The sequence below is a fragment of the Felis catus genome, chromosome D1, assembly GCF_018350175.1.
Source record: "Felis catus isolate Fca126 chromosome D1, F.catus_Fca126_mat1.0, whole genome shotgun sequence".
Classification (NCBI taxonomy): Eukaryota; Metazoa; Chordata; class Mammalia; order Carnivora; family Felidae; genus Felis; species Felis catus.
Window position 1 is genome coordinate 102157009 of NC_058377.1, and position 264655 is coordinate 102421663.

General features: G+C 52.9%; 8 protein-coding genes and 3 long non-coding RNA genes across 29 annotated transcripts; 2 read left to right on the forward strand and 9 right to left on the reverse strand.

The window, feature by feature from the left end:
- Positions 1–4280: 4280 nt before the first annotated feature.
- On the reverse strand, positions 4281–6486 carry LOC123380294. Its single transcript, XR_006585815.1, has 3 exons — positions 6351–6486; positions 5729–5837; positions 4281–4981 (listed from the first exon to the last, which is right to left on the reverse strand). It is a non-coding gene; the product is annotated as an uncharacterized LOC123380294 (long non-coding RNA).
- Positions 6487–22024: 15538 nt separating this feature from the next.
- APLNR (apelin receptor) lies at positions 22025–25604 on the reverse strand. Its single transcript, XM_006937323.4, has one exon. It carries the CDS (start codon positions 25309–25311, stop codon positions 24169–24171), a length of 1143 nt encoding a protein of 380 aa, XP_006937385.1. The 5' UTR covers positions 25312–25604; the 3' UTR covers positions 22025–24168.
- Positions 25605–26297: 693 nt separating this feature from the next.
- LOC123380612 lies at positions 26298–29486 on the reverse strand. The gene is made up of 2 exons (XR_006586627.1): positions 28696–29486; positions 26298–26432 (listed from the first exon to the last, which is right to left on the reverse strand). It is a non-coding gene; the product is annotated as an uncharacterized LOC123380612 (long non-coding RNA).
- Positions 29487–56670: 27184 nt separating this feature from the next.
- Positions 56671–64339, reverse strand: LOC123380613. The gene is made up of 3 exons (XR_006586628.1): positions 62288–64339; positions 60179–62159; positions 56671–57879 (listed from the first exon to the last, which is right to left on the reverse strand). It is a non-coding gene; the product is annotated as an uncharacterized LOC123380613 (long non-coding RNA).
- A 5584-nt stretch (positions 64340–69923) lies between these two features.
- Positions 69924–94551, reverse strand: TNKS1BP1 (tankyrase 1 binding protein 1). 3 transcript variants are annotated; one of them, XM_006937325.4, is made up of 12 exons: positions 94271–94551; positions 91176–91284; positions 89490–90123; positions 88020–88089; positions 82711–84114; positions 78660–80743; positions 72749–73115; positions 72340–72490; positions 72092–72228; positions 71186–71343; positions 70869–70941; positions 69924–70375 (listed from the first exon to the last, which is right to left on the reverse strand). In XM_006937325.4, the coding sequence occupies exons 2-11, from the start codon at positions 91267–91269 to the stop codon at positions 70881–70883; spliced, it is 5160 nt and encodes a 1719-aa protein (XP_006937387.2). In that variant the 5' UTR covers positions 91270–91284; positions 94271–94551; the 3' UTR covers positions 69924–70375; positions 70869–70880. The 3 variants fall into 3 exon arrangements, with proteins under 3 accessions (XP_006937387.2, XP_011285206.2, XP_011285205.2); XM_011286904.2 differs by lacking the exon at positions 94271–94551 and adding an exon at positions 94159–94229; XM_011286903.3 differs by lacking the exon at positions 94271–94551 and adding an exon at positions 91610–91769.
- Positions 94552–95445: 894 nt separating this feature from the next.
- On the reverse strand, positions 95446–105280 carry SSRP1 (structure specific recognition protein 1). 4 transcript variants are annotated; one of them, XM_006937326.3, is made up of 18 exons: positions 105148–105280; positions 104522–104657; positions 103413–103598; positions 102775–102880; positions 102055–102245; positions 101720–101950; positions 101489–101592; positions 101258–101386; positions 100793–101014; positions 100021–100093; positions 99906–99914; positions 99474–99612; positions 99299–99344; positions 97742–97871; positions 97145–97315; positions 96898–96986; positions 96180–96366; positions 95446–95948 (listed from the first exon to the last, which is right to left on the reverse strand). In XM_006937326.3, the coding sequence occupies exons 2-18, from the start codon at positions 104573–104575 to the stop codon at positions 95877–95879; spliced, it is 2139 nt and encodes a 712-aa protein (XP_006937388.1). In that variant the 5' UTR covers positions 104576–104657; positions 105148–105280; the 3' UTR covers positions 95446–95876. The 4 variants fall into 4 exon arrangements, with proteins under 4 accessions (XP_006937388.1, XP_006937389.1, XP_003993410.1 ...); XM_006937327.5 differs by lacking the exon at positions 105148–105280 and adding an exon at positions 104783–104995; XM_003993361.4 differs by lacking the exon at positions 99906–99914.
- Positions 105281–105368: 88 nt separating this feature from the next.
- P2RX3 (purinergic receptor P2X 3) lies at positions 105369–133637 on the forward strand. 2 transcript variants are annotated; one of them, XM_003993362.4, is made up of 12 exons: positions 105369–107301; positions 114328–114463; positions 114901–114972; positions 115209–115272; positions 115961–116054; positions 116359–116436; positions 117173–117314; positions 117781–117917; positions 131357–131450; positions 131764–131829; positions 132439–132516; positions 132950–133637. In XM_003993362.4, exons 1-12 carry the CDS (start codon positions 107183–107185, stop codon positions 133061–133063), a joined length of 1194 nt encoding a protein of 397 aa, XP_003993411.1. In that variant the 5' UTR covers positions 105369–107182; the 3' UTR covers positions 133064–133637. The 2 variants fall into 2 exon arrangements, with proteins under 2 accessions (XP_003993411.1, XP_019667983.1); XM_019812424.2 differs by lacking the exons at positions 131357–131450; positions 131764–131829; positions 132439–132516; positions 132950–133637 and adding an exon at positions 118269–119221.
- Positions 133638–138247: 4610 nt separating this feature from the next.
- On the reverse strand, positions 138248–142277 carry PRG3 (proteoglycan 3, pro eosinophil major basic protein 2). The gene is made up of 6 exons (XM_006937398.3): positions 142200–142277; positions 141734–141874; positions 140961–141274; positions 140147–140278; positions 139223–139334; positions 138248–138425 (listed from the first exon to the last, which is right to left on the reverse strand). The coding sequence occupies exons 2-6, from the start codon at positions 141792–141794 to the stop codon at positions 138367–138369; spliced, it is 678 nt and encodes a 225-aa protein (XP_006937460.1). The 5' UTR covers positions 141795–141874; positions 142200–142277; the 3' UTR covers positions 138248–138366.
- Positions 142278–162405: 20128 nt separating this feature from the next.
- Positions 162406–184590, reverse strand: SLC43A3 (solute carrier family 43 member 3). 2 transcript variants are annotated; one of them, XM_045039311.1, is made up of 13 exons: positions 184500–184590; positions 183464–183831; positions 183093–183222; positions 176499–176545; positions 175087–175163; positions 174773–174865; positions 172246–172385; positions 170860–170957; positions 169369–169560; positions 168999–169118; positions 165062–165248; positions 164315–164438; positions 162406–163042 (listed from the first exon to the last, which is right to left on the reverse strand). In XM_045039311.1, the coding sequence occupies exons 2-13, from the start codon at positions 183645–183647 to the stop codon at positions 162941–162943; spliced, it is 1494 nt and encodes a 497-aa protein (XP_044895246.1). In that variant the 5' UTR covers positions 183648–183831; positions 184500–184590; the 3' UTR covers positions 162406–162940. The 2 variants fall into 2 exon arrangements, with proteins under 2 accessions (XP_044895246.1, XP_044895245.1); XM_045039310.1 differs by lacking the exon at positions 184500–184590 and having other exon boundaries at positions 169369–169542.
- Positions 184591–208107: 23517 nt separating this feature from the next.
- RTN4RL2 (reticulon 4 receptor like 2) lies at positions 208108–222055 on the forward strand. The gene is made up of 3 exons (XM_023239850.2): positions 208108–208497; positions 214086–214567; positions 221256–222055. The coding sequence occupies exons 1-3, from the start codon at positions 208467–208469 to the stop codon at positions 222003–222005; spliced, it is 1263 nt and encodes a 420-aa protein (XP_023095618.1). The 5' UTR covers positions 208108–208466; the 3' UTR covers positions 222006–222055.
- Positions 222056–230702: 8647 nt separating this feature from the next.
- On the reverse strand, positions 230703–263572 carry SLC43A1 (solute carrier family 43 member 1). 12 transcript variants are annotated; one of them, XM_006937329.4, is made up of 16 exons: positions 261718–261855; positions 259414–259606; positions 254036–254372; positions 245168–245345; positions 245013–245068; positions 244801–244877; positions 242421–242513; positions 240653–240786; positions 238906–239084; positions 237658–237804; positions 237527–237562; positions 237151–237289; positions 235090–235231; positions 234751–234824; positions 232272–232395; positions 230703–231196 (listed from the first exon to the last, which is right to left on the reverse strand). In XM_006937329.4, exons 4-16 carry the CDS (start codon positions 245275–245277, stop codon positions 231050–231052), a joined length of 1458 nt encoding a protein of 485 aa, XP_006937391.1. In that variant the 5' UTR covers positions 245278–245345; positions 254036–254372; positions 259414–259606; positions 261718–261855; the 3' UTR covers positions 230703–231049. The 12 variants fall into 12 exon arrangements, with proteins under 12 accessions (XP_006937391.1, XP_006937392.1, XP_006937394.1 ...); XM_006937330.4 differs by having other exon boundaries at positions 259414–259611; positions 261718–261854; XM_006937332.4 differs by having other exon boundaries at positions 259414–259533; positions 261718–261843.
- Positions 263573–264655: the final 1083 nt, after the last annotated feature.

Sequence of the window (264655 nt, forward strand, 5' to 3'; positions counted from 1 at the left end):
TTTTTTAAAAAGAATCCAATGATTCCATGTGCATGAAAGTGCCTTGTACAGTGAAACACAAAACTCTGTTTCGATTATGTTTTCTTTCTTTTTTCTGTTTGGGTGACAACTTAGAGTAGCAGCTTTGGGGCTGAACCTCGGTTCAAATCTCAGTTCTGCTAGTTGCTACGTAGGTGACCACAGATGAGTGGTTTAGAGACTCTGTACCTCTGTTTCTTGGTGTGAAGAAAGAGAGCGACAATACCTGCCTCACAGGTTTGCAGAAAAGATGAAACACATTGACATATAAAGCACACATATAAAGCCCAGTACCTGGAGTTCAAGCTCTCAATAATGGCAATGCTACTTGATTACAAATCATTGTTATTATTTCTATCACTGTTTTGATTATTCTGCGGTAGTTGTATTTGCAGTCCTGCAGCACAGAGGAGCAGACATGGGGCGAGAAGGCAGCCCGGGCCCAGCTGCTCAACAGCCAAGAGCCCTCTTGACTCCCAACACCCAGCAGCTAGAGCCACGCAGTGTGAGGAACAGAACTAGCACCTGCCTTCCATGGAATAACAACAGAGACAGACAGAGACAGACAAGGAGAGACAAGGAGATCATGAGAGAAGCACAAAAGATGCTCTTGGAATAAAGACGTCGTGAAAAGAACAGCCCTGCCTGGAATGGCATTCCCTTTCACCACTAGAGAGAAGTCTCTCAGACACTAATCAGATGCCTAGGGTACCATACAAGGTCCTTTACCTGCATTATCTCATTTAACCACATCCCTAGGAGGTACACGCTGTTATGATTTCCAGCTTACAAAGAAGGAAATCAACTTTCAGAGGTTTAGTGACTTGGCCAAGGTTGGACATTTAGTGGCACCTAAACCCCAAAATGACTCCACAGCCAGCTTTTTTTTAACACTCAGACCACATCTAAAGGCCAGTGCCATCACTTACTGGCTAGTGACTTTGGGAAAGGACTTCACTTTTCCTGAATTTTCAGTTTTTTACCTGTGACATGAGTACAGATAAAGCCTACCTTGCTGGACTGTGTGGCCTATGGCCCAAACTAACAGGTGCCTGGTGAGTGACATTCTTCCTGTCACATCCATTTTTTTGCAAACCCACTTGACCATAAGAATTACTTGACATGCTTAATAAAAACACAGATTCCTGAGACCTGCTCCCGACCTGCTGAATCAGAATCCTTAGGGAAGTTTCCTAGGAATCTGTATTAAAAAAAATAAAAAATAAAAATAAATAAATAAATAAATAAATAAATAAATAAATAAATAAAAAGCTCTGCATGATCCTTGTAACGAATTAGGTCTAGTCCTCAGTGGGCCAGTGCTGACCACACATTAGAATCACTCAAGGCACATTTGAAAAATCCCAGTGCCACATCCCATCCCAGACCTATTCACTTGCAGTCTTAGATTGTGCCCCAACCAGGCATTAGGACTTCTTAGAAGCTCCCAGGGGACTCCAGTAGGCTCCCAGGGGACTCCAGTAGGCACCCAGCCCTCGGCCAGTGCCGTCAACAAGAATATTCTGCAATCATGGAAACGTCCTGTATCTGCCCTGTCCAATCTGATAGATACTAGTGACATGTCGCTGTGAAGAACTCAAAACATGGCTAGTGCAGCTAAAGAACTGAAATATTAGTTTTACTTAATTTCAAATAATATCAATTTAAATTCGAATAGCCACAGGTGGCTACCGGCTACCTTACTGCAGCATGTCGTTCTAGCCCTGCGAGGGCACATCATTCCCTCTGGGCAACAGGCAGGGGCTGGGGAATGAAAACAAGAAGGGTCCTCCCCACTTTGTAAAAGGGATTGGGGGGGGGGCTCTCTGAGACATTTCCTTGGAAATCAAAATGTTTTCACGGGATCCAAGATAATAATTGGTCCCAGTGGTCTGCTCCATTTGGTAAATCTCCCACCTGGCCCCTTTCTTGGCTTGACTGCAGAAGGAAAACAGCCACCTCCAGGCTTCCAAAGAGAGCCTTGAAGTTGCAGGAAAAGCCAGGGGGTGGGATGAGGAGGCTAGCTTCTATTTTAAAGATGTTTTCCTTTTTGGAATAAGCTCCATCCTCCAATGGTGCCGACAGGGCAAAGGTTGTGACTGACATTGTGTTGTTGGACATTAAACAGCCTCTGAGGTCAGCCGGCAGCTGGTGGGCATGTCCTGACAAACGGTTCTTAATCAGACTCACCCCTGCCCCTGGGAAGCTTGAGGCCCCCGGGGGGGCAGGGGGGCAGGGAGGCCAGATGGGGGTGATCACCACCGTTGACTTCCCCATCCCCCTTCAGACTCCCTGCCCTTCCATGTCACCTCGCCCCCTGCCCTGCCGTGATGGATGTTTGTGAGTTGAGTGGATATACAGGCAGGGGATGCAGGCACCAGACCACCCGGGCAACAACGCAGGAAGTTCTATTTCGTTTCTTCTCCCTGGTGTGAGCTCACTCCTGAATGACAAGCTGTGACTTCCAACCAAATGTTTTCGGACAGTCACCACACCTATTGGTTTTCTCTCCCCCGAGAATATTCAGCGGGTCTTTCAAGAGAGTCATCTTACTCCAGCTCCATCAGGGCCATGGGACCTCAAGACCTGAGTCTAGGGTCAGGGAGTTAATATAGACCTTTCCTGGAGGAAGTGTTGGGTCTGGCCATGTCTCTTCATCCTTAAAATGGGAACAATAACATCCACTTCACAAGGTGGTTGGGAAAACAAAGCCAAATGATGATTTGTAAATGAAAGTGACAGCAGGTACCCAAGTGTTTTTAAAATGTGAGCTCTGGGGCGCCTGGGTGACTCAGTCGGTTGAGCGTCCAACTTCGGCTCAGGTCATGATCTCCCGGTCCGTGAGTTCGAGCCCCGCGTCAGGCTCTGTGCTGACAGCTCAGAGCCTGTAGCCTGTTTCAGATTCTATGCCTCCCTCTTCCTCTGACCCTCCCCTGTTCATGCTCTCTCTCTCTGTCTCAAAAATAAATAAATGTTAAAAAAATTTTTTTAATTATAATAAATAAATAAATAAATAAATAAAAATAAAATGTGAGCTTTCCTGACCCCCGTTCCTTAGGATTTCTTAATCTTCACCTTACCCTTACCCTAAATTTCCTCTTAATAATTGCAGTCTCCTGGGCTATGAATTTTGACCACTGTAGGTTTGGTACCCTAAGAAAATGCCCCCGCCAAAACCCTAACAATCCCCAAACCCCAGTGGGCCACACTATGGGATTCCCCACCTGGACTCAGTCAACCTTCCCAGGGCTATTATCTCAGCAAGCTTTTTTTTTTTTCCTTAATGTTTATTTATTTATTTTGAGAAAGAGAGAGAGCACAAGCAGGGAAGGGGCAGAGAGACTGGGAAAGAGAGAGAATCCCAAGCAGGCTCCACACTGTCAGCACAGAGCCTGATGCGGGGCCTGAACTCACGAACCCATGAGATCATGACCTAAGCTGAAAGCAAGACTCAGAGGCGGACCCCACTGAGCCGCCCAGGTGCCGCCTCTGCAAATCTTTAGTTCAACTCAACAAATATTTGCCATGTGTTTCCCGGGGATGAACACCTGGACGTGGAGTGGGACAAGGCTTCAGCATAAAATCAGCAAGACACCCTCCCTGCATTCAGAACCCCAAACAGCGTTAACACACAATACCAGGGCATCTGACAGCTTTCAAAGCACCGTCCTAACTTATAACTCTCAGGAGCCTCAAAATAACCCTCTGAAGAGAACATGGAAATTGTTATTTGTAATTCCTATACTCCAGGGGCATCTGGGTGACTCAGCTGGTTAAGGGTCAGACTCTCGATTTCGGCTCAGGTCACAATCTCACGTGAGATCCAGCCCCGAATCAGGCTCTGTGCCGACAACACAGATCCTGCTTGGGATTCTCTCTCCCTCCCTCTCTCTCTGCCTCTCACCCACTCACTTTCTCTCTCAAAACAAATAAATAGACTTTAAAATTCCAGTATTTCAGATGAGGAAACTGAGGAAACTGCTCATGTTCACAAATAGTAGACAAAGAGCCAAGACTCGCACTCAGATTGTTTTTACTTCAAATGATACTGTGCATGCAAGGGTGCCTGGGTGGCTCAGTCGGTTAAGCGCCAGACTTGGGCTCAGGTCATGATCTCACAGTTCGTGGGTTTGAGCCCCGTGTCGTGCTCTGTGCTGACAGGTCAGAGCCCGGAGCCTGCTTCAGATTCTTTGTCTCCCTCTCTCTCTCTGCCCCTTCTCAGCTCACGCTCTCTCTCTCCCTCTCAAAAATAAATACACGTTAAAAAAAATTTTTTTTAATGATACCATGCATGCAAATCACTCAAGATAGGAACTGAATGATAGATTAGTATTATCGTCCTCCAGATTCCATGCCCTTTCCCACAGGAGGAAAACAACTTGAATTTTAAAAACAGAACAGGCTGGAATTAAGCACGGACGCGGGTGTTCAGAGAAACCAGATACGCATATTGCCTCCGTGTATGTTTTAAAGACCTTGGTTGTGAATGGGGGTGGGAACTTCGTGGAGAGGGCAGGCTTGCGCTGGGCACAAAGGAAGGGCTAGACCTTGCCTGGGAGGGGGAAGAATGAGGGTTTTCCAGGCAGGGAGCTCCGTCAGATAAAAGGTTCCCGGTTCTGGAGTAAGCATCCACCTTTTATCAGTGCATACAGCTCAGCCACAGAGCCAAGCACTGGAGATGCACCAATAAATAAGACAAGGTCACTGCCCCGGCAGTATGGACAGTAGCAAGGCCAACACTTGTTCTGAGAGACTGTCAGGGAGGAAATCAAGGAAAGTGGACAGCTCTGGTGGAGTTAGATACTGAAAGCCTTGAATGTCCATCCAGGGAATTCAGGGTTTATCTGGAAGGCAGTGGGGTGGGGAGAGGGCTCTTCTTCCAGTCCCTTTGTCCCACTCTTGGCTCCTTGCTCAGGCTCCTGGACACAGCTCACAGTCCCGTTCATCTTTCTCTTCCATTATCCTGTGAGCAATTTGGAAAGCCGTAAGATAAGGACAATAAATCGTCCTTAGCGACACCCCTGCTCCCCCTCCCCCAGCCTTTGTCCCTCCCCTTTGTCCGGAGAGGGAGCCTCCCACCCTGCTTAGCCCCTCCTCCCTCCAACAGCCTTCAAGTGGGCTGTATGGTTTCCATGGAAACCAGAGAGACCTAGCAGCCAGGGGTCCCTCACAAAAATACTGTTGGTGCCACCATTTGGGACATAGGAGATGGTGTGAAAGTGACAAAATAGGCTATAAATGCCTTCCCCACCATGCAGCCACACAAGCTCTGGTCTGGGAGGAAGGAGGGACTAAGCTTGCTCTCTGCTTTCCACTTCAAAGGGGCTTTGCTGGGTTAAGTCCAAACCCAGGCTAGCATTGCTAAAGGAACACACAGTCACACACTCACACTACACACTCATACACATACACACGTACATAATACCTATGCTCAGACACACACAAACACAACCACACACATACATAATACAGTCACACAAACACACACATATACAGACTCTCAAATACACACACAAACCTGCTCACCAGCCCCACCCTCACCAGTACAGCTGGGCTCAGTCCACTAAGAAAACACACACCCTCCATAAGTGAATGACACTGTTCATTCCTAGCCTGTTAACAAAACCCTTCTGGGGACTTCCTGGAGTTGCTGCCACACTGTCAGGATCCCCCAGCACCCCACCAAGACCCCCAAGCCTCCTGGCCTTACGGCTCACAGACTGGAAACTTGCTTCTTGGTGTTTTAAAGGCCTGTGACGTCAGACACTGCAGATCCACAGGCTTTCCGGTGCCACCCCAGCAAAAGCCATCAATCCTGCCTACAAGGACAAAAAACAGTGGGGAAGTGATAAATGAGCACAGAAGAGAAACACTTCATTTCCCATTTTGAGGCGTCCCAGCTTGGAGATCCAGATCCTAGGGAGTGAACTCACTTTGGGGAAGGGTCCCCAAGTGTTAGCAACATTCAAATAGGTAACAAGAGAAATAGGTAACAAGAGCCCAGATTGTTCTCATCAGCCTCTACAAGGCAGTCCAGAAGTCTGGTGGACACTTTGGTTGTTTCGGCTTAATTTTTTGGTAAATGAGGTAACCTAGGAATTAGTTCTCATTCAGCACAGTCTGCTTGGGAATCCAAATATTTCTGAGCACACGGGAGTGGTTAGTGTTCATACCCATTGGCCCATTGGCCCAAGATCCTTGATTCATGCCATTTGTTGGGCCCATCCAAAGTCACTGCTGAGTTCATTGCCCACCTCTAGCTTGGATTAACTCCCCAGTCTTCAGAGGAAAAAATAAATGGCCCCCCTCCCCTTCCTCTGCCCAGGTCTCACCTGAGCAGGCAGAATGGAATGCCAGCCTGGTCCTCCTTCCATTTAAATGATTTTCCCAACACCTGGAGGGTTGCTTGGCATAGTGGACTTAGGGTTCTGACTCTTCTAGGTCCTTCACCTTACTCTTGAATTGTCAGTGTTGCCCTAGGAAAGTTAGTGTAACTCTAAATTTCATCTGTAAATAACAATAGAGCACCCTCCCCCAAGACTGTCCCAACGATGTTGACATAACACATTCTAAAGCGCTCAGCACAGTGTGTTCAATTCATGTTACTTCTCTTCACTGTGCCGGATAAATGTGAAATAACATTAACTAAGCACTCTCTTGCCATATTTTTTATCTCAAGGAGACAACAGATCTCATATGTGCCCATTAATGCCTTGTCTCTGTAAAGCAGTCCCTTCTTACTCATGAAAATTAATTTTGAGCTAATCAATCTTGAGTACCTAATGTGTAGTCTCTGCACCAAGACCCAGCAGAAATGTAAAATGAGGAAAAAATGTCATCATCACTTACATAGAAACAATTTACTGAGTAATCTGACCTCTACATACCAAGCCTTGCAAAAGACAAGGGGGTGAGTAAAAGACAGTGGATGCCAACCAGCAGCAGCACACTGTGGTGGAGAAAATCTCAGCCCTGGATCCCATCCACCCGGACTTAAATCCCACCTACCCCTTGCCAGCTATCACTTCACTTTTGGCAGGCTATTCCAATCTTCTGAAACTCAGTTTCCTTATCTGGCAAATGGAACCGGTCACAAGAACACCCTCACCTCCCAGGATTAAATGAGCTAAATCCCATCAAATACTCTTCCAGCTCAGGCAATGTCTACCTCAAAAGTGTTCAATGAACTTCAGCTGCTGCTATTGTTAATATCAACCCACCCAATTCTAGAATAATTAGATCACAAAATAGCACAGTAGAGCAGGGAAAGGGTGGTGCAGAGTCCAGCTGGCTCTGGGAACTCACTTCCCCTTTCTGGACCTTTATTACCTAAAGCAAAATGGAGAGATGAGCCCAGTGATCCTTTATCACTCAGTGACTCCAAGATGTGCTCAAGAACGAAGGGTCACAAGCAAACAAGGAAAACACGTAACAGCAACCAAAAGCACCAAGGATTCCCTTAAGGCTAACAATCAGTTGGGGTCATCTCACTCACCTTGTTCCCTAACAGCCAGTTGTTTTCTGGAAATCTCCTTTTTTCCAAATGGTCCTCCCTGTGCCTTCCCCTCCTCCCTGCCACCTCCCTCCTCCTGGGGAAGCAGAAGTTCCTGAGGACCAGGGGGAAGGCCAGAGGTCTCCACCGGCCTGGCCAGGAGCCACCAAGGCTGCTTCCTGCCAGGAGTCTTCTGTGCTGCCCACCCCAGGGAAACCCAAATAAAATCACCTCCCCACTTAAGAGCATTTTTCCCTTTAAGGAAAGGTTGTGTTTGGAGCCCAAAACGTATTTATGGCTTGATGAAGATTTCATCCAACCTTTTACGGACACAGTCTGCATCAAAGGGGCTCCCCCAGGCCCAGCTGCTACTGCCTTTGCCTTCTCTGGCAGATCTGGCTTGGATCCTGAATAAATTATAAAGGTACCGAACTCTGCTTATGCCCTTTCTTTGTTCTTTCGTCCCTTCTTCTACCTTTTCCCTGCCAATGCCAACCAGCCTTACAATCTAATTCCATTCTGTCTTTTCAAAGATGAGACTGGGGATAATTATTCAAAATGACCATCAAATGTGACTGAATACACTTCCACCTCAGGCCAGAAAAATTTAAAGAAGACACCAGATAAGCATTTGTGTGCCCAGAATTTTACAGGAATCTTGTTTTATCCTTACAGCAGCCTGTAAGAGGTACACTAACCATTCCCCAAAGCTGACACCTAGACACATGAGGCTCAGGGCATTCATAACTTGCCCAAGGACCTCAGTAGCTAGTGAAGACAGAGCTGATATTTGGACTCAGGTCTCTGTGAGGCATATCCATTTCACCACACCACAAACGACTTGAATAAAAGGTTTTCCAGCATTGCCAAGAGATTGGCAGGATCTGCAGGGAGAGACCAAAGTCTAGGGAATCTACCACACCGTGTAAGTTGCTCCCCACTTTCTTCTTGTGGAACCAGTTCTGGGTCTGCCCATGGCTGAGGTGGCGGGCAGGACACCCTCACTCTAGGACATCTTTGATGGCAAAAGTTGACCACATTTCAGTTTCCCCATCCAGAAAAGGGAGTGTACCTGAATTCCCCGAGATTTGGGGAAGAGAAGGAAAGAGAAATTGAACTGGTAAATTCCTGCCATTTTGTTAGATAGATAGGTAGAGAGAGAAATGAGAAATAGATATGAGTATGGATACAAGTAGAGAGGTAAAGACATGCAGACGTATACAGACACGGAGTTTTCATGTCACGAGTTTTCATGCCAATTAGAAATAACCTAGCGGCACCCAGGAGCATAGTGTGGTGAAACCACCTCAGATTTTACAGCTGGACAAACACAGCTCTGAACCCTAGCAGGGCTATATATTGGCGACGTGACGTTAAGCAAATTGCCTAACATTTCTAGCTTCGGTTTCCCCTTCTGCAAAACAGAAATGACAGTATCTGCCTTTACAAAGTTAAAGGATGTGGGGTTAGTGCTGCAAAATACTTAACATTGCATTGGGAGTGTAGATGTTCACCAAATAGCAGTATTATGGTTCTCATTTGAAAGAGTCATGGTGTTAAGACACTCTCCAAGTCATCCAACCACACGCATCCCCAGGCTGAATGGGGGCCAAGAAACAGTCCACTTCCTCCAACCTCATCTCAAAGCAGAGATGTGGAGAACTCCCAACGTCCAGAGCAAGGGTAAATAAAAGAGAGAGATTTTCGCCAGCCAAAGAGCAGCTGCTCTGGCCTTCTGGGAATGGTCTTTTGCCTTAAAGTCCTTCACTGACCACCCAGGCTTACAGGAGAACATCCAGACCCCCGCGTAACTCACAGAGCCCCTAACCTCCCTCCAGTCAGTCTGCCCTCCCACTCACACCTCCAGCCAGATGTTCAGTCCACCATTCCCCAAACACAGCGTTCCATGGCTTTGATCATGCCGCATCCAGGGCCCAAAGCATCTTCCTCACCCATGCCTAAAGAACCTTGTCATCGTTAGGAGCCCAGCCCAAATCCATCAAGAATTACCCCCACCTTCTCTATGACCCCATCACACTTCCTACTGAAAGGAGGGAAAGAGGGGTCTGGAGGCATTGGGAAAACCATACTTTCTGAGTGCCTACTATGTGCTAAGCGCTGGCTACTCCACACACTTTATACTGTTGACTCCTTCAAGCAACCACATGAGCTGAGTCATTATCTCCACTTTGCAGATGGGAAAACAAGTTTACAAGTCCCAAGACATAGCCTCAAGATTCAAAGACCCCAAGGCCCCATTCTCCACTCCCTGTACCCCACTGACACACAGTTAAGCCTAAGCCTGTCTGTCTCCAACACTAGACTGTGTTTCCCAGAAACAGAGTCTATATCTTACTCATCTCTGAATAAGTCCTAGCCTCCTCGGCCCAGGCTCAAGCCCACTACCTGGTAAGCACTCCATAGAGGCCTGTCAGATGTATCTTTCACAGCATGGAAAAGACAGGGGAAAACAGGGAGCTGCTGGGTCGTCCTTCTGTTTATTCTAGAGACTTAGAGAGAAGGAATTCTGGATCACTGAGGAATAGCATTTCCAGGTGGACTGTCTCAGCTCTCTCCATGAACACAGGTTTGCTGGCAGGAGGATTTGACCTTGACAACCACCCATTTGCAGGGCTTGGAGAAACAACTTTCGGTTTCTAACTACTAAAGGAAACTCTGAATTTTTAGCACACGGAGTCTAGTTATACTGGCATCTCTGAGCTGGTGATCACTCTCTGTGGAGTTGGGCCAAATTCTAAGCATCATAGCCCAAGGAAGGCCTAGTAGGCAACCTTTGTCACATCTGCAACACTCACTGTTCTTTTGCACAAACTCCCTATGTCTAAGGGTCTTCCCATAATCTGAGCACCGCCTCCCAAATTGGAGGCTGATTCCACTTTCTCCATACCCCCCTCCTTTGCAGCTTCTGTCAGCAGGAGGCCTGGGCTCCACCAACCCTGCACATGCAAGAAAGAATTTGTTTTGGAGAACAACCTAGGGACCCAGGAGTTGCATGGAACATCTCTTCTGGCTGACGTGGGGGGGAACAGCAGGAAAGCAGAGAGGTCGGGGAGTCAGCAGTGGTGGAATTGTTGTGCTGGTCCCACACAGAACTTCATGGTGCACGCAGTGTGCACTCCCCCTTAGAACCAAATAATTCAAGGAAGGCTCCTTCCTGAAGCCTAATTCCCCAGAGATTCTGCAAACCACCTAACACATCTCCTCTATTAAATTCATTTTCTGCATAAATAGCTGGAGGAGGTTCTGTTGTTTGCATTGAAGATGCCAGAAGGATGTAAACCCCATGCATACCAGCCTTGCAAAACAAAACCTGTTTGGACTGAACATACCTCACAGCAATATCTGACACCCCTCCCCAACACACACGCTGTCTTAGATAGGGATCTCACAGGCCTGGAACATACTGAGTGCACAAAAAGTATATATTGAAATAAAGTGAAGAGAGGCCATATTTCCAGGCTGCGTCTTGGGGTCTCAGACCCAGCACCAGCAAAAGACAAGGTCCATGCCTTGTATTAAAGAAGGCTCTACAGTACAGTGGGCTGTCGTTGTGACTCAGAAGCTGGCTCTGAAGATCATTTTTCTGACGGAGTTTCCAGAAATGGTTGGAACAATGGCAGCATCACTAGAAAGAAGTCTGCCACCTCCCACAGAAGCAACTTTGAGGGACAACATGTTTTTGAATTTGCAATTTGGAGTGTTTGCTAAAACATCACTCCCATGGTAGGGTGGTGCTGAGAGTCAGGAAAACAGAGTTTTGCTCCAATTCTGCCACCAACCTCCTGTGTGTTTGAGTTCTTTCCCTTCTCTGGCCCTCAGTGTCTCTGTCTGCAAAATGAGAGGTTGACCTTTGCTCCCCATTGCCTCTGTCAGGACATCTCTCCTGCAGGAAGCTGATTCCTTTCATGCCTAGGCTATTCAACCAGGGCGGCAGGGCATGGCTGTACAGATAGGACAAGTGAGGTATGTCCTGGCCAAGGATGTCCACCTGAGGAGTAAGTAAAACACAATCTACCCTCCCAAAGTGGTGAGTCCCGGGGCGGGGCTCCTTCCCTGGAGGTGGAACTTTGTTTTCCTAATGTGCACAAAAGTATCAGAGAGGCTACCTATGGCTCTCCTTCCATTGCGCCCTCCTCCTCGTTGAGGTCATGCTACGCTCCTTGGTCATCACCCTTCCTTCATCACGGACTTGAGCTGTGTGATTTTCCCTGGCAGCCCTGAGAACGAAGAGCTTGCTCTCACAAATTGTGAGATCATGACCTGAGCCAAAATCCAGAGGTGGACACTTAACCGACTGAGCCACCCCAGTGCCCCCCAACTTTTCTTGCCTCAGTATCCTGACCACCAACCCACTGATCTCACGGTCCACCAGCTGGCAACTGCCTCCCCTCTTTGCCTCCTTTCTTACATAAATTAAATGCCATTGTCCCTCTTGATAACCACTTCCTTGCAAAAAACCCAGACACCCTTGCACCTCTTTCCTCTGGCACAGTCACCTTGCAAAACTCCAATGCCTGCTTGAGTACGTCCTCTTTGCCTAAAACCACAGCAGCGAAGTATTGTCAGGGAAAATCACACAGCCTGGCTAAGGGATTTTGCTTTAAACTCATGGACCCAAATCTCAAAGGGGAGAATCAGAGATGTACAGGGAATTTAGATTTTTGTATTGCCCAAGATAATACTTTATGCCCCCAAAACTTTATTTTGTTATTTTTAGTGTTTATTTATTTCTATGAGGGAGAGAGGGGGAGAGAGAGAGAGAGAGACAGAGAGAGAGAGAGAGAGAGAGCACAAGTAAGGGAGCAGCAGAGAGATAAGGGGACAGAGGAACAGAATCAGGCTCCACACCAACAGCAATGAGCCCGGTATGGGCTCAAACTCGTGAACTGAGAGACCATGACCTGAGCCAAAGTTGGATACTCAATCAGCTGAGCCACCCAGGCATCCCTATGCCCTCAAAACTTTATATACCCTTCCCTACCTCATGAGGCACAGCTGATGGCCTCAACTTACAATTCACTGAAAAATGAAGTCACAAACCACGATTCCCTCACCTTCCTGCCACCAAAACCCCGCAACTTACTGGTTCCTTGCCTCCTTCCTAATGTGCCGAAGGAATGTTCTTTCTTCTTATCGGACTGGTCCTTTCCCACGTATTCAAGCTCACACCCTCTCTGATCTTCTTGAAAGCTTTTCTCCTCTGATCATCCCCTCTCTGTGGAAGAACCATCCTCTTTATGTCTTACTCTTGCTCTCATTCACAGTTGTGGTTTCTCTCAGATCTTTGTCAGCACACAAACATGGCCCCGCAGCCCCGATTGTTTAGAGGTCTTCTCTTCATCCCGCCTCCTCTTCTAGCTACTGTCCATTTCTCTGATCCCCTTCCCAACAAAGTTTTTGAAAAGTGTGGTTTCTGTAAGCATTCTCCAATGCCCCACCTCCATCCTCTCTTTATACCAACACAACCCACCGTGACCGGTCCCTGTCTCCATTGGCCTCCATGTCACCAAGTCCAGAAGACAATGGTCTGGTCTCCTCCTATCTGACCTCTCAGCAGCTTTCTTCATTGTTCCATTGCTACCATGCTCAGATCTTATCACCAGCCTGACGTCTCCTCAGAGCTCCAGATTTGCATGTCACACTGCCTTCTTGACATCTTCACTTGGATATCTTATGAACATCTCAGATATGACATGGCGAAAGCAGAAATCTTGACTCTCTCTCTCACACACACACACACACGCACACACACACACACTAAACTATTCTTTCTCCTACCTTCTCTATCTCAGTAACTGGCTCCACCCTCTTCCAAGTTACTCAAGTCAGAAACTTATGATAACACTCTCTCTCTCTCTCTCTCTCTCTCTGTCTCTCAAGCTCTCTCCCTCCCTTCCTCTCTCTCTCCCCCTCCCTCCCTCCCTCCCTCTCTCCCTCTCTCTCTTCCTTTCCCTCTCCCTCTCTGCCTCTTTCTCTCTCTATCTCCCCTCTCCCCATCCACTCACCCACATCCAGGCCATCAGAAGTCCTATTCATCCTGCATCCAAAATATGGTTCAAATGTGTCTCCCTTCTCAGTCTCATTGGACCCCACCCTCATGCAACCCACCATCATCTCTCATCTTGGCCTCTGAAGTGGTTTCTTAACTAATCTCTCTGTTTCCCTCTTGATCCCCTTTAATTCATTCTCTATGCAGCCGCCTGAAAGGTAATTTTATCCAAACTGGATGTCATATTTCTGATGGTTTCTCATTGCACTTAGAATAAAGTCATACTCTTCACCATGGCCTTCAAAGCCCTGCATGAGCTGGCCCCTGCCTGTCTAACACTGTCTCATGCCACCCTCTCCCTGGCCCCCTGCTCACTAGTCTTCCAAAGGCCCTGACAGTGGTTCCGAGAACCTACTGAGATCTTTCCTGCTTCAGAGTGTCTGCACCTGCTGCTCTCCACATCCAGAACTCTCTCAGCCAGCCCTTGGCATGGTGGGCTCACTCTCATCTGTCAGGTGTCAACTGAAAAGGTCACTCTCCAAGAAGGCCTTCCTTCCTGAGCACCTGTCTGAAATTATCCTCAACATCATTTTCTATTTGAAATGTTATTTCCTTCACAGCATTTTTTTTTGTAATCCACCATTTAATATATTTGCTTATGCACCTGTTTATTGTCTATCTTCCCCCCAAAAAATGATAACTTGCCAAGAGGAAAGACCATGCCTATCTCATCCTCCATTGTAATCACAGTGCTTAGCAGTGACTGGCATACAGTAAGTGTTCAGTAAATACTTGTTGAATGAATAACTCTCACACTCCCTTCTATGTATGCCCTACACACAAGCTGGCTAGACCTGTTCCTCAAATGTCTCATGCCTTCTTCCCTGCACTCTTGCCTCTGCTCACACTGTCCTGTAAGTCTGGATAGCTTCCTACCAATCCCATTCCCCATTCAAGTTGCCAAAATCCTAGTCATCCTTCAAGGCCCATCTTCAATTCTAATGTCTGAGATCTCGCCATTAGCAATTCTTAAATCCTTGAATGTCAGTTCTTAAAGGTGATAATCCAAAACCACATTTGCTGCTTCAAATGTCCAGAGTGCTGGCTAGACCCATAATCAAGCAAGAAAGACCATCCACTACAATGGGAAGGGGACATCTGCCTTGATCTCATTCAGTCTCCTCAAGTTACAGGTGGGGAAGTTGATGTTCAGGCCTGGGGGACAGGGGATGGCTTTCCAGGACAGCACTGAGAACACAACTGTGTCCCTGGACCACTGGTGTGGCATTATATAAGGCCCTTTTTACATTCCCATACAGAGAAGCTGGGGCTCACACTGACTTAAAAGACTATCGAGATTGTGAATTTTGAATGCAAAAATATATGTGCAGTATATTATTTTTAATCTTTCTTTTCCAACAAACTTCTGACCAGATTAATTTTATATGCAAACTTCTGTCAAAAGTCTGTAGTTTTATTTTGTTGTTACCACCAAGATAAAAATATTTTAAATACAAGAAGAATTACTGATAACCACAGTCTTGGAGTTGAACACCCCCTTCTTCCTTAGGCTCTTTTACAGTGCAAAGATCCTCCAAGCCTTCTGTAGTGGAAAGGTCATCAAGTGGCTTGTTTTTTGTAATAGGAAAGGTGAAAAGGGAAAATGGAAGAAAATTAAAACCTATTTGCCACAAACTGAATGTTTCCCCCCAAAATTCACGTGTTGAAATCTAACCCCCAATGTGATGGTGTTTGGAGGTGAGGCCTTTGGGAAATGATTAATCATGAGGGTGGAACCTTAATAAATGAGATTAGTGCCCTTATAAAGAGACCCCAGAGAGCTCCCTTGCCACCATGTAAGGACACAGTGAGAAAATGGCTGTCAACGAGGAAGTAGGTTCTCACCAGACATCAGATCTGCCAGGGTCATGATATGGGATTTTCCAGCCTTCAGAAATAAATGTTCATTGCTTATAGGCCACCAAGTTTATGATATTTTTGGTATAGCAGCCTGAATGGGTTAAATTCATATTGATCACCTCTTATGTGCCAGAGACCATGCAAGACCCTTGTAGACAGTACCCCATGGAACCATCAAAATAGTCCTATGGGATAACTACCTTTATTATCCCATTTTACAGATAAGAAAACGATCCATTGATGAGTACCCTTTTTAAACAAATATATTCTTATTTCCATATACCAGGCACATGCTAGATGATAAAGATAGTGCAAAAAATAACGTACAAGGGATTCCTGCTCTGTTGGAGTTCAACAGTGAATAATAAATAGCATCATTGCAGGGGACACAGAGGATGCTGTGGAGACACACATCCATCTTCTGGTGTTCACCGGAGTGATCACAGGCAGGGCTGATGCACTGGCCTAAGTCGCAGGTCCATCATTGTCTCCCACCTGCAAAGCCACCCTAGGACTCATTTTCTTGCCTGAATAACTAGAAATCTGGTGCCATGAGACAATATTTGTGTTCAATGGACATGTTGCCCATGTTGTTTCACACTTTATTATTTAGCCATGTGGCACATCTCTTTCTACACAAGGCTGCCTCCTGTGTGGACAGGATAATCAGAAATGGATTTCCCAGACCTGCTTGAACTACCTTACTTGGCCAGCACACTATTTCTCCTCCACTTCGTGTCCCCCCCAGCACTGGGATTTGGTCCCACTATAATAGCTCTGTGTACTGGTCTGCCTCCTCTGTTGTATGGGCAGCTGCTCTAAGGAAGGGTCTATGTTTACACATCTTTGTATGCCCAGTGCCTGGAATGTGGCAGGCGCTTAAAGGGTATTTGTTTAAGTGATCGAATAAGTGGATAAAGAACGGGCAGGAGGAAAGGTGAGAAAAACTGATTTTTGCTTAATAAGGTGATTGCTTTTAAAAGTGCCCAGAAAGATGAAGTAAAGGCTGGTGCCTGAAGAGATGAACTGGGATTGATGACCGCTAAGATTCTTAACCACTGACTCAAGTAAACCAAATAGCATGGTCCTCTTAGAACTGTTGCTTGGGACCCACAGAGCCAAAATCCAGGACTAGTTGGACCATGTTCCAGGGGCACTTCTAATAGTTTTGTAAGTAGGACCCTTCAAGTTACAGCACTGAAACACCTTGTTCAGTGTTTGTGATGGAAACTGTGTCTTCAAGTTTCTTTGGCTGGATGATGTTGTGCAAGGCTGGTTGGCTTCCTGGGGAAGTTATCAGTGAGCCAAGTGGAGCCGACACTGAGTCAAACAGTTTCTGGGAATCTATGCCTGGACATCCCTGTTCATGGAGGAAGGACTCATAATGGTGGGGATGTACCAGTTGAATGAACAATCACCTCTTGGACTTCCCCCCCTCTATAAAAATACTCAGGCCAAACGTCTCTTCCGGTCCCTGAGAAAATCTGGGCCAGACTTAAGAGCATCAGAGAAGATTTGGCAGATTTTCTTCTGGGTCTGGAATATATCCATAAGTTCGAGAAGTTTTCCTGTATGATGGGGATGAAGTGGCCTCTGGTGACAAGAGTGACCCCAGGCTTCACTCTAAGTGGGCTGGGTCTGGCATCTTTGGCAAAGAAAGGACTTTAATAGCAGGGACAACAGTGACCCAGAGTTTGGGAACTGTCATTCCAAGGTTCCAGGGTTGAAGAGCATGGATATAACCCTTGCCTTAGGAAAAAGGATGCACCAACATGGTAGTTAATTGGTTTCCGGGATGAGACCTGGAAGCCCTTGAGTATCCTTGGGATCCAGCTGGTTGCAAGCTCTGTATTGGGGGTGCTGTTAGGCTGTCAGGCCCCTGGAAGGTGGTGGTTATTTGATGTACTACTAATAAGCTATTTTTATGTTTGGCAAAAGCAACACAGCAATTACCAAAGGAGTGACTAAAGATAGACGCTTTAGGCTAGAGAAGGAAATGGTTTCCACTCTGATTGTGTCAGGAGACCAGTCAGCCCAGACTGCTGGCATGGAAGTCACAGCATAATTGAGCTGGAAAAGAGTGTTCTTACCTTCACTAGTGAAGGAAGTGAGGCCTTCCTAATGTCATTGCTAAGTGGTGGCTGACTTGGTTGGTTTACTTCTCTTGATTCTCAGACCTGCTTGCTTTTCATGTCACCAAGTTGTCTCCTTTCTATATTGTGATTGCTGTGGAAGGGATACTTATCAGAGTAGACAAGCAATCGAATGCAGCACTGACATGTCCACCTTATGTTAGTGATGACTTAACTTGTTTTCTTCAAAACCATGATTGTGTCTCTGCTATCCATTCTGTTAAGAGCACAGTTAGACAAGTAAAGTTTGAATCCCAATTCTTCTCTTGTTTATGTTATCAAGACCAGTGCTTCTTAAACTTCAGTGTGCAGAAGAATCACTGGGGGATGTTGTTAAAATACAGATTCTGGGGGTGCCTGAGTGGCTCAATTGGTTAAGCCTCTAACTCTTGATTTCAGCTCAGGTCATGATCTCATGGTTTGTGGGATTGAGCCCCAATTTGGGCTCTGTGCTGGTGGGGTGGAGCCTGCTTGGGATGCTCTCTCTCCCTCTCTCTCTCTGCCCCTTGTCTGCTCTCTCTCTTTCTCTCTCAAAGTAAGTTAAAAAAACAAAACAAATAAACAAAACAGATTCTGATTCAGTAGTTTAGGGTGTGTCCCAAGAAACTTGTTTCTGAAAGACCTCTGACAGTGGTGGATGCTATTGGTCCAAGGAACAAACTCAGAGAACAAAGATCTGGGGCACAGTACTCATGGAGTACATGGAGCAAACTACCAGACCAGTATTCCTCAAAAGTACCAGGGTGATCAAAAACAAAGTCTGAGAAACTGTCACAGCCAAGAGGAGCTTCAGGAGACATGCTAGTTAAACGCAATGAGGTATCCTGGATGGGATCCTGGGACAGAAAAAGGACACTAGGTAAAAAGTGAAGAAGTCTGAATACAATATAGACTTAGTTAATAGTCATATATCAATACTGGGTCATTAATGGAGACAAATGGGTCATGCTAATGTAAGATGTTAATAATAAAGGACACTCAATGTGGAATAGATGGGAACTCTCTGTATTAAATCAGCAATTTTTTCTGTAAGTCTAAAGCAAAAGATGTAGTGACAGAACTATGGATAATCATCTTCAAGCAACTTTGTGCCCACCCCCTGCCCAGCTGGCAGTCCATCATTGCTCTGACCCTCTTCACTCACTCTTCATATTCTCCAAAAACGACTTTCTCTCTTTTCTAAACCTGGAGCCAAAAACTGGATGTCTCCCCCGAAAATTCATGTGGCAGCTCTTGCTTCACAGCAGGAAGTGCCTGTTCTAGTCCCACCTCTGCCGTATTCCCACTGTCTGTGTATAAATCTCCCTCCCTCCCAAGACCTTAGTTTCCCATCTATTCAATGGGAAGTTGAAGCTCTCCATGTAGCTCCATGAAGTCAGGGATGGTGTCAGGTTCTTAGCATCCCCACCTTCTGAGACAGCAGGAACATAGTAGGCATTGAACAAAAGCTTGTTGAATGAATGAATCAATGAACATTGCTTGAAACTCTCACAGTCTAACTATAAGTAATCAGCCCAAGGTCTCTGAATCTCCTTGACTGTCAACCTGATTGTAAGCCCCCTTTGTAATCTTCTCCAACATTGCTCACAGGGACTGTGTAAGCATTTGGGTAATAATTCACAAGGGCTGCACCTGCTGCTTCAGGCCCTGCAAGCTTCCAACTCCCCAGAGTTCAGACAGAGTGGAACCAGCTGAGAAAGGCAGATGTCACATCCAGCTCCGGTCATGCTGTGTCATCCTGGCTTCCAGGTGTGGTCTTCCCAAGGGATCCATCAGCCCCTTTTAGCATCTTTCTCTCCAACAAGCATGGTATGAGAGGACCAAAGCTCCCAGCCTCTGTCTAAGCTAAGACCCTGGCAGATATCTTCAAGAGAAAACAGTTCATGCCCAGGCAGGGGGAAACAGGAAGTCACCCCCTAAAAAATCCCTGGCCCCCAGGTTGTCTAGAGACCTGCACCGTGGTCCCCGGCCCCAGGCTGCTGTCATCCACGCTCTGAGACCTGGGCAGGCTTTCCTCTGGGCCTCTGCCTGGCTTCCCTCCCAGAGCTGGTATAGGGCAGAAAGCACTGGTGAGTAGATGAGCTGCTTTGCAGTTCTTGGAGGGGCTGTTCTCTGTCTCCTCTCTGGTAATTCCACTACATGGAGAATTTCCCCACCAACCGCTCACCCTCCTCCCTTCCAGAGCAGCCCTCGCAAGGAAGGCACTGTCTCTAAAGTCTGCCCTGACACCCTGCCTAGACTCCTTCCACCGTCTCCATTAAGCACTTGGAACACCTTGTACACTCCCTCCTTAGAGCTTGCTGATTATCATCACCCCTCTCGCTGCTGCCTCCATCTGCCTGAGTCCTGTTCACCATTTATCCTGTGCCCACCGTGCTGCTTGGCACCAAAATGGTAAATAAGGACTGGATGAATAACCAGATGAGTGAGTGAGTCAGTGAAGAAAGGAAGAAATGTGTGGATGAACGAATTATTAACTGTTCTACAATCGTACAATTTTTGGATAACTTACCTTAAATTTCCCTGGAGGGCTGGTGAGGTGGTTGTGTTGTTTTGTTTTTTGGGTTGTTTTTTTTTTTTTCCAGCATCTGTAAAAAAAAAAAAAAAAAAAAAAAAAAGCCTGAATAGCTCGTAGCAGTTGTAAATTCTTGCAGCTTTTCCCTGGTGTGCTTCCAAAGGCTGAAAACAAGCGACACCCAGTCCTCCAGCTCCCTCCTCCTTCTCACCGCAACCCTCAACCCTCTCCCTCCTCACCCACTGTTTTCGTTTTCTAAACATTTTTTTAAAGTTTTTTTTTTTTAATTTTTTTTTTCAACGTTTATTTATTTTTGGGACAGAGAGAGACAGAGCATGAACGGGGGAGGGGCAGAGAGAGAGGGAGACACAGAATGGGAAACAGGCTCCAGGCTCTGAGCCATCAGCCCAGAGCCTGACGCGGGGCTCGAACTCACGGACCGCGAGATCATGACCTGGCTGAAGTCGGACGCTTAACCGACTGCGCCACCCAGGCGCCCCTAAAGTTTATTTTTTTTTAAGAGAAAGAGAGACAGAGAAAGTGAGGGGGGAGGGGCTGAGAGTGGGAGACACAGAATCCTAAGCCAGCTCTGTGCTGTCAGCCCAGAGCCTGATGAGGGGCTTGAACTCCCAAACCGGGAGACCATGACCTAAACCAAAGGTCGAGGCTCAACCGACTGAGCCACCCAGGCGCCCCCCTCCTCACCCTCTTTCTTTCTCTCTCCACAGCTCTGTCTCTGTCTCTCCCTTCACTCTCTCTCTGCCTCTGTCTCTCGGTCTCTCTGTCTCTCTCTCTCTCTCCCTCTCTCACATCCCCCACCCTTCCTCTCACCTCCCCATCCGGACCAGTCCTTATGCGGTGAGCACTCCCCACATGTGCCAGCGCCTTACAGCTGAGGCCCTCACTTTCCTTCCAGCCCACCTGGCCCTGCCTCACTTGTACTTCGTGCTTGAGAGCGTGGGCTTTGGAAATGGTCAGGTTCAGCTCTCCCCGGTCTCATTCTTCCATGTACTGGTTGTGCAACCTTGGTCGAGGCACCTGACTAATCTCTCCGAGTCTTGGCTTCCTTACCAGCAAAATGAGGTAAAGATGCCCGGCTCTTAAATAAGATTAAATGAGATAATATTTGGAAGAGCTTCGCACACACAGTGGTAAATCACAGTAGACACGGGCTCTCTCGTCACCATCCATCCTGCTGCAGTGACCACCTTTGCATCATCTGCAGACGCTGTTAGTGCCCGAAATCTTCAGGGAAGATGAGGAACACCTCTGGACTGAGTAGTCCCCCTCCCCAAGGATTGCATTTCAGACTCTTCCTCCCCCAAATCAGTGACCATCCATCTCTGACTCTCTGCTCTTTTGTGCCCACCTTAATTTGCCCAGAGAATCTGTGTGGATGCGGACATCCCCAAACCTGGCCTCCTCCAGAAATCATGTGAGTTTTTAGCAGTCGTGAGCCTCTGGAGGGGTAGTCCAGGAAATCCTGATTCCGTAGGTCAGGGGTGCTGCTCAGGAGTGGGTACCTGAAAACATCCTGAGTGACTGTTTGGAGACCAGGCACCCGAAATTCTGATCTAAATTGAATGCATGCTCACAGAACAATGAATGAGTGAATGAGTGAATGAATGAATGGGTGCACTCCAAAATATGGGCCCATTGGCTCCACAGCTTTTCAGAGCCAAAAACTGAGCTGCTTTATTTCCTGTGCTCTCCCCTGCTCTCACTCCCAACCCTTGCCCTGCCCTGGCGTGTATCTCTCCGTGCTCTTCCCACCTCCCCCCTCCCTTTCTAGTTTCCCACCTGACTCCCGTTAGCCCCTACTTTCCTCCTGTGCCCCCTCAGCCATGCCCACGCCACCTCCCACTGCACCATTTGCAAACTGGGGGCCTTTCCCCATCCCAAGACACTTGTGTGAGAAGAAGCTCTGGACACAAGAGTTACACAAAACAGATTTATTTAATGAACCTCAGTGACTAACAAAGTCAGAAAGTAGCAGAGACGTTATGAAGAGGAAGGGGCTGGAAGGGGATGGGGTAGCCTCCACCCTCTGTCCGGGGCCACCGATGAGTTCCAGGAAAGAGGTCTCTGGGGTCACCGAGGAGAGTCTCGGAAGCTTCCCTTCTAGAAGCTTTCTCCAGCCTTGACAGCATGCTTTGAGGACAGTGCTGGGCTGAGAAGGGAAGATTCTATCCTGTGAGGGGGAGACTGAGCTGAGAGGAGTCTCTTCCTTTCTCCTCCTTCCTCTGCTCCCGGGGCTGGCGCCATCCCAGGGATGGTCAAGCTCTCCATTGACACCAAGCTGGGCTCTTCCTGCCTCCGTGGTGCAAATCTCGTCCTTCACATCCCATCCGGAGTCCTCTGAGAACAAAACCTGGAATATACACACCCCTGCCCCTAGCTCACAAAGGCCCCACCATCAATTTTGTCCTTGAGGCCTCTCTGGTGCCATGAAGTCATGCCCTCAGCCCTGCCGAGGGGCTCCTGTCCAGATGGTGAGATGAGAAAAAAACCCACCCAGTTCTTTTCACCCCAGGCAAGAAAGCAGCCTCCTTAGAGAGAGGGCCACAGACCTGGGAAAAGGCTAAACTCGAAGCAGGGTGGGGAGGTGTGGAAAGGGGGCCATGGGAAGCTCTTTACCACCTCCTGCTTCCCTCATGGAACTAGGAAGAATGGGACCCACCACATCGGGTTTCCCTAGGTCTTGGGCGCCACTGTCCTGGGGACAGATCTCCCCAGAGGGGCCCCAGCAGTAACATAGACTTCTCTCTTAAAGCACGGACCAGCCGTCAGAGCCCCCAAATCCAGTGGGGGGTGGACTCATTTTTACTCTATATTGCTTCAATATGTCCCTCTTCCCCCAAGGATATTGTGTGAAGAGTGGAGGTGTGGTAGAGAGTAGGGGGTAGTTCACCCAAGTGACAAATGACTTCATCTATGTACACACACACACACACACACACACACACACACACAACTCTTGTCACCAAGAAGCACCAGTGCTCAAGAAAAAAGCCTCCTGTCTGGGGATGACAGGGTGTAGGGGGGAGACGGAGATAAGACCTGCAGCTCACAGCTCTGGAGGAGGCTGGAAGGATGAGGAATCAGAGAGGGAAGCCAAGCAGCATATAGACTAAATACAGACTCCCTTCTTCCTCCATGTTCCCCTCCCAAGCCCTCCCCCACTCATATAATGAAACAAGGAGCCGTCCCTTCACCAAATATGGTAGCCTTCTGATTGCCATGAAGAGACTGAGCGAGAGGGTCTGAGGAAATCTATAAAAAGCATATCTTGTTGGCATTGGGGAGGGGGACGCAGGAAGGGAGGCACCCGTCTGGGATAACCTAGTGCCCGAAAACACAGTGAACTGATCCAGTTTGGGGGAAAGTTCTGGAGCTCCCAGCTGCAGAGCCTGGAGTTAACTCTTGGCTGGCCCCAGCCCTCCAGTCCCGGTCCCTGCTGCTCTCTCCCCCGCCTGCACTCTCAGGGAACCAGACAGAGCTGCAGCAGGGGCCCTGTGTGCAAGCTTCAGGATTCTTAACCCTTAGGAGCCCTGCAGACCCGGGAGGTAAAAAGGGGAAGAAGGAGGGATTGAGGGAGGGGGTGTGCTGTGAGAGAGGTGGCTGGGCTGGAGAGGATTCAGAACGGAAAGTGCAGAGGGAGGGGAAGCAGGGACAGGGACATGGGGAGAGAAAATTAGGGGAAAAGGAGGGAGAAGAAAAAGATGGAGAGCCATGAAAAGGGGTGGGGCAACCCACGTCAGCTGAGCCAGCGTGACTTCCCCCATTTTATACAAATGGGGAAACCGAGGCTCAGAGAGGTCAAGAGACTGGTGCAAGGTCCATCTCACCGACACCGAGCGGCTGAGCAGGGGTCTGCAGGGCTCAGTCTCCTTCCACTAAACTACACACATCTGAACAAGACTGGAGGAGGAAGGACCACAGGAGCGGGCAAGGAGGCGGGCGGCAGGGAAGAGGGCCAAGTGCAAGGGAGAAGGTGCTATCATGCTACCTGACTTTCAGAGAGCGGGGGGGCAGAGGCCGGGGCAGGCGGAGGGCACCGGGCTCCCCTCCGACCCCAGCCCTAGTCCACCACCAGGGTCTCTTGGCTGTAGGGGATGGACTTCTCGAGCATCTGCTCTCCGCCCTTCCCCGAGTTGGGGCCGGGCCCCTGGCTGTGCCCGGAGGAGTAGCTGGCGGACTTCTCCCCGCTGCCGCTGTGGGCCGCGGCCCCGCACCGGCCCTGGCCCCGGCAGAGCACCGAGGCGCAGGCCTGGCGGAAGCGGGGGTCGAAGAAGGCGTAGAGAAAGGGGTTGAGGCAGCTGTTGACGTAGCTGACGCAGGTGCAGTAGGGGAAGACGTTCATGAGGAAGAGGTCGAAGTCGCAGGGCCAGCGCAGCAGGCCGCCCAGCGTGTAGAGCGTCTTCACCAGGTGGTAGGGCACCCAGCAGAGGGCGAAGGTCACCACCAGCACCACGATGATGCCGAGCAGCCGGCGCCGCTTCCGCAGGCCCTCGACGCGCTCCTTGCGGAAGTGGCCGGCGATGGTCTGGGCGATGAAGAAGTAGCAGGTCAGCATGACGGTGAAGGGCACCACGAAGCCCACGGCGGTGGACGAGACCCCCAGGCCCACCTCCCAGGCCCACTCGGAGCCGGAGGCGGCCACCACGGAGTAGTCCATGTAGCACTGCACCCTGGTGGTGTTCTCCAGGTCCCCGGTGGCGCGGAACACCATGACCGGCGCGGCCAGGAGGGCGGCCAGCACCCACAGGACGGCCGTGGCCGCGGCGCCGCTGACCCGCAGCCTCAGCCGAGCGTTGGCCACCGGCCTCACGATGGCCAGGTAGCGGTCGAAGCTGAGCCCGGTGAGGCAGAAGACGCTGGCGTACATGTTGACGAAGACGAGATAGCTGCTGAGCTTGCAAGCAAAGGTGCCGAAGGGCCAGTCGTAGTCCCGGTACGTGTAGGTGGCCCACAGCGGCAGGGTCACCACGAAAGTCAGGTCGGCCACTGCCAGGCTGGCGATGAAGACGTCGGCCGAACGCCTCTTCTCGCGGCTGCTGCGGAACACGGTCCAGAGCACCAGGCCGTTGCCCGTGGTGCCCAGGAGGAAGACCAGCATGTAGATGGCGGGGATGAGGGCCCCCGAGGACTTCCAGTCCGTGTACTCGCACTCAGACTGGTTGTCTGCCCCGTAGTAGGTGTCAAAGTCGCCGGCCTCCTCCATGCTGGGCGGCGGAGAGAAGACGGGGCAGGGGCTCCCGCGGGTACCAGCTCCGTGGCTGCGGCCCCGACCCCGGCGGCCGCCCTGGGCTTCTGGCCCGAGCCTCAGGGGGCAGGCGAGAAGGGGCTGAGGGTGTCCAGAGCCCTTCCCGGCAAGCAGAAGCTGCCTCCGGATTCTGGAGGGTGCCTGCCCCTGCAGACGTCCCTCCGCCCTCTCCTCGCCTTGCCCCAGCCTCAGCTAAGAGGCTTCCTTGCGCCCTCCTGAGTCTCTGTCTCCTCCTTGTCTGGTCACTCCCTCCTCCCACCCACCTCCAGACCCACCCCTCACTTGGGAGTCTTAAGATCTTTAAGTTACAGCCCACTTTTTTTTTTTGTTTTGTTTTTTTCCTCTTGTCCCCGGGCAAGTGGACCAAATTGAGCCCTGCCGAGCAGAGCTGGGCAGAATGTTATCTGAGGTTTGCAGCCTGCTCTCCTCCCAGCCCCGCCTCCACCCTCTGGCTACCACCCACCTTCTCCCCAGCCTCTAGTCCCTGGTTTCCTCTGGCCTTTGGAGCACCCCCTCCCCAACCCTCCCCACCTTCCTACTCTCACCCCCTCCCCTCCCCTCTAAATGGGACAAATTATGCAGATTGAAATCCAGCTGGAGCTGGAGCCAGGAAGGGGGGGGGCGGCGGGGGGGCGGGCAAGGAGGGTGTGAGATTTCGCAGGATGCTCTGAGCATCTGGCAAGCCCTCCTGGCAGGCAGGTCTGGCCCCCACCCTCCCCTCCTGCCCTCCCAGCCCCCACCCAGACCAGACTTCACTCCACGGTCATCCTCCTTCACACCTCCACTTTGACCCTCCCTCTGGGAACTTTTGTTGTTTTACAGACACGGTTAAGGGGATTTCTCTAGAATTCATAATCTGTTAGCAGACTGCCGTTTGCAGATGGCATTGGAAGTTTTAGAGGGTGGAGGACAAAGTCCCGGAAGGAAGAAACCTCAGACAAAAGTCATGAAATCAAGTTGTTAAATCTGTGGGAAAACTGAGGCTTAACAAGGTAAATGTCTTACTCAAAGTCACAAGACGAATTTTGTTACAGTTCCAATGTTCGCTTTTCTTCTTCGTCTCCAAGCACCCGCAGCTCCTGCCATGTAGTAAGTGATCATTAAATGATTGCTGAGAGAAGCAATGGACAATGGACGAACTCGTGGGCGAGGGAAAAGAAGAACCCAGGTACATTTCAGTGTTCAGGTTCTTCCTGCCCTTTGGGGACCAGGTCTCTATTAGACCATGCAGCCAGAGAGGGAGGCAGAGAAAGGGGCGGTCACTGAGGGGATGCTGTGGGCACAGTCCCATGCAAATGCACTTTGCCCTGTCTGCTTGCCCTTCCAGGACCTTTTGGCAGGAAAGAGAGAAGGAGAGAAGGATGCACAAGATACGATTTAAAACTGTGCCCCCCAAGACTGGAGGAGTCCATCTCAGGTTGGGCAGGGATAAAACAAGACAAAATCAGGAGATAAGTCTTGGCCTCATCCAAAACAAAGGGCTTACCAAACAAGAATCTCTTGTCTCAAGGGAGGGTTGGTCAGAAAACCTTGCCGGGGCCTTAAAGTAGGGGCCCCCAACTCAAATACCCACAAGGACCCGGTGAAGAGTGTACATGGGCAAAAAAGCTATTGTGGGACAATAGGGAGTGGTAGTCTGTGGCAAACCAGAGCAAGCACACCCCATCAAGAGGAGCCCTCCTAAGCTTCAGTCCCTGGTTGTCATGCAGAAACACGGGACCCAACATTGCCAAGCACTCTGATTTTCTACATAATTTTGAAATTCTGGATTTTATGAGAAATGTCCAGATTTGCAAATCTGGGAAATTCATCCCGTTAAAAAAAACAACAACAACAACAACAACAAAAACACAACAAAAACAAAGGGTGGGGCACCTGGGTGGCTCAGTCGGTTAAGTGACTGACTCTTGATTTCAGCTCAGGTCATGATTTCGCGGTTTGTGGGTTCGAGCCCCACGTAGGGCTCTGCCTGTCAGCACGGAGTCCGCTTGGGATTCTCTTTCTCCCTCTCTCTGCTGCTCTCCCATGTGCACGTGCTCTTTCTCTCTTTCTCTCTCTCAAAAGTAAGTAAACACTTAAAAATAAAAAAGCGAAGGTCGCAACAAGTAAAGCTTGTCCTCTGCCACTCCCACTCTGTGCTCTTTGAACAGGAGCTTGCCAAAAATGTAAGGCAGAGGGTAACAGGGAGGATGGGCCAGGAACAAGAAACATCAAATGTAAAGACAGAGAAATGACAGCAAACACGGCCAAAGTCTCAGGGTGCAATGGGGAGACCCAGGGGAGATGGCGAGAGAGCAGGACAAGACAGACCCCGAGTCTTGGATGGAGAACTGGGTGTGTTTCTCCATATTCAGCACCTCCTCCCTGCCAGGAACTCTTTTAAACATGCTATGTGTTTTATGTGTTTTTATTATCTCTTTCAATCAACACAATGGTGTTAGGAAGTAGGCACTGTCATTAATCTCAACTTACAGACCGGGAAACTGAGGCACAGGGAAGTGAGGTAACTTGGCCAAGGTCACTCAGCTAGGAATTGTCAGAGCCGGGATTTGAACCAAGGCTTGAGCACATGAACTAAAACCTCTTAGTTCTCCCCCCCCAAAAGAAAGAAAGAAGAGAAAAAGAAAACCCCAACCCTTTTCGAATTAGGGGTTTGTCATCTGCTGAGCATTATAGAAATGTGGAATAATGCCAGGATACCTGTCATTTACTTTAAAATAAGCTCTCAGTGGGGCACCTGGGTGGCTCCGTCCATTAAGCATCCAACTCTTTTTTTTTTAATTTTTAAAAAAAAATTTTTTTTAACATTTATTTATTTTGAGACAGAGAGAGACAGAGCATGAACGGGGGAGGGGCAGAGAGAGAGGGAGACACAGAATCAGAAGCAGGCTCCAGGCTCTGAGCCATCAGCCCAGAGCCCGACGCGGGGCTCGAACTCACAGACCGCGAGATCGTGACCCCAGCTGAAGTCGGACGTTTAACCGACTGAGCCACCCAGGCGCCCCAAGCATCCAACTCTTGATCTTGGTTCAGGTCATAATCTCAATGTTCATGAGATCAAGTCCTGAGTTGGGCTCTGTGCTGACAGTATGGAGCCTGTTTGGAATTCTCTCTCTCTCTCTCTCTCTCTCTCTCCTCTCTCTCTTTACCTCCCCCCCCCACACGTGCACTCTCTCTCTCTCTCTCAAAATAAATAAACTTAAAAATATAAAAATAAAAGAAGCTCTCTGAGCAAAATTTTTAAAAGATGGACTAAAATATTTTAGAGATACTCTCCACTCCCCCACTCCCATGGTTGAACAGGTTACAAGAACCCTGGCCAGACAATAGTCTGTACTGTACCTTAGGGATGGAACCATAGCTTGATCCAGAAACTGCTCTGTGGCCGGTCACTCCCAATAAAGATTCCTGGTCGCCTGAGGCCAGCAGGAAAGCTAACAGGACCCAGCATCTGGAATCTTGGCAGTCTGCAAAATGGCGGTCAGGACACCCAATACAACCCAGAGCGGGAGTTAGGTTGACCTCAGAGTACACAGGAGTTGCAACTGCTTAGGGTCTGCTTGCCCTGGCATGTTTGTCTAATAGAAGTCTGTGCAGGTGGACAAATGGCTTTCATTCATCCGACAGTAAGCTTGGGTGAAAACATGTCAGATTACCCCAACCTTGACCTATCAAAAGGGACCTGAGTTGCACAGGAACCAGTTTGGCTCAGGTCAGGTCACGACTGACAGCACCTGTTATGAATACAAACAGCTGCTCAGAACACGCCAAGATAAAGGCCCAGTTCAAGACCCCCAGGTAATCCAAATCTTCTCTGGTTCTCCCAGAAAGACATAGGCACCTGGGCCCTTTGCAGCTAAGAACCTAGAAGAAGGAGAGCCAGCGAGCTCAGAGTGTCCCCAAAATCATGTTTCTCCCCATAGCTATTCCCATTTGGATCGTGAGCCAGACAGAGACCCCGTGGGAGGGGACGTGGGTTCATCTCTTTAGGGCTCTGGTCTCCAGGCCCTGTACCTCTGAGGGGGTAAGAAGCGGTTAATGTCACCTGAGGAACCAGGCTAGTCAAAACGGGAGAGAATTGGGAGGCAAGACTAGGAGGGGGCCACTGATAGGGGGGCCAGAGTGGGTGAAGCGCAGAAAAGATCTGACCTCCAGCCAAAAGCTGGAGCTCCAGCTGGAACCAGGGGGTCTGAGTGCCCACAGCAATGACAGCCCTTTTGAAAGGAGGAGAATCAAGCTAGCGTCACACTCCTCACCCAGCCTGACACCTAAGGTCCCTGTCCATGCAACATCGAGATGAAAGTTTAGTAAACAGAACCAGTAGCTGAAGCCTGACCTTCTGTGTCCCCAGGGCTCAGAAGCAATTCCTCACCAGACAGAGAGCACCTGGCCAGACCCCTGTTTTCATTTTGGTACCCACCCCCCTGCCCCCACTCCCCACCTCAAGTGGGTGCCTGGTAAATGCCTGCTGAATTAAAGCTCTGGGAATGTATGCAGGAAAAGGATGGGAAAGACTGGGTCTTCTTCATTCCAGGGGCTGTTCTACTGCATTAACAAGGACATCTTTTTGCTAAGTTGCTCCAGAATAATCTGCCTTGAGTCATCTGGCAAACCAGCAGCGAGGGCAGGGCCGTTGGCCAGTGTCCCCAGGGGCTGGCCTGCCCTGGAGAGGCCGACTGGTTTCCTGGGGGACTCGGCTCTCTCCTGGGTGATTTCTTCAGGGTATTGTGAGGGACTTGGCATGAAGGGCTCCAGGCAGAACAGCCCCCCAGGCCAGCTGCAGATCCCTTTGAGGAGAGCCCAGACTGCTGGGGGCCCTCTGGAGTCAGGGATTCAAAGCCCCGAGTTTGTTCCTGGCCTAGAAAGCAAGAGAGACTGGCTTGGCCCCAAGCCCGTGACTGTGTGTGGCTGTGTGCACAAACGGGAAGGGTTTGTGTGTGCCGTGGGGCCTCTGGTGAGCATACGGGACTTGCGTGCTCTTGGAGCACGAGTGTATATTGGGTGCGTGCATGCGTTCATGCGCCAGTGTGTACCTGGGTCAGGGGCTGGGTAAGCCTCCCCCTTGTGGGACAGGAAAAGGTGGTTAATTGGATCGCTCTAAGGGCTTGCAGTGGGTGGGTGAGGGAGAAAACCCAAATTCCCCGGTCTGCAGGGACCTGCCCAGACCTTGCCCCAGGCTCTGGGTGGAGGACATCAAAGTGGAAGCTGGTCTTTTTCTGCCCCTTGCTGACTTCTCACCTCCTCCCCCAGCCCTGCTCCAGCCTCCTCACTTCACAGGTCTGCTTTGAACTTACCCAGGGCGACCAGGCCCTTCTCTCCCCTTCCCAAGAGAAAGCACAGCTGTGTCCTGAACAGCTGGTGGTGTTATCTGAGGGGAAGGGGGGGAGGACAGGGGAAGAGGATGAAACTGGGCTGTCCGGCCCACTCTGGGATTCCTCTCCCATTTCTTCTGTCACACAACACCCCCTTCCCCATCCCAGCCCTGCACACACACACACACACACACACACACACAGCCCTGCCTTAGCAGCTTATCTGACCAGAACCAAATGGCCAGCTGCTCCTGACAATGAAAGCAGACCCCCCCCACCCCCGCCCCTCGGCAGCCCCTCTTCTCCCCCTGGCCATTTGGTGCCACTTCAAACTCCCAGGCGTACTTCAAACACCTAGGAGACCCTGGGCTCTGGGGACAGCGAAGGCAGGAAAATCAACGGGCCCCGAGAGCCAGGAAATATAAGCTCCAGTCCCATCTTGGCTATTACTTCATTCCCTCAGCAAAGGTTTATTGAGCACCTACTATCAGCCAGACTCTACTCCAGGCACTGGGCTCACACTGAATTGTGTGAACAGTTCAAAGCGTGTCCCTGGCCTCCTGCACATGCATCCTCCAGGTGGAGGAGAGACAAAACAGCTGAATCGTAAATAGATCAATGAACTCAGATAGTGATAAGAGCAGCAGAGAAAGCTCCGCCAGGTAATGACACAGGATAAATAGGAAGGGGGCAGTTTTAGAGGGTGGACCACCGGAAGAGGGCCTTCTTGGAGTGGCTGCCATTCTAGCTAAAATCTGAATGTCTAGGTTCCTGTGGGAGCCTGGACGAGGCTCTTCCCTCTCTGAGCCTCAGTTTCCCCATCTGTACGTGAGGACGGTGAAGCAGCTGGTGATTCTGGAACAGTGGCAGTGGCTCACAGAGGAGGCTGGAAAAGTGGATATCTTGCTAAAGAAGTCAAAAGAGGGAGGCAACCTGACTCCGTGTAGCAGATCGACGATGGACAAAATCAGACCAGAATCCGTTCTCCTGGCCACGGGCCCCACCTCATGGGGTGTTTGTTAGGCTGCCGGTAACCAGGCTCTGAAAGCCTTTCCTGATTTCCTCACCCACCCCCTCACCCCTCCCCTGACACCACCCACCCCCATTATTTAGCACACTTCCCTAAACAAAGTGGGTCTCTAGTAAGTGTGTGGGGACCGTTTCTCTGCAGCCACGAGGACTAGAATTTCTACAACCTTGGGAGCAGTTAGGGCTTTCTTTAGGACCTCCTAGACGGGGAGCTAGATGGTTTCCACGACTTGACATAGGAAAGACTCCTAAAATTCACCCAGGCCATTGACTGCCCCCCACCCAAGCTAGGAGACAGTAAGAGGGTGGGCGGCAAGGAGGGTCCACAGAGGCAGCATCAGCATTTCATGAAACCTTTTGGAAATGGCGCACACACACACACACACACACACCCTTAATAAGACAACCCTCTCTAAAGGTCAAGTCGCCGCCCCTCAGGCTTAGATTTGCACAGCTCGATATGGTGGCTCTGGTTACTCCCTGGTGCTCCAGATGGCTTTGATGAATAAGAACTGAGAATATGAATTAATTATTATTTAACAAACAGAGTGGGTTAGGTAAACAGAATCCTTCCAAAACGACAACGCACTGGTAGGGGAGAATGGAGAGCAAGCCAAGTCGCCTGTGCTGGTGAAAAGTCTGCAGCCAGTAATCCATTCCACACGCTTGACTCCACTGATCAGGAAAGGGAGGCCCAAGGGGAGAAAGGGAATTCATCCAGGTGTCCCCACCAGGTCAGGCCCACTGTCCCCTGTGCCACTCCGCCTACCCCTCCCATCCCTAAAGATCAAGTCTGGAGGAAGCCTTTCTCCTTGGAGCTCACTCGCCTTTGTCAGCCTAACAGGAGGCTGGGGCAGGAGGCAGCTAGGACAGGAAACAGAGCAGAGGCCGGAAGGAGGTCAGGAAGAGGTGGACAGGACCCTGACCCTGCTCACGCCCAGCCCTACCAGTCTTCAGGAGAGCAACAGGGTGTTTCCAAAAATATTTACAGTGAGTCTAAATTAATGAGGTACTGTATCAGCTCTAACAATAGGAGGATGTGGGGCCGGGCCCTCCAGGGGAGAAGACCAACGCCAGCAGCAGCCCATAGGCCAGACGAGGGCCCAGGAGGTTGGGGAAGGCCCGCTGTGCACACCGCCAAAGGAGGAAATTAAGCCCTCCACCCCCGGGGGCCAGAGCAGGCACTGCAGACAACGGCCCCCCCATCCCGGCTGCCCCGGGAACAGGAAGATTTCCTAGACCCTCACAACTGCCAAGAGCATCATCAACCCGCCTCCCTGCTCCAATCCAGCATGGACATCTCCTGTAGTGCCCCCGAGGCTCAGGGCCATCCGGGGGGCCTCTTGAATGCTTCTGCTGACCAGATGCTCACTCCTGCCTCTAGAAGCCCATTTCGGCCCCAACAGTGGGCAGAGCTGCTCATCCGACAGGGTTATCTTCAGGAGAGCACAGGGTGCTGCTCACAAGTCACGTTGCCGTAGGCGAAGGAGCCATCATTTCAAGCCTCGGTTTGCCCCTCTGTAAAATGGGAGCCATTATAGCATCTGCCTTATGGGGGCTGGTGTGAGGAATTCCACAAGCAGGAAGGTACCCAACATGGGGCCGGGGGGGGGGGGGAAGCCATGGAGGCAGAAAGATGTGGCAAAGGTGCAGAGATGCAAAATGAAGAGCTTAAGATGTCTTGGGGCTAAAGTTACATATGGCTGGAGAAAGCCAACCACCATTTTGTGGCCATTAAGGTGACCCAGAAAAGCTAGACTCGCGCTGCCCGGTACGTCACCTGCTCAGCACAAGTGGCTATCGGGCACTTGAAACGCGGTGAGAGAGAGCGGAGAAGAGCCACAGGCACGCAGTGCGCGCCGGGTTGCAAAGACAAGATGTAAGGCATCTCATTAGTAATTTTTTATATTGATTACACGTCCAAATGATATTATTTTGAATATATTGGGGTAAATAAAATATATTATTACAATGAATTTTACCTGTTTTTTTTTTTTATGTTACTAATGCGGCTATTGGAAAAAACTTAATTGCCTATGCAGTTCCCATCATATTCCTATTGGACCACACTGAGCTAAAGGATCACCTGGAAGCTGTACGATGTTCACTCTGGGGGTGCCTGGGTGGCTCTGTCCGTGGAGCATCCGACTTCGACTCAGGTCATGATCTCGCGGATCATGAGTTCGGGCCTCGCGTCCAGTTCTGTGCTTATAGCTCAGAGCCTGAAGCCTGCTTTGGATTCTGCGTCTCCCTCTCTCTCTGCCCTCCCTCCCCCGCTCATACTCTGTGTGTCTGTCTGTCTCTCTCTCTCTCTCAAAAATAAGTAAACATTTAAAAAAAATTAAGATGTTCACTCTGGAGGGGCGCCTGGGTGGCTCAGTCAGTTAAGCATCCGACTTCAGATCAGGTCATGATTTCACGGTTCATGTGTTCAAGCTCCATAACAGGCTCTGTGCTGACAGCACAGAGCCCACTTCAGATCCTCTGTCTCCCTCTCTCTCTACCCCTCCCCGGCGCACACATGCACGCTCTCTCTCTCTCCCAAAAATAAATAAAAACATTTAAAAAATTAGATGTTCACTCTGGAGGCACCTCTGAGGGTAGATTAGGAAGGGGAAGCTCATCAGGAAATGGAGGCAAATTGTCCAGACCAAAGTTCCGTTTTAGGGGAAGGACTCAGATTTTTTCTTTTCTTTTCTTTTCTTTTTTTTTTTTTTTTTTTTTTGTCCCAAGGCACAATCCAATAGGGATGCGATTTCTCTTCTTCCTAAACTAGGGTTCCAGATAAACCTACCATCCTGATAGGTAAAAGTTGTCAGGCACTTCATAAGCACCTTTAAATGCCTCCCCCAGTGCAGTTTTCATCAAAGTTTTTTTTACATTCATTAAAAGGTCATAAGATAATTTTTGTTATCATTCCCATTTTACAGATTGGTAAACCAAGGTTTGGAAAGTTACATCACTGGCTCGGGAGCACTTGGCTTACAAGTGACAGAGGGGCGATTTGAACCCTTGACTTTGACTCGAGAAGGCTGCCATCTCTTCGGCCCAGATATACTCTCCCAATGCGGGGCCCTGCTTCTGCACCCAAGCAGAACCTGCTGGTGCTTCACCGACAGGGACCTCGGAGGCTCTCCTGCACGGCGCTGCAGCCCTAGCCTGGTTGTAAACAGTCTGCACCATGAGGGTAAGTGAAGAAAAAGTCCCCTCCGGCCGCCATCGAGGGCCCGCAGGAATTCACAGGGCCATGCCAGCAGAAGAATAGTTTGCAAGACAAACATGCTTTGCCATGGTTACGAGAGTAAACTCTGAGGCCAAAACGCCTGGTGCCCAATCCTAGCTCTGCTACTCTATCCCTCCAAGCCTTGGTTTCATTAACTGTTAAATGGGGGGAATAACGTATCGCAGTCGTCAGAATTATGAGATACTAGACCAAAAGACTAAGTCTGTGCCTGGCCAACTGGCCAAGAACAATTGCCTAGCAAACATTGCTTATTACAGTTTCCTTACTTAATCCACATAATTACCCTATGGGACCCAGAGAGCCAGTTAAGACAAATAGGAAGAATGATATTCCCAGTTTACAAATGCAGAAATTGAGGCACAAAGACATTAATTTGTCTAAGTCCCTCGATTTCTAAGTATTGGAAGGAGGAATCAGACCTAGGATGGCTGGTTCCCAGGTCTGTAGTCTTAACACCATGGCATCTAGCTCATGATTTTGGACAATCTGTGAAGTTGTCTTTTTTTTTTTTTCTTGTTCTTTTTTAAATGACACTATCTCAGCTTCTTGAGGTATGAAAGGGACCTGCTCTACCTGCCCAGTGCTTTGACAGCAGCCAGTGGGACAGTCAACAGCTCGGTGCGAGTGCAGAGAGGCAGCTGCCTCTGGACGCCACAGAGCTCGACTGATGGGTTAGCCATCAGCCCTAGGGCTCCACAGGTGCCACAGGTATCCAGTGACAATGTGCCTTTGCCAAGAAGCCATAACACAGGTCCTGCGGCATCTCTCGCCCTTGTGACTGCTCAGGGACGAGGGGTGTCTGGGGAGATGGAACTAGGCACTGGATACTGATGTCACTACCAGACCCAGAGCACAGAGCTGCCTCCCAAGGTACATCTTGGCCAGGCTGGGATCTACTGTTCTTCTGACCTGGGAGATGCTGACATCTGCTGGGGATGAGCTGGTACTCAGCCTTGACCTCCCCTGAGCCTGATTCCCAGCACTGGCTTCTGGGCCCTGCCTTGGGGGCAGAGATCCTGAAGGGTGAGTCCCCAAGGGGTTCAGGTAAGCCAGACCTCTCCTTCCTCTGGGCTCCCGTGGCATCTGGAATTGCCAACCCCAGAATCTTCCAGCTCTGGGGCTATGCTAAGAATCCTTAGAACAGGGGACTTACCTACAGTCCAATCAGCTGATGATTCCGAGGCTGAACAGATCTGAGAACCCAGCCTGGGTACCCAGTCTCCTGAAAAATCAAGCACTAGGTCCCTACACCCTGCTCAGTGTTTTGAGCTACATGTTATCTCCTGAAATGTGGTTACATTGCGCTGATATTATCCAATATCACATTATGACACTCACGTAGGAAAAGAAATGTTCTTGTCATTTTCACTTAGGGTGAAAACCAGAGACATTGAATCATCCTCAATGTTATTCATCACACTTCCTCAAGCATGTCACTCTGTAAAGACATATAAAGGGGGAAAATGTAACTCCTTTATTAAAGAAAATTATGGACTAGAAAAAGACTAAGGAAACTTTGTAAAATAAACTGACAACCGATTTAAAAAGAAAAAAAAGTTGGTCGTCGCGTCCCTGGAGGCAAGAATCTTATTTCTGAGCACCTAGCGCCACCTTGTGGTCCCACGCATAACAACGATCGCAGCCTCCCCCACGGTCACTGCCTATGTGGATCCTGAGAAACTTAACAGAAGGACATGGGGGAAGGGAAGGGGGAAAAATAGTTACAAACAGGGAGGGAGGGAGGCAAACCACAAGAGACTGTTAAATGCAGAGAACAAACGGACGGTGGATGGGGGCGGAGAGGGGAAAATGGGTGATGAGCACAGAGGAGGGCGCTTGTTGAGATGAGCGCTGGGTGTTGTATGTAAACAAATTTGACACGAAGTCATATTCATAAAAAATTTAAAAAGTAAGTGAATAAACTGTGATACATGCAAGGAAAAAAAAAGACTGAGAGTTTCTTATCTGAACCTTTTATCTCAATGAAATTTGTACTGAAATCTCTCCCGCTACACCCACAAAGTTTAGCATGGAAAACAGGTGGACCCACAGTTGAGTGGGCCCTAACAAGAAGTGTGAATACACAAACAGTCTTCATTGGTAACCCCTCCAAGCTATTGCAGTCTTAGCCCTGGGGCCCTACAGGCTACATAGAAATTTAACTCTTCTTGTTTGTTTGTTTGTTTTTTTCCTAATGTGTGTGTGCTTTTTCTCTTTTCCTCTTTCTCTTCCTGGAAATATTTTCCTGTGTTTCCGGCAGCAAATGCTCTGATAAGACGGGTGAACTTGGGCGCAGAGAGGAGGGGGAAAGAGTCAATCAGTGGCCGCTCCGGGCTCCTGTGACTCCCCCATGTAACGAATGAGTGTTTCGTTTCTCCTCTGTGGGGCACCTATGCTAGGCTCGATGGTGAGCCCAAATACTACCTAGGCCTCTACCCTCAAAAAACAGAGACTAGCAGGGAAGCCCAACATCTGCTAACTAATGACAAAGAAAAAAATAAAAAATAAAAAGTTAAGCTCCAGCAGTGGAAAGCAAGGAATGCAAGTTACATCTACAGCCAGAGTTTTAGAGTCTGACTCTTAGAGGTTCCCCACAATCAATTCAAAATTTAAAGAAACAAACAATCAAAAAGGCAAGTGTAATGAAATCCCCAAAAAGTCTTGTCTTTCCCACAATGATTTCTTTGATACTATTTTTTTGAAAAATCAAACAGCACGCCAAAAACATTAGAAATGACTCAGTTTCACTAAAACCTGAAATGCAAAATACATACTTAGTCTGCCTATTGAAGAATCCATAACTGAATACATATGTAACAGGGGTTTGACCGAGTCAGGAAAAACAAGAAATATTCTCCTGAGAAAATGATCACGGTGCTGACAGCTTCAAGATGAGAAGGCAGGTAGAAGAAAAGGATGACAAACCATTACAGCAAACATGGGGCAGCGCATATGCAAAGGTCCTGAGGCAGCCTAGAGCTTGGGAGGCCGAAAGTAAGTAGGTGCAGACACTGGAGACTGAGTCCCAAGGGGAGGCTAAGGGCCGGGCCACATGGGGCTTTGTAGACCACCTTGAGGAGTTTGCCCTTATCCGCCCAGCAATGGAGAACTGTACAAAGGTTTTAATTAGCAGGGCATAGTGACAAGATCCAACTGGCATTACAGACTATGACTGTGTGTAGAGACTATGTGTGGAGAAGGAAGAAGGACAAGAGTTCATTCAGGAGACATTTGTTCTCACAAGAGACGATAGAAGCTTTGATTAAGAGTGTGGTGGTCAAAATGGAGAGAAGTGAAGAGATTTCAGAGATATTTTCGATTGGATATAGGGATAAGGAAAAGGGAGACATCAGGGTGTCTCTTATGCGTCTCACTTGCTGGAGCTAAATGAATGGGGTGTCATTCATGGAAACAGGGTGTGGCAGAAAGTGGTAAGTGAACCCCAGGATCTACTTTCTCCTTCTCTGTTGAGGGATTATACTGGAGTCCTCTCACAGGCCACTTCAGATCTTCTCAGGCTCCCCTGCCCTTGTCCCAGCTCTGCAAGGACTTCTCTTATTTCATAAAATAAGAGCACACAAGCCTCCTGCTTCAGATTCTGTCCCGGAGGGAACCCAGTCTAGACAATAAAATAACCCCCCTCCCATGTATTAACTGGGGTCACGGCTATGTGACTAGAGACTGGCATGTTCAGCCTCCCTCACAACACCTTACTCTCTAACTGTCCACAGGGCATGGATAGAAGTGATAGGTACTTTACCTGGGTCACATCCTTCAAAAAGGACATTGCTTCCCCTTCACTTCCTGGAACAGGGGCATGGGGCTAGTGAGTCAACGGTGACCATGTAGATGAAGACAACAGGTGGAGGAATGATAGAACAGCTGGACACCTCGTGGAGGAGAGCTGAGCCACACCTCTGCCTGTGGCTCACAGCATCGCTGTACCATAACCAACTCGTAGGAAATCATGGGGAAAGGCCAGGTTTGGGGAAAACCCACGAGTCCAATTCTGAACGCTTTGTATTTGAGCAGCCTTTGAGACATCCAAGAGAAATGGTGATTGAGATGTGAGCCTAGAAGTCAGAGAGGAGCCTTGGTCTGAAAACATAAGTTTATGAATCGCCTTCCTCTTCTGCGTGGCTGGTAATTAATGTCTAAAAGTGTCTGAGGGGGTCTAGGGAGAAGGTAGAGTGTGAGAAGAGAAGGGAGCCTGTGGGAGGGAACATCTAAGATGGCCCCAGTCATCCCCACCTTCTGTATTTATGCCCTTGTGCAACCCCTTGGAATGTGGGCTGGACCTAATCACTCACTTCTAAAAAGTAGAATTTGGTCAAAGTGATGGCATGTCACTTCCAAATTAAGTCACAAAAAGTCTGGCTTCCATCTTGGATGCCCTCTCTCTCAATTACTTGCTCTGAGGGAAGTCGACCACCATAAGCTTCCCTATGGATAGATCCACATGACAAGGACCTGAAGGAGGCCTCTGGCCAACAGCCAGTGAGGGACTGAGGCCCTTAATCCAACATCCTGTGACAAAGTGAATCCTGCCAATAGCCATATGAGGGAGACTGAAAGCAGATTCTACAGTCCTGGTCGAGCTTTCAGATAACTAATCAGCCCTGGCCAACACCTGAACTGCAGCTTTGGGAGATTTTACTCCAGAGACACCTGGCTAAGCCACAGACAGATTCCTGACCCAGAGAAACCATGGGATAATAAATGTTTGTTATTTAAGCTGTGAGATTTGGGGGTAATCGCTTCTGAGAAATTGGTAACTAAGACAGAACTCGTGCCAGAGCCTTAAGGATCTCTATTCCTTTAACAGCTGGCAACAGAGACCAAGCCTATAAAGGAGGCCAAGAGCAAGCAGTCATGGACATAGGAGGCAATCCAGGTGGGTGCCAAGTCACAGAACCTAGGGGAAGGTAAGGAGGGAATAGTCAGCAGTGTTGGGATGCTGCTGATAGATCAAATAAGATGAGAGACAAGTACTTGATGGACGTCAAGATGTGGAGGCACCATTGACCTTGGGCTATAAGCAGCTCTCTCAGGACCCATGGGCCTGGAAAGTCTGTTTGGAATGATTGAGGAGAAGGCTGGAAAGGAGGAAATATAGAACTTTTACTAGAACTTTGACAGTGAAACCAAAAAGAAATAGAGCAGGACAAAAAGAAGTTAGAGCAGGACAGAACTTTTTTAATGGCAAAGATTTGAGCTTCTGCAGAAGCCAATGGAGGCCTCTGGGATGGCAGGGTGAGGAGTGCCACAGACCCACTCCCCAGGAAAGAACCATCACTGGTGACAATGATTACACTCAACCACTGAAAGTCTCTAGAAATTGTCGTAAGGGAGTATAGCACACGAATAAAGATTTATTTCAGAACTAAATCTCAGTAGGTACAGTGAGAGTTTGTGAAACTTGGGTCTCCTTCACCCACTCTTCATCTCAACAAGACAATGGAAGCTCCAATTTGGGCAGGTTGTCTGAATAAAATGGGCCTCCTTCTCCCCTAAGTTCCCAGTCAAGGGATAGAGTATTTCATGGGTAAAGGCAGACCACTAGCATTTCTCATTTCCTCAAACTCTAAGGTGCAGAGGCTAACCTCCTGGCAAAGGTGGTCAAACTATCAGGGGCTCACTCCCTCCACTTAGTCCTCACTCATAGATCAGGGGCTTAACCTCAGGCATAGCAGACTGAGAATATGGAGCCTCTGATTGCCCTTACCCCAGTTTAGTCGTAGGGTGGAGGTTCCTTCCATACAAGGAGAAGCAAGCCAAGAAAGCTACAGGCTACCATCATCATTCAGTGCTCTGCTTGTTGTCGCTCCCAAAGGAACACTGTCCCAGCCCTCATCTCTGAAGAAATGGTTCAAAGATTTTTGTCCAGGAGGGGAAGCAGTTAATACAAATGGAAACCTCCAAAGTTCTTCCCCAGAGAGACTGAATATATTTGAAATGGAATGTGGGGAATTTCAAACCTAAGAGCGTTCACAAAAACAATGAGGATTTTGGTGGTAAGTAATTAAGAAGCTAGTAGATCCGTTAAAGCAACAAGCTAAACCATAGGCCAACTAGCTTACCAGAAAGAATCAGGGTAAGAGACAGCCAAGAAGGGCTCTCCTGGGTCAGAACAAACCTCAAAGACTTGCCTTTAAATCTACCTCTGCAAAGATGCCCAAACCTAATTGGATCAGACTGGAGAGCAATGTATGCCCCAAGGCATTGTCAGCAACAATAGAGCCATCAGAAGAAAATGAGTGGAGGCTAAGAGTGGGATGTGATAATAACAGAGGCAAGCAGCTTAATAGAGACACCAGAGAAAGAGACCAGAGAAGAGAATCCTGCTAAAACTAGTCATCCTAGGGCAACTATGTGCACGCCCAAAGCTATACTCTGTGAAGAGCAACATAAGAAGCTTCATGTTAAGGGTGAAATATAATTTGCTAAAATAGTTCAACCATGTCACCAAACACATGAACAACAACAGAAATAAACCAGGGAGGGAGAGGGTATCAGTCTCCAGAGTTTCTACAATATATTACCTAAAATGTCCAGATTTCAAGAAAAAATTACAAGACATGCAAAGTAACTAAAAAGTGTAGTCCATGCAATGGGAGAAGGGAAAGAAGCAGCAACAGAAACCATCTGTGAGACAGCCCAGATGTCAGATGTAACAGACTCCAAAGCAGCCATTATAAATATGTTCAAGGAAGTAAAAAGAATCGTGCTTAAAGAAGGAATAGAGATATGAGGGCAATGTTCCATCAAAAAGAGACTATCAAGGGGCACCTGGGTGGCTCAGTCGGTTAAGTGTCCAACTTCAGCTCAGGTCATGATCTCACAGTCCGTGAGTTTGAGCCCTGTGTCGGGCCTTGTTCTGACAGCTCAGAGCCTGGAGCCTGCTTCGGATTCTGTGTCTCCCTCTCTCTTGGCCTCTCCTGAACTCGCACTCTGTCCCTCTCTTTCTCAAAAATAAATAAACATTTTTAAAAATTTTAATATTGCATAATGGAATTACTAGAAGAGGATATAAAGAAGAAAAAAATGCAAAGACATAATGCCTGAAAACTTCCCAAATTTAATGAAAACCCTCCAGGAATCTCAACAAACTCCAAGTAAGGTAAATGCAAGGAGTTCTACACCCAGACACATCATAATAAAAATGTTGAAAGCCAGAGGTAAAGAGAAAAAATGAAAAGCAGCAAAAGAAAAACAAATAATACTAATTCTCCATAGAAATTTCAAAAAGAAAGAAAGAAAGAAAGAAAGAAAGAGACAAAGAAAGAAAGAAAGAAAGAAAGAAAAGAAGAAAAAAGACAGTCCCAACTCTATGAGGTCATTATTACTCTGATACCAAAACCAAACAAAAACATTACAAGAAAAGAAAACTACAAGCCAGTATCTCTTACAAATACAGACAACAAAACCCTCGCAAAAAAAACAGCAAACAAAATACAACAACATACAAACATTAGCCAAAACTGGGATTTATCCCAGGAACGCAAGGTCAGTTTAACTTCAATTAATGTAATGCACGATTTCAATAGAGTGAAGAAACAATACTACACAATCATTCCAATATATGCAGAGAGACCATCAGACAAAATTCAACACCTCAGCATGATCAAAACATTTCAAAAACTAGTAATAGAAGGGAACTTCCTTAACCTGAACAAGCATCTACAAAATAAAATCCACAGTTAACATCATATTTAATGGTAAGACTGAATGTTTTTCCCCTAAGATCAGGAACAAGACAAAGACGTCCAGTTTTGCTATTTCTACTCCAAATTACACTATAGACTCTATACAGAGCAATTAGTCAAGAAAATGAAATTTTAAAAGAAAGAAAACGAAATAAAAAGCACCTATATTGTAAAGGTAGAATATAACTATCCTTTTTTGCAGGTGGCATGATCTTTTATTTAGAAAATCCAGTGGCTCAATCGGTTAAGCCTCTGACTTCAGCTCAGGTCATGATCTCACTGGGTTTGTGAGTTCAAGCCCCGCGTCGGGCCCTGTGCTAACAGCTCGAGCCTGGAACCTCCTTCAGATTCTGTGTCTCCTCCTCTCTCTGCCCCTTCCACGCTCATGCTCTGTCTCTCTCTGTCTCTCAATAATAAATGAACATTAAAAAAATAAATTAATTAAATAAATAAAAAATCCTAAGGAATCCATTTTAAAACTATTAGTCCTAACAAAAGACTTTAGCAAAGTTGTGGGATACAAGATCAATATACAAAAATCAATTATATGTTCCAAATGCTAACAATTAACAATCTGAAAGTAAAATTAAGAAAACCATTTACAATAGCATCAAAAGGAATAAACATGCAAAGCAAAATCACAGTGAGATACCATTTCACACCCACAAGGAGGCCTGTAATAAAAAAGCCGATAACAAGTGTTGGTGAGGATGTGGAGAAATCAGAAAACTCACACACTGCTGGTGGGATGTAAAATGGTGCGGCCACCTTGGAAAACAGTCTGGCAATTCCTCAAAAGATTAAACATAGAATTACCATATAACCAGGCAATTCCACTGCTAGGTATATACCCAACAGAAATGGAGATGTGTCCATACAAAACACTTGCACACGAATGTTCATATAAACATTATTCCTAATAGCCAAAAAGTGGAAACAACCCAAAGTCTATCAAGTAAAATGACATGTCGCCAGAATATTATTTGGCAATACAAAAAAGAATGAAGTGCTGATGTATGCTACAATCCGGATGATTCTTGAAAACACGATGCTAAATGAAAACAGTAACAAAGAATCACACATTGTATGATTCCACTTAGTTTAAACATGTAGAAAAGGAAAAACTATAGAGATAGAAAGTGTATTAGGGCTGGGAGGGGAGGTGGGAAGGGGTACAATTATTGAGCAGGGGGAGTTGGTCAGAGAGTTTTAACTATGTTCTAAAATTGGGAGCACCTGGGCAGCTCAGTCCGTCGAGCGTCTGACTCTTGATTTCAGCTCAGTTCATGATCTCACAGTTCATGGGATCAAGCCCCAAGTCAGGCTCTGTGCTGACAGCATGGAGCCTGCTTGGGATTCTTTCTCTCTCCTCACTCTCTGCCCCTCCCCCTGCTCATGTGCACATGCTCTCTAGCTCCCTCTCAAAATAAATAAACATTTAAAGACTCTGAAAATAAGCATTTAAAAGACACAAATATATATTATGTTTTAAAACTGATTGTAGTGATGACTGCATAACTCTGGATACATTCAGAACCATTAAATTGCACACTTACGTAGGTAGGTGAATTGTATGTGTGGGATGGGATGTACATCTCAATAGAGCTGTTATTCAAAAAATAGAAGCCAACATGGGGCGCCTGGGTGGCGCAGTCGGTTAAGCGTCCGACTTCAGCCAGGTCACAATCTCGCGGTGTGTGAGTTCGAGCCCCGCATCGGGCTCTGGGCTGATGGCTCAGAGCCTGGAGCCTGTTTCCGATTCTGTGTCTCCCTCTCTCTCTGCCCCTCCCCCGTTCATGCTCTGTCTCTCTCTGTCCCAAAAATAAATAAATGTTGAAAAAAAATTTAAAAAAAAAAATAGAAGGCAACAGAAAGGATCCTGTTGAAAGAAGGAGTGAAACAGATGAAGGCAGAAAGGGATAAATGACAATGTAGGGCAAGGGAGGGATCCTAAGCAGAGGTGGGAGGACTCACTTTCTGCAGCAGGACAGCAGCCCTGTCTCCCTGGGGGGTTTGGGGTCAGTACCGGTGTTGGAAGATCTGAAGACCTGGGTTTGGGAAGATGTATCTTCTCATCTGATGGACAAACAGGAAGACAGAGGGGAGCAGGTCGGGGGTTTGAAGGGAATGGAGAAGGTACGAAGCAGTTGCGGTGGAAAGCGAGGGTGAAGGCCGTTGGAAATGCCATAGCCCTGATGTCGCCTCACAGTCTTGCCCCTAGCTCCCCTGTTTCCTGCTTCTCCCTTTGGTCCTGCACCCAATTCATGGAGGACTTCTCAAGCATAAGCATTTATGGGGGATGGGAGGGAAATGGTCGTCAAGCCAAAGAGAGATGGACGGCCTTGCCCAGCAGAGAAGAGAAAGGCTGAGTGAAAGGCAGAAGAGAGGGAAGCTCAAGCCAGCCGGGACCTGATGGAACCAGAGGTCACCTATATGCAGGGCCAGCTTCACGAGTGTGCAACTGGTACAGTGGCCCAGTGCCTACACTTAAAAATTCTCCACGCGTGGTTTTCTGCTTTGCTGTCACTGTCTTGAAATTCTTAATCATTTCCAAACAAGGGGCCCCACATTTTCATTTGGCACCGGGTCCCACAAATGAGGTAACCTGTCCCACCCTACAAAGAACTATCCAGAACATGGCTACGAATGGCTACACAAGCAAAAAGTGGTTTCTGTACTGCTGGGGTTGGGGGCAGGATTGCAAAGCTCAGACTTAGATTAACCCAAGAATGTCTCCCCAGACCATCTCTCTCCCTACTGTCTATCTCCCCGGTCTGCTTCGTCTTACTTTACACAGAATTTCAGTAAGACACTGTAGTAGTTCTACCGTTCGAATAAATTTACTGGGAAGGGGGAATTATGCTGCCCCACCCCACTGACATCTGGCTTGGCCGTGTGATTTGCTTTAGCCAGGAAATGTGTCACTTCTAAGCAGAAGCTGTGAGTCCCAGCATGTACTTTACCAGGGTTTTGTTTTTTTTTTTTTCCCCCCTCTGTTCCAAAAGCAGTCATGCCCCAGATATAGGCTGCTCTATCAGCCAGATCCTGGGGCGAAGATACCACGGGGTCATGCTACAGCCGAGCTGGGGTGGGACTGCAGTGTGAGCCACAGACAGATCTCCATGGCTTTAAGCCCCTGGAATCCGGGGCTGTTTGTGACTGCAACGTAATCTAACCTATGCCGACTAATCAGAGTGGCCTCTGCTTTCCACGACCACGACAACTTAAAATCAGCAACTTAGGAGATCTCCCAGGGCTTTTCTCTCACCCCTAGAACTCACTTGACACATGATATGTATTTGTCGAATTCATAGTTGGGAACCCCTGTGTCCTATGAGTGATATCCAAACTCCTCTGTGTTCAGAACTCCCCACAACCAAACTTTACTGCTTCATCTCCCACTGACCACCCCCCCCCCGATAACATCTGTTTGCTCATCTTCACACACGTTTCATCTACTCATTCATTCGTTCCGTTATCGCATATATACTGGTACCCACTCTGTGTTAGGTGCAGAAGTGTTTATTTACCAGACCCGGTCTCCCTGCCCCAGTGAGTCCCCAGGCCTTGGTCATGCTGTTTCTCTCTGCCAGGAGCCTCAGTCTGACCCCTCTCTACCTACTGAAGCTGCTAACCATCCTTCCAGAGACAACTGAAACCCCACCTCCTTCTGCTCCACCTGCCCGTCACCCCATTCACTGGGGAAGAGCCTCTCCCTCTTCTCAAATCCTGCACTAATCGTTTTCTGATAAATAACTTGGCAATCAGTTATATCCTGCCTGACGGCCTCTCTCCTGTTGTGCTTTGAAGGGCTATTTAAATCTCATTAGTAAAACATTTATACCTTCCCCCCCCCCCACCAGGTCCTTAAATAGGCGCATAGAAACAGCACATTGCTTAACGCAGACTTAATTAACTGAAGTCGAGGGAAATGGCCTTATTTATTTCGCGAGTCTTGCTTACATTCGGCCAACTTGCGACCTAGAAAAATGGCCATTTCCTCTTGTCCAAGCTGATAGTTCCAGGGAAAGTAACCTGTTATCTTTGGAGGACTTTCCTTCGCTTGGGTTTCAGGGAAGAACACGCATGGCGGGTCCTCGAAAGAGGCTTCCTCGCTGCCTCTTCGGCTCTCCTAAACCTCAAAGGCCCCAGCACCCCTGAACTCTACACCACTCAGAAGAGTCCTGGTAGGTATTAGGGGAGAGCTGTTTCGGGAACATCAGCTCTTTCCAACCTCCCAACCAAGTCCTTCCCTCTCCTCCCAAACTAGGAATGTCTCCAAAGATCCAGCAGAAAGATGAGAGAAAACCAAAAACAGGAAAGTGCTATTTGCTCAGTGCCTGCTGTGCACCGGGCACTTGGACGAAGCACTGTTGCACAGTGCTCATTCCGTCCTCCCGGACGACCTTCAGAGGTGGGTGGTCTCCACCTTCCAGAGAAGGAAACCGGCTTACGGACATGAAGTGCCATGCCCCAGGTCACTCAGCAGCAGGTGCCAGTGTCCCCATCATCCACGCAGCCTGTCTGCTCTAGTTCCTTGGGAGTATTTTCCGGTTTGCAAAGCCTCTTGTTGAGTCCTCGCAACCGTCTTGCTCAGTGAGTATGGTCTCCATCCCACAGATGCGGAACCAGGCCCCCCAAAGACCTTGAACCTCATCTCTCCCATCACGCAGAGGCAGAGAGCGCCTCAACGGGGCACACTGGAGTCATCCTGCTCAGCCTGGCCAACTTGTCACAGCCGAGCTGGCAACAAGATGCTCATGCCGGGCCGCTGAATGATCAGAAGCAGCGCGGCCTGGGCTCTCCCGCTATCGTTTTAAAGATTATTATTCAGTTATTTCAGCTAATTAAGCCTTGAGTGCCAGCCAGCTGGGCTTCCAGCTCAGAGAGGAAATGCAGGAGCTTGGGCTCCGCTTCCGCCTCCAGCTTCCCCCCCCCTCCCCGCCCCCTCTCTTTCTCTCTCTCTCTCTCTCTCTCTCTCTCTCTCTCTCTCTCTCGCCGGGGCAGCTCAGGGCCTGGAAAGGTGCGAGGTAAGGAGATCCAGGAAGGGTGTTCAGCCTCCCCTGCCACCACCCACCAGGGACATGGGAGGTCTGGTCTCTGTTGCAGAAAAATCCTCTGACCCTTTCTCAGGGAGGGGCAGTCTGTTCTCTACAGGACCAGCAGGGAAGAGCCAGGACTGGCTTGAAGCCTGGGTTCAAGGCCAGGAGCAGTGCATTGCAACATGGCTCAGTAGCTGTGGGGTCTGGAGAATCCCCTGTTTACTCACTTGCATGCCACCTGAAATGTAGCGTTAGCACCTCATTCAGGAAGCAGTATAGCCTAGTGTCCATCTAATACGAGAGCTGGGAACCACGTGTAGCTATCGAAATTCTCGTTTTAATTAGTTGAAAGTTCATTAGATTACAAATTCAGTTCCTCTGTCACACTAGCCACATGTAAGGGTTCTAGGGCTCTAGGTATCGGATAGGCAGCTATGGAACATCTCCGTCACCGCAGAAGGTTCTACTGGACAGCACTGCCCTGTGGTTAAGGGGTGTGAGCACCCACGTTCGACGCACGGAGGCAAATCCCAGTTTACGTGTAGTCTTAAGCAAATTACTGAATGTCCTTCTCCTCGGTTCTCCCATCTATAAAACGGGGAATTATAGGGCCAAGTTCACAGACTTCTTCAAAGACTAAATGAGAAATATACACCAGACACGCAGAAGAATGCCAGATAATGGTAGAGCCCCAAACACTGGCTCTTATCATGTTGGCATGAGGCTTCAGTCTTACCAAGCGATTTCACACCTGCTACTTTATTTGCATTTCACCATGAGTATGAGACAGGCGGGGACATGAGTCAGCTGAGCCATTTTATAGAGAGGCAAATTGAGACCCAGACAGGACGTGACTTCTCCCAGGGGTAACAGAGCCAGGACTCGAGCTGAGTGACTAATTCAACAACTAACGCTTGTGGATTCTCTCATGTCCAACATCTTGAAACATCTCGGGACGTCCTATTTCAGCCTTAGCCTAATCTCAAGAGGCCAGGAATGTTCATCTCATCTTAAGAGTGAGGTTCTAAGAAGGGAGTAATCCCAGTGCTCTCTAGCCCTTAGTCTGTGCCCAGCATTGCGCTAAATATTCATTTAATCTTAACAACAACCCAGTGGGGTAGATATGCTTATTATTCCCATTTCAGTGATGAGAAAGATGAGGCACAGAGAGGGTCAGCAGCTTTCCCAAAGTCACACAGCCAGGAAGTAGTGGAGTCAGGACACGAGAACCCAGGACGTCTGACTCCAGCCCACTTCGAGAGATGCCCCACTTTACTGATGCTTGCCCCAGCACAGGTGAACGAAGCAGGAGCAGGACAAAGCCCCTTTGTTCCCGAGGCCTCTGTCTCTCTCTCTCTCTCCTGCTCTATCACTGTGTCCCAGGGGAGGAGCGTGCCTGCTCCTCTCCCAGCCTCAGGTGGAAGGTGGGAGGTGAAGCATTTAGGAGGTGGCCGCTAGGTGCGCGGCCGTGACCCGTGGGCCCAGCTGCCTTTCTGTGCCTCTCCCTCCGCCTCCGTCTCAGTCTGCTCAGGCGGCCGTGACAAACGGCTCAAACAACAGACGTTTCTTTTCTCAGCCTTGAAGGCTAGGAGTCAGTGAAAATCAAGGCATCAGTTGGCTCGGCTCTTTCTGGGGCCTTTGTCCTTGGCTTGTACGCACCTGTACGTATCTGTGTCCCAATCCCTTCTGCTCATGAGGACAGACATCCTGGGTTAGAGCCCACCCTAGTGACCTCATTTCAAGTTAATTACCTCTTGCAGGCCCCTGTCTCCTCACATGCAGAGGTCCGGGGCAATATGGATTTGGAAGTGAGGAGACACAGTGCAGCCTGTAACACACCCTGCCTGACCCATTTCTTGGTCCCCAAAGGGCCGCTGGGCTCAAGGGCCCCTGGGGGCAGAGCTGCAGGGAGCTGGTGAATGGGGAGAAGGGCCCCCAGAAGGAAAGTAAAAACTCTGGGAACCCAAAGACCGCCTAAACCAACCTCCACCACGGTGATCTGGTCGGGCCTGAGCGGGAGGAGGACACTGGTGATCGTCCCTGTTTGGTGACTGCCTTCCCTCTGCCGGGCCCTTTGAACACTTCTCCTCAGTGAGCCCCCACAACAAGCCTGAAAAGCAGGTGTTGTTATCCCGTGTCACAGATGAGAAAAGTGGTACTCGGCTTGATTTAAAAACCACCTGGCATGAAGGGACGCCTGGGTGGTTCAGTCGGTTAAGCGTCCGACTTCGGCCCAGGTCATGATCTCATGGTTGGCGAGTTCAAGCCCCGCATCCGGCTCTTTGCTGACAGCTTGGAGCCTGCTTCAGATTGTGTGTGTCTCTGTCTCTGCCCCTCCCCCACTTGTTCTCTCTCTCTCCCCCCCAGAAAAACAAATATTAAATACATTTTTAAATAAATTAAAAAAATAATAAAAAATAAAAAAACTACCTGGCATGAGAAAGCCATTGGAGTTAAGAACCATGGGTCTTAACTTCCCAGTTACACAGCCCAACAATCTGTCGTGTTTGGTTGGTGGCCTCGCCCCTTTCCCACCACAGACCTTTGCATATGTTCTTCCCTTCTGCCAAGGATGCCTCCCCCGCCCCACTTGTCCCCCTTAATTCCTGCTCCTCCTTCCTCTTCGGAGAAGCCTCCCCTATACCCCAAAGTCAAGTCTAGTTTCTTGGTTATTTGTTCTAACAGCTCCACGATCCTGCCCGGTACGCGCAGATTATTCTGAGAAGTCAGGTGCCCCCGCTGTCACCAGACTGTCGGCTCTTTGAGGTCAGGCGCCGTGTCCTTACATCCCCAGTGCCTGGCAGAGTATATGGCACACAGCAGATAGCCTATAAATGCCTGTTGAACAGAATGAATATTACCTCCTCTCAACAGCCTTACTTAACACGCCTCTCCCGCCAGGAGTCAGGTTTCCTTCCTCCTCTTAGTTCCCCTGACAGCACATCTTGCACTGAACCATTCTAGCTACATTTGTCACCCTCTCCCGACTATGACTCTCTGGAGATGAGGCCCAAGTCCTATTCATGTGTCAATCCCAAGAGCCCAGCTCACAAGCAGGTGCAGAGTAAGCAGTCCACTGTGAACTGAGAGCGAGAGTGGAGAGCGGAAATGCACCCTGGTGGTGAGACCCCCCCCCCCACATCTGACAGTGTTCAGACAGCCAGAGATGCTTTTTGGAGAACCAGTGTAACAATCACAACTCTCAAATAACTGAAAAGTTCCATCAGCCTTCAGGCATGACCGGATCCGGGGGCTCACACACAGTGGCATCAGGGTACAGCACTTTGCTTTGCTATATTAGCCTTAGGCAGATTTTCTCCCTGGCCTGAGTAGCTTCCAAAAGGTCCAGGCCCATATCCTTCCCTACTGTGAGTCCAGTGAAAAGAGACAGTCTAGTCCTCAAGAGTTCAAAAGAAAGTTCACAAATGGAATCCCACTGGACAAGTTTGGTCACATGCCCACCCCTGAACCAATCACAGCAGCCTGGAAGAATTAATATGGAGTGGGTGGTCAGGCCTAGACCGCTTGCCCTGCCCTGGAGCTGGACAGGGAGGCGGCCCCGCTGAACCCAGGGATTTAGAGCTGGCTCCGTATCCAGGAGACAGGAAAATGGATGCTGAGCAGACAAGACCCACCATGTCCGCTGTGACCAGCCTTTCCAATACAACTCAGTTCACCCGTGCTCCTACGAGGCTGCCAGAAATATGGTTGCAGACTCACGGTACTTATCCCCACCCCCTGTGGCTCTGAGATTGAACTTCAGTAAAGCACCGCCTGGTTTCCCACCACCCTGCTCTCCTGCTCACCCAGGCCTGTGGACTGCAAGCCGAGAGCCCTGGACCAGAATTCCCCAGGGACAGAGATTCCACCACCCTCCCCACCAAGCTCCTCACACAGCAGGGAGCCGGCCCCAAGGACAGGCACTTCGCCTTGATGTCGTTTCCTGTTGCTGCCCTTCCTACCAAGATGTCACTGGCCTTGCCTCCCTTCCTGACTTTGCTATTTTTTTCAACAAAAAAAGGAGGCAGCGGGACTAGAAAAGGGTTTCCCCAATAACCCCAGCATTTCAGAATCTATTGTGCTGTTGGTTAGAGACTCCTTGACAGATTCAGAGAATGATGTATTTTTTTTTTTAATTTTTTAGTTTGTTGGAGGGACGGAACGCAGGGTGATGAATCACTTCTAGGTGCCCGCAGGACTCCCTATGTCCTTGTCTCCTACTTTTCACCATCTTAGGCTCCAGATTACTGTAAGAACAGAAAAAACACTTGTCTTTGCCCTGCAATCAGCTTCCCAGTGGTTCCTTGGCATAACAGTGACTGAGATTTACCATAGCTAATTTTTATCAGGCACTTACCCTAATTCAGGCACTGAGCTAAGCACTCACTCAATCTTCACAGCAGCCCCACGGCTGGGTGCTGCTATTGTCTGCAATTTATAGTTAAGAAACCAAGCCTCAGTAGTAATTTGCCCAAAGCACACAGCCAGTCAATGGCAGAGCCAGAACTCAAAGGGTGTGACCCTAACCGCTATGTTAGGAACCTCAACTCCATCCACACCAAAGTTCTCCTTCTCCCATACACGGTATATCTTTACTCATGCTGCTCTCCCAGAATAGGGTCCTTCCTCCTCCTCTCTGTGTAGACCCATAGCAGGAAATATATTGGTGGGGGCACTGCTAGGCTACAATTAACCCCCAAATCTCAGTGGCTTTATTACAACAAGGATTCATTTCTTGTTCATGTCATGTGGGTCAAGTGGCCTTCCTCTGCCTTATAGATGGCCTCCAACAGGGGACAGGAGACACAAAAGGGGAACACTGGCTCTTAACCATCTCTGCCTAGGGGAAAACACATGCACACACACACACACACACACACACACACACGTCATTTCTGCCTACATTTCACTACCCCAACCAAGAGTATGTGGACATTTGGTGAACATATCCTGTCTCTGCCACAAATTGACCACACAGCTCCTGCCAAGGGACAAGCAAAAGGTAAAGAGAGCCAGCCAATACAGATGGGAGTGGGGGTGAGGGCAAAAGGGCCAAGATCCAGGCTGGGGCTTGGGAAGTGGGGACGGGTGGGTAGGATTTGGGGACTGACCAAGTACCACCAACTCCAGACTCCAGCTCGGGGCGGGCAGTGCCATATTTCTATCATCTTGAGGATTGCCCAGAAGAATTCAGCCACCACTGAACTTGGCTAAGACACGGAACTCTCCTTATCTAGGTCTGAGGCTGCTAATTACAGGATTTGACCTGAATCAAGGGAACAATGAAATAAGAATAACAATCCCTGACTTTCTAAGCCTTAGAGTTTACAAATCATACTCACAGCCAAAATCTCATTTGACCTTCACAATAACCCTGTGACGTGGGTATTTCATCTCCATTGTCTGGTAAGGAAACACAGAGAAAAGATGATGTAATGAACCTAAGTCACACAAAGCCTGTGCGTGCTAGAGTACTTCTCACTGCCAGCCTTCTGAGCCCACGCTCAGGGCTCTTTCTTCTGCAGCTCAGCTGCCTCCCATGCAAATTTCCAAGGGAACTGACCACATGGAAGTGAACATTAACAGAATTTGGACTCAAGAGCTCAGGTGCTCCAGGCGTAGAGAAATACAGGTGCTGGAGGCAGACAGCCTGGGTGTGAATCCCAGCTCTGTCACCTGCTAGCGCTGGGCTCACTGTCCTCGCCTGGAAAATGAGGATGAACGGTACCTAACCCATAAGGTTGTGGTGGAGATTTAATGAAATCAGGAATATCAAATGCTCAGCACAATGCCTCACTCAACATTAGAGCTTAATAAACATTGAATGATGCCGTCGTCCTTCTTAGAGACGAAAGGATGCCAGTATCCTTTCCTTCCTCCCTGGGGCATGATCGTGTGTCACTACATTACACTCTTGGCTTCAGCCAGAGAACAATCTGACCCCCTAACCCAGCTTCACATGTAGCTTCCTACAAAAAGAGAATATTCCTTTTAAAACAAAAAACAAAACAACCAAACTCTTTATTTAGGTATGATTGGCATACAAAATGCTGTACATATTCAAGGTATACAATGTGATGAGTGTGGGGATAAGTATATACCCATGAGACCATCACTCCAACCTGTGTAAGCCATAAACACATCCATCACATCCAAAAGCTTTCTCCTGCCCTCGTTTTGTGTGTGTGTCCCCGTGTAATGAGGACACTTAACACAAGATCTACCCTCTTAGCAAGTTTTAAGGATACAATAGTGTTACTAACTAGAGGCACTCTGACATACAATAGATCTCTAGTACCTACTAATCTCATATCATCTTAACTCTGTACCCCTTAATTAACACTTCCCCATTTTCCCTTCTCTCCAGCCCCTTACACACAACATTCCACTCTCCACCTCCATGTGTCTGACTACTTCGGATTCCTCTTATAAGGGATATCATGTAGCATTGCCCTTCTGTGTCTAACTTGACTCACTTAGCATAATGTCTTCCAGGTTCATCCCTGTTGTTGCAAATGGCAGGATCTCCTTCTTTTGTAAGGCTGAATATTCCATTTTACATATATACCATATTTTCTTTATCCATTCATCTATGAGTGGACATTTAAGTTGATTGCATGTCTTGGCTATGATGACTAAGGCTGCAGTGAACATAGGAGTTCTGATATCTTTTTGAGATCCTGATGTCCAGCCCTTTGGTTGCAAGCCCAGATGTGGGATTGCTGAATCAAGAAAAAGTTCTCTTTTTAACTTTTTGAGGAACCTCCATGCTGTTTTCTTTGTCTGGGGACCAGCACTGGCCATCGCCACCAACCCCCTGGGTCTTCATCTCAGTTTTGCTGCCACCCAGGGGCCATTTCACGCCATGCCAGGGCTACCGTCCAAGCGTCCCTTTTAGGACAGTGGTTCTTGAAAAGGAAGTGGGGGTGGAGGAAAGAGGAAAGCACATCTGACTCTCAGGGAGCCAGGAGACTGTAAGGGTTGCAAAAGTCCCGCAGGTGATTCTGACATTTCCCTCCATGCTGTGCCGTTAGAGACCCATGGACCGAGGCAAAGCTCCAGAAACAAGAAATGAGGGGAAAAGAGAATCGGGATGATCCCGTTTTCACCAACACCAGGAATGCATGTAAGCTGTTGCTTCCAAGGCTTTTCTGCTCTGCCTTGTGGGTGAGCTAATATTTCGCTTCTGGAGCAATTCTGTAGCCAGTAAACAGGGAAGCTAAGAAATGACCTTTCCTAAAGATTCTTAAAAGTAAACCATGATAAGGGAATTGAATCAATTGAATCAAGAATATATAAAGAACTCTGACAACTCAAAATAAAAGACAAACCCGAAAAGGGTCTAAGGAGACATTCCTCCAAAGGGGATATTCAGGAGACCAATGTGCAAATAAAAAGATGTTCGGGGCACCTGGGTGACTCAGTTAAGCGTCCGACTTCGGCTCAGGTCATGGTCTCACAGTTCGTGAGTTCGAGCCCCGCGTCGGGCTCTGGGCTGACAGCTCAGAGCCTGGAGCCTGCTTCGGATTCTGTGTCTCCCTCTTTCTCTGCCCCTCCTCCTCTCTCTTTCTCTCTCTCTCTCTCTCTCTCTCAAAAATAAATAAACACTAAAAAAAAAAAAAAGGTGTTCAACGTGGGGTGCCTGGGTGGCTCGGTCGGTTAACGCATTGACTCTTGATCTTGGCTCAGGTCCTGAACCATGAGATCAAGCCCTGCATTGGGCTTGGAGCTGACAGTGTGGAGCCTGCTTGGGATTCTCTCTCTGCCTCTCTCTCTGCCTCTCTCTCTCTCAAAATAAATACACTTAAAAAAAAAAAAAAAAAAAGATGTTCAACATCATTAGCCATCAGGGAAATGCCAAGGAAAACCGCAAAGATATATACCATTGCAAACCTACTAGGATGGCTAGAATCAAGAAAACAGGTGTTGGTGAGGATGCAAAGAAATCAAAACCCTCACGACACCACTGGAAAAGGGTGCGACTGCCCAGAAAACAATCTGGAAGTTTCCCAAAAGATTAAACATCGAGTCAACCTATGACCCAACAATTCCACTCTTTTACATAAACACAGCAGAAATGAAACCTATGTCTACACAAAAACATACACACGTGTTCATATAAGCATTATGGGTAACAACCAAAAAGTGAAGGCAGTCCACGTGTCTATCGAATAAAATGTAGTAAAGCCACACAAAGAGTATTATTTGACAATAAAAAGGAATGGAGTGCTGGCATATGCTATAACGTGGATGAATCTTGGAAAGATTATGCTGAGCAAAAGAAGTCAATTCCTTGGTTTGTCTTTCTCTCTTTTTTTTTCCTTTGCTCATTTGTTTTGATTCTTAAACTCCACATATGAGTGAAATCACGTGGTATTTGTCTTTCTCTGACTGACTTATTTCACTTAGCATGATACTCTCTAGCTCCATCCATGTCATCGCAAATGGCAAGATTTCATTCTTTTTTATGGCTGGGGAATATTCCATTTCCACATAGACATATACATCTTCATTCGTTCATCTGTTAGTGAGCACTTGGGCTGCCTCCATGATTTGACTATTGTAAATAATACTGTTATACACAGAGGAGTGCATGTATCCCCTTGACTTAGTATTTTTGTATTCTTTGGGCAAATACTCAGTGGTGCAATTGTTGGATCATAGGGTAGTTCTAACTTTTTGCGAAACCCCCATACTGTTTTCCACCGTGGCTGCAGCAGTTTGCATTCCCACCAACTATGCCCGAGGGTTCCTTTGTCTCCACATCCTCGGCAACATTTATTGTTTCTTGTGTTTTTTATTTTAGCCATTCTGACGGGCGTGAGGTGGTGTATCATTGTCGTGATTTGCATTTCCCTGATGACAAATGATACTGAGCATCTTTTCATGTGTCTGTTCACCATCGGGATGTCTTCTGTGGAGAAATGTCTGTTCGTGTCTCCTGCCTATTGTTTAATTGGATTATTTGTTTATGGGGTGTTGAGTTGTATCAGTTCTTTATGTATTTTGGATACTAACCTTTGATCAGATCTGTCATTTGCAAATACCTTCTCCCATGGTATAGGTTGCCTTGTAGTTTTTTGATTGTTTCCTTCACTGCGCAGAAACCCTTTATTTTGATGTCTTAATACTTTCTTTTTGCTTTTGTTTCCCTTGCCTCAGCAGACATATCTAGAAAAATGTTGCTATGGCTTATGTCAAAGAAATTCCTGCCTGTGCTCTCTTCTAGGATTTTTATGGTTTCAGGTCTCACCTTTAGGTCTTTCATCATTTTTGTGGATGGTGTAAGAAAGTGGTCCAATTTCATTCTTTTGCATGTGACTGTCCAGTTTCCCCAACACCATTGGTTGCAGAGACTGAGTGACAGCATTTTGTTACAAACATCTCTTGAGTGTGCTGGGGGCCGGGCTATACATTTTTCTTGCACATACGAGACTGTACTTGAAGATAGTCCATGTGCTTCCCTCTTCAGGAGGCTCTGATAGGGAGGCAAAGATGTGTGGGAGGAATCACACCCTTACAGGAGATGCCTTTTGTTTTGGAGGTGATGCAGAAGCAGAGAATTAATTAGTTGACAACTGGCCTAAAACAGATCAGAGCAGGTCTGAAGAAAGGAGCAAGGATGAGGTGACGGCAGGGCCGGGGAGCAGCAGTGGGCTCAGGAAAGGAGATTCTCTTGCCATTTCCCAACTAGTGAGAAGGCTTAACTCTGCCTTCCCAGGTCCAGGCACTTCTCACTAGTTATTATCAGGGTAACAAACGATCCCCAAACTTAGCACCTTGCAACAGTCATTTTATTATGCACCTGTACTCCATGGGTCAGGGATTTGGACAGGGCGCAGAGTGCACAGGTGACCCGAGGGATGACTTGTCTCTGTCCCATGATGTCGGGGCTTCAACTGGGTAGATCTGGAGGTGAGGCGTGATTGGACAGCTGGAGGCTGGAATCTTCTAGGAACCATTCCCTTGCACGTCAGGTGCCCTGCCTGGGTAGGCTCAGGATGGACTAACAACAGAGTGCCTACGTGTAGTCTCCCCACACGGCTTGGCTTCCTCAGAACATGGCAGCCTCAGGGTAGGAAGCAGTCTTCTGAAGTGGTCCAATGCCCCAAGCCCCAGTGCTCCAGCACAGGAAGTAGAAGCAACACCACCATTTGTGTCTCAGCCTAGGAAGTCCCAAGGGCACAGATGTCCTGATGGGAGGAATATCAAGGAATTTGGGCATCACGTTTTAGGGAAAAGGCAAGTTCAGGGGCATATGTGGAACAGACTCTCTGAGGAGGATCTTCCCTGTTTCCTGAAGGATCTTCTCACCCCATGAGGTCCTCTCCTCTCCTCCCGTGGGAGAACCTCTCAGGTGTTGTTAACAGTGAGCAAAAGAAGCAAGACACGAAAGAGTGCATACTGGGACCTGAATGGACATTTCTCCAAAGAAGATATCCAGATGGCCAACAGACACATGAAAAGATGCTCAACATCACTCATCATCAGGGAAATGCAAATCAAAACCACAATGAGATATCACCTCACACCTGTCAGAAGGGCTAAAATTAACAACTCAGGCAACAACAGATGTTGGCAAGGATGCAGAGAAAGTGGAACCCTTTTGCACTGTTGGTGGGAATGCAAACTGGTGCAGCCACTCTGGAAAACAGCATGGAGATTCCTCAAAAAATAAAATTAAAAATAGAATTACCATATGATCAGTAATTCCACTTCTGGGGATTTACCTGAAGAAAACGAGAATACTAATTTGAAAAGATAACGTACCCCCTATATTTATAGCGGCATTATTTATAATAGCCAAGATATGAAGCAACCCAAGCGCCCATTCCTAGATGAATGGAGAAAAAGGATTTGGCGTAAGGATACCTGGCTGGCTCAGTCAGTAGAGCATGTGACTCTTGAGCTCAGGGTTGTGAGTTCAAGCCCCATGTTGGGCGTGAAACTTCCTTTTAAAAAAAGATGTGGTGTATATGTGCAAAATGGAATACTACCCACACAAAAAAAGAATGAAACCTTGCCGTTCACAACATGGATGGATCTACAGGGTATTATACTAAGTGAAATAAATCCAACAGAGAAAGACAAATACCATATGATTTCACCTATAGGTGGAATCTGAAAAAACAAATGAACAAAACAACAACCAAATAGAAACAGACTCATAAATATTGAGAACAAACAGGTGGTTACCAGAGGGGAGGGAGGGTGGGTGGAATAGGTGAAGGGGGGAGGGTCAAGAGGTACAGACTTCCAGTTACGAAATAAATAAGTCACAGGGTGGAGCGCCTGGGTGGCGCAGTCGGTTAAACGTCCGACTTCAGCCAGGTCACGATCTCGCGGTCCGGGAGTTCGAGCCCCGCGTCAGGCTCTGGGCTGATGGCTCAGAGCCTGGAGCCTGTTTCTGATTCTGTGTCTCCCTCTCTCTCTGCCCCTCCCCCGTTCATGCTCTGTCTCTCTCTGTCCCAAAAAAATAAATAAATAAACGTTGAAAAAAAAATTAAAAAAAAAATAATAATAAGTCACAGGGATGAAAAACATAGCACAAGAAATATAGTTAACAATATTGTAATACCTTTGCATGGTGACAGGTGGTTAAGTACAGTTCTTATGGGGAGCATTTCATAATGTGTATAATTGTTGAATCACTATGTTGTACCCCCGAAACTAATATAATAGGTCATACTTCAATTTAGCATTTTTTTAATAAGCGCACACGGTGATTCTATGTACGTGACAGTCAAGGACAAATCTAATTGAGGGTCAGAATAGCGGTTGCCTGGAATTGGGGTGCGAAGGGATACAGGAAGGGAGCCTTCTGAGCTCTGGTAGGTTCTATATCTTGATGTGACGGGTGGTTTCACAAATGTATTCCTACCTAAAACACCATCAAGCTACACACTTCGAATTCATGCCCCAGACACACGAGGTCCATAAAGGATTTTAAAAAGAATTATCCAGCAGGAGCACCCGCGCTCCATCGTGCCCCAGCCAGCTTTACACGCCCTAGAAAAGTAGATTCCCAGGCCTCCCCATCCAGGCTGGTGGGTGGAGCGAGGAGGCTCTCCCCAGGGGCCAGTCTGTTCCACCCCAGGCCCCAGACCTTCTGCCCCCTCTTCCTTCTCAGTTTCAGGATCCCCAAGTCAGTGCTGGAAGGGCCAGACCCTTAGGGAGTTTATTCCCCGGTATTTTATGGAGGAGGAAAGCAGGAAGCAGAAGGGTGGTGGGGCTTGCATGTGCACCCGGAGAGGCATCTAGGCCACAGACCTCTTGGACTCCAGCCGAGGGCGGCCACCGGGAAAGGCCAGATAGCAGAACTCTGCTTCCTTCCCTCCCAGTGAGGAGGGTGGGGGACGGGGGGGGAGGGGTGGGGGGAGGGGTATGGTGCTGAGCTCTCCGTGGCCCATCAGACTCGGATTAGTGGGGTCTTTGTACAACCACGCCCACCCACATGGGAGTTTCTGGAAAGCAGGAAGGTTTACTACTTACTAGATATGATGCTGGAACCCACCCGGCTGGGCAGGGCTCCTACGGGGCGGGGCAGAGAGCCCCTCCTGGCCCCTCCTTGGGGCGTGGCCCCAGTGACCAGCCCTGAGGGAAGTGGGCCTGTGCAATCTCACCAATCCCAGCATTTCCTTAGGGGACAGGAAGAGGAGATGCTTTCTCTTTGCAGCTGGCCTCCGAGGCCAGAGCAGGTGCGGGCATCTTCAAGTTCTGACCTGTGAAGCCCAACCCTGAAGGTCGAGGCCTTTCCTGATCTGACTCCGCCCACCCCCACCTCCCCTGCCACCCAGGCCCATTTCTCCGCGTTCCACCGCCAACTCCTGTTACCGGCTGAATTGCGTTCCGCTCCAAAATTCATTTGTCCAAGTCCTAACCTCAATACCTCAAATTCAACTACCCGTGTTTGGAGACAGGGTCTCTAAAGAGGTGATTCAGATAAAATGAGGCCATATGGTGGGCCCTCACCCAGTAAGACTGCTGTCTTCATAAAGAAGAGTCAAGGACACACAGACTCTCACAGAGAGATCACGCGAAGACACCAGGAGATGGCGGCCATGTGCAAGCCAAGGCGAAAGGCCTCAGCGGAAACCAACCAGCCAGCGCCTTGATCTCAGACCTCTAGCCTCCAGAACGGTGAGAAGTTGTTTAAGCCACCAGCGTGTTGTAATGGCAGCCTGAGCAGACGAAGACAGTGCCCATCAGCAAGACTGTCACATAATCACACCTGGCCTTTCACCCACGCTGGCCCCCGACCCTGCCCGGGGTGCCGTTCCTTCCCTCTTCCTCCCACGCTCGGACGGACTCCACCTTCCAGACCTCCGTAGACGGTCAGTGCATTTCATTTCCCTTCCAGAGCCCACATGTCAGCAAACTGCTCTGCGCAGCCTAGCTCTGTGCATATGTCATCATCATAATCTCTCTGACACCATATTTTGGGTTCTCCTCTGTAGTCATTGCCTTTGCCAGACTTTTACCCCGAGACAGGGGCTGTACCTGACTCATCTCCACCTGCCCAGTGTGAGTAACAGATGGCTCCGTAAAATGCCTGTTGGATTGAACTGAATCAGAGAGTTTGCTGAATGTCTTAGCACAGCTCTGGCAGGGTCTCCGGCAGTCAGACCCTGTGGCCTCCCCTTCAGGGCCTATGCCCTGCTCCCTGCACAAACTCTAAGAAAGGCTTTAAGGCCAGAAGAATTAACACTTCCTTAGATATCAGAAGACAAAAACCCGGGCGGGGGCGGGGGCGGGGGGGGGGGGGGGCGGGGCAATGCTTAACCCCCAGATATGGGTTGTTAGTGATGACAATACAGACTGCCAGAGGCTGAAAATTGGAGACTTTCAGGAAGGGAAGTCCTTTGCCACCTTCCCAGCACCCCAAAACTTGAGTCTATGGCTCCTTCTCATGCTGGGTGAGACCAGCCCTAACCTGTATGTGAATCTGAAGGAGCGTGTGTGTGTGTGTGTGTGTGTGTGTGTGTGTGTGTGTGTGTTTGTGTGTGTGAGAGAGAGAGAAGAGATGGGGAACGGGGATGGTTATGTATGGATCTTGGGGTGGAAAAGTCCCCAAACCCACCTGTGCCGTGAAGCAGGGATACAGGCTTCTGGTCCTCTGAAGAGAACACAGCATTTGAAGTCCAGACAAGCCCGAGGCTTGAAGTCTAGCTCCTTTGCTGCCGGCTGATGCGGTGAGCCAAACCTTGAGATGAGAGGACCCAGCATAGCCGCTGGCTTTTGGTGGGTGCCCTTCATCCACGGGGTGCCACCCTCCTCCTGACATCCGCCTGGACCTAGTGCCGAGCCCGGAGCACATCCTGCGTGGGGCCAGACTAGCAGGGGTTAACAAGAGAAAGGCGGGTTGCTTCTTGAACACAAAGGGCTGGGTCAATAGATCTGCAGCAGCAGCCGCTGAGCTGATCGATGAGGGCAAAGGCTCCGTGGGTTCTGCCAGCCAGAGTCTCTGAAACATCTAAAACAGAGCAATGCAGGAAAGCCAGGCTGAGGCTGGAAAGGCCCTGCGACATGTCTGTCCTGGGGCCAACAGCCTCAGAGCCCAGCCCTCTCCCCACCCACCGGACCCCCGGGGATCACACTCACACTTGTGAGAGCTGGAAGGAACCCCAGGCATCCTCCAACTCCGTTCTTAATCTGGGGTCCGTGTTAACAATTCAGCCATCTGCGAACTTGGACTGAAGGAAAAAATGTTCACACATCTATAACTGAAATTTAGCGTTTTTTTTCCCTATCTTGAACGCAGGCATCAAACCACAGTAGAATGCGGAGTATCTAAGGTTTTGTCACTAAAACTGACAGGTTTTCTCATCGCTCATTAGTCATCGCAGCACTAATCTAGTGTGTGATGTGTGTGTGTGTGTGTGTGTGTGTGTGTGTGTGCGAACACTAGCACATCAAAATTGTAGATCTTGTTTTATGTGTTACTAAATAAACACATATACCACAAATTTGCTTTAATATTTTGATAGCTTTATTTCAGTATAGTTTCCTTTGTGATCCTATGTTTTGTCTTGTTTTACCAGTTTGCCAGAAGGGTCCATAGTGGTTCAACACCCACTATAGATGGGAAACTGGGGCCCAGAGCAGGCAGGGTTTTTCCAGGATGGATGGATGGATGGATGGATGGGTGGGCAAATGAAAAAAATACCACAGTAATAGCAATAATAATAGCCCTCACTGACTGCCTACCCTGGGCCAAGCTTTTTTTTTTTTTTTTTTTTTTAAGTAATCTAAGCCTCACAACAGTCCCGTCTGGAAGATGTTGTTGTCCCCACTGAACAGATAAGAAAACTGAGGCACGAAGAGACTTACCCAAGGCCACACAGCTAGTAAATGGAAAGCTATGATTGAAACTCCTGAGCCTGCACCCGGAACCCCCCTTCTCTGTGACTGCCCGTAACCAGATGTGCATGGTTTAGTGCTGAGTCCTGAGGTCACAGACCAAGGTCTGAATTCCAGCTCTGCCATTTGCAAGCCGTGTGACCCCGGGCAGCTTGCTTCACTTCCGCACGTCAGAGTTTTCTCATCCATAACATGAAGACAGTAACATCATCCCTGTCACAGGGTCATCTGCGGATTAATAAGGCATGGAATGCGTTTAGCACCGGGACTGGCACATAGGAAGTACTCAACAGCTTGGTTTTCATTGATGAAACTAAGGCACAGACACGTGCAAAATGGTCATACGTGCCTACGTCTGAGATTTCCAGAAATGACGAAAATAAAAGTGTCAAGGCTAGAACCCAGATTCCAGCTTCTGACAAGACCCATAGGGGTCAGGAATTCACAAGTGCCCGTTGGGATTTTGCTTTCATGTCGTGGGAGAGGGGAAAGGTTGAGACTGGAAGGCCATCTGTGAAAATGCCAGAGCTAGGGTCTTCCTTCCAAATACAGTATGGAAAGGGGATTGAGTAACTTTACAGCAGAGACTAACACTGCCTCGGCCAACGGACAAGGATAAAATGAACAAACACTAGGTCATGATGAGAGCGTGTATCTTCAAAAGGATGAGAATGATACTTTACCTCAACGTCCCCAAAACCTTAATCCCTGTCGAATCACAGGAAAAACATCAGACCCTCTCAAAACGAAGGACACGCTACAAAATACCAGACCAGGACTCCTTGACACCATCAAGGTCACAAAAACAAGGAAAGTCTGAGAAACTGACAGTCTAGAGGAGTCTAAGGAGACATGACAACTAAATGTAAGGTGGTGTCCTAGATGGGATCCCGGAACAGAAAGGGGGACATTAGGCAAAAACAAAGGAATGTGAATAAAGTGTGGCTTTTCATAAACAATAATGTATACTATTGCTTTCATTGTTTGTAACAAATGGACCCTACAAATGTAAACTATTAAAATTAGGATAAACTGGATGTGGATTTAGAGGAACTCTCTGTACCATTTTTGCAACTTGCCTGTAAATACAAATCTAAAATAAAAAGTATTCTTTTTAAAAAATGTCAGCAGTATATCTGGGTGGTGACATTCTAGGAAAATTTCTGAATTTTACATCTCTGTGTTTTCTAGGTGATCTACCATGAATGTTTTGCTTTTTTCCCTCAGAAGAAGATTCAATAAACTTTGTTTAAAAAAAAAAAATGAATGGGGGCCACTTGGGTGGTTCAGTCAGTTGAGTGTCCGACTTCAGCTCAGGTCACGATCTCACAGTTCATGAGTTCGAGCCCCATGTAGGGCTCTGTGCTGACAGCAGAGAGCCTGCTTCAGATCCTCTGTCTCCTCTCTCTCTGCTTCTCCCCAGCTTGCACACACTCTCTCTCAAAAATAAATAAACATTAAAAATAAATAAATAAATAAATAAATAAATGAATGGGGAGCCCTCTTGCACTACTGGTGGGAATGCAAACTGGTGTAGCCACTCTGGAAAACGGTATGAAGCCTCCTCAAAAAGCTAAAAATAGAACTACCCTATGATCCAATTGTACTACTAGGTATTTACCCGAAGGATACAAAAATACAGATTCGTGCCCTGATAGCACAATCAAAGATAGCCAAACTATGGAAAGAAACCAAATGTCCATCAACTGATGAAGGGATAAAGATGTAGTGTGTATACACACACTGGAATATTACTTAGCCATCAGAAAGAATGAAATCCTGCCATTTGCAATGACATGGATGGAGCTAGAGTGTATTACGCTAAGCAAGTCAGTCAGAGAAAGACAAATATCATATGATTTCACTCATATGTGGAATTTAAGAAATAAAACAGATGAACATATGGGAGGGTGAGATAAGGGGGGGGCGGGGAACAAACCATAAGAGACTCTTAACGATAGAGAACTGAGTGTTGATGGAGGGAGGTGGGCAGGGAATGGGTTAGATGGGTGATGGGTACTTGTTATGATGAGCACCTGGTGTTTTAAGTGATGAATCACTGAATTCTACTCCTGAAACCAATATTGCACTGTATGTTAACCGACTAGAATTTAAATAAAAATTTGAAAAGAAAAAAAAATGCACTACCCTAGGGTCGAGAAGTAACAACACCCCAGTGACCAGCACAGCTAGCACCCAGACCTTGGTTTCTAATACCCTTCACCAATACAAAGAACCAAGACTACTTAGAAAATGGTTGACTCTTTAACTGGAGCTGGAAATACACAGGAGGAGCCTGGAGCATTTTACAGTGCCAACAAGTAAGGAAGTACTCAAAAAAAAAACCATGATGATGAGAGCACATCAAAGAAACGCAGGGGCCAGGGCGCCCGGGTCGTTCAGTCAGCTAAGCATCCAGCTCTTGACTTCAGCTCAGGTCATGTTCTCACAGTTCTCATGTGATGGAGCCCCACATCCGACTCTGTGCAGATAGCACAGAGCCTGCCGGGGATTCTCTCTCTCTCTTCCTTTCCTTCTGCCCTTCCCCTGCTCACACTCTTTCTCCTTCTCTCTCTCTCGAAATAAATAAACATTTAAAAAAAAAAATTTAAAGGGCCGACTAAAACATCTCCCAATGGCCAAAGCTAGGATATTTGCACAATAAAATAAATACGTTGAATTATAATCCAAAGTATAAAATAAATATCCATGAAGAGGTGGAAAATAACTCCCTACCACTAAAGTGTGGGCTGCTCATAGGGAAAAAGAGTAACTTTACATGGGAGAAACCCAACAAACACTACCAGGTGATCAAGACTAACTTCAACAGGAATGTCAGGCTGATGATATGCACATATTCTTGGCATGATGAGAATGGCACTTCGCCTCTGTAGCCTTCTCAAAAAACCATAACCTCAATCTAATCATGAGAAACACATCACACACATCCTGACTGACATCCCACAGGACAGCTAACCAATATTCTTCAAAATGCCCAAGTCCTCAAAAAGAAGGAAAGTCTGAGAAACTGTTACTGCTGAAGGAGCATAGGAGAGCTAACAACTCATTGCAGTGTGGCATCTTGATGGAGTCCTGGAACAGAAAGAAAGAGTATTGGGCAGGGGCGCCTGAGTGGCTCAGTCGGTTAAGTGTCTAACTCTTGATTTGGGCTCAGGTCATGATCTCAGTTTGTAGGTTCATGGTCGCATCGGGCTCTGCACTGGTAGTTCAGAGCCTGCTTGGGATTCTCTCTCACTCTCTCTCTGCCCCTCCTCTGTTCTCACTCTCTCTCACAACAACAACAACAACAAAAACCTTAAAGAAAAAAATAGAGGACTCTCATTTTAAGAAAAGAAAGAAAAAGGGGCACCTGGGTGGCTGTCGGTTAAGGATCTGACTTTGACTTGGGTCATGATCTCAGTTTGTGAGTTCGAGCCCCGCATTGGGCTCTGTGTTGACAGCTCAGAGCCGGGAGCCTGCTTCGGATTCTGTGGCTCCCTCTCTCTCTCTGCCCCTCCCCCGCTCATACTCTGTCTCTCTCTCTCTCAAAAATAAACACTACATGGGGCGCCTGGGTGGCGCAGTCGGTTAAGCGTCCAACTTCAGCCAGGTCACGATCTCGCAGTCCGTGAGTTCGAGCCCCGCATCAGGCTCTGGGCTGATGGCTCAGAGCCTGGAGCCTGTTTCCGATTCTGTGTCTCCCTCTCTCACTGCCCCTCGCCCGTTCATGCTCTGTCTCTGTCCCAAAAATAAATAAACGTTGAAAAAAAAAATTTTTTTAATAAAAAAAAATAAAAATAAACACTACAAATAATAAAAGAAAAAAAGGAAGAATATTAGACAAAAACTAAGAAAATATGAATAAAGTATGGAGTCAGTCCAGAGTGTCTAATGTCTAAATAAGAGTATTCCATAAAGAGAAAGCGGGAAAATAAAAGGGAAGATATTATCAATAATTCAACAAAATTTCCCAGAAATGAAGGGCATGAATTCCCAAAACGAAAGTGGTCTCCAAAGTCCTGGCACAGTGAATGAAAATAGACTCGTACTTTAATTAAGAATAATAATGTATCAATATTGATTCAGTCTTTGTGATGAATGCACCATATACTGTAAGATCTTACTATTAGAAGAAGCTGGGTGTGGGGGTATACATGGGAACTCCCCGTACTATCTTGACAACTTTTCTGTAAGCCTAAAACTACTCTAAAATAAAAAGTTCACTGCAAAGTTCTTAAAAACTAAAATAAAACAAAGTTTTAAAATAAATAAATAAAAAGGAATGAATGGGTGTTTGGCCCTTTGGAGGCAGAGTGCGATATAAATAAAAGTATAATTAGAGCCGTTTCTTGGGCAGCGATTAAGACCCACTTTATCACTCTGCGCCCAGGAGGCTCTAGCCGCAAGGGCCTGGCGCTCTCCCCAGGGCAGGGTGTTGTGCCTCTGAAACCTGCCAGCACTTTTCCTGTCTGTGATCAATCAGCACTTTCTGGCAGAGGAAGGGAGGGAGCCAGAGCAGCTGCTGCAGAGGCCAAAGGGCTTGTCCCAGGTGAACCGATGCTTCTGGGCAAATCAGCCCCCAGGAAGTCCTGTCCACCAGCTTCAGCCTTCTCTGAGCCATCGGCGAGGGAGTTACTGCTCCATCAGAACTGGCCTGTCTCCAACCCTCTCAGGACAGGCAGTGACCTCGGCAGAGGGCTGGACCACATTTGGAAGGAGGAAGAGCTAAGTGGGCAGCAAAACCCTTCAGAAGACCACCTCCCAATACCCACCGCTATCACCCAGATCCCAAGGGCACTATGGGCAAAGGCCAGCTTGTTCTCAGGCTCAGTCCCATCCCAAACGCCAATTCCAGCTTCTGGATCATAGGAAAATGTGGGACACCTCCCTGGGCTCGGCTCCTGTTCAGTTTCCAAAGGCTTCCCCCCATCATCTGGTATCCAATTCCATCCATCCATCTGGATGGGCTCTTGGTGAGGGTCCCGGAACCAAGGAAGAGGGGAGAGACGGTATTGAGACATTTCTACCTGTAATGGGATTGAGACAAGGTTCTCTGAGAAGAGACACCTCAGCTTTCTATTATGTAGGAATAGGGTTGAAAAAGGTTTGAGTCCTTGGTAAACACATTGAGCTGTTGCCTTCAGCCTGAAAGGCTGTACACAGATTCTAGTAACTCTTGCAGAGCTTATTCAACCCTTCAGAAAATGCCTTCAGAGCCACCTTTGATCAAAATTGATCAGCTCTCTTGATTGCCCAAAGTATTCCCCAATCCAAGCCTCCAAGTGACTTTCAGCTGTTTCCAAAAGCCAAACCCAGGTTCAAAGACCTGTCCCCCTGAGGCCACTCCCAAAGAACCCCAGGCACAGTCTGGAAACTGGCAGCATCTCAAGAATGTTACTGCCCCTGTTGTGGTGTTTACCAGACACCTGCCTTTATGGTCAAAGCTTGCGTGGGCTTCCCTCTCTCCTGGCCTCCCAACAAAGGCCCTGAACTGTCCCCCGGACAGAGAGAGAGCGTGGGACACCCGCACCCACACACCAGATCTGGCTTGGCTTCCCTGGGAGCGGGCCCATCTCTTCTCCCGCCCAGCAGAGCCCGGGCACTGGGACAGCCCAGGCTCCATTTGTCCCACTAATGAGTCTTAAGTGTTTGGCTTGGGCTCCTGCCAGTCCTACTCCTACAGGGAAAAGAGAATGGGAGAGAACAGGGCAAAGCTCATGCCAGCTCGGCTCTGCTGGGCCCTGGGAGGGCTGGCACAGGGGTTGTCCAGCATAGACTCACCCAGGGGTGCAGCTGGGCACCAAAGTGAGGCCCCCTGCCTTTCTTTTCTTGTCTACTTCAGGGGGTTCTCGAAATGCAGATTCCTGGGCACAACCACTGGATTGGCAGCCTGGAGGTGGGCCCAGGATGTGCATTTTAATAAGCACCCCAAGGAGATTGCGATGCGTGGTCAAGGTTAAGAACCACTGCTCTGGGAGGTCTACGATGGGAATTTAGGGCTGGTGTGTGAAACTGTGTACCCATGCATTTATCTAGACAGTCCACAGCTTTGGTCAAATTCTCAAATTGGGTCAACAGCCCCAGACACCTTAAAATAAAATAAAATAAAAAACTAAGGCGGTGAGTGGGATGATTTCTAAATTCAGGTGTAGCTCTGACCTCAGTGACTCAGTCCAGGCCCCATCAAGGCAAGCCTCTCCTCTCACCAAGCCACAGAGAAAGAGGCTGGCAAGTCTGGGGAACCCAGGATGACAGAGAACTAGGCCGAGGGACAGTAGGATGCCGGTGGCCAGGGCCCAGTGGACATTCCAGAATGCATGGCCTGAAAGGGCCCTTAGGGATCACAGAAGTCAAAGCCCTGGCAAGAAGGCCGAATCTTCACCAACGTCCAGTCCTCTCTGGCCACACAGCTGAACTACACTTCCCAGTATCCCGTGCAGTTAGCGGAGGCCGTGAGCTGAATTCTGGCCATTGGTCCTGTGGTCCTGTGGGAAGGGTCTCCCACAAGACCCTCCCCGCTCCACTGTGTGCCTCAGGGAACGCCGAGCCCCTATAGATAGCTGAGCCACAACAGCGAAGAAGCCTGGGCTCTAAATGACTATGGTGGCCCCCCGACCACCAGCGCACCCCAGATTGTGCCATGAATGGAAAAGAACCCTTTGAGGGTTGAGTTACGGAGATTTGGGGGTTGTCTGAATCAGCAGTCAGCCTACTTGAAAGCAACCCGCCCTCCTCAGGGACACTGAGCCTACGAGCCAAGGGAAGCAAGCACCAGTATCATGGTGAGCTCCCGGTACAGGCCCGGGACCAGAACTTCCCAACTATGGCCTTGGATGGGGGACAGGGCACCATAACCACACACCACAACCTGGGCAGCACCAATTCCCAAAAAACTTTATTGTTTCAAGTGGCAAAATGTTATTGGTCTCTGTGGGGCACCTGGCAGGACGGAGGGAGACCTGGGGTGGGGCTGGGGCAGGGCTCCGCCCATTACAAAAATCAAAGGCTTTTATAAAAAATGCTATAAATTGGTATCAAAAGAAAACCCAAGGGAGGCTGGAGGAGGAAGCAGAGAGGGAGGTGTGAAGAGAGCAAGGCGGGAAGGGGGGACCAAAACCTTCAACCACTAATGCCTGAATCTGGTCAGTTGGGGAGGGGGGGGCGGTGTCAGGAAGGGGATACAAAGTGCATAAATGTGCCTCCCCAGACGCTCCTCAGAGGTGGAGGGGGACAGAGGCTGCAGCCTGGGGCATGGTGGGGCTCCAGTCATCTCCTCGCCGGGGACCCCACAGGAATGGGCACTGCCTGAGACTGCCAGATGGGAAGGACCTGCAAAGGGGGAGGGGGGAGAGATCAGAGCGGGAGGGACGCAAGTGGCGGGCAGAGGGGCCTCTTCAGCCTTGGCTTCCTCTCCCCGCATCCATCCTGGCTCTCCCAGCCAATAGGCCCAGTTGTGAGGAGGGTCCCAGCTGGGGGCTTTGAGCCTGGTGAGTGCCCCCAGGAGTCCCAGACCAGAAGGGCTGGCTGACCCCACTCGGGCCAGCCGCTGGGAGGAGGAAAGACTGTCCTTGGACCCAGGGAGGAAGGCAGGATGGGCGCCCTCCTCCCAGTCCCTCCCAGGCCAGATAACACCCTGCTCTGTGGGCAAGATCTAGGGGAAGCCAAGAGGCCCACCAGGTCCTGGAGCTTGGCTCCAGCTGCCTGCTGCCAGCCTCACAGAGAAAGCCCTAGAACAAGGTACAGGGCCTCCTGAGCCATCCAGGGCAAGCCCTATGCACCCCCAGGTCCCAGACAGGCCCCAAGCCTAGGAACGCGCCCTCACCTCGAGGACTTCTCAGACCTTCTTCTTCTTCAGCTTCAGGGCTTGTAACCAGTTGGGCGATGATCCTTCGGACCTAGACGGTACAGGGCAAAGGTCACAGGCAAACCTCAGGAAAGGTGAGCAGAGGGAGGAGTGGTAGGGAGAGCAAGCCTCCGGAAGAGGTGGGCTGAGGCCTCACCGAGGAACCGGAACTCTCGTGCCAACTTAACAGAGAATTTAGGGCTTATCGACCCCTTCTAGAGCCTCAGCTTTCCTCTTCCATAAAGCGGGGTTTCCCTTTTCAAGCCAACCCAGTGAGGCCAGTCGAGGTCACCTACCCTGAGGATTTCTCTGGCTTGGGAGGTAACGCAAGGGGCTTCCCCAGCCCTGGGACCTTGCAGGACTTGGATCGCTGCACTGCGGACTCTTTCTGGCTCGGCTTGCTCTCCGCAGGCTCCCCCTCTTCAGCTGAGCGGTTCCGGGGGCGCAGCTTGGCCTATGAGATGAGCCCGAAGGCAGAGACATCAGAGGAGCAAGCAGGGGGATTCACGGAGGACAAGGCCTGCTCCCAAGCGGACGCAGTCCCCAGAAACGGGCACGGACCCCTCTGCAGTGCTTTCACCCAGATCGACGGGAAATCGTTTAAAGACAAGTTTCCAAGAAGGGAGCCGTGCCTTGCGCCGAGTAGGTCCTCGAGAAGATACTGCTACACTCGATTCAGACTCACCAGGCTGGACAAAGCCAGTGGTGACTTCTCACCCCTGTGCCTTTGCTCATTCTGTTCCCTCTGCCTAGAACACCTCCCCATCACCCCACCCTCCACAACCAGCTCCTATACATGCCTCAAAGCTCAAATACTTATGTGAGGCCTCCCCCAACATACCCTCTCATCCCACACGGTGTGGCCGCATGAAGTAACTCCTCTGTCTCTGAACAGGCCCAGCCCCTTATCTGTGCCTCCCCAGTCACACGTCTCCCTCTCCCTCTCCCTTCACCAGAGCTAATCAGGGCCAAGGCTTGTGTCTCCCACACCCCGGGAAGTTCTGGAACACGAATGCCCTGTGCTTCCTTCCACCACACTCAGCCCGCAGCACAGGGGCCAGCAGGGAGAGCAGGATGGCAGGAGGAACGGGAAGAAGGGGCCAGGGGAGGGATGGACGGACGGATGAACGGACAGACAGAAGACAGGCTGGACGCAAGCTGGCTAGCTGGCTGGACGTGCCGGCTGAATGATCAGATGGTACCTTCAGGGCTGACGGACTCAGGCCAGGAAAGAGGTTGACTTTCAGCCCCTTGGTGCCCAAGGACATCCGTGTCCGGCGGTTCTGTGGCTCCTCTGCCACCTCCTCGTCTGAAGACGGCACCCGAGAAGCTCGTGGCTCTGCGAGGGCCCAGAGGGGGGACTCAGCACAGACATTAAGCCCACAACACCCCTCCCTCGCACGGCTCCCGGACGGCGACACGGGCATCAGGAAACAAGACAGGGACCTACCCGTGGAGTCCTGGAACAGGCGTGCCTCCGAGTCTGCCGCCTCTGACAAGCCCAGGGTGCCCCCAGGCCGGATGGCCGGGGCCCGGTGCCCACGCTTGCGCCCCAGGTTGGCACGGCTCCGGTACATGGCGCTGTCCAGGACCTCGGTGTCCTGCTCGGGACAAGGGCAACACCACTGGCACCGCTGTCCCGTCCCCAAGACACCTCAGCAACAGCTGCCTATGAGCTGCTCCCCCCCAGTGGCCTAGAGCCCCTGTTCACTTGATTCACCTGCTGCCCCCTTCCTGCCTCCCAGGCTGACAGCGCTCAGGGCTCTGCACAGCTCAGGCTCCAGGGACGAGGCTCCGGCTGCATCACCCACCTGCCCCCCAACAGCCCAACCACTGCCCTGGGCTCAGCCTACACTGACCTCAATGAAGGAGAAGTCCTGACTGGGAGAACGGGGAGGAGGGCCTGGGGGGGGCCGCCGAGGGGGCCGCGTCGGGCCCTGCTCGCCCTGCCCGACCCCTGAAGGGCTCCAGGTGCCGTCCACCTCTTCTGTCTGGCTGGCTTCACCGTCAGGCTGCGGCCTCCAGGAGGGCAGAGGGTCCCCACCAGGCTCCAGGGGCTCCGCTTGGTCAGCACCTGCTGTGGCTCCTTCCTCCTCCAACGGGCCCCTGGGGCCCGAGGCTGCCGACTCCCTACAGGCTGCCGCCCTGGAGCTGCTGGCAGTCAGCATCCCCTCCAGCAGGCCCTGGGAGCCAGAGGGTGGGGAGCGGGCCAGGCACCTGCCAGGACTGCAAAGGAGACAGACCAGAGGACAAGGTCACCCATGAGGTCACAACTCTCTCCCCCAAAGCTCACTTCACAGTATCTGTGCCCCCTACCCGCACCTCTCTTTCTCCCTCCTTTCCACACTTTCCCAGCCTCCTCCCAGAAGGACACGGTCAGAGCCTTGTACAGCACAGCACAGAGGGGACAAGCTGGGCAGCCTGGCAGGTTCAAATCCCGGGTCTGCCACTTACTAAGGCTTTCTTTCTTTCTTTTCACCATTTTATTTTTTGAGAGTCGGAAAGAATCAGAGCACGTGCAGGGGAGGGGCAGAGAGAGAGGGAGACACAGGATCCGAAGCAGGCTCCAGGCTCTGAGCCGTCAGCACAGAGCCCGACGCGGGGCCCGAACCCAGGAACACAAGCCGAAGTTCACGAGACAAAGCCCGAATGAGCCACCAAGGTGCCCCACTGAGGCTTCAGATGAGTCCCTCCGCCTACAAAAGTCTCGGGGTCCTCTACCTCTGTAGTCGCTGGGGCGTGAAATGGGAACCACAGCACAAAGTGCAGCACCTGGCACCCAGCGTGCACCCATCAAAGCCAGCCGTCGTTACTGCTGCCGCAGCTACTGTTCATGCTGTCAACGTGCCCCTCCTGGGGGCGCCTGCCTGGACAGCCAACTCTCCCTGGGATGAGCCAGGCACTGGCTGGTCTGGCTGTGCAACATCTTCAGCCCTCAGCCCCCACTTCCTCCCTTCCTGTGCCCCAGTCTCAAGGAACAGCCAGGGACTCCCAGAACACGCCGGGCCTTCCTGGACCGCTGTGTGTGTGCGTGGACAAGCCGTTCCTCTGCCCGGAGAGCTCCCCCACTGCCTCTCCACTTGGTCTCCCTGCAGTTCCTCTTCTGAAGCTGGCTCGCTCCCCTCCCCTGCGCCTCTACCTTTCCTCAGCCCTGTGAGCCCCCCAAGCTCCCACCAGGTCTGTGACCAACTAGAGGACAAGAAGGGCCCCTCGTGGGCCCGGGCCTGGCCAGGAGGAGCAGGACAAGGCAGATGTTTGCCCAGTGATGAAGAGGCTGGGCCACCTTGCCTCTCAACTCGGCCTGTGCATCTTCCGCCTGCCGCTCCTTCAAAACACAGCAGCACCAACACACGGGCACATCACACACGCTCACCGACTCGAGGAGCTGGTGTGTGGGCCAGCCGCCACCCCCTAAAATATGGATACACCCCACGCACACAACGCCCCTCCCTCAAGGTACATCTAGGGCCCAGCCCCCATAAGCACAGCCAAGCCACACCCCAACACACACACACACACACACACACACACACACACACACACACACTGACACCACACACACACGGGGGGGGGGGGGGGGGGCGGGCGTGGGAAAGGCTGGCAGGGGCAGTGCCTGGAAGCCAGGCCTCAGAGAGTTCCCCAAGGGGAGGGGAGTGGGGCAGGTGAGTCAGAAGCGAGCCGGAAGAGGGGAGGGCAGGAGAGAGAACGTGTGTCAGTCTGTCTTTCCACAAGCTGCTGACAGATGGAAATTAAAGCGGTCTGGGCAGGAGGGAGGAGGCGGGGGTGGTGGCAGAACGGAGCAGCCCTGGACGGGGGCCAAAGCCAGCTCACCCTGCAGCTCCGAATCAGGGAGGCTGGAAGGGAGGGGGCAGCGGCGGCACCCCACCCAGCCTGAGGAGGCCCGGCCCAGAGCCTCTCCCTGGGGTGAGGCCGAGACAAGGCTGAGGGCAGGCCCTGAGTGAAGGGGATGTGAAAGAGCGGATGGGTGGATGGAAAGATCCACATCCAGAGCAAGATCTGGCGCTAAGTCCCGTGGGCAGAGGGCAGGGGATGAGCTCAGTGGGTTCTGGGGGTGGCCACGAGGAGGGGAGGGTGGGAAGAGCACTGGGGAATGTGGTATGCCTCATCCCTGTGTAAACCCCCATCTCAGGAGAAGCTTTCCTGCCTCTGAGCACCCGGAACACCTACAACCTCAGCTCCTCCCTGGCAGGGAATCAGGAGAGAACGGTCAGGAGCCTGTGCTGAGCGCTTACACTGGCACAGATCCCGGGCTCATCCCCCACTACGCCCGCGGTTACCTGTCCACTCTGAGCCTCGGCGTCTTCATCTGCAAAATGGGGAGATTAAAAGTAGCTACACAGGGACACCTGGGGGGGGGGGGGCTCAGTCCATTAAGCATCCAACTCTCGATCCTGGCTCAAGTCGTGATCTCTCGGTTCGCGAATTCGAGCCCTGAGTAGGGCTCTGCCCTGATAGCACAGAGCCTGCTTGGGATTCTCTCTCTCCCTCTCCCTCTGCCCCTCCCCTGCTCCTACTCTCTTTCCACCCCACCCCTACCCCCCACCTCTCAAAATAAATAAACTTAAAAAAAAAACGTAGCTATACTTCACTGGGTCTGCAGGCAGTATGTTGGAAATGTGTGCTCAATTTTGACGAATTTTTACAATAATCATCCTTCTCAACACAGGCTCCTGGCCTGAGGACTTATCTCATTTTGCACCATCTATAACCCTCACCCCATCTGGACTTAGGGTCTCCTGACTGCTGCTCCAGGTGCAAACCCAGGGGATGGCATGTGGTAGATGTGCACAAAATCAGCTTCCCAGGGAGCGCGTGGGGAGCGAGGTCAGTTAAGTCTCTGACTTCGGCTCAGGTCATGATCTCTTGGTTCACGGGTTCCAGCCCCACATCAGGCTCTGTGCTGACAGCTCAGAGCCTAGAGCCCATTTTGGATTCTGTGTCTCCCTCTCTCTCTCTCTGTCCCTCCCCCTCTTGCTCTGTCTCTCTCTCAAAAATAAATAAAACATTAGGAAATTTATTTAAAAAATAATAAAAATAAATAAAAATTAAAAAAAAAATCAGCTTCCCAGTATTCAAGGCTCTAAGATCCAAAATAAGGGAGGCTTAAGCCTGGAGCTAGAATGATGTGTCTAAATGGGCGGCAGCTGGCTTGGACCCGCGAGAGACAGGAAAAGTGCCCAGAGAGGACGACAAGGCTGGGGCCCGAGGGAATACAAGGGGGCCATAATCACCAGCTGTGAACCTTGTACGTGTCATGCTGCCTCCCTGGGCCTCAGTTTCCCCACCCATGAAATGAGGGGGCTGGCCTCAATGATCTCTCAGGATCATCTCAGATTCTATGAAGACCCCAAAATGACAAAGAGGTCTCTGTACCACTTGGGGCCCCAGGGAGGGAGAGCAGATGACCAGGAGGCCACAGAGAAGAGAGGACAGTGCATGAGCTCTTGGGGGACCTAAGAGAGCCATTTCCACCAGGAAACGGTGGCCCTACACACAGAGGAGAGGCCTGGGAGCTCCCCATGACCTCTCACCCCCATGCTGGTCTTGTCACAGCTGTGCTGGACAGGACCACCTGCCATCAGGGGTACCTTTTCCCCGCACAGAGACGATGACAAAAATGTCCCCAAGGGCCTCACTTTACGGACAGCCCAAATTTACGATCCAAATTTGCACATCAGATACAATTACAAGCAGCAAGCATTTTTTTTTTCAGTGTTCACCCACATGTCAGGCAGGTTTCTATCACTTTACATGTGTCTTCAACTCTTAACGCTGAGAGTCTGCAGAGAAAAGTACTCCCAACGTACAGACAAGAAATGGGAGGCCCTGAGGAAGAGAAGGAACGCGTCCAAGGTCACAGAGGCGGTGGCAGAATCAGTACCCAAGCCTGGCACATGGTGCCAAACCCAGACTACTCGGAACTGTCCTCAAGGACTTCCCAGGGGAACCTCCAAAATTGCCTTCCAAGAGCAATTTTCCAGGGTGGAGAATTTCCCTAAGTCAGATGCCCGGAACACAAGTTCTTTGGATATTAGTCAAATAAGCTTGGGAAACCTTGCACTAGAGAAAGGCGAACAGGTTTCCTTGTGGCTGTGTTTTCATGTGCTACCACGTGCCCATACACAAACACTCGAGGTCGCCGACATGGCCACAGAGTGCACAGCATTCCCCAAACGTGCAACACAGACAGAAAACCAGAGCGTCTTAAGGGTGTGATAGAGGCTAGGCTACCTGAGTGTTAAGGACTCCCTTCCTCCTCGGCTCCTACCTTCCTCTTCCCCAACCCAGATATTCCCGCTTTCCCCTTCTCAACAGCCACCCAACCGGAGGGGAAAGGTGGAGGGCTGTGGGTCCTGCTCCTTGGTAATCTGAGAGTCTTGAACATAACCACACCTGACAGCATTTACAATGTGCAAATCAGAAGGAAGCCCTGCTGTGCGGCCATAAGCAGGTCACACCCAGTTGGAGATGATAAAAATCCCTTTCCCCGTCTTAGGGCAGCTGTGAAGGTCAACGAGGTAAGATGTGCAGTTGACATTAAGCCCTGTAGAGTGGAGTCTCGGGAAGAGAAACCAGGAACAACCACAGGGCGTAGGAATGGTAAGGTTTCCCGAAGCTAACCTTCGAAAGCCAGGCTCAGAGACGTCCAGGAACTCATCCTGGATCCCAGTGGCCTCCACACTCCCCACCCTGTGCACCTACCCCTTCCTGCAGCCTTCATCACCAACCCATGCTCTGCCCACCTTTCTCTCTCTCTCTCCTTAGCCACAATGCCTCTCTAAACCTGTCCACACCCCATGATTCCCTCTGGACCCTTCCCTGTCCCCTCCACTACCATCAGCCCCTTCCACTTACAACACAGCCCCCACCCGACTGCCCAGTGAGAAGATCCAGCTTCTTCCAAAATGTAGAACTTTCTACTCGGTCAAGAGAATAAAACCAAATCTCAATAAACAGAAATGTTAAGGAAATAGACGCGATGGCTTTTTAGTACCCTTTCTAGGGGTGAAATCACCTCCACTGGTTTCAGAACGTAAAAATCCCTGAGACAGACTGCATCTGGCTGGTCAACAACTACCAGTCTGTTCCTCTGGAAAGCTCCCTTTCAGGAACTCCATGCATGGAGGCCAAGATCATGGGGTCAGGAGCCAGGTCCCTACGACCTTCAGGTTCTTAAATTGTCTGCTCTTCTGGGCCTTAAGACAGGGCAGGCAAGATGCCCCTAATCTCTGCAAGAAACAAGCGCCACTGTGCACTCCAGTCCTGCCCTGCAGTGGCCCAGGCCACGGGGACATGCAGAATCCTCCTTCTGACACCCATGAAAGCATCCATATCCCCCGGCCTGGGAAAACCCGCAGCTTTGGGCCAAGAGGCCTGGGGAATAGGTGCTGTGCACAACCTGGGCACCAGAAGACAAGACACACCCCCTGTCTTCCAGGATAGTCGCGATACGAAGCACCGAGGAAGCCTAAAGCATGGGCAGCAAATGAACACCACCTCAGACATCACAATCATCATCAAAAAAGAGAGAGAGAGAGAGAGAGAGAGAGAGAGAGAGAGAGAACTCACCTGTAGGTGTGTCACATTTCAATTCTTAAAAAACTTAAAACTTCACAGTCCAAACCATCTCCATTTTCCAAACCCTAAATGTCCTCAGGGGAAAGCGGTTTCTTCCCTCCTCAAAAACACTTGCAGGGTTTCATACAGCGGCTGCACCTTCCCTCCCACACAGGGATGGGGCTCCCTTACCTGGTTCCAAAGCCAGGGGTTTCTCCCATCTCCATCCCGGGTTCTTCAGGGCAGCTCTCCAGGGAAAGGGGGGAGTGGTCTTCACCCTGGGTCTCTGGCCCACTGGTCCCACCAGGTCCCAGCTCTCGGGCCTCCAGGCCCGGGGACGAGACACCATTGTCCCTCAGCCCCAGCTCTAGGCACTGGCTGACTTCTCCTACCCCGTGCTCCCTGGCTTCACTTGGGGCCCCCGAGAGCTCCGCGTTCCGGAGTCCCAAGTCCTGGGTCCAGTCCATCCGGCCCACTCCGCACCCCCGTGAGTCCCGAGAACCTCCAGACTCTAGGTCACATGGCACCTCCAAATTCTTCAGGCCCAGACTGCTGCCCCAGTCTACCTGGCCCGCCCCAAGCTCTCTGGGGCTACAGCCTGCCCCCGGGGCCATGCTCCTCAGCCCAAGGTCGGGGGTCCAGTCTGCCTGTCCCACCCCACGCTCCCTGGATTTAAGGAACTCTCCGGCCTCCACACCTGACCAGTCGGTCTGCCCCACGCCACTCTCTCTGGCCTGGCTGGGGCCCCCTACATCCCCGACACCAGCCAGATCCCTGCTCCTCAGGCTGACATCGGAGGTCCAGTCCTTCTCCCCGACCCCAATGCCCCTGGGCTCCTCGGATCCCCCAGCCTCCAAACGGCTGGCCAGGTCCACGTCTCTCAGGCCCAGCTCATCTGACCAGCCCATGTGTCCCACGGCTTCCTCCCTGGCCTCACTTGAGCCCCCGGAAACCACACAGCTGGACACCTCCAAGTTCCTGAGGCCCAGCTGGTCGGTCCAGTCCACAGGCCCGGTCGGGGTCTTCTCTGGAGGCACAAAGGGGCCACCTGCCATCTGGCCAGAAGGGCTCAGGCCAACACCTCCTGCCCGATCGTCACCGATGATGCCAAACTGATGGCCCCTCTCGGCAGCCTCCACGCAGAAGTCGCCTCGCCAGTCTCGCTGCCCCGGGCTGAAGGTAGCCTCCGGCTGGGGTACGACACCAAGGCTGAAGTCGCCCGCCCAGCCTCGCAGGCCCACCTCCCTGTCATTCCGGCCAGCATCGCTCGGGCTCTGGCCCCCTGCCTGCTGCGCCCCCTGCAGCCCTCCAGCATCCTGGCCAGCCCCGCCACCGTGCCAGCTGCCCTGGTCTCTCTGTCCCAGTGGCCCATCCTGGGACTGAGGGGTGCCGGGGCTGAACAGGCCCCCTGATTCTCTCTCTTCGGGCGGGCTTGCATCCCTGCTGGTCTGGCCCGGGCCGTCTCTGCCACTCGGAACCTTCTTTTCAAACTCCTCATCCTGCTGTTGGGCTTCCTCAGGGCTGAAGCCAGCGCTCAGGGCTCTCATTCCGAAGCCTCTGTCCTGGGGGCCAGGGGCTGTGGAGCTGCCGCGGCCACTATAGTCCCTCATCCAGGCGCTCTTCCCGAAATCCTGATCTGGCTGCTCTGCAGAATCTCTCTTCCCAAACTCCTCGTCCTGCCCGTCTGCCAGGTGGTCCTTCTTCCCCAATTTCTGGTTCTGCTCGTCTATATCCCGGCTGGCATAAGCACCCAGTGAATCTCTCTTCCCAAATTCCCAGTCTTGAAGGCTTACATCCCGACTGCAGTAAGTACCCAGCGAATCTCTCTTCCCAAACTCCTGGTCTTGGAGTTCTGCATCCCGGCTGGAGTAGGTGCCCTGGGAATCCCTCTTCCTGAACTCCCAGTCCTGAACATCTGCCTCCTGGCTCTGCTGAGTGCCAAGCTGGGGTGGCTTTCCAATCACCCAGTCCTGGGCCCCGGGCCCCCCTGGGGCAGACACTCCACTCCCATCCTGGCTGGAAGCCTCGATCTCCTCCTGGCCGATGCCACACCTGCTGGCCCAATCCCTGGAACTCGCTTCCCCAGCTCCTTGCCCACGCTTGCTGGTCCAGTCCCCCTCTCCAAGGCCTGCGTCCCCTCTAGGGCTTGCACCACCAAGGCCATAGTCCTGAGAAGTGTCTTGAGACCAGCGGGAAGGACTAAAACTGCTGGGAGAGGGGTCTGCTGTAATTCCAAATTCACTCTGCAGATCTTTCTGGGCCCAGCCAAGGAGTCCCTAGGAATCAGAAAAAGAGAGAGACACAAAGAAACAATGCTTAGAGTCAATCAGGGTGGGAGTCCACAATGAGAATCAGCATTGCCTAGTCCAGAGAGCCCCACGTTAGCAAGAGAAACCCTGGGTCTAGAACCCAGCTGTGTGACCTTGACCGAATCACTTAACTACTCTGGGCTCCAGGGTCCTCACCCTTATATGGGAAGAATTCCTACTGCCTGGGGTGGTTTGGGAGAATTAAGCAAGATCATTTTAAGCCAAATCTCAGCACAGTGGCTGGCATGCAAGGGGCACTCAATATGGACACTCAATCAATGATCCCATGGTCATGTTTACAGGCCCTTGGGTAACACTTGGCCAAGAGCCAAGAGAAAGGCTGCCAGCAGAGTGGTCTTCACAGGGGTGTGGAAGGAGTGACGTTTCCATGAGGGGTGGTCAAGACTCAAAGCCCCTCCACAACCTGCTTTCCAGGTGGAGAGTCTGACCCTGCCCCTACTCGCCCCTGTAAGTTCCCAGGCCCTTCTTCCCTAAGGAAAGCGCCCTTCTGCCTGGCTCCTCCCAGGAAGACCTCATAGCCCTCGCCTTGTCCCTGGAGGAGACAGGAGGGACAGGAGCTGCCACAGGCGGAAAAAGCCGGCCCAGGGCCCCCTGCACCACCACCCCCCCCAAACCCATACTCCCTGACTCACTCCTTCAGGCGGGTCAGCCCTGGGCTCAGGGCTGCGGAGCCGGCCCGCCTCGTCCCGCAGCGCCGCGTTGGCTAAAAGCCTCTCCAAGACAGACACGCTGGGCTCCTGGTCCCCGAGCCGGGCCATGGCCCCTGCCCCCAGCCCGCCCCGGGCTGCTGGGTGCGGCTGAGCCGAGTGCAGGGACGGGACTGGGCCGCTCCCCTCGCCTGGACCTGTCCAACGACTCTGGCTCCCGCTTGCCCTGGCCCGGCTCCCTCCACGGCAGCTGCAGCTCTGGCAGCCCCGCCCAGAAGCCAGTTGAGTCACCCAGCGCTGGACAGACACACCTACCAGGAGCCAGCCCAGTCTTAACTCCTTCCTGCTCCTCCTTCTCTACCCCTCCACCCCCTGCCCCCAGAGGCCTCCCGGCTCCTCCTTCCTTCTAGCCCCGCCCCTACCAGCCCAGGCTGGCCTCGAAAACTACGTTTCAAAAGCCACCTGGACCCCAGCCCTTAAATTCAGAGGCAGCCCGGTAGAAGAAAGGGCACTGGCCAGGGAGCTGGCGCTCTGATCAAGGCCCAGCCACCAACTTGCTGGGCAACCCTGCACAAGGCTCTGCCCTCTCTGGGCCCCGAGCTTCCTATCTGCAAGGCAAGTCTTGAGCTCAAGGGTAACAATGGTCATAAAGCCAACACTCAGTAAACACTCTTGATGAGCCAGGTGCTATTCTTAGTACTTTACAGGTATTACAACTTATTTAATCTTTGCCATCACACCGTGAGGGAGAGTTCATCATTGTTACCCCCCTTTTACAGAGGCAGAATCCAAGGCACAGGAAAGTAACTTGTTCAAGGTCACATCTGGGCCAACCGCAGAGAACGCAGGCAGTCTGGTTCCGGAGCCCAAGCTCTAAAACAGCTGCACTGCGTTGCCTTCCTCGATACTGTTTGTAAGGAGGCACTTTGAACGCTCAGTATATGTCAAGCACTGCGCTCAGCACACTTCATATTCCCTACGGTACCACCCTAAGAGGCAAATGTTCTTATGGTGAAAGGTTTCTGCAGCTTAGAGGTTAGGGTTAGCAAGACGACTCAGCTGGCAGAAGCGCGACTTGGATACAAACTCACTCTAAAGCTGAAGCATCAATCCCATACCCTCTGCTCTGTCAGCTCTGCCAGACTGTCCAGCCATGAGGAGCACATCCACAGGTGCCTTGCTCACGGCGGCATCCTGGGCTCTGGACACCGAAGCCCTGGCTTCCATCCCCTGAGGCCCCCACCCTCCCTGCGGCCCTGTCCTCACCTCGGAGCAGGCACTTGGGGCCTGCGTGTCCTTCAGCTCAGACCCGGCTCCCCGCCTTGCACTGCCGGCACTAGGTGGTGGCGAGGCCAGGAGGTCATCCAGCCAGCGGGAGCTGCTTTCAGGGCCTGCAGGCTCGGGGGACGCACTACAGGTATCTTGAGCTTCTGTCCTGGGTTGGGTGGCCTCAGCCTGGGCCAAGGTCATGGCCTCCTCCTCAGCAGGCAACGCCTGCTGGGGGTCAGGGGTGCCAGCAAAGAGGACGCAGGGCTGGTCGGGGGGTGCTGGCTGCTGCTGCCCCAGGACCGGCTCCAGGATGGGCAGAGCAGCCTCCCTGGTGGCCAGAGGGAGCAGGGACTCCTGTCCAGCCACGGGCTCCCGCTCCTCATATCTCTCCTCTGCCTGCAGCAAGGCCACTCCAGGTGGGTCCCCTGGTGTCGGTAAGGGCTTGAGAGGAACAACTGGGGACTGAGGTTGACTCTCGCCATCACCCTTCTGGGCTGGGGAGATGCCTGGATCATCCACCTGCACCCAGGAACCAGGAATTCCTGGCCCCTCTGGAGCCGACTGGGTCTCTCGCCCCTGCTGGGACACTCCTTTCTCTCTGCTGGATGCAGCCCAGTCACCAGCCTCAGCAGCCTCGGCGGCCTCGGTGGCTTCGGTGATGGGGGAGGGAGGTGGGGAGTCCAGCCGCCACACCCCAAGACCTGAAGGCCGAGTGGGGAAGGTCCATTCAAAGGACTGTGACAAGCTCCAGTTGGACTCTGTCCCACTCCCAAAGGGACGATCCAAGGCAGACTGGCTCCCCTGGGTTTGGGGCAGGGCAGCCAGCGAGCCCCCCAGCTTCTCCTGGTCTTGGCCAGGCGGCCGGAGCACACCCTCAGAAAATCGGCGCTGAGCCAGGCTGATGGGACGGAGATCTATGTCACCCTTGGCTGCCACATCCCCAGATGGAAACGTCCGAGGAAGATCCGGCAACTCACCCCCCTCAGTCAGGGGCTGGGCAGAGGTAGCCGGGGGCTGCCCCAGGCTGTGGTGCCCTGAGACCTTCTCAAGGGCCGGGCTGCCAGCTGCGGGGGCCTCTGGGGCTTCCTCAGCAGGGAGCCCTAAGCTCGGGGAGCAGTCGGAGCTCTGACCCTCATCGGGAAGGGCTACAGTTGGGGCTGCTGGGGTCACAGGGGGGCAGGGAGAGGGCCCAGAAACTGCAGGACTCTGGGCTTCTGGAAGCTGAGAGTGGCGGGGAGAGCTCTCATCAAGTGAGTGATGTCTGGGAGACCCCTCAGCAGGTGAGTGAAGTCGGGGAGACTCTGGGGCTAGGCCTGAGACTTCAGTGGAGAGGCTTGGGCTGGCGGAGCCTCCATTCTCTGAGGCGGAGCCTGGACTCGAGGGGCCCCAGGGCTTGGAGACCTGCAAGAGAAAGGTCAAGAGCCATTACTCCCCTCCCACAGAGACCCCAGGTCGGCTGCTTCCTCACACTCTCAACTCCACAGACCAGAGGAGGAAACAGGAATTCAGAAGGCAGCCTCTCAGGGCAGGTAAGGGAAGCCCCGAGAATTATTTTGGGGCATCTTATGCTTCTTAGGGTCTGCAGACCCCACCCCCCAGGCCCTCTCCCCAGAAAATGCACACAGCCTCACTCACAGCATCTCCAGTGGTTCAGATCTTCCCTCCCCCCCCCCCACCACCAACTCCCAGAGCTCACCTAAGGATGTAAGAATCTGTGGTGCATCGGTCAAGAACCCCGGCTTGACAAACAGAGAAGGAAAACGGGGAATCTGCCATCTGGGCAGGTCTGTAAGCCCAGGGTGGAGCCAGACCACCCACAGGAGCAGCTACAGGGGGTGCTGTGGCGCTCCCCACCCCGTTCTGTGTATCCACACATCCCAGCGCTACCCAAGGAAGCAGGCAGGTCCTGCCTCGGGATCCAGGCAAAAGGCACCAAGGGACATGAAAGCACATGGCTTGGAGTCATCGGCACTGTCTCCTATGAGTCGTATGCCCTCCCATATGGTGGTGAGGTGGTATCTCCGAGCCTCCGCTTTCCCATCTGTACACTGGGGCTAACGGCAACAACATCCATCTCAAAGTTAGGTGAGGATTAAATAAGATCTGTGCACAGGGCCTCTCGGGATAGGACTTACGGAAAAAATAGACGCTATGGGATAGAGGTCTGGGAGAGGAGGAAGGGGCAGAGCGCCTGGCATCCTGGCATTCCACTGCAACACTTGGCCTGTCCCCAGACACTGAAGGAAGCCTTGCTCCCCAGGGGTCACGCTTCCCCTGCCACCCCCTCCAATGGGGCGGTTTCTCCCGCATCATCGCCCACTGGGTCTGGGAGAGAGAAGGTCCCACTTGTTTCTCAAGTCCCTTTCCTTTGCCCCCATCCTCCCTCCTCTCCATACAACTCCAGTGTTCAACTGCACGCCCTAAACTACACCACCCACCACCCCCCCTGTCTGAGCCCCTACAGAGCCCTCCAGCATCCTGGTTCTCCGTTCCTTGACCCCTTCTTGCATGGTCACTTTGTGAGCCACCTCTCCCAGGTCATACTCTACTCCTTGTCCTCACTGGTAACTGCAGCCCCTCTATAATCTCCACTCCAAGTGTCCGCTCCCCACTCCCACCTCCTATGGGTCCTGCTACCTCTTTCCACCTCGCTGATCCTTCAAACGCCTCTGCCTCCAGGAAGCACAGCCTACTAACCCTCCTCCTTCTCATGGTCCCTGTTCCCCTCCTGCCCTCACTTCTCGGTGGTGTTTAAGTCGCTTCTTTCCACAATTCCCCCCACCAACCTCCGTGCAACGTGTCCACCCAGCTCTCCACCTCCCCGCAGCTGTACCTGGGGCTGGACGTGGCTGCAGGACAGGAAACAAGCCAGATGCCCGATCTCCCTACCGCCTGATCAGCTCTCAAACCTCCAGGACCTCAAACGGGCCCCGAGCCCCCGGCCGTCCCCTAACACTTCCCCTCACGTGCCCACATTCCCAGGAGATGCTTCTGCGTCTGGTGTTCTCAAACCCCAACATCACCTGCCGCCCCCATCAGCCACCAGCCCTCACACCCTACTGCCTGCGTGTGAGCCCAAGCACCATGCTCCCCTCCTATGCTTGTGAGCGGTCCTGGCTCAGAGCTCTCTCTCTCTCCCCTGCATCATTGATTTTTCCTTCTCTACTGGCTCATTTCCACCAGCACACAAACTGCTCTTATGTCTTCTGTCTTAAAAAAAAAAAAAAAAAAAAACACTCTTGACCTCACCTCTCTCTAAAGCTTACCACCAGGTTTCTTGAATGCGTTGCCTACATTCACTCTCTATCCATGGAGTTCCTCTTGTCTCGTTCTCTCCTGAACCCCCTCCAGACAGGCTTCTCCCTTCACCCGGCCAGTTAATGCTACCGTCAAGGTCACCAATGACCTCCCTGTAGCTGAATCCCATTCCCAGGGCTCACCTGCCTTGACCCGGCAGCAGCATCTGACGGTGGGTCATGCCCTCCTCAAGCCCCAAAGGTGGCTGCTAGCTCTGTGTGGCCTCTAGCACCCCAACCTCCCCAATCTCCTCCTGGTCTCCCCTGCTACACATGGGGTCTGAGCCCCTGCCCTCCTGTGCCTCCCCAGCTCCTCTGGTGACCTTAACCCCCCTGGTGACCTGACCGTCTTAACTGCCACGTTGTATGCTGACAACTGTCCAGCTGCCCCCTCGATATTTCCACTGGGGTATCGAAGAGGCATCTCAAACTCAGCAAATCTAGAAACAAACTCCTCATATTCCCCCCGATCCTGCTTCACCCTTCCAGGTGCCCACCTGAATGAATGGTAACCTCGCCACCCTTCCACTGCACAGGCCAAAGGCCCTGCCGTCATCTGTGACTCTGCACTGGCTCGCTCTCCTATCAAGCCACCTGCAAACCCTGCCCGCCTCACCTTTAAACCCTATCCAGAGTCGACCTCCAGGGTCCAGCCACCAGGCTTATGCCCCCACTGGTCCCCGCCGCCGCTCTTGGCTCCTTGCAACCAAGATGACGCTTCGCGACCAGGCCAACACCAGGTCGCTGGTCTCCTCCAAACCCCTCAGTGGCTTCTTCCCCTCACTCAAGGCCAAGTGTTTCCAGTGGCCTGTGAGGCTCCACACTGTCCAACCCAGCACCCGACCCACCAGCTGTCAGACCTCGCTGGCAGGCAACTCCTCCTCTCTCGCTGCAATCCAGGCATCCTGGCTTCCTTGCCAGGAAGGTACTAAGTCTCCTGTACTTAGTTCTTTCTGCCCAAAACGCTGTTCCCCAAACGCCCATGCAGCTCACTCCCTCACCTTCGCAGGAAGGCCTCTCTCATTGCCTTGGGCCCAGAGCTCCCTGCCTCGACGGGACTCCCGCACTTGTGGCACACTGCAGTCTGCGGGCTCAAGGGATGCCTGTGCTTGTGTCTGCCTCCCTGCCCTGGGTGAGCTCCCTGGGAGCAGGAGGCCGTGCGCTTTGTTCTCTGCTGTGTCCCCGGCACTCGACTCACGGTAAGTGCTCAGTGAGTATCTGTCGGATGGACGAGGGAATGTGGTCGGGTCTCCATCGATGGGGAGACAGGACAGCCCTTGGCCAGAAGGGCTCTATGAGCTAGAAGGGGTTTCAGTTACTTGGGAGAGAGCAGGCTGACCATCCTCTGAGCACGCTGTGGGGAGCAGTGGGGAAGACATAGGGAACACCTGCTTCTGCCCCCTTGTCCTCCAGGCTGCCTCCAGCCACTCACCTCTCCTCAGGGGTCTTGCTCTGCTCTTCCTGGCAGTCGTTGGGAGACATTGCTGGCCCCTCCTGGGACCATCCCCTAGAGAGGGTCCCACTGTCCTCATCTGAACCCCGAGAAGACAGCCCAACCAGGGAGAACACTGGAATCAGGCACTTCAGATCCTGCGCCAGCCCCTGGGTGCCAAACCTGGGTGAGCCGTGGCGTCCCCACACCTCACACGGGACCAGGAGGGCCCAGCAGCCAGAGTTCTCATAAGGACTAAGTTAGTCACCGTTCCTGGGACGTGCCCAACACGCCGCAGATACCTGATCAGGGCTGGTTGTTATAAATATTATAATTACTGCTTGTAACGAGTAGTTTCACAGCTTGAACCACACTTAACCACCTCGAGGACTGAAAACAGTGGCCTGGGAGTCAAGAAATCAGAGTCTTGGGGCCAGACCTGGGTGGGGCAAGCCACCTCCTCCACAGGCCTCAGTTTCCCCATCTACACCACAAGGAGGTCACACAAACGATCTCAGAGATGACCCCTCCAGCTCTAAAATACTACGATTCTGATTCATAACAGGAGGCTAACTCACATCGGCAGGTGGGTCCAAGCTGGCTGGCTGAGCCAGGTCCCCGTTGAAGGCCAGGTCCAAAGGGGCATTCCTGTGAGGGAACAAGAAATGGAGGCAGAGAATAGAGCAGTCTGCCACTGATGACCAGGGGGAGACTGGATGGAGAGTCTGCCGAAGTGACTTCAATAGCCCCCAAAGTCAAACCCCCCAGGCATCTACTACTGAGCCCCACCTAGAATCACTGAGGACAGAGAAACAGTGTCGTTTCCAGAGAGAAAGTGCCCCGGGAGACAGTGCCCATTCCCTACCTGCACATCAAGGGTTAAATGCCCCCCCACCCACTCCTCTAGGAGAAGCACCCTGCATGCCCAGGCCCCTCAGTGGTTCCCAAAAAGCTAACTCCTCCTTCCCCTAGCCCATAAGGGGTTAACGTTCTCCTCCAGCCAGGAAGAGTGCAGCTGGTCCCGGCTGCCCTGCCAATACTTCTTGAAGGATTGCAGGGGGAGGGAGAGGGGGAAGAGTGATTTTCCAAAGTTGAAGTTGCTTCTCTTGAGTTCTGCTTAGAGCAAGGAAGGGGAGGAAGTCTGAGAGCAGACGGGCCTGGGCAGCGTGTGACCTCCTGGACGCCTGGGACGAAGAAGGATGAACTAGGGCCCCTGCCCTCCAGGCAGGTTCAGGTGAGAATGGGGCCAGGCTGGGGGGCAGGGTAGGGCAGGGGCCTTCAGCTTGGGACTCAGCCCAGACCACAGGAGCCCTGCCCTTCACAGCAGTAGGAAGGGGAGGGGAGCCTGTGCCCACCACTCCCAGGGGCACCTCCTGGCCAGCCCTCCTTTACACTGGCTCCAACCCCAGACAACTGTAGCACGTCCCACAGTCTCCAACCTGGCTGTGACCTCTGTGCACGGATGCTGGCCGGCCTGGCATCGAGGTGTGCTCGTGTCATAGCTGTTCTATCAGACTCCTCCTTGTGGGCAGACTGCACCCTGCTGATCCTATCCTCGCCGCCCCCCCCCCCCCCCTGCAACACACACCAGCACCTGCACGCTGTCCCAACCTCAGTAGGAGCTAGCACTAAAGAGAACAAGCTTTGGAATCAAATAGACCTGAATTCAAATCCTAGCTCTGTCCCTTATTTGCTGAGGAACCACGGGAAGTCGTTTAGAACCTCCGTCTCTGCATCTCTAAAACACGTCTAATATTCTCTCCATCAAATAGCATGGCGGTCAATCACATGAGGCAAACTCAACTCTCCGGATAAAAAGAACTAAAAATAAACTTCCATACAGTACATTTGAATTCCACCGTTAACATACATCAGCTCTGTAAAAGAACACAGCAGCACTGACACCATCTACCAGGGGAGTGTTTTGTGACTTAGACCAGGGTCCGCCTGCACTCATGGCACACTGACCCCAAACTAACCTAACGGTGAAGGTCACAGTCCCAGATAAAGCCACCCCCTTGTCCTCCAGGCTGCCTCCCTCCGCTCACCTCTCCTCAGGGGTCTTGCTCTGCTCTTCCTGGCACTCGCTGGGAGACTTTGCTGGCACCTCCTGGGAGCATCCCCTGGAGAGGGTCCCGCTGTCCTCATCCCTGGGACCGGTGGCCACACCATACGTCCGGGGGCCATATCTTGAGCTGCCATCATGGTTAAAGGTGAGGCGGGAGCCCCAGAGGCGATCAGGGCTGGCAGGGACCTCCTTCCGAGGCTGCTCCATCTTGGCCAGGATCTCTTCCACTGTGGTGGCTGCAAAGCGCTCTGAGGCCGGACGGAAGGGGGCAGGGGCCTTCCGCACGCCTCCTGGGGCAGCACATCGAGCTGGGGGTGTCAAAGGTGGCATCTCTTCTTTCCCGGCCTCCTCTTTCCCAGTCTCTCGAGTGGCTTCTCCTCCAGTAGAGGTCTCAGGCGTAGGCCTTGGTGCAAAGGGAAGGGGACGCTTGCTGCCACCATAGGGCTGGGGTCCTGCGAGCATGTTCATCTTCCGGGCAGAAGGCAACTCAGCCAGGGGGCCCCGGGGGGGCCGAGGCCCAACAGGCACCAGCAGGCTGGGCTTGGCAGGCAGGGCTGGCTTGGCAGGCAGGGCCCGAGGTTTGGGCTTGACAGGGGGTTTGGCCCGAGGGTCACCTACCGAAAGGAAAGGATTGGTTGGGGGTCTGTCAGAAGATCCAGGAAGCAGAACTTCATCTCCCACCCTGTACAAACTCCGAAAGTTCACATCCTTCTAGGTACAGGGCAAATGTCACCTCTTCCATGAAGCCTTCCTTGATCATCCATACACATCTCAGAAGCACCTTCTCCCATCTCCAAATTTCAAAAACATTACTCAATCTCCCTTACAAGCTAAAGCTACTTAAGGGCCCAACTGGCATGTAATTTCTCCTTATAGCCCCCTTTGCACCCTACCACATGTTCTTATCAAACGAACACACTAATGAATGAACAAAAGAGCCAATAAATGGATGCCTGCCTGCCCACATCAAGCAGTCAGGCCACCATGTCCCCAGTCCTGTCCCTTCCTCTTACATGACACTGTACTGCTCCACCACCCATAGTAAACCTAGCTCAGCTTCTCCACTCTGGCTCCCTACTCCACCCCCCTCCCAGAGTACACGCCCAGGCCACCTTCCCACTGTCATCCGGTGTGTGATCAGGAATGAAACTTACTATTGACCTAAGCCAAACAGAAGTAAACCTGCTACAGGAAAAAAACAAGACCAGAAACCTACCTTCTACATAAGGCATTCCACTGCCAAATAAAAGACTTGGAATTACTCATGGCCATGGCCCTGCTAATAGAATCCTGTATCACCCACTCATTGGACCCAGCCCAAGAAAGGAGTCTAGACACAGAGCCAGGAGGTCTGGGTTCAAACCCCCCTAGGTGCACACCATTTCTCCTCTAGGCCTCAGTTTCCTCCTCTGCAGAACACATGGTTTAATCCGCACCACACCTCGAAGGGCAGTCTGCTCTCATCTGCTGGGGACCTAGGTTCTCAAACCTGGTCTGAAAGGGCTCGACGGGAGCGGGAGCGAACGACCTCGCAAACTCATCCTGCGCAGCCTCAGTGTGCCTCCCACTCTCGCTCCCCCGCCCCCTCCAAGACAGAGCAGGGGTTCCGCTGCTGCGCCCCCACCCTCCTCCGGGCCACCCTGCTCCGCCCAGCACCCATGGGTACCTGGCTCCGAGCCAGCAGACACCGGCTCCTCCTGCATTTCCCGGGGCGGTGGGGAAGCCATGGCTGCGCCTTCCCGGAGAGCCGACACCTTCATCACATGCGGCAGAACCTGCGTGAGAATTGGGGAGCCGAGGGGTGTGAGCGGGGTGGCCGGAGACCCAGGAAATGAGAGCAAGAGACTGAGAAGGCACAGGGGCTGCGAGCTGGCTGCAGGCTTGGCTGAGGGAAGCGTCCTTGCAGCAGGGGCAGAGTGTGGGACCGGAAGCGGGAACTTCAGAGGGGGCTGGGGGAGGTCAAGGGAGGTCCCCGGCAGCCGTATCCTCCACTCGTCCCAGACGGCTCTCTCAACTCCGGTCTCCTAACCCCGGAGTCCTGGAGCTTCAGGGACCCGCCCACTGCTCCCTCTGGCAAGCTCTCCAAGACACCCCACTTACCGTTGCCAAGGCACCCCTTGGGTCCGGCAGCCCTGCCTGAGGTATCCACTCAGGGCCGGAGCAAGAGGGCCACGAAGTCTGAGGTCTCTCCGTGAATCACCTCATGGGAGACGGGAAAAACCCGCTCCTCCCCAACCTGGGGCTCCGCCCCACCGCCTGCCTCCCCCCTTCCCGCTCACCCTGCCCCCCCCCTCCTGCAGCTGGGAGTGGTTCCCTCTCCCCCCTCTTTCCCCTCCTCCTTCCACATCCCTGCCCCACGCCCGCCCGCCTGCCTCGGAGCTGTCTCATCCAAACACGGAAAAATAAGGAATAAAAAGTAAACATCTGGAATACATTTTTTTTTCTTTAATTTCTCAATCGCTTTGGCTTCAGCTTGGAATTTGATGAGGTAAAGCCAGGGCCTAGTCCTGTTGCCATAGCAATGGCCTCCCACTGGATTTCCAGAGCCTCGCCAAGAGGAAGGAGGAGCCGGCCCAGGCCTGGGCTGGGAGAATGGGACAGGACTTGAGAACATCCGGGGGGTGGGGTGGCTTGGGGGAGAAACTCCCTGGGGTTCCCCTCTGGGCAGTCAGGGCGGGATAACCAAGGCAGATGAAAAGGGGATATTGGGCATCACTCACCAGCCCAGGGTTGGCCTGAGGGGTATTAAGGGGGACAGAAGAAGAATTTTTAAACCAAGAGACACAGCCCTATGGCAGGGACCAAATGATGCCCTTCCTCTAAGCCGGTAGCAGGAGCTTGGGGGTCTGATATACCAGGATTCAGACGCTGGGTGGGTCTACCACTCTCCAGCTGTGTGACCTGGGGCACACTGCTTACTTCTCTAAGCCTGTTTCCCTCTGTAAAAACAGGAGTTAATGAGACAGGTGGGAGGCCCAGGTGAGAAGGTACATGCAAACTTAGCACAATGCCTAACCCGGAAAAAGTATCCAATAAAGGTCAGCCACTATTAGCATGATTCCATTGGGTATCACCAAGGAGGGAAGATCCTTGGTAAGTACCTCCTCCTTTCCCCAGGCCACAAGCTGCCAGCATTCCAGACCATTCTTTCACTCCCAAGGGCCCCAGTCTGGTCACCTGCTCCTCAGACACTCCACTACCTCCTCGGTTCCCATGCTGACTCCTGGAGCACATCCCACCCACAAGAACCCACCGCCACCACCACCGGGCTCCAGAGCCCCCTGCCTGTCTCATTCCGAAGGAAGGAAGAGGTTTCCTATCACCTGGTATGCACACAGCCCTGAGGACCACCCAACACTCTCCCACCTGCAAGGGGCACTGCCTTCCTCAGCACCCACTCCAGCTGGCCTGGGAAGGCAGTGCCAGATGCCAAGAAGGGACCTCTGTGGCCCAGCCTTTGCACAATTCACCCACCCCTCACATGTGACCCTGCCCCGGCTTGTTTCTAAGACAGGAGAGAACACGAAGAGCGTAAAGAGAAACCCAGTACCGTCCATCCTCGGTCAGCCAACTACAAGGGAGGGTTGCACACCAGGGGTGGATGAGAACCGTGCAGAGCCAGTCCCAATGTGCACGGGGGAGGGGCACACGGCAAGGAAAAAAAAATTAAAAAAACACAAGATTGTTTCCTTGTCCTTGAACACTATTACAAGGGACATGGTGTGGGTGGTTAGAAATAGGGGCAAACTGACCAAGAAATGTAAAACCCTTTTACCTGGGGCCCTGATAGGCACCTCTACAGTATGAGGGGCTGCAGCAATGAAGTGGGGCCCTCGGCTTCCCCAAATGCGAGGGCCAGAGAAGCTCAGAGGCCCCGGCCAGGAAACCCAGGTGACCAAGGCCATAGCCAAAAGCTGAAGAATCACAGCGGCACTGAGCACTCCCGCCCCCAGCAGTCAGGGGAGACTAGCTGACCCCCGGGAGCAAAGGCCGCCAGAGGGGCTAGAGAGAGAGGCTGGGCAGCTCCAGCCGGATGACAAGGGCCCAGACAGCCATCGGCGCAAGCGGGGTCGCCTCTAAAGACCCTGGGATCTCCGGCCGGATCCGGGACAGAGAGGTCGACAGGGACAGCACGTAAACTGCTGGAGGAGGGAGGGCCAACGAGAAGACGGAACAGCCCGGGGCGAGGGGCCGTCTGGAGGGGCCCAGTGGGGAGCTCTGGACACAGAGGGGACGCCGGCAGCCGAAGAGGAGGAGAAGCGGGTGGAGGAGGAGGAGGAGGAGGAGGGGGCGGCGGCAGAAGCGGAGGACCTGTGCGCTGGATATGAAGCAGCCGGCGAACAGACGAGGGACTGGGGACGCGGACCGGGTGGGGGCGGAATGGGGTGGCTGGGGGCGTGCCGAGGGAGCCGGGAGAGGGGGCGAGCACAGACCCGGGGAGGGAGAGGCGGGGGTCCCTCCAGCAGCTCCGCCCGCCCCCGGCCCCGCCTCAAGCCCTCGCCCCCTCCCCCCTTTCTTCTAGCTCGGGCAGCACGAGCTCCAGACCGTGCACCCTCCGCCCCCGCGCACACGCGCCAGCTCCCCAGCGACCCCCGCTTCCCCTGCACCCCCGGCCCCTGCAAACTTTCCTGATGACCCCCCCGCTTTACCTCAAACCCGAGGTCCCGGCAGGAAAGCGCCCACTCCTTCCTTGCCTCTCCCCCGCCCCTATCCTGGACCCCGCCCCCTCCTTCGCCCTCCTGCCCGCCCCCGCGCACTCACGCGCTCCCCCGGGATCCGGCTCCGCTCGGCTCGGGCTCGGCGCCCCGACGCCAGTCCCCGCCGCCGCTGCCGCCGCCGCCGCCGCCGCTGCCGCCGTCACCGCGGGACCAAGCCAGAGCGAGCCCCGGCGGGGCCCCGCCCCTAGCTCCGCCCAGGCCCACGCCTCCAGAGCGCCTCATGAATATCCATGAGCCGGTGGAAACCGGGAGTGGGAAGCCCGGGCAGAAAGCACCGGGCCGTAAGCACCGGGCCGTATGCAAATAGGCGCAGCCCCGGTACCCAATTATTTATGAGTCTTGCAAATAAGGGGCCTGCCCCAGGCTCAGACCCCGGAGAAACTGACGCAACTAGGCTGCTAGGAACACTCAGGCAAAATGCAACCGAGACGGCTGCCTAGAGAGGCTGCCTTGGGGGACGAACCACTGGGGCCCGGCGGCCGGCACTGATTGCAGCACCATAGAGTCACGGCGAGACAGAAGGGAACCGTTGGCGGACTGGAGAGGCTTCCTGTGGCAAACACCTGAGAACGTACCAACGTGGCCGCTCCACGTGTATCAGTTCGGAGGTAGAGCCGCGGTGAGGACGACTGCAAGCTCTATTTTCCTAGCGGGTCCTCGTTTATCTTCTGATTTGCCCCCTTCGCGGATGGAAGTTCCTCTCGACCTCAAAATCTGGTATACCCCTTGCCTCCCATAGGAACAAAAGCTTCACACATACTGCACAGCTTTCCTGCACCCCTACCCACACCCCCCTCAACACACACACGCACACACACGCACGCACGCACGCACCACTCTCCAGGCTCAGGTTTCCATTCTCCCCGCTCCAAGGGGGCCAGTCACTCCTGATTCCATTATCTAAAGCCCTGGAAGACCGTTGACTCCTAGGTGATTGAGGACTGCGCCAGAAGCTGCCTCCCCTCAGCTTGGCTAATGGAGTGAACTGTGAAAGTGACTTCCTAATCAGATCAGCTCTCATTTCTAGACTCTCAGGTGGCCCATCCCGGCAGAAGAGAGTGAAAACCAATGCTTGTCCAACCGGGAACAGAACAGGATGTACCTGGAGACTTGCTTCCCGACTGGCCAGCAGAGCCCTGCCCAGTCACAACAGCATGGTAAACACCACCAAAAACAATGGGGACAATACAACAGGGCTAGAGAGGAGGCATAAGGACATGGTTTCCAAAGTCAGTTCCCTTTATTAAATGTTGAATTTTCACAGACCAGAAATACAAAATAAAAGTAGAAATAGACCCCAGTTAGGAGCTACAGGCCTGATCGCACATGACCCCTGATGCAGCAACTTGAACAGGAGAAGCAGCGGCTACATCCCTAAGGTCGGGAGAGCAGGCCAAGTGTTTCACCCTGCACTGCCCTGCCCCCCACCCAATCTCTCCCCAAATTATAAAGAGCCATCCTCGGAAAGCAGTAGAGGGAAAACGCCTCCCCTCCTGCCCCAGTTGAAGTGCACATCCCACCAGAAGAGCTTGTCCAGATGGCACAAAATCCAAGGACTACATTTCATAGGAGAAACTGGTACCAAAACACGGGTGGAGAGACTGCAGGTGTGACAGGGCAACCTCCAGAAGAGAGAATTTCCCCCTGCTCTACTCATCAGATCCTGATGCTGAGTCTTCTGAGCTGGGGGGAGTACTGGCCAGCTCCTCCTCTTCAGAGTCCTGAAAATCAAAGGTCTCTTAAGGAGAAAAGTTGAGTCCTGGCTGCCCTCCCAGGGAGCCACTTTTCAGTGATAGAAGGACCCCGAATTCCCTACTCCCTCTCCCTGAGCTGCAGCACTGGCCTTCAATCTGCACTCCCTTCCCCCCTCATTACTCTCACAGACCTACCACAGCCCCTGGCCCCCAGCCAACCATCCCTCAGGGGCCCCTCATCCCAAACTCCTGCCTCACCTCACTCCGCCTTCTCTTCTTTTTGCTCTTGTTCTCTCCAGAAGAGCTCTCATCACTGGACACAAACTCTTTGCTCTTAAAGCTCTCACTCAGCTGCCTTGACGACGACTTGGATGATGAACCCCTCGAGGGCGTTGATTTCTTTTCCACCTTCACCTTTACTTTCTTCTTCTTCTTTGACTTGTCCCTATAACAGCAAGAGGGAGAAGGGTCTGGGCCTTCAGGCTCACCCACCAAAGCCAATCCACCCTAACTTTTAACAGAACTTTTCTCACTCAGGGCCGCACTGCTATCTCACTATGAACGCAAACAGCCAGCCAGGTCAGCCCCAAGAGCCCCAAGGGAGGGCATCCTAAGCAAATAACCAGAAAAATCACAGGCCGGAGCCTGAAGCAGTTGCACTCACAGACTTATCTGGCATCTCTTGCTTTGTCTTTAAAAGTTCATGTGAATGATGTTCCATCGTAATTTTTTGTTAATTCCCCCATACCTTTGAATAAAACTGACCCTCATGAAAAGGGCCCCCTTTATCCTGTGACTTCAGCAATTCCCTAGCAAACTGCCCATACTTGGGTAATTGCCTACCCAGACTTGAGGAGCACTGCCCTATTGCGGTCAGAGCATACCTATTATCTTCAGCACCCTGATTCTCAACCTAGACCTGCAAAAATAGATGTCGAAAAAGCAATCACTGGGCCATTTTGTTCCCAACACTCACCTCTTAGAAGACTCACCCCGGCCCCCTTCATATTCTTTCATGGCTTTTTCATATTCCCTCCTGGCATCCTCAGCCTTGCGATCCCACTCCTGTCTCTCACGCAAACACACACACACACACACGTACACACACACGAAAAAAAAAAAAGAGATAAGAATGAGGCCTCTTCCCTGACACAGGCAAAATCTATACAGAAAAGTTTCACCAAAGGCCCATCCCTGCCCCCTCTATCTCTGCTACCGCTCACCTCTTTCTTCTCTTTGGACATTCCCTTCCAGATCTCGCCTGCCTTCTTGGAAAGATCTGTGATACTGATGCCGGGATGGTCTGACTTGATCTTCTCTCGGCTGGCGTTGAGCCACAGCATGTAGGCAGACATTGGCCTCTTGGGGGCATTGGGGTCTTTGCCCTTCTTCACCTACATAAGAACCCAAATGCCTTCAACCATCTATTTCTCACAGACACCCCCATGTTCTCCGAAAGAAATTACTGACAACACCTACTTGGAGGAAAAACGGGGAGAAGGACTGAATAGGCATAGAGCTAAACTAAGGGCTCCCAATGACAGGAACCCTGTTTTCCTACCCCCAGTACCCAGTGCCTAGCTCACCAGGGGCCCCTTGCCTGGGGCTGCTGGGACAGAAGAAGCCAGTCTCCTAATTCAGATCTCCCAGAAGCTAATTATCTCAAAGGCCAGAGAGAAAACTTTCCAAGAAGATACACCTCAAGGCCATATTCATTGGCCACAAAAAGCAGCCCCAAGCCCACCTGACAGGCCCCACTGGTGCTGGACAGAAGGCAAAGGGAACGGCTTCCCCAATACCCTCCCAACCCGAGCGTGTACCTCCACAGGCTTCTTGCGGCTCTTGCGGTCCTTGGCCATCTTGGCCTTTTTAAGCTGCTTCCGTTTCTTCTCGTCCCGGTCACTGTCACCCTCGTTACTGGACGAGCTGGCAGAGGCGTTGCTGTCAAACCTGCCAAGACGGGTGGGGGGGGGGGGGGGCTTAGGCCCAGGAGTGAGGACAGCACCCCACAGCCTCAGGGCAAGAGGGAAATGAGTCTAAAGCTCCCTGCCCAGAAAAGGGGAGGCGGGACCACAGGACAGCCTCCACCATTGGTCTCCACCCTGCTTCTTCCTCTCCACTGAGGTGGCTTTGGGTCCCCTCCCCACACCGGCCCTGCCTCTTCACACCCAGCATGGCATCAGTCAACCAGTGAGACACAAAGTAACAAAGGCTTCAACTGCTCTCTTTGGTCAAGGCCTAACCCACGACCTCCTCCACCCCCATACTCTTGGGGACAGACACTTGGTCTCATCTTGCCCGGAACATGCCCCAAGGCCTCTTCACTACCTCCTTTGAGCTACTTGTCTTAATCCACCCTAGAGTCTTTTGTGATGAAGGGACAATCATTATAGAAAAGGGAAAATTTTTTGTAAGTAAACATAACAAAATAAAATCTAGGGCCGCCCGGTGGGCTCAGTCAGGGCTCAGTCGGGAGAGCATACAATTCTTGATTTCAGGGTTGTGAGTTCAAGCCCCACACTGGGTGTAGACATTACTTTAAAAGAAAAAGAAAAGAAACAGGAAAACTAACTTCAGTCCAAGTCCATCCATACCCATATAATTAGGTTCTTTAAAATACACAGGGAGGGGGCGCCTGGGTGGCTCAGTCGGTTAAGCGTCTGACTTCGGCTCAGGTCACGATCTCGTGGTATGTGAGTTCGAGCCCCACGTCGGGCTCTGTGCTGACTGCTCAGAGCCTGGAGCCTGTTTCAGATTCTGTGTCTCCCTCTCTCTCTGACCCTCCCCCGTTCATGCTGTGTCTCTCTGTCTCAAAAATAAATAAACGTTAAAAAAAAAATTTTTTTTTTAATTAAAAAAAAAAATAAAATACACAGGGAGTAGCACCTGGGTGGCTCAGTTGGTTAAGCTTCCAACTTCAGCTTGGGTCATGATCTCACAGTTCATGAGTTCAAGCCCGGTGTTGGGCTCTGTGCTGACAGCTCAGAGCCTGGAGCCTGCTTCAGATTCTGTGTCTCCCTCTCTCTCTGCCCCTCCCCTGCTCATGCCCTCTCTCTCAAAAATAAATAAAACATTTTAAGAAATAAAATAAAATACACAGATTCAGCAACCGACCCCAACACTCCCAGCTAGTGAGTGGGCAAGCACTGGCTCTTAGTGCCATTTTCTCCCCACTGCTTTTTTGGCTTTCTGACGTGACTTGCACTTGCAAAGCCCTGGACGATTTTGAAAGCATTTCCGGGTGTTACCTCATTGGAGGTCACGTTCCCACCCTGGGTCAGTAGCTAATGCTGGGACACGAGAAACGTCCAGATATCTTCTGGTCCCTCAAGCTTACAGGCCTCCACCTCACCCCCGTGAATGGAACCAAAACTCACTCCTCTGCTACGTCTTCCTCCTCTTCACCTGGGTTGAATGACTCATCTGAAGAAGAACACGGGATGCATCAGCATCACCCCATACGGAGACCCCAGCCCCTACCCAGACACCCAGCTCTGGCCCCAGGCAAGAGTCTGACCGCCCCCAGCCCCAGCACCGCCGAGGCTAGCCCACCGGTTTCTTCTCCTGAGTCATCGCTGCTGTCGTTGGCATTCTCTTCCCGGATCTTGCCCTCCTCCTTCATCCGCTCCAAGTAGGCATCATGCTGGTCCTCATCAGAGTCGGCATACTCATCGTAGCTTGGGTTCATGCCCTAGCCAGAGAAGAGAGGCGAGTGAGGGCCGGCTCACCCTGGTGCAGAAGCCCTGTACACTCAAAAGCACACCCCCATGCCTGTGAGTAAGACCAGCTCCCAGAAGACCCTGGGGCCGGACTGTCCACACACAGCCAACATGCAGGGCCGATGCCCGAGGACTTCCTGCCAACTGGGTTAGTCCCAGCCCCTCCCACTCCCGGCCCCGCTGGGGGCTCCTGAGGGGCTGCAGAGGCTGCTCTAAGGTCATGCTGAGGAAACCTGCACCAGGAGGGGGGAAGGGTCACACGCACCTCTTTTTTCTATAAGGGTAAGAAGAAAAGAGAGAGTGAAGAAGAAGCCAGGAGAATCCATCCCTGCCCACCCCCGACAGGAGAAGAGGGTCATCCTTTCCACACACACAGATACCTCTTTTAATCCTCGGTTCTTGATGTTGAGCTTTTTTGCGTTGACAAAATCAAACAGTTTCCCATACTCCTCCCTGTGTGGGAAGAGGCACCATGTTACTAGATGGAGGGGCTGACGCAGGGGTGCATCGTGTGCTGGTCCGACACCCGTCGGTCAGGGCAGACCGTGGGGCCTGGAGCTGGTCCGACACCCGTCAGCCAGGGCGGACTGTGGGGCCTGCAGCTGGCGAGCACGCTGCCCAACCTAACAGCCCACAGACCCCTGGGGGCAGCGGTGAGGGAGAGTCAGACACTAGTCTTCAAAGGAACCTGCGGTGTCAAGCATCTGGGAAAGAAAGGATGGGGAAGGGTGTGTACCTAGGCACCAGATATGCCCAGGGCAGGGGTAGAACATCAGGGAAAGGGACGTTCTCATCTTTGTACTAGTCTGAATTTCGTACTTCACAGGTTGTTATGAAGACTCAGCCTGAAGATGTTTGTAAGATGCTCAGCCCACAGTGAGCACTCAATAAACATTAGCTACTCTCTTCCCGGGCACAAAGCTCATTCCGGGAAAGGGAGAGATAGCATTTCCATCATAGGGGGAGTGGAGAAGAAGGGCTAGTACCAGACACCTAATATGGGAAACAATCTAAGTACAGAAAGTGATAGGCTTTCCTCCAAGGAGGACCAAATCCCCGGGACGCAAAAGAAAAATTCTGCTCAAGGCTTGAAAAGTTGGGGAAGAGTCACAGGCCCAGAATGCCTAGGAAGTGACTGGCGGAAGCCCTCACCTCTCAATGCTACTGAAGGTGTACTGGGTGCCCTGCTTGGTCTCAATTTCAAAGTCAAAGGAGCGAGTGGTGGTGGTGCCACGGGCGAAGTTGACAAAGGAGATCTCATCGAAGCGGATGTGCACGGGGGGCTTGTGGACGTAGATGAAGCCCCGCTCCAGGGGGTACAGCAGTCCTGAGCTCGCCTTGTAGGAGCAGGTGATGCACTGGGCCCCTGAGTGCCTGGCGGAGGATGTGGGGAGCCCAGTCAGTGCCTACCTCAGCAGCAGGTGGCACAGAGCCAAAGGCACCTCTCTCAGCAGCGACATGAGTGTCCTCAGGCCCTCGCGTGAGGAAACCTCACTAGGCTGACCCCTAAGGAGACAGCTGACACCCATCATGGTCAGACCCAACCGGACCTCCAAGAGATTAGGTTCCCAGCACGGTGCCCCCTAGGCGGGCCAGAGCCCAGACCAGCACTCTCACCCTTGGAAGTTGCCTGGGACTGTAATCTTGCGGTTGACCAGGGCTTTCATGACCCGGCTGACCATCTCGTACAGGGATCCTGACATGTTCTTAGTGAGCCGCCCCTCAAAGCGCTTCTCCACCTCTTCCCTGCAAACAGAGGAATGCGAGGTCACAAGCACTGCTGCCTTCTAACAGCACGCCGGTCTCCTGCCAGGACAGCGGGGGACAAGAGTTCAGGGACACACTCACTCGTTCATGTTGAGAGTCAAGGAGATGTCCTCATCCTTGGAGAAGAGGAGGATCAGGAAGTGGTAACGGGTTTGGCCCTGCTTGATGGGGGGATCTAGGCTGATCTGGTAAGGAAGAGCCGACAAGGTTTAGCACCCCGAGAACTGCTGACGAACCGAACACCGGCAAGATCCATCTCCTAAAGAGTCGGGCACAAACCAGGCCGATCCACCCCCAGGGGCTTCTGCTTACCACAAAGAACATCTGGCGCTGGTCCTTGTGGGGCAGCAGAAAGAGACGCAGCACGGTGGTATAGGGGATCTTGTAGTCGAAGGTCTTGCCGTGCAGGTGCAGAAAGGTGGGGTAGATCCGAATGTCATAACGGCCTCGGGGAGTCAGACACTGCAGCTCCCGGAAGATGCAGATGGCGTCTCCAGTGGCCTGGATCACATCCGCCTTGGACAGCACGTTCTGGGCAAAGGCCTGCAGAAGTGCACACTGGTAGTCAGGCAGCGGCGACCTGCTCCCAGGCAGGCCAGGGCCTGCTCAGCGCCATATGCTCCCAAGGCGAAGAGGGGAGGCCTCACCTCAACAGGGTCCACGCCATCCTCCTGGGTGGGAGGCACATAGAAGCGCACCTCCATGAGAGAGACCTCTGCGTCGTCGTTCTGGTGGAATTCTAGTGTCACCTCATTCTTGCCTGTGGTACACTGGGACACGTTGCTCAGGGGGATCTCGAAGACCGGCTGGTCACCGATGTCAAAGGAAAGCAGCTGCCCTGAGGGGTAAGGGCTTATCAACCACAAGCTCCTTCCCTCAAGGTGTGCAGAAACAGCCTTCCCACCAGACTGCTGACCTCCTGAGGGTAGGGCCTGGGGCTGTTCTGTTCACACTGTCCCCCCAAGACGAGGCACACTGCCTCATACCCCCTTCGTCCTTAATAAATATAGGATGAACTATAGGGGCACCTGGGTGGCTCAGTCAGTTAAACGTCCAGCTCTTGAATTTGGCTCAGGTCATGATCTCACGGTTCGTGAGTTCGAGCCCGGAGTCGGGCTCTGTGCTGGCAGCACGGAGCCTGATGGGGATTCTTTCTCTCTCTGCCTCTGTCTCTGCCCCTCCCCTGCTCACGCGCTCTTTGCCTCTCTCTCAAGATAAACAAACATTAAAAAAGTTTTTGTTGAATGTATGATTAATTACAAACTGACAAGAAACCAGAAATAGTAGCAGAAAGGAGCAAAACAAGGTAAAGGCTGACATCCTTCATCGGACCTTCTCCTCCAAACCTTAGTCTTCCCAGGACTCACCACCAAACTTCACCGTTCCCCAGTTCCAGCCCTTCACACAGAGGTCCTTCTCCATAAGCTCAAGACGATAGTGAGTTTTGAAGAAATCTGAGAGTTTCTCAAACTCCTGTGGGTAGAGGGGAGAGAGCAATCCCTGTAAACCCTGGTGGCCTTAACACAAACTTAAGCATGCTGGGATTATCTGTGAGAAACTGCTTCAGTATCCTTTCTATCAGAAACCCAGGCTGTTGAAAGAAGTTGTTGCCGAGGACAGACCCTCGGACTAGGGGAGGAGGAAAGTACATGAATAACATTTCTGGTTATAGGCTTCACAGTGCCCTCTGACTTTATAGAAGTACTGCCTTAACGAGAGAGAAAATAAAAAACGGAGTAAGACCTTTGACTCGAGCAGTTCAAAACGGAAAAAGAAAACTCAAACTAAAGCACTAAGACTCTGAATCTGGATAAAGGCAATGAGCAGAAACCACCAAAAATCTATAACGATAGAAAAGCTTCTGGAGTCAAAGCTCAAGACACCCAAAGCTGAACACTGCTTAACGGCCTCGAAGGCCCTGCTCAAAGGAGCCCCAACTCTTTCTAGAATCAAAAACAAACAAGACGGCATAGTAAAAAGGGTTTATGGCCACAGAACATCTCACCGATTCTCGGAAGCCGTCATACTTGTAGACATGGCCGTTCTTTGTAAGCAGTTTCAGTCCGTGGCCCAGGGCGACACGGCGCCAGATGCCTTCTGTCAACTCCCCAGCCTGGATGTTGTCCACTTTGCCCGTCTTACTATTCTTGAAGATGATACCCTGGCGGCTCAACCTCAGCCGACCATCATTCTGTTGGAAAAACAGGCCCAAATGGAAGGGTACAATGCACAGGTGTACCGGGGTCAGAGAGTCCCACCCAACACCTATCCTGGGCTGGCCAGATACAGATGTGGGACCAATAGCTGCAGGGGCGAGAGTCAGAAAGGAGACAAATAACCAGGAAATCTGGATGCTAACACCAAACGCCGGCATCCAAAACCCTTGCGAGTCCTCGGTTTCAGCGCTCGAGACTGAGCAGGACAAGCGGTCCCTCTCAAGCTCAGATCCTGGGATTCCTATAAGTCGGTCTTTGAATTACGATGGCTCCACTTAACAATTTTTCAACTTGACGGCAGTGTGAAAATGATACACGTCCAACAGAAACCGTTATCTGAATTTTGAATTTGTGTCTTCTCCCAAGCGAGCAGCATGTGGTATACCCTCTCATGATGCGGGCAGTGGCAGCGAGGCATGGCTCTCCAGTCAGCCCCCACGACCACCAGCGTCCACAACCAACACACGCGCTCTGACTGACCGTGCTCTACCCATTGTTTCACTTTCACGACAGTATGCAATAAACCACGTGGGGTGTTCAAACTTTATTATAAGGTAGGCTCTGTGTCTGAGGATTCTGCACAGCTGTACCCCCATGTAAACATTCTGAAACCCTGCGTAAGGTGGGTTAGACTAACCTAGGATGTTCATCAGGTTACACGTATTAAGTGTATTTTTGACTTAAAGGGTATTTCCACTTTACGGTGGGTTTGGAGGGACATAAGGGAAGTCGAGGAAGATCTATACACACTGCTTTCTGTTGGCAAAACACCGACTACGTTATATTCGGACTCCTTTTCCAAAGTAGCAACGTCAGCAAAGCAAGCTCTTGCAAATGGACAAAAAGTCTACTGTCCTTCCCTCTGTTGGCCTGTACTAAAAACCCAAGCTCTTCTTACCATGGAGCCTTTCACCTCCTGATAGATGTCGTTGAACTCCAGTGTTTCCGCCATACTGATGTGCCCCTGGTGGCCTCCACTGGGAGCTGGGCCCCAACTCCCGGCTGAGTGTGCAGATACTCAGCAGGCTGGGAATCTGAATTCAAGAGGGAGACGGAGAAACATCAAAGACAACACCTCACTCGACCCATGGACGGAGCCAGGTGGCAACCCCTGGCTGAGCCTGGGATGTCTCAGGACCTCCTCTGCCTGGGAACCTACAGGAAGGCCCTGCAGACTTCTCAAGGAGTCAGGCCCCGCAGGGGCTGGAGAACCCGGCCTGGAGGAGCGCTCACACCCGGGCCACGACCCGCTCCGGGCGCTCCGCCGGGAGCCATGGCAACGAGTAGCAGAACCCGGATCCTGCCCGGAGCTTGCACTTGGCCCGCGCCCGGACCCAGCTCCGAGCGCAAGGTTTCTCTCCCAGCGCTCCCACCGCGCCACGGCCCGGGACCCACGGTTCCCCCTCCTCCTAAAATGGATTCGCCCGCTGCCCGTGGATTCGAACGCGGAACGGTCCATCTTGAGCGTCCCGCAGGGGAGCGGGGCCCGCGCCCTCCGGGGACACGGGGCCGGAGACCACCCACCTTCTCAAGATGCAGCCTCGCTACAGCCCAGGTGCGGGCGGTGGGCGCGCTGGGGGACGCGGGAGGGGGGGCGGGGACAAGGGGGACTTGGGGGGGACGCTGGGGAAGCTTTTCCCGCGTGCGCGGCCCCGCGTCCCGCCACCGGAAGCCGTGCACTGACCATAGAGAGGACGAGCTGGCTAGAGAGACGTGAGTCCGGCCCGCCTACGAGGGTGTCGTATAGAGCGTCGGCCGCCCTGGAGGACCTGAGAGAAGGAGATCCGCGAGGAAGCAGCGCGGCGCGAACCTGACAAAAAGATGGGAGCGCTCCGGGCTCTTTCTTTAAAAATTACATCTCTCCAGTGGAGGACTAAGTTCTGGAGGGAAATTGCGTAGTTTTATCTTGTTAGACTTGCCACAGATTGCGTATGCCTGTCTGTCCCTCTGTCTTGCACAGGAGCAGTTTCTGTGGAGTAGAAAGGAGTCTCTGGGTACAAGAAGAAAAATATTTCGAGTTGCCGAGAGAGGTGACCCGCCCGGCTCCTGGTTGGCTCCTTGGTGTCGGTGTCACGGTGACTTGTACCGCTCTCCCCTGACGTCGGGGACTGGATGCTCTGAAAGGAGTTCACGGCGCCCAAAAATTTCACACCCCAGACTGCAGTATAGGGGTCGCCTGGAAGAGACTGGCACGTGGCAGTATCAAGTTCAAGTGCTCGTGTTAGATTCCCCTGAGAGGCGGCGCTGATTCGAAACCCCAGCAGCGTGGGATCTCGGAAGCCGCGTCCCCCCCCCCTCCCCCAACCAATATAGTCGTAGGGTTCATCTGGTAAAATCAGAGGAGGCCTGGCCTCCTGGCAGAGATGTTTGAGTTTGACCACTATGACTTCCCTTTGCAGATGGGAAAACTGAGGCCCAAAGAGGATTTGCCCAGGGTCCCAAATCTCCTTACACCCGTCCACTTCCCTTCTCTCTTAATCACGGTGACTCTACATCCGGAATGATTGGTAATATGTGTCCTGCACGAAGACGTTAGGACACAATATTTAAATTCAAGACTTCCCCGCTAATCTGACTTAGTTATGCCAGCTTGCTAACTCAATCCTGGGATAAAAGACAGAATGCACTGTTGCTCCCTGAATTCATGACTTTAACCTCTGAGTAAAGGCCACTTCAGCACTATCTAGCGACATACATTCAGTAAATATATATTGAGCTCCAACTCAGTTCTAGGATTTGAGGAGACCAGGAAGCAAGATAGAAACAGCCCCAGCCTTCCAGGAGCATAATATGAAACAAAAGGTTCAGACAAGTAAACTCACAGTAAAACAATGCAAAACAAAACACCCCAAGGTGATAAGGTCAGGCTGCAGATAGACTGTGGGCCACTGCCAGCTTGAGTTAGGAACGTGAACCATGTAACTCTTTACTCACTCCTCCCAGAAGGTCAAGAGGAATATTCAAGAGACCCTTCCCCACTGACCCATGCTATTGGAGGCAACTCAAGAAAGGAGTAGATGGCTGCAAAACCGAGCGACCTTAGGAGGACACTCACAAATGAAGGGGGCACTCAGCCCAGGAAAGGCTGCTGGATGCCTGGGGGATGGGACGTTTCAAGGGGCTTTAAGAAGAGCATGAAGCAGCTGGTGAGCTGGAATAAAGATGCGGCATAAGAGAACGGAACAGAAAGGGTAGACAGTGCAGATAAAACACGAGTCCCAGAGGGCCCTAGCCAGCTGCATCCCAGGCAATCAGGAGCCTGGGACTGGAGACCCCACCCCTGCCGTGACATCACAGGGGAGTGGGGTGGAGACGAACTAAAAGGGGGTCCCCCCTCCCTGGCCTTGGACTCTTGGCAGCCCAGAGTATCAAGAGCAGAGAGAGCCTGGGCACTGAGCTAGGGTTGCCTGACTTAAAGGAACAGGCTCCCCACCCGTTCCTCAAGCCCCTCCAAGCTGTCCCCTCCAGGCTTTGATCTCTGTCTCCCTGTCCTGAGGACCTCTCCCTCCTGAGGCCACCATTGGGTCCCTTCTCAGTGGCCCCTGAGTGCTCTCTCAGCATGAACTGCGTGTCAGATTTCTTCACCTACGAGACCACCAAGTCAGTGGTTGTGAAAAGCTGGACCATTGGGGTCATCAACCGAGCAGTCCAGCTTTTGATCATCTCCTACTTCGTGGGGTGAGTCCTGTGGGCCTTCGGGTCCTGGCAGGGGAGGGCTGCCTGGTGTCCCCTCGGTGTTGTTGCTGTCCAGCGGCCTGGGCTTCTCTGTTGGAGGGAGCAGTCTCTTCTATGGAGCCGTGTCCCACGGACTGGACTCGGCCACTCCCATCAGGGATCTGGTCCCCAGATGAGTTCTTTCCCCCAGTAAATCCTCGGGAATCAGAGGGTGGTTTCTAGGCACACACCCCAAGGAGTGAGTTCTTGCCCTGGTACCACGCCCTCCACCAGGAGAAGTCCCAGGTGACCATCTCGCTTCTCCCTTCTATCCTGCCCCCACCAGAGAAGAGACCCCCCACACACACATCTTCCCGTTCCCCTCAACCAGTGCTTTGGGGTCCTAAAAAGATGAGGGAGCACAGGAAAGGGGAAGGGAAGGCACTGAAACAGGGGAGACAGTGCTGGTTTGATCCGGTTGATGGTGGGGTGGGAAGGAGGGAACTGAACCACTTTGGAATGAGGGATTCCCTTCCTGGCTTTGGGGAGATGGTGAAAAAATGGGGCAAGGGGAGAAGCCCTTGCTCCTAGAGGGTAGGACAAAGCAGGGGGTCTGCTCTTTGGTGAGGAGGAGAGACACAGGCACAAATAACACTCAAGGGAAGAGTTGCTCAGGGGAAAGGTGGCCATTTGAACACGATACAGGGGCCCTCCTCATGAATCCAGAAACACTCCCCTTTGTCAGAAAGCGAATGTTCTCTACTGCTACCTGACTTTGTACCATATAACCCGTCCTGGGGGCTGCTTAAGAGCCAGTGGTCAGAAGACCCCCCTCCCAGTGCCCACCTTTAAAGGCATGCACTCCCCGCCCCCCCCCACACACACACACGCACACACATATATACACAAAGGGCCACGAAACAGAGAATGGCTGGGGAGAAAACACAGGTTCTGTCTTTCTTGTGGTCATTTGCGCGCACCGATGGGGCACCAGAAATGACAGGCAGAAACCTCTCAAGTTTTCTTTCCTGGTGTGCCGGTCTCTAGTCTCATGGTGTTCTTTGAGACAATGCTGTTCCTTGAGACAATGGCTCTGCGTGTGAGAGACAGCTAGCCAGTGACACCTGTCATGAGTGAATTCAAGCAAGTGAAATGGGACGTCCGGTGCATGTGTGAGCTGGAGCTGTGCGTGCGTGGGCCTCCTTGCCTGAAAGGTCAGAGCAGGGTGTGAGCGTGTGCTCGGAAAAGCAGGCAGACGTGGCTTAAGGGATTTTTTTGCTTTGCATGCTTTGTGGGAGCCAGTAGGCTTCACTTATGTGCCTGTTTGGACCAGGCTATGCATCCAGTGCTCCTCTCCGGGATATGAGAGAAGGGGTAGGATAAGCAGTGTTGAAGTTTACTTGCAACTGGGAGGTTTTGTGAGATACAATGTTTGCCAGTGTTCCATGTCCGCATCTCCAGAGTCTGGCTGGAAGTTGGTTCTTAACCGTTCCATGTTCACATGTATATACGATGCTGTGACTGTTTATAGCCACGAGACGAGACGGTATGGTGGTCCAGGTGGATCCCAAAGCTGCCTCAGCACATTCCTGGCTCTGTTGGCTCTGGCAGAAGGTTGATGGAGGGTAGACAGCGCCTCCTGGGCCAGTCTGCTCTGCTCTCCCCCTGCCCCTGTCTCTTCCTCATCGTGATACGATCTGATGCTCTGAGCCTCAGTGCTGGAGCTCAGCCTGCAGGAACAAGCAGGAGAGGCTCTTCGGCGTCTTGATATCCAGCTCCATCCATCTCCCAGCCTGACAGCTCCCCATGGAGCAGCTCTTTCCAGTTACATCCGTGCAGTCTGCAGCCCAGCCCCCTGGCCTGAGCCCCATCTCTGTGCACGTGAGCCCATGCACCATTAGGACTTCATGATCCATTGTCATTAATTTAGCAGAAATTTACTGAGCATTTCTTCATGCCAGGCATTGTGCACCAATGGTGCACCTTGTGCACAGAAAGGTGGGCAAAAGCAGACAGGGCCCTCACCCTCATGGAGCTTACAGTGTAAGAGATGGGCATTAATCAAACTATCTCCAAGAACAAATGTAAAATTTCAACCAAGGCCCATGATTTGAAGAAGAGGCACACGGTGCTAAGAGAGCTGCCAGCATGGAGGTATTTGACCTGGTTGGGGAGCTAAGACAAGGTTTTCTGGAGGTGTGGTGCCCAAGGCAAGATCTGAAGGACAAGTAAGAACAACCCAGGGTGGGGGAAAGGGAAGGAAGAGGATTCAAGGCAGAGAAACCCAGCTCTGCAAAGGGAAAGGGCCTGGCAAATGGGGAGAAGAAAAGAAGGTCTCTATGGCTGGAGCAGAAGGAGCAAAGGTGAGTGTGGCGTGAGATAGGGGTGGGATCACAGATCCAGCCAGACCTCAGACACCCTCAGAGCTTTCATTCGTACAGAAGGACAATGGATGGGAAGTGTGTGTGTGTGTGTGTGTGTGTGTGTGTGTGTGTGTGAGAGAGAGACAGAGAGACAGAGAGACAGAGAGACAGAGACAGAGATGGAGGGAGGGAGGGAGGGAGGGAGGGAGGGAGGGAAGGAGAGGGGGAGAGAGAGAGGAGACGGACAAATGAGATCTGAATTGGGAAGATCATTCTGGCTCATATGCCAAGGGATTGGAGTGTGTAGGAATGGACACAGGATAATCCGTTAAGGGTGGTGCAGTCATAGGGAGAGAGAGGAGGATGGCTTGGACACAATAGCATTTGGAAGGATTTTTAATGCTGTGATAGTAACATGTAACTAACACTTGAATCTCTGCCATAGCATCCCTGCGAGGTAGACCAGATGCACAACCTTACTAGGACACGTGTAACATGAGCCAGCCATTCCTCTTAGGCATTTGCAGTAACACACCAGCTCGTCGTCTGCACGTATGCTCTCACCCCTGCTCCAACCTCAGCTGCTTGTCTGGGGTTCACACCACTTCATCCCTGGTTTCCTTTACCCAGCCAGGTGCACAGAGAGGCCAAGACTTTCCTGGTGTTTCTCATGTGGCCTTCCTGGGCCCCGGTGGCAATCCCCTGTCTCCTCTGTGGGGTAGGACTTCCTAAGAGCCAGTTTCTTTTTGGGATCCTCTGGGGAGCTGAGGAGGAAATAGGAGATCCCTGGGGACTGAGTTTACAGAAGTGCTGGTGGTTCCATGGCTGGTTTGCAGGACCTCCTTGAAGGAAGTGCCTTCCTGCAAACTGACAGAGGGGCACCCCCCGCCCTTTGGTGCTTCATCATCAGAAGGACCTGTGGTGGCTGATGGTGCCTTGGACCCCTCACAGCCCCGCTCTCCCCGTCCCTCCCTCCCCCTGCGCGGCCCAATCCGTAGACTCACTATTTGCACAGCTGCCCCATTTGGTTCATAATATCCAGCCTCATTTTGAATCTTATAAAGAAGCTCAATACATACAGCAGTTAAAAGGGGAACTGCTCTCATTTAGAGAGAAGGGCCTGAAATTCCACCTTCTTGGCCCACCACCCCATCCTCCCCACTGGATGCACCCTAGGCACCCCGTGGGACACTAGGTGGCAAGTATGGTGGGAAGACCTTCTGGAACCTCCCACGTTACAGGTGCAGAGAGAGGAGTGGTTTTCACTCTGGTCTCCCTCTCCCCTCTCCACACCCCATGAAGGGGAGGCCATGGAAGGAAGAGCCTCTGGTTAGAAGCCTCGCTCTGACACAACTATGAGTGGGGCTTGGACGGGCCACCTTATGTCTCTAAGCCTCAGGCCTCATATCTGGAAAATGGGTTTAGGAATGTCCGCCCCAGGGAGGCATGGCGAGGCGAGCTGCCATGTCAAGTGCTTTGCCTGAAATGGGAGAGTCAGTGATAGATGGCAGCTATGATCATTTCATGGACTCCCCAGCACACCTTCCCCTTCCCCCCGGCTCACACATTCCTTAGAGACCCCTCTCCTCTGGACACACACACCCCCCACGCCCACTCCCCGGCCTCCTCCCTGACTCCTTGGGGGTGGACAGAAGGGGCTGGGATGCTGCTCTGGCCTCCTTCCCACACATCCCACCTGCCAAGGAGCTGACACCCGCTTTCCGCTCTATAAATAATAAACCAGGAACACAAGAAAAAAATAAGTCAGAGTAACAGAGTAAATGCCAAGAATCGAAGGCCCAGTCCTGCCCTATCTCCTCAGCGCTGGCCTCTGGAGACAGACTCAGTCCCTCTGTTCTGGAAATGAAGCATCCCCTTATTTTGAGCTGCCCTGATGACGTCCTTGGGCCCCAAGGGGCCACTGAAATTCTCCCACTTATTATTTAACTCAGAGAGAGAATTCTGATGTGGAGTCTCCTACCCACTGGGCACAAGAAGGAGCTTTAGAGGAGAAGGAGGAGGAAAGAGATTGGTTAATTACTCTTCCAAGCCCTAGGGGCCCTTCCTCCTGCGACTTTGCCAAGCCTAGAGTTGTTGCCCCGGTGACTGGGAGCCAGCAGCCCCAAGACCAGCTGTGCAGGGTGTGAGGTGTGAGGGGGTTCCGAGCAGTCTGTCCGGGTTGGAGCCCACCTCTCAGCTTGGCAAGTCAGTACACCTCTGTGCCTTTGGTTCCTTATGTGTGACCTAAGGGCCGCCTGGGTGGCTCAGTCGGTTGGGCTTCTGACTACGGCCCAGGTCATGATCTCATGGTTCATGAGTTCGAGCCCCATATCGGGCTCTCTGCTGTCGGCTCAGAGCCCACTTCTGATCCTCTGTCCCCTTCTCTCTCAGCCCCTCCCCCACTCGTTCTCTCCCCCGAAAATAAACAAGCATAAAAAAATAATAGTACTGACAAAAATGTCTCTCTGGGTTGTGGTAAGGACTCAGGGAACCCCTACCGCACGGAGCACTCAGCGGGCTGTGTTGGTTAGGTGACGATCTGAACCCCGCTTCTCATCAGCAGATGTTCCTGGGCTTTATGGACAGGGCAAGGGGTCTTAGGAAACCTTGTCATTAGATCACCACTCAGAGATGTGGCCATTCCGTGGCCAGGCACACTGAGGTTCCAGACGGCGTATTGTGACTGTGGCTTCTACTTGGGGCAGTGGTGAGCTCAGCTGGGAGCAGGGAGACCTGGGCCCTTGGCCTCACTCCTTCCACTGGGCAGGGCCCCAGCCGTGAGCTGATAATACTCATTTGGACGTCAGGTGGTGGATGAGATTTGTGTGTGAGATTTCCTTACGAGACCTTGATGAAACCCCTCCCCTTGCAAAAAAAAAAAGAAAAAGAAAGTAAAGCATACAACACCATGGATGTCCATACAGGCAGGGTGTTCAAGCCCTGTACAAGCATATGAACAACTCCTAAGGCTGCATTAATCAGGATGTTGCCTGCTATAAGGCGGCAACAATAAAACAGGTGACAGGTTGGGAGCCACCCGCCAGTGCTGGCTGTGACCCCACCCCCTCTGTCCTACTCAGGAGAGCATTTGGAATTCAGACCCATGAGGGAAGCCTCGTTATGGGGTAACTCCCAGCCCTCTCACTGAAAACTGCACAAAGAGTCTCTTGCAAACGTCAGCCTGTGTTCACATAAACAGGACAGGTAGGTGCCCATCCTACAAGTGACTGTGACCCCCAGCATGACCCCGGAGCTGTTCCCCGCTATGGGGACTCCAGAGGTCATGCAGTCCAATACCCCCTCTCAACTGAAAACATCTCCTTGAGTCTTCCCAGGCACGTGGAGCTCACCACCTCCCATAGCAGCCCATTCTTAAGACAACCTTCTGGGGTTGGAAAACTCCCAGGCCTGAAATCCTAACTCCCTGCTTATAAAGTCCTCAGGTCAGCTTCCCATCCTGACCCTTCCCCAGCTTTGTGCTTTCCACAACACACAGCCTCCAGTTCCTTCCTTCTTCTCATCCTCATCTGATGGGCCACCCCAACCTTGTGCCGTCCTCGGTTAGCATGCAGAAAGTGACCCTAATCCAGCTATTCCCAAAGTGCATTCCTGGATTCCACGAGATGTCACCAGTGTTTCTCCAAAACTAGGAGTGTGCGGCATTTTCCAAATGCATGTGATGACCCTTCCTCATCTGTATAATGGGGACAGTGACGGCATCTGCCTCCCCGTGTGCTGTCCGGAGCTAATAGGACTGGCTACAGGCTGGGAGTTTGCTATTGAGGCCAAGAGTGGCTCGCGCCTTGAGGGCTCTCGCAGGAGTGCAGAGGGAAGAGTGGCCTGCAGGCCCTTCTTGCTGCTGGGGAAGGCTGCGAGGGTCCGGGAGTCCGGGGAGAGAGGCGGAGGTGGAAGAGAGGGAGCCCGCCCTGATCCTGGCCCAAGTAATGGCTTGAAGCGGCAAGAAGAAGGCAGTACAGGTAAACTTCCACTGGGTGGCAGCACAGTCCAAGGAATGAGGTCAGCGGCCGCCGCCTGCTAACCCAACTCCTTCTACCTGCCGGGTAGTGAGCTGCTCCTCCCCTCCTCCTCTAGCCTCATCTGGCGCTTGCACAGGTGGAGACTCTACCAAGTGTCCAGCTCCCAGATGCCTTCACTGACTTGTTTACCGCACACCTACTATGTGCCGGCACTTAGGCTCACCCACGAGCAAAGCCTGGGGTGCTCAGGGTCAGAGGTGTAGGATCCCCTGCCCCTCCTCTTTCCAGTCGCCTGCCAAAGAGGTGGCCTCTGAGTCAGCGGGAATGACGATGCGTTGGCAAAGGGACCATGTCGCCCTCAAGGGGGCGATGCTGCCCCCAAGGGGGTGAAAACCTATCCTTGAGATTTTTATGTGTAAAATACAAATATACATACTGTACATAAGCTGATATCTGTAGTATTAAAATTTCACGATGGGGGGGCGGGGGAGGGGAAAAAGTCTAAAAGTGGTCCTGAAGCAGTAAACAGGAAAGATGGAAAAACTCTAAGCCAACACAGGGCGAGGTCTCTCCCCTCCAGCACAGGCCTTCCCCCTGCCACAGGGCCAGACCCTGTGCCGTCTAATGTTGGGGAAGGAAGCCTCTCCTGGCCTCTGTCTGATGGGCCTACACCCTCTTCTCTTGCTCTCCATCCCTGCTCTTCTGCCCAGGTGGGTGTTCTTACACGAGAAGGCTTACCAGGTGCGGGACACAGCCATTGAGTCCTCCGTTGTAACCAAGGTCAAGGGCTTTGGACGCTATGCCAACAGAGTCATGGACGTGTCTGATTATGTGACCCCACCCCAGGTACAGTCCCCTACCCCCAGGGCGCTATGTGGATGCCCAGACGCTGGGGCAAGGTAGGGAGAGTGCCGACGGGATCCCCCAACCAGGGTTTGTGGCATCGGTGATCAGAGAAGCCCTTCCCCTGCAGCTGGAGGATGAAGGGGTGGGGTGGGGTGCTTGGGCCTGCCCTCCAGAGTGCAGCACTAGGCATCAGGGAAGCAGGGTCCCCTTCAGGGCCTGCCACACTCATCCTGTGATCAGCAGAGGGAGGCAAGAGAGGACGGGTGGATGGTTAGACCTGACTTGGACCCACCTCTGCCCTCTATTAGCCCTGTGACCTTGGCCAAATCTCTTACCCCAAGTATGGGTTTCCTCATCTGTAGAGTGGGGACAACAGTGATACCCAGCTCCTGGATTGTCATTGGTGCATTGTTTTTTCTCTCCCTTCTCCTACCAAGGGTACCTCTGTCTTTGTCATCATCACCAAGATGATAGTTACTGAAAACCAGATGCAAGGATTCTGCCCAGAGGTGAGGGGAGGAAGAGAGGTTGGACAAAGCAGGTCAAGGAAGAAAACTTTGCGGGTGGGGAGCGGTGGCAGGGAGGGGCATGGGTGTGAGCAGAGGTCCGAATTCCGGCCTTGGAGCTGTGTCCTGGGACCTCCACCTCCAAAGGCCCCCAGTTATGGGGAAGCACTGGGAGCCGAGAGGCTCATCCAGGCCCAGCGCAGGGTCCTACACCCACCTGCAGCCCTGTCTCCCCACAGAGCGAGGAGAAGTACCGCTGTGTATCAGACAGCCAGTGCGGGCCTGAGCGCTTCCCGAGTGGGGGTGAGTGCACCGCTTCCCCTTGCCGCCCCCCCCCCACAACCCCAGAGTGTTAGTGAGACCCTGGAGGGCAGCACATCTCCCATGGGGGAGAGTCCACCCTAGGAGAGAGCATGGGAATTGGCCTGTTTCTTGGAATTCTGCCAGCATTTATAGATGCTCACATGAGCCAGAGCCAGCGGGGGCTGCCCCCAGAGGAGTCCACAGCCCGGGGATGGTGGTGACAGAGAGGTGTGCCATGAGGGGGCAAGTGCCGTCAAGGAGGAACAGTGGGAGCTGGGGAAGGGAGAGAGATTGTCTCCAGGTAGGTGGCCCCACATGGCTTCCTAGAGGCGGTGACATTTTAGATGGGCCCTGAAGGATGGGAAGGAGTTGGCAGCATAGAAGGGTTTTGAGAAGAACATTCTAGACGGAAGGAACAACTGCAGCAAAGCCTCAGAGGCAAGGAAGAGCACACCGTGACCGGGGAGCAAGGAGACTCACCTCCCTCTGGCTTGGTCTAGGGCTCGGGAGGAGAGGAGGGAGAGAGCTCGGCAGGGCTCCTGTGCCATTGGTCCACCTCCCTTGCCCCCCCTGTGTCTCCCCTCCACCTGTGGGGTCCCTGAGTGTGGGGGCGGGGGTCCCCTGATGAAAGGTGGGGTGGGGGTGAGGGAGTGGCAAAGACCCCCAGCACTCGTGGCTCCCGTTACAGGGATCCTCACTGGCCGCTGCGTGAACTACAGCTCTGTGCTCCGGACCTGTGAGATCCAGGGCTGGTGCCCCACCGAGGTGGACACGGTAGAAATGTGAGGACCCCACCCCAGCTCTCCGTTGCCAAAGTGGGGAGCTCTGTCTGCACCCCTGCGCCTGCAGAGGGTGTCACGGGCACCCCCAGTGGTGTCCAGTCCAGGGCCGGGAAGTGGTCTCAGGATGGCACCTTCCCCCTGCCTCACCTGCCACCCTCCTCTCCCTCTGGCCCTCGGTCCCAGAGAGGCCATGACCAGGTGCCCAGTGGGAAACATCCAGCAGTAAAGGTGGTCCCTGGGCAAAAGCACCTTGTTTCCCCTGTCTCTTCCCAAGAAGCTAAGGCCCCCTTGTTCTCACCCACAGGCCTGTCATGATGGAAGCTGAGAACTTCACTATTTTCATCAAGAACAGCATCCGTTTCCCCCTCTTCAACTTTGAGAAGTGAGTCCCAACTCCCTCCCTAAAGCAGGAAGCAGTGCACCCCCCTCCCACCCCCAGCTCATTTTCAGAGGGGTGGAGAAGCCCACTGCGCGTGGTTCTCCCCATGGTGTCTCCCCATCTCCTTGGGGCTCCTGTTCCCAATCTCCCAGCTGGTTTTGACCACCAAGTAGTAGGGAGGGCTCTGGGGCCAGTCTCTGTGCCAGCCTCCCTCCTCGGGGCTCAGAACCCAGATGGGAGCTCTGCTCCAGGCATGTGAGGGACAAGGTCAGCCTGGGCCTGGAACCCAGATCCCACCAACCTTCGGGGCCTGAGGGGCCCGTTCCCACCTCTTTCCTCCCACATCAAGCCCAAGTGGGTGTGTCCCTTCCCACTAGCTAGTTCGGAGTTGGTTGACTCCTTCACTCAGCCAGTGCTCGGCGGGCATCCGGCGTGTGCAGCACAGTGCCAGTTACCACGGAGGTGCCGAGAGAAATCAGGCGTGACTCCTGGCCCCTGGGAGCCCCAGCCTGGGTGATGGGGGATGTTAGACATGGGCACACTCAACTCTGATGCAGAGAGAGGGGCGTCGGAGTTGCAGGGAGGATGCAGGAACAGAGGTGACGGAGCCTGCGAGTGTCCAAGATGTCAGGTCCCCGTCCCCCCTGCCTGGGCCCGGAGGGTCTCTGAGGGGGCTGTGTATGCCCATCTTCGTGTGAACCCTGGCCCTTGCTTCTCATCTCTCCTCCTCCCTCCCCAGGGGAAACCTCCTTCCCAACCTCACAGCCGCCGACATGAAGACGTGCCGTTTCCACCCTGACAAGGCCCCCTTCTGCCCCATCTTGCGGGTGGGGGACGTGGTCAAGTTTGCAGGGCAGGATTTTGCCAAACTGGCCAGCACGGTGAGCGCCTAGAGGAGGACCCGGGGCCCTTTGGCAGGCGGTGGAGGGTGGAGGTCCCGGGGACCCAGGGCCGTGGCCGGGCAGCGCCACCTGGTGGAGGCATGCCAGGTCTGCAACTGGCTTCGTGCCTCAACGGGGTCTCCCACCCCTGTCCTGGGGGGCCTTGCCTCCCTCACCCTTCCTGCCAAGCCTCAGTCTGCCATCCTCGCCTTCACACTCCACGTTGGAGCTCTGAAAAAGCCCGCGTGGATCCTTCCTGCTGCCAAAGGGACGGAAGACAAAAATGGGATTTATGGGCTCAAAGGTCCTCACCCCTGAGTGCAGCACTTTGTTTACGAAGCAGCACGGGCCGAACCACTTTCCCTCCACCTGGAGAATGGGAAGAATCACGTGTCTGTCTGTCATGACCCCCTGTCCCCAGGCCGTGGAGACAGCCCTGCCTCCTCACACCTGCCCCCTTCCACAGGGCGGAGTCCTCGGCATTAAGATCGGCTGGGTGTGTGACCTCGACAGGGCCTGGGACCAGTGCATCCCCAAATACTCCTTCACCAGGCTCGACAGCGTTTCCGAGAAGAGCAGCGTCTCCCCAGGCTACAACTTCAGGTAATCCCGGGGCTCCTGGGACATCAGGAGGAGGAGGCAGGGGCCGTTCTAGAGTTCCACCCCCAGCAGCAACGCATGTGGAGAAGAAAGGGGGCCACGTGGTTCCCCCCCCCCCCCCCCCCCCCCCGCCCCGGGCTTCAGCTCGACATCAGAGAAGGCTTTCTAAGTGCCGCCACCCGGCGATGGCGCGGCCAGGTCAGCAGTGAGACCCCACGACCAAGGCCTCCCAGAGGGTGTGGTCTGTGATTCTGAGCCCTTCTGAGCTCGAGCTCTGAAGCTGGAGTGTGCCTCAGGAACGCCCGGGCAGCCCTTGTCGGGCACCTGAGTTTTCTCAGGTTTCTCAATCCACAGAGCAAGGGCAACAGTGGTGCCAGTTTACAAGATGGAAAGAAGGTATTTCCGTTCTGTCCATCTTCATCTCGGTCCCAAAGAACAACCACGGTGGCCATTGGTTCTTTCTTGCCTTTCCAACCAAGGACTCAAACCAGCCTTTAAGCACCATCTGGTTCATACTCCCAATGTCCTTGAGACATAAGGAACCTCTCCCTGACACCCACCACCACCACCATCACCTCCATTTGGAAGAGGGGGAAAGAGAAGAACCCAGAATTAACGATTTGGAACCAGCTGAAAGCCCCTGACGAAGCCCTTGACCTTCTCCCTACCTGATTTCCCCATCTGTGAAATGGCCGTAGTGCCATTATCTTGAGGATCCTAGTAAGCAAGGGGTGAAAAGTTTCAGCTCTCTGTTTTGTTTTTCCCTTAACTTTTGAAGATCCTGAGGTCTCTGGTAGGGCCTTGATTGCACACAACAGTGTCATACACTAAACGGGTTGACTAGGCAACGATCAGGGAAAATGGTACACGTCAGAATAGGTTTCAGTTACACGTCCAAAGAATGGTTACTCAAACTTTCTTTGTTATAGTGGTGTTTTCCAACATAATGGCATAGATAAGCGAAAAAGTAATCATTTCACCTTTTTCTTAACCTTTATTTGTAGTTTTAAAACTACGTCTAAAACTACATCCCATTACCCTTTATATTTAATAGTTTAAAATATATATGTATATTCTCTGGAAAGAAGAATTTTTTAAAATTGAAAGTGCTTTCATAATCAACTCCAAACTTTAAAAAACCATAGGAAACAACACATATTTTAAAGTAGGTTAAAAATACTGTTCGGCTCCCTGGCAGAAATTGGCATATTTATTCAGTGGGTACATCACACAGAAATCAATACAAAGGATATTTGTATGGTGGCTTAAAATAGCAACGTAATTAATAAAATTCTCAGGATCTAAAATGCAAAGTTTTCATCTTCATAACTTCCCCCTGGCCAGTGGGAACACTTCAGTTTTCCTGATAACTTACATGGCAGATGAGCCGGTGAAGGATGTGTGTATTATGAAGCCCCCAACTACTGGTGCCCCCCCCCCCCAGTTTTAGAACAAGTTGTTTCATTTAAAGAAGAAATGGTCTGGCATTCTGGATCTCCAGTTTATTGTGCTATGGCCACCCCGCCACCCGCACCCCCTTCCTGCCCGGCACAGAAGGACACGAGGTAGAACTGGTCCTGAATCAGCTTAGATTGTATTTGGGCAGACAGATCCAGGATCTCCAAGAACCCTGTGAGCCTAACCCCTGCAGGGGCCTACGGGGAGCTGTGTGAGAGGTGTGGACCCCAGGTAACTAACCGCCTCACCGAAGTCTCCTAGGCCAGAGCATGAAGGGGCAAAGCTGCTCAATTCAACCCCTGTAGTTTAGAAGAGTTTCCAAGGGGGCCCAAAGAATAGCTCTGGCATGGGGGAATATCTGGGGACTGTGACAGACACAGGGCTCCGCCCAAGATCCCCCAAACCCCTCCCCCCGGGTGCCCACCCACTGCCCTCATGTTCCCTTCAAGCTACTGGCACCACATGGACCCCCAAGGCTAAGCTAAGCAAGCGCCCACATCGGGGGAGGCCACAGACCGCCCTTTGATAAGAGGCTAAGGGTCACAGCCCAGTTCGGCACAGGCCACACTTGGGTGTCTGACACGGGAAAACTAAGAACCCACAAAGCTCCTCATTCCCCAGCACAATACGTTGTTTGGCACAACGCTCTGTGATGTAGGTGCCACCGTATCCCCACTTCACAGGTGAGAAAACAAAGGCTTGCAGCCTGAAATAAGTTTCCCAAGGCCACACAACCAGGAAGCGTGGGAGCCTGGACACAACCCTATTTTCTCAGCTGATTTCCATGCATCCACGAAAGCTACGGACATTCCTATGTGTTAACCCTCCGGAAAACATGCCTGTGTGCTTGACAGTTTCATCCTCACTTAAACAAAGAATCTGAGGTCCACAGAGGCTAAAGGGACTAGGGGCTGCTGGAGGCACAATTCAGGGTCTGGCCTTTTGTCCCCCAAGCACATTCACCTGCTGCTCCGTCTCTAACACAGGCCAGATTTTTTTTTCAACGTCCTACGGTTGCCATTCGCTCTGGAGGGAATGGAATCATTCAGCCAAGAGTCAGCCTTGTTTTAATCTGCAAACTCAGACGAGAGGCAGCTAGAGATTCGCATTTCCATCACTAATTACTTCTGCAGCTCCTTTCCAACTTCCCTCCCCCTCCTTCTTGCCGCTCTTCTTCCGTAGGATCAGAGATTGAGAGAATGCATAGACAATGAGGACCCCTGGGAGACCCCTAGACTGAGGGGGCCTTTTTACAGATGAGGAAGTGGAAATTTCAGAGGGGAAGTGACTTGCCCAAGGCTACAGGAACACCTTAAGGAGCCTGAGAGGTCATTTGTCCCAACTCCACTATCAGTCTCGCTGTAACACGGCCCCAGACGTGGGGCCGCCTCACAAGATGGCCTGTCCCTCATTGACAGCTCCAGTTATTGGAAAGGTGACCTCGTATTGAGCCAGAATGTGTCTCCCTTCGACTTCTACCCAAAGTACGTGGTGCCGTCCATCTAAATTAATCTTTGTTTGTGTGATCTCCTGAGGTTGCCATCTGTCCCTACCTGAAACTTGGTGGAATGATTTTATTTTTACTCCTCTGTCTATTCTGTATGGCTGAACACTCCAGGAGCCTCTTTAATGTGGTATTTTTATGAAGCCTCTTTCCAAGTACATTGAGAGTTGCCATCGGTGGGTCCATCCGGATTCGTAGTGGACGAAGTACAACATTTCCAAAAATAAGAACTGGCGAGAGTCACCGGTGTAGTGGTGTGCAGGTGACAGGCACCCCAGTGGCAGCGGTGTAGACAAGGCCAGGTCCCTGCATCCCAGGTGGACCCTCGATGCACCAGAGCAGGATTTTAACCAGAGTGCTGGGAGCAGGCAGACCGGGTCGCATGTGAATGTGAGTATTGGGTAAGGTTTTGAGGGAGTGGGTGTGTTTGTTAGGGGATGAGTGTGAGTCTGCGGGTGAGTGTGTAAGTGCACTGTGTGCCTGAGCGTGCCCGTGAGTGTGTGTGTGTGTATGTGTGTGAACATGCTGTCAGTGAATGTACATGAGTGCGCATGAGTATATGGGCAGAGATGGTTACAAAAACGGATTAAAAATACTATAGCAGTCAGGGTCCCAGCAGGAAACAGATGGCACATGCAAACTGGGTAATTTGAGGAGAGTTTAATAAAGGGACTGTTTCAAAGGTGTGGGCAGCGTGTAGGAAAACCGCAAAGGATAGCGCAGAGCCTGGGGCCAGTACCCGGACGCCGGTGAGTGCCAGGTCTGAAGGGGCGAGGGCAGGAAGCAGTGACTGACACCTGGGGACACCGCTGTCAGGACAGGAGTTGTGACCCCGCCAGGCTCCACCCGAAGCCAGAACCCAAACCACGGACTGAGGATGCCCGAGGCAGGAGTGTGGATCAAGGGTGTCCTCCATGAACACAGGGAGGTCTCTAACCCTCATACGCCCCTGAGGAGCCCATGGAGCAAATGCCCCATAAGATGCACGTGTTCATAGACAGGCATTTTCTTTAAAAAAAAAAAAAAAAAAAAAAAAAAGGAACACCTTATTTCCACAAATAAGATAGAAATGCATCCTCAGAGTAATACATCCAAGCGATATGTAGACACTCCCCTTCACTCCTCCAGTTTTGCTCCCCTTACAGGAAGTTAATGTTCTGGACAGTTTGGTGAGCTTCCCTCCAGTGATTTTTCTCTGCCTTTCTGTGCAGAGAGATTCCAGGACTTTGAAGATCTTTAAAAAGCCCATCCCCAGACCTCAGAAGAAGAGCCCCCCAGAGTTAAGTTTGCAAAGCCTTTTCACACCTATTTTGTCAGGATTCACAGCTCACGCCCACACCCCCCCCCCAACAGTAGACACTTGCCCCAGGTCACACAGCTTAAAGAAGAGGTGCATTGGGGCCCAAACCCAGGGACCTGATCTACAGCCAGTGCCCCTAGCACACCTGCCGCCTTCAAATCGTTTGCAACAAGGAAGCAACCAGAAGGGAGACACCCAGCAGCGATGGCCGGGATGATGGGAGAGAAGTAAGGGCATGCATTCAGCAGCGTCTGATTCGCATTTCTCCCCCCGAGTGCTGCTAAGACAGCTTTGCGACTAAAAGGCAAGGCGGTTTTGGATTTCCTCTCTTGGTGTCTGGGACAAAAAACACTTGTTCAGCTGCGAGATGTTCCTCATGCGGTAGGTGTTTCTAGTGATCGCTTCGTGTTGGAAATGTACCCACGAAGCTCGGAAATCTGGCACCTGCTCTGTTTCCACGCCGAAACGTGCGGATCAGCAAGATCTTAGGCCAATCGACAGAGACAGAATCGAAAGTGTGCCCTTGGCTTTGATCATTCTTTCTGCAATCTGGATTTTTCTCCTTCCAAAAGCCATGTGTTAAAAGCAGCCATTTCCGTCATCTCCCCAGAGACACTCGAAGGCCCCTTCGACGGGGGTGTATTTTGCTTGAATTCTCCACGATCCATTTTCCTCTCCCCTTTGTTTAGCTGGAAGTGGGAGAGAGGCCACTGGAGCGATCCTGAATTTTTACAGCCTTGTATAATGTTCCTGTCTAGCCTATCCACACAACAACCAACTTTATTGTAGAATATAATGGCTAACCCTCACTGAGCGCTTACCCAGTGAGCCAGAGACTTAGCAAGTGCTCTTTGTGGATTATCTCATCAACTCTGAAGAATTTTATAGCTGGAAACTGAATGCTCAGAGGTTTCATTATCTGCCCAAGGCCACACAGCAAATACTGCTGGACTGGATTTCAAATTCTGACAGCCTCCAGAGCCTGTGCTGGTAACCACAAGTATCCCGGTAGGACCGTACGGTTACCCCCATTTGACAGATGAGGAAACTGAGGCTACAAAGATTACTCCCGGAACAGACGGCTAGCCACCTGGCTCTTGGGTAGGTACTTCTTCCAACTGTGTGTCCGTTGATCTTTCCCTGCCTCATCAATGAATCAATAGTAATATGTAAAAAGATCAACAACAAACCATTGTTTAAATGTCCGCCCCTGAAGCTGATTAGGCTCCGAGAATATGAGTAAGTAAGTATGGCTTGGGGTCTTCGCTAAGGGAAGGCGTCCCAGCTCCAAGGATGTTGCCCCCCCCCCCCCCATGCAATGAGTCTGCCAGGAGATATTTTCCTATCAGTATGAAATCAACTGTAAAAGTGTATTTCAGCTGGCAAAACTGCTTCTCACCAGGCAAAAGCTTTGCTGGGAACACCACTTCCTTCACTTGGAAACTCACATTCCGGGCCCTAGTTTTCCCTTACAAGTCCAACCCGGATCCCGCAAGTTTGCTGCTATTTTTTCTGCGGCTGTGACAGTTACGTGTCCCTGCTTTAGGAAGGAATCTCCATCACTCCATGGGATCGTTTCTAAACAGATGTCTGAGAGCTTCCAAGGGATTTGTACATTGTGATAAAACCCTTCTCCATTCAGCAGACGGTTATTGACTGCCGACTGGTGCAAATGTCAGCCCAGCGTGGAGAAGCGTTTCTAAGAGCTGGAGCCACCCGAGGCTGGAACCGGGCTGCTTCTGAAGGCAGCGAGTTTCGCCTCTCTGGGGGGATCCCAGGAGCGGGCAGCGGTGGCCAGCCTCTTGTGGCTAACGAGGGGAGGGCTCTGAAAATCTCTTCCAATTCCAGATTATATCAGGCTTTGTGGCTCATACAAACATGAACGAGACCAGTTCCTATGGTCAAGTGGAAATGATACAAACCTGAACCCAAATAACAAAATGTTTTATACGACAAATCTTTTGTGCCGGAGCGAGCCAAGAATAATGAAGGTGAAGCAGAGGTGAAGCAGAGAGAGCCGGGGGGGGGGGGGGGGCGGTGAGGCAGGAGGCCTGCAGGCTGTGGTTGAGGCTCCCTGCCCCCCCCCCAGATGCTCAGTGTGATCGTCAGCAAGTCTCAGCCCCTCCGGGGGCCTCAGTTTCTTCTTCTGTGAAATGGGCTGTTCAAAGGTGATAAGGCCCCTTCAGGCTCTAGAAGTCTGAACCAGTGCCTGTGGGTGTCTGGGGAGAGGCTTTGGAAGGTCGGGCTGCTGAAGCGTGCACTGTTATTTATGGACCTGTCTCATCAGAACGTACTTTCAACCCTGCCCAGCAGAAGCACATCTGACAAATGATTTATTACGGTAATTGATGTTTGTACTTACTCATTCTTTATCTATCGCTGCTCGCGGCATGAGGGATCACGTGTGCGCGCGCACACCCTCCCGACCCCGACAGCTGCAGCCCGGGGCCCGGCCGCCCCCCAGGCTCCCTGCCCCTTCCGGGCGCAGTGGCCTCAGGCGTCCAGCTCCATTCTCTCCTTGCCGGCCCCAGCCGCGCTCTCTCTCCCCAGCAGCTGTTTTCACAGGCCACCAGCTTAGCAAGTCCTTGCGCCACCCCGAGGCCGCCACGAAGTCTCCTTTCTGGGCCCTGTCCCGGGGGAGCGGCAAGGGGGGGCATTCGAGCTCAGAGCCCGTCTGTGCCCCCGGCAGGCCCAGGAGCAGGAACAGAGCGGCCGTTCTTCTCTCCAGCCCGATGGTCACGGGATGATGTTCCCCGAAAGCCCTGTGCCTCACGCCCAGCAGCTCACAGAATCCTCCGTAACAAGCCCATAGCACCTGCCGGCACCTCTGTTTCACATCTGGGGAGACTGAGACGCACCCAGGTGAGGGACTTTCCCTCGGCTGATGAGGGCTAATTGGGAGCCGCGGTGCCAGCCCAGGACGGTGTCATTTCAAAGCCCTTCCACCGGCGGCCAGAGCACCGGGCGGCCGTGAGGTGTCGGGGAGGCAGGAAGTGTGGAAGCCTCGGGCCCCGCGCTCAGCAGGACGAAGCACTCTGCACATATGACGTCTCTGCTGTTGTCCCCGCTTCTCCTCCACAGGGGCTGGTTCCCACCGACAGCGCCTACTCTCCCACCCAGCCACCTGCCACATCTAAATGTTTTCTATTTGGGAGACAAACAGCCCGATGCTGCCACCTTCGAGCAGCTCCACCTAAAGAACGGGAGCGTTCCGAGAGGCCGAGTCAGGAGGGGGAAACCGGAGGCCGACGTGGCTAAACTGAGTCTATGGGATGTCAGGAATCTGGGGAACCAGCGACAACTGCACTTGGTAGGCCCTTGGGCAACGGCGGAGCGTGGGGTCTGCCTCCGAGTCCTAAGTGTCAACCACAGTCTGGGGCAGCAGGTGCTGAGGCAGAGACCCCGGGGCGGGGCAGAGGCAAGGCAGGTAGCTCGTTACAGTTATAGCCTCCGCCCCACGCTGACAAAGCAGCTCTGGAGGAAAAGGAGACACCGGATTACCCGCGTCTGCCCATCTCTGCGGTGTAAATACGCCTCCCTTGTCAACTCGAAGCTACAAGCGTGAGGTCGCCGAGTGTGGACTCGGGAAGAGACGCGCGAGAGGGCTTGCGGTTCCCTCAGCCAGGACAGCTGCCTCCGCCTCTGGCCTGCTCACGTCTCACCTCTCCTTCCGGGTCGCAGCTTTAATGTCGCTTCGCACAGAGCCTTCCTTGACTCTCCAGCCTAGCTCTTCACTCGATGAGCTCTTCGAATGGTGCTCTCTCCTTTTCAGCCCCGATGTCGGGCTTTAGCTACTTATGGGAATGTGTGGCTGTTAGTATTTCTCTCCCTGTGAGGAGAGCAGAGCTGGCCAAGGTATCAGCAGTGCCTAGCGCAGTGCCTGACAAAGGGTAGGTGTGCTCTAAATATCTGCTGGACCCTAGTGGATGAATAGGAGTTTGCAAGGTGGGAAGGGAGGGGAGGGGAACAGCATGGGCAGAGGCAAGAAGTCCGTGTCTATGAGGTGGCTCAGGAAGGCAGGCAGGGTGGTATGGCTGTTACTTCTGGTGCCTGGCACCGAGGGAGCATCTGCCAGTAGGTGAGGAAGGTGGACTGGGCCTGGCGGGGTGTTGGTGGCGTCGCTCTCGCCAGCCCCATTTCCCAGCCGAGAAAACCAAAGCTGGAGAGGTAGGAATCGGAGGATTTGGGAGAAATCAGGGCCGGGCACGGTGTAGCTCAGCCCATCCCCTTTACAGACAAGGAAGCTGGGCATCCCTCTCCCAACACTGCATGGCCGGCATGTGCTTCCTGTTCTGCTCCCAGCCAGTGACTCTGGGTCATTGGCTCTGGGTCGAGAGACCCGCCTTCCCAACACAGAAGGTCCCCCGCTGGAGAACTGAAAGCAATTGGCCAGGACCTCACAGAAGTCAGGCAGCAAAAAGAACAGTCTAGAATGCTGGCTACGAGTGTGGGCTGTGGCACTGGACTGCCTGAGTTTGAATCCCAGGTTCGCTCACCGACTGGTGGTTTGGGGACCTTACACAAATTGCTCAACCTGTGTCATCCTGGTTCCTCATCTGTAAAATGGGAAGAGCAGCAGTGCACGATTCCACGGGGCTGAGTACTCAATGCGCTAGTAAGTGTCATGCACTTGGCACAGTGCCGGGCACGTAGTAAGCACTGAGCACGTGCCGGCCGTTCTTCCCACTGGTAGGACTCTCTCCAGGATAGATATTGTTTCATGTATCATGATCCTAGGATATGAAAGGAAAGGGACAAGCTTTAGGCACTTTTCCGTCCTCCCCGTGGCTCTTTCTGTTCTCACCGCTTGGTTGAGGAAGAAAGCTCAGAGAGGTTTCCGCTTGTCCAGGGTGGAAAAATTAGTCAAAGGCCACAGAACCACGCCCAGACCTCCAAGACTCTTGGAGGGGAAAATCCTAGCCATGTGGCATCATTGGAATTTGCTCTCTCCCTGGCTACTCTTAAAAACCTCCCCCATTTTTTTAATGTTTATTTATTTGGGGGTGGGGAGGGAGAGAGGATCTGAAGCAGACTCAGCCCTGAGAGCGGAGAGCCCCATGTGGGGCTCGAACTCACCAACCGTGAGATCATGATCTGAGTCGAAGTCAGATGCTTAACTGACTGAGCCACCCAGGCACCCCCAAAACTCCCCAATTTTAACTCACTCTTCATTCTTTGGTGGGTAACTTCTCCTCCCTGAACCCCAGGTCTCTCAGCTAGAAAATTATGGATGTTTGTAACAGTCAGGGTAAACATTGCTAACTGCTGTAACAAACACCCCCTCAGCTCGGAGGCTTCACACAAATGTTTGTTTACTGCCCATGGCACAGTTCACACTGGGTCAGCGCAGTCGTTCGGACAGCTGGGCTCCTGTCACCTCTTGAATCAGTCTCCCCTAGGGCCTGAGTTCACCCCTAGCTCCCCAGTGGCCGGCCATGAGGAAAGAGAGGATAAACAAGGTACGATGTTCCAACACACCTCAGCCCACATTTGGCAGACTTCACTTCCATTCACGTTCCATTGGCAAGAAGTAGCCAAGGCCCCCGCCTTAGTTCGATGCAAGAGGGCGGGCAGTATGGTCCAGCCATGTGCCAAGAGAGAGGACACCCCAGACCCTGGTGCCACAGGGCTGGGCCAGATGCCGTGACGCTCACCGGCCACACTCGAGAGCAGAAGTCAGGACTCCTGGGCCCTTCCCTGCTTTTAGCCTGGGCCCTCCCTCCCTGAACACCGTGCTTCCTCCCTCCTACCCAGGAAGAGAACCAGTCCCTGCCAACCCGCCTCCGAGGGTGGGTGGTTGGTGAGATAATGATCTTATCATACGTATTGCCTCTTGGAAGGCAGGTGCTGGAGAAAAACCAAGTCCGCTTTGGTTTTTCTCCCTGTTCCTTCACATTCCTTCCCAAGATAAATTTAGCCAGCCCTCGCTTTGAACGCAGTGCCCAGGATGCTGACTTTTTGTTCTCCGAGTCAATGTGAGAGCATTTTTCATGACGGTAGCCTCAGGCCGGGAATGCAGACTTCGGGAGCGCAGTGCCAGCCTCTGCCCTGCCCCAAACACCTGTGACCCACAGTCCCACCCCGGCCCGGTCCCCGTGGACAGCAGGTGCCTGAGCTCTCCAGGGATGTGAGCAGAACACAGAATACAGACGGGCTTTGAGATCTGGCTCCAGGTCTGCTTCTGTCCTTGCTGGCCACCTAGAGCTCGGAGGCAGCACATTCAGGATTAAGGGCAGAGATTGGAATCCCGGCTCAGGCAGGTCACCTCCTCCTCTGTCTCCCCATCTACAAAATGGGTCCTCGCCCCTTCTTCATGAGATTAACTGCGTGAGATACTTGTCTTAAGAGATTTGCATATTTTCTGGTATTCAGTTAACAGGAGTGGAGAAGGTGATGGTCTACACTTTTTCTCAGGCCAACCTGAAAGCCACAGTGAGGACTTCCTGGAGCCTCTGTCCATTCCAGATGCTTCTTTTCTGGACTTCTTTAAAATCTCCTGAGAGGCCTCCTTGGACCACTGTATTCTTGGACCTCCTCGTCATCATAAGAGTGACTTCCTTTCTGGGGTCTATTTTGCATCCCCCCTCCTGCTGGTGCAGCCGGGTCCACTCCCTTCTGCCTGGTCTGTGAAGCCCTCCACCGCCACCCAGACCATATCTTATCATATCTTGGAGGTGGGTCCAGCCCCTCCTCTCTGTCCCCATCCTCCAAGACTTTGCTTCTTAGGGTTAGGTCTTTGGGTTCCTCTCAGCCTCCTTCCTGGGGCCACTCCCATTTTTACTCTGGGTCTCCGTCTCCAGAAGATCATCCTGCCCTCCCCTGCCTCCCCTTTTGGCTGTGGAGTCCACAGGACACTCGTTCCCAGGTCAGGCTCCCTGGGGAAGCTTCCCCTCACTGGCTAGGTTTCAGCCTTACTTTTCAGTCCAGGGCAACAGGTGCACCATGCGGGGGACACACACACACACACACACACACACACACACACACACACACTGGCTGTTTCCCCATGGGAAACGTGGGGCCCAGACTCCTTCCGGACCCAGTTCACCCCTTCTTCCTCTGATGGCCTGTGGATGCCTCTCACGGCTGCACCCACCTGGAACCAGAGGGTAGGGAGCTTGGCCGAGGTAGGCTCTGCAGACCAGGTTCCCAGGCCCTGCAGAGAAGGGCAGAGTGTCCAACCCAGAGATGGCGACAAGTGTCGCAACAGTGCCTGTCCCAAAGGACGGGTCTCCGTGTTTACCCCCGTCACTAACAGATTTGCAGGGGGGACATGAGCACCCCCTCTTCCTAGACATGAAAAGTGAAACCCTGAGGGCTGGGTCACATAAAAGACCAAGCTGCCAACATGGAGTGGAACTTTGGACCCCTTTCTGCCTAACTCCAAAATTCCCCACAGTCAGAGCAGACAGTGGCTGACATTTTATAAGTTTAGATGACTCTTCCCCAAGATGGATCTTGTTCCCAAACCCATGATCCCTCTGTTGTCTCCGCACTTGGCTGAGCATTTTACTCTCCCCGCTGTACAGATTCAAATGCAAACAGCCGTGGGAAGGGCGGCACAGCAGTCCGGGGAAACCCCTTTGAGGAGGGAATTTCTCAAGACTCCTCTTTCTGCTGGGAGAGGCCTGGGAACCTGCGGGGATCAGAAACACTGAAGGGGAGGGGTGTCGGGGTGGCTCAGTCTGCTGGGCTTCCCACTTGGGCTCAGGTCATGATCTCGTGGTTCGTGGGTTCAAGCCCCGTGTCGGGCTCTGTGCTGACAGCTCCAAGCCTGGAGGCTGCTTTGGGTTCTGTGTCTCCCTCCCTCTCTGCCCCCTCCCCTGCTCATGCTCTGTCTCTCTCTCCCTCTCTTTCTCTCAAAAATAAAATAAAAGTATTAAAAGATGAAAGAAAGAAAGAAAGAAAGAAAGAAAGAAAGAAAGAAAGAAAGAAAGAAAGAAAGAAAGAAAAAGAAACACTGACGGGGACACAGCCGCGGCACCAAATCAGACCCGTGTCAGGCCCACACACCTATGGGGTTTTCTGAGCCCCTTCACTCCATCATCTCACTTGACCCTCACCGTTTCCCTGGGACACCGGCATCAGGAGCCCATTTTAAGAGATTACACTTATCCGTGGGTTAAGAGATTACACTTTGCTGACACTAGGGTTTTGCCTAGCATGGGCAGGGCGTGGGGAGGGGGCCAGGAGGCAGGAGGAGGATCGACCGGCTTTAAACAAATGCAGTTCACCTGCTTACTGACTGTGAAGCCACAGGCAGTCCCTTCACCTCCCAGGGTATCTTCACAGTGAGGTGCTCGGGGCCCCCGTTTTGAAGGTGATCGTTCTTACCTGTCCCCAGCAAGGTTCCTGGCACCCAGCAGCCCAGGCAGAGAAGGTGTAGAGGATATAGTCCTGAACTTGGGCTACTTCACCCCCCTCAGAGCCTCGCTTGAAAAACAGAGCAGTCACGTCCCTACCCAGCAGGTCTGTGACGAGCGTAGAAGGAGACAAGGTGTCTGAAAGGGCTTTTTAAAGCCTCTCTATAAATGCGAATGTATTTCTTCAGCAGTAATAACAGCCAACATCGGCAAACATCTCCTGCCTGCATACTGTGTTCCAGGCACTGTTCTAGACCCCTGGGTGTGGGGTTCCATTCAATTCTCACAGCACCCCTGGGAAGCAGGACTTCTATATTATGACCAATAATAATGGAGGAACTTGAGTCTCAGAGGGGTTAAGGAACCGGCCCCAGGTTGCACAGCCGATAAGTGGCAGAGCCAGGCTTTGAGCCCAAGGAGGCTGACAAGCCTATGGGAGGGGAGCATCTGCTGCGAGCTGGGCCCTGAGATACCCAAACAAATAAACTGAAGATGCGTGGAGTCCAGCACAGCTCAGACTTTCATACACATCAGAATCATCTCTGGATATTATTTAAAAAGGCAGAGTCCCCGGCCCCACCCACAGAGATGCTGATTCCACAGGTTTGGGGGAGGGCTGGGAATCTGCCTTTGTAACAAGCCCCGAAGATGACGTCTGTGCAGAGGGCCAGCTAACCACACAGGGAGGACGGTGGCAGGCGTCCAGCAAAACCATCGATAAGAGTCGCTCAGTAAGCACGGATTGTAGGCTCCAAGGGACTCTGAAGGTTCAGGTAGGAGTCCCCAGGGCGACCCACCTGCCGCCTCTGGCCTCCAGGTTCGCCAAATACTACAAGCTGGAGAATGGCAGCGAATACCGCACACTCCTGAAGGCTTTTGGCATCCGCTTTGACGTGCTGGTGTACGGGAATGTGAGTCCTCGGGCTGGGGTGACGGCGGGGCACAGGGGAGGAAACCCAGACCGGTCTTGGGCCCCGAAAAGCCTCCTCTGCTGGGGGCGGGGCGGGGAGGGCAAGGTCCTGCCACTGACCAGCTCTGAGAGCCTCAGCTAGTCACATCTGTAGTCTCTTTGCCTGGGCTGGGGCGTGAAGGGCTGGGGCCTGCTGGTCCTCCAAGAACCCTCCACCCATGGGCTCTCTCTGGCTGCGAGTCCACGTTCGGTCTCAGGCCTCAGGACCTCGTACCTGACCCTCTGCCCACTCGCCTGGATCTTTGTGCATGCAGGCTGGCAAGTTCAACATCATCCCCACCATCATCAGCTCTGTGGCAGCCTTCACCTCCGTGGGAGTGGTGAGTTTAGCCCCTCCAGGCTCAGACAGGAGGCCAGTCAAGGTGGGGCTCCAGCTGGGGGTGGCGGGGGGGGGTGGCCCAGGTAAGCTCTGCTTCTGCCTAAATGTAAAGCCTGACCTCTTGCCAGATGCTTCAGTCTGGCAAAGGGACTGTCCCCCACCCCCAGACTGGGTCAGTCCTGAGTGAACATGTCCAGTCACGGAGAGCTCATTACCTCCCCGTTTGCGGGAGGGACAGACTTGGTTCAGAGCTCCTGTTCCCCACCGTGAAGGTGAGGGAGGAGACTCCAGGGGTCCACAGACCTAAGGAACAGAGCCCTGCTCCCAGGGACTCCTACCCCCTCACCCTCCGCTTCTCCCATCAAGTCCCCCCCCCTGCATTTTGGTCTGGGGTCACTGCCAGGAGCTGGAGATTCGGGTGATGAAGGCATTCTGCCAAACCCCTGGACATCTTTCCAAGTGGAAACATCAGTCAGGTGTCTTTGGAGGACTCCTCCCGGCCCTGGCCTGCTTTCTGCCTGAGGGCAATCGTGCCCACTGCTGCTTCCTGCCAGCCAGCTCCTCTCCTCGCAGGGCAGCCCCACTGAGTCCGCCCTGCCTCTTCCCCCAGGGGACCGTCCTCTGTGACATCATCCTGCTGAACTTCCTCAAGGGGGCCGACCAGTACAAAGCCAAGAAGTTTGAGGAGGTGAGCTGGGGAGGGTGGGGACAGGCGAATGAGAGGTGGAGGGACAGGGCAGGGAGTGGCACTAGGCCCCAGGGACTCTCAATCGCTCCCCCTTTTGGGGACTTCTTCAGGGGAGCTCATTGGGCCTCGGTGCAAGTTGGGGGTCCAGAAAAGAGGGATTTGGCCAAAATGGGCTCTGTGGAGACCCTTGGGGGCTCCGTGGGTCATCACTGCCGACACCCCCATCTACTCATTGCCCCTCTCCGTTTCTGGTTAGCTCAGGTTCCTGTCTGCCCTTGGGGTGCACGGAAAGACTGTTGGGATCACGCAGACTTGCTCGAGCTCCTGGATAAGGAGGCCGTGAGCCCCACCTGCTGTGTCTGCCAAGTGGGGTCCCCACAGGAGGACCTTCCCCGTAGTTAGAGCATGATAATGCCAGCCTTTCTATCTGCAGGTGGACGAGACAACGCTGAAGGTCACCGCCTCGGCCAACACGGTGTACCCCAGCGACCAGACCACCGAGGAGAAGCGGTCCACAGATTCGGGGGCCTACTCCATTGGCCACTAGGGCCCCTTCCCGGGGCTCCATCTGCTCACCCTTGGGGTCCAGGCCTCCCACTAGGGCACCCACCTAGGCAAGGGAGGGAGGCAGAGAGGGGGGCCTTCGTTTCTACTGTTCACCCCAGGAAGCCACACTGGACCCAGGTGTCTGGGCCTCGCAGCGCTCTGGCAGACAGGTAGCCCACCCTGCTAAGACCTCACTCTCCCCTTCACCCCTTGCCTCGCCCCTGTCTGCTTCCCTGGACCCCTAGGGCAGTAGCACCTGAGCTGCCCCCTTCCCAAGAGTAGAGAGAACAACAGTGATAACGAGTGGCCACAAGGCACTACTAAGTGCCCGCCAGTGTCACGCACATTATCTCATTTAACCCGTAGTATAATCCTATGAGGTAGATATTAGTTTCCCTGTTTCGAAGATAAACTGAGGCTCAGAAAGACTGAGTCATTTGCCCAAGGCCACACAGCCAGGAAGCATGAGAGCTGGGATTTAAACCCACATCTAACCCCATCAGCCACAACCCCACAAGGAAAGCGTGAACTCCCTGGGGGCATCTGTCCCCTCCCCGCCCCCCCCCCCCCCCCCCCCCCCCCCCCCCCGCCAAGCTGCTTCAGCCTTCCCCACAGCTACCAAGGTCAGGTTCAGCTTAATAAAGAGTAAGCCCCATGCTTTCAACAGGAACTCGGGACCCATTTTAGGGGAGATCAGTTAGACAGGGATGTGGGGGTCTCTTTCTCTGCCTCGAGTGGATCCCCAATTCAGAGGGAAAGAGGAAGCATGACTGTCAGCGAAGTTTTCCGCTGCTCCATCCCCAACCAGGAGAGGACCATTCTCTTCTCTCTCTGGGACCCCCACATACTCACACGCATCGGGCCCCCTCACTCCAGGAGTGGAACTAGCCCCCCACCCCCTTAGGCTGGGGTGTGATTCCCAGACCCCAGGGCCCTTTTCTAGCTGGGTGGTGCTTCTTTGCAACACCAGTGAACAGGCTCCAGTGAGGCCCAGTGCCCCGTGAGCTGCTGGCCAGCCAGGCCACCCCCCACATGGCCCTAATCAGTGGTCAGTCTTCTACTGCTAGAAACCCTCTCATCCCACTCTCCCGTGTACAGATGAGCCAACTGAGGCCAGAGAGGGGAAATGACTTGTGTCACACAGTCAGTGACCAAGGGAGAACCCAGCTGTCCGGGCGCTGAGGGAAGGAAGCAAGAGCAAGGAGCCAGAGAGGTCGCTGGAGAAGCATCTGGTCCCCCCACACCTCCATCAGCCTGACACCCCCTCCCCCCCTCTGGGCTCGCCTCCCGTGAGACGCCCGGGCATCTCCCCAGGGCAGAGTTCTGGAGCAGATTTAGGTCTTAAGGAAGCCTGAAGGATATACAATTTGGGGTATCTTTTTAAAATAATATTAAATTAGGTAACAGAAGGGGCTCCTGCAAGAGGGAGGCCCCAAAGTATCAGTTTCATTACCTCCCAGTAAAAGCACGTCTAGAAAAACTGGAGCGGAGACATGACTCTGTGGTCTCAGCTACAGTGAGCTTGCCTAGGGATGGAGGGCTCGCCCCTCTACAGAAGGCGCAGGGAGACGGGGAGGGGGCAGCTTTGGGGGTCACTCGGGAGGGACCAGTGTGGGTGCAGCGGGCACTCGCAAAGGCCTGAATCCAGTGATTCCCCCCTCCCCCACCAGGGGAGAAGGCATCAGGCCCATCACCCCCCACACACACCTCATCCTCAAGCTGGCGGGGTAACACCTCCCCGGGGGTGCCCTCCGGCGTCGGGCCGCGTCCAGAGATCTGACCAGCAGAGACGCGGTGGAGGCAGCGGTTCTGGAGCTGGGAGACTCACAGGCATCCCCAGCAGGACTCACAGGGGGGCTCCCTGCAGAGCAGCCTGAAGCAACCTTGTCCTCCCTTTCCTCGGTGCGGCAGCTGCCCCTGGGCCCACCCGCAAGCGTGTGAACTCGCAAGGGTGAGCCGGACGGGCGAGCCACGCTGCGCTAAGTCACGGCTTCGGTGCACCAGGCTGAAGGCTGCCGTCTGTAGTGATAACGCTGCCGGCTGGGCTCTGCCGCATCGTGCCGAGATCCATCCACCCTGGAGGGGTCGCCGTGGCTGGTTACTAATCCTGTCGGATGGAGAAAGAAATCTGGGATCCGTGGAAGTTTGAACTGGAGCCCACGCTCCCTCCTAGCGGGTCCCTTGCGTCTTGAATGACTCCGCGTAGAAGCTAACTGCCCAACGGGCCCAGGGCGCGACACATGTGTTCTACTGCAACCCTCATCGTACAGAAGGGGGGCTGAGGCTAGTAAGGAGGAGGGACTAGACTGGCAGAGCCAGGCCTCGAAGCCCGAGCGTTAGGACTCCAGGGTCTGCAAGGTTGACTTCGTGCCACAGCTGAGAAAACCCAGGAAATCTGTTGGCGCCTTCTATGTGTCAGGCTAAACTAGGCATCTAGGCCGCAGGAACCAGAAAACCTCAAAACCTCATGATTTAATAGAACCGAGTGGGTCAGACAGCCCCCTCCCTCCACCTGGTGGGTGTGCCCAGACACATGGGCGCCCAGGTCAAGAGCGGCAGGGAAGGGGGACCTGGAGGCTCATGGACCATCGAAAGGCCAGGCCCGGAAGAGGCTTATGTCACTTCCAACCACACTGCCTTGGCCAGGCTCACTAGCATGACTAAGACCCCAACTTCACCGCAAAGAATACTGGGGAACAGCCTTCCTGGGTCCTCAGGAAGAGGAAACAGTGAAGACACCACCCTCTGCCTCATTATCCCCACTTTTAATGGCCTCTCTTCTCCACAACCCTCCCAGCCCATGGCCGCTGACAGTTACGCACCTCCTTCCCTTCTGTGTTCCTTCTCACAAAACCTTGTTTTCTGCAAGCTACCCATCAACCTCCCAGACGGATTAATAGATAACACTCCCGGGAGTTTCTTCTCCCGAGAGTATTTGCTTTTTCAATCAAGGGCTTTTCAAGATGGAAAGGCCTTAAACATCCAAAGATATGAATATATAATTGTTGAAGCTTGGAAAGGCCTTAAACATCCAAAGATATGAATATATAATTGTTGAAGTTAAGGCCCACTAACTGACAGTGTTGGACCTTTGAGGGGTAGCTTATCTACCCTATCGTGCCTCAAGCAAGCTTCAGTCTGCAAGGATCTGAGCTCCTCTCCATTCCCCTCCCTCCCTCTATCTCTCGTATTGCCTGGCAACATGTTGGGCAATTGGCATTGGCTACAGCTCGTTCCCCATCAAGGAGAGAAGTGGAGGCTGATAAGAGGGAGCTTGCCATTCAGCCAAAATAGCGGACCCAGAGCTCCCTGTGCAAAGCTTCCCTTGCTGACCATCCTTCCCACCACCCACAGCCAGATTCCACGGTTCTTTTAGAAGCCGAGCATCAAGAATTAGCTTGTTGAAGTATGCAAGGCAGGGATTTGGGTGGGGATCTGGCCCCCAGGCAGCCCCCTTTCTCTGCCCTTGGGAAGACCAACAATGCTGTGATTAGGAGCTTCCTACCTGATGTCCATCTAAGGCAGACGGGTACCTAGGGCACCTACAGGTAGTCCCTGGGTCCAGCATCGGTGACGTTCATCGCAATGCCCAGGCTCATTATCCGGTTGCCAGGGACCTGCTGATATTCAGGGGACCCACCTTCTGCTTTTCCGCTTCTCCTGTGGTTCTCCATTCCTGTCCTATGCCATTAACTCCAGCACCTTCAGAACCAAAGCACATCTGACAATACTGTGCTTTTGGTTCCTGAAGCTCTGCATCCCATCACGTGCCTAAACAGATACACACGGACACACACAAACGTAGACTTGTACACGGGTATGGCAGACATGCACATACATACACACTCACAAACATACGGGTCGAAGATGTACAAGTACCCACATACACATGCACGCGCAGAATCGGGCATGTAAGGGTGCAAAGCTATACAGAGATACACAGACATTCAGGCATATCCATAAATATACAGAGATGTTGAAAATATACCCACACTCCACACACAAATATACACCGACTCATACAGATTTATGCATATATTTACAAATACAGATTCACGTATACACAGATAAAGACAGATATACAAAGACTGACTCATGTACACACCAAGATACGTATACACACGTGTAGCTGGGCACTTACAAAAATACTTGTACATTCTCCCTGCACCCCATGTAGAGCTATACCCCAAGAAGCATATAAGTGGATCCTCTATCTATCTCTCTCAATCTCTCTGTCTGTCTCCATTCTCTCCTCTCCCTCTCTCTCTCTCTCTCTCTCTCTCTCTCTCTCTGTCTCTCTCCACCACACCCCTCCAACAACCCTGGGCTCTCTGCCCTCTTAATGCCCAGTCCCAGGTCGAGCTTCCTGCTTCTCAAGCCCAGATCCTTCCCGGAGCCCAGCATCATGCCTGGAGATGCAACATGTTCTGGCTAGGTGTCCCCAGGGGCTGAGGAAGTGAGGTGAGGGAAAGAAGCTGGGCCCCCGGGCTGTGCAATCAGGATGGGAGCCGCATGGCCACCAGACTCTCTACCTTTTGCCCCCAAGGCCCTCCTGGTGGAAGCAGCTCCCTCCTAAGAACGTGTTCCCTCTCCAGAGGTAAGCTGGGAATGGGGAGGAGGGAGAGGAAATTGCAGTGGGGGAGGGGACACACCTGGGAATAGAGAGGAGAACACATCTCAGAAGTTGGGGACTGTGAACTCACACGCTGGTGGCTGGGAGAATACAAAGTAGGGGCCAGTATCTGAGGCCAGAAAGACCCGGGTCTAGAGGAGCAGGGGGCCTAGGTGAGACTTCCTCCCTCTCACGTGGTTACCCCAGTGGACTCTCACCACACCCCACGTACACCTCAATTCTTCAATGGGCGACATCACCTCCACCTTGGAAAGCCACCCCCCTCCCACCCCAGCCTGCTCCCCATCCCGGATCCAAACAAAGCAGGAGGGCCCATCTCCCACCGCACCAATGAGGCCAACCCCCAGCGCCTGGGGGAGCTGGGGAGGGGGGTGGGGAATCCGGGCCCGGCCGAGAAGGGTGGTGGAGAGCCCACCGCCCAGTCACAGCCCGGCCCTGGGCCACCGGCCACCGCCACCCACCCCCGCCGGCGCCCAGCCGCCCTTCCTCCTGGCCACCCCGCGCCCACCCTGGGCCCTCCAGCGTGGGCAATAAAGAGACAGAGTCAGGAGATGCTGTGGGAAGTCTGGGTTTATGGCCAGAAGAGGCTGGGGGACAGAGCTGGGGCGCGGGGGCCGGGCGGGGGGTGCGAAGGACGGGGGATCCGAGGCAGGGGCTCCGCAGCCACGGGCTCAGTAGGAGCAGACAAAGGGCAGACGCCTTTGGCATGAAGTGCGCCGCCAGTGACCACCTAGCAACGGAGAGCACAGTGACGTCAGCCGCTCGTGGCCGTCCTCCCCTCCTCAGGCACCACATATGGGTCCGGATCCAGGTTCCCGCCGGGATTATGATCTGGCCACTGTGGTTCCCAGCGTCCCCACCAGCTAACGTGATTCTTCTCCCCCGGGGCGGGGGGAGGAGGGAGGGGGCGGGGAGAGTGCTGCTAACGGCTTTATTCCGTTTCATCTTCACGGCGACGCCAGCAGGTGGGTGCTACCCTCACTCCCATTTCACAGATCGGGAAGCTGAGGCTTAGTGGGGGTCATAACCTGCCTGGGTCTCAGAGCTGGAGGCGGATGGCCACCGTCTTACTCCAGCACATGCGGTCTCAGCCGCGGTGCCAGCTCCCTCACATCTGGCATCCGTGCTGTTCCGAGCTGGCGAATTATCTGTCAGCCAGCTCTCGTTCCCACATCTCTCTTTGGTCCCTCGTCTGTATCTTACATTCACATCTGCTACTCTCATCTGTCACATTAGTCACTCCGCCTATCAGAGCAAGGAAAGCAGTCCCCGGGCCCTGAGCCTAGCTCTGTCAGTGAGGGTGGAAAGCCTCCAGCTAGCTCCCAGACAGGGCTCCCCATCACCTGGGTTTGCTCTGAGGAATCCCTACATTCCGGCCCTTCTCACAGAGGACATGTCCCCCCAGCCGGGGGAAGGTGTGAGTTTGGGGAGGTGTGTTGGGGTAACTCAAAGGGACAGTATGTAAGAGTCTACCTCTCCACCCCCACCCCTTCCCCTTCCCCTTCCCGTGGCCCCAGTCCCCCTCACCTGTGGTGCACAGGGTCACACAGTTGCCTTGCCCTTGGAAAGGCTGCCCTGAGGCCCAGTATCCAAAATTCCAGCAGCTCCCATCGGTCCATTGAAAGCTCTGTCTCATGAACTAAAGTGATAGACTGGGTAAGAGTACAGATGTCCAGAGAGACAGACCCAGGGGCTCCAGAAAATGCTGAGTATTCCTTTCTCCTCTCACTGCCCACCCAGCGGGGAGCCAGATACCCTAGAGACCCATCCTTGAGGGTTTGCAGGCCATGACAAGGCAAGAGCAACCAGGACTCCCAACTGTCGCACAGAGCAGGCTTGTCAAGCCTTACTGTGCATACGAATCTCCCGGGAATCTTGTTCAAATGCCAGTTCTGATCCAGGAGGTCTGGGGTAGGGCCCAAGATTGGGCATTTTTAACAAGCTACCTGGTTTGCTGCCCCTGCTGGTCCACGGACCACACCTGAGCAGCGAGCATCATGGTACTCATTTATCCACGACCCCAGACCCGCCTTGAGAGAAGAAGGATCCCATTCTAGAGATAGAGAAACTGAGGCCCCGAGGAAGTCATTCAGCTAGTAAGTGACTAAGCCGAGCACGGAGCCTGTCTCCTGACTCCAGTGATGCGCTGGTAAATGTTCAACAGCCAGCTCTGGGGGAAGGTGAGAACACAGAGGGAGGGAGGAACCCCGATTTACAACAACTGCCAAGTTCTTTGGTGTATATATGTCCACTGGGGGCACGTTTCAGGCTGCAAGCACACAGTCACTGAGCAAGGAGCTGAGACCAGATGCCCACCATCATCGGTTCTCACTTCACGGCCCGCTGCCTCAAGGTCATCTCAGCTGCTGAGGTGAGGCTAGACGCCAGCAGAGGCTCCTTTGAGGCAATCGGAAAGAAGTTCCTGTCCCCCGAAGTTGGTGCCCCACTTACCCAGCCCCGGTTGATGGCTCCAATCCAGACCTCATTTTCGTTGAGTCCTCTGGCTGAGCAGAGGATGCGATAATCTAAGTTGTAGCTGTGTATGGAGATGAGGTTGCCTCGGTAGCACCTCCTGCAGATACTCTGCAGAAAGAAGAAAATGGAGGGTAGAGAATTCGCTGGCTTTTCTCAAGTCTCTGAGTCTCCAGGACAGAGCCTCTCATCCCTTTTCAGGTCAGAAATCAGAGACCTGTCTGCCCCTCTCAATCCCATGTTTGGCTCCCCTTTGTGTTGTCAGCAACTTTTTGCAACGACTATGAATATTCAGAATAGTCATAGCTACCGTTTGTGGAAAGTTTTAGTGACTCCGAGACTATTCCCAATACTTTCCCCACATATTATCTCATTTAATCCCCACCACAACCCCAATGGGTTGGTACTGTTTATCTCCATTTTACAAATGAAGGTTCTGAAGCTCTGAAAGGTGGAGTGGCTCGCCCAGTAACACGGCCCATGAGAGTCAGAGCCAGGCTCGAACACAGGTGTCTCTGATACCAAAGCCTTCCTTCCAGATCGGTGGTTCTCAAAGTGCTGCCCCCCAGACAAACAATACCATCATTACCTGGGAATTTGTTATAAATGCAAACTCTCAAGCCCCACCCTAGATTTGCTCACCCAGAAGTGTGCTTTAACAAGACCTCTAGGGGATTCTGACGCACGCTAGGTTTTGAGAACCACTCATCTAAAAGGGAACAGAAGGCTGAATCGAGTCTCTCCTCCCCCCACCCCTACCCCAGTCCTCCACAGTAGCTTCCCTGCCACTTACCTGAGCACATTGAAATTTCTGGGCCTGCCGCACCATCAGGAAGTTGCAGGTTTTGCACCCAGGACTGCTCGGAATTCGAATTACGTCTTCTTCCTTGGGGCACTGAAAGTCCTTGTCTAGGGCAGCTAGGTTCGAATCCATGGCCTCCCCGTCCTCAGATGTGACCTGACAGCTGGAAGCCTCGGCCTCCTCTCCCTCTGACTGAATCATCTCATCAGTCAGAGCCAGGTCTCCTCCCTGCTCCCCTGAACCTTCCAGATTCTGACTCAGATCCACTTGTATCTCATGGCTGTCCGGACTGCGGGCAGAATTCTCTGGGAAGGAGAGGTAACCTGCTGTCAGTTCTGGGTCTCCTTTCTTCCAGGACCATGGACAATGCCAAAGGCCCTACTTGAACCTTCCTAGAGCCATCTGGAGCTAATCCTGGATCTCCTTGGTGTTGGGTGAGGAGAGAACATTTGGGTCATAGGCACAAATGGATGAGATGCTAACTTCTGGCTGGCACCGAGATGCGTATTGTGGGGGTGGGTGAAGGCACCTGTGAAAAGCCCTTCATCTTCACAGGTGGGTGGATTTTAAGTTGAGGAGATGGCTAATCAGAGATGGGCTGGGTCAACTGGAGAGGGGTGACTGTGGCCCTGGCCCCATGAGGCAAAAAAAAAAAAAAAAAAAAAAAAAAAAAAAAAAAAAAAAAAACAAAAACAAAAAAACAAAAAACATACAGGAAATAGGAGAAAAGAGAAAGATTGGTAAGACAAGAAGGAGATGCTTACCCAGATGGAAAGCAGCAACTGTCCCCAGCAGGAGAAGGGGCAGGAGCAGTGGGCCTTTCATATCCACTCAGGTTTGGGATGGGGACACAACTCCAGCCTCCTTCCTTGTGGGTGTCCTGTGTGTCTGCACAGCTCTTGGCACTTAGAAGAGACAAAATTCTTGTTAACTGGCTGATTAAGGGACAAACTAGAGCATTCCTTCCCTTCCCCCAACCCCTGGGGAACAGACCCTGAGCTGGAGAATTAGGAAAAGGACATGGGGTGTCAGCTCAAGTACAAAAGTCCCTTTTTCTGAAAGTGCCATCACCACTTCCTTGGAACGGCCCTTAGCTCAGACCCTTGCCCCTGCAGGAATAAGCCTGCTCAGAGTCAGGGCCACTGTCATTCATGCTGGGGAATGAGGGGAGAGGATGGTGGCCTGAGGACAGGCTTCCGAGGTGCATGCCATATTGGGTCAAGTACTCACCTCCAGGAGTCTGAGGCTTCCACTCTCAGTGCTCCTAGCTGCTGGGACCCAGAGGCAGCTCTTATACTGGGCATCTGGGGAAGTGGGAAGAGGTCAGGATGATTGCTTCAGGCTGGGGTGGGAAGCAGTGGAGCTGATAAGACTAAGTCTTGCTCAGTCCTCTCACCCTTGAGCCCTGATGCCTGCTGGGACTCCAGAGACCTATCTCCCAAGGCCTGCTCCATATGTGGGCACCCAGATGTCCCAGTGTGTTCCAAAAGACCCCAGCTGACTACTGTCCAGGCATTATTACCACCCCTAAAGTGCCCCAGTCTGAACAATACCCCTTAATCCCAGGAGCAGCCTTCCTCTGGTGAATATCCCAGCTAATGAGGTAGGGAATCCCAGGAATCTGGGAGAGCATGTGGGGAAGAGGTGGTTGGCCAAGGGAGCCTCCGCCCTCCTGATCACTTATCTGGACCAGGTACTTTAAATGCATCACATCCATGAATCCTCACCTTCACCTTATGTATGGTTATCGTTACTTCACGGATGTGAAAAATGAGATTCAGAGAGAGAAAGCAACTTGTCGAGGTTGCACATGTAACAGGAGAACTGGGATTTGCAAGTCTTTTTGGCTCAAAACCCTTCTCTGTCTCTCTGTCTCTCCATCTCTGTGTCTCTGTCTTTGTCGCTTTTTGTCTGTGTCTCTCCTTCTCTTTCTTTCTTTCTCCCCCCCTCTTTCTCTCTCTCTTTCCATCTTTAATGTGTGAAAAATTTATGCTCATTCTTTTATGCTGTGGATCTAGATCAAGGTTCTCAACCTTTGCTCTATCACTATATAGAGCCAAATCTTTGTTGTGGGGGGCTGTCCTGTGCATCATAATAAGTTTAACAGCATCCCTGGCTTCTACCTACTAGATATCAGCAGCACCTTCCCCAGTCATGATGATCAAAAATGTCTCCCCATATTCCCAGATGTCCTCAGGGGAACTAACTTGCCCCAGTTGAGCTTCATTGATCTAGAACATGCCATGTTGTCCAATCTCAAGGCTCATCTTCCAGCAAGGGGGCAGCAGTTGGAATGGAAAGTTTCATGCAGAGTCATTCAGACGCCCTGGGCCACCCTCCTCCCCACCCCCACTCCCCATCTCCCACCAGCTCTCTATCACCACTAGGGTCTCGACTAGGGGAAGTGAACAAGGCACTTGCCTCAGATGTGGAATTTAAGAGGGCACTAAAGAATTCAGTGGCCAAGAGAAACAATATTTTAATATAATCTTTTGTGAACATCAAAATAAATGCCAAAAAATCCATGAAGAACAAAATGTCAAATTTTTAATCAATCAAGCTCCAGCTAAATTCAGTGCAACACAGGGAAAGGCCAACAAGTGCTGAGCCCTGACTTAGCTGGATATCACTGCCAAGAGCTAGAAGACTTGTCAGGGTGGGTGTCTCAACTCTGTGACATCCTAGCTGGGCCATGCATATTTGTTTCTTGGATTCCATTCCAGCCTTCCAGTACTCAAAGCACTAGGGACAGGTAACCCAGAAGGTGAAGAGGCCTGGGTCCTTCTCCTCCTCCACTCCCTCAGGGCACCTACAAATGGAGAAGTATCTGAAAGCTCATTTCTGCACCCAATTGCAGAGTAACGGTCTTGGCCATTATCTCCCCGGCCCAACGGACTTGACTCTCAGCTTCTCTTCCTGTCTTGGAGGCTGGGGGATGGACCAATTCCAGGCCCCCAAAAACCTGGTCTCCAGATTTTGAGCTTGAGGCCTCCCTAGTAAGAGGGCTAGACCCTCTCTCCATTTTTCTTACTCATCCGGGGCCCAGGCCAGGGATATCATTTCATTCATGTTTGGGATGACCACTAAAGTCGGCTAGTTCCATGAGCCAGCACCATGATAAGCTTTATGTGTGTCATTTAATTTGAACATCCATTTCATAGATGAGGAAACGGCATCTCAGAGAGCCTAAGACACAGCAAGTCAGAGACAGGCCTAAACCCAGGCCTTCCAGCCTCTTAGCCACCCCAAAGCTGCCTGCCTTCTGCCTCCTCTCACTGACCTCCCTTCTCTATGACTTACCCCTCTCCCTGTTGACCCTATTTTCTTTGCACACAAACCCTGGGCAAAGACATTCCATTGACTTCAATGACCTCCTTCCTCACTGACCACAGTGAAGCCTGTCTGATTTAAAACTGGAAATAATATTTTTGAAGGTCCACCACGGACCAAAGACTATGTTTCATTAAGGATTTTATATCTATGGTCCTACTTAATTAATTTTACAATCATCCTGCAAATTAGGTATTGCCTTCTCTAGTCTACATATCTACTGCACCAGCTCAGAGAGGTTAAATTACTCGCCCAAATTCACACAACTATTAAGAGGTGACCCTCATCTGTTTGACTCCCACATCCTCGCTTTCTTCGATATGCCCAACTGTGTTAGCCCCAGTGTGGCCAACATGTTCATCATCCATGAGACTCCAGTGTTCTGGCTTGCTGTTTGCATTTATATTCATAGGGATTTCAAACTCTGTCTCAAGATTCAGCCCAGCCCCACACTGCGCAGAGGGTGGGTCTATCTTGAGGGGCAGTGTAGTGTGATGTGTCTTGGAATCATGAGTTAATGTCAGCTTCTCTGTGGCTTGGTCTTCTCATCCTCATGAGTGGAGGCTCATGACAGGATGCTACATCTAATAAGACCACCTCTAATAAAGCTCCCAGAACATTGCCTGGCACGTGGGGTTGGGAGGTGGCCCTTGTCAGGAAACCAGAACTAGAAATGTGACCCTAATCAACAAATAAGCACCGAGTGTTGATTGAGCTCCTGCCCTGGGCTTTGCATGGTGTAAGGAACTCCAGGGATTCTGTTGTAAGCAAGTTGGCTTTACAGAACTTAGTCAACATCCTGTTGGAGATGAGAAATGACACACAAACCCATATTTGGGGATGTAAGCCCTCTTATTTCATTAATTTTGCTTTTTAAAAAATGTTTCTTGTGGACATATAGCATGCATCCTATAAAGTATACTGTATGGTGGGCAGCTCAGGGGATTTTTACAGTGAATGCACCCTCAGAACCATGCCCAGATCAAGAACAGAATGTTACCCGGTACCCAAATGCCTCCTTCGTGGATTCCTCTTGACATTAATCCCACACAGAGGATCTCCATAGGCTGGAGGGCCCACTTCTGCCACAACACACGGTTCCAACAGACTTACGAAGAATAAGACAAAGTCCACTTATCACTTAGCATTGAACTTGGTACCTAGTAAATGCTTAATAAATGGGAAATAGTGTTACTCTTTATTATTCATATTGGAATAAAGGGAAGCCGTGTCTTCCCACGGCAGAATACAGTCTGTGAGGGCAAAGAGTGAAAGTTCTTCTTCAGTGGCATCCTCCCCAGCACCCAGCCCAAGGCTGAACCCGGAATAGAGTTCCAGAGTTCCACCATCTTTGAATTCAGCAGACTGTCCTAGAACGGCAGCTACAATGGACCTCGGTTTGATTTCCATCTTTCTCAACTAACTGTGTGAACTTGAGCAAGTGGCTTCCCCAATCTGGGCAACACTCAAAAAATTAAAGCTCTTGATTCACCTCTAAGACTCTGGAGCCATCTGTAATTGTATGTGTTTGAGGAGTCCAGGAAGAAAGGGGCTTCAGGGCATTGACTCCTTACTGTCTGTTCACTTCCCTGGCGGAGCGAGGATTCCTTCCCCACCTCTGATTGAGATTCACTCCTGTCCAGCTGGGCTGGAGTCCTATGGCCCCAAGATGAACCCAAGAGTAAGGGAGTGTGTCCTGCCTCTCCACTGTGTCCCATCCCTACATGACCATGTCCTGGAAGCGGCCACAGGATCCTAAGGGTAGAAAGAACATGCTGTGGAGCAGACAGCCGAATCGCAACATTGGCCACATTTAGATGGTCTGCCTTGGGCAAGTCTTTGAACAGGGCCATAACTTCTCTGACCCTGGTTTTATAAAATGGGGTAATAATTACTGCTCACACAAGGTCATCTTTGTAAGGTGCTTGCCACAGTAAGGGGTACATTGTGGGTGTGTAATAGGCAGCAACAATTAGTAGAGATTGTGCTTCTGTTGTAAACAACCATATGTTCCAGAATGGGAGGAGGCTAGGTCTTGTATTCCCAGGCCTTATATAGAGCTGGACATATAGCATGTTGCCCTATATTGGGTTTCCCCAGAAATAGGCCCTGAGACAGGATTTGAGTGCACATAGCTTATTTGGGAGGTGCAAGGACATTTGTAGGGAAAAGAGAATTCAGATGGACAAGAGACGGCAGTCAATAACGTGTGCTACAAAGCCAGCTGCCTCAGTGGATAATGGGAAGTTAATCCCATTGGAAAACCCTGGGAGACAGTGCCCAGTACATGCCTTAGAATTAGTCCACTTGAAGGGCAAGGGACTAGGACACTCATACTCCCACTCCTATGAGTTACAGACTGTTCCCAGGGACATGTTAATTTCCTGGCACATTAAGGCAACCACACTCTTGGGCATGCGGATGCAGGCACAGGACATGGAGAGTCCACCTGGAATGGTTGAAGACACAGGGGGGTTCTGACAGCATCTGCTCTGCTGGGGCTAGGAATTGGGTGTTGTGCGAAAAGAGCTACTGGACCCATTCTTCTGTCTCCAGGGAGAGTCCACAGTCCCCAGCCCATACTCCAGCCTCCCTGAAAGTGATCACTTCTGGCTTCTTTTATGAGAGACAGTGGAGTGGGGAGGGGCCGTCATTGTAGGGCAGAAAGTTCCTTAGGCGGGGCTAAGCAGAGAGGATCAATGATCAGAGGGGAAAAGTCAGTTTCAGGAAAGCAATTTTATTGTTGGGATCTGGAAGCAGGGGCAGCAGGCAGGGAGGGGAGGCAGCTATGGGGGAGGTGCTCTGGACTCCTGGCTGGGTCCAGCTCAGTAGGAACAGATGAAGGAGAGGCACCCGCAGCAATGAGATCGACACCAGTGGCCTCCTGGGAAGGCAGAACAGAAAGAGGCCTTCAGCCTCTAGTGCCCCCTGACTCAGCCCCAGACAGGCCTTTCCTCCCCTCCGCTCCACGTCTCCATGGCCACGGAGTCTCAAGACCCAGAAGGCCCCTCCCAGCACCTCCTCCGGGAGGCCCTCCTACTCCCCTAGGCCCTCCCATCTGTCATCCCCACTCCCCGGGCACCTCAGGTACACATGAACACACATCCGCCACCACAGGCCCGCAGCCCAGTATGTAAAGTTCCAGCAACTGCCCATCAACCCAGTGAAAGCGTTTGCAGCAATCCTAGAGGAGGCAGGAAGAGAAGATGTGGGTGGGGGGGGGGGCGCAAAGAGAAAGCATATAGGCAGAGCTCAAACTGTCCCACCAGGCATTTGCCCTTGATTGCTGGACCATGACGGACACTGTCCTGGTCAACTGAAATGCTGACCCGCAGTGATCACCATCAGCACATTCTATGCATCATAGTGATACGCTCATCCTCTGGCCCCAGCGAGAGGTAAGCAGGAGTTGCCAGCCCATCGCAGAGAGGAGGAACCAGGCTCACAGTCTCACCCACATCTTACATGCAGACTGTGGCCCCAAACCTCCTTGCTCTGAATTCTTGGCTCTTCCCAGGACCTAGGCAGCCTCCTCGGTGTCCCACCCAAGTCGTCTATCTGTCCCCAGTTCTTTTGAGGATTGGAGGGGAAGCACAGACAGATCTGCAGCATTGTAAGGCACTGGCCGGGGTCAGGAGTGCACCCCACTTAGAGCTGGGACCCCGCTTACCCTGTCTACGACCTTGCCTCCGATCCAGACCTGGCACTGGTTGAGCCCGCTGACTGAACACTGGGTCTCGTCATTGAAGCTGAAGCTGAGGACAGAGGCGAGGTTGTCCTGGCAGCACCTCTGGCAAACTGCAGGACAGGATAAAAGAGGAAGAATGGAGTGCCCCCCCCAAGGAATTCATGTCACCTTAGTCTTGGGTCTCTAAATCTCCAAAATTCGTCTTCCTCACCCCCATGCTCGCCTCCACAGCCATCTGAAGGTTGGAGATCAAACTGCAGTTCCTGTTTCCACATGACCCTCACCTCTCACCCTGGCACCTCAGCAGGCCCCAGCCCCTGTTGACACCCCCAGGGTCTGCAATGAGGAAAATAATTAACGATGCAGAGGCTGCAGACATCTATCCCCATCCCCCACTCCAGGTCTCTGTCTCAGCTCCAGGCCACTCACCCGAGCTTGGTTCAGTCTCCCGGCCTTCCTTACCGGCCAGAAGCGGGGGCAGGTCTTGCATCCAGGAATGCCCTCCAGTTTCACTGTGTCCTCTTCCTTAGGGCACTGAAAACCCTTGTCCACCTCATCCAGGGCAGAGGCCAACTCTACAGCACCCTCCTCCTCAGGGGCATCTTCACCTCCAGAGCACCCCTCCTCCTCCTCCAGCAGTGTCAGCTGCCCCATAGGGGCTTCCATGGCCTCATTTCTGCCATGGCCCCAAGCCTAGGCAGGGTCTCACCTCCATAAAGCTCTCAGAGTTAGACGTTACAGTCCCTGGCAGGGAGAAAGGCCAAGGGCCCCCTTCCTCACATCTACACCTGCTCCTTCCCAGCACCATGGACAGCGCCCACCACGCCCCAGGCATCCGAGAGGGTTCAGTCCTGGAAAGAGAGGTACCTGGAACCAAATCAACACAAGGAGAACCCAACCTCCCATAAGAGGTCGTGGTGTTAAGAGCGAGGACTTAGATTCAGGCAGTTGTGGGTTTGGGTACTGGTGCCATCACCTACCAGCTTTATTTTCTTGTGATATGGGTACGCAATACTATGTACCTTGTGGGGATGCTCTGATGTTTAAAGGAGATAATGCAGGGGCACCTGGGTGGCTCAGTCGGTTAAGCGTCTGACTCTTGATTTCAGCTCAGGTCATGGTCTCACGGTTGGTGAGTTACAGCCCCATGTTGGGCTCTGTGCTGACAGCACGGAGTCTGCTTGGGGTCCTCTCTCTCCTTCTCTCTCTGCCCCTCCCCTGCTCATGCTCTCTCTCTCTCTCTCTCACACACACACACACACACACACACACCCCTTGGGAGTGGGGTGGAGAAAGAAAAGGCATGACAGTAAGTCCCTGAGGCTCCAAGAAGCTGGGGCCCTTTCTAAATAGAAGTGAAAACCATGACAGGCAGCCGAGGCTGGCTCTCCTGTGGGGCTGCAAGAAGGGAACATTACCAGTATTGGTTTATACTTAATGGGCCCCTCAGAGTCTGTGGAACGAGAGAGAACTGAGAATCAATGATTGCTGGCCTTCCCAGGAATGCACAGCACTTAGGTAGTGGGGTCTCTCCTCAAAGCTCTGGAAACCACACACACACCCAGGTCCTCCGGGCTCTGCCTCCCCCGGCCAAGGAGAGCTTTCACATGCTTCAGGAGCATGAAAGGCAGGAATGAGAAGTGTCGCCCCTGCTGACCCCCGAAAGACACCCATGGTCCCAGCCAGCCCTCAGAACCTCCCAGTCTGGGTCAGACACCTCCCCAGAGACTGAACATTTACCTGAAATCCGCTCCACCATGACAGGGAAAGCGCTTACCTGCCCAGAAGTCTTCCTGGGTCCTGAGGAATTCACAAAGCTCAGGCTCTCCTTCGCTCCATCCCGCAACAACGCTTTACAGTGGGGTCTTGGAGGAAGTGCCCAGAGAAAGGAGGATTTGCCCCAACCTGAGGGTCATGGGAGGGCTGATAAAAACCATTCTCTCAGAGTGCATAGGTGGCTCAGTGGGTTGAGTATCTGACTTCAGTTGGTGAGTTTGAGCTCCACGTCGGGCTCTCTGCTGTCAGCACAGAGCCTGCTTCAGATCCTCTGTCCCCCTTTCTCTGTCCCTCCCCTGCTTGCTCTCTCTCTCTCTCTCTCTCAAAAGTAAACATTAAAAAAAGTTTCCTCACTTCCCTGGGGAGCCCAGTCATTGCTTCCAGATTGTCTCCTGACACCCCTTTCAGGAACCTAGGGGTCATTCTGGGACTTCCCTGAACCACTGGTTCCTCTCCCGGGCTGCACTTTAGAATCTCGCAGGGAGTCTTTCCAAAATACACAGCTCTCTGCTTCTCTAGTGGGAATGTAAACTGTCACAGATATTTTGGAAACAAATCTGTCAATATCTATTAAGATTAAAGGTGCACATAGCGCTTGATCAATTTCGCTCTTTGGAGACTATCCTTTGGAAATAAAAGCACCTATAAGCAAGAACGCTTTTACAAAGTTGTGTATCGCTTTACCGTGTGTAAAACGAAATTCTCCATGAAAGCAAGGAGCTGACTCTCCTGTGGATGGATAGGTGGTGAACAGAAGGAAAAGGAACAGGGCGTTCCAGGCATGAGCAAACGTGTGGTGGTGACGTGACCTTGGCATAAGCACAGGACAGACAGTGTCTTTTCTTGCAAAACTAAAGTTAAGAGTATACACATCGGAGGGGCGCCTGGGTGGGTGAGTTGGTTGAGCGTCTGACTCTTGATTTCGGCTCAGGTCATGATCTCACGGTTGGTGAGTTCGAGCCCCACATCGGACTCTGCACTGACAGCACGGAGCCCGCTTGGGAGTCTCTGTCTCCCTCTCTCTCCCCCCCCCCACCCCCACTCTCAAAATAAGTAAATAAACTTTAAAATAAAACAGCACACACATTGGAAAGGGGTGGAGAAAACAAGGAAGAGTACATCCCTGGCATCCACTGACTTAAGGAGACAGAACGCAGGAATCAAAGAAATGACTCCAAACCAGCCTGCACAAGAAGCAGACTGCAGCTCGTCTCCAGCCCCAGCCCCCCTGCAGGGCCACTTTGCACGTTCCATGAAACTGTCACAGCCAGACAGTGACAGGATAGAGCCATTTCTTGAAGGTCTGTTGCTGCTCAGGGACCCCAACCCCCAAGGGAAGGCTCTCCTTTAGGCCACACAATCCAGGATCTGAAATCCACAGCTTAAAGACCCTAGAAATTCCCTTTTGTCAACGTCCAGTGGGGGGGCTCGAGCAGGGGCTGAGAATGTGGGTTCGGGAGCCACACGGTCCAAGTTCGAATCGAGGGCTACCACCTCACAGCTGTGTGACCCTAGACCACGTTCCTTAACCTCTCTGTACTTCATTATCATTGTTTAAAAAGTGGGGATAATTATACAGACCTCCCTGGGTGATCAAAAGGAACAAATGACATGATGTGTGTGAGCTGCCCAACCCCCTGGCTGCCTTCGGGTTTTCAGAATTCCACTTCCCGTGGACCTTGGGAGAGGTCAGGCCTCTCATTCTTGACAAGAAAGTGCCAAATAGATTCTCAGCCTCTCTTGCAGCTAAGGCATGTGACTAGGCTCTCTCAAATGGGAGCATCCAGGCAAGACTTTGAATCTGGAGCTAGGGACCAAGAAGTGGGGGCCACAAAGTCCTCTCCCTGGCAGTGCAATGGTGACATCCAGTTCCTGGGGCAGAAGTGTCCACAGCGCTAGAGAAGGGATCCAGGGCCCAGGCCCCACACTGCTGGCCACAGGGTCTGAATCACAGCAGCAGCAGCAACTGGGCCCCCCCCCCCACACACACACACGCCCCTTCTGTGGCCTGGTTTTGGCTCCCTGGTTCTCTAGTCCTTCCTGCAATTTTACAAGCTACCTCGTTTCCTTTTAATAAATTCGTTTTCCTACTCAGATCTGCCAGGGAGAGGTTCATCTGCCTGGCGCTAAGAGCCCTGACTGATGCAGCATTTAGCACAGGAACTGGCATTTAGTTACTGCTCAATAAATGACAGCTTCTTGTGTTAATAGGCCTAGAAGTGATCAAGGTCTTGGGGACTGACCCACATTAATCAAACTCTCAAGAGACTGATGTCTACATCTGGTGCCAATGACATACGTTAGGTTGACCTGTACCCACACAGGGCCCACTTAGGACCTTCAGACCAGCACATTCCCTCCCTGCATCACAAGCTACAAATGTTGCTAAATTTGTGTCAATTTGTCACACAGCACAGAAGACTAATAAGATGTTACAGAGCTCCGAGGCCCATTCCTTCCCAAGACGAAGTTTATCGTAGGGGATTGGCACAGGGGAGTGTCCGAAAGGAATGGTCTCGAGGACCTCCTGGAGAAGAATCCCAGGTCAGCAATCAGGAAATATGGACAGAGAAAGAGAGGAGCCAGAGGTCCCCCCACCCCACCCCTCAGACCATAGCAGGCTGGGGAAGTCCCTTCTGGTCTCAAGCTCTGCCCTCAGAGGAGTGATGTCCCCCCTGCCCCCCAGGAGCTAGACCTCTGGGACTGACCAACTGCCTGATAACTGGGCTTGGCCAACACCCCTGTGGGGCAGATAAAAGGTGGTGAAAGGGCTAACATCATCCCAGGGCTGAGCAACCAGGAGATGGGGCCCCGGGCCATTGCTCTGTGAAATCAGCCTCAACAGCAGCTGCTATGACACTTCCCTGTTTGGATGCCCCAGTGACTGACCTTGACCAAGAATGCTAGAGCTGAAAGTGACCTTGGAGATGACCCAGTCCAGTCTCCGTGTCTCAGCCACGGAAAGCACCCCAGACGGGACTCAGAAGTCCCCATTCCCAGATCCATTGTTCTTTCTGCTCTCACTGTGAGATTACCCTTGGTCCCCTCCAGGCACCTCCCTTCCCGGACACTGTGGACTCACAGCAGAGTGGGCAACATTAAGCCTCCACAGTCCGTGCCTCCCCTGCCCACATGCCACCTTCACAATCTCCCCAGTCCATCTATTTCTGTCCATGTCTGCTCCCACCTCTCCAGCCCAGGCCACCATGTTTGATGGTGTACATCAGAACCTGCCGTCCCCATGCTCCTCGTTCAGTGTCTTCCTTCTGCACTCACAACTAATCCAAACTCATTCCCACTGCCTACCACTGGTAGTCTGGCTCTTGTCTGCTTGTCCGACCTCACTGGTATGAGTGACCCTTGTCACACTGGTTTTAGCTCCATTGGCCAAGCTGAAGCCTTCATGCCGGCTCCTTCAATCAGGTCTTGGCTCAAAGGTCACCTCTCCAAAAGAAGCCTTAAGAACTCTTTCTAAAGAAATCTCCTCCTGGGACGCCTGGGTGGCTCAGTCAGTTGAGCATCTGACTTCAGGTCAGGTCATGATCTCACAGTTTATGGGTTCGAGCGCCACATCAGGCTCTGGGCCGACAGCTCGAAGCCTGGAACCTGCTTTGGATTCTGTGTATCCTTCTCTCTCTGCCCCTCCCCTGCTTGCACTCTCTCTCAAAATAAATAAACATTTAAAAATTAAAAATAAAGAAAACTTCTCCCTTCCCATTCTGATATCAAGTTACTTTGTTTCACATTGTTCCATTTATTTCCATCTGAGCATTTACCAAAATCATACATCTCACTTATTTATTGGTTTCTTGTTTATGGTCTGTCTCCCCCAGTAGGAAGTAAGAACAGGGACTTTGCCTTTCTCACTTACTGCCTAGAACTCTACCCAGATCATAGAAGGAGTTTTCCAATTATATGATGAGTTGATTAATCAACTTGAACTCTGCACCTGGAGAAAGTCCAGCTGAGTTTAGATCAAGGTATAAATCCATCAGTGTTCTGAGCTCTACCTACCATGGACACAATCCTGAGCCAGGCTCTGTGTTCTGCAACATTCATTCGTTCGTTCGTTCACTCATTCATTCATTCGCCTAAAATACTCATAGATAGTCTCTGGCTTGACATGGCTAAAGCAGCAAGACAAAGAGAATGAACTTAGTAAAACAAGGAGGTTTTGCTTTAAATGGGCTTTAAAGGATTGAGAGGAGAGGAGAGGAGAGGAGAGGCAGGGGAGAAGTGGGAGGCGCTTCCAGAGACCAAGCCATGGCGTGATGCTGCTGGAATTTGAGTCAGGATATGAACAATTTGGTGTTTCCTAGAGGTTAAGTCAAATCACGAGGGGCTTCTCTGCTCTGCCCTGAAGCCCAGGTCCTCCCACAAGCAGTGTAGATGGGGGGGGGGGCTGGTTCCTCAACCCCCTCTTACTCCTCACACCACAGTGATCTGGCTTCTGCCCGCCCACTGCTCCACAGAAACTACTCTTGCCAAACTCCCCACCCAACTGCCAACGTTGCAAACCTCAGCCCTTCTTCAGTTCTTAGCAGACTTGACCTCTGCATTGCATGACACCCCCTCACATCCTCCTTCTTAAAAACTGTCTTGGCAACCTTTGTAATCATCCCTGCTGGTGGGCTCCTTTTCCTCCTCCAGAAAGTTAAACATTGGCAATCACCTGGCTTTCTGGTGCCTTCTTTCCTAACGCTGCACACTTACCATGGATTATCTCATCTACATCCCTGTCTCAAGCTACCAAATACGTGCCGAGCACTCCAGCCCCAGCCCTGCTCATCAGGTCCGGCTGCCACTGCAGACTCACATATACGGCCACCTAATAAGTTCCCGACTTGAATGTCCCACAAGCATTGAGAATTCAACACATGCCAGGCTGAATTCACCCTTACACACACACACACACACACACACACACACACACACCCCTGCTCCTCTCCTCGTGGCCACTTTCTCAGGAGGAAGCATCCCCTTGCACCCTAACCCCCACGCCAGGACCCTGGGGCCATCTCTTTCTTGAGCATCTCGTCAACCCCCGGAGCCACTCCTTTGCTGCTCTCCCAATCAACTGCTGGCCATCTTCCACTTGGATCATTTCAATGGCTCCCAAATTTCTTTCCCTGCCCCCAGCCTTACCACCTCTCCCTGCCTCTGATACATTGTCCAGAGGCTGCCAAAATGAGCTAAAACCCTGCTGTTTCCCGGTCGCACACGATCTCTCTAGCCTCGTGCTTTTGCATCCAAGAACGCCCTTTCCTCCCTAACCGCTGTGCTACCCCTCCTCTTTGTCTACCTTTCAACCAAGGATTGCCTCCTCCAGGAAGCCTGCCCTGATTCTCCAAGGGAGAGGTAGAAAGGAGCCTAATCGGGGCTCATCTCTCTCTATCCCAGCCCCACCCCGTCTCCTTGCCATGGGCTACCCACGTGTGCTACATGCTCCCTGTCACGCAATGTTCCAAACAACCCGGTGAGGCAGGCACCACTGTCGTCCGTAAATTACAGACCAAGAGCCTGAGGCTCAGAATGGGTACTTGTCGGGTAAGCGTCAAAACAGGGACTTGAATCCAGAGCCTGCACTCTGCCCTCCGTACCTCAGCCCCCCACGGCGGTCAACCGCTAACACAAAGCGCTCCCCACTTGTCTCCCAATATGCAAGGCATGCACAGCAACCCTGTAAATTCGTGTGCGGGGCAGGTGACGCAACGAGATGCAGGAAATGTGCTCCCTGGAACTGAAAAGACCCTGGCCCACCTCAGCAGGTTCCTTATCCCCCAGTCTCCGTTTGCTCATCCCTGAGTTGAGTTAGAGATGCCACCCTCACGGGGCTTGGGGACGCCTAACAGGAAGGTGGTTATGGAAGAATCCAGGAAGTGCCCAGCCCCTGCTAAGTCCCCGACAAACACCAATCCTGAATAGTAGCCCCATCTTAGGAATAGAGAGAGCGCGGCTCGGAAAGGTGACGTGACGGTCTGAATTTCACGTAGCAGCAACCAATGGCGCTTGAAAAAGAACTGACTCTTCCACCTTCCGCGAGGAGAGGTGCCCCAGCATCTTTCACGTACTCATCACTGCGCGGGACAAAGTCACAGCCCACCAGGAGGGGCCAAGTCAGGAGCACCTGGAGCCCTGAGCAGTCGCTGCTCTGTCCCCACCTGGGGGCTCAGAAGCGAGACAGAGATCACGATGGGAAGTTCAGTCGGTGGGAGATGCTGGGGGTGGGAGGCGGGTGCCTTCCCAGACACAGCAAGGGAGGGAGGTTTGTGTCCAGAGCGCCCACCCGGCAGGTGGACACTGAATGGCAAAGGCAGGCTGGCCGTGGTCACTGATGTGTCTTGTGGACTTTCAGGTTTGCTGGTCCCAGCCCCAGGCCGGCCACGCACACACCACCCCAGCAGCCAGCTCCTGTCCATCAACTCTCCTTCCCTCCCCCGACATGACAGCCCCAGAAACACCCCAACCTTCTCCAAGGCCTCCTGGCTCAAGTTACCCTGCGGCTTCTGCAAGCAAGTCCCTGCGAGCGGGGACAGAATCCCAGAGTGATGGAAGATTGAAACTGCCCCTTCCATCCTTCCTCCCTTCCCTCCTTCCTTTCTTCTTGCTCTCCCTGTGTGTGAGTGTGTGCATATGTGTGTGTGTGCCTTTCTATCTCTGTCTTGTGTGTATGTCTCTGTCTGTCTGACTTTCCCTGTCTCTCTCTGTCTCTCCATATCTGTCTCTCTTTGTCTCTCTCTCCATCTGCCTGTCTCTCTCGCTCCCTCTCTCATACATATCCAGTGTTTCTTGAGCCTCCGTCCTATGCCAGGCAGGGGGCAAAGCCCTGGAGATACAGTGAGTCATACAAGATACAGTTACTGCCCACACCGAGCTCTCAGCCAGTGGAAGACACACGTTAATTTTTTTGTGACCGTATGTTACACTGCGGCTGTGACAGGCTCTGTGCAGCCGGATGCCTGGTCCTCTGAAGCCCTGTCCCAGGTCACAGGCTGGAGAGGAAGGAAGGCAGAGCTGAACTGAGAGCTGACGGAGCTACCGTTAGCTATGGAGATAACGATGGCTGGGTGGGACTTGTTCCAAACAAAGAAAACTAAACCGTTTCACTTTTAAATAGTGTACTTGGCTTTTAACATGCCTTTGCATTTGTACTAAAAATTAGTAGCTGCTGCCTGGGTGGCTCAGTCGGTTGAGCGTCCAACTTCGGCTCAGGTCACGGTCTCATAGGTCGTGAGTTCGAGCCCCCACATTGGGCTCTCTGCAGAACCTGTTTTGGATCTCCTGTCCCCCCTCTTTCTGACTCTGCCCTGCTTGCGCTCTCCCCAAAATATATAAACATTAAAAAAAATTAATAGCTGCTGTTGAGAAAGACCCACTGTGTGCTGAGGCCAAGGACTTTTAATCTGCAGCCTCACTGGTCCTCACTGCTCTCTGGGGTAGGCACCAGACCCCCGTTTCCGGTGAGGACACAGGCACCACAAGGCTGTGGCTGGTTCAGGGGCGCCCAGCCTGAGAGCAGGTGGGAAAGAGCTGTCTGTCCGGGCTCCCCCCTGGCCCCGAGCACCGCCCCTGGTGGTTGACATTCTTGGGCTCCCCGGTCCCCCGCACGGACTGCTGGAGAAACAAAGAGGAGCACAAAAGTTGAACATGAAGACTGATATTTTTCATTGACTTTGGCTTAAGATTTAAGGTGATTAGAAAGTCACTGTTTTGTCTTTGAAGTTTTCCCCTTCTACACAATACAAGGGAATCGGTGTTGCTTTGTTAGGCAGAAACAAGCCGGGGCAGAAGCTTGCAGGGTGTTTTCATCCCGAACCAAGGCAGTGACATGGGGACCCCACCGGGAATAAATTGTGGACACTCGTCATTCTGCCCTCCCCGCTCCCCACCCCCACCAGCAACCACAGGTGTTACTGACGACTCCCGCAGCCATCACCCCTGCACCAGCACAGCAACCTGCTTCATGCCAGGGGAGGGTTGCATTCATGAACTCACATAATCCTTACGACCCCAGGATGTATTCCTACTGTTACCCCATTTTTCAGATGAAGAAACAAAGGCTTCATGAGTCTGAGTCCCAGAGCTTGTGTGGGGAGAAGCTGGAAGCTGGTTGTGGACAGTCCAAACAGCAGAGCTCAAGCTGCCTTTGCTGTTTATCCCTTGTGGCCCCCCCAGTTCCCCCCACAAGCCCCCCAGTACTTATCATCTCCGCCACAGGTGAGGAACCGAGGGTACCCGTGATTTAGGGCCTCTTCAAGGTCACAGGGCTGGCCAGTGCCTGGAAGGCCCAGAGCCTTTCCCATATGCCTCCTACATGAGTCCACCTGGGACCCGGGAGGGCCCCTGGACCCAGGAAGCAGATCGCTGAGGGGCCCAGGAGCACATGTTTGGAGTTAGGGAAAAAAATCTAAGCCAGGGAAATGGGCTGGTGTCACTACAAGCTTCCATCCTGGGTTTAATCACCCTGCGCAGCCAGCCCTGCAGTGACTCCTGGTGGCCAGTGCGACTCAGGCAGCAGTGTGTCCAGGAGCAACCAGACGTGTCCCCCCGCTTTGGAACTCCTCATCGCCCAACGAAGCCTGAAGCCTGTGCCTCGAAACCCAGATGCAGGTGTCCTCCCACAGGTGTTTGAGGAAGGACTCTGTCCCCCAGTGTCACGCCCAGTGCATTTGGGAATCATCTCTCCCTTGGGGGCTGGCAGGAAAAGGCGCTCCGGGAATAACCGCTGGGCTCACTGCTCCAAGCTTCGAACTAAGAGGAGAGGGTCCACCAGCGGCCAACGCCTTTAGCTGGGGAAGAATTGGCACCGGGTCAAGGGACAATGATTAATGGACGCGATCTCACTCCTTAGAAAGTCCCAAGGTGGCTCTTTTGGTTCTATTATTACCTGCTTCTCCATCTGCTGACCTAGACTGCTATCGTGGTTCACCATCATCTGGGACGCCCTTGCTCAGGCTGCAGAGGGGGACAGAAAGAGAGTGGGGTACAACATACCAAGATGTGCCCGAGGGGACACCCCAGAACAGGGTGGGGGGGGTAACTAAGGTGGGGCTAACATTTTTGACAACTATTTGATGGCAAAGAAGAGCTTATTTTAGTGATCGCACATACACAGTCACATGCCGGGGAGAAAACATGCCGGCAGGTTAACCGTGGCCATTTCTGAGGGGTGCAATTAACAAGGATACCCCCTTCTCACGCCCTTTGTGCTCTGGCCGGTTTCACAACCACCGTATGTTTCCTACGTAAGAGCGAATGCAAAGAAAAGGCAACGTCTAAAATGCACGTGACCTTAGGAGTCAGGTCTGGATTGAAATACCCACGCCACAACGTGCCGCGTGCCCATCTGAATGAGCTGGGACATGACTCGCCACACGGAGCCTGACGTACCTGGTTCTTCATTTGTCAGATGGGGCCGATGGAAGGGGACTGACATGGTCACACTCTTCCTGAGGCCGTGGGCCGTTCCTTACACAGCAGGTGTTCTCTGCCCCAGGCACACGGGCGACCTGACCTAAGGGTGGTGAGTGAGGACGGATTTGCCCCCGCCCCTCTCCCCTGAGGCTGGAGGCCAGACAGGTTGCACTGGGAGCCTGTCGCTGAGCAAAATCAAAACTTGTGAAACCCCTGAGTTGCTCACTTTGTTTGAAAGAGCCGTTGGGTCCGTGTGAGGAGGAAGTTGCAGGAAGAGGGCCCTCGTGACAGAAATAGGAGTCTGCGCCCATGGGCTGCTTCTCTTAGCTTACTCATCGTCCCCAGAAATCATCTCTACTCTCTCCGGAAAGAAGTGTTCTCTCCACTTCCAGGCCATCCAGATACTTTTTTTTTTTTTTTTTAAATAACAGCTCTATTGAGATATAATGCACATACCATGTAATTCGCCCGTTTAAAGTGTATAATTCAGGGGCACCCGGGTGGCTCAGTCAGCTGAGCGTCCGACTTCGGCCCAGGTCACGGTCTCATGGTTCGTGGGTTCGAGCCCAGCGTCGGGCTCTGTGCTGATAGCTTGGAGCCTGGAGCCTGCTTCAGATTCTGTGTCTCCCTCTCTCTCTGTCCCTTCCCAGCTCATGCTCGCACTCTGTCAAAAATAAGTAAACTTAAAAACAATTAAAAAAATAAAGTGTACAATTCAGTGGCATTTCGTATATTCTGAGGTGTATAATCATCACCGCTATCAATTTTGGAAAGCTGTCATCTCCCTAGAAAGAAAGCCCTCAGCCATTAGCAGTCACTACCTCTTGCCCCAGCCCTAGGCAATCACCAGTCCACTTCCTGCCTGTATAAATTTGCCTATTCTTGGACATGTCACATATGAATGGAGTCATGCTCTATTCAGTCTCCTGTGACTGACGTTTTCATTGCCACAATGTTTTCAAGGTTGCAGCATGCATTGGCTTCATTCTCTTTTATTGACAAGCAATATTCCACTGTATGCATATACCACATTAAAATTTTTTTTAATGTTTATTTATTTTTGAGAGAGAGAGAGAGAGCAGGGGAGAGGCAGAGAGAGAGGGAGACACAGAATCCAAAGCAGGGTCCAGGCTCTGAGCGGTCAGCACAGAGCCCGATGCGGGGCTTAAACTCTCGAACTGTGAACTCATGACCTGAGCCAAAGGCAGATGCTTAACTGACTGAGCCACCCAGGTGCCCCACATACGCCACATCGTATTTGTCCATTCACCAGTGACGGACACCAGGCATCCTTTCTGAATTTAATATATTACCATTAATGATAGCCGTGATCATGGAGCACCTGCCATACACAAGGCATTTGACCTAATTTCTAATCCTTGCAACTGCTCAGGGAGATGGGCTATTTCGCCCATCCTACAGATAAAGAAACGGAGATGTAGGGGTGAAGTGGCCCATCCGAGGTCCCACTAGTGACACAGCAAGAATCAAAGATGGGCTGGCCCAGGCCCCCGGTCCATGCTCTTCCCATTGCCCCATGCTGTCCCCACCCCCATGTGCTCTGCTCTCGCCTTCCAGTTGGCTCTGAGGCCAGAAAAAGAAAGAATCCTCTCATTCACCCTAACTGGGTGGCCAGCACGCATGAGTCAACGAGCCAGGTGACATCCAGAGGCCACCCCATGGGGGTCACTGCCCGGGTGATGAGACGTTGTCATGCAAGGAGACAGGTGCTGATCACCAGGAAGGGTACCGAGTGCTGGGAACTCATTGCTGCTAGATACCCCGAGGAAAGACTTTTAGAGGAGATGATGTTTTTAATATATTTTTTAATGTTTATTTTTGAGAGAGAGACAGAGAGACAGAGAGAGTGCGAGCAGGGGAGGGGCAGAGAGAGAGGGAGACACAGAATCCAAAGTAGGCTCCAGACTCTGAGCTGTCAACACAGAGCCCGAAGCAGGGCTCAAACTCACGAGCTGTGAGATCATAACCTGAGCCGAAGTCAGACGCCCAACTGACTGAGCCACCCAGGCACCCCCAGCGGAGAGGATATTTTGAGCAGAACCCAAGGGGACCAGGCAGACTGTCCAGGCAGCAGAGACAAGGCAAGCCTGTGCAGAGGAGCTGATGTGCTCCCAGACCCAGAGACCAGGAAGCTTGGTCCACGGGGATGTGTTCTGTCCTCCTAAAGGTGGGAGGTGAAGAGTACGGGGAGAAGTCGGAATCACACTGGGGGAGCCTGCGTGCCAGGCTGGAGTCCGAGCTGTGTCCTGTGGGCAGCAGGAAGCCACTGAAAGTTCTGAGCAAGATAACAAAGTAAAAGCCTTCCATTAGCTGTCTGTTTTCTCTGCTGTCTGTTTTCAGACCCAGGTTCCCAGGCCCCTGGAAATTCTCCTGCAGTTTCACAGAAGAGCTGGCTTCAGACTCTTGGGCATCTTTGTGCCTCCAGAACCTAGGACAGTGCCTGATGCCCTGTAGCAGCTCAATAAACAGTAGTTGAATGGATGAATGAATGAATGAATGAATGAACAAATCAGTCCGCCTGACAGCCTCTCCCCCTCACCATCCTCTCCTAGTGCCTCTGCTTGCGTGTTCCAAATTCTCCATCTCACCCACCTACCCTCTCTCCCTCCCAGCCCTTCACCTTCTCCCCCCTGGCTACCCCTCTCCTTTCTGGTCATGAGTAAATAAAGGAATAAAATGCTCATGTCCTCCTGCCGTGTGCTAGGCAGCAGCAATGACTTTACTTTTTATTCTTCTTTTTTTTTTTTTTTTTTTTTAGCAGCAATTACTTTAAATTCTCACAACAGCTCTCGGGGATAGAAATGATTAACTACACTTTGCAGGTGAGGAAATTGTGATTCACGGTGGTTACGGGACCTGCCCAGCGGCTGAGTGCCGGAACTGAGACTCACAGGGACCTTCTGATTCCATCTAGGGCTCTCGGCTGGGGGTGTGGAGTGTTGGGGGAGGGTGGGGAGGAAGAGGAGGCAAAGGAAGGAAGCTTCAGGCCCATGTCCCAGGACCAGGAGAGTGGGTCCCGGTCTGAGGTTCCACCTCCGGGTCCAGCTGCTACCCTGGGGATGCTGCACCCAGGTTCCTCTGCCCCACTCCCGCGGCCACTCCCCAGGCTGGAGCACCCCCCGGCGGAAGCACAAGCAAGCACACACATGCACACACACGTGCACACAGGCACCCAGCAGCCCAAAGCCGGGAGAGCCACACCAGTAGTTGCCTCGGGCAGAGAGATTTTATTTTTCTATAGGATTACTCCCCAGAGAAATGTTTTCTGTTATGCCCAACGTAAATAATAGAGGGAGCCCCCTCCAAGGGCCGGGCCCTGTCGCCAAGGTCACGACAACTGTACTCTTCACCTGGAAGCTTACCTGTCACAAAGGGCTCGACACACAGAGGCCTCACAGCCAAAGAGGTCCGAACACGTAGGTGACAAACCTCCTCCCCATCACATCACCTCCCCTTAGACCGGGTGTCTACCAAGGTCATGTGCTTCCTGCTCCGAAACTAAGAACTTCCATGGGCCTTTGCTCTGGGTCCGTCTGACAGCAATCAGCGGGGCAACGGGGCCTCTTCTCTTGTTAATCCGGGTGTCAGCTGGCCGTGAAACGTCTTTTATTTTCTTAAAGAAACAGCAATGGCCAATTAATACCGGTAGCCTGGGCAGGCAGAGCGCGCCTGGACACGGGGTCCTCCAAGGTGGGGAAAGATTAGCAAAGCGTCCTCAGCGTGAAAAGCAAGAGCTTCGGAGCTAGGCGGTCGCAGGGGACTTCCGTTCCCGCCGGCACTCCCAGTACACCATAAAGGGGTGGACAAACGTCAAGACAGTCGCCAGCACCAGCATCACGTTCACCTGGCGGGGAGAGAGGGGAGGGGTGAGGTCCAGAACTCTGAGCAGCAGCCGCCACCAACAAAGGAACAGCCTCGACTTTCTCCTGAGACACTACGGTGCCCGGGGCCCGGGGAGGGTGGGGGGGGGGGGCTTCTTTTTCCTCTCTGCCCGGAAGAGCAGAGTCAGGGAGGGATATCGTGCCCATTTCACAGATGAAGAAACAGAGGTCTTGAGAGCGCTCAACGACCTGCTCAAGGTCACACGGGAAGTTGGGGACAGTGGCTGGAACACACGTCTTCTGAATACGGTCAGGCTCGTCGGACGTCACAATCGAGGCATTCTCCTCAGTTCTGAAGTTCAGTCCCTTTTTTTTTTCTCCCAATGACTGACTTACGCTTCTGCTCTACACTTTGCTACCCTTTTTTTTTTTTTAATTTTTATTTATTTCTGAGACAGAGAGAGACAGAGCATGAGTGAGAGAGGGGCAGAGAGAGAGGGAGACACAGAATCAGAAGCAGGCTCCAGGCTCTGAGCTGTCAGCACAGTGCCCGACGCGGGGCTCGAACTCACAAACCATGAGATCACGACCTGAGCCGAAGTCGGTCTCTCAACCAACTGAGCCACCCAGGAGCCCCTTGCTACTTTTTTTTAAACGAGGCTAACAGAGCTGTGCGGTGGTCGGAATATGAAATTCAAAGTCAAACGATTTCTGCTCCTTGGCTTTGTGCTTCTGAATGTCTAAGTCACGGAATCCAAATCCCTGAACTGATGTCTTCAATCTACAGAGAAGTGGACCACCACACCAGCAGGGCTGGGCCTATGAGTACCTCTCCAGTGTGGGGACGCAGGGGTGAGGGTACAGAGCTCCCAGCCCTCGGAATAACCGTGGAAGCCGATGCGTGTTGTAGTCCCAGGGCCGAGGCCAGGGCACCGCAAGCAGGAAATGTCTTTCAAGTCGTCGGTTTTCATTTGAAATGTTGTGAGCATTTTACATTCTCTGCCAGAGTACGTCTGCTTGTTTCCACACACATGAAGACTATATTCTCCCCAAATCTCTTGGCAACCCCGCAGGCGAGTCTTGTGGTTTCAGGTACCCCTGCCTTGTGGCAGGGGTCCCCTGCTACCCCAATTTGAGAAATAAGACCAAGGATGCCCCCATGTGCAGAAACATTCCTAAAGGAACCATCTCAGCCAGATGTGGGGCGCCCCCTGCGGGGGCCCCGCTGAGGCACCCCAATCTAGATGTCCTTGCTGGCCTAAGGCCAGGGCCACGCCCCTCCCCACAGTACTCACGTAGAGCGGGTCGTTCTGGAGGGGTCCTTTGATGAAGGTGAAAATGGGGAACTGGAGCAGAGACACGATGGCTGACAAGGCCATCACCAGCCCAAAGAGCTTCCCAAAGTGCTCCGCAGGGAAACTGGGGAGAGAGACAAAACAGGGTTCCCGTGAGCTCCAGGAGCCCTCTTTCCAAGGAGGGGCCTGGCCGTGGTGGGCCCGTGGCGGCCACTTCTCCCAAGTCCCCCAGTCCTAGGCCTGGCTTCACTCACCCACACCCAACACCCACACAGCTCTTCCCCCCTCACCTTTGCTCAAACACAGAACACGGAGGAGGTATTGTGCGGGGCCCCGGGGAAACAGCAGGGACCCAGACACAGGCTGTGCCCACAGAGGTCTCAAGAAAAGACAGACACATGAACAGGTCAGTATTTGCTGGGTGATGGGTGCACTCTCAGAGGAAGCAGGACCAGAGTGCCAAGGGCACAAAGAAGGAAGACACTCTCTTTCTGACTCTGGGACAGTTGAACCGGAAGCGGGCCTTGGAGGGTGTACAGGTAGATAAGAGAGGCAGAGAGGAGAGCTGATATGAAGGCTCCAGTTCGTGAATGTTCTATCCCTCCCACCAGCTTCTCCCGCTACCCCACCCTCTACACCTGCTCCCAGACCCTGCCTCCCTCACTGGACCAGCCCCAGGTCCATCCAGCACACTTCCCTTTGCGCCCGCACGTCCCCGGTGCTGTTACGCACCCCAAGCCCACTTACGCGAGGGTGAGGAAGGCTGCGTTGCCCCCGTAGAGGAAGGAGCGGCTGATCACTTGCAGGATGAAAGTGACATACTGGAGGGGCAGGATGGGGACCGAGGCACAGAGGGCGAAGCCCAGGCACAGCAGAGACGTCAGAGCCAGAGAAGGCACCGCCGAGCGGAGGGCCACCGTCATGGCCGAGGACCCTGGTCCAAAGGAAAAAGAGGCTGTGCATGGAGGAGAGCACGGTGGAGGATGGGGAAGGGACACAAAGACGCGAGAGGAAGTCGAGCCACCGTCCCCGCCCTGCCAGCCGTCCGGGCAGAAACCTCTTCCTCCCACATGCTCATCTCCAATCCATCCCCCAGTTGCCATTCAAGTGCACCCACTGCTCTCTACCCCCACTGACTCCGCCTGGTCCGTGGGTCACGTGCTCTGCCCCCTCCAAGCCACAGCCAGCTATTCCGTGTGGCTCTCGGGCGATGGCAACATCAGTGCCGCAGCCACAGGACGGATGGGCAGCAGCTGACGGGGCCAGAGGAGGCGTGTCCCGGAGCCCCCTCGGGAGGGAGAGAGCTACGGGCCACGGCGTGCAGTGGGCACCTTCACCCAAGAGAGGGTGAGACAAAATATAACGTGGGTGTGCGTTACAATATCCTGCAATCATCTGCAACGGCACAATAATACCTCAGAGAATGCGGACTAGATATGTATCTTCTGCATTTCTTTAAAAAGCCATAAAAATAATTACCTAAAGAAAGAGGGAATGAATGGGGGTCCAGGGAACAGGAAGGGAAACGAAACTTCTTCAAATATATTGTGTCACAGCTTGGAAAAATAGAACTGTTTGCTAGTAAATGACTAAAAATACAATTAGGTGTGCCTGGGTGGCTCAGTGGGTTAAGCATCCGACTCCTGATTTCGGCTCAGGTCATGATCTCGCAGTTCGTGAGTTCAGGCCTCGTGTCAGGCTCTGGGCTGACAGCACGGAGCCTGCTTGGGATTCTCTCTCCCCCTCTCTCTCTCTCTCTGCCCCTCCCCTGCTTGCACTCTCTTTCTCTCTCCCAAAATAAATCATCTTAAAAAAAATTAAATTAAAAGAATAGGACGAAAACAAAGCAATCGGAAAAACTCAGAAACCAATGGACATGTGTATATGTCAAGATGGTGACTCTTAAAACACAGTAATTTGACTGTACATCTCTTTGGGATATATCTTAAGGAGAAGAAGGAAGGAAGGAAGGAAGGAAGGAAGGAAGGAAGGAAGGAAGGAAGGAAAGAAGGAAGGGCAACAGTACTCAGCAATCATTATTAATAGTACTGATATTGCGAAGCCAGACATTATGTATAAGATATATTTTTAAAATACTATACATGTGTATATGTATACAGTGCACAGCATATAGAGAAAGTGTATACAGTATACGTAAATAGCATTATTTAGGAACTACGATTTTCAGAGGAAGAGAAAAGAGACACATATAAAATCAAGAAAGTAAACTTTGTTTTTTTGGGGTTTTTTTTTAATGTTTACTTATTTATCTTGAGACAGAGACAGAGAGAGAACACAAGAGTACAAGCGGAGGAGAATCCCAAAGATTCTCCCAAGAATTTAGAAATTCTAATTTCTCCCAAGAAATTAGAAATCAGAACAGAGCCGGATGCAGGGTTCGATCTAACAAATGGTGAGATTGTGGCCTGAGTCAAAATCAAGAGTCAGACGCTTAACCGACTGAGCCACCCAGGTGCCCCAAGAAAGTAAACTTGGAATTAAAATGTTACCTCTCTCCAAGGCCTCGAAGCACAGACAACCCAGGAGAACTGGAAGTTCTAGCATCCAGACTGCAGTCTCTAAATACCATTTCCCACTTAAAGGGACCCAGGACTACTTGGGGAAATGACTGCTTCAGGTCCGGGGCAGGAAACTTACCCCGGGACACGGATCTGAACATGTCGCTGTGTTAGGGAGTAAGACAGTCTCTAAACCCACTGGGGCTGTGTGAAAGGACACAGGCTCTGACCTGGTGGTTCCCAGTGGCCAAAGAAGATGGACCGATTCGAGCATAAAGAAGAATCGTGACAGACATGGATGGAAACGTGTCAAATATATTTAAATTGGTCTTTTTTTTTTTAATGTTTATTTGTTTTTGAGAGAGGGAGAGAGGCGGAGTAGGAGCAGGGGAGGGGCAGGGAGAGAGGCAGACAGAGAATCCCAAGCAGGCTCCGCAGTGTCAGCACAGAACCCGATGCGGGGCTCGAACTCAGGAGCTGTGAGATCATGACCTGAGCCAGAGTCGGACGCTTACCCGACTGAGCCACCCCGGCGCCCCTGTCAAACATATTTAAAATGAGGCTTTAAAAGAGAAATGACGTTAAGAAATAAAGTAATGAACGAAACAACAGAGAAGTGACAGCTCATCACCTCTGGAGGTTGCTAGGGCACCAAGTCAGTACTCTGAAACTGGTAAACAGAGGAAAAGCCAAGCACTTATCTCAGGGTACAAAGCCACCAATGAGGGACAGCTTTTCTTTCGGGAGGAACTCTAGCAAGTAAAAGCAGAAGGAAAGACAGAAATAGAAAATCTCCATTTTGCAATCCTAATAAGATAATGGATCCCGGCAGTGATCGCCAGGAGCTACTAAAATCATTAGCCAAAAGGCTGATGGGAAACTCAGTAATGGGTGCATCAGACTGGCAATGTCTGGATCCACTGATCAATCCTAACATCATAAGAACAGACACAGCGAGTACCAGGGGCTGATAGGAACCAGAGGAAGCCCGAGGCTCCACCTCCGAAGCATGCTCCCAAAAAAATATTAAACTGCGTCTCCTCAAGCCTCCAATCTGCCTGTTTACAGGAAATACCCAATCAAAGAAACATTTTTAAATGATACCAAAGGATGCCAAATCCAATCTGGGGGAAATCTGACAGAGCAAATGACCCAGTTTCTTCAACAAATAAACAACAAGAAGAAACAAAAGGTGGGGGGAGGGGAGGGGATATACAAATGTAAAAAGATACGGAAGGCTCATCAACCAAATACACAGCGCAGACCCCGTGTGCATCCTAATTTGAACGAACCAACTGTAAAAAAAAGGCATATCTGAGGCAATTTGGGAAATCTGAACAGGACTGCATGTTAGATGGTATTAAGAAATTATTGGGTTTTGTACGTGACCATGACATGACGGTACCGTTTACATAAAAAGGGCCTTGTTTTTAGAGACCCAGACTGAAGTATTTACAGAGGAAAGGATCTGATGCCTGAGATCTATCTCAAAACACACCAGCAGGGGTAGGAGGCACAGTGCGGGGGAAGAGGGTACCTCAGAGGCCCCCTGTTCCTCTGGTCTTGGAATCCAAGGGTCTCATCCACGCTCCTTGGCTCCTTGGCTCAGCACCGCCTGCCCCTTGTTACCTCTCCCCCTTCAGCACCTTCTCTGTGCCCTGGGTCAGCCAGACATCCCCTCTGGGATTCCCCAGATTCCCCCACTATTTTGCTAGCTCCTTCACCACCCTGACCTCAGCGTATTCCTGGGCTGCTCTCCCAGGGCCCTCCTCTTCCTCTCCTCACTTCTTGCTCGTCCTTCAGGCCTCAGCTCAGAAGCCACTTCCTCCAGGAAGCCTTCCCTGACATCATCCGCAACCTCACCCGGCACAGGCTTTGTGCCTGTGTGTCCCCATCGCCCCCACCCCGGGAGCTGACTGCATGGATGGCAACGCCTGATCGCCTGCCCTTCTCCATTCTCTACGCGGAGAACAGCTTGAGAACAAGGGCATCCCTGCCCCGTCCGCTGTGGAATCTGGAACTATGGCTTGCACATAATTCACACTCCGTGACTAGTGGATAGATGAATACGGATGGATGCAAGCAGAGAAGGATTAAGAACAAAAGAGAAGGGGACTCTGGCCGCGCATGAAGATTCCTCCTCTTCCGGGTTCTCCAGGCCTCACCTGTGCTTTTCGCTTCCTTCTGGTACTTCTGCTTGAGCCGGTCCATGAGCAGGCCGTTCCAGGGGGCACACAGCACTCCGAAGAACTGAGTGATGGCGAAGGCGTTTGTGTAGGCGCTGACTGCAGAGGGCAGACAGGGGGTGGCTGGTAAGAAACTTCCAGCACTGCCTTACGGGAGAGGACTCTCCCCACCTGCCTTTGCCCTGCCTGTCCCTCCTCCCCACACCCCTGCTCAGACCTTCCTCCAGACCACATAGCCCCACGGAGCTCAGTACGCACCCCCCCCCCACCCCGCCTCAAGGTTCCAAGTCCCCGGCAGGGACACAGAGGCGGGCTGCACCACCACCCCACCCCCAGCCCTGCCACGTACCTAGCGCCCTGTCACCCTTGGCCAGGCTGGTGAGCAGAGAGTTGAGGGTGCCGATGAAGAGGTAATGCCACAGCTGTATCACAGACAGCCACACCAGGTGCCAGGCGAAGCGCTGAGAGAGAACATAGCTCCAGAAAGAGCGGGGCTCCTGCTGCTTCCCTGGTCCCAGCGCCTCTGATGGAGAGGAAGGATCTGGGCATAAATTACAAGGTAGGGGAGTGGGACGGGCAGGAGTGTAGGGGCCTCACGGGGCAGCCTAAGGAGTGAGCTCACCTTCTCTTGACTTCCAGGCCTCATCTGGCGTGTTCTCCGAGCTGCCAGTAAACAGCACATCCCCACCCCTATACCTTTGTTATCCCGGCCCCACCACCGTGAATGACCCACCCACGTCCCCCCTCCGTCTGCTGGAACCCCATCTGTCTTTCGCAGCTCGGATCCAATGACACTTCTTGCACCAACACTCTCCCAGCCAGGACGGGGAAGAGAAAGACAAGGAGAACAGAACGTTCGCTGGAGACGAGGTGAGGGTTAGTAGGTGGACAGCCACTGTCTCAGCAGCAACTCGCGCCCCTTCCCTTGCTTTCAGTACCCGGATCCCGAGTCTGTTCTGGAAATCGTCCCCTGCCTGAGTCCTCGTGGTCCGGGCGGGGCTGTGAATGACGTGTCCTGTTCCTCACCCAGGGTTGACCAATTCGATCGCTCTCCCTGGCGAGGCCGACTGGCTGTGATTTTAGTCCCCAGGGATCCCCAGGGGCAACCTGGTTCTCCTCTTCCCGGGGCCTGGCAAGTTCACGTTCCCCTTAATTTTGTGAGCTTTCCCAGAATCCTGTTCTTGCTTCTACCTTGTCGGCAGTGCTTTGGGATGTTTATAACCAAAGCCCCAAAACAGAGGAAGGAAGGGAGGCGGCAAGGGGATGAGAAAGGGCGAAGGGGGAAGGGGGGGGTTGGGCGGGACATCTACAGGCAATGGGACAAAAACAAGGCAGACTCAGGGACTGAGGGGTGGGAGGAGGGGAAGGCAAATGACCTGGGGGTTGGGAGGACGTCTAATGAGACTAGGAGAGAGAAGAGGGGCAGAAAGAGAAAGCACAGAGGTCTACGCCCTTCCATGGACCCTCTGTAAAAGGGAGGTGAGGTGGGGTGGAGAAGACCCCCCACATCCTCTTCTGGATGGACCGTTCCTTTTTTTTTAATTTTTTTAATGTTTATTTATTTTTGAGAGAGAGAGAGAGAGAGCATGAACGGGGAGGGGCAAAAAGAGAGGGAGACACAGAATCTGAAGCAAGATCCAGGCTCTGAGCCGTCAGCACAGAGGCTGACTCAGGAGTCGAACTCACGAATCGTGAGATCATGACCTGAGCCGAAGTCAGACGCATAACTGACTGAGCCACCCGGGTGCTCCTGGACGGACCTTCCGTGACTCTGAGTCCCCGGGGCAGCTCTGGAGGCAGAGCACCAGGTCGGCCGCGGGGCTGAACCCGCAGGACTCACCTTCCTTGGCTGGAAGGGACTCCTTGGACTGCAGCTCCAGCTTTTCAGACTCTGCCGTTTTCTTCTCTTCCTCCCTGGCGTCGTTCCCAGAGCACAGGCTATGGACACAGAAGCCCCCAGCCCAACCCTAGGACTGAGAGCTGAGCCTGAGATTCAGGCTGCAGGGACTCCCAAATTTCACTGCACAGGACACAGCCCAGACCAGTCACAGCAGAATGTCTGGGCACAGGAGCCAGACTTCCGTAACTTTTTTACGTTTATTTTTTATTCATTTTTGAGAGAGAGCGCGAGTGGGGCAGAGGCAGACAGGGAGGGAGACAAAGGATCCGCAGCAGGCTCCCAGATGACAGCAGAGCCCAACACGAGCTCGAACTCACAAACCGTGAGATCATGACCTGAGCTGAAATCGAAAGTCGGACGCTTAACCGACAGAGCCACCCAGGCGCCCCAGGCTTCCTTTATCAAACCATATCATTGTCATTATCATTATCATTATCAAACCTTTATCATTATCAAACCATAATATGATTCTATTATGCAGCAAAGTTTGGGAACCACTGAAAGTGTGGGTAAAGCGGGCGAGGCCTGGGTTCAAATCCCAGTTCTGCCTCCTCCCATCTATGGAAACTTGGCTCAGACTTAGCCCTCCTGAGCCTCATTTTTCTCACTTGGAAAGCGGAGATAAGGATATCTATCTGAGAGGATTATCATTCAGTGAAATCAGAGGGCACAAGGGGCGTGGCAAATAGTAAGTGAGCACCAATGAATGCCCCCCCCCCCCACTACCTGTGGTGCTAACTGCAAAAATCGTCACATTTCTGCACCTGCTCTGTTCTCTAACCTTTGCAATGAGACTTTGTGGCTCTGTTTCTGCAGCCCCTGTATCGGGGCTGGCCTTGTGACCTGCTTCCGCTGAGGGAATGCAACAGAAGTGATATTGGGCCAATTCCAAGAAACCCTGTGCACGTCTGCACTGTTTCTTGGAACCCCGGAACTAGCCTAATGGAGGATGAGAGCCACGTGACCCAGACATCTTTGTCACCTTGAATGACTGCCAGACAAACCCCATATGAGGGAGGCCATCTTCACTAGCCAGCCCCCAGCTAGCCCACCAGATGACCGGAGGCATAAGTGAGCCTGTCAACACCATCCAGGCCTGTCTCTGATTAGTAGAACTAGCCAGCGACCCACAGACTCATGAAAAATAAGAAATGCTTAATGTTACTGAGTTTTGGAATAGTTTGTTACACAGCAATAGCTAGCTGATACACCCCCAGTCTAGTCCTCCTGTCCTGTGACAGGAGGTCACATCCGTCCCACCCCTGGCTTCCTGCCACAGGTCAGGTGAAAGGTTCTGGCCCACGATCACCAGATCACAGTCCTTACCCGTAGCTGTAGTTCGAGGGCACCGGATAGGGGATGTGCCCTCGGGGCATCAGGAGGAAAGTACGCCCAACATGCCAGGCACTGAAGACGGAAAGGAAGATGAAGGAGGCCTTGAGGCTGATGCCTTGTTCATAAAGGAGCTGCAGAAGGAGAAGGGGAAAAGTCAGCATAACACCCATATTCGTGGCAATCTTAGTTATAACATCCAAAAGGTCAAAGCAAACCATTTGCAGAGAAGTAGGTAAACGAACTGTGGCACATACGTACAACGGGACCTTATTCACCCTTAAAGAGGAGGGAGGAGGGGTGCCTGGGTGGTGCAGTCGGTTAAGCGTCCGACTTCAGCCAGGTCACGATCTCGCAGTCCGTGAGTTCGAGCCCCGCGTCAGGCTCAGAGCCTGGAGCCTGCTTCCGATTCTGTGTCTCCCTCTCTCTCTGCCCCTCCCCCGTTCATGCTCTGTCTCTCTCTGTCCCAAAAATAAATAAACGTTGAAAAAAAAATTTTTTTTTTAATAAAAAAAAAAAAAAGAGGAGGGAGGTTCTGGCACGTGCTACAACATGGGTGAACTTGAGAACGCTCTCCTACGTGAAATAAGCCAGGCACAAAGGATAAATACTGCATGATTCCACGTGCATGAGGTCCCTAGAGCAGTTCAACGCACAGAAACAGAAAACAGAAGGCGGTGGCCTGGGGCTGGGGCAGGAGGGGGGACAGGAAGTCATAGTTTAACGGGTACAGAGTTTCTGTTTTACAAAGTTGAAAGGAGCCCTGGAGAGGGACGGTGGTCACGGTTGCACAACAGTGTGAACGACCTCAATGCCACTAAACTGCACACTTAAAACTGGTAAAGATGGTAAATTTTATGTGATGTGTATTTTAGCCCACAAAAAAAGTCAGTGTAAGAAGCACGGGCTGGAGCCCCGGCCTGTCACCGGCTCTTGCCTTCCACCCTGAACGCTGATCAAAGACGCCTGACCCACACACAGGCTCACCCTCACCCCATGGCTCAACCAGCAGGGGAGCCATCACGTCACCCGTCACCACAGGCTTGTAGAGTCTCCTAATATGGCTTCTCAGAGACCTGCCAGCCTACTGCTTTTTTATCTTATTTAACAGCAGCCAAGTCCTTTCTCTCAAACAAAACTTTACACAAAAATTCAACTTATGAAACACATCGGCGGGAAGGACCCAGTCATCCTCCCCCTCGTTCTCCTTGGTGACCGACATAATATCAAAGAGAACCCCTCAGTGTTCCTCAACACCCAGTTTGAAAACCGTTGATGTAGCCCAATGTCCTCCTTTCACAGGGGGTGGAAGTGAGGTCCAGAGAGGTGCAATGAACTGCTCTAGGTCAGAGGAGGCGGCAGCAAGGTCAGATCAAATGGAGAACTCAGCTCCTGCTCTGTCATTCTCTCTCCTTCCACCTCTAAGGAGGGAAGAGAGAAAGGAAGGCACACCCAGGGGAAGGAGGGAGAACCAGGAAAGTGACTCTTATACCAGGGGTAGAGAGGCCTGGGTAAGTGGCCCTGGGGCTCAGTCTCTGGGTGCCCCTCCAAGCCAAGGCGCTCATGGGACTAAACTAGTCTCATGTCTAGCAGTGACTCCCAGAGCTCCTCTTCTCTTTCCCGATGGCCCATGGGCTGTGCCAGCTGCCTCTGGCCTAACACAAAGCCTGGAGGGAAGTCCCAGGTTAGGCAGCTTCGAGTGTCAAAGACCCACACTCTTTCATTCCTTCCACTCAGTCATCCTTAGTGTCCTCCAGCTGGTTGCCTCATAATCACAGCATAGCTGCCACAGCTCCAGCTATCACATCCTGCCATCACAACATTCAAAGAGAAAAAGTGGGAAGGGGGGCCAAGGAGAAAGGCTTTCTGTCTGCTCCGCTGTCACCTTCCATCAGGGAGGGGAAATGTCCCCTAAACTCTTCCAGGACATACACCCTTCATCTCATTAACAAGGACTGGATAACATGACCACCTTTACCCATCACTAGCAAGGGGGACAGGGATTGCTGCAATTGGCTTAGATCAATGAGGGTTCATCCTCTGGGTTGGCACCTCACTGCCCAGATAGAATTGTTAGTAAGGAAGAAGGTGGAGTGGCTGCTGGGTGAGCCACTGATAACACTGGGAACGGCCCCTCCCCTACCCCCTGAGCCCCCAAATCAGCCTGTAGGAGAGCTGGAGAGGCCACTGTGTCTGCCCCGCTGCTCCCACCAGCTACCTCTCACCTTCTTTGTCCAAATCAGAAGCTCACAGGTGCAAACACCCCACTCCAAAGGGCTCCCAGCCTCGGCCTAGCACCAGCCGGGGCACATCATAGCCTCTCCCCAAAACTCCTAGGTAGGCATAAAGAGCCTAATCACTACCAGGTGAGGCTCTAGAAGCAGACAGGTCCGGGCTCAAGTTCAAGAGTCACGTTTACTGGCTGCAGGAGGGTCGAAGGAAAGAAATCATGCAAAGTTCACAAGACAAGTGCCTGGCATGTGTAAGTGTTCCATAAATGTTGCTAACGGATATTTTTTACCTTAATGATGAGGAAGACAGCCGAGGAGGAGTCAAATGCTCCATTGTAGAGCGTGATGATGGTCGAGCGGTGTTTACCAAATAGGTTCCCAACCTAGAGAACACATGAATCACGTATTTGTCCGTGAAACAGTATTTCCTGTGCACCCAGCATGCACCAGGCCCTTACTCTACCCAGACCCATCTCCATCCCAGGAGCCGCTGCCCTGGCTTGAGCCAACCCCACAGGAGGTAGCCAATGCGGAAAAGCGCTTGTCCCTCCCTCCACCCTCCCCAACCTCCCGCCAGGTGCCTGGCATTAGGGCAGGCTCACACCTGCAGGTTGGTGATCAGGAACAAGATTCCTCCGACAGTGAGCATGGGCATGGCCAGGAAGAGCAGGAAGGCCGAGTCTGGAACAGTCAAAGACACAGGTGGGGGTCATGTCACAGTGCAACCCAAACATGGGGCCCCAGACTCTGGCTCCCACCTGCTCCGAATTCCCAACAATCCTGGGGTCAGGGCCCCAATGCCAGCCAGCCTTCTAGCATCCTCTGAGAATCTTAAGATAGTGGTCAGGGCTCCCCCAAATGTCCCTGCAGAGGGACCCTGTGGAGGTCTCCTGAGCCACTTCTTCCCCACAGAAGGTGGTCCTCGGTCTGTAGCAGACCTGCACGCCTACAGGCAGAGGCAAGACTCAAAGCGAAGCCACTGTTCCCTTCCCTCATTAAGCCACAACAGCCCCTCTCTTTATGGTTGATATTGCCGGGGAGAGAAGCCTGGATTCGGCCCCCAAGGCCAGCCTCTAACTTACTGCATGACTTTGAGCTGGATTCCGAATCTGTGACTCAGTCACCTTATCTGTTAAATGGGAATAACCGTCTTTGCTCTTCCTATCTTACGGGGTGCTGTGAAATCCGAGCACGAAATGGCCATGGACTGTGTTTCCCTGGTTCATTAAACTTGGAGCACTTGGCCAGCACAACCAAGATACCAGGAAAGAGCACTTCCCCCTACAAGTCTTCGCAAGGCGTCTCTCTCCAGCCTCAGTTTTCTCCTCTACACAATGGGAGAAGAGGAGAATGAACCCGACGGAAATTCCCAGACCGTGGAAATTTTCTATGTCCGTAAACCGGTAAAATTTGAGACAAAAACTTTTAACTACGATAGGGTTGTTGACTTTTGCCCTACTAAGTAAGGGTATTTTCAAAAAGAACCATCTTCCGTATTATCCTTTTGTTTTAAAAAAAGGACACATGAGCCTGGGTGGCTCAGTCGGTTAAGTGTCTGACTTCAGCTCAGGTCGTGATCTCAAGGTCTGTGAATTCGAGCCCCTCATCAGGCTCTGGGCTGACAGCTCAGAGCCTGGAGTCTGCTTCGGATTCTGTGTCTCCCTCTCCCTCTGCCCTTCCCCCACCCGCACTCTGTCTCTCTATCTCAAAAGTAAATAAACATTTAAAAAAATAATAAAATAAAAAGAGAACACATTAACACGGACAAGATGAAGGACGGAATCTTTCAAATAAATTCTTCTCTCTGAAGCAATCCCTCCATTGTCCTTATTTTTTTGCATTCTCAGTAGACTAGACTGGTTTCATAGACTGGCAATCACTCCTTCAAAGATTCTTTCAAGCTCAAAGTCTGTGGATCTCTGATAATTGTGGGGGTCAGTGTTTCCTACCCATCAGCTTCCCATCTACCGAGCGCCCCTGACCTTGTGTCCCTCCCACCCATCTGATAGCACTCACCTGCAGAGATGAAGGCTATGGTGAGGGTGGCACTGGTATAGAGAGATCTGAAACATACAATGGGAGATGGAAAATGATGTCAAGAAAAGACAGAGAAGATAGAGCCAAGGTCCTCCCACTTGGGGTCCCAACAGCCAATCCCTTGGAGAAAGGGATTAGGGCCTGGTCTACAAAGCAAAACTTTGAGTTCTAATTCCTCCTTGCTGTGTGATCTTGGGTAAGGCACTGCCCTTCTCTGGGCCTCTGGAGCCTTTTCTATATAAGGAAATGAATGGACTCTTCTAGAAATTCTAGGGCACTGTGATTTCAGGACCCACAATCCCAAGGTTATGGGGATCTCTTAGCAGTTTGGGGGTCTTGCAAGGCATGGGGTAAGAGAAGCCATGCCTAAGTGTGATGTTTTGATTTACAACAGGAAATACACATTTGGTCCTTGTCCCCAGTGCCTGACACAGGGCTCCTAAAACACCTGTAAATTCTTCAGGGATAAGAGCATGAAGAGCATCTTTGTTCTAATCAGGTGACTCTGGGTCGGCTCCTGGATGGCTCTGGGTGGGGGGCTGGTCACCAGAAAGACCAAGCCAGAATTAGAAACTTGGTATTTTTAGCCCTGCCCCCCACTTCTGCAAAAGGTGGAAAGGGTCTGGAAATGATGAATAGGGCTGGAAATGATTAATAATTGATCAAGCCTACGTGAGGAGACCTTCTGGGCTGGTATAGACAACCACAGGCTGAGGGGATGTCACAGCCCAGACTTCACCAGAACAAAAGTTCCTGTGCTCAGGACTGTCCCAGACCTCACCCTACATATCTATTCATCTGGCTGTTTATCTGTATCCTTTATCATGTCCTTTAATAAACTGGTAAACATAAGTAAATGTTTCCTTGGGTTCTGCGAGCTATTCTAGAAAATAATCCAGTCCAAGGGAAAGGCAGTCATGGGAACGTCTGATTTGTAGCCAAGTGAGACCAAAGTTGCGGGTGAGTTGGGGACCTACCACCTGTGATCGGCATCTGAAGTTGGGGGGCAGACTCATGGGACCCAGCCCTTAAACTGGGGGATCTGAGGCTCCAGGTAGATGGTGTCAGAGCTGAGTTACATAGTAGGACACCCAGCTGGTGTCACAGAATTGCATGGTTTGGGAAACCCCACACACGTGTGGTGACCGGACGTGTCAGGAGGGCAGTGTTCTGTTGAAAGTCAAGGAGCAATGCAGGAGGCGATATGTAAGATTTTCCAAACAGTTGGTGTCAGTGAAGCGGGAGTTGCTAGAACGGCCCAGGCTCAAAGAAACATGTGCGTCCAGAAGGAGAAAGGACGAAAGCATGGGGGATGAAGAGCCCCTGGCTCCTGGGTTGTGGAGCAGTGGCTGCAGTATAATCAGTCACTAAAGGGAAAAGTTACCAACCGAATTCAGAAATGGAGCCAACTCCTGGGGAGCGGGTTCACCAAAGTGCAAAGTAATAAGCAAAAGCTGAAACGTACAAGCTCTTGGTTACCGGGATCCGTGATAGCAAAGACGAAATTAAAAGAGTGCGAGCTCAGATCCTCATGCTAGACCGAGGTCAGATTTGGGGCACTCTGAGCTTCGGCCATTAGCCTCCAAGTCACCCCCAAGGGAAAAATTATGCAGGAGCAACAGAAAGTTCCTCTAAGACCTCTGGTCCCCAAGAAGGTAGTCCGTGTGGGAGGAGGCAAAGCCACGGACCTGGATGGTGGCGGGGAGAAGTGGCATGGTGCAAAGGAGTTGCTACCTTTTGTGGGTGGGTACCCTCAGCTTCCTGGGGATCCTTTACTGAAATGGGCTGGGTCAGTGACTGACCCGGGGGCTGTGTCCTGGGTTTTGAATGCAGCAGACTGGAAGTGCACGGGTCTGGGTTGATGCAGGACCCAGTAGCTTGTTATGGAACAATCCACACACACAGGAGGTTATTCCTGAGGGCACAGCCAGCCCGGTGGACTGGATAGAAACCACTGTAAGGTGGTGTCCCCCTACAAATGGAACAGTCCAGATGGGGCAGCTGATCCCCTTTGTGTGCAAGCTGTGCGGGAGTGGCTTGATGGTGACCTGTGCCCAGATCTCAGAGGTAAATGCTGTGGTGAAGGGGGCCCCTTTCACGTGGGCACCCCATAAAAACCTATTGCTGCAAAAGGACAAAAAACAGTTTGGAAAGGCTTATTGAATCGATGGCTCAGCTTCCCCTCCTGGGTCTTATAGATGCTAATAAATATATCAGGTCAATTAACAGAAGAATGGGGACAGGGGGAGGAGAGGATCAAGAGACTGGTCTTAGAAGAGTAGAAATTTTTTAACAGTTATTAAGGAATAAGGTGAGGAAAGCAAATCCCAATGGGGGTGGAACAGAGAGGAAACAGAGGAGAGTCATGAGGTCATCCCCAGAGGGTGGAAATCTTCAGAGGGTTATAGAGATGTGCAATAAAGGAAATGGACATTTGATAAGGTTAAAAGGTGTTAATACAACACTGCCTAAGGCAGGGGGCAGGGAGCCAAAGGGACCCCTGATGGCTCCCAGCATTAAAGTGCCTGCACACAAGTCCGTTCTATTCATCCGCGTTTACAAAAATGTTAAAAGCCAGAAGACAGGGGCACCTGGGTGGCTCAGTCGGTTAAGCGTCCAACTTTGGCTCAGGTCACGATCTCACGGTTCGTGGGTTCCAGCCCCATGTCAGGGTCTGTGCTGACAGCTCAGAGCCTGGAGCCTGCTTCAGATTCTGTGTCTCCCTCTCTCTCTCTGCCCCTCCTCTACTCTCTCTCTCTCTCTCAAAAATAAACATTAAGGGGCATAAAAACGCTATGAAATTTGGGCTGTTTAAACAAGCGTTCTGTAAAGAAGTTGTGTCTACCTCACCTGATGTCTTATGAGAATGCATACTCTGCCTGGCCGGGAACCCTTCCCCCATCTGATGTGGGAAAGCAGCTCTGACAAAGTCCTAAGGAGGCTCCGGGTAGGAAGAGAAGGGTTGATGGAAGAAAGGGTAAACGTTCATAGGAGACCCAGCACGTTGGGACAGGCTTTGTGAGAATGCTGGCCTCTCCTTTACCTGAACTGTATTATGGGGGTGGCCGCTGTGTGTGTCCAGGCAGGGACACGTCTAGCCCTGTAGACGGGAAGGCGTGTGAATCTGCCCTTCGTGTTAACGGAGCATGTTAAATGGGAGCCAGTGAGACTGCCTGAGCCCAGACGGTGTGGAATAGGAGGTGGAGTACTGGTAGAAGACAAATGCTCTGTGCCATGACCTTATGGGGAGCGTAAACTGGGACTCATGGCAAAAGTCTGCGGTTACCTCCCAGCGACAATGACTGGCATCTCGGATGAGGCAATTTCCGTTTGAGGGGCATCTATTGTCTTGATCTCAGACATTAACTGAATCCACACAGATAACTGAAGTACATCAAATGATCTTAAAACAGGAAATACCCACAATGTCTAGCATGATGTTGGAGAAATGCTCTAATGGGGACAGCAATGCCCAGAAGAATTCCATACTAAAAATAGCAATGGTTAAACAGGATCGTGTTGCCTGGGGACGGCACGGAGGAGACACCACGGACAGGGAGCCTCTTTTCCCCTAAGGCGGACTCTGGAACCATGTGGGGAACAGATGGAGTCTACCGTCCCCTTGGACGGTGCCCTCTAAAGAACTCTCGATTAACCAACAAAGAGCGACTTGGCTGTGTTCCAAGATGAATGGACAGCATCCTGTTTGGAAGGCCCGCACTCTGATCCAAAAAGGTACAGACAGATCAGCTCAGGGGGCTCAATGAACTGCATGCTGCTGTCCTAGCAGAGAGGAAAGACATCTACAATGGAAAAGGCCCCGACCTTCGGGTTCTTACTGACCCAGCGGCCTGGCCATAGGGTCACGTAGGAGGACACTGGAAACCTGGCCATACAGGGCACAGCCCTATGGAAATCCCTACGGCATCGGAGGGGTGCACTAAGATAAGAGAACAGGCTTTATGTGAAGGGGTTGTCTCTCTTTCACCCGACTGTCTTTTTTTTTTTTTTAATGTTTTTATTTATTTTTGAGACAGAGAGAGACAGAGCATGAACGGGGGAGGGGCAGAGAGAGAGGGAGACACAGAATCGGAAACAGGCTCCAGGCTCTGAGCCATCAGCCCAGAGCCCGACGCGGGGCTCGAACTCACGGACCGCGAGATCGTGACCTGGCTGAAGTCGGACGCTTAACCGACTGCGCCACCCAGGCGCCCCTCACCTGACTGTCTTAAGGGGGGTGGACGCTACGTCTGAACGGGGACCATTTCCCCTAGCTAGCACGGTGGCTAGGGGAATTCTCCCTCCCTCACACAGTGGCCACAGGGCCAGGACCGCCACGACAAGGGCTGGACGCAGGGATGATTCCTAAGCAAGAAACTATGTTTTTCACCGTCCTGTTAGAATTCCTAAGGGCCTGGTGGGGCAGACCTGCTGTCCCTCTATCTGCCAAATTTGGGACTGACGGTGAATGCCACCACACTGCCTGGTGGGAAAGACAGCCCGCTGGTTCTGTCCCTGTGTAACCTTGCCCTGTCTGAAAGGGGGTGGGGTGAGAGGGAGGCACTTGCTGGACGGGTGCTTCTGCCTGTGATCCAGATCCGCACGGTGGCCAAACCGAACACCCCTTCCAAAGGTGGAAGTGTTAGGGTATGGACGGAGAAAGGGAAAGGTAGCCGGTAAGGGGATGAATAAGCGGGCTCTGTGACGAGGGGAATCCAGTGTTACACGAACGCTTCGAAAGCGGCTCAGGGCAAGAGGGCATGTTGCCTTAGCTCAATGATACCAGACGCCTGAAGGGTAAAGGTATATAATGCCGAGACCACGCCTGCTTTTGGAACCTGACAAGATCAAATGGAAGCCTGTGCATAAGTGGCCCTGGGAGACACTTTCAGATGCTACAACGAGGGCCTGGGTAGTTATTCATGACTGAATGTGTTTCGGATAATGTGCCGGTATCTTTTGACCTTTATGATCGTTTCTGCTACGAGGGACCCACGTTCAAAGACCAGGAGTGCACTGTGGCATTGTGGTTTATCATAAGAAATACATTATTTGGTCTTTGTCCCGGATCCCTGACACAGGGCTCCTAAAACCCTTGTAAACTCGATGACAAGGGCACTAGGAACATTTTTTCTTCCAATGGGGTGACTCCAGGAGGCTCCCGCACAGCTCCTAAATGGGCACTGGTCACTGGAAAGACTAAGCCATGACTGAAGTTTGGGAGTCTTCAGCTGCCCTCACTCTACTGCTCTAGAGAGGGGAGGGGGCCTGGAAACGGTCAATACTCGATCAAGCCTACATGAAGAAACCTCCATAAAATCCCGATAGGATGGGGCTCAGAGTGCTTCCGAACCTGGATCTTTCATCTGTATCCCTTATCTGATCCTTTAATAAACTGCTAGAACATAAGTGTTTGCCTGAGTCCTGTGCGCTGTTCTAGCAAATAATCCAGCCCAGGAGGGAGAAGGTCACGGGAACCTCCGATTTGGGGCCAAGTCGGACCAAAGCTGGGGGTAACCTGAGGGGCCTGCTCCTTGCAGTCGGCATGTGAAATGGGGGGCAGTCTTGTGGGACCCGGCCCTGAACCTGCAGGATCTGACGCTTTCTCCAGGTGGATAGCGTCAGAGCCGGCCTAAATGGTAGGACACCAGCTGACGTCACAGAATTGCTTCGTGTGGGGGGAAAACCCCATATACTTGGTGACCTGATGTGTCCGAAGCAAGTGTTCTATGTGAAAGCAAAAGGGAAACGCAGGAAGGACAGTTTTTCCAAACATCCGAAGGCCAGAGGGGAGGGAGGGGACAAAGGAAAGGGTGGGAAGGAGACAGGGAGCCAAGGACCAAGACAGACTGAGATAAAGTCTTTCTATAGACAAAGTCTTAAAGAGCAGGAACTGGCTTTGTCAGGCAGCCCTGCAGTCCCTCCATCTGATGGCTCATTTCCCACACATGTGCCAGGAGGCACCAGCTCTGGGTCCTATCAAGGCCTCAGCAGGCCACTGCTTATCGCTGAAGCTGGCCAGCTGCAGTGCCACCCTGCACGGGCGAGGCGAGGTCCCTTACCCTCCGTGACACCCCCACGGTCTCCCCTCCAATCAGGGGGTCGGGCACTCTCACCACTGGGGATACCCAGGAGACCTTACTAAGTGTCTGGGGAGTGACAGGGGTAGATGGTGAGGAGGATGACAATGAAGCCTGGGGGACCTGGATGTGAGGTCTTGTTGGACGTATAGACAAGGATCCCTGGGGTGAAGGCAGAGTGACCATTTTAGGTTCCGTGATGTTAACCCAGGCACCAGGCCAGCCCTCACCGGAAGTGGGCCCGGGCTCCTGCTCAACTTGAATTTACATTCACATGGAACAGAGGAAGAACAGGGCAGAGGAAAGGGAAGTAGGGGTGCAGGGAAGAGGGTGGATCCACACAGAGTCCACATCCTGGGCTATTTCTGACAGCTGCCAGGACGGGGCCGGGCAGCACGGCCCAATTGCCTGACCGGGTCCCCCTCCAGGCGAGGCCGCTCCCAGAAGAATTCCTCTTGCCTATGTCTGCCCAGGCCGGGCCTTTGGCACTTACATGGCTATGAGGCGAGCCACGGTGGTCTTGAACCTGTCAAAGATGTAGCCAGCAGGGAATGTCATGAAGTTGTTCATGAAGGACCCCAGGGTGAAGATAAGTGAGAACCTCTCATCCTGGGCTTTGCAGTCTGGAGGAGAGAAAGGGGAGATCTCAGGGAGTTGACATGTGACAGCCCCTAATTACCCCCTGGGGGCTGGTACTTCCCTCCCCAGGTACCTCTTAGACCAAGGTCAGGGAGTTGGTGGGGAGGCGCACACTCCTTTCTGCTCAGCACAGAGAGGCTGGCGGTGTGGGCAGGGGGTGGGGTCCCTCCTGCCCCTTCCTACTGCCTGGAAACCAGACTCTGCCTCCCTAAGGACGTCCCTTACCAGGCTGCGCCGTGAAGTTGCCCATGGCCCCGGCATCTGGTTCACACAGCTCGTCAAAGTAATGCTCTGCTTTGAAGACGTACACCAGTGATGCCCAGCCGAAGAGGACGCCTGCAAAGCCGAGGCATTCCAGCAGCCCTGTCAGCAGGGTGGCCACTCGGAGACACAGACCCTGGCCTTGCATGGCCTGAGCTGAAGCCGGTCCCCAAATCTCACGGGGGGCCTCCGGCGCTGACCACAGGAGCTTCGAGGGCTGGCCTTCTGAGCACTTGGAAAATTCCTCTGGCAAGCCCTTCTGTTCAAGGAGGCTGTGGTTCTGGCTGTTTCGGGCCTGAGCAAAAAGCCGGCAGTGGGAGACTGACCGGATCCTGTAAAATAAGGCAGAGGCTGCTTGGCTCCGGGGGGGGGACTTGGGGGAAAGGTAGAGGTGGAAGGAGGGTTCCCCGGAGGGGTGGGGAGAGAGGCCAGCTGTTAGAAACAGCTGCAAAAAAGCCTCTCTGCCCCACATTGGCAGCACGTGGGGAAGGAGGAACTGAGCCCAGGTCTGGGAACCGACCACAGAAATAGTAACAGCGGCAATTCCGGAGGGGGGGGGGGCGGTGACACTTCGTATATGTCCTCACAAAGTCTCGAACAACCTGGCAAAGTTAGCGTTTTGTTTTCTTCAGTTTACTGACAAGGGAATAACAGGTCCAGGGGATGCTGTCAACTTGCCCAAGGTCACGTGGGCTAGTTAGTCACAGCACAAGCCAGTGGAAAGCCTAAAATATCGCACTCCAGCGGGACCTTCCCTGACCCGGGCTAGGACTCCTCCTGCCTCTCCGCGTGTCACCCTCTGCCGCGTGTCACTCTCTGCCCAAAGGGAGCCCCGGGGGACGGGGGACCCTTGCGCACCCGCACCCCCACCGGCACCCCCTCCGGCACCTGCACCTCCCTCCCAAGCTCCCTGAGAAGGCGCCGCAGGGGTCCGCGGCCTCCGCTCCCCCCACCCCCCCACCCCCCGTCCCCCCCTCGCCGCGTGGCCCCAGCGCCCTACCCGGCAGGCCGCCTCGCTGGGACTCCCCTACCGCCCCGCGCCCTTCGGCTTTTGGATTCGCGCCTCTGGCCTGCCCCTCCCAGCCCCGCCCTCACCCCCACCCCCCACCCCCGCCTTGCTCCAGTCCGGAAGGGCCCTGACCAGCGGGGGGCGGTGTCTGGGGAGGTCCACCCACCACCCCCCCTCTCTGTCACTTCCTTTCTCCCTTGCTCACAGTTTTGGCCCTTGGATCTCCAGTCCGTTATCTCCCGCCAGCCCCAGCGGTGTGTGTTTTCCTCTCTCTATCCTCTTCAGCCGTCTGGCCCCTTTGCCCGTCCGCCCCATCCCTAACCAAATTAGTTTCAAAACGGTTGCTCGCGCAAGCAGACCCACGGAAAGGAGCACGAACACCCCGCGCACATGGAGGAGACAGCTACTGGCAGGCACACGGACGCACACAGACCCCCTATTCCAGGCCCTTTAGCTTGACCACTTGGGTGGGCACAGAACACATTTCCGCCCTTTTGCCCACCCGCTCAAACCTCTGTCCTGATCTCAGGCTCCCAGGGCTGCCGACAAATCCCCAGCACAGAGGCAGAGAGCCAAGGACCGGGACTGAACTGGTTTCCAGAACCCATCTCACCCCACCCCCCACTCCCGTGGGGTGCCCTTGCCTTTTCACCCCCAAGGACCCCTTTGATTACTTCCTGCCTCACCCCCAGCCCAGGTTCTGAAAGATTGTACTCGCCAGACTGCATTATTAAGTATTCATTCATTGCTCCATTTTTTATTAATCAAAGACATATATAATTGCCCATTGGAGCTTGTGATCAGCATGAGAAAGGCAGCTGAGCCAGCTGTGGGGCTATCATTCCGGCCCAGAGCAAGTGGGCTGACAGCTTCCTTGACCTGTGTGGCCGTTTCCCCAGTAAAAGCTGTATTTGCCGGGAGAGCGTCTTGCGTATTCCATGCAGTCTGCAGACCCCCACGCCCAGCCTTCTGGATTCCCCCCTGAGGCCAGGGACTCGAGCTATTCCAAGCCCACACTTCTTTTTGATGAGACAGAAATAAGAGATTAGAAGAGTGGACGGCCCGGACCAGAGAGTATTTTCCAGATCTCCACCAAAGCACAAAGAATAAAGAAAGTGTGCCCACCAAAGTGACTGCCTGCATGGGTCAGGGGCACTCACCCCAGGTCCTATACCCAGGTACTCACCACAGCGCCGGGGAAGCTCTTGGCTGCGCTACCTGGAAGGTGAGGACCGCACTACCTTAATTACAATATTTGTCACCAAAGAAATATGAGATAAGTTTATGAAATCCTTGCAGGTATGGTAGGCCATCGCCAGACTGCAGATGGTACTGGGTTCTCCAGTTTCCCGATACGTAAACGGCCAGAGAAGCAGCTTTGAGGGGGACTTCGAAGGAATCTGACCAAGGTCGGGTCACCCTACAAAGTCTCAGTGTCTGCCCGACCCCCAAACCTGTGCTCGTAACCCTCCCAGTCTTAACATCGGATATTCGGACATTAGAGAAAACAAATCTTGTCTTAAAAAATTCATTGATGGAAACAACCATAAGGAAATCTAGCCGCCCGGGGACAAACAGGCCTTAAGATGTCAGATTTTTCTATCTTACTGCAAGACACAAAGACACTGAAATTAATTCAAGCCCTCTCTCCTGCTCTGGCTTACAGTTTGGTCTCCTGAGGACCTGGGGGGATCAGTGAGTGTGGGAATAGCAAGGGAGGAAGAGAAAAAAGTCAAAGCAAAGAGAGAGATTTTAAAATGTAAATCTGCAGAAACAGGTCCGAAAGGCCCAGCTCATGGGCTGTCTATGCATCCAGGACTGGAGCTCGGGACTTGGCACAGGTCACTGGGGCTTCGTCCTCCTTATCGTGTTATCTCGGGGGGGGGGGGGGGGGGGGGCGGCGGGGGAGGGGCTCCCCGCGTCCCCACCCTACACTGCCTCAATGTCTGCAGGAGGCACTGCCTCTAGTCATGCGACAGACTTGCTGAAATTGTTGGGACAGAATATTAGAATGTTCTCTGAAGCGTTCCCACTTACTCTGGTTCGAGTTCCAGCAGCTAGCTGAGGCAGACGCCATTCCCATCCCTTGCTGCCTCGCTCCGATGAGGATTGATGTGTAACATCAGAGAGAGGACTGATTATAACAAGGTCTGACGGGGCGCCCGACGTCTTCATTCCTTTGCTCTTTACTTCCTTCCTTCCCCTTCACCCTGCGTCTCTTTTTATTGATTGATTCCCTCAACCAACAGACAGGGTGCACTAGGCTTCGTGGCCGGGCTGGGATTCAGAGAGAAGAGATTCAGCGCCTTCCCTCAAGGAACTCATTCTTTAGTTAGGGAGTCAGACCATGAAACCCAGGCAGAAGCCAGCCCAGCACATCCAAAGGCGTGGAGCCTTGACAGAGGGAGAACATTCAGGAACGAGCTAGAGCAGAGGCTGACCATGGTAGTTGCTCAAAGCCGGAGCGGCCAGCTAAGTGAAGGCATTTGGACTTGGGCCCATGTCAGTCGTCAGTCACGTCCTATTGATCCTACCCCTTAATACACCTCCTATCCATCCTTGACCGCTGTCCTGCTCAGACGCTCATCATCTCTCACCCGGACGTTACCTCCTTCCAGACCCACACCGTTCCGCTGCAGCAGTTGATTTCCACGGTCCCCAGTTGGTGACACTACTTAACTGCTCAAAACCGCTCAGAGGCTAGAGTTCCAGTCAGCCGACTGGTGAGGGCCAGTCCAGGCCCTGGGACACCAGCCATGGGACATTACTGCATCAGAGGGAAGAGGAAAGCACTGAACTGGATCTCTTGCCTCCCATACAAGTACCAGTGCTGGGGGGCTTTTCCCTCCCATGATCATGTCTGGATATCCAGGGTCCACCCTGTGGATGTTTTTGTCGCAAGGGGGTGTGTGTATTTAGATCGGGGAAGAATGGTTTGGCAAACAAGGCAGTTCGGATGAGGTGCACCAAGCACCCTGGGTGGGGCACAAGCAAGTGGCCGGTCTTCAGCAGGGCCACCTTCCAGTGCAGGCCCCCCACCCCTTACCCCCCCCCCCCCACACTCCTTACCCTACCTCCACCCCAGCACTGAGCTGTTTCCTCAAACCTCCTCCAGATAACCTCAGCCAGGACCCGCCATCCACACCCTGTCGTCACTTTCCGGGCAAGGTGAACCCACTCTTTCCTGCCCCTCGTCCCCTCCTAAGTTTTGATATGTGGAGACACCGTGAGCCATTCGTGAGCCATTCGTATAAAGGGCTTTGCTTTCTGATCGGCCAAACGATCAAGCAAACAAAACAAAACACAAACTTCTTTGTCCTTTCAGGATCCTGTCTCCTGTAAATCAAAATGTTTGGTTTTCCCGGCTGGGGTCTTGAATGAGCTTCTTTTGGAAGTCAAAAGATAAGCAAACATTTTCTCTTTCATTTCAACTCAGGAGAAGATGCGAATCATCTTGAGGCAATATCAAAACAAAACCAAATTCCCACACTGATATTGGGCCACTTAGTGATCTTACTGATTCCTCTGAGCTCAGTTTCCTCATGTATGAAATTGGAAGCAGGCTGTTGGATGGATTCAAGATAACGTAAGGAAATCACCCAACTCGTACCCTAGCTAACAAATAGCAACTAGGGGCACCTGGCTGGCTCGGTTGGATGAGCACACGATGCTTGATTTCAAGGCCATGAGTTCGAGCCCCACGTTGGGTGTAGAGATTACTTAAAATAAACAAATAAAACGTGATGAATAGCAGCTATTGTTGTCACCAAAAATGATTTAATTACTGAAGAGCAAAGAGGAAATCATGAAATCATTTTGAGGAGGATTGCAAAGTGCTCCTAACCTAAAAGAGAAATAAATAAGGAAGAAAAAAAAAACCCAAAATATTGTATAATGGGTGAGTTTGGCCATTTGTCCCAGAAGCCCTACCCCAGAGAACTGATCTCTAGGCAGCGTCCAGATAAATGCACATCAGTGTCAGCCGGGTGTCCTGCCCCGCTTGGCCGGGCTTGTCCAAGCAGGAGCTTGGTTGATTACACTCTGAGCTGCAGGAAGGAAGTCTATTCAGTGAACCAGAGTAAACAGGGAGGGGAAGGAGTCTTACTGGTGACCTTTCAGGGTATCTCCCACTGCCTTCAGAACAGCTCCGACAAGGGTGGGGAGCTTCTTGGATGAAGTCCTGAATGAAGACGAGTCCTCCTTGCTCTGGGAAGACCTTTCTGTAACCGAGGGTGAATCCTAAAGCCACCCAAGAGGCACCCGGGAGAGGGGGCTGCCCCAGCCTGTCAGGTCAGCCCCTCATCCCTGGTGGATGCTGGAGTCAGAAGCCATTGCCACCAGATCAGCCTCCCTTCCACCATGCAGAGAACAGGGAGCTTCTGAGCCAGTCCCTGTGATAGAAACGGGAGCCCCGGGCCCCACTGCACTCAGCCCTGAAAGCCTCCGGATGCTCCACTCAGCTCTAATTCCACGCTCATGAAGCAATCGTGTATTGGTAACTCGACTTCGGTATAGACTTTGGTAGAAACAGAGTGCCATGGGTGCACTGACAACCTCTGCATCTCCGAGGCTGAGGACCGGGCTGGGGGATGCTGTTGACACCAAGGGCTGCCCCCCCCCCAAGAGTAAATATCAATAGTACCCAATGTTCACTGAGCACTGACCACCTTGAGGCACTATTCTAAGTGCCTCGTACTTATTCTCTCATTGAATCTCCTAACAACCCTATGAGAGCAGGCGTTGTGATTAGCATCCATTATCTGGGCCAACTGAGGCCCTGAGGGATTAAGCCATTCCCCCAACTTCACATCGGGAGTAAGTGGCAGGGCTGGGATAGAAATCAGAGCCCCGTGCTCTTAACCAGTACCCCACCCAGCCTCCCTGAGGGGGCTCCCCCAAGCTCTAGACAGAGCATGAGCTCTGGAATTGGGCTGCATTGAGTATCAACTATTAGTCATAGGAACGGGGGTGGGAACCTCGTTCAGAAGGCATCGTTGATTGAAACAAGAGAGAAGCATCACTTTCCACTCTGCCATGGGCCTGCGTCTCCCAGCCCTACTCACCCAAACACCCCCACAGGCATGCTCACGAAAGCAACAGGATTTTCCAGATGTCCAGCTCCCCCATGAAAAGAGGAACAAGAAAGAGCTGGGGCCAATGGAACGCTCTATACTTTTGCTGTGGGGAAAGGCAAAGAGAAGCAGAGAGAATCTGGAACCGTTTTCTTGGTGCTACAGGGGTAGGGTGCAGGGATATCAGAAATTCACTGGGAGAAGCGAGGGGAAGGGAATTGGAGAAAAGTGGGATCTCCGCTTGGCAGGAGAGCCCATGTATGATGGACTCACCCTTCCTCCCTGCACTGGCTGGAATCAAACCCGAGGGGAGACTAGAAAAGGCCCCTCAGGATCTGTAGACAGAACATACTGGACAAAGAAGCAGGAGGCCTGGGCTTTGGAGCCCCTAGCCAGGCAATCTAGAGCATCCTTCCCTCTGGGAAAGCCATGAAGCGAGTGCTGATGTCTCGCAGCCCTCACTGGCGGCCACACGGGGCCTCAGGCAGGGCCTGAAGGTAAGCCAGGATCCGCTGTGGGTGTAGCAGGCTGCCTCCTGACGCCGCCCTCCCCCCCCCCACACACACACAGAGGAGGGCAGCAAAGGCCTAGAAGGTGCGCATGCCCTGGGAGTCTCTGCTTGGAAGCTGAAATGGCCTGATGGTGACTCAGAAACCACGGATGTTCTTGAGGCTGATGGGTTCTTATAGATTGTACAGGCAGCTCCCTTCGTGGGCTGCGAAACCACAGGATGGGCCGTGACCACTCTCAAGGAAGGAGCCTTACACGGCAAAGAGCCCTCTGAATCTTAAAGCAAACACAGACTCCGCTCCCTCCGAGACCAAAGCACCTCTGGGGATGCAACAGGCCCCAACGGGGACCCCTGTCCTAGAATTCTCCTCAATGAAAACATCATTCGGGGTAGTAATACAGGCAACAGCAATGACAGCCTTTCACCAAGTGTTACTTGAGGGCCAGGCATTGTGTTCAGAGCTACATGTGTTATATATATAATCATTTCATCCTTAAAGCCACTCCAGAAGGTAGCTGCTCTCATTTTGCCCCCTTTCGAAATAAGGAATCTGAGGCCTAAGGGAGACAAAGTAACTTGGCCACATCGCACGGCCAATAACTGGGAGAGATAGACATTCAACTCAGGTCGGCGGTCTCCAGGGCCTGTGTTTTTAACTACATTTTTATGCCATAGTGTCCCTCGTCCTGTGCCAATGTCCTCCTCCTCCAGGAAGCCCTCCTTGATGCCCCCTTCCTCTACACAAAAGTCCTCTCTCCATCCTCTTGGGTCTCGCAGCATATCTTTTTATACCATTATTTGGACATCTCCCTTATACTACTTTGTAGCATTTGCCTCCCAGACTCTCCCTGGGAGTTTGGCCGTTGTGATGAGGTGTGGGGGAAACGACCTACACTAAACAAACTCATACGAGACTGGTTGATAAACCTGGAAGGCGGTTTATTAATTTACACTGAGAAATGAAACCAGCCGGCAGACGGGAATCCTGAGGTTGACTGGTCAGCACAATCTCTTTCAGGAAGGATAGACTTTTGGGAAAGGAAATCAATACCAGAAGGTTCTTTGTTCAGTACAAAGTCAGAGTGAAGGGAGTTGACGGACTGACACTTAGGTAAAGCCTGACACACCCCTATAAAGCCTCCTACCTGCCAAGGAGTCCGGATCCAAGGCAGGGATCCCTATGGGTATCCTCTTCTCTGGATAGTGCTGGATTGTTCTGGATCCCAGGAAGATCCTGCCTTTCTGGCTGCCTGTATCATGACTGTGCCTAGCCTTTTTGTTAGCTTGTTTGTTTAGATTATTTCTGCATACCTGATAGAACGGAGAGGGAATTTACCATTGAGACCCAGTGAAGAAGAAGAATCAATACTATACTGCCCTTTGCAGAGCCTTGACTTCCACGTGGCCATTTCATCTCTGTGCTGCTCTGCAACAGAGGGATGGCAGATGGCAAAAAAAAAAAAAACATGGAAGCCAGACTGCCTAGGTCTGAATCCCGGAGAGTCGGTTTCCCCATCTCTCTGTTGCAGATAATAATAGCACCCTCCTCATCATTTGTCGGGAGAGTGCAACGAGTTAGTACACATAAAATGCTTAGAACAGTGTCTGGCATCTGGTAAGCACTCAATACTTGTTAGTGATGATTAATAATTCATTTTATAGATGGAAAAACTGAAGCCCAGAGAGATAAAAAGTCAACTAAGATCATGCAGCCAGTAAGTGGCGAAGCGATCATTCAAAAGCAAACTGGCTTCCTTCAGGTGCCAAGGGTTTCTCCCAAACCCAGTTTCTTAGCCTTCACCCTTCATGAGAATCCCAACAGGAGCTTGTTTAAAAATGCAGATTCAGGGGCGCCTGGGTGGCTCAGTCGGTTAGGCGTCCAACTTCAGCTCAGGTCATGATCTTATACTCCGTGAGTTCAAGCCCCGCGTCGGGCTCTGTGCTGACAGCTCCGAGCCTGGAGCCTGCTTCGGATTCTGTGACTCCTCTCTCTGCCCCTCCACCTCTCACTCTGTCTCTCTTTCAAAAATAAATAAACATCAAAAAAAATTTTTTAATAAATAGATAAATAAAAATAAAAATGCAGATTCACCACCCACCAGAAAGGGTAACCTTTAAAAGGATGAAACCATCAAGGTCTGGCGAGGACGAGGCACAACCAGAGGGAGTTAGGTAGGCACCGTCACTTGAGAAAGATATTTGGCAGTTTCAAGTGGAGCGAGAAAACACCTGGCTGGTGTCAGCCAGGGTCAACCACGGGAGAGAACCACTCTTGGTGAGGTGCTCGGGGATTCAGCCCTACTCACTGTGGGAGCTGGTTAAGCACTCTTGGGAAACTCTGGTCTTTGCTTCTCAAGTTGGAGCTTCGATGCCACAGGTCAGACAGCCAGGAACAGAAGGTGGATCTGGAGGAGATCAAGGAACAGGCTGGACCCCATAAGCTCTAACCGGAACCACCACCCCCCCCCCACCGAAGGATGAATTTCTGAATCCCAGAAACCCGTGTCAGTTTTGGCTGCGTCTGTCACCAACGATGTGGGTATTTTGCAGAAGCCAGTGTTTCGCCACCAGCTAAACACAGACACACGTGGCTCAGGAGGAGGAACCAGCTGCTTGTTCCTGTCAGCAAGGGGTGTCAGCGGAGCAGCCACAACATGTGTGAGCTACAGAAGGACTGCTGATTCCCTTCCACTTTCCAAATCCCCTCAAGAATCCCCCCTCGTGGCCCCACCCCAACCAGAAACATAAGGAAGAGAATCCTGTGTTAGCCACCACACCTACCCTACGATCAGGCAATTCCACTCTAGATATTTACCCAAGAGAACAAGTGCATATGTTCACCAAAAGACATGTGCAAGAATGTTCATAGCAGCTTTATTCATAATAGCCAGAAGCTGGAAACGGCTCAAATGCCCATCGATAGGAATATGGCTAAACAAATTGTCCTATACTCACACAATGGAATACTGCTTTGCAATAAAAGGAACAAAACTATTGGTACACACAACATAGGTTAATTTTGCTGACATGATGTTGAGCAGAAGAAACCAGACACAAAAGCATGTATGAGGTACAATTCTTTTTGCGTTAAGTTCAAGGACAGGCAACACCAACTAGCAGTGACAAAAATCACAGTGGCTGATCACTGCCAAGGACAGGTGGGTTAATCACTTCGCCACTTGATGGAATCTTGGGGGCCCCTGGGAGTGTTCTCTGTCTTGATCTAGATAGCAGCTATACAGTTCTAGCCACATGTCAAAATCCACTGGGTTATACACTTAAGGTGTGTGCCCTTTACTGAATGTATGCTATGCCTTCATTTCAATTGGAATGCAGATTCCTGGCCCCGCCCCCAGAGATACCTACCAGCTCTGATGCCCTTGAGGGACCACCGTAGGGGAAAACGGCCCTGTGTGTGCCTCATTTCTTCAGTTTGCTCCCCACTCTGTATAGACAGTCATCTTTGAATTCATCCGAAAACCAGCCTTTTCGAGGAGAGAGAACATCCAATTTTAATCCTACTTCTCTGGGATTTGGAAAAGCAATTCCTATTCAAAAAGCATCCCCCCCCCACCCCCCGCCCAAGGTGTGGGACTTAATCAAACAAAGCTCCTTCCTAGAAAGGGCATCAGGAAGGTGTGCTAACAGTCTCTGAAAGTCGAATTGCTCTTGGTTTTAAGACGCCAGGTAGGTTTCACGGACCATTCCTTTGGGGATTTCTAGGAATGGAAGCTACTGTGTTTTCACAACACTTTCCCATATCCTGAACACCGCTCAGCCGCCCTCTCCTGGCAGGATCGGGCCCAGGACAGCTGCCTCTATCTTCAGAGGCTGAATCATTTAGGGACCGGAGGTCCCCGCTCCATGACAGGGAGGCACCCTCCCTGGGGAAGCTCTTGAAGGTCATGAGAGTCCCGGACACAATGGCCTGAGCTTCCGCACAGCTCAAAATGAGGCTAATTCCCTTTCCTCCTGTTTGAAACCCGGCCGTACCTGTGGAGCAGGTGACGCCGATGTGCGTTCAAGTGCCTGTGTCCCCTCCGAGCCTCCGTTTCCATCCTTCACTGGTGCACGTGGGCTGTGCGATGCTGCATCCTGATGGAGGAAAGGCAAGAGACAGAACAGTCTCAACTATTCACACAGTTCCCCGCAACTGGCCAAACAAAGCCAAATTCCTCAGTTCAAGCCCTCCCTGAACACCTGCCTACCACCATGGCCTCTCCCCCGGCCCCCGCCCTCCAGCTGGAAAGGATGCAGAGTCTTCTGGGAAGGGTTTGGTTTCAGGGTCCCCAGTGAGAAGCCGATACCTCCCAGAGGCTGCTCATCGGTGCCAAGCGGATAGGTATCTGGGCTCAGGGGAAGTGACACCAAAGAGGTGCCATTGACAAATCAAGTGAATAGGCTCCAGCCCAGCACCCGAGCAAGTGAGAGAGGCAGCAGTAGCACAGAGATGCCCAGATTCCACTAGGCAGTCAGAGGCCTGAGGCTTCTGGAAGAGCAGACACAGGCTGAGTGTCCCTTCTGTGCGCTGTCACCCTGCCACCAGGTGACAAGTCAGCTGCTGAACCTCCCGTCCATCTACCAAAGCCAGGCAGCCAGGGCAGCCAGAGAGCAGCCTGCTACACTGTGACTTGAGCTACTTGAAGCTGGCCTGCCTCACCCTGCCACTTGCTGATGGGCCCAGTCCCCCACCTCCTAATCCACCCCCCTACCTTCCCCCCCTCCCCCCACCACCTCCCCAGCCATATTAACAATGCAAAGGAGAGGCCCCAAGTGGACTCTGGAAACAAAGAGGTCCAAAGCAAGTCATGGGATTGGAGGAACACTGACCAATCAGGCTCCAAGAAGCAGGGCTGGCAGATTGATCCAGAAAGGGCAGCAGGAACGAACTGATACCTGCTGAGCTCTGTGCATGGCTCGGTTTATACCTGGTCATGCTGATGGATTCCGTGTGTCGAGGGTCTGGATATCTCAGGGCTCAGGGGTGATGCATATAGTCAGCTATGTACCTATAGTTCCCTGGCTTGGGGACCAGAAGGGCCCAGAGCTGGAGTTACGCCAATCAAAAATGAGCCCTGGGACTGAGGCTGCCTCACGCCTGCAGAAAGTGCCCAGGGAAGCTGGAACCTGAGCCTGAGGCAAGACTGGGGGTGCCTGAGACCAGTCCTGGGAGCACTGGCTTAACTGGCTTGGAGAAAGATGCATAGTCTGGACTATTTGGGGACCTAGTCCTGAGTCATTTGTCCGGATTCCCCAAGAGAGGAGACTCCAGGAAAATGGCAAGAACAAAACTGCCTGAGGACTTCCACTAAAGAGCTTCAGTATCACTGTGAAGAGAGCAGTTCCCCTCTCAGCTCTGACAGGAGATCTGCCCCCCTGGGAAGGGGCCATGAGCACCAGCAGGAGGCCGGAGAGCAAGCAACAACGGGCATGAGACAGGACAACCACTCAGCGGGGCATCTGGGAGGCATTGGCCCCCAACAAGTCTACAGGATTGAGGCCTGGGCGTCAATGGTCACCGTGATCTCTGCCCAAGCCTGTGTTGGCCATCCCTGGTCCACAAGCCTCCCTCCAGCTGTGACACACTCTCCCTGCGTGACTATGAATGAGCGCCTTCTCCTCTGAGCCCCCTCCTCAACCAGAAAAGAGGAAGGAAATTGCACGGAGCTTTCTCCCAGAACAGCAGATCTGGAAGCCCTTGCTCTGAATCTGCATGGCACCGTCCCCCACCCCCGTGCCCTCCATCATCAACATGGTGGGCAGCGGGCCCAAGAACGCTGGCACTGAGTGAGGGCCTCTGGCTGGGAATGGCTTTGGTGCTGAGATGCTGGGGTGTGTGGAGGGCCAAAAGGCGGCCCAGTCAGGGAGAGAGCCACGTGTCACCCCTCAGGCAGGCTGCCTGGGCTCTGACACCTCATGGCTGTCTGTCCCTCACAGGGAGGACCCGCCACTCTCCATTTACTAAAGTGATCTGAAACTTTGAACAGGCCACACAGCTCCCGGGCCTGGCTCCGCCTCATGGAGCCCTCTGTGCCACCTGGCTCCCGCAGGAAGCCCCCTGCTTTATCCTTTACTGCCTCACCCCCAACCAACTCCTACTCATCCTTCAGAGCTTTGCTCAAATACAACTTCCTGAAGAGCACGGTCACGGAGCCCCAGGATGGACGCACTGTGGCCAGTACCCTTCCGTAGAATCGATCTTTGCTGGTGATTACACATTTGGGTTTGGGGTGACCTGATTCCTGAGTCCTCCCCCTGCCCTTCAGGTGCATAAACACTCACCAGCACACAACGGGGGTGGCCAGTTTCTGTCATTCAACAACTATTCATGGAGCGATTGCTGGGGGCCAGGGGCTACAGAGGTATCGGTGGGTACAAAGTCAAGTGGGTACAAAGTCAACCACCCTGCTCTGGTGGAGCTTACGTTCTAGTAAAAAGAGACAGCCAATAAGCAAGAAACCTAATAAATAGATAAGTTACATAGCACGTTGGCAGGTTATGAGTGCTTTGGGAAAGAGGAAAAGTAGAGCAGATGTGGGGGTGCGGGTGGAAGCATGAGGTGCCAGACTAGGTGGGGAGAGCTCATTGAAAAGGGGGGCACAGGCGAAACCTTGAAGGAAGCAAGGACTTGGCAGAGGGCCGCTGGTCACCATCACATCTCCAGCCTGAGGCCCCGTACTTGGCACCCAGTCGTCATTTGAGAAGTTACTGAACAGAAGAATAGACGTGTGACTGGATGGACGGTCTCTGTGTAGCTATGTTTAATGTCCAGCCAAGTCACTGTTACCTGGACCTAGGGGACCAGCATGGTCATTATGGTTGGCCCCTCCCCCAAACATCTCTTTCCTCCTCCCACTGCTCAGCAGTCACGTGACTCAGCTCACCTGCTGGGCTGCCCTGATGAGTCCAAGGTCGTTAAGGTGGTATCACGTTCCTCACCCAGGAGACTGATTGGGGATCCTGACTTCAGTCAATCAGTGTATATTACCCTCCGGAAGATGATTAGAGGGGATTGACCTAAGATACCCCAGGGAGAAGGGAAAGACTTTTAGCCCATGACTGGCGGAGGCCTGCTTTCTCCTGGATATGGATAAGGAGTTGTGTGCCAGCAAATTTGGGTTGAGTTTTCCAAAAACTGAACAAATATGGGCCCTTCCTTCCACTTCCACGTGTGCTGCCTTGATCCCTCACTAGGAAGCTTTTCTCAATTTGCCAAGGTCGTGGAGGGGTCTCCACACTGTCCTGTCCTCTCTCTGTGTACCACCCAGCATCGGCTCCTTGATTCTCACCACCACCCTGTGAAACACGTATTATCCCCATCTTAGAAGCAAGGAGATACAGTCCTACAGAAGTGAAGAAACTTGAGTTCGGTGAAGCTACTGAAATATACCTTGACCAAAAAGCTGCCTCTGAAGCCATGACCAGCTGCCGGTCACAGAAGGGAGAGGACAGAGGCTCCCGAGGTCCTGCACGTGCTGTGGAAGAGGCCAGGGGTCCAGCCGTCTCAGGGTCTCCTGCCTGGACCCACCAATGCTGGTCCCCTCTACTTGCAGCCTGACTATCTCTCATTCCTTAGGTGGGTCTTGCCTCAGGCAAGAAATTCCTCTTTTTTTAATTTTAAATTTTAAATTATTAAAGAGATAATATATGCCCCGGGTTTTAAGAAACAAACAGCACAAAAGGTTACGTAGTAAAAAGTAAGTCTGCCATGATCCAGGGCAGGGTGGCTGTGGTGGGCACGTAGCGGGGGGACACGTCTATTACTCACATCCACAGACCCCTCCAATGACCCTGAGAGGTGAGCACGGGCTCCTGGCTGGACAGACACCGCCGCAAACCCAGCACTTCCCTCTCAAGGACTCTCAAGCAGAGTCCTTCCAAGACAAAATTCTGGGAAGCTTCTGTTACTTGCTTTATGTCCTTCCAGAGGTAGCCGGTGCATGCATCAGTATGTGTGTGTGTAATTACATATATTCCATCCCGCAGGGTTTGAAACAGGTGATAATACACCACCGCATTGTTCTGCACCTTGCTGTAACTTCGAATCTCTGCTTTTGTTCCATATAAGAACATAGAAACTTCCTTCATTCGTTTCTTCTTTTCTTTTTCTTTTTCTTTTTTTTTTTTAAAGTAGACTCCATGCCCAAAGTAGGGCTTGAACTCTCAACCCTGAGATCAAGAGTCCCATGCTTTACCGACTGAGCTGGCCAGGTGGCCCTTCATGCTTTTTGATGACTGTATATGGATGTACTAAAATGTATGTAGCCAATCCCTTTTGATGAATTTAGGTTATGTGTGTTACATCAGATGCTACCACAAACAAGGCAGCATTGACTATCAACCTACAGATGCCTTTGTGTACATTTTAAGAATTACCGAAGGATAATGTCTTAAAGAGTCAATTTTGGAGTCAACAGGATATTATATTCGTTTTCAACATAACAGCTGCTGTCAAACTGTCTTGCAAAGTGGTCAGACAAATAATACTCCCTCCCATAACGATCCCATAACGAATGAATACCTCTTGCTCCTACCATGGAAAGACAAGAAATTCATGGGCCCACTATGAAGGGCATGGAGGAGGGAGCGTCGGCCTGTCACATTCCCCTCGTCATTAATAAGATCAAGGACCAGAATGGTAAGAGGAAGGACTTTGGGGTCAAACAGTACAAGACTTGAGTCTGGGCCCTGTTACTTATCTGCTATGTGCCTCAAGTAAATGTCTTAACCTGTGGACCACAGCTTCCCAACGTGTAAAGTAGAAATTCAAAATCGTATGCATTTCACAGGGTCATTATAAAGAGCCAGCAATAAAGCGGTAGTTACGCAAGGTAAATTAGTTCTGGAGATCTGTACAACACAGGGCCTAGAGATAATAATACTTCGCTGCACCCTTAAAAATCCGTTAAGAAGGTAAATCTCATGTGAAATGCCCTTACCACAATAAAAGAAAAAGGACTGGTTGGGGCGCCTCCCAGGCTCAGTCACTTGAGCATTTCAGCTCAGGTCATGATCTCATGGTTCGTGAGTTCGAGCCCCACATTGGGCTCTCTGCTGTCAGCGCAGAGCCTGCTTTGGATCCTCTGTTCCCCTCTCTGTCCCTCCCCCATTTGTGGTTTTTTTTTTTCTTTCTCTCTCTCCCTCAAAAATAAAGACTTCAAAAATATATTAAAAAAAAAAAAAGAATTTGTTAATGGATATACTTTGACCCCAAGATGGGGAAAAAAAGAGCCAACAGAGATTATGTATACATAAAGCTTCTAGTATAGTGCCTGGCACACAGTGGGAGCTTAATATCTGAGAATTAATTTTTGTAGTCGGCAGCCTTCTGAATCTGAGTGTCCTCTTGGTCCGTTAATGGCTTTGATCTGGATTTGGCTCAAGCAAGCCCTGGAGAAGCACTGAGCACAGGAGCAGGGAGGGGGCACAGGGTGGGTCTCAGGGCCCCAGGCTGGGAGGGGCTGGTGGACTCCAGAGAGGTGATCTGGCTGGGACCGGTTCAGGCCGTGGGAATGATGGTAGCCGATAGGGCAGATGGTGTGGAGGAAGTAAAATGGAACGGGAAGTCGAGTTAGACTGTGGCATAAGATAGTTCAGTTTTTCCTAAAGGGGGTTGTGTGTACAAGATGATCTTTAGTGATTTTTTTATACTATTAATTTTTCTAAAATTTTTTATTGTACACTGAAAAATATAACCAACACATTTAACAGATGATTCCAAGGGGCTCTTACTTAGGATAATGCTAGAGTAGGCGTTTGAATGTTTAAAAAGTGAGTTGATTTAAATTTAAAGATTCAGTAAATCATAGTACATGATGTGTGATCCACAGTTATCCCCCAAAGCATGATGGCAATACATTAATGACTGAAGTTCTTTAAACACTGATGCACAAAGCCAGCGATGGAATTTAGTGCAAGTTCTGGAAGCAGACAGCATGAAGATCAAGCCCAGCTCTGCAATTTACCCTGTGGGCACGTGGATCTCAGATTCCTGATCTGTAGAATGGGCATAATATTAGTTTTTGTTCACAGGGTTGTCATGCAGATTCAATGAAATCACATACATGACTCACCTCCCTGTCTGGAATGGAGTAAGCCCCTAACAAACACGATCACGATAATTATTAGAGTGAGTCTAGGCTAAAGAGTTTTGCTTTTATTACCAATAATTGTGGTTTTGTTCGTATAGCATTAATTCTGTTGTGAAAATAATATTTCTGTTTTTCACATTTATTTTTGAGAGAGAGAGAGAGAGAGAGAGAGAGAGAGCATGAGTGGGGGTGGGGCAGAGAGAGAGGGAGACAGAGACTCTGAAGCTCCAGGCTCGGCTGTCAGTGAAAAGCTGGACGTGGGGCTCAAACTCACAAACTGTGAGATCATGACCTGAGCCCAAGTCAGACTCTCAACCGACTGAGCCACTCAGGCCCCCCTGAAAATAATACTGCAACATTAACATAGAAGATTCTTTTTTTAGTGTTTATTTATTCACTTTTGAGAGAGAGTGTGTTGAGGCAGGGGAGAGGGGGAGGGGCAGAGAGAGAGAATCCCAAGCAGGCTCCACACCATCAGCTCAGAGCCCGACTCAGAGCTTGAACCCAGGAACCGCTGAGATCACGACCTGAATCTAAACCAAGAATCAGATACTTAACCCACTAGTCCACCCAGGCGCCCTGACAAAGAAGATTCTTAAACAAAAAGGAAAAGCACTCATTCTCCCAACCTTAAATAATTTTCAATTTTGCATATTCTCTTCCAGACTTTGTCAACATGAATACTTACTGTTCATAACTGCAATCACAGTGTTCATGCAAATTTCATATCCTGCCTTTTCTCAACAAACATGATGTTATAAACATTTTCCATGCTTCTGCATATTCTTTATAATTATCTGTTTGTGGCTGCCTAATATTGCATTGACGGGATGAGCCTTGGTTTTCTTAACCATCTCGCTGCCTGGAAAAATGTAGAAGGATAATGCCAGTGGCATTCCATGACCTTTTTTCATCTACTGAATTATGTTCTTAAGATCAATTCCCCGAAGTGAGATTAATGGGTCAAAAGGTAATAATGTTTTTGAGGCTCCTGTTACATTTTACTAGATTGTTTTGCAGAGTTTTGCATGCTGCTTCCAGAGATGTAGGAACACAGACTTCATCCAACGTTGCCAGCGCTGGGTGATGGTGTTTATGAATTCTGCTAATTTAATAAGTAGGAAACGCTATCCTGAGACTGCCTTCATTTCCATCTCTTTGATCACAAACAGGTTGAACTATTTTCCAAGTATTTGTTTACTCTCTGCTTATCCTCTTGGGTGAAATCGTTGCCCATATCCTTCACCTGTTTGTCTGTTGAAGTCTTAAGGTTTTCCTTATTAATTTGAGCGCTTTAGAGTTCATAGATATTAATCATTTGCTGGCCAGATTTGGCCATGGGAGGCTTCTGAGCAGGAGGTCATCAGATTACAACTACATTTTGGGGGATTAACCTTGAGATTAACTGAGGTAAGTGGGTTGAGAGACAGAGAAATCTGCCAGTGGCTACTGTGCTTGACGCCATAGCAGGAGCGTGAACTGCGCAGGGGTGGTGGGAATGGGTAGGCGGGTCCGTGTCCCCCATACGAGAGCTTGTGGCTCTCTGCCCTGTCTCCCACAATGCCCTTCACACATATGCACTCTCTCGCAAATTCAGTGGCTTCAGCCCACAGAATTTAAGGGGAAAGGAATTATCCTGTCCTGTCCATTCACTACAGAAATGAGAAAAAGCACTGCCCACAGGGAATCACACAGGAAAGGGGTTCCATAAGCACCTTCCTTCTCCAGGGTCTCCTGGAGGTAGGGGAGGGGTTGGAGAATTGGTGCAACAGGAAAGGGGCATCATCAGAGTCTTTCAACACATAATGTGGGTTCCCAGTCTAACAGAATCTAAAGCAGCTCATCTAATAGCCCCCCGGCCCCCCAGGCAGGCCTTCCCAATACTTCCCAAAGCCCACTTTCCATCCCAGACTTGCCCCCTCTGCTGGACGTCAATGCAACCAGCAGCACCTTGCACCATGATTATTTACTAGACCATGCATGCGTCCAGGAGGTCAGCGCTGTTTGCCGAGTGCCTACTCTGTGCCAAGGCTGTGCCCAGCGCATGAAATAAAGTCAAAGAAAACATGGACCCTGTGCTTGGCAAGTTCACACTCTAGTAAGAAAGGGAGGCTCTCTTCAGCAGGAAGGGAACTCCAGCAGACACAATGGGACCCAAATTTCTAACCAACAGACCTTCAGGGAGCCAAAATCATGGAGCTTCATGAAACAAGGAAAGATTCACACAGACCTGGATTCAGAGCTTGGTTCCACAAATTCCTAGTCATGTCAGCTCTGATGAAGTCACATGACATCTCAGCATGGCTGCCCCTAACATTTGCAGGCTTAACACTGCAGATGGAAGGTAGGTACCATAGGCTGGGAGGTTTCTCCTCACCCCACCAGTCCATGCCAGGCAACCCCTGCCCACAAGTACCCCTAGCCTCTTACCCACACCAGCCTTGTTCCTTTGCATTCTTCAAGGGAATCTGACATTGGAAAACTAGGTGCAAACATAGAATGATCTAACTCCATGGCATTCTACACACAAACTCAGCCACCTCCTCTTGTCTTCACAAACATAGCTCCATCCCAAACAAGGGCCTTACATACATCCTATGTAGGAATATCCTACCCACATGTCCAAGCTCCAGCTACTCCCCACAAACAGCTCCCCGACGGGAAAAGATACTCCCATAAGCCCTGGAAGTAGATTTGGGCCATTTGAGCAAAAGATTCCAGAATTCTGGATACCCACAGTATGGTCTAGAAGGGGAATACAGGCTCCCAGAGGGCATATCCCTTTGGTTGCAGGGACTTCACACCCCATGAAGGGATGCTGGCTAGAGGAGGACCCGAACAAAACCCTTTAAACCATGGGACCCAGGGCAAGAAGGATCTTTTGTTTTTTTAAGTTTATTTATTTACTTTGAGAGCAAGCACAAGCATGCGCAGGGGAGGGGCAGAAAAGAAGGAGAGACAGAATCTCAAGCAGGCTCCAGCTGTCAGTGCAGAGCCCCACATGGGGCTTGAACTGATGAACCGTGACATCGTGACCTGAGCCGAGATCAAGAGTCAGACACTTAACCGACTGAGCCACCCAGGCACCCCCTGGACAAGATGGATCTAAGAGTAATACTACCTCTCTGAGGAATCTCTATCGGTAAACAGGGGATGTTAATAGATCCTGCCCCATAGAGCTGCTCTGAATGTTAAATGAGCCAGTGCACATAGTTCATGACATGAAGTGGTTAATAAATGCCAGTAACTGTTATAAATAATATAAACGGACAGAGACCCTAGAAACCAAACAGGGAAGGAGAAAACATGTTATAACACCCTTGCCCTTTAAACTACTTCGCTTTATGTTTTTTTCCTGATTTTGGAAAGCAGCCCTGTCCCCATTAGGCGGGCAGAGTAGGACTTTGGGGGGGAGGGGGGAGGGTTCTGGGTGAAAAGTGCAGGCCCTGCCCCCGCCCCAGCACGCAGTCACTGAAAGGCTCAGGGGCCTCAGAGAGTCCCTAGAAGTTCTGACCTGCCCATGGGTCCCTCATCACACCCCCAGAGCTGGGAAGGGAGGGTAGGGCAGCATGGAAAAGGATCTAGGTGGGAGGCTGCCTTCCAGTAGCTTCTGATTCCGGAGGGAGAAATGAGGATGTCACAAAGGCATGGCTCTGGGGACCCTTCCGGTGTCCACACTGCTCCTTTCAATGATGGGGAGCCTGACGCCCAGAGAGGAGAGAGCCCAGGATACACAGCCATTTGGAGGCTGGCTCCAGGCTAGAACCGGACTTGGAGCTCGGGCCTGGATTGTGTTCATCACACCAGGCAGTGCTGGTCCATGCCAGAGGGAGGGAGATATGTGGAGGCCAGACACACACACGGGGTAGGAGGTTCTAACTCAGCGGCGCCTGGGTGGCTCAGTTGGTTAAGTGTCCGACTCTTGATTTCGGCTTAGGTCATGATCTCACAGTTTGTGGGTTTGAGCCCCGTGTTAGGCCTTGAGCTGACGGCAGCTGGCATGGAGCCTGCCTGGGTTTCTCTGTCTCCCTCTCTCTGCCCCTTCCCCCTTCTCAAAAATAAATAAACTTAAAAAAAAAAAGAAAAACAGGTTGTAACTCAACACCGACTCCCAGAATCAGCTGTGACCTCGGGTCCCCACCCTACCCTCTGCCACTAGACGGCAATATCTATTTCTGCGGGCTGTTGTGAGGCTGAAAAGGAAAATTAATAGTAATTTTATTAGAGTCTGTTGAGCACAGGGTCAGGTACTCTGTTAGGTTCTTTCATGTTTTATCTCATTTAATCCTCAGACAACCGCGTGCCCTGGGAACTAGTACTGCCCCCCTTCCATTTTCTGGCTGAGAAAACTGGGGCTTAGAACAGGTAAATACCCTGCCCAGCGTCCTGGAGCTAAGTCAGCAGCGGAGCCGTGGTAGGAACCTGCCCTGGACCCCTGAGCCCCCCCCCCATTTCGGCCGCCACCCACCAAGTGTCCTACACAATGAAGTTGCCAAATCAGGTGGCAGAAAGAGCCAGGGACGTGCTGTGGACTCACGAGATGGGTTCCCCCAGAGGAAACAGGAGCCCTGGGGGTCACAGTGAGAGTAGGAGTGCTGTTAGTGAGTGGGCACTCGTAGAGGAAGTCGAGACTCGCCTAATGTGTGCCAATGTCTTGTTTCCTGTACCTGACCTCCTTTCCAAAGCCCACCGTTTTCCACACGAGGGACCCTCCCCCTTCTCCGGGAAAATCCATCCATCCCATCAGTCCATTCCTGAAGCTCCTTGGGTTTCCCTCGGGGCTGCAGATCCACATACAGCCACCAGAGGGCAGGCCAGCTCTGTGGCGAGTCCTGAGGACCCAGTACCCCCAGAGACTGGCCAAGTAAGTGTCCAGCCAGGAAGGGATGGACCCAGATGCCCTATGACACAACCATCCTTTGTATCTTGCCATCAGCTTACTCCCTCGGATGTCAAAACATCTAACTGTAGAAGCCAAACTCATGTTCACACGTGGTGCCTGATGCCACTGGGACAAAGATCTTAAGAACCACCACCAAAACAGTAAGGACAATTGGTTATCACCACAGACACGGGTCAGAACTTCATTTTACTAAGCACTTTCTCATATCTTGAGTGGTTGGAGATGTACTGAAGCCTTATGAGTATGTTCCCACTGTACAGATGAGGAAACTGAAGGACCAGAAAAAGGAGTAACTTACTTAGGGTCACCTAGAGAACGCTGGTCTTCAGACTGGAGGGAGAGTGGTTTCCAATTCCCTGACCATCTGGAGGTGGGATTGGGGGGGGGGGTGGGAGCGGGGGGGGGGGGATGCAGGTGTGGACAGGGAGAGGAACAAAGGGTCAGAAGGCTCTACAGGGAAGGCCAAATGCATTGTGGTACTTCCTGTAAAGCAACCATCCACCCACCCACCCACCCACCATCCATCCATCCATCCATCCATCCAGAAGGGTTCATTGAGCATTTGCTGGGGACACAAAGACGGATGAGAGGAGTTTCCTGCCCTCAAAAAGCTGGCAGTCTAATGCGGGAAAGTGGTGAGTCAGCAGATAATTATAAGAAACTGCACAGCTGTACAATGGGATGTGAGCAGAGGGTCTGCGACCCTCGGAGGGGCAGCCAAGTGGAAGGTGTCTCTGGGGCTCCCAAGCCCTGAAGGAGAGGCACAGAGCCAAGGATTATGGGCAGGAGCACCCCTTTCCAACTGCATCTCACCCCGGGATGGGGGCTCCCCTCCCAGCTTCGCGTGCTGGCCTGTGTTGGGGGCCAGGGGTCCTCCCACCCCTCTCAGAAGAGCGCGGGCCCAGGGAGCCGATGACAGCACACCTGAGTCAGCCCGCCGCCCACCCGCCCCTCAGCGTCTGTCTCCGCATCTTGTGATATTTCGCTCCCCGGGAGCCAGCCCCACTGCGCTCCGGAGGCAGCTCGGCAAACAAACCCAGCGACAGATTGTGCCGCGGCTCATTCCGGGGAAGGACGCCAAATCCCACCCTGCTACCCCCAACACTCCCTCCCCGCCGCCCCCTCCAGGCCCTCCTCCCAGGCGCGGGGCCTCGGCAGGGTGGGTCCCAGGAAACGCCGGGGCCTATTCCTGCCTTCTAGAGATGGGAGGGGGGTTGGAGCCCCAGAGACGCTCCTTTCCGCTCCTGCCTCTCCTGAACCAGGGAGGCGCGGCAGAGGACATTAGGTGAGGAGAGAGCCCAGGAAGGGCAGGCGACAAACCGGCAGGGGGCGCCCGAGCGTCCAGGTGCAAGACTGCCGAGAGCCTGCCAATGAAATGGGGGTGGGGAGACGGAGGCCGACACCGAGAAACAGACAAGAGACACAGAGAGGTAGAGGCAGAGAGGCAGAGGGCCATGGGACAGAAGGGAGGCTACAGAGACACGGAGAGACGGTGAGAGAGACAGAGAAGTTAGTGATAGAGACAGATGCATAAAGATAGGAAACGACAGGGAGAGAGGCAGGAGGGAGAGAGGAAGGAATGGGGGGGGGGTGGAACAGAGAGACAGAGACTACAAAATATGAATAAGGGTGGGGGAAGAAAGTGAGAGAAGTCGAATGAGAGCCAGGGAAGAATGAGAGACTATGGGTGGAGCGGGGAATGAATGGGGAAAAGAAACCGGCATTTATAAAGCGCCGACTGTATGCCAGGGGCTGCGTTGGACTCTGGCACCGACAGGAGAGGGGGAGCCAGAGAGGAGGCAGCGGGGGCGAGGGGTTCTTTTTCTGTGCTCCCGGGAGCGGCCGCCCGGGGCTCTCGCGCTTCCTCGGGTGGGGCTGCGCGCAGATGGCCCCGGCCCGGGCGGCACGCGCCGCTCCCGCAGCGCCTACCCCGCGGGTGCCGCAAGGCCACCGTCCCCGAAGCGCCTTCCCCCATGGCCGCGCGCCTGTCCGGAGCCGGGGCGCCTCCGAGGGCCGGATGCTGGGCGCCCGGGGCGGGGTCGCGGCCGGGGTCATTGTCCTCGCTGTCTTTGTAAGGAGACGCTTAGGTCACGGATCGGATGGTATAGCCTCGAACGCGGCCACACGAGGCGCGAGGGGCTCTGTCGGGATCAGAACGCAACCCTCATTTAGAGGAAGAAGCAGCTCGTGTAAAATCAGTGGTCTCTTCCCCACGCAGGAGATGAGATATTCCCTTTAGGTCACATCACACTCACACATAAAAATGCACACACTCGCACGCGCACCCAAACTTGCACCCGCTCGCAAACGCATTAAGGGCACACACACCCAGGCCCTATCCCCCTGCCAGCCATCCCAAGTTCACTCGCGCCAAACTCTAGCACTCCTCACGTTTCCCACCAGTGCAGCCCCGCACGCTGGTAGGCACTCCGCGGCTCACCCGTCCGCACACTCACGTGCCCCCCTCTTCCCCGGGCCCGTTTAGAAGGTCGCGCGCAAACACTCCAGAGTCACACCTTCACAAGTGTCCTTGTGCGCGCGTGCACGCTCATATACACTCCATCTTGCACACGCAAACTCTTGCATATGCTATTCTTCTAGTCGCACACACTCCGGGCCTGGGGTCTGCTAACGGAAGGGAAAGTGGAATCTAGGAGCTCTTCCAGGAAAGAGAAATGTGGAGGCCTAGACTTTGGCGCTGGGGACGCGGCAGGAAGGAGAGGTGACCCAGGAGCCCATCTCCTCCGGGAAAGTTGGGAGGGGGGACTGGACAAATCCACAGGGTTCCCTCACACTACAGCACCGCCGCCGCCCCCCTCCCCCAGGAAAGGATTTCTCTAGAAGCAAGGCTTCGCGAAGGCGATCGAACACCGTCCTCCGGGTTCCCCCAGGGGGGGAGGGGGTCGGGATGGAGGGGGCTGGAGAGCCGCGCCCGCCTCCTAGTGGCCAGGAGAGGGTTAAGTCGGCTGGCTAGGAAGCGAGGGAGGAGCCAGCGAGTGCGGGAAGGAGTGGGGGTGGTTGGGAAGTGCATCCTCGCTGTCCCCACTCTCCCTCGGCGAGCAGCCGGGGCGCACGGACCGACGGACTGACGGACTCGCGCGCCGCTCGCGCTGCTGGGGGGCGCTGGCACCGGGCGTCGACGGCCAGCTCCAGCCCTCCCAGCCCCGTCGCGCCCCGCCCCGTCCCGTCGGGGCCGATGGCTCCTCCCGAGGCCCGCAACCCGGGGGGCGCAGGGTAGAGCCTCGCGGCCCGGCCACACAGCCCGGGGACTCCCGGGCCCTCCCGGAGCCCCGCGGAGTCCCCGCCGTCCGTCCGGCGGGCTCAGGGAGCGAGTGGGAGCGCCCTCCCCCCGCCGCCCCCTCCCCCGAGCGTCGAGACAAGATGCTGCCCGGGCTCGGGCGCCTGCTGCAAGGTAGGGACCTCAGCCCGCCGGCGGGCGGAGGGCAACCCGGGGAGGGGAGCCGGGTGCCCCCTCCCCCCCGGGCGTGAGGGTGGGGCAGTCGTGGGGGTGGGAAGGAGCCTGGGGATGGGGGGGAGAGCTTAGCTGGGGGCCCCGCCCCCGCGCCCAGGGTGGCCGGCTGGAGGAGCGCACCCGGCTCGAGCCTGCTGGGAGGGGCGGGTAGCTCGTGACCGAGGGGGGACGCAGGGGCAGGCGGACCCGGCCCGGGCTCCACCTGCTCCGGGGGACGCTGAGGACTCTGGCCGGCTGGGGAAGCGCCGACTCAGCAACTCCTCGTGCCCCGTGCCTCAGCACTTTCCAGTCACCTGGGAAGACTGGGGGTGTGGGTAGGGGGCTGTCTGGGAGGATGGGAGGCTCGGAGGGAAACCCAAAAGGCCCTGCCTGGTAAGACAGATGGAGGGCGCTAGAAGGGGGTGGGGGGTAGTTTCACGGACTGAGTGACAAACTAGGGTGTGGACCGGAGATGGGGGTGGGGTGGGGAAGGGGTCAGAGAGAGGGGGAGAGCAAGAGGCAGTCGGTGATGGAGAAAGTGGTTTAGGGGAGAGACGGAGAGAGAGGAGGAGGAATAAAGGTTAGACGGGAAAAACCTGGAGGGAAGTGGGACCCAGGTGAGGCCCGAGGAAGAGAGAAGGAGAGGGGAGACCAGGTCTGGAGGGAGATAGAAAACGAGGGAATGGGACCCAGAATCGGGAAAGGAGGATGCGTAATGGGAAAGAGGGAGGTAGGCTGGGACCCTAGGGACCAGGAAGGAAAGGAGAATGGGAAGACCGGGAGCCTAGAAACCAGAAAGGGGTGGTGGATGGAGATGGGGCGTCAGGAGCCGGGAAGAGGGTCCAGGATGAACACCAGGATCACGGATAGCGAACCATAAATGGGAGAGGGGCTGGGGCTGGGGCTGGGGCTGGGGCTGGGAAGGAAGGAGGGAAGGAAGAGGAGGAAGGGGACTAGAAGGGAGAGAGGTACCAGAGGGGGCTGCCTAGGGATGAGACAAAGAGGCTTCTGGTAACCACTTCCACGTGGGAAGCCCTCCATTCCCAAAGCACCTGCCTGGCACGTCCCTTCTCCCAGGCAGTGGTCGGTGGGCCAGCCTGGGGAGCTCTGAGCTCGGGGCCTTGGGGGTGGCTGTGAGGGGGCAAGGGTGAGGACATTCGAGTGGGGTGGCAGCCTCCAAAGGTGGGCACCTTGGCTGGCTGCGTGCTGCCATTTATATCTCTGGGCCCCGCCGTCGGATCCTGCCACCGCCACCCTGGCGGCTGCTTATTTTGGGGTGTCACATTCTGGCAGAGTGAGAAGCTGTTTGCAGCAGCTCTAACCCTCCGTCACCCGCATCAGTGCTTCCCCAGGCCCCTGCGTCACAGGCATCACTGCCACCTCCATCCTTCTCTGCGCCCCCACCTCCTCAGCCCCTACCCCCCTCAGCATCTGCCTGCCAGGCCGCAGCCCTTTCCCAGCCTTCTGGGTCTGGAACCATTTGTTGTTCATCTGGGACCCTGTGCCCTTCCCGCAGAGCCAGAGCCCTGGATGCCCCTTCCAGGGGGCATCTTTTCCCGGGGCCACTCTGCCCACTGGGTTAGCACCCTGGCATCTGCCCCCCAACCCAGAGTCCATCCACCTCCTCCTCCTCAACTCCTTCTCTCACCAGAGCCTCGGGACTAAAAGGTGGCTCTTGGGGTGAGAACCTTGTTCCTGAGCCTTGGTACTCCAGGGTGATAGCCCAGAGTCCTTGACAATGGTCTCTCGGTGAATGGATACTTTTTGGCTCCGGGCCCCTCAGCCTTCCGGGATCGATACCATGTACTGGCCTCTCTCCGCTCCCCCGGCAGGTCAATCCTCGCCCTATCTCCTGGACACTAGTCATTCCTTTTTGACTCCAAAATGGGCCGTCCCTTAAAGTAGCCACAAGCTGGAGCCCAGAAGAGGAATCTGCAGAGAGCCTGGGCCCCTTCTTTGCTCTCACCCGGAAGGGCATCATGGCTGGCCCAGCCCCGTGCACCTGGGTGCAGTTTCTGTCTCCCTTTGCCTTAAGGGCAGTGACTGTCACACTCAGGTGTGGGTTCTGTGGATGATATGGGGTCTCCAGCTGCAGGACCTGGGGCAACTCATTTTCTGTGCCTGAGCCTCCCTCCCCTCGCCTGAAAATTGGGGGCAATAATATTGACCTCACGGGGTTATGTTACATTATACTCTATGCATAAAGACACTATTTCTCTACGTAGAAATACCGTGCCTGGAGCACAGTAGGTGCTTAATGACAGATGGCTTCTGCCCACCCCTGCTCTGCGCTCCCCTGCGGCTCTAGCCATCACCTGCTGACTTTAGAAAAAAGGAAGAGGAGGAAAGAGAGAGGACGGGGTGAGCCAAGAGGGTGGGGGAGGCTGTCACCACCAGCTTTCCTCCGTCCCTTATAAGTAGTGAGGGCTTCAGTGAACTGAAGGCTTCAAGAAAGATATCGAAGGCAGACTGTCAGACATTCATGTCAGGAGGTCTGAGCTGCTCACTCAGAAACTGACCCTTCCCCTTTCCGGCCCTCAGTGGCACTGCCTGTGAAATAAGGGTTTTGGCCACTGACGTACCCACTCCCCCTTCCAGCTCCGACGCTCTGTATCTTGCCCTGGCCTTTGCTAGGGAGTCACAAAATGGGAGCTGGGAGCAGACATGTGGTCCTTAGGGAGGGAAAGGAGACAAGGCCTGGAGGGAAGGAGTAATGGTGAGGAGCCGTGGGAAGCAGGGGGTGGGGAAGGGACCGTGTGGCGAGAAGAAAAAGGGCTCACACCACGGGCACAGACCGAGGGCGGAGGAGGGAGAGAGGTGCGGCCCGCCAGCCCCCACTGCCTCTGCCCAGGAGCGCTCCAGCAAGGGCCAGGGGTGGGGGGCAGAGAAACCCAGCGCCCCCCACCTTCCCCTCCTCCTTGCCTCCAGTGAGAGCCGCAGCCTGAATTATGGATGAGGCTCCTTGGGTTACAGCTGCTTTGCACGGCAGAGAGGGCCAGAAATGGTAACAGAGTCACTGTTACGCAGCAGCTGTCACAGAGGGGCCCCCTGCTCAGGGCCCCTCCTCAAAGACCCTGCAGGGAACACCAGCTCCAACTTGGGGCAGTGGGCCATGATGGAGGGGCGGATACAGGGGCAGGTGGAGGGGGCGTGGGGAAAGAAGAGAGGAGCCCCCTGATGTGGGCAAGCAGGGGGCCAGGGAGTTGTGAGTCAGCCCGGGCACCCTTGGCCTCTAGGCTGGAGGAGACGCTGGGGCCAGTGAGTGGCCCCTGACTCTGGAGAGCGGTGGGATTGCACATCCTTCCCCTGTCTCTCCTGGGGTACCGGGCAGCCCTGGAGGCTGAGGGAAGAGCTCCCTAATCCTCTGGAGGGCTGTGGCCTTCAGAGCTCACACTCTCTTGTGAGCTTGTGGATAAGGGGTGGGATTAAGGATCAGAAAAAGGATTTGACTTCCCCTGGTGTCAAGTCCTTGGGGAAGCAAGCACAGAGGGGGACTGCTAAGAAGAGAAGTGTCCTGGCCAGGCATCAGGAGACTCCTTTTTGGTCCTTGCCCGTTCAACCACTTTGCTGTGTGACCTTGGGCAAGTTCCTTGCCCTCTCTGAGCCCCAATGTGCCCTCCATAGAATAAGAACTTGAACCCGATGAGCCTGGAGGACCTTTCCAGCTCTGAGATCTCCTGTTCTAATCCCCAAACCTCAGTCCTCGTGAAACCCACCCAGGGTTCCCTGCTGCGCTCCCTGCCCCCCGCCTGGTTCAGATGAGGGGTGAGAGACACGCCCCTCCACCCCACGTGGCTCTGAAAAACTCAGGAGGAGAAAGTAATCGTGAAACGCCGCACGGGGGAGGGGTGAGAAGGGCCGAGAAACGCGGAGGTGGTGTGAAGGAACGGAACAGCAGCCGCTGTGTCACTGAGTATTACATCACACCCAGCCTACACACGCACGGGGCCGCACTCACACACACGCGGAGTGCAGCCGGCACACGCTCGCACGCTCGCACCGCACAGCGCCAGGAGGGGCCCGGTCAGAGTTGGGGTGGCGCCCGAGGTGGGGGAACAGGAACACTGTACACATCAGGCATGGGGTCTCCCGCCCCCGCACCTGTGTGTCCCCCCAGGCGAGGAGGCGTGGCAGAGGGTCCAGATACCCACGCCATACCCCTTGCCTACCATCACATACACACACACACACACACACACACACACACACACACACACACGCCACACGGCAACCTCTAGAGCACAAGGCACCACTTAAACTCACAGACCCTCGGTCTCTCCCCTGGAGTCTCTTAGGCCCAGAAAGCTCAGAAAACCTCGGGTCCTGGGTCCAAGCACCCATCTTCCTCCCCTCAGCCTTCATGGGCCTAGTACATTGCTTGAAGCAGAAGGCTCTCAGTCTATGTGTGCCCAGGGAATCAGTGTCCGGGTTGTGGGGTGGAGGCTCCCCTTCACCCCAGGCCAACGTGCCAGCAGAAAATCCCAGGAGTCATCTGGAAGTCATGGTAAAGGGCAGAGGTCAAGCTAGGTCCAGTCCACAAGCTTACGAGCTGCAGGGAGGGCAAGAAGACCAGGGGACAGGGATGGATGAGGGGGTCCTGCACAGGGATACAGGGGGCCTAGACTCAGCTCTTTAGCCCCAGGCCCTTAGGCCTGCTTCTCCATCCTAATCATAAGAAGGCTGAACTATTTCCAGTATTCAAGTTGCTTGAAAATATATATACGTATATGCATCTTTAAGTGACTTCGAATGAGAACAGCGTGTGGTATAAGCATGCAGATTCCCGGGCTGCCCCCCAGGAATTCCGATGCTGCAATCTTTCCAGGACCACCCGGCTGATTCTGTTGCAGGCGGCCGCTGGCCCCAGATAGAAGCGCACTTGCCCCTGGTCCCTAAGGGCCCTTCCAGCTTGGAGAGGCCCTGGTTCTTCCGAGGTGAAAGGTGAAAGCTGCCGGCAGGTGAGGGAGGGGGCTGCAGGCAGCAGTGGATTCTGCAGGGCCAGACCCCAGGTCAGCCAGAGAGGGCCACCATGCACGGGCCTTCGATTCACCAAGGCTCTCAATTTAGTTCCAGCCGATCTCAAATGGGGGCGACTCACTCCCCAAGGGACATCTGGCAATGTCTGGAGACATTTTGGTTATCATAACCAGGGGGCAGGTGTGACTGGCATCTAGCGGGTAGAGGAATACCCGAAATAGGACATCATATAGGACTGCCCCCGGCAGCAAAGAACCATCAGGCGCACCACACCGAGGCGGGGCGGGGGGAGGGAGCCCTGGCAGTCCACATGGCCAAACCTACCACGGTGGAACCAGTTGAGAAAAGACCACCACTCGTCAAACGGCGTTAAACCTCGCTGTCTACAGTGCCCTCTTGGCATCTCTTTATTTTTTAACACACCAGGAGCCTCACAAATCAGAAGTGGCTGGGGCTTCTCGCGACTCTAGGGATGCACCCAGAACCCCTCCCCGAGAAGCCCTGCGGTGAGGTGTCCCCCGCACCCCGCGCTGGCCCGCGGCCCACCCAGACCCGCCTCCCTCTCCCCGCAGGTCCCGCCTCGGCCGGCCTCCTGCTGATGCTCCTGGCCCTGCCCCCAGCGGCCCCCAGCTGCCCCATGCTCTGCACCTGCTACTCGTCCCCGCCCACCGTGAGCTGCCAGGCCAACAACTTCTCCTCGGTGCCGCTGTCCCTGCCGCCCAGCACGCAGCGACTCTTCCTGCAGAACAACCTCATCCGCACGCTGCGGCCCGGCACCTTCGGGCCCAGCCTGCTCACCCTGTGGCTCTTCTCCAACAACCTCTCCACCATCTACCCGGGCACCTTCCGCCACCTGCAGGCCCTGGAGGAGCTGGACCTCGGTGACAACCGGCACCTGCGCTCTCTGGAGCCCGACACCTTCCAGGGCCTGGAGCGGCTGCAGTCGCTGCATCTGTACCGCTGCCAGCTCAGCAGCCTGCCCGGCAACATCTTCCGCGGCCTGGTCAGCCTGCAGTACCTCTACCTCCAGGAGAACAGCCTGCTCCACCTACAGGTGAGCCGGCCCCGCCCGGGGCGCGCGCGCATGCGCAGAGCTCTCCCAGGACCCCGGGCTGCTCCGTCCAGGTGCCCATGGGGACACCCTTCCTGCCAAAGCATCTCTATTTCTCTGCCCCTTCTCTAAGTTTCTGTGTCCCTCTCACTCTCTCCAGGCGGGGTTCTCTTTTGTTTTCTGTCCTCTGTCTTCCTGTCTGTGCCTGTTTGGGTCCCTTGCTGCCTCTCTCACTAACTCTCCAACCCCCCATCTGTCTCCCTCTGCCCGGCTGTCTGTCTGTCTATCCTTTTCTGTCCCTCTCTGCCTCTCTCACCAACTTGCCTCCCCCATCTGTCTTCTTCTGCCTCTTCTGTCTGTCTCCCTTCACACGCCCACCCCACACACTCCCCCATGTCTGTCTGGGTGTATGTGTGTGTCTCTTTCTGTGATCCCTCCTTTCCCCCTTGGCTGCCTTCGGGGGGCTCTGCCTTTCACCGGGCACTCAGCCCGAAGGCCTTTGTGGCTGATTTTCTCATCTGCCCCCACACCCTCCCACGTCCCGGGGAGGAACAGCAAGAGGGCAGAGCCCCTACCATTATGCCCCATGGGAGGCTCTGCCTCTCTCCAGCTCACTGGGTAATGGGACGAGGGCAAGTCCCCCCCTTTCTGGATTCCTGTCCCCCAGACCTGGCATCCCAGTGCAAGGAAAGAAGGAGAACAAAAGGGTAAAGGGCTGTTAAGTAGCTGGAAAATGGATGCTCTGGAAACGGAAGGAATAACAGTAATTGCTATTTATTGTTATTGTCATTGATCTAAATATTGTTTATTGTTGTTGTTATGCTGACTGTTTGACAGCCAGATCCTCCCGTTCTATTTCCCCAGGAAGCAATCACACACCCTCCAAACCACTCTGGAAGAAATTCCTCCCTTGGCTACATAGCCTCTGGCTGGAAAGGGGGCAAGGACATCCAAATTCTCCCCTCTCCCCACATAAGCCTGGAAGGCTCTTGCTCCTCCCCAGGTCGGTGCCTGCCTGGTCTCACCAGTGTGCCAATTTGAACATCAGGTCAGTGCTGACGTGGACAGAGTTAATGACAATACCCTAACAAACCTGCGTCCAGCACCCATTATGGGCTGGGTGCTGAGAACTCAGCAGGGAACAAAACAGACCAAGCTCCCTGCCTTCAGAGATAGCATTCTAGTGGGGGGAGACAGACAAGAAGAAAAATGCAGAGGATGCTGGAAATCTTGTCATGGCTATTATCACTGCAAAAATAATGATAACAGTAGCATCCACTACTGCTCAGTGGGCACACTGTGCGTCTGGCACAGGCATCGACAGGCATCGACTCTGGTGTCGTTTACAGGCGTGTGACAAATTTTGACCGTCCTGAACCCCAGTTTGCCCATCTGTAAAACGGGGGCAGCAACAGCCCCCATCTCCCAGGGATTTTATAAGCGTTCAGTGCATGAATAATTTGTAAGGCACTTAGAATAGTGCTTGGCATACGGTAAGCACTATATAAATGCTTGTTAAAACACTATTTTAAAAAGAGAAACAAACCTCATTTAACATTGGTCTTGGTGAAATGGCCCATCTTGGACCCAATCCTGGAGATTTGGGTCAACCTCATGGATTATCCTGAGGCCATGAGTGGGTCCCAGAATACTCCCTCCCTTTTCCTGCCTGCCTAAATTCGCCTCGGATCTCAGGGTGTATGAAGTCTATTCGGCCACCTCACCTCATTTCCTTAGCCCCGTTGGAGGCTGCTTCCTCTACAGATGAGGAAGTGGAGGCCGAGAGTCCCAAAGACTTTGTAGATATAAGGCCTCTTCCCACGAAGTCTCTTAAACCACTGCACAGAGTCCACGTGACAGGGGGCTAGCGTGTCCCACCATGTCGCTGAGCCTCACGGGAACCTGGCAATAGGGACACGGGATAGAAGCTCCCGAGGCCACTCAACCAGGAAGGGCAGGTGGCATTCGAGCTTGCGTCCACTCAGACTTCTCCACCGGGCTCTGTCCGGGCACAGGAAGTACAGCAGTGTGGGCTCCCCTTTGAGAGCACGCGCCTTGGAGTCTGCTAAACCGAGGTTCAAATCCTGGCTCCCGTAGGACTTAGGACAAATTACTCAACCTCCCGGCCTTCCATCTCCTCGTCTCTAAAATGGCAATCGTGATGGTACTTAACATTTATCTAGGACATTTTGTAAGGTGGAACACTTAGCCCCGAGCCACACTCAATGCGGGTGCTATCATCATTATCCTATTACAGCCAGTAGTTCAACAACTACTCCTATGGAGCCCCTGACCTCCTTAGCAATATAGATCAGTTGGTTCAGAATGACGACATTGGGGCCCGAGGGCCCAAGTTTGAATCCCCCTGCTCTATTTTCCGACTTACTGAACTTTAGGCAAGGTGCCCCCCCCCGAACCTCAATTTCCTCATCTTTAAAGGGGGGGGGGGGGATAAAAGTAATACCTGCCACAAAGAACGACTGTAAAAAGCAAATGCATTTGTGCATATAAAGCACATAGTTCAGTGCAGAATAAATCATGTCATGATGACATGACCCTCCATCGACCCTCAGGCCACGAATGGCAGCCAGACCCTGAGGTCAGGAAAGGCCTAGGCAAAGGGGTCTTGAGTGGACACGGTGAGGGCGGGGGGTCCCCTGAAACAGGACATGTGTGTCAGGCACCCCTTGGTGTGAACGGTGCTAGGGATCATGGGAAGGAAGTGTCTCCGCACCTGGCCCTTCATAGAGGAGAAAGAGCCAGCCTCTGCCTGGGAGATGCCATAGGCAGGTGAGGAGACACGCGGGCGGGGGTGAGATCCACAGAGTGCAGGTGTGACCCAAGATGGCGCCTGCCCAGAGAGGGGAGCTTCGGAGGCGGTGAGAGGGCCACAGCTTTTCAGGAAGAGGAAGGTGGAGGTGGGATGGGGTGGAGTTTCTCATGGACCGTCTGTTGTAGGCCAGGCACTGCACCAGGGGGGTTCGCTCATCAGTGGATATTTACAGAGCACCTGCTATATGTGAGGGATTCTGGCGGCGAACAGACAGTGTCCCTGCTCTCCTGGAGCCGATGTCCTACTTGAGGAGAACCAGATGATAGAGACACCAGGTCTCTCCTTTAATCGTTACAGCCTGCACGGTACGCAAGGGCAGTCTCTGCACTCTGGCAGATCCGAATTGGAATCCCAGGTCCACTTCTGATTTGCTGTGTGGCTCTGGGCAAGTTACTTGACCACTCTGAGCCTCACCGGGCCCATCTGTAAGGTGGAGAACATGACCTGCGCCTCAGAGGTTTGTTGTGGGGGCGAAAGCACATGCTGCTTGCAAAAGGCTCCGCACGATGGGCGGCTCAGGGTAGGCGTCATTCCCCCCATTTAGCAGCTGAGGACGCTGACCCTCAGCAAAGCTCAGGCACCAGTCCAAGGTCACCCAACTGCTAAGGAGCGTAGCCTAGCATTGGCCCCCGTCCGCCTGACCCCAGAGTCCACATCCACATTCCACCATACACGGCTGGTGGACCCTAGCCAAGTGGCTTGCCTTCGGGGAGCCCCACTCTCCTGTTCTCTGGAAGGGACATAATAATGTTATCGGCCTCGTGGGGTCGCGATGATGGAGTTGCTACATGGGACTGGGCAGCACAGAGCTTGGCACACAGTGAGAGCTCAGCAAGTCAGCTGCTTGACGATGCTGACGCAGACGATGACGGTGACACCTGGCACAGACTGGTGAGCATTGTGAGTGGGGGTGCCTGGCACAGAGTAGACACTCAATACAGTTTTGTTGAATGAATGAGGTACATTCCAGGACTCACTTACTCATAAATATCAGATGAGGTTGGATCTTAATGATCAACCATCTCCAGTCCCTTGTTTCACAGATGAAAACACCTGAGGCCCAGAGAGGTTCGTGGAGCTGCCCAAGGTCACACAGCCCAGCGGCTAGCATGCCAGAGACTGGAGCTGGGAGGGTGGAAGGCAAAGTGAAGAGGAGAATGTTGGGGGGGGGGGGCGAGGCAGGGCAGGGATGCTGCCTTACGATTCCAAATGGATGCAGGGAGCTGTGAACTGACCTGGGGGGAGGTGAGGGAAATGTGGTTTTCTGAGATGGATGTGGATGACTTTAGCAACCGCTCTCAGCCCTGAGGGAGGGGGTGATGTGGGGGGGTGGGGTGGTGGTGAGGGTGAGGGCTGTGAAAGTCAAGAGCTTATTAATGCACAGAGAACGTCTGAACAGGGAGAGAGGAAGGCCCGGATTTGAGAGCTGCAGCCCAGGAAGTGGCTGTGGGATTTGGCAACAGCTTGGATGAGGGGAGGGGTGCGGACCCCGAGACGGAGGCTCAGCAAGGGAAGGCCAGGACTTTTGCAAGAGGGAAAAGGGGGCAAGGAGAAGAGGCGGGAATTAAGGCATTCTGTAGCCCCCAAGTTGGGACTGTGGGTCAAAGGCGCCTGAATTTCTGGGTTGTCTGAACCTCTGGTGCTCCCTTCCTGACCTCTGGAAGTCCCCAAAGTGCCGATTACCTCTGCTTCTACTCCCGCCCCATACCGATCCTGACCAGGGATCTCTGGGTGGGGCCCACTATTGCTAACACTCCATAAAAAAAAAACAGAAACCCTAACTAGGTGTCTCAGTGGAAGGGTTTCAGAGCCCACTCCCTGGGGGGGGGGGGGGGGGTGGGGGTGGCGGCCAGGAAGACAAGGACAAGGAAGGCCAGACAGGGACAGGCTGAGGCCACGGCTGTGCAGAGAGGCCACTGGAGACCTGAGCTGGACACACGGGGTGGTGGCAGCAGGGGGCAGAGAACGCTGGTGTCAGAGACAGCCAAGAAGGTTGAGGGGACGGATCTCAATGTGGCCAAGAAGAGGGTTCTTGGCAGGCTCAGTTCCTGTAGCAGAGAGGGCGGAAGGCAGATGGGAGGGGGCGAGCAAATGCGGGAGCTCAGGAAGGTGGAGGCTGTGGGTGTGGGCTAGGAGTCAACGCCCTCCCCCCACCTGAGAGCCAGCGACCAGGCTCCTGAGTGGGATGGGCGGGATCATCCCCCCTGGCAGGAACCGGTGGGAACCACAGCCTGGAAACAGGACCCAGGGGTGAGCTGCCTTGAGCACAGCGTATGCTCTTATCGCTGGGAACTAGACTTCCTGGGCCTGCTGACCACAGCGATGTCCCGCACAGAGGGGTGGATCTCAGTGCTGGGGTCCTGGGCCCTTCATCTCTCTGGGTCTTTGTGCTTTCCTCCATAAAGAGTGGCTGGGCCGGTGGACCCCAAAGCACTGACTCCCAAGTCTGGCTGGCCATCACCAAGCTGGTGAGCTGGATAAAATGCAGAATCCACCCCCCTGCCTCCTACCCACCCTCCCCTGTGCAGCATACCTAGACCTATTCCCTCACCCCCATTAATTCTGAATCAGAGCTCAAGATCCTTCCAGCACTAACTTGGCCTGATTCTGGGACCCCCCCCCCCCAGCCCCAGGCAGGCAGGCAGGCAGGCGGGGCAGCCCCTCTAAGGGGACCAGTGATGCAGGGCATCAGACAGCAGGTTTCCTTCCCCTTCCCTGCTGCCTCCGGGGGTGGGGGGAGGGGGGCTGATGCTTGGTGCCATTAATTTCCCAGCCAAGTAGAATAGCAGAATTTTTGAGCCCCACGAAGCTCCTCTCTGTTAGAGGAAAAGGGATGGACCTAATTGTAACTGAGACCCTACTGTCGTAATAACCACCGTTTATTGGTGGTGGTCTGTGTGCCCAGCGGGTACTGTATCCTTCCAGCATGATCTCACCTAACCCTCAGGTTGTTCTCTGGGCTATACATGCTGAGGAAACTGAGGCTAGATGAGGCTAAAGAACGTGCCCGATGTAACGCAGCTGGAAAGAGGGCAAGCTGGATCCGAAGCCCTGGGCTGTCACTCCAGAGCCTGTGGGCTTCACTGGACCGAATCCCAATGTGCCAGGCACTGTGCCCAGCACTTCACCCATCTGCTCTTTGTGTGGATCGTCTTCTTTAATCCTCAGAACAAACCCGGGAGGAGGTACACTCATCCCCATTTTATAGATGCGGAAACAGGCTTAGAGAGATTACTGGCACGGCCAAATCAGCAATCATGGCCAACCCACAGAATGCCTACCCCTGTGGAAATCCTGTTCTAAGGAACTGAGTGTATGTTGCTTATCTAATCTCCACATCTCACAGGTGAAGAAACTGAGTCAGAGATCCTGAGACTCGCCCCAAGTGGCACAGTCAGGACTGCTGGATCCAGGGCTTGAAGTCAGGCAGTCTGGCTGCCCCGTCTGCATACTTAAGCAAACCCAGGGTTCTCCTCCAAGTGTGGTCCTCGGACCAGCAGCATCAGCACCACCCGGGAACAGAGCCTCAGGCCGCACCCCAGACCTGCTGAATCAGGAACCCAGGGGGCAGACCTGCTGAATCAGGAACCCAGGGGGCAGCACGCAGGCCCCTGCAGGAGATTCAAAGCACTAGCGGTCTAAGAACCAGTGCCCTCAACCGTATCGCGTTCCCCACCTTACCCTCTCCGCGGGTGAGGGGAGGCAGGATTCAAACCCAGGACTCCGAACAAAAGGTCAAACCCTTTCCGGTCTACCGCAGCGCTCCCCCTCCCCTCCCTCCTCTCCACCCGCCTCTAAGGACCGCTCTCTTCTCTCCCTCCTCCCCGTCCTCCCCCCCCCCACCCCCCCCCCCCCCAGGATGACCTGTTCGCGGACCTGGCCAACCTGAGCCACCTCTTCCTGCACGGGAACCGCCTGCGGCTGCTCACGGAGCACGTGTTCCGCGGCCTGGGCAGCCTGGACCGGCTGCTGCTGCACGGGAACCGGCTGCAGGGCGTGCACCGCGCGGCCTTCCGCGGCCTCAGCCGCCTCACCATCCTCTACCTGTTCAACAACAGCCTGGCCTCGCTGCCCGGCGAGGCGCTCGCCGACCTGCCCGCGCTCGAGTTCCTGCGACTCAACGCCAACCCCTGGGCGTGCGACTGCCGCGCGCGGCCGCTCTGGGCCTGGTTCCAGCGCGCGCGCGTGTCCAGCTCCGACGTGACCTGCGCCACCCCCCCGGAGCGCCAGGGCCGCGACCTGCGCGCCCTCCGCGACGCCGACTTCCAGGCCTGCCCGCCCGCCGCGCCCACGCGGCCCGGCAGCCGCGCCCGCGGCAACAGCTCGTCCAACCACCTGTACGGGGTGGCCGAGGCCGGGGCGCCCCCCGCCGACCCCTCCACCCTCTACCGAGACCTGCCCGCCGAAGACCCGCGGGGGCGCCAGGGCGGGGACGCGCCCACGGAGGACGACTACTGGGGGGGCTACGGGGGCGAGGACCAGCGGGGGGAGCAGACGTGCCCGGGCGCTGCCTGCCAGGCGCCCCCGGACTCCCGCGGCCCCGCGCTCTCGGCCGGGCTGCCCACCCCTCTGCTTTGCCTCCTGTTCCTGGCGCCCCACCACCTCTGACTGCGGTGCTGAGACTGAAGAGGCCATCGTCACCCCCAGCCCCCCCCCCCCCCCCCCCCGCCCAGCCCCGCCCAGCCCCGCCCGGCTGAGGCCGGCCGGGCCCTGTCCCCGCCCCCGGCCTTGCTGCCTTCCTGTCCCCTCCCCTCTCCTCTCTTCCCAGGGGACCCGGCCTGGCCAGGCCTCTCCCTGCCTCCTGGGCTGTTGGCTCAGGGCAGCCCCCGGAAGTCAGGACGCGTCTGGTGGCTCAGCCCTGTTCTCCCCAACTCCGGCCATTAACTCTTTCCCACCCCAAGGCTGGGGTGGGACACCCCAGGCAGCCGCTGTCCCTTTCTCCCAGTGCCCACCGTGGACGAGAGGGGCTTTCGTCCGCAGAGCATCTTCCACCAGCAGAGCCTTCGGAAGCTCCCGGGAAGGGAGCCCCACCCAGGAGCCCTTTGGAGGGATGCCTCACTTGGGGCCAGGCTAACCCGAGGCCCCTGCTTATCCTAGCCCCCCTCAACCTCCCGACACGGGAGGAATACTTTTCTCCTAAGTCTACCCGGGACATTTTTTAGGGTGCCCGGAGAGAACTTTCCTCTCCACCGTGGCCCCCGTGTGGTGAAGATCAACATAAGTTGTTTGGGGAAAAAAAAATTTATTAAAAAATTCTATTATTTTACCTTCTTCTGTAAGATTTGTTGGCTCAGGACCTCAAAAGAGGGAAGAGGGCTTAGCACCATTGGGATTTCAGGGCCAGGAGGGTTAGAGAGAGGGGATCCATCCCATGCCATCAAAGCGCTTCTTGCTGGCTGGAGCCCGTGTGTATGCTGCTCCCCGACGATGAGAAGCTCAAGACTGAGGAAGAGGGGTGTTTGCGGAGCCCCAGGCAGGCCAGGTGAAATCTGACAGCCAAGAGTAGGGGCTGACATCACCTCACCTCCCCATTTGTCCCAGAGAGGCAGCTACAGCCCACCCTGGGTTGTCTGGCCCCTGAGGAGCTAACCCTGGGGAAGGCCTGCAGCCTGGTTAACAGCTCCCTCGCAGGCCCTGTTCCTTCAGGAGGGAAGAGCATTTCTCACCTCACCCTGCAAGGAGAAATAACAGACATCCACGGTCACAGCCAGCCCAAACATGGCTTTGGGCAAATCTGAAAAAGGCACCTCTTCCTCAGGGGAACCCAGCCCCACAGCACAGCAAACACCTTAGCAAGCGGAGCCTAAGGCTGAATTTCAGCTCACACTGGCCCCGTTGGCTGAGTGCCTTTGTGCAGTGTGCAGCCTAACCCTACAGGTCAATGTTCTCTTTCCCATGGCTGCTGCAAGGTGGGATGGACCAGGTCAGAGAAGCAGTCCTGCAAGCAGGTTAGAAGAGAGACTGAGGTCCTAGGGTGACCAGAGGGACAAGAGTCCCAAGTTGGGGTGTCCTTCTGGCTTGAGGTATGACCAGAAGCTTCATCTTTCCAGTGTGTGAAGGGGAGACTGAGGGGAAGGAAAAAGCTCGACTAAGAAGGACTTGGGATGGAGCCTAGGAGTGAGTCTCACCAGAGCAACCTGGGGAGAAGGTGGATGGTTTACATTTAGGATTAAGAAGCTACCTTGGGGGGTGGGAGTGGCAAGAGAGGGGACCCAGATGCCAGCGCTCAGACGGGAGGGGTGCTGAGGTTCTGTGACTCTGGCCGGGCAAGTCAGAAGGCTGGCCAGGAGAGGAGGCAGAAACAGGAAGGAGTGGACACTGAAGGCCTGAGGCAGGCCGACTTTGGATAGTGTGTGGGGTGGGTGGGGAGATAGTGAAAACGGCTAGCTAGTCAGGAACCTGGGGAGCTCTGGGTCGGGGGTCTCCCAGGTGCCTGTGTCAGGCTGACTTTGAGGAGGCTAGCTACTGGGACCAGGGGGCCAAGAGCTCTGATGGAGGACGAGCTGCTGGGGGCTGGGCAGGGCAAGGGAGGGTGCTGGGAAATCAGATGCAGGCCGTCCAGGTCACAGAATTATCGTTGTGAAATATTCATGGGCCTTCGGTCCGGATTCTATTTCAGAACAGTGAAAGCAAGAGGAGTGTGTGAGCCTCAGGAAGAAACCTACAGCAAAGCCTCTTTCCACCACCCCACCCCCACCAGCCCAGACAGACCCACGGACGCCCATCACGTGCACACCCACGCTCACACGCTCTCTCTCACACACTCACACAATGCAGAGCTATGGAGCACGTGCAGGCAGGCTGACACCCACGGGTCCCACAGACAGGCAGATGTACCCCAAATACCGGCGTGCACGCATAGCCGCACGGCCACCGAAACAGGACTCCGTGCACCGACCACCTCCAGAGATCTCACTGGCACAGACCCCCAGCGTCTCCAAACAACTCAGAGTCACAGCCTTGAACCCCACACCCTGAAACAGGAGGGGCTGTTAAGACCGTCCAGTCCAACCGCCGGTGCTCTGATGGGGAAACTGAGGCCCAGAGAGGGGAAGGGATTTGTCCAAGACTCCCCACCCTGGAAGGAAACAAAGCATCGTTCACCTCGACCCACATTCTGCATTGTCTGCCAGGCCCCCCCGGCTGGCTGTGCTTAACTCCTCTCTCTAATGTCCTGTGTCGGCTCACTTACCCAGTTCTGTCTCAACCCACCCCTTCCTTTCCATCCCCCCACCACCTCCCTGCTTCATCTCCTCATTACCTCATGCCTAGAATACAGAAGAAAATAGCAATAACCTCCTCTCTGGCTTTCCTACATCCAGCCTCTCCCTCCCACCCAGCCTGCCCATGGTGGCCAGATTCATCTGACCAAAATTTGCATTATGTCCTTATGTCACTCAGAAACCTACAATGCGTCGTTACTGCCTACAGGTTACAGATAAAATGCCTTAGCAGAGCATCAAAGACCCTTCAGAGTCTGGTGCCAACTGCCTTTCTAGCCTTTTCTCTCATGGCCTCACCCCAAATCCTCACTCTTAAAAAGCTAGAATGATTGGATCATGCACTTGAAACCCACAAAGCTCAAAGTTCCTCAATCTCCCCCAAAGTAGGAACGCTTCTCCCCCGCTCCTCAGATTCCAGACTCCAGACCCCTTCTCCAAGGCCCAGTCTGCACCTCTCTGACCTTCTCAGTGGGAGTTCTTTGACTGTCCTTCAAAGCTGCAGCAGAGAGGCTCGGGCTCAGGCTACCTCGAAGCAGACGGCTGCCCCCCACTGGCCACCTTGGGAATCACAGACAGGCTTCTGTCAACGTGAACTGAACGTGAGCAGCCAGCCGCCTGGGGAGAGGAACAGGAGAAGGACGCCAGATGACGGCCTTTATAAGCCCTTAAGCCTCTAAGGTTCTTACACTCAGTAGGGGGAAGGGTTCTCAGCCCTGCTCTCTGAGCTGCTGGCTCCTGACTTTAGATCCTGATCCATGAGAGAACCCCTCTCCTCTGAAATACAAAGATTTGCAGGACACTGCTGAAGGGAAGTTTGCCCACCAGCCTCTGAGAGGCCACAAGGCCGGGTACAGTCCAGGTGGCAGACCCAAGGTCCGGCTGGGGTCAGGTTTCTACATGAATTTTTAATACGTCCAGCCAGACCTGTCAGATGTTCCGAAACCTGAGCATCTCTTTTCGTTCCTGTACATGATGCCCTTCCCCATCCCCATTGCCCCTGGGGCGGGGGGCAGGGAGGACAGGCCAGGGACGTGTACCAGTGGCGTCTGGAGAAACGATTCGGGGGAAGTGGAAGGCGAATGACCTAGTTATTCTCCCACTTACTGTGTGACCTGCAACAACTTACTTAACCTCTCTGAATGCCCGTTGTGTTTTTTGTCTTTCGTTTGTTTGTGATCTGGGGGCAATACCGGCTGCTTAAATTGAGCTGTTGTGGGGAATAAGTACAATACCCCCCTGGAAAGGTGACCTACATGGTTGCTGTTGTCCCCTTTCCTCAAGTCCGGCTTCCCTCCTCCGTTTCCTTCCAACACCAGAGGTGCCTCTTGCCCCTTTCTTTTGGAGGCGGGGACTCTGGCTGGGCCTGCCACTCTCCCCCAGTGACCCTGTGGCCTTCCTAGAAACTTCAGATGAAGTGGCAAAAAGGAAAGGAAGTGAGAAGGAGAGGCCAGGCTGGTGGAGTAAGAGAGGAAGATGGTCCAGCTGAGGGGAAGGGGCAGACGGGAAGCAGAAGACCCTACTCAGAGAGAGAAGAGCCAGGTGCAGGCCTCTTTCTTTCTTTCTTTCTTTCTTTCTTTCTTTCTCTCCCTTTCTCCTTCTTTCCTTCCTTCCCTCCTTCTGGCACCTTCTCCACGGCTGGTGGGGTCACGCCAGAAGCCAGAATGGCCATTCTGAGCAGAGGTGAGGTCAGGAGCATGGAGACAGGTTTGGAAGTGGGGGGCTGTTGAAGGAAGCTGGCCCAGTCTTTCCAGCACACCAACTCCCTGCCAGTGTTTCTAAAAACGAGGGTCTTTTCCATCTGATTTAGGTGGGAAGTTGCTAAAGTGCAGCTTCCGTAGCCCCCCAGGCCTGCTGAATCGGATTACTGGGGGGGGGACCCTAGAACTGTGTGTGTGTATGGGGGGGTCACCAAGCATCCTAAGGGTTGAGAAACACCTGAAAGGTGGGGGGAGGGGCAGGGGAGAGGCCGCAGACAGGGGAGGAAGCAAAGGGAGAAAAGTTAGATACCCCCTCCTCCACCCCAGACACACTTGGTGGAAATAACAGACAACACTCCAGAGGGGAGGAGGCTGTTGCCAGGGATGGGGAATAAAGGATGGAGGAGTCAGAGGGAGGTCGCGGAGACCCACAGGGGAGGGGACACTGCAGCAGTGAGACCCGGAGACCCACAGGGGTGGGGACGCTGCAGCAGTGAGACCCAAGGTAAGCAGCCACAAGCGGAAACAGACACTTGCAAGGTGTTCCCCACCCTCGTGGCGATTTGAGACCCCGGACCTCTGGACGTGGGATGTGGACACGCCAGAAGAGTCTTCTCGGTTTCTGGGGTGGGGGCTCAGGCAGGAAGCCTCGCCTGCAGGGACGCGCGGCCCTCCCGGGAGGCCACCACACAGACGTGAGGATACTCACCCATCAGTCCCGAGCCAGAGCCCTCCCCTCCCCTCCCCTCGGAACTGGGCTCGGGTCCCGCACCCGCCTGACCTTCTCCCTCCCTCCACCCCCCCAGCCCCCGGTCCCAGCTCATCTGCATAAAGTTCCAATTAACACGTTTTCCCTCAGCTATTTACGATCCCTGAACTCGCTCCCAGCTCGGGAGCTGGCTTCCCGCCGCCCCCTCGCCCCTCGGAGTGCGGCCCCCGTAACCCTAGCGCCCTGGGCAGCTCGAGGCGGCCTTGACCCCCACGGGCCGGGCCCGCGCCAGAGGGGGGCCAGGGATAAGGGGCGCGCCCTGGGGCGGCGGGCGGTGCAGCCGGGGGCCGCCGCAGGCCAGAGGCCAGGCTCTCCGGGAAAAGGCCGACGCTACCCCCCTCTTCCTGGGAAGAGATGGGGAGGGGGGCTTCTCCTGGGAGACTCAGGGCGTCGAAATTCCTCGTTCCTCATCCTCCGGCCCCCGCACCCCTCCTTCCCCCCCCCCCACCCCCCGCCTCGTACCCTCTCCCCTCCCCAGCCATCTGTTCCACTCGGCAGCGCCGCGACAAACACGGCTCCAGCTCGCTTCCGCCCCTGCCCAGCCCCCTCCCCAAGCTCTCCACCCCTCCCCCGGGAGGCCGGGATTTCTGCCGGCAACGCCCACCCCGTCCGAAGCCCCAGCTGGGCTTCGGCCGACGTCTGGACCCACTCCTTCCGTCTGGGCATCTGTGGGGGTGCAGATAACGCTTGCAAGGGTGGGGGTCGGGAAGGCATGAGATCTCAAAGGAGGGCAGTGCAAGCCAGCGTAGGAATCTGGGGGTCGAGGCCCGGGAAGGACCCACCCGTGGGGAGGCTGTGTGTGGGGAGGGGTGTGGGGGGCTCCCTTCCAGGCTCGCAGCCCCCTCCCACCTCTTCCATCGCATCCCGGACACAGCCCCGCAGCGCCGCCTGCTGGGCACACCCATCCCCCGGCCCACATACCTTGCTTCCTCTTCCAGCCAGCACCCGGGGCGGGTGGGATCCATCGCTCGCGATCGCGCCCGATCGCCCTCCACCAGATTACTTGGAAAGTCAAGGCGCGGGATGGTGAGCAGTGAGACCCAGGTAGGCCCTCCGGGAACCCGCCCAACCCGTTGGTGGGTGCTGTCCAATTCTGGTTTAGAATGTTGCAAAAAGGGAACTGTGTTAGAAGCCAGGAGTCTGGGCTACAGCAGCCAGGGATCTGCTATGTGACTTTGTCAAGTCTCCAGACCCCTCTGGACGTGTTTTCTCATCTATGAAATGGGTGGATTAGTCTGTTCCATTAACTTCTAAAGATAATTTAGGACAAAGAGGCAGTTCATCTGTGATACTGTCTTCAGCACTAACATTTGAGGGTTCTCCAAAGTTACACACACACACACACACACACACACACACACACACACACCCGCGGGTGGATTGGGGTGGGGGAGATGAGCAAGGTTTTTGAGGTCACTCTCAGCCCTGTGAGGACAGCTGGGCTGGGCTGAGAAGCTTGGGACCTCCTTTCTGTCCCTAACCACCCTGGCAGGCCTGTGGTTAGGACTCAGCAGTCAGAGTGTCCAAGTTTCAAGCTCAGTTCCACACCTACCAACCGTGTGCCCTTGGTCTTGTGCTTTAACCTGTCTGGGCTTTCCTTAACCTACAAAAACATTGTGAAGACACTAACCTCTTGGGCTATAGTTAGGACGAAATGAGATAACCTGTGAAGTACAGGCAGATTCTCAACAAATGTCAGCGCCCCTCCCTGCACCACCACCCCCCCCCCTGCCCCCGCTCCATTCTGTGACTTGCTCTAGCCTCTAAGGCTGCTGTCCCAGGGACATAAAGAGGTGTCGGCCTGGAATAAAAAAGGTGGAAGTTCCTGGAGGGTCCCTCATTCTCAAAGATGGTGTCTTTACCTTTGTGATTTTAAAGCCTCATTTCGATGTTAAAAATAAGTATAAATATAGTAGAAAGTGGAGCTCAAAATTTGCATAAGTTTTAAGATAAAACAGGAGACTATAAAAAAGTGTAAATTTCAACAAACCTCCAGCATTCTAAGGGATTATTTCTAAAGCATCCTGCCCCGATCCCCCTGTACAGACAAAAGCAACCTCCTGGCTGTACCTCAAACCATGGGAAATGGGGGAGCAGGAGCAGAGGGCAGGATGTGGGCTCCCTCCAGACACTAAGGGCAGGGATGGTTAAGCAGAGGGAGGTGAGGCAGACAGCCAGAGGTGGACAGGCTGGCACTTCAGGTGTCCTACTTAATGCCCAGCCAAGCCTGGGTGGGGGAGAGGGATGGGAGTGTGGGAAAACACGCCCCCCCCCAACAAAGATACAGGCACACACCAGCCAGTCTCTCACTTCCCTTTTTATTTCCTCTAAGACCTACAAAAGGCAGTACCAGGGAGGGAACCTGCCCTCCGGCCCTGAAGGGGCTTACCCACCCCCCCAATACCCCATCCAGGACACAGCCACCACCTCAGGCCCCTTTCCTCGAGGGGAAGGTTGTTTCGTCCACCCACACACATTCACACGCACGTGCACACAAACACGTACACGTGCATGTGTACGCATGCCCACTCTCTGGGCGTCGCATAGCTAGAACCCTAGGGGTAACCTATTTGTTGATCCCACAAGCCGTCAGGAAGCACCAGGAGGTGGGCCCCTAGGATGAAGGCCCAGAGGCAAGACAGCCCGCATCCTGGTCTCCTCCAATCTGAGGAGAAAGAAGGCCCAATCCTTCTAGCACAGGGCTGTCTTCAGTCAATGGAGCATTATTGCTTTGGGGAAAATTTTTTTTAGTTCTTTTTTTTTTTTTTCCTTTTAGCAAGTCCCTACAAAAATAGAACTTCTCTTGGTATTTATAAATCCACGGCCCAGCTCTGTGCGTATGTTACAGGTAGAAAAGCCATATGAGGCATTGCTGGAAGCCGAGCTATCCCAGCTTGAGTGGCGGGGCCCGGGCTGTGGACGGACTGGTGACTGCAGGGCGGCCCGCCGACAGTGAAGCTTCTTGTCCTCCCGCTTTTAGGTAATTTGGCCTTAAAAGTACCTGGGGTGTCGTCTGTTGGGGAATTGCCCTCGGCAGGCCCCCTGGGAAAAGAACCATTAGGGAAGAAAATAAGGTTCTGCAAGGAATTGAGCGGCTTTACGTTTAGCCCTTGCCGTCCCCTGTGGAGACTCCTCCATTTGCAGGAAGGATGGCCTCTGCATTTGCCAGCAAAGAGGGCCTGTAAAGGAGAGACAAATGGATCTGAAAGCCCCACTCGGGCAACTAAGGAGTGTATCTCTGGGCACAGGAGACTTCAACCCCTAGGCCCACCTGGCCCCCCGGAGGCATTCCAGATGGTGACTGAACCTAGTCGGTTCAGGTACAGAATGGTTCCTTAGTTCCTAGGTGCATTGTCTCTCTGAGAATGTGTGAGGCATGGGTTTCTAAGGCCCTATCGGCCCCTTCCCGGCACCTCGGACCGAGGCAAACACATTGTTCTTCTGGCCTCTTGTGGTTAGGAGGTCATGTCCCCGTAACTGTTCCACTTGAGGCGTCGAGAAATGGAGGGCCTTTCACGAGAACAGCAAAGCAAATGCTTTGTAGATTATAGATAAACGCAGATGCATAATGGAATAAGGTAAGAAATTAATCAATAATCAAAGGGTATGCGGGAACTTTACGAGAAAATCGCCATGTTATTTCTTAAAGGTTGACTACACGTAGGAACATTTTTAAAATTAGGCGATGTTAGAAACGCATAGATGACATATGCTCCAAGGAAATCACTAGCACACATATCATGCCACGTTTGCTACAATAAATCGGCCAGTTCAACCCACTGCTGTTGTCTGTGTCCGTTTTTATTTTAGTTTTTTATTCTAGTTTTGTTTTATTTTCACTTTTTCGCCGACGCCATTCATCCTTCGGGAACCCCTGGGCCCGCTGGAGCCGGACTCCGGCAAGGCGTTCCCTTTGGTAGCTCAGGCCTTGGCCTGTCATCCGGGTCCCTTGGCTGCAGGGGTCTAGGCAGTCACCTCGGAGCTTCCAAGCACCTTCTTTGGGCCCTCCCAGTCGGTGGCGTACTCCCTCTGGAGCTGGGCACGGTAGTAGAAGAGGTAAGAAGGCAGCAGGAATCCCAGGAGTGAGAATAACAGGAGGCCCAGATTCACCTTTAGGGCAAGGAGAAAGACAAGAGTCAAACAGGTACCCGCTTCCCCCCATCACCCGCAAGGGCCCTCCCGTTTAACCTTCAGCAGAGAGGAGAAGGCAGCCATTTGTACTCAGGTCCTGGGCCACAATGATAAATATAGCTAGTGCTTCCAGTGTTCAGTCACTGTTCCACCAATATCTCATTTAACGTTCAACGGGCTCATAAGGTTTCTTAGCCTAGTTGGAACCCTGGCTGAGGCTGGTGCCCACACCAGCTGGCGCCCTCTGGGGAGCTACTGAGGCAGTCTGGGCTACTTCCTGACGTGGAAGCTTCTGGGCTGGGAACCATGACCTCTGAGGATGCTGACAAGGGGATCCCATTGCGGGTGCTGAGAAGAGACTCGAAGGCAGTTAAAGGAGCCAAGGCACACAGCCGGAGGACAGGAGGCCCAGGGCAGTGGCCTTCACGTGCAGTGGGCCTCGGTCCACACCTGGCTCTGCCTTTCTCACTGTGTGACTTTGGGCAAATCACCATGACTCTAAAGTCCCGCCTCAGGGCTGTCAGTACCTGGTGAGCATTCACTAAAGGGTGGCTACGCTTTCTCCATCATTCTTGTGGGAGAAAGGTTACGGGACAGGTGGCCCCACAGGGCAGACAGAAGGTCAGCTTTAGGGAGGCAGATGTCGGTTCTGGGTAAGGAAAAGCCCTTCTGACCATACCAATGGCTGCTGCCCCGTCACTGAGGGTGTTGACAGGGTTTGTTGGAACCCCTTTCCAGAGGTGCTGGAGAAAGGATCCATGCACTAGGTGAAACTGGACTGCATCAGAGCTAGGCCACTTCACAAGGCACCCGGAGGCTTAGCACAAAGATACTCCTGGGCCCAGGGTGAGGGATGCTGATGCGGCTGGCTGGGGAATCTGTATTTTTAACGCGCTGTGACGGGTTGTGATGGACAGCCAGCTGGGGAGCCCCCAGATCGGAGACCTTCAGTCTGAGAGATGAGTGAGGGATTCTGTCACCTCGAAGCCCCTCCCCCTCAGCCCCCTGGAAAGGGGCTCCTGCTCTCCACCCCCACGCCACCCGCAGTTCTCACCCAGAAGGGCTCTCCTTTCAAGGGTCCCACCATGGCCATGAAAAGCGGCTGCTGGAGCAGGGCAAACACAGCACTGATGAGGGACTGCAGACCCGTCAGCGTCCCAAAGTGGTTGGACGGGAACCTGTCAAGGAGAGGTAGGCCAGTTAGGACGGGCACGTGGTCCTCTCCAGTCCAGCCCCCTGTGCCAGCCCCCCCCCCGCCCCCAGGTTAGGCGGGCAGGGTGGAACTTAAGAGCCTCTTTGCAGGGCACCTGGGTGGCTCAGTCAATTAAGCATCCGACTCCTGATTTCGGCTCAGGTCGCGATCTCACAGTTTGTGAGTTCGAGCCCCACATCGGGCTCTGTGCAGACAGTGTGGAGCCTACTTGGGATTCTCTCTCTCTCTCACTTGCTCTCTGCCCCTCCCCCACTTGTGCGCACACACGCCCACTCTCTCTCCCTCCCTGTCTCCAAATAAATAAATAAATAAATAAACTTTAATTAATTAAAAAAAAAAAGCCTCTTCGCCTGTGCTTTCTGGACTCTGGCCTCAAAGCTGTGTGCTGCGGCTTCGGGGCCACTAAGCTGGCTTCTGCCAACTACTATCTGTGTGATAACAGCAAGTTATGCAATCTCTCGGAGACCCACTTCCTCCACTAATAACCGAGATAGCACTGACCTCGCTGGGCGGTTCATTTATTCTTTTGACAAGGATTCACTGAGTTCCCACGTGCCAGGTGCCATTCTAAGGTGCAAGCACATTCAGCACTGAACCGAACCCTCGTAGAGGTGGCTTTCTGGTGGGGCCGGTGTCAGTCGGACAACGAGCAAGATACACACATAGATTGTTGGCTGGTGACGGGAGCCAAGGAGAGAGGTAGGGTGGAGAAAGCAGGTGGGGGCGTCCAGGGGGCTGCCACCGTGGACAGGATGGCCAGCAGAGGCCTCACTGACAAGGGGACCCTGGGTACGGACCTGGAGAAGGTGAGGTAACTGTGGGCCCTGCAGCTATCTGGAGGGAGACTGTGCTAGAAAGAGGGAACAGGAAGTGCAAATGGCCTAAGTAGGGGACACACTTGGGGTTTCTGAGAAATGAAGAGGCCGCAGCAGAGTGAGAGAAGGGGGAAGGGGGGTGAAGAGAGCAGACAGGGCCCGGGGTGGGGGAGGGGGGAGCTAGACCTTGTAGGGCCTGTTAAGCCATAACAAAGCCTCTGGCTTTTTCTCAGACACAAGGCAGGAAGCCATGGAGTGACAGAAAAAGACTTATGTCCCAGCAGGTGTCTCCAGCCCCTGTGTTAAAAATAGACCAAGGGAGGGGGCACCTGGGTGGCTCTGTCGGTTAAGCATCAGACTCTTGGTTTCAGCTCAGGTCATGACTTCATGGTTTGTGAGTTTGAGCCCCGCATCAGGCCCCGTGCTCACAGCACAGAGCCTGCTTGGGATTCTCTCTCTCCCACTCTCTCTGCCCCTCCCTTGCCCGCTCTGTCTCTCTCAAAATAAATAAATAAACTTAAATAGACCGAGGGAGGCGAGAGCAGATGCAGGGACCCGGCCAGGAGCTGCTTCGCCCAGCCAGGGCAGGGGGGTGGCGGTGGAGACAAGGAGAGGGTCACATTCGGGGTCTGTGGACAGCGGGACCGCAGAGGACTAGACATGGAGTGTGAGGAAGGGAAGAGCCAAGGCTCACTCCAAGGCTCCGGCTCGAGCAGGTGAAGGAGACGGGCTGCCCTCTGCTGACCCTGGCCAGGTGTCCTGCACCACGCCTGCCATTGAAGAAGCCCCTGGTAACGGTGACAACTGTCACTGCCATTGCTCATTACGCACCCCGGGGAGTCCCTCAGCAGCACTGGCAGTGGAAACCAAAAGGGTGAGGGGAGAGGGAACCGGGGGCTGCTCCAGATGGAGCGGAGAGTCATAAGGCAGGCTGCAATCTGGAAATTTCTAAAGGGCTGATGGGGGAGAGAGGAGAGCAGACATAGGACCAAGGCACGTGGTGGGGGTGGGGGGGGAGGCTCAGTTGGTTAAGCGTCCGACTTCGGCTCGGGTCATGATCTCACGGTTCCTGAGATCGAGCGCTGCGTTTGGGCTCTCTGCTGTCAGCACGGAGCCGGTTTCGGATCCTCTGTCTCCTTCTCTTTCTGCCCCTCCCCAGCTTGTTCTCTCTTTCTCTCTTTCTCAAAATAAATAAACTTTAAAAAAAAAAAAAAGAAGGAGGAGAAGGAGGAGAAGGAGAAGAATCCTGGCTTCCTCTAAGGGAGGATCCCCTGGCGGCAGGCTACCTTTGAAGAGGCAGGGACCCCACCACCCGAGATGAGATGCCGATGCCGGGAGAGGGCAGCCCCACCACCAGCCCACCAGGCGGCCTCCCAGCTCCCCCACCAACTCCAAGAGGTCAGCACTCCTGGGAGGCAGCGGAGAGGGGCATGACGGGGTGGGCGGGGCCATTTCGACTCTGCTCGGGGATTCTTCGGGTTTGGGGGAGGAAGCAGCTGACTCACACTGCAGCGTAGAGGCTCCCACAGGCTGAGTGGAAGAAACCTCGAACCACGGTGTGCAGGATAAAGGTCACGTACTGAAACCAAGAAGAGAGAGGGAAGAGGTGAGAGCAGGTGTGGAGGCCCGAGGCAGGATGGGGAGGGTGGCGGGCGACACGAAGCCGCGCGGAGCCCTTGCCCACCCGATCCCCAGAATACCGCCCCCCCCGGGGGGGACCCAGAGACCCAGAAGACAGACCCAGAGGACAAGAACCTGGCTTCCTGGAAGGCAGGCATGGGGCAAAATGGCCCTTCGGAGGGGTCCTGGGAGGCAGGGAGACGGGGGAGGACAGAGGTGGGTACCTGGAGGTGTAAGCTATTGATGAGGCAGGTGACGCCAAACCCCACCAGCAGAAAGTTGGTCAGGGTGAAGGCGTTGATGGCATTGGTGATCTTCTGGATCTTGCGGTAGCGCGGTCTGGCCGACTTGGTGGCGACCCCATCCCTGAGGAGAACAGGATGTCACCGGCTGCTGCCTCCACGTCCCCAGCAGCTGCCTGGTTCCCCGCCTGGCCTTCCCCTCTTCTCCCGGGCCTCTACCGCAGGGGTGACAAAGGCAGCAAACCACTTCCCCAGCCCTGTGTTCCTCAAAGCGTGGCTCCCCCACCTTTTACCCCAGCATCACCTCGGGGCTTTCTTTAAAATGCAGATTCCAGGCTCCCACCCCAGAATCTCAGAGGCTGGGCCCAGGAAGCTGCATTCTGACAAACAGCCCAGGCACGTCTCGTGCACACTGAATCCTGAGAATCAAGGATAGGAAGGAAGGTGGCGAACCGGAAGCTCTGACGCCGTCTCCAATCGGACACCTCTACGGAAGCATCTCTGCCCATCAGCCTGGACAAAAGTAGATGCCACTCCGGGGACAGCAGATTGGCCCCGGACTATCCAGCAGGCCCCTCCCTGGCACACTCCAGGGGAGAGGCCAGCAGGCCGAGATGCTCATCTATCCTAGACAGATGACCCTGCCATCAGGAGCCATAGGCAGGGTGCCCGGGCTGGAGTACCAATGCTGGGGAGGGAAGCCACGAGATTGTTCCTTAGCTGCCTTCTCTCCTGTCCTCTCAGGACAAACAGGAACTATTTAGATTAACACAGAAAGAACCCAGAAGACCCGGGTTCAAGACCCAATTGTGGTCTCCAGCCAACAAGATGGGCCTCATTGGCCCCACCTCCTGCTACCCATGTCCTGTGTAGTCCCCTCCTACACTGTACCAGTTACTCTGGACGACCCACAGAATACGACAGAAACAATGGAATGTCACTGGTGAGATTTCGCTGTGAAGGACACAGAAGCTTCTGTCTTTGCCTCCCTCCCTTAGACCCCTTGCTGGGGGAAGCTGTTCTGTGGTGAGCAGCCTTCGGGACAGACCCAGGTGGAGAGGAGCCAAACCTCCTGCCAAGAGCCACCTGAGTGAGCTCAGGAACAGATTCTCTGACCTCGGTCAATATCTCAGATATCTGTAGGCCTGGCCGACAGCTAGAGAGCCTGCGGTGGTCTGAATGACTGTGTCCCCCCGAAATTCACATGATAAAATCCTCATGCCCAACATGGCAGTATTAGGCGGTGGGGGTCTTGGCGGGTGATTAAATCACGAGGGGAAAGCCCTCATCATGGGATTCGTGCCTTTATAAAGGAGGCCCCACGGAGCTCCCTATTCCTTAGGCCATGTGAGGACACAGCAAGAAGATAGCCGCCCAGAAGAAGGTCCTCGGTCAACCACTGGCTCCCTGATCTGAGGCTTCCAGGCTCCAGAACGGTAATAAGTAAGCGTCTATTGTTTTTAAGCCACCCAGTGTGTGGTGTTTTGTTACACCAGCCCAAACAGACTCAGACAGACAGACCCTGAGCCAGAACGCCCAGCTAAGTCATTCCCAGATTCCTGACTCAGAAACTATACGAGACAAGAAACGTTAGCTGTTTAAAGATGCCCAGCTTTGGGGCTAATCTGTGATACAGCAATAGATGTCTGATATTCCAACTCTCTCTCTTTCTAGCCATAAGAAGGCTTTTGAGTATACCCTTTACAACATAGGTTCCGGAACATGCTACTACGAGCTGTGCGATCTTGGGTAAGTTGCTTAACCTTTCTGCGTGTCAGCTTTGTGAAGTGAGGATAACATACCTCCCTCAGAGAGCTGTTGTAGGACTCCGTAAGACAATGCAAGGTGCCTAGTGCACGGTCAGCACTTGACCTCAGCTATCCTTATGATCAAGTGAGCTATGCCCACCTTAGCCTTAGTTTCCTCATCTGTAAAATGGGGAGATAGTCCTGCTCTCCCAGGGCTCTCGGGAGAAGGAAATGAGAAGCCGGCTGTGAAAGCACATGAAAAACAAAAAGCTGCCACCATCCCTATACAGGTCACCTGGCGTTTCCGAGGGCACTGCCCTCAGTGGGGGCGTCCACACAGTCCTTGATCCGCCAGTCCATGATGTAGCCAATGAGGGGGCAGGTGAGAAGGCACAACAGCTGCATGGCCCCAAAGATGGAGGAGTAGAACCCAACTGGGCAGGACGGGAAGAGAAGTGGAGTCAGGAGCTGGCACGAGCAATGCCAGCAGCCCGGTGGGCACTGTCACCCACTTCCGGTGTAGGAGAAGCAGGGCCAGAATAGCCCCCCTCTGGCCCCCAGATTCTCAGATGCCCCAAATGCCCAGAGTTACAAGGCTGGGCCCAGGCTCCCTGTGGAGTGGGCACCAGTGGGGCGGGAGTGGGCCAGGCCCCCAACTTCTATCCCCCTACCTGTCTCTGCCGCCCGTTTTCTCAGGATGTCCGTCTCTGTTGGGGGGTGGGGAGAGAAGCCAGAGTGAGAGGAGCCCGCCAGGGTGACCCTCCTGTGCCCCCAGCCCCCAGTGGGCTCAGCAGCACCTCACCATGCTCCTGACCACCAGTCACGAGGTACTCCAGCATCTTGTTCATGGCGGCCATGTAGAAGATGACCCTCAGCTGGGTCATGCCCATGGTGAGAAGGCTCCACAGGAAAATGGGGGAACAGAGGCTCTGGCGGAAGGGGACAGACTCTGGAGAGACAGCAGAGGGCGCCCCTGAGCCCCAGATCTTCCTTTTCCCTCCAACTGTCCCAGCTGATGCAGTTCTAGAGGGGCTCAGCCACTCACTGTGTGACTCTCAGGGGATTGGTTCCTTCAGAAACGAGGGCTCAGATTCACTGGCCTCCAAGTTCTTGCCCAGTTTAATACTGATCTCAACAGAACGTTTTCAGCTGCCCGCTGGGTGTATACCTTGGTGTGGTAATAACTCTAGCTACTATTTATTAAGCACCTTCCCATTTACCAAAAGTGAACAACAACCCTGTCCTCAGCACGTTCTGCAGATGAGGAAATTGACCCAATGACTTGCTCAAGCTCACAGGGCTGGAAGCTGCAGGTCGGCTGGACTCAGCTCATGGCTGCCACCACTCTGCCACGGGAGACTCCGCGGGGGTGGGGGTGGGGGGGTCATACCCTCACGACGCACAGCCTTGTGCCATTTACAGAGCTGCCATATCCACGGCTCCGTTTAAGCCTCACAGCTAACTTCCCCCTCCAGTGTGCATGATGACTGCTAGTTTCAGAGATAAGGAAAGCCAGAACAGGCTTAAGTGATCTGCCCAAGTCACACGGCCTGCAACTGGGGAGCCGGACTCCCCATCTCCTGACTCCAAGGCAGGTGCACCTGCCGATCATCTGGGAGCTGACACCTTGGGAAGCGGCTCAGGCAGGTGGCTGCAGATCCTCTTCCAGCCAGCAGGGGGAGCCAGCCAGCCGGGCGCTGGAGGGCCTCGCAGCTGGCTCAACCTGGCGGCACCTGATGCAAGGGGCTCAGAGGCTGTAAGGAACCCTGATGAAACCAACCGTCCCACAGGCCTGGAGATCCTGCCCCATTCTGGAAGCTCCTCCCCCACTCCTTCATGCAGGAATCCAACAGAGTACCCCCGAGTCTGAACTTGTAGAGTTCTCTGAGCTCTGATTTCCCCTCATTCTGTAAATGGGGATCAAACCTCACCTATTTACATCATGGGGTGTTGGGTATAGAGCACAAGGGGAGAGAACGAGTGCTCACTAATAAGCATGAGGACCCACCCCACCTGTCACCCAAGGCTGGCCCCTTGACCAGACACTCACTTTCAGGAGAGCTTTCTGAGATGCCACGAACATCCTGGGATGAGATGAAGACTTCAGCCCCGTCCTCCAGGCTGGGGGCCTTCTGGCTCAGCCGCTGGCCCACAATGGTCACATGGGTGTAGAAGCGGTCACCTGTCACCTTGTGATCAAGGGCCAGTCCGCTGAGCTTGATCTTCTTCCTGCCAGCAGCCGGGCCAGGGAATGTGGGAACCAGCCACGCAGAGCCCACCCTCGACAGTCTGCCCAAGGGGTCCATCCCAGTCTGCCCTAGGGGTGCTGCACAACCCTTTACCTGGCACTGGCTGACATGCCCACTGACAAGCTGCCTAGTGCAGGCTCGCATCTGTCACTCGGAGCCTGGGCCAGGGGCCAGCTTTAGCACCCAGTAAGTGAAGGGTGGGCGAGTCCTTTTTCACTTGGGCTGTTGCCATGGAGGCAGCATTAAGAATTCAGACTCTGGAGGGGAGCCTGGGTGGCTCAGTTGGTTAAGCATTCCACTTTGGCTGAGGTCACGATCTCATCGTTGGTGAGTTCGAGCCCCATGTCGGGCTTTGTGCTGACAGCTCGGAGCCTGGAGCCTGCTTTGGATTCTCTGTCTCCCTCTCTCTGCCCCACCCCTGCTTGCACTCTGTCTGGGTCTCTCAAAATTGAATAAATGTTAAAAAAATTAAAAAAAAAAAAAGAATTCAGACTCTGGAGGGGTGCCTGGATGGCTCTGTTGGTTAAGCGTTCAACTTCGGCTCAGGTCATGATCTCACGGTTTTTGAGTTTGAGCCCCACGTTGAGCTGTGTGCTGACAGCTCAGATTCTGTGTCTCCCTCTCTCCCTGCCCCTCCCCCACTCCGTCCCTCCCTCTCTCTCTCAAAAATAAATAAGCATTAAAAAAAACTTTTTTTTATTAATGTTTATTTATTTTTGAGAGACAGAGTGTGAGCGGGGGAGGGGCAGAGAGAGAAAGACAGAATCTGAAGAGGCTCCAGGCTCTGAGCCGTCAGCACAGAGCCCAACGCAGGGCTTGAACTCAAGCCATGAGATCATGACCTGAGCTGAAGTCGGACGCTCAACTGACTGAGCCACCCAGGCGCTCCAAAAAAACTTTTTTAATAAAAACAAACAAACAAACAAACAAACAAAAAACCAAAGAATTCAGACTCTGGAGTCAGAGAGCCTGGTTCCAATCTTTAATTTGCCCGCTTCAGTGGTTGGACTTTAGGAAAGTCACTTTGTTCCCTGAACTTTTGTTATGAATGGAGTTAATAAAAGAGCCCACTAACAGGACTGTGGAGGGTGGTAGGACTGCTAAGCACAGGGCCTGGCCCGCAGCAGACACTCAAATATCAGCTTTTTGACAGGCTTCCTTGTGGAACATCTCCCCTGACCCCTCTGAACTGATAGGGGGTGGAGAAAAGTCAGCATTCAGGCTGTCCTACAAAGGGTGGGGTATTTGAGTCTTTGTATCCCCCTCCTGGGACCATATGACACATGGCACTGTTGCTGGGGTCCCTCCTACTCTGTTCCCATCCTCCAAACTCAGAAAGAATAACAGTGGCGGTGTTTTGACCGCCCGTTATGTGCCACTTCTACTCAAACGCTTGTCGGTGGGGAGGATCACGCCCATTGTACAGATGAGAAAGCAGAGGCCAAAGCTGATTCTGTCCATTGTATTACCGCCCCCCACTCCCCACCCACCCCTCCCTCCACGGGGAGGGGAGTCCCCCTCGTCACACAGCCCTCCACAGCCACTCACGTATAGTTGACTTCCTCGGGAGCAGGAAAGGCTTCGCTGGGCCAGTTGAGGGCACAGTTCAGAAAGATGAGGCAGGCCAGGCCCGACCACGTGAACATGATGACCATGAAGGACACGCCAGCATCATAGATCAGCTGTGGAAGGAGGGGCAGGCCCATGGGCCACCTGGTCTCACCTCTCCCAGCCCAAGGCAGAGCCCAGGCCTCAGAGACCCTAGACAAGGTCTCTTCTACCCCATTCCTTGCACCTGATTTGCAGATGGGAAGTGGAGGCCGGAAGTTAAGAGACCCAGGAGACCACCATCCTCTCCCCTTTTCACCCCAGCCCCCTAACGAGACGTGAAGTAATCCCACCCACCCACCCCCGGGTGCTGAAGGTCTTTGGAATGTCAATTATTATCAGAAAAGGACACACAAGCCTGCCTGTGACTCCACGCACATGTTGGCTTCCACACAAAAATGCCATTGCATTTTATGTACAAAAGAGAAAAAGTAATGCTCTAGGTTTACCAGGCCTGTGTGTATCTTGCCCCTTCCTGGCACGTTCCCTGAGGGAAAGACAAACCCGACCCAGAAGCCTTATCTCACTTTTCACAGGTGTTCCCAGGGAGGACAACTGGGAGCGTGGGCGTGTGCGCATGTGTGCAAAGAGCGCTGCCCAAGGCCTTCCAACCCAAGTGGGCTGGGAACTGATTGGGATTCTGTGCCAATGCGTCAGCCCTCTACTGGGGAAGCCAGGTACCTAGAGATGGTGTCCCTGCTCTTGTCCTCCCTGCCTGGGGCGACTGACATCTGCCCCCTCCTCAGGCTCCTGCCCAGAGCTCCAGTGCTGCCTGGGAAAATTTCTGCTCCTCCTCAGCCTTGGGCCTTGAGGCTCTCTTCTTCTCTGGGGGACAGGACAGAGCTTCAAAGAACCACATCTCCAAGTGAGTGGGTGTTAAGATCTGCCTCCTCAAACCCCTCCCACCCTCCATACCTGCTGCTACCTGAACAACTGATGGCCACTCCCACCCCTGCACTCTCAAACTCCTTTGGGGGCACCCAGCAAGTGCCTCCTAAACAAACTTCACCGCCCATGGTGGAATCTGAAGGGCATCCTATGGCCCAGTTGAAAGCACGCTTTGTTATCATTTGATATCAGAGGAAGGCGTGAGGCCGCAAGCTTGCCCCCAAGCTAGAACTCAGGCCTTCCGGTTCTAATTCTGCCAGGCTGATTTGTTCAGGCTGTAGCCTGATATGGACTAACTTCATGACCTTGGACCAAGGCAACAAGCCTGTCCAGGGCAGGTGAAGGAAAGAAATGTGGCTGGAAAAGTGGTTGAGGCCAGAGAGATCAAGGGCACTGAATGTCTGTAAAGAGGATGGAGGGACTTGATTCTGTCAGTGAAGCAGGGCAGGTGTGTGAGCCAGGCCTCCAACTAAAATCATTCTGGAAGTCACGTGAAGGACAGACCAGAGAGGGGAAAGGTCCGAGGCAGGGAGACCAGCTGGGAAGGCTTGAGCTAGCCCCGAAGAGAGGACGAAGGCCTGGCCTAGGATGGCAGGAAAGGAAAGGAGGCAAGCAGGGAGACCCATCGGCCAGCGGCAATGCCTGGGCCCCTCCCATGACACGTCAGTGCTTGCCCCACGGTGGTGGGGACTGACCTCTGCCTGGCAGGAACAACGGTTCCCAGGCATGCCAGCCACTCACCCAACGCCACCTAGTTTCTCTAGGCAAAAAGAAGACCCAGGTGACCTCACTGGTCCCCCGCCCCAAACAGGTCCAATACCTTGATTCCCGGGAACGTGATGGCAGAAGAGGCGTAGGAGCCGATCATGAGGGCCATGAACGTAGATCGCAGGTTCCCAAACATGTTGGGCAGCTGAGGGCGGGAAGCAGTACCAGTAAGCTGAAGGACCCTGACACTGCCCAGGGGACCCCTGGCCCAGTCAATGGGACTAAGCCTCGATGCACCCCACCCCGCAGCCCTCAAAGTGAGCTCCAGGAACACCAGCCTCAGGAGAGGCAACAGAAAAGCTCAAAGGCAAAATCACGGGAAACTGGCTAACACCCTCCCTCCCACAGACTCCCAATGCACTTGAGCATCTCAACGGTTCCCAAAAGTGCCCTCAAAGAACACTTTTGTCAATTCCGCTCGAGCCCAGGGTTTCCCAAGTTAGTTGTTCGTGGAGCCCTTCTATTTTGTGACGCCTCTTAATAACCCACGGAATGGGTGTTTAAGAAAAACTGATCTAGTGCAACTCATTTGACAGATAAGAAAACTGAGGCCCAGTGAGGGAAAGAAATGTACTCAAGTTCACAGAGCTCCTTAATGACTTTCTCCCCTGTTCTGGCAACCCCGGCTCTATCCCAGACCCCAAGGCTGTGACCATGGCTGGCTCTGTAATGAGCCCTCCTGGGTGGCCCCAAAGGCCCCAAAGGCACAAGTCACGGGAGGTGCCAGGGAGGGAAGGACGGATGTAAAGGAGGGGGCAGGGGCAGGCCAGGTGACCAGGAGAAGTGGCTCTGACGTGCACAGCAGGCCAAGAATCGCCACCAGTAGAGAACTGATCATATGTTCTGCTCTCCGGCCTGAGCCAGGCCCTCCGGGGAGGAGAAAGCAAAGTCATGCTGCCCTTTGTGTACATCCCCCTCTGGCCCCACCGTCCCCCCCCCCCCACCAGGTCAACAGAGCCCATAGCTGGGAAAGGCCTTAGATGCCACCCAACACTTCAATCCTCTCCACAGAGGAGAAAACCCGCAGAGAGCTGAGTCCTCCACCAACTTCCAAGCGGTTGTGAAAAGGGGGTGGGACCAGGCTGACCCCCGCTGGGGTAGAGGTTTCCCAGGCACCTGGTATCTGCAAGGCACGCTGCCAAGGACACCAGGGAAAGTGCCAGGGAGAGCTGCCCGGACCCCTGGCACCCCCGCCCCAGGGTCTCGGGGCGCTTGTCTCGGCCCAGCAGGGCGGCGCCGGGGTGGGGGGGAGGGCACGAGGCCGGCCGGGCTAACGGGGGCGAGGGGCTGGGCAGCACTGGAGGTCCTGGCTCGGGTCTGTCTTGGCGGGCGAGGGCAGAGGCCCGGGGCGGGGGCGGGGCAGGCGCCGGGCCCTGCCATTGGCTGGAGATTATTGGCTGCGGGGCAGGGGGAGGAGCGGCGGGCGGGCGGCGGGCGCAGAGCCTAGGCCGGCAGGGGCAGGGTCCGAGGTTGCGCACCGCGCAGCGCGGGACAGGGCACAGAGGAGAAAAGGGATCTAGGGCCCCAGCCAAGCTGCACAGCGTGGAGAAGGGGCTTCGCGGGGGGGGGAGGGGGGCGGGGAGGAAGGGATCCGCTTCCTTGGAGAGTTGTGAAACGTCCCGGGCTGGAATTAAAGGCGGCTGCTGGGTGAGGTGAAATTCAGCCAAAAACACCCAGTTTGGCGGTCAGGACGGGTCAGGGCGGCCCTCATCCGAGATAAACAGCCCCGAGGCTGGCCCAGCCAGGAACCCCTCCCCCACCACACACTCATCAGCCTTTAACCCTTACACTCACATACAGAGACACACACACTTAGAGCAACACACACACAAAGCCACACACATTTGCAGGAGGCTGAGTCATGTGGAAAAAGCTGTTTCTGTAGGTCCAGCACGGTCAAGTGTCGGCAATTTGACGTGGCTTAACCTAATACCCTCAGGAACACATTCACCTGTGCACGCCCTTGCCCATCTAGAGCATCACACACACACGCACACACACGCACACGCTGCTCCTACCGTGTCACTATCTGCCACACTGCCCGGCTTTCTTTTCTTTCCAGCACTTCCGACTACTGACAGCATTTATTAGTTTACTTGTTTGGAGAAGGCTGCCTCTTCGCCCAACCCCGGAACGGAAGTTCCAGAAAGGTGAGGAAGTCGGCAGTTCTGTTTGTGCTGTCCCCCCCAGCGCCTAGAACCGAGGCCAGCAGACATTGTGTGCTGGGGACACACGCACCCCCCAACACCCACACTCCCACATGGCGTCACATCCCCACGGACACAGCCTCACGTCCACCCTCAGCGGCAGCCTGCACACGCCTCTGCTCTGGGTCCACTGGCTCCTCCGTCACCCGCTGTCCCCCTCACTCTCCTCTACTCCCACCCCCACGCCAGGGTGCCCTCCTGCCAAGCGGGGCCTGTCACACTCACCGTGAGTGAAGAGAACGTTAAGCAGATGCCACCAAAGCCATTCAGGGACAGCGCCAGGAATATCAACGGAGACAGAACTGGGAAGGGGAGAGCGATGGGTCAGGGCATTTGGGGGGCTGTGGGAGGCCAAGGGCAGGAGCCGGGATGGCAGGCGATCTGCCTTCATCCCACTCATTCTTTTCCTGTGGGCGGCGAGAGGTCAAACGACTCACCTCTGGTGTCCCGAGAGGCCAGGGCCATGAGGGCGCAGGACGCGGCGAAGCTGGCACTGTGGAGACCCAGGGAAGGAGAAGGGGTTGCCCGCGAACACCCTGAGCCTCCCCTCACCCCTGCAGCACCAGCCTTGCCTTCCTGCCCCCCCCCTCACCTGCCAACCAGCCGCGTGGGCCGGGGGCCAAAGCGGTCCATGAGGATCCCCAGCGGCAGGGTCGTGGCGCTGAGCACGAAGGAGCCGATGGTGAAGCCCAGGTTGAGCATCTCTTCCTGGCGGTCACAGCTCAGCCACTCCCGCTGCTCATCCTGGGTGGTGTTGGTGGCGTTCTCAGCTGGGGAGGCAAGGGAGGGCTCAGCACGTGACAGCCGGGAGCAGCCGGGCGCAGGAGACAAAGGCCCGGGGTCCGGGGACCTGAGCTCAAGTCCCACGCTTAGGGCTCACTGCCAACCAGGCGACTTTGAGGATGGCCTAGAGTCACATCTACTCCGGTGAGGACTCGTCCTCAAGGTAAACTGCCCACTTGGAGTCGTGACAAGTTAATAAAAATGGTTAATGGTGAGGGAAGGAGGGTGATTCACTTCACTCAGTGCTCACTGAATCACGAGGTGGTTGCTCCCCTGCCCCCTCTCTGTTACCTAAGCATCACTGCCAAGGGCACACTCAGGGCGCACCAGAGGCAGACAGACCAGGGTCGAAATTGCCACCACCCGTACCAACTGGGCAACCTTGGACAAGTAACTCCCTCTCTTTGAGCCACAGGCCCTTAGCCTGTAAAAGGGAGCAGAAGATGCCTAAGCCAAAAGTTCCTTAGAAGATTCCGCGGGGGGTAGGGGGGGTGGGGGGGTGGGAGGCGCCGAGATGGCTCAGCCGGTGAAGCTTCCAACTTCAGCTCAGGTCATGATCTCATGGTTCATGAGTTCAAGCCCCACATCGGGCTCTCTGATGTCCATGCAGAGTCTGTGTCTGCCTCTCTCTCTCTCTCTCTCTCTCTCTCTCTCTCTTTCTGCAACTCCCCTGCACTCTCGTTCTCTCTCAAAAATAAATAAATGTTAAAAAAAAAAAAGAGTCAAGACTCTTGATCTCAGGCTCATGAGTTCAAACCCCACACTGGGCAGTGCTTCCGTTAAAAAAAAAAGGTGAAAAGTGACAGGTGCGATGAAGAGAACAAAACAGGAGGATGTGACGGTGCCTGAGTGCTAGGAGAGGAAGCACCCACCCTCCATGGTGACAATGACTCCTGACTTCAGATATCAGGAGCACACGCAGGCAGCAGAGGGGTGACGTGACCTGTGTGTTAACATAAGGAAGAACACGAGGAAGAAGTCTCAGATCCTGAGTGCTGGCCAACCAGGGCAGGAAACACCTTGGGCGATGGGGAGCTGCCAGGGAAGCCGGGGAGGGTGGCCAGGCCCGTGGAAGAAGCCTGCAGGGTTCAGGCTAGCCCCATCATTCAGTGATTGTCACCAGCACGGTTCAGTTCTCCACCAGGTCTGCCTGCACCGGATATCTGCTGTGTGCCAGGCACTGTGTTGGGACAGTGGGCAAAGCGGGAAGGAATGCAAAGATCATTTAGGCCACAGGCTGCAAACAGGCGACTGGCAGTGGCCCGCACCTGTGTTTTGCTTGGCGTGCAAATTTTAATTGGGTGCGGTTCAAAATCGGAAGTTATCCCATAAACGCGGCACCTGGGTGGCTCAGTTAACCAACTGATCAGACTCTTGATTTCGGCCCAGGGCATGATCTCGTGGTTCGTGAGTTCAAGCCCCGCATTGGGCTCTGTGCTGACAGTGCAGAGCCTGCTGGGGATTCTCTCTCCCGCTCTCTCTGCCCCTCCCCCACTCATGTGCTCTCATGCTTTCTCTCTCTCTCAAAAGAAATAAACATTAAAAAAAGGAGTTATCCCATAAAAATCTGGCTTCTCTTTAAGAAGTCGGAAAATCTGGCCATTGCTGGAGCTGAGTGGAGGTCACCCCTTTCTGCCAGGTCTTGCCCCCTTTAAGCCACCCAAGTCGTCACCTCTCTTTTACCCCCCAGACATTTGCCACCTTACACCTGCCTTACTTTATTATTAATATTATTATTATTAATTGATTATTATGAACTGCCTGGCCCAGTTGGCATCTGGGTTTGCAGCCCCTGAATTAGACACTGATTCTACCCCTCAGTCTTTCATCATCAAACGGCACCTTCCCTCACACAAGTCCTACTAGCTCTCGATTAATTAACACCTACTTTGTGCCAGGCTTTTTCATACGGTATCTGTTTCCATCCTCACAGCCTCCCTACCAAGTGAGTCCAATGACCCCCATCGTATAGATGGCGAGGCTCTGAGAAGCACAGCAATTCACAGCCACACAGCTTCTTACAGGAGGGCTTACACTCAAACTCAAGACCGTCTCCAAGGGCCAGCCCGATTCCGTCCACCCCAGGCCCCTCTGTCCTGAACACGGCGGCTCAGGACGCTTCCCGTGCCTGTGCTGGTGCTGGCGAGGAGACGTGTTCCTCCACTCATGGAGCGGGACAGCCCAGGGGCCTGCTAGCAGCTCAAAGTCAGTCAACGCATCCGTTGGTCTGGTTTATCCATCAGCCTCTTGTGAGTTTGACCAACACGAGCTGGCTCCTGAGGCCCCACCACTCTGCGTGGTTGGATAAAGCCAGACCCCTCGGATAAAGCCAGCCCAACATGCACTTAGAACTCTATCCACGCCAATTACAACAGAAGAGGTCTTTGAAATCCAACTGCCCCACTTTTATAGGCAAGTAACGTGACAGGGTGGGACAGGGAAAATGTACTGAGTTACTGATAGAGCTGAAGCCTTAGAAAAAAACCATGTTTCCCTAATTGTGGTATGCATAACTGGGGAACTCCGGATGAGTTAGGAGATGCAGGGAATGGAGTTTGATGTTTCACAGTTATTAGTCATTTCAATGTGTATCTGAAACACACATATAAATACATATGCGAATGTATTGGAAAAACACGCATATATATGTATGTATGTTGGAGACATGTATGTGTGTGTGTGTGTGTGTGTGTGTGTGTGTATTAGACACATATGTATGATGTATGTGTAAGTACAATCAAACCCAACATTCCGAGGATATTACGCTTTAAACTCAGGCCAATTTTTTTTTTATTTTTTTTTAACATTTATTTATTTTTGAGACAGAGAGAGACAGAGCATGAACGGGGGAGGGGCAGAGAGAGAGGGAGACACAGAATAGGAAACAGGCTCCAGGCTCCGAGCCATCAGCCCAGAGCCCGACGCGGGGCTCGAACTCACGGACCGCGAGATCGTGACCTGGCTGAAGTCGGACGCTCAACCGACTGAGCCACCCAGGCGCCCCTCAGGCCAATTTTTTTAAGTGGGTTGATGTAAAAGGAAGCATTAAGTCAATAGTTCCTAGGACAGAGGAAAGGTAAAATCATGAGGGTGAACTACAAGTGACAAGATCTGTGAAGCCCTGGAAAGCAGGACCACGGGCAAACATTCACCCCTGGAGCCACACAGAGCACATTCAAACCCTGGCTTCACTAGCCGTGCTGCTGAAACTCCGAGACTCTGTTATCCCATCTGTGAAATGGGATGGTGGTCAGCTGCAACCCCGAGAGGCTGGCTGGCTCCGAGGATTGCCGCGCGCGTGCACACACACACACTCACAAAATGATCCCATTCTCTGAGTCTCTAGGGATGGGGAGCCCCTCCTCAAGGCCTGAGGTTTCACTTTCCTGCAGCTGACAGTCAGGTTCACCAAAACATCTGTAGGATTGGGCTCTAGCTGGTTGTCCTGCCTATGGCAGGACTGCTCCAGGAGAACTCTAAGCTGAAGGAGGTTGGAAGTGGCTACACTGTTCCTACGAGGACTAGGAGACAGGTCCTGGAGTCAGATCTGGGGTTGAATCCTTGCTCTGCTCATTAGCTGTGTGACCTCAGGCAAGTGGCTTAATTTCTCTGAGCGTCAGCTGTCTCTTCTACAAAACATGGTTAATAGTCATACCTATATCACAGACCTGCTAGGAGGACTGAAGATCTATCTAGCAAACAGCAAAGGCTTGATGAGCTTTAGCCATTGTTTTATTGTTTGGGCACTTTTGCTGGATAGAGTAGTTATGTGTTAAGTTGATTTGCCCCTGTCTAAATTCTGAATAACAGAGCCCTCTTCAACCGTGACACCCCTACAGGTGGTTCAACCACTCACCCCAGGGTGTCCCTCCAGAGAGAACAAAAAACACTGAGAAGACAGAGGGTGTGGCCAGGGAGCCCAAAGCCGACCCTAGTGAACACCTTGACCATGAACTCCACATTTGTTAAATGACAGCATTTGGTGCTCACATCGTTGCTCTGTGGCAAGGAGGACAAGGGGGATCCACTCCGTTTTACACACTTAGAAGTGGAGATCCAGAGAGGATGGGTGACTGGCTTAAGGTCACACAGCAAATGACAGCAAAGCTGGGTCCGGCACATAATTATGACCCCCACCTGTAGTCCACGTGTTTGCTCTCATTTCATTTTCACAGCGGTCCCAGGGGGTAAGGAGTATTGGTCCCATTTTACAGATGGGATAACTGAGACATTAAGAAAGTGAAGTAAATATCTGAAATAGGTCTAGCAATACACAGAATTGGAAGCCATGCTGCCTGGTTCTTTCCACACACCGTGAGGACATACATTCCTGGTTTGATTGTTCTTGCAACCCTGAGGAGGGAGGCTGGGTCCACAATGAATGAGGCTTCAAGAAGCGGAAAGTAAGCACTTTCGATAGGGCAGCATGACTGAGGCAAAGAGGATACAGCACCCTCCCCCCATCAGCCCAATGGCTGATGATTTAGATTTAGGCTGGAGTCACCTGAGGGGGAGGAGGGACACCTTGTGTCTTGCTTTCCAACAACAGACAAATAAGTTCAGAGAAAGTAGGAGGGTTCGCTTTGGTCACCTCTAGGTATCCCAGACAACTGGGGTCAGACACATATTCAGCCTCTGGTCAACTCAAAACACCAAGTGGAAACTTCATACCACAGACAGAAATTACCCGCAAAGGGACCCAAGATCTCATGTTGATTTATTTTTGAGAAAAAGACATAGTGTGAGAAGGGGAGGGGCAGAGGGAGACAAAGACACAGAATCCGAAGCAGGCTCCAGGCTCTGAGCTGTCAGCACAGAGCCCGACGCGGGGCTCGAACTCACAAACCGCGAGATCATGACCTGAGCCAAAGTCGGACGCCTAACCGACTGAGCCACCCAGGCGCCCCAAAGGGACCCTAGATCTAAATGTAAGAGCTGTTAAGTATAAAAACTCTTAGAAGAAAACCTAGGCATAAATCTTTGTGATCCTAGATTAAGCAATGATTTCTTGAACATGAAGCAAGACACAAATGGCAAAGGAAAAGATAGACTGGACTTCCTCAATATTAAAAAACCTTTCATGCTCCAAAGGACACCATGAAGAAAGTGAAAAGACAACCCACAGGGAGGAGAAAAATCTTGCAAATCATGTCTCTCATAAGGGACTTGCACTTAGCATATAAAGAACTCTTTTTTTTTTTAACGTTTATTTCTTTTTGAGACAGAGACAGAGCATGAACGGGGGAGAGTGAGAGAGAGAGGGAGACACACAATCTGAAGCAGGCTCCAGGCTCTGAGATGTCAGCACAGAGCCTGATTCGGGGCTCAAACTCACGGACCGCGAGATCATGACCTGAGCCGACGTCGGCTGCTTAACCGACTGAGCCAGCCAGGTGCCCCAGAATATAAAGAACTCTTACAACTCAATAATAAAAAAGCAAATAACCCACCTTAAAAATGGCCAAAGGATCTGAAAAGACATTTTTCCAAAGAAGATATACCAAGGGCCAAGAAGCACATGAAAAGATGCTAATCATCATCAGCCATTAGGGAATTGCAAATCAAAACCATGAAAAGAGAATATTGTATCCACTAGAATGGCTATAGTAAAAAAGACGAGCAATCATTAGTGTTGGTGAGGATATGGAGAAACTGGAACTCCATACACCGCTGGTGGGAATGTAAAATGGGGCAACCACAGTGCACCTGGGTGGCTCAGTCCGCTAAGCATCTGAATTCCGCTCAGGTCATGGTCTCACAGTTCATGAGTTCAAGCCCCGCGTCGGGCTCTGTGCTGACAGCTCGGAGCCTAGAGTCTGCTTCAGCTTCTGTGTCTCCCTCTCTCTCTGCCCCTTCCCCACTTGCTCTCCATCTCTCTCTCTCTCTCTCTCTCTCTCTCTCTCTCTCTCTCTCTCTCAAAAATAAATAGATATTAAAAAAAAAAAAAGGTGCAGCCACTGTGGAAAACAGTCTGGCATTTTCTCAAAGTGTTAACCATAGTTACTATATGACCTAGCAATTCCATTCCTCGATAAATACCTAAGAGGAAGAAAAGGATATGTCCACACAAACACTTGTACCTAAGTATTCACAGGAGTATCCATAATAGCCAAAGAGTGGAAACAAATGCCTATCAACTGATGTACACATAAATACAATGTGGTAGATCCATACCGTGGAGTCTTACTCAGCAATGGGAAGACACCAAGTCCTAACACCTGCTACTGAAACACCAGACTCGGAATAGAAGAGAGGCAAGATTTTATTCACGGCCGGGCCAAACCTGATCTCCTGATCTTAAGGAGAAAAGTGCAGAGAATGGCCCCGCACAAAGGTAGCAGTGAGCCTACATGGATTTTAGCAAGTCAGAGTACGTCATTATTTAGTTAATCAATTACAATTTACAGCATTTCACGGTAGCCAATTATATTGTGACACACAGACCGTTAGTTTTGGCGGGAACCTATCATATTTAAAGTTCTTTGTTCTAAGAGGGTTTAAAATGACCAATCATAGACACTTAAGATACCGTGGGGCAGTCAGTTCGTGACTTTTTACATGTTGGTCTTGCCTAGGCCAGATCTTGGTAGAAGGGGTGGGGAGCGTTTTGCAACCTAAATTACCTACTTAGCAAGCAGGCGAAGTTACAGAAGCGAGATAGGGTGGTTAGTAATTTCCGATAACCCTAATAGGGAACTGCATAAGCTTTTATCTCAATTATTCATGGAAGGTGAGTTTAAGCCGAACTTATATACAGTAAGCTTTCTGATATCTTATAAGTCGACCTATTACATTCCCCACTCCTGTTCGTCAGTTATTCAAACCTTTGAATAACCTTATTCTGGCATTTGGGCTAGTGGGACATATGGGCTATGTAATACCATAAGCTTTATAGATCCTATTTTTTGATTTATGAACTGGAGTAGTAGTTTTATCAAACAGGGTCCTATAGTTATAGCTAGAAAGAGAAAGATAGGGGGTCCCACAAGGGCACTTAGGAGAGTTGTTAGCCAAGGGGACCAGGAAAATATAGATAGACTCATACCAATTTTGATTAATTTGTCTTTGTTTTTCTCTTTCCTCTAGTCGTTGTCTGACCTGACTCAAGCTCTGCTTGAGGATTCCTGAATTATTGACATAAAAACAGCACTGTTGTCCAAGGGCCATAAAAGCCCTCCTTGATATAAAAATAACAGGTCTAAGCCCCTCCGATTCTGAAGTACCATCCCAGCTAAAGAGTTTACAGATTCAGATGGTTTATCGATATTCCTTTCTAATTCTGATATATCCTGATCAGTGTGTTTGCTTAGTAATTTGAAGTTCTGATCCCCTGTGATGAAAGTGGCAGTACTTACGCCAAAGGATCCTGTAACCCTCAGTCCTACAAAGAGGGGCACTAGGATAATAGAAATGGGTTCCCTCGTAAATCGAGACTGGGGAATGAAACCTAGGTGTTCTCTTCCTCCTTCACCTGAAAAGTAGAAGACCTGGGGTAGGAGGTGGACTAGAATGCAGAAATCAGACCTCTTGATTATAAGATGGAGGTTTAAACAAGGGGTTAAACCCAAGGAGCAAGCGAACCAAGTCCCAGAGGGCGGTACAAGGAAGTAAAGGGTACCCCCCACATGAGTATTATTTGGCAAGTAGATGGTGCTGTTACAATAAGTCAAATACCTGGACTGTTTCATCTGGTAATTTCCAGCATAGAAACAAGTCCCCGTTCCTTCTAGATCTCCTAAGGTGAGACTTGGGTTCTGCCCCCGGGTACAATGACCCTCTATCTGGCCATGGCTCAAATTCCTGACTTGGTCTTCTCTCATTCCCAAAGGGACCGGAGCACCTATTCCTATGTAGTAGGGGACCTAGGATCCAAACACAGCCAACAATCCCAAGTGATGTTAGGGTTGGTGGCATTTAAAAACTTAAAGGTATAGTACAAGACTTTAAAGGTATCGGTCTCTCTTACTTCAGGTTTGTTCCTAGCGGGGGGAGGAGTCAACACAAGGGCAGCAGTGGTGGGCGAATGGGCCGTAAACTTAGCTGATGACTGGGCTAGAGGCCTGGGGGGCAGTTTTTCAGGGTCAGGGAGAGGGTTAATTACAGGATTGGGCCCAATGGGCGCTCTAGGGGTGATTCTAACTTTAAACTTCTGAATGGTGAACTCAGTGCCGGGATCAAGACCAGAAACGTATCATCTCAATCCCCATGTTTTCCCTGTATTCCATCAGGGATCTAAACCATTTTTGATGATGATAGTGACTAGGTGTTGACTCTCGGTCATAGACACTGCTCTTATAGACCGTATAAACTGATCCTTTTCAGTAACCCAGTCAGCTATGGTTCCACAACCCCATGAGGCACAGTGAAACTGGCCTCGTCCTTGACAGCCGGGGGGCCCATCAGAGGGACAAGCATAAAGCTGTACTCCTTTGAAACTTGGGCAGTCCGGGGTTCTCTGGTAAGGCAAAACTCCGGTAGCACCTTGATATCATGGTTGTTGTTTCCACTCAATGGGGAACAGAAGACACAGACTAAAGGTCAAGGCAGGGGAAGCGTAAGAGGTAGAATTTGCTAAAATCTGTCCCGTAGTGGTTTTGCTAACTATCCAACGGTACTGGACAGGGGCGTGGCCAGAACATGTTTCTCCGACCAAGGAAATTATTAAGAACAAAATTACCCAGCGGATTCTTTTACCAGCCGGACTTTCAAAGGATTTTCGGTCCGTTTGACAGTCCACTGTAGAGGAATGTGGTCGGGGTGTGCCGCTTTAATTTGAGAGCGATGGATCCAGTGGCTCCGGCCGGCAACTTTCACAGCGGATGGGGTGGACAGGATGATCGGATAGGGCCCAACCCAGCGTGCCTCTCAGTTTGGGAGGTGTGACGTTGCATCCAGATCCAATCTCCAGGTCCGAGTCCTTGGTCTGATGGTTCGACTGCAGAGGGCGGTTCCTTCCGGCTTTCTTTTACTAGGTTACGGATGGCTGGAAATGTACTTTGTAGAGCCTGCAAGGACTTAAGGAGATGTTGGTTTGAGATTTCCGCCCATTGTTCATCTCCCAGTTTTGGAAGCAAGAGAGGTGGTCTTCCAAATAGGATTTCAAAGGGGGGAATGCCTCTTACGTAAGGTATACAGCATACTCTGAGGAGGGCAAAAGGAAGGAGGCCTACCCAGTTTTCGCCAGTTTCTGGAATTAATTTAGTCAAGGTTTCTTTTAGAGTTCTATTCATCCTTTCTACCTGCCCTGGACTTTGGGGGCGGTAGGCACAATGTAATTTCCAATTTATTTGTCAGCTTTTGGCCAACATTTTAGATATCTGGGCTATGAAAGCCAGGCCATTATCTGACCCCAAACCAACAGGGATGCCAAATCGGGGAACCAATTCATTGAAGTAATTTCTTAGCCACTATCTGAGCGGACTCTGTTCTAGTGGAGAAAGCCTCTAACCATCCAGAGAAGGTGTCCACTAGTACGAGGAGATAATGATAGCCACAGGGTCCATGTTTCATCTCAGTGAAGTCAAGTTCCCATATTTCTCTGGGTATCTGTCTGCGTAGTCGCTGTCCTGAAAAATTAAACTTGGGAGATGGGTTAGTCTGAGCACAGGCTTTGCATCCGTCTCCTAGGCTTTTTATGATCTTATTAAGGTTTGGAATAAAATAGTCTCTTTGGGCTAGTGCAGACAACTTGGTTGCCCCTAGATGCGTGGAGCTGTGGACTTGCGGGAGCCAGGTCCGTCCTATAGCTTCTGGTATGAAGATGCGTCCATCCTCGAGGTGATACCAATGCTGGTCATCTCTTTCTGCCCTCAAGGTTTTTATCAGGCGTAGCTCCTCTTTGGTCTAAAACAGTTCCGTGGGGAGAAAGCGTGGAGGCAGCACAGGCAAAATTTTAATCGGGAGAACATCTCTTTCTGCTGTGGCCTTTGCTGTTGCGTCAGCAAAGGCGTTTCCTTTCGCTCGGGGCGAGTCTGCCTCTTGGTGGCTCTTGCCGTGTATAATGGCCACCTTTTTAGGAAGCCATAAGGCTTCCTTCCAGTAGGGCCAGGATTTCTTTTTTAATTTCCTTCCCTCCTGATGTTAACGGTCCTCTTTCCTTATATAGAGCTCCATGAACATGGGCGGTGGCGAACGCATACCTGCTATCCGTGAAAATGTTCACCGTTTTTCCCTTTGCCCATCTGAGGGCCTGGGCTAGAGCCATCAGCTCTGCTCTTTGGGCAGAAGTGTCGTGCTTAAGGGCTTGGGCCCAGATAACCTGGTCCTGAGTCACTACAGCTGCACCTGCGTATCTGATCCCATCTTTGACAAAACTGCTGCCATCAGAGAACAGCTCGAAATCCACTTTTGACAGAGGTTGATCTCTTAAGTCCCCCCCTCAGTCCCGTAAGAGTACTCACAGTTTCCAAGCAATCGTGGCGTGGGGCCTCTGAGTCGTCATCAGGCAGCAACGTGGCTGGATTTAAAGCCTCTGCCTTCAGGAAAGTGATGCATGGGGGGTCTAGTAGCAATATTTGATCCTGGATGATTCGTGCGTTGATCCATCGGTCTGGTGGGGAGTGCAGCAGGGATGCTACTGCGTGAGGTCCTATGATCTGAAGGTCTTGCCCAAGCGTTAGTTTGGAAGCTTCTTTAACCAGTGGCGGCGACAGCTCTGAGGCAAGTGGGCCACCCGGTGGCAACAGAGTCCAGCCGCTTGGACAAGTAGGCTACAGGTCGTTTCCAGGGGCCCAAAGTTTGAGTAAGGACCCCTTTAGCAATTCCCCGGATCTCATGCACAAATAGTTGGAAGGGTTTGGTAATACCAGGTAAAGCTAGGGCTGGGGCTTGGGTGAGGGCGCTCTTGATCTGCTCAAAAGCCCTGTCTTCTTGTCCTCCCCAGACCATCTCAGTTCCTTCACCCCCAGTGGCGGAGTACAGGGGTTTTGCCATTTCAGCGAAACCCAGTATCCAGAGGCGGCAATACCCAGCAGCTCCTAGGAACTCCCTGATCTGCCTTTTAGTTTTGGGTTTAGGAATGCTGAGGGTAGCTTGGATTCTTTCTGGCCCCAGCGATCGCTTGCCTGCACGCCGTTGGTAGCCCAAGTATGTGACAGAGTCCAAGCAAATTTGCGCCTTCTTTGTGGAAACTTTATATCCCAGAACATCTAATTCCCTTAGCAGGTCCTCTGTAGCCTTTGTGCAGTTCTCTAAGGAGTCAGCGGCTAGGAGCAGGTCATCTACATATTGCAACAGCGCAATATCTGGGTGGCTCTCCCGGTAGGGGACCAAATCCCTTCGGAGAGCCTCATCAAAAAGAGTGGGGGGAGTTTTTAAACCCTTGGGGCAGTCGAGTCCAGGTTAACTGTCCATTGTAAGTTCCATCTGGGTCTGTCCATTCAAAGGCAAAAATAGGCTGACTGACCTTTGCAATCGGCAAAGCAAAGAATGCATCCTTTCAGTCCAGGACGGAGTAAAGGCAGTAATTTGGTGAGAGTTCACTCAGGAGAGTGTAGGGGTTGGGGACTGTAGGATGAATTGTCTCCACCCTTTTGTTAACTTCTCTGAGGTCTTGTACCGGCCTATATTCTGAAGTCCCAGGTTTTGGGACAGGAAGCAAGGGAGTATGGCATGGCGGAATGGCATGGCATTAGGATCCCAGCTTCTCGCAAGCGGTTGATGTGTTTGGCAATTCCCTCCCTCGCTTGCTGGCTGATGGGATATTGCCTCACCCGGACTGGGGTGGCTGTGGCAGCTAGCTGGATCACTAGCAGCGCCTGTTGAATGGCTAGTCCAGGGGGGTTGGTTTCAGCCCAAACTGTAGGAATTGTCTCTTTCCACTTTTCTATTAATGGAGACGCTTTCCGTTCTGGTTTTTCTAAGAGTAGATATTCCTCTGATATAGGGCAGGTAACTTGAATGGCAGGTGGTGGTAGGTTCAAGTCTATAGAATTTCCGGTAAAGGAAATTTGGGCTTTAAGCTTGTGCAACAGATCTCTCCCCAGAAGGGAATATGGGCAATCAGGTATGAGCACAAAGGAATGAGTAATAGTCCCTTCAGCTAGGTCAGTGATTCGGGCACGAGTCTGCAGGTAGCCTTGCGTTTGTCCTGTGGCTCCCGGAAGGTATACCTTTTCTTTAATCACAGGCCCTAAGGGTTCTTTAAGACCCAGTGTCAACCAGGAATCTGGTTTCTTTCCCTTCTATGTTGAAGGTAACCCCAGGCTCCTGGGGATTCAGGGAAAGAGGGGAGCTGTGGTGGTGTCATTGTTGCTGAGCGACCAGGATGGGAGGCTTTTTGTTGGGGCATTTATCTTTCCAATGTCCTTCTTTCTTACAATAAGCACATTGATTTTTTTTTCCAATGTTGCTCAGGGTCTTTTCTGGCCTCGGGGTTGAGGCCTTCCCTGTCCTTTGCTGTTGCCCGGGGGTTTTCCCCAGGCGCTACGAGGACTTTCCCTATTTCCTTCCCTTGCGTAACGGCAGAGCTGTCCCTGCTCTGAAAAACTTGCTGGGCTATTTCTACCAACTCTGAAATTAGCTTTCCTTCGAATCCTTCTAATTTTTGGAGCTTTTTATGGAGGTCTGGGGCCGACTGAGAAACGAAAGCCATATTAATGGTTTTTTGGTTCTCTATTGCCTCGGGGTCAATAGGAGAGTATAAGCGGTAAGCCTGGTAAAGCCTTCCTAGGACATTCATTCAGTCCCTGGACCGTGTCATGAATTTTTGTCAGATCGGTGGGCTTTCGTGCCGCTGCACGAAGCCCCTGTAACAGAATCTGGCGATACTGGAGTAGACGCTCCCTACCGTTATCCGCATTAGGGTCCCACTGGGGCGGCGCGGAATGGAAAACGTGCTCAATTCTGTGAAGGTCTGTGGTAGGCATTCCATCTGGGCTGAGGACTGCTCTCGTGGCTTCCCAGGGCACTCGGGCCCTTTCCTTGAAGTCAGTTAAGACCTGCAAGAGTTGGTGACAATCTTCCCAAGTAGGTAAGTGGGTGGTGGAAATAGAGCTCAATAAGTCAATTAGGCCCTGGGGGTTTTCAGAGAAAGGCGGGTTCTGAGTTTTCCAGTTGTAGAGGTCCGTGGTGGAGAAAGGAGTGTAGACAACCATCGGGCGTGTTGGCCACCTGTCTGGACCGGGAGCCAGAGCCGTTTGCCTAAGAGGAAGGATGGGAACTGGGACATCAGAGGACTGGTGTTCTCCTCTATAGAGGGCTCCTGATCTGGTATGTGGGGGACTAGTCAAAGGGTCTCCTGCGGCTTTGGGTTCCTGGGGAGCTAGTGGAGTCTGGGGAGAAGGAGGTGGTCTCTGAGGATCGGATAACAAGTCCCTTCCTTCAGGTTATCTCCTGAACCACTGGGTAAAGCCTCTTTGAAGGCTGAGTGATGGGAAGCAAGGGTTTGGAGTTTGGAGAAGAGGAAGGGGAGTGGGAAAGGGAGATGCCAGATGACAGCTTTTGGCCCTGTTTCTGGCACTCTCTCAGCCAGGAAGGTGGGTCTTCTAGGTCGACCCAAGTCACAACATATGGCTCCTGGTCGGGATGAACATCATGACAAATCCTGCGGACAGCATAAGCGAGGTTAAGATTATAGGAGCCCTCTGCAGGGGGCCAGTCAACCCCAGAGAATGTTGGCCAGTCCAGTTGGCAATATGCCCGCAGCCAGGATGGCTTTAGGTTAAAGCCATAGTTCTTTCCTCTTTTTCTGAAACCAGATAAGTTATTTAGGATCCATTTAAGGGGGGGGGGGGGGCAGGCAAGGCTTGGACGAAGACTGATCCACGGCGGAGGTTAAACAGTGGGTCACACCAGAGATAATGATAGGTTAACAGGAAACGTTTAACAGGGCACACAGAGCACTGAACGTAGAACAAATGGTTGGGGTGATCAAGCCCGACCCAGAGGGTCCGAAGACCCAGAGGGTCCGGAGACCCAAATGGTGCTGGGGACGTCTCCACCAGATACCAGCTAGGGGAAAGTTAAGCCGCGTCCAGCCTTCCCTCCTAGAATCAGATCTGTCCAGTAACAGAAAACAGAGAACAGAAAATAGAAAATAGGTGCCGCCTCGCGTACCTTGCTTAAGCCAGGTCTGAGAACGGAAGGCCGGGGCCGAGGAACGTCTCTCGGGAGCTCTCCCCTAGCTGTTCCGCTTCAGCCTCCGAATTTCGGGCGGTCATAGAATCTCGGTGGGACCTCCAAATGAAACACCAGACGCCGAATAGAAGCGAGGCAAGATTTTATTCACGGCCGGGCCAAACCTGATCTCCTGATCTTAAGGAGAAAAGTGCAGAGAATGGCCCCGCACAAAGGTAGCAGTGAGCTTACATGGATTTTAGCAAGTCAGAGTACGTCATTATTTAGTTAACCAATTACAATTTACAGCATTTCATGGTAGCCAATTACATTGTGACACACGGACTGTTAGTTTTGGCGGGAACCTATCAATTTAAAGTTCTTTGTTCTAAGAGGGTTTAAAATCACCAATCATAGTTAGACACCTAAGATACCGTGGGGCAGTGAGTTCATGACTTTCTACATGTTGGTCTTGCCTAGGCCAGATCTTGGTAGAAGGGGTGGGGAGCGTTTTGCAACCTAAGTTATCTACTTAGCAAGCAGGCGAAGTTACGGAAGCGAGATAGGGTGGTTAGTAATTTCCGATAACCCTAATAGGGAACTGCATAAGCTTTTATCTCAATTATTCATGAAAGGTGAGTTTAAGCCCAACTTATATACAGTAAGCTTTCTGCTATCTTATAAGTCGACCTATTACACTACAACCCTGAAAACATCATGCTAAGTGAAAAAAGCCTATAACGAAAGCCCACATATTAGAAGACACCATTTATTTAAAATATACAGAACAGCTCCTATCAGTGATGTGGTACCATTAGGCTATTACAAAGTATTGGACAGGAGAGGGCTCCCCCAAGCAGCCTGTCATTGTGAAGGCCAAATTCTTCAACAGAAGAGCTGAAGAGAAGATCAAGGGGTAGGAATGGCTGTGTCCTGGCAGCTTGAAGCCCCATGGAGGGAGGTCTACTAAAAGGTAACAAGTGCTTTTCAAAAAAAAAAAAATCTATTTTTGTCCCACATAAACCTAGGATTCTGCTAATGGGTACAGGGTTACTTTTTGGGGTAAAGGAAATGTTCTAAAATTGATTATGTTGACGGTTGCACAACTTATTGAATTGTATACTTTAAATGGGTGAATCATAAGGTATGTGACTTATATTTTAATAAAGCTCTCACAAGTATTTTTAAAAAGCACAGGTAGAGTGGTGGGCAACAAAAGGGAAGCAGGAGTCTGGGGGTGATGGAAATATTCTAAATACCGATTATGGTGGTGATGGTTCCCGGGGTACACATTTGTCAAGCCTGATCAAAATGTGTGACGTAGGGGCGCCTGGGAGGTTCAGTCGGTTGAGCAGCCGACTTCGGCTCAGGTCATGATCTCGAGTTCATGGGTTCAAGTTCCACATCGGGCTCTGTGCTGACAGCTCACAGCCCGGAGCCTGCTTCAGATTCTGTGTCTCCCTCTCTCTCTGCCCCTCCCCTGCTCTTGCTCTGTCTCTCTCTCTCAAAAGATAAAATAAAACGTTAGAAAAAAAATTTTTTTTAGAAAAAAATTGTTTTAATGTGATGTAAATTAATTTTCAATAAAGTTGATTTAAAAAACAAACAAACAGGTGGAGAAGGCCGGAAGGAGCAGTGCAGGAATCAAGACCATTACATGACAAAGGGCAGGTCCTCTCCAGTTGCCAGGGAAAACAATTCAGAGGGGACCTGGACTCCTCCCCTCCCCTCAGGAGCATTAGAATTCCTACTTCCTCATTAGACACCACAAGGGAAGCCAAAGGAATTGAAATGGAAAGCAGGGTCCCTCCACAGTGCCTGGCCTGGAGGAAATGAGGCTTCTAGACTTTGTGCAGATGGTGATTTGAAGACCCTGGGCTCAAAGTCTTGGAAAAGGAGGGGCACCGGCCTGTTAACATTCAAGTGCACTTTGTAGGCTCTCCTTTGTCTTACTTAGCCTTATAGGAGTCCTGGTAAAACATGCCTCACCAGCTGGGTGCCTGTTCTCCCTCTAGGGGTCTCCATCTTGATCTAGACCTGAAGCTGCCAAAGGGTCTGAATGCCCAGCACGATACCTGGCATTCAGCGAAGCCTAGATTAGATACACGAGGTAGAGGGGACAAAACCCACCCACTCTCTAGAAGAAGTTTGAATTGGTCAAGAAGTGGGGCTGTCCCAACGCCTGCGCAGTGCTTGTCTTAGGCAGCCCCGCGTCCCGACCGCTCAGCCTCGCGTTCTTTTCCAGCTTCCACCTTCCCCTTCTGCTGCCCTGCCCCAGCCCGACGTGCCCTTCCTCGGGCGTACCTGAGCACAGGATGGAGTAGAAGCCCTCCTTCTGGAGCATGATCAGCAGGGAGCCCCAACCGAGGAGCACGGCAGAGAAGAAGAGGTTCTCCAGCATCGCGGTGCACGCCATCCACCAGCGCCTCCGGTACGCCTGCTGCAGCGTGGGGGCCATGCTGGCCGCGAGCCTGCACAGGAACACCGCGCTGAGCAAACGGACCCCCGGCGGCCCCGGGGAAGGGTCTCGCATCCCGGTGGCTCCTGAGACCCCTCGAGCCTGCCCGCGAAGGTCCCAGGGCCCTGGGCTTCCCGGCGGGTGCCGCCGACCTGGCTCTGGGCGCACTGGCAGTGCCAGGGGCTCACGCGGCGCTGCGCTCCCGCCGGGCCACTATCGGAAACAAGGAAGGTCCTGTCTGAGCGCAACAGATTCCTGGCGCGCTGCCGGGCTCTTCCAGCCAGGCCAGAACGCGCAGAGCCCGGCTCCCCGGGCCCAAACCCGCACTTCCCCCAAGTCCCCAAAGGTCAGCAAGGGGCAGGGCGCGCTCTGAAGCCACCGCTGGCCAGCATCCGGCCGCCCGCGCCAGGAAGGACCCCCAGAAGCAAGCAGGAGGAGGAAGGGGAAGTCTGGGACTAGCCTGAGACACCCCCCCCCCCCATTCCTGCTGCCCCAGTAAGACCACTCCTCTCCTCTAGGGCCCGGCCCCCGCTGGCCCTCCGCCCTCCGCCTCTCCGCACCAGGCGCCCGGTGTCCCCGCCGTCCCTCGATCCAGGCAGACAGCTGCCACGTGGAAGGAGACCCGGGGCGGGCCCTCCGGCGGCCCCGGCGCCCCTCACTCACTCGGCAGGACGCGGGCCACCACGCGGCGCGCATCCGAGCCAGCCCGCGCTCTCGGGTCGGGGAAGGGTGCTCGCGTTCCGGCAGGAAGTCCCGCGGCCGCTGACTTTATAAGGGCCGAGCTCCCCGCGGGCGGGCGGCGGGCGGGTGTGTTTACCAGAGGGAGGGAAGGAGCCCGAGCTCCCCCCGCCGCGGCCACGGCCGCCGCCACCACCGTGGGAGGAGACGGGACACGGGCGGCGCGGGGGTGGGGAGCGGCAGGGGGGAGACGGATGCCGCGGAGAGGAGAGGGACGGGGAAGGGCAAAGGGGGGAAGGGCGCGAGGGAGGGGCGGAAGGCACCAGCCGCGGCTCCCGGGGCCTCAGTACCCTCATCTGTGAAATGGGGCTCTGGGTTCCGGCGCGCCCGCAGGTCGGTTCAAACTCCGACAAGAGTGTTGCTCCAAACTGAGGAAGTGCAGCCGAGGGGGCCGAGAGGAAGAGGAGTACCCGAGGGGCCGGAGGAAAGGGAGGGAGGGACGCGCTTGGAGGGACGCGACAGCGAGCCGCGGGACCCCACGGGCTCGGGGGAGGGAGCGGGTTTTTTCTTGGGGCGCCTGGGAGTGTCGGTGGGAGACGGCCCGTGGGGCTCTCCGCGGACCCGCAGCCGGGGACCCCCTAACCACACCCGCCGCTCACCTCTGGTGGGGGGAAGCGCGCCTCCCGCGGCCGCTGACGCCTCCGGGAGCGCAGCGCCTTCGCGGCGCGTCCACGCTCTGCGGCCGTGGTCGCGCGGGCCCAGCTGCGAACCGCACGGGCTATCGGACTTCTCTGCGCACCGGGGCCGGGCCGCCTCGGGGACTCAGCGCCGCAGTCTGGTGTTCTTGTCTCCTCTGCCCCCTCGGAAGAAGTCGGGGAGCGGGGAACCCGCCGGGCACCCCCGATCCGCGAGACGGGGCATAGGCGGAGCGGATCCACGGAGTTAATACTTGTATTTACACCCGTCCCGGGCTGCGCCCCGAGGTGGGGGCGGGGGCTCCCTTCCCTTCCCCTCCCCCTAGGTCTAGTTTCACGCGCACGTGACTCGCCCTCTGGTCCCCAGATACTCCCCCGCAGCACACGCCCCAGCACAAAGAATTCCCACCCCCGCCCCCGCCCTCTCCCTCGGGCCCCCCAGACGAATTGGGCAGCGCCCTCTGTATCCTTGGTCAAAACAGAGAACGACTCAGCTGGAGCCGACTGGCCCCGATGCAGGGCCGGCTTGGGTGGGGTTTTGAACTGTGCAGTTGGGAGTAGTGTTTTCTGAGAAGCAGAATGACATGGGTTTCCTTAGAGTTAGTCAGCTGGAGGTCTGCATCTGGACTTTGAAAGTGACTGGCCTGGCTTAACTTGGGCAAGTTGTTTAAACTCCCTGAGCCTCGGTTTCCTTCTTTGTAAATTAGGATAAGGGGGGCGGTGAAGGACGACAGAGTTAAGGGTTATGATGCAGGTCAAATGCTGAGCCCGGCGCTCAGCGTGGGGTACGTGCAACAAGTGTTGATTGTTGTTACTGCTATTGCTATTATTATTTCAGAAGACCTGGGAATAGGATGCTTCCAGACACTTACTGATTCCTGGTAAATCTCCCCACCTCCCTGGGCCTCAGTTTCCTCATCTGTGAAATAGATGGGAGGTGTGGGTTAATGAGGTGAAGCAAAGGCCAGTCAATACTGATGTGAACTTAGTACAGCGTGTTGAGAGTGGTAGTGGTGAGATCCACAAAGCTCCGGAGCCATGTGAGCGACTGGCCACGAAGACCTCAAGACCAGGGGATCCCTTAATGGCCAAGCCACCAAGCCAAGAGAGGGAACTCACATTTGCTGAGTGGCTACTAAACTCTGGGCGCTTTCCAAACAAAAACCATTAAACCCTCAAAACATCATGGTCTCATTTCAACCCCACAGGGGTTGGGAGAAGGCTGGCGGCTGGAACATGGTAGGTGGAGGCAAGATGTGAAGTCAGATCTTCAGGCTTTTACGCGTGGCCCTTTCCATCCCTCTAGGCCAGAAGCAACAGCAAGAGCAAAGGCTTATTAGTGAAAAGGGCACAAGGAGTTCTCTCTGGCAGGAGCGGAGTGTCAGGCTCTGATGGTTTCACCTTTTAAAGT

Excerpts from the sequence above, each read along its gene's own strand:
- APLNR (XM_006937323.4), bottom strand. The coding sequence starts at position 25,311 with ATGGAGGAGGCCGGCGACTTTGACACCTACTACGGGGCAGACAACCAG.
- SLC43A1 (XM_023239851.2), bottom strand. The coding sequence starts at position 261,871 with ATGGCCCCCACGCTGCAGCAGGCGTACCGGAGGCGCTGGTGGATGGCG. Across the intron at positions 245,069-245,167 it reads CCCACGCGGCTGGTTGGCAG|TGCCAGCTTCGCCGCGTCCT; the intron begins GTGAGGGGGGGG and ends GGGTCTCCACAG. Across the intron at positions 231,197-232,271 it reads TGAAAGGAGAGCCCTTCTGG|GTGAATCTGGGCCTCCTGTT; the intron begins GTGAGAACTGCG and ends CTTGCCCTAAAG.
- SLC43A3 (XM_045039311.1), bottom strand. The coding sequence starts at position 183,647 with ATGCAAGGCCAGGGTCTGTGTCTCCGAGTGGCCACCCTGCTGACAGGG. Across the intron at positions 170,958-172,245 it reads CCCTCGAACTACAGCTACGG|CCTGTGCTCTGGGAACGACG; the intron begins GTAAGGACTGTG and ends CTGTGTCCATAG. Across the intron at positions 169,119-169,368 it reads CAAGGGTGACAGGGCGCTAG|TCAGCGCCTACACAAACGCC; the intron begins GTACGTGGCAGG and ends TGCCCTCTGCAG.
- TNKS1BP1 (XM_006937325.4), bottom strand. The coding sequence starts at position 91,269 with ATGAAGGTGTCGGCTCTCCGGGAAGGCGCAGCCATGGCTTCCCCACCG. Across the intron at positions 73,116-78,659 it reads ACCCCTGGCTTTGGAACCAG|TCCTGGCAGGTGCCTGGCCC; the intron begins GTAAGGGAGCCC and ends TCTCCTTTGCAG. Across the intron at positions 71,344-72,091 it reads TGAGTCCGTCAGCCCTGAAG|GCCAAGCTGCGCCCCCGGAA; the intron begins GTACCATCTGAT and ends CTCATCTCATAG.
- P2RX3 (XM_003993362.4), top strand. The coding sequence starts at position 107,183 with ATGAACTGCGTGTCAGATTTCTTCACCTACGAGACCACCAAGTCAGTG. Across the intron at positions 114,464-114,900 it reads ATTATGTGACCCCACCCCAG|GGTACCTCTGTCTTTGTCAT; the intron begins GTACAGTCCCCT and ends TCTCCTACCAAG. Across the intron at positions 132,517-132,949 it reads AAGCCAAGAAGTTTGAGGAG|GTGGACGAGACAACGCTGAA; the intron begins GTGAGCTGGGGA and ends TTCTATCTGCAG.
- PRG3 (XM_006937398.3), bottom strand. The coding sequence starts at position 141,794 with ATGAAAGGCCCACTGCTCCTGCCCCTTCTCCTGCTGGGGACAGTTGCT. Across the intron at positions 139,335-140,146 it reads GAGCCATCAACCGGGGCTGG|TTCATGAGACAGAGCTTTCA; the intron begins GTAAGTGGGGCA and ends CTATCACTTTAG. Across the intron at positions 138,426-139,222 it reads TGTGACCCTGTGCACCACAG|GTGGTCACTGGCGGCGCACT; the intron begins GTGAGGGGGACT and ends CTCCGTTGCTAG.
- RTN4RL2 (XM_023239850.2), top strand. The coding sequence starts at position 208,467 with ATGCTGCCCGGGCTCGGGCGCCTGCTGCAAG. Across the intron at positions 208,498-214,085 it reads GCTCGGGCGCCTGCTGCAAG|GTCCCGCCTCGGCCGGCCTC; the intron begins GTAGGGACCTCA and ends CTCTCCCCGCAG. Across the intron at positions 214,568-221,255 it reads ACAGCCTGCTCCACCTACAG|GATGACCTGTTCGCGGACCT; the intron begins GTGAGCCGGCCC and ends CCCCCCCCCCAG.
- SSRP1 (XM_006937326.3), bottom strand. The coding sequence starts at position 104,575 with ATGGCGGAAACACTGGAGTTCAACGACATCTATCAGGAGGTGAAAGGC. Across the intron at positions 101,593-101,719 it reads AGCGCCAGATGTTCTTTGTG|ATCAGCCTAGATCCCCCCAT; the intron begins GTAAGCAGAAGC and ends CTTCCTTACCAG. Across the intron at positions 97,872-99,298 it reads GAGGAAGACGTAGCAGAGGA|GTTTGACAGCAACGCCTCTG; the intron begins GTGAGTTTTGGT and ends CCGTCTTGGCAG.